The 222,872-nt window shown below is 42.3% G+C and overlaps 9 protein-coding genes across 10 annotated transcripts; 2 read left to right on the forward strand and 7 right to left on the reverse strand.

The window, feature by feature from the left end:
• Positions 1–21,423: 21,423 nt before the first annotated feature.
• Positions 21,424–25,018, forward strand: s1pr5a (sphingosine-1-phosphate receptor 5a). Its single transcript, XM_080044496.1, has 2 exons — positions 21,424–21,558; positions 22,276–25,018. Exon 2 carries the CDS (start codon positions 22,552–22,554, stop codon positions 23,755–23,757), a length of 1,206 nt encoding a protein of 401 aa, XP_079900622.1. The 5' UTR covers positions 21,424–21,558; positions 22,276–22,551; the 3' UTR covers positions 23,758–25,018.
• Positions 25,019–28,817: 3,799 nt separating this feature from the next.
• On the reverse strand, positions 28,818–31,596 carry spc24 (SPC24 component of NDC80 kinetochore complex). The gene is made up of 6 exons (XM_080043253.1): positions 31,543–31,596; positions 30,668–30,851; positions 30,202–30,346; positions 29,940–30,044; positions 29,469–29,545; positions 28,818–29,354 (listed from the first exon to the last, which is right to left on the reverse strand). The coding sequence occupies exons 2-6, from the start codon at positions 30,831–30,833 to the stop codon at positions 29,251–29,253; spliced, it is 597 nt and encodes a 198-aa protein (XP_079899379.1). The 5' UTR covers positions 30,834–30,851; positions 31,543–31,596; the 3' UTR covers positions 28,818–29,250.
• Positions 31,597–33,934: 2,338 nt separating this feature from the next.
• kri1 (KRI1 homolog) lies at positions 33,935–41,764 on the reverse strand. The gene is made up of 18 exons (XM_080043654.1): positions 41,605–41,764; positions 41,404–41,477; positions 41,181–41,283; positions 40,848–40,941; positions 40,195–40,249; positions 40,027–40,076; positions 39,813–39,936; positions 39,630–39,707; positions 39,404–39,516; positions 39,080–39,308; positions 38,429–38,599; positions 36,760–36,832; positions 36,404–36,519; positions 36,099–36,264; positions 35,862–35,992; positions 34,914–34,978; positions 34,729–34,824; positions 33,935–34,626 (listed from the first exon to the last, which is right to left on the reverse strand). The coding sequence occupies exons 1-18, from the start codon at positions 41,687–41,689 to the stop codon at positions 34,161–34,163; spliced, it is 2,289 nt and encodes a 762-aa protein (XP_079899780.1). The 5' UTR covers positions 41,690–41,764; the 3' UTR covers positions 33,935–34,160.
• A 6,252-nt stretch (positions 41,765–48,016) lies between these two features.
• ldlra (low density lipoprotein receptor a) lies at positions 48,017–59,565 on the reverse strand (the record flags this gene model as incomplete). The annotated part of the gene is made up of 18 exons (XM_080044543.1): positions 48,017–49,628; positions 49,788–49,951; positions 50,090–50,170; positions 50,557–50,901; positions 51,030–51,167; positions 51,988–52,129; positions 52,283–52,422; positions 52,549–52,667; positions 53,148–53,375; positions 53,466–53,637; positions 53,890–54,015; positions 54,180–54,299; positions 54,458–54,580; positions 54,677–54,799; positions 55,181–55,561; positions 56,028–56,150; positions 56,261–56,386; positions 59,481–59,565. The coding sequence occupies 18 exons, from the start codon at positions 59,563–59,565 to the stop codon at positions 49,572–49,574; spliced, it is 2,793 nt and encodes a 930-aa protein (XP_079900669.1). The 3' UTR covers positions 48,017–49,571.
• Positions 59,566–65,738: 6,173 nt separating this feature from the next.
• Positions 65,739–87,350, reverse strand: smarca4a (SWI/SNF related BAF chromatin remodeling complex subunit ATPase 4a). 2 transcript variants are annotated; one of them, XM_080044301.1, is made up of 34 exons: positions 87,232–87,350; positions 85,294–85,552; positions 83,571–83,703; positions 82,165–82,623; positions 81,855–81,950; positions 81,171–81,426; positions 77,923–78,049; positions 77,628–77,801; positions 77,181–77,354; positions 76,908–77,075; positions 76,772–76,813; positions 76,056–76,186; positions 75,844–75,907; positions 75,618–75,748; positions 75,319–75,466; positions 75,031–75,194; positions 74,857–74,923; positions 74,660–74,770; positions 74,285–74,527; positions 74,025–74,138; positions 73,695–73,802; positions 73,481–73,567; positions 73,314–73,360; positions 73,053–73,219; positions 72,633–72,796; positions 71,683–71,949; positions 70,063–70,140; positions 69,740–69,958; positions 68,033–68,295; positions 67,411–67,519; positions 67,170–67,271; positions 66,892–67,024; positions 66,632–66,771; positions 65,739–66,504 (listed from the first exon to the last, which is right to left on the reverse strand). In XM_080044301.1, exons 2-34 carry the CDS (start codon positions 85,507–85,509, stop codon positions 66,472–66,474), a joined length of 4,935 nt encoding a protein of 1,644 aa, XP_079900427.1. In that variant the 5' UTR covers positions 85,510–85,552; positions 87,232–87,350; the 3' UTR covers positions 65,739–66,471. The 2 variants fall into 2 exon arrangements, with proteins under 2 accessions (XP_079900427.1, XP_079900426.1); XM_080044300.1 differs by having other exon boundaries at positions 76,772–76,816.
• Positions 87,351–90,571: 3,221 nt separating this feature from the next.
• On the reverse strand, positions 90,572–98,747 carry LOC307263258 (cysteine protease atg4da-like). Its single transcript, XM_080044375.1, has 11 exons — positions 98,614–98,747; positions 96,690–96,935; positions 96,488–96,571; positions 95,741–95,914; positions 95,240–95,525; positions 95,072–95,136; positions 93,450–93,577; positions 93,011–93,089; positions 92,770–92,846; positions 92,082–92,201; positions 90,572–91,075 (listed from the first exon to the last, which is right to left on the reverse strand). The coding sequence occupies exons 2-11, from the start codon at positions 96,883–96,885 to the stop codon at positions 90,905–90,907; spliced, it is 1,380 nt and encodes a 459-aa protein (XP_079900501.1). The 5' UTR covers positions 96,886–96,935; positions 98,614–98,747; the 3' UTR covers positions 90,572–90,904.
• A 2,260-nt stretch (positions 98,748–101,007) lies between these two features.
• Positions 101,008–144,672, reverse strand: LOC307262287 (microtubule-associated serine/threonine-protein kinase 1-like; the record flags this gene model as incomplete). Its single annotated transcript, XM_080043120.1, has 27 exons — positions 101,008–102,662; positions 103,226–103,413; positions 103,519–103,652; positions 103,740–103,862; positions 104,246–104,475; positions 104,567–104,791; positions 104,887–105,146; positions 105,267–105,427; positions 105,544–105,653; positions 106,109–106,231; positions 106,685–106,786; positions 106,951–107,116; positions 107,706–107,838; positions 107,973–108,111; positions 108,780–108,988; positions 109,103–109,179; positions 109,658–109,725; positions 109,821–109,953; positions 111,671–111,772; positions 113,321–113,530; positions 114,331–114,406; positions 115,167–115,327; positions 117,513–117,585; positions 119,427–119,502; positions 120,830–120,924; positions 133,494–133,525; positions 144,634–144,672. The coding sequence occupies 27 exons, from the start codon at positions 144,670–144,672 to the stop codon at positions 101,008–101,010; spliced, it is 5,100 nt and encodes a 1,699-aa protein (XP_079899246.1).
• A 21,898-nt stretch (positions 144,673–166,570) lies between these two features.
• rtbdn (retbindin) lies at positions 166,571–175,040 on the forward strand (the record flags this gene model as incomplete). The annotated part of the gene is made up of 5 exons (XM_080043407.1): positions 166,571–166,730; positions 166,857–166,956; positions 168,812–168,940; positions 169,576–169,672; positions 174,702–175,040. The coding sequence occupies 5 exons, from the start codon at positions 166,571–166,573 to the stop codon at positions 175,038–175,040; spliced, it is 825 nt and encodes a 274-aa protein (XP_079899533.1).
• Positions 175,041–184,621: 9,581 nt separating this feature from the next.
• On the reverse strand, positions 184,622–186,391 carry junbb (JunB proto-oncogene, AP-1 transcription factor subunit b). Its single transcript, XM_080043307.1, has one exon. The coding sequence runs from the start codon at positions 186,070–186,072 to the stop codon at positions 185,086–185,088; it is 987 nt and encodes a 328-aa protein (XP_079899433.1). The 5' UTR covers positions 186,073–186,391; the 3' UTR covers positions 184,622–185,085.
• Positions 186,392–222,872: the final 36,481 nt, after the last annotated feature.

Raw genomic sequence — 222,872 nt, forward strand, 5'->3', positions numbered from 1 at the left:
TAGTTGTACACACACACACACACACACACACACACACACACACACACACACACACACACACACACACACACACACACACACACACACACACACACACACACACACAGCATTCAGACGACAACAGGTGCCCATGCACCCAAAGAGAATATAACAACAGATTTATTTTTAAAGAAGAGATGTATCAGACATACAGCATAAGTGGAAAAACAAGATTTGACATCTGTGTTGCCACCTTCAATACAAACCACACAGCGAAATGGCATGGTGTCTGTTTTCCTGACTATGAGATTTGTGGTTGAAAGTTGATATATGACTAAAGCTGAAAGAGCAATCTGGGTCAAACCTCACCTCGTGCTGCCCGTGCCCCCGAGTTTCTGCAAAACACCAGGGAGCTTTAAGCTACTGCCAACGTTGTGTAAGTGTGTAATCACTTCAGCTAAAATGATTTCTACTCTCAGATTTATGAGGCAGTTCTCGGTGCTGTAGTAGGGACTCCGATTCAGATCACTGCATTCCTGTCTATCACCTCTTAGTTGTCAGTTATCTGTCAGCTCATGGTGTCTGATGTCATGATGAGCTTTTAGTGCATACAGCTTCTCATAGTATGCCCGTCACCTCATCCCCCAGGGTTCAACTCCTAATTCAGTTTGTTGGGGTGAGTTAGAGGGTTTTATAGAGTTATTTAAATTGGCTACGAGGAGCTTTCAGTTTGTATTTATTCTAGCAGCCTCTTTGGACAAAAGCGTTAGTGTTTTTACCCCGCCAGCTGTTGTTCCTGGGTGATCGTACTCGGACTAAAGCATTGAGAAAAAACGATATAAAAATAGCCATCTTTGGTCTTGTTTGCTATACATAATGTATGATCATCAGAGAAAGACTGATTACAAAATGTTTAAAAGTTCTTTGTAGCTACTTTAAGCATGACACATGGCTAACATGATGGGGGAGGAGGTGGTGCCCCACCGTAGAGTGACAGTGTGTTTCATGTGAAGGTGCTGTTCATGCCAATGTTCTGTTCCTTGTTCTCTGTGTGTCCATATCTCATTGTTTCCCCTTGAGGCAGAGGCCCCAGTAATCTCCTGTGACCGAGCATTCATCAAGAATAGTTTATTTAAAGATGTAATCCCCATATTTACCAAACCAAAGGGTGAGACCCTGCTTCTCCCGTCGTGTAATGTGACTAGTGCCTTACTATGACACAAGGCAGAAGGCGTGACAGCGAGGAGGCACAGGCTCTGCACCCTAGCAGAAACATGACTTGTTTGCAGTTGGTTGACTTATCTTATCAGGGATCGCAGGCTCTGCTCAGTATCTCCAGCAAGAAATGCAGCACACAGGTTTACAGTAGATATGGGGAGACCCTTTAAGCCATACATGCCCATACATGTCCGCTTCCAATGTGATCTTAAAATCTTATCACACAGTGATTCCTGAACAGGGTTACTTGTAATTCATGGCGTACTTCTGCAGGTGCCAGGCGGTTTGTGGAGTATCTAGTAGCTCTATTCGGAATATATTTACTTATTTCATCTTATCTTCTCCATACGTATTACTATGTGGGTTGGAGAGAAACATAATTTAAATGCATCTGTATGTCTGGCACACGTTGCAGAAATTGACAATTAAGTTGACTTGACTTGACTAAACACATTGAATAAGTCTCATAGTACAAGGTCCTTTTTGAGCGCATATTCTGCTGGCAAACTAATTGCTAAATGTACATGCACATCATTGTATGTATCAGGTCCTGCAATCTTCGAATGACATCGACTATTTAAAAAAATTAAGAAGCAAACTGTTGAGTGGGGCAGATGTGTGACAGTGGTGTAATAAGCCACATCTGTTTCAAATAAATCAGCTGTTAAAAAGAAATGATCTAATTATGGCCCCTGACAGTTTCCAGCAAAATACGTATGCTTGTGTGACACCGCTGTCAGCTGACCATACACCCACAGCACACCACAGGCCTCGGCAGTGTTGTCTAATGCATGGTGTAGGAACACACACACACACACACACACACACACACACACACACACACACACACACACACACACACACACACACACACACACACACACACACACACACACACACACTTCCTTTAACATTCAAGCTTCAGGAATGTTCAATGACTGTGTCGTAAAGTAGTATGCTGCACTGGGGGAAAAAACATGAATTCTTTTCCCATGACTTATAAATGGTGTAATTAGACGTTGCTAAGAGTATTTTTCAATATGATCTCCTGAGATAAGTGTGGGAAAAAATGTGGTGAGTGACGATGATTTTTTTGTTTGAGGGGCATGCAGGAGCGGTCAATAACGACCTTCAATAAGAGCCGTGTTGAAGGATTCCTCTGGGCTGGAACTCCAGAGACTTGACAAGGACGCTTATTTTAAATTGTGACATTAAAGGGCATGAGGAAAGCAGCCAAAGACACAGACTGATAGACTTAGAAAGAGTAAGTGAAAGACAGTGTAGAGTCTCATGTTCCATCTCCATGGTGCTGAAGAGTTGTTTTCCCCAGACCTGGCCCTGTGCCTATCCAAACACCCCCGTCTGTGCCCTCCACTGACCCCGCAACCCTTCCGTTAACCCCCCAGACGTCACACAAGGCCACAGCTGCATCCCAAATCTGGGGAAAAGAGTGTGCAAAGGGCGAGAGGTGGTTTGAGAGCGGCTGAGCAGGGAACTTTTTTTTTCTCCAAGTTTAGATACTCGGCTGGATCTTCATGTCAAATAGTAACAGGCCAAGAAATGAGTGCAGCGGTTCTACCCTGTCACCCCAATGCCCTTTCCTTCTTAGCAGGAGGAGGGGGAACATGAGCTTTGGATCGAGTTTATATCTACAGCTGGGAGGTCAGCTTTCCTTCTGGGACAATGTGAGGATATGAGTGTTTGATGACAAGTTGTGATAAGGCACTTTGTGTGTGTGTGTGTGTGTGTGTGTGTGTGTGTGTGTGTGTGTGTGTGTGTGTGTGGGAGGTGCAGGGTAATGGGTACAAGGGCAGCCAATCTTTCTTTCACTTCCATTTTTCTGGAGACTGCTGCCACGGTCTTGAAATGTTAATTTAAATGTGCGCATATATTATCGGGACAAGAGAAAGTAGAACAGAATACACGATTATGTCACTATTTAGTCATGTCGCACATCATTCTAGCTTTATCTATCGCAAACATGTTTGTGTACAATCAAAACCCTCGCATATACCACTATAGAAATACATGGCAGAAAACAGAGCTTTGCACAGCTGGTCTGAAACATCCAGACTTGTGTATACTGTATTTGCATCTGCTCAATATATTCTAACCGAAAGCGAGTTCCATACAGTAATCTCTGCTTGCACATGAATTTGATCAAATACCTGTAGGTCAAAGTTGAGCTCGGATCAGTCTGTACGATTATGGATTATCACGATGACACATAAACTTGTTTTGCCAGTTTGCCTTTGATATTTGTTTGGGTATCAACCTGGTTTGAATGGCCGCTCGTGTTTGCTTGCTTGTTGGACCTTAGTAGCTAGCATGTTTCGAGAAGTCTCTCATTATGTTGGCCTTGGCACAACCATCAGAGCCAATGGCTGGACATGCAAAAATATGAAAAATAAGTCTACAGTCATGCTAGCAGCTCTGTGAGACTGTACAAAACGTCATGGCAATCCAGCCAGTAATTGTAAAATGAACAGTCTGGATGGCCAACTGACCAGCATTGCCATCCATGGAGCTAATTCAGTAAACTGCAGTCTGGTTGACACCCACAAAGTGTAATCAGTTGTTTCTGCCTACACAGGTTTTAGGGCCATTTAAGGCTGCATGGTCGTTAGCCACTTCAGGGGCAGAGACAATGAGCAGTGACAGAAATAGTAAAGAACACACAGCTGAAGGAGAAGGAATAGGCTGCTTCCTCTTTTCTTGAGGTCATATTCTTTCTATTGTTCCCCTGTGTCGTTTAAAGATATGTCCTCCCTATTTGCGATGATTGGGATCGAGCCTGTCCCGCTGACACATACATAAAGTGGAAATAAACTGGTATATTGAGGTTAATACGTTTTCAAGGACACTCCATGCTGCTGGATGACGTGAGGCACTGTTCACGCTCACTCAACACTCGAAAAAAGACTAGTTCTATGCATTGTGCCACCACCATGACTCAATGGGACAGTCGCTCACATATCTACAGGGATGGTGGTCAGTTTGCGGTATGTACCTGCCCCTATTCCCTTAGCAATCAGAGGAAATAAGGAGGACTCATCAGTGGTCTGTTAGGCCATGTGTTTCCTGAACTGCTTTCAATGACGAGCAAACACACATCCTTCTGCGGGCATTTTATCTGCTCCCAGAGCCCACATCAAGGCCTTGGACTATCCTCCAAACAATGGGCTCAGGAATCTCACTCTCTGCTTCGTAAGACATCAGGTAGTAATTTAGATAGCCGTATCTGTCTGTCTAGTCTCTCAAGGCATGTCAGTGGTGTCACTTGTTGAAACAATGCCGTGTTAATTGCTATTCGAGTGACTCTGGGCAAAACAACAAACACTCGGAAGAGACGGGAGTGTTAACATTGTTTAAGGGGATTTTTGGGGGACAAACCTCTGATTGCTGGCGTTTGCTCTCTTCGATGTCTGAGATATGAAACCAGTCGTCCACGCAGAGGGTTAAACATTTACATATTCTAACAAGAGAACATGAGACAGACAGAGAGAGAAAGAGAAAGAGCCTCAGTATTCTGGCCGACAGCTTACGCCATGAGGGGATTTCTGGGATCAAATGTATCAGCACTACATCTAGCAGGTCAAGAGACGCCCACGCCATTCCAGCTCTTCCCAGACAGAGCGAAACACTAGTAAATAATGACTTCCTGTGGACATGCAAGGCAAGAAGTGTTACCACTTCCTTTCTTTTCCCTTCTCTGGTCTTTCATCTAGAGTTATAAGAATCCCAGTGGACAATGTTCAAAACCCCCAGCCAAGCAGCGTTTTTTCTGGTCATAATTAGCTGAACACTATTTAGTCGGACCCAAACTGCAGTGAGATGGATGGAGAGAAGGAGGAGGAGGAGGCATGGGGGGAGAAGTTTAAACTGGGCACTCTGTGAAGTAGGGGTTATTTTTGGGTGGTGTCGCTATCGGTGTATGAGTGTGTGTGTGAATGGGTGAATGTGGTAAGATATGTAAAGCGCTTTGGGGCTGAGAAAATCGGCTAGAAGGCGCTATATAAGTCAAGTCCATTTACCATTTTGGGTGGTGTCGCGCAGGGTGGGTAATTCCAAGGGCTGCTGTTTTACTATAATATATTTGCGAGAAGTGAGAACCCTTATGTGGTTTACCACTCATTTCTGTAGGCTGAGCTAACCAGTCCATAGAACAGGAAAGAAGAAGTCTGGCCTTTTGGTAAAAGTTTGTGTTTATATTTCTAAAATGGAGACAGTTTAGGTGTTTGTGAAGAATGAAAGATATAGAAAGATATTCACCGCAAAGCTAACCAGTGTGAGCTTTTGTGTGCGAGAACAGACTGGTGCAAAGCAGCTTAGTGGGTGCACATACAGGAAGGAAATTTCTTTGCATTAAAAAGGAAATCACTTACAGCTAACTTGCAGCCTATTCTTTAGTTAGCCTCATTCTCGCATGGTAAATCTTTTCAGAGTAAACATTACAGCCAGATATCCATTAATCATCCACATGCTATATATAGTCTTGGAGTGCAGCCAAATCTCCTGCAGTGATGTAACTTGTTGTGCAGATGTGGACAGCCCTCGGAAAAGAGCATAACAACGACGACTGAAAATAGTGAAGTCATGGGAAAAGAAAACCTAAACACCCAATGGCAATGGCAGCAATGCTACGACACCTCAGTGCCTTTGCGAGACGGGCATGCAGGGCCAGGAAAACCTAACATGCATACCTTCTCCTGCACCATGAAAACAGACATGAAGCCTCCTGCTGTGAAAATGACAGAGAAGGCCACACGAGGGAGAGGTGTTTACAGGCATTTTGATTTGCTTTTTATGCTTTATGAGGAAATAAAGGGAAAGTTGGGGAAGAGAAGGAGATTCTGGCTTCTGGCTATATCTTAAGATTATTAAATGTCACCTTGTGCAGCAAGGGAAAAGAGTTAAATGTTGAAATATCCTCCATTGTATTACCTCTCATATTGTATATGAGATGGCCAACAACAACCAGAGTGGCATAGCGTGCAGGAGCCTTAAAATAGTTTTTTTTACAACAACCTGAAATAACATGGAGCAGGCATTCTTTCCCTCAACTAGTTTCTGCCTGAGATGTTTTGGGATTTGGCCTGTCAAATAAAATTAACATTTCACAGATGATTCACACAAGGGGAAAAAGGAAGAAGAAATGAATCCACAAGCACCTTTAAACAACACGTTCTATCTGGTTTTGGAAAAGACCAGGAAGTAACAGTTTCCAGCCTATGAATGCCATAACATGACCCTCGTTGATGTATTGATAACTACTGTGTTCAAAAATATTTATTTCAGTGATTGTTTATGGGAGAAATGCTTTTTGGACCAGTGTGCTTCACACAATGAACGCTAATAAAGTTACAATACACCGTATGGCCACTACGGCAAAATCATTTCACAGCTCAGCTCCGTTCCTTGAGGATTGATAACCCCCCATGAAATAGCAAAGAGTGCACTTTATAGGTGCTGGTGTGGTTGTTTAGCATGCTAGTTAGCTGGTCCCAGTGTTTGTGACGAATATTTATTGCACTGTTTAGTCCCGTTCAGATTGAGAGGACAATATTTTAGTTCTTTTTAACTCTCCCTTAGTTGCTGCCTGGCTAGCGATTTGAGCTTGAATGACGCTTGTATGTTTTTTGTTATGTTTTGTTCCCCTCTTCTTCCATTCAGTTCTCTCTGATGTTTGTTGGGTTTAATTATTCTCTCTGTTATCTTTATGCACATTTATTAAAGTATGTAATCTGTAGGATTACCATCTAGTTTATTGTCTGTTAAGTTCCTATTTATTAAAATAGTGAGCTCAAACCTTCCCGCAATACTGACTTCAGACAGTCAATGGTGTTTAGTTTTGAAGAAACTCTGGTCCAGAGGCGCCTGCAACTCTTCTTGTCTATTCTTTTATACTTTTTTTCAGACACTGTATGTAGATTACATGTGAACAAGATTGAGGACGGCGTGAAGTTGCTGTTTTGAAAACACAGCAGCTCAGTTGAGAACATGCAACGCATTTACTGTTGTCCGCAGGAAATGGGTTTTCATGGGAAACAACCCAAACCTGATGGGCAAGGAGGAAATACATCAAATGGGAGAAATAACAGGAAACTTTGACTTGATAAAGCCGAGTGTTTTGTGACCCCTTCACATGAAGATTCCCAGGTCAGGAGAGATATGGACCCTCACATTCTGATTGTATCATCTGCTGGTCTTGGCTTATCTGATACCAGATATACTGTATATACAGGAATTATTTGTTTTACTTTCTCTCAGTTCACTGTTAACCAGGGTTCATATACAGTAGAAATACAGTAAATGCGCATGTTTCTGTATGTGTTAATTAGTTTTACCCACAACCTTTTGTTCTCAACATTGTTTGTTGATCAAGATTCTCTATATTAACCTTAGAATGTGAGCAGCATTATTTGTAGATGTGGTCTTGTGTTTCTTTTTCTAAAGACCTACATTGCTGCGGGCAAAATACATTCTCACCTTTTTAGAAGCACAAGTGTGAACACAAGTGAGAACCCAAGTTCAGGCTTGGGTATGATGTGAATGGGCTTTGTGGTGTGCAAAAGCAAACACTTGCTCCACCCTGAAAGACTCAAAAGGGCTCTGTCAAGTTAAATTATTATTACTGAGCCGACGGCCTCTGCACCTTGCGAAAATCACACATCAGTCCGTATATATGCAGTAGCCTTCTTTTAGTGTAGTTATACAAAAGGTGCTGGGGAAGAATAGAGAATGCAATACACTGGTGGGATAATGTATGAAATAATGCTTTCGCTCTGTTTAATTGCATGGCAGTAGATGTAAAAATTCTATATTTGTAGCATCATCCTGACTCATGCTTTAGTTGTACTGCTTGCTATTGACATTTCTACCTGTTCTTTTCTTGCTGTGGTGGCTGGCAAGAAAGTGAAAGCATAGTCTAGTGCCACAAGCCTTGACCTTTGAATGAGTACGAGCCCTACACCACAGGGCGGCCACATGATGACAGAGATCTCTGGTTAAAGGAGAGAACCCAGAGAATTACTGCAGTAGGGTGGGCCTGGTAGCATGGCCAGACACAGCTGCTGCAAAGTGTAAATATTTCACCGTTCATTGAAATTCTCACCCTTTTCCTTTTTTTTACTGGCTCAAAGACAAGCTGCTCTGAAAAAACAAATCCTCTCATTGTTTTCCGTCAGTGGCCCGGCTAACATAGATCTCTGCCTTTTCATTTCACAGGTGTGCCTGCCATTAGACATTTCAGTCCAGTAGTTGTTGCTATGCTTTTGTCTGTGCTCACTACCGTGGCACCGACACCAGTTTATGACTCAGTGGCAATTAACAGAGTCAATGTGGGACTAAATAGTATGTGCAGTGTGTACGCGTGCAAGTGTGTGTGTACAGGCTTCTGTGAGGGGGCCATAATTAAATATGTTGGTCTTCTTCCCTTCTCTTTAAGACCCCTGTCTTAATTTTGGAGTTGGCCAATCACGTCTCACGGTAAAGGACTAGGTGATGAAGGAAGGTATGAGAAGTTTATCTGTTATTTGTTAACAATAAGTTGAGTCTAAGAGTAGGACATGAAAAGGAGAATCAACATATTGAAAAACACCATGTGTCTAAGGGATGTGTTAATCAGTTTTTAATATTTATTTTCTCTGCATGAGGTCAGGTTTCGTATGTGGATTTAAAATGTGTGAAATGGAATAAATATTTAACTAACAAAAGAGTATGCACCTCTTCCAGCAAACTTGCGGTCGGCATGTGTGTTTTTATTGTATTTCCTTCCATTTACTGAAATACAAAGAGCAATTTTTAAAAAAAGAGTGTAAAACCACAAATAACCATGCTGGGCCACCCTCAGTCTCTCTGCCACAGTTTCCTGAGGAATTACCTGCGTCACATTTTTAAAACCTCACACCATGTTTTGCAGGTCTGAGAACAAAGGAGTTCAGGCTATAGCTTTCTATGGCTTTATTACTCTCCCTTGTATATCCAAAGGGTGAGTTTTTTTCAAACCAAAGCATTTATTGGTCTTTACTGGTGCATCAAACTATTCAACTCACTTAACCCACAATTATTTAGCAAGACAATGATTGTTTGGCTGTACCGCAGAGGCCAGCTCTAGAGACGTGCATGTTGCTGGTGCGGGTCTGTTTCTCCCTCACACACGAGGCAGCACAGTGGTGACAGAGAGAGGTATACATGAGAAAGTAATTTACCTGTAATGGGCGACTGTCCTATAGGTTTGCATGCAGATGAAGCGGACGCACAGAGCTAAATATAAAGTTATTTTGCCAACCGACAGTCAGGTCGAGCCCACTGACACCACAAATCCAGTCTGTAAAATATGATTTTAATCTACTGACCAAGGATTCGACAGACATGCGGAGCTAGTCAAATAGCCGAATGAAATAAGCAAAAGGTTAGACAATGGTAGAGAACATAACTCACCTCAAATATAAGACAAACCAGAGCTTATTTTTGGCGACTTTTTTCACATAGGGTATGGGCTTCTCATTTAACTCCTGGTAAGAAAGCGACTATGCGTATTTTCCAAAATATCAAATAGCAATATAAATATACAGTATAGCTTGGTTTGGATACATTTTAACGGAATGTTAGCAAAAACCTGTAGCTCCTCAAACAGTGGGTGCTTTTGACAAATATTCTACATTCAATACTATCCCGGTATCCACAAGAGAAGAAGTTAAGTATTCCTTCAAAAACTCCCTCACCTAACGTCTTTTCAGTCACACTGATTTATGGATTTAATGACTCCTTTGACAGGCCACAGTGTGCCACATTAATTACCAAGCCACTCATTTCCTACCACAGATACCAAGTAATGTGACAGGGATATATGGCCCTAAGAGCATGCAAAGTAAGTGTGTGGGCCAAATATTAATAGTGCTGGACCAGCAGGAAGCGCTCACTGGGGAACAGAATGTGTGCGTGGGGACACAGTCTTGGGAGAATCATGACCGATGACCTGCTGCGTACTCGAAAAAGTGGGGCTACTTTTTCTCTAGTAGAAGCTACATGTGCCGCCCAGACTCTTTTCCGCTGTCGACCAGAATACTTAACTCCTAACAACACACACATGGCAGCAAGGGGCTGCTGGCTGACAGAGCTGGCTGGAGGCAGGATCATCTCAATTAAAACCGCTGGTATCCAAACACAACTCAAACCCAGCTCCCCATCCTCCGTTGCACTGCTCAGGCATCTTCATTCATAATCCCAACGAAAGCTTGTATTTAAACAAAAGCCCCTCCATCTGATCCGTCAACTGGACCACTGAGATGAGCTTTTCATGGGGGGGGGGGGATTGAGGGCGGCATCTGCCTAAAACCAGTGAGAGCATCCTGCATAAACATGTGACAGAGGGAAAGGGATGGGGAGAGATAATTGGTTTGAATTGAAACAAGACGAGGACACTGGAGCCGTTTCCAAAGAAGATCCAACCACAGAACATGGAACCTCTCTGGGGCTAATCAAGATAATAGTAACAGCAACCAGGTGTCCAAATAAATTACCTTCTCGGGCAATGACACAACATATCCGTTCACTTTGGACAGCTCATCATAATAAACAACACAGTAGGATCAGAGTATTCAAAAATAAATCAGTTTTACAAGGACATCAGCAAAAAAAAAGTTAAACAAGAAGCTACGATTGCTTGGAGCTTTGACTCTTCTCTGTTAACGTGTGCAGATGAGGTATGTCTTGGAGAGTTTCGGTGTCCTGGGAACATAGAGCGGGGGCTGAGGTGAATAGCTGCCAGCGTTCCCATGTAAGGCTACAGTTACTCAGCCCTGAGGGTCACACATTAGGCAGGACAGAATATACTCCTTGTCTCTCCGGTAAGGTTTCACAGTGGAATACCTCACATAACTTCACAGCCCACAGAAACACAACCAGCACAGGGGACAGCAGGTGTCCCCTGGTCGCCATGTGCTAGGCCCTGTCACCATTATAGCACTCAGAGTGGCAGAACAGTCACAGCAACTGGGGTCCCGACCCACAACTGTTTCACTTCTGTTTCATACCTGTTGCTTGAAATGATAAATCATAAAAGAGTGATATGCCATCAGCCAATGACAAGGTGTACTCGCAAACCATTAAAAAACAAAACAAAGTGCTCCTGTGTGTGCATGTACACAGCACCTATAGTATCTAGCTGCACAGTATACACACAGTAAAACTGCCATAAATGTAACCATTTAGACATTTTTGTAAACGTTCACACCCCTTAAACTAACATCACATATGTGACATCAACAGCAACAGCAGTTCACCAACTTGTCCTGTTAGTAATCAATATGACTTTGGGCTTTTTGAAGAAAATATTTCACAAAGACGCTCATATTTAATTGTTGTTGTGTCACTTTGTGGCAACCTTAAGGTCTAACTGCTTTTCTATAGTTTATTTGTAGTCAACAATTCCATGAAAAGAAACTACAGTAAGGTAGTCATCTTCCTAACCTGTCAATAAAGAAAGCTCAGCTTCTCCTTTATTATAGGTGCTGTATCATCAAGCAAATGATGCACAGGGAAGTAGTGCATATTTTGGGGACACATTTCTAGTGCCTGTTTACAGCAGCAGAACAATGTTTACAATGGTAGTTAGGAGAGATTTCACACAGGAGTGTGGATTATCGGTGCGTTTTTAATAGTTTTGGATGAAAACCAAGCTCTACAGCACATAGGAAGAAGATATATCCAGCTCAGTCAGCAGTATTGACTATTTTTTTTTCATTATAAACAAACAATAATCAAATTTAATTGATACATTTTAATATGTAAAGTTATTAGTGTATGTTTTGACTTAATCAATATTATCACATTTTCACACAGCCTGAATCTGAGTCATATACACCATGAGCACAATGGGTATTTTTCGTTTTGTACAATTAGTAGACACTGTCACTGTGAGATGTCCGCGGTGTAATCATGTGGGTGTGAGAAATAAGTAGGGTGCTCTAGAAATCAATGTGACGTGTGCCGCTGTAGGCCCTATGACACATGGTGTGTTTTCAGTACTCCTACAGAACGTGTGATCGTGTGAGCATGCACATTTATGATTATACGTGAGTGTGTGCCAGGCCAGGCTGGGTTTTTTTAATAGGTTCCAGAGGTTGGACGTGTGTCAGCCAATAAAAACACAAGAGCCAACAAAATGTTGAGCAATTCACTTCCTGTAGCAAAGCTTCATCAACACTGTATGGGTGCCAAAGACATGATGACCTGTTCGGCTGGTTGTGTGCATCAGGTTATTGTGTTGTGATAGTACTTTCACACACTTTTCTTTGCTTTAACCTCAGGAAATGACATAAGGAGGGAAGAGTCGGTGCACCAAAACACACAGAGCTAAAAATGAACCCTGGTCCAGAACCCTCCGACCACAGAGAGAAGAGGCCCAAACTACAAGCCAGTAAATAAAATTCATCATTATCTTTTCCTGATTGCAGTGAATAGGCTGATGACACACACTGCACATGCTTCAAAGTGAAATTTCAACCCCATACAAAAAGCTCCACAATGTGCCAAACCTCTCTCTCTCTCTCTCTCTCTTTCTTTCTCCTCTTTTCATGACAGACACACATGAAACCAGAGATGGACTAACAATACTTTTGGTTTCAGCTAAGTACAGGACCAGTGAAACGTACCCGGGCTGGCCTCTGTGATGGTCTGGGTGAGCCAAACTGCCTGCTGGTTTCCCCCTGCATGGGCCCACACCACACTCACAGAGCTCACTCGTAATGAAGGGGTTCCTGCTCGCCTTTTCGGGACAACTTTGGAACAATGTACAGATTATATTTACCCTTCAAAAAAATGTGCCTCAAATATAAGCAGAGAGACTCAGATGGGGGAGGAAGTCTGACAGTGTCTTAATGCATTCAAACTAGCACAGTTTACATTACATAACGTCTTACTGGGAGGTCCTTTTGGTGTTCGGCATGTCAAAAACTATTTTCCAAATTTGCCTCTTTCAATGAAGGACTATCATGTAGCAGTGAAAATGTTTATCTGCTCACACTGTATTGGAATAGATGTGTAATAATCATAATATTCCCATGCCATTAAAATGACTAGCTTTCACCACAGCATTATGCAAACGGCGCCAACTAAACAGACATAATGTAATGCAATTAAGCATATTAAAGTGGTCAATTGTGGATTCAGCATTTTTGTTTATTTATATGAAGTAGAGCTTTGGGCGATACCAAAATAGGCTACATCATAACCCACAGGAACTGGTTCCACCATAGTATCAAGTTTAATCATGAGAAAGAAGCCTCATGCAGACAATCCAAAAGCCTCTTCATGATTTCTCATCAAAGATAAAAAAAAAATAATGCTTAAACTATGCAGTTTTCCATGATGAGAAATTCATCGCTTTTTATTTATTTTTTCACATTTGCCTAAAATGATTCTCTTGGCTTTTCATTTCCCCGGTTGAAATGAAAACTGACGTTCTTATAAAACACTTGCGGTGTATAGTTGTTGGCTAGGCTTTGATTGGAGGAGATTTAGCAAACGGTTAGTTCTTTCTAAGGGTTCATTTATCTTCATAGACATCTTTATGAATCTAGTGCAAATTAAGGAAGGTAAAACTGACAAATCTGTGGCAAGGTGTCGCACATAGGTAATCATTTTAAGGTCCACAAGCAAAAACGGTTGGGAACCAGTGCAACTGGGAAATGGAGGGGGAGAGGATTAAGTGTTATGTACCCACTGTGGCCGTGCTTTTCACCTTATCAGCAATGTTGCATTTCGCTGCCTTTCTCAGAGAAAAGTCTTCCTGACGGGAAGTCGGCCTCTCGGCTCTGGGCTGTGAAATTTACAGCCTTATTTTCATTGGAGGTGAAAAGCTTATACAATCTTTTGGTGAATAGAAATGTGTGTGGGAGTGTATGCTGAAAGGTACAGCTATTGAGCTGAAACAATGGAGTGTTGTAAAAGGGTATTTTTAACCACCGCGCTAAGTACCCTAAAATCACTTTTACCTCATTTGCTACAGCAGTGATAGACAGCGTTTATAATCCGTCTGTCTGACTGATATCTGTGACATTTCCTGAATATTAGATTGGCTATTGTATGGCTAATCTGACCCTACCTGTGTGCCGCCTGGCTTCCTACATATACAGCCACGCATGCTTTCATTCACTGACTCACACCCTGGTGGAAGTAATTAATCACTGGGAAATGTCTTGGGAAAAACAGCAAATAAAACCCAGAGAATGTGTTTTCCTTGTTCTGATAAACAACACGACTCATGACGGAGAAGGACACAGGACATCTTCGGCATGATGAATCCCATGTTTGATCTTCTCTAGCTCGTATCCTGAGGTACCCGAAACCCAGACAAAGACCAAGGATCAGTCCCAGAGAGGGATGCTGAATTCCCCACACATCGTCATCACACGAAAGGAGCAGTTTATGACTTGATTCCCCCACACTGAATGCCCCATGCTCCCTCTGTGTGGAAGTGAAGGGAGCTCTTCCCAGAAACTGACCCCAGACACACAGAGAGAGAGAGAGAGAGTGCTGGTGGGCTGTTGGCGTGGCGGTAATTGAAGAAGTTTGAATAAATCTCACAGAGGCTGGTTACTAATTCTCATGACTCACCCAAGCCATGCAGCCCGTCACACATCCCCGGTCGCCCACGCCCACCCTCTTTCTCCCCTTCTCCCCGATGTGGGAACGGTCTTTTGCTCTTTCTTCCATTCTGTCCTCCAAGATGAACTCATCCAAAAAACCGCTGCTGTACGAACAAAACAAGCTTTCATTAAAACTGCCCATTCACATCTCACCCCCCAAACAGCGAATGTGGAAAATATGACTCGTGTATTAAAGCATGCGCTAGCCTCTCAGTGACCACTGCATTGGAGCCAGTGAATTGTAAAGGACCAGTCTCAGTGGAGGATATTGTCACCATGGAAACCTCTCAAATGTCAACCTTTAGGGATTGAACAAAAAGTTTTCCTAAAGATCGTCATATATTTTTGACTTTACCCAGTCGGGCTTTAAAACCAACACAGAATCATATAATCCTTTGATGAAAGTTAAAACGTTACAAAAACTGGAGTTAGACATTTTTTACTCTCATAAAGAAACCCTATAAGAAAAGAATGCCTCTTTATCAAGGTTGACCTGGTGCTCTCTTGGGGTTTATCAGCTAATGTGGGATTGGGAGAGGGTAAAGGGTGGAAGGTCAATGTTAAAATGTGGGAATGTGGACGGAAAGAGGAAAATGTCTGAACCATGGAATCAAACATGATGTTAAACAAAGCATCCATGGTTCGTAGAAAACAAGATTTGACACCCTATGATCTGCTAAACGTTGCTTCAAAGATTTGTTTTTTGGGCAACTTGACAAAACCCAAAGAACAATAAAAAGAGCTAACTTTAAGGGAATGGCTTGACATTTTGTAGAACAAGCTCATTTTTGCTGTTAGATGAGAAGATTGACACCACTCAAAGGTATTCTACGCTAAATATGAAGCTACAGCTAGGAGACAGTTAGCTTAGCTTAGCATAAAGACTAGAAACAGAGGCAAACAGCTAGTCTGGCTATGGTTAAAGGGGGAAAAAAACAATAGCAACTTTAAATCATAACTCATTGCTTAATCCGTACAAAAATCTAAGAGAGGAGTTGTGGATTCTTGTCAATATGAGAAATTCGATACCTTTTCTACGTCTGTACTGTAAATAAGAATTTATGTACCAGCATTTATTTAGCTTAGCATTTAGACTAGAAGCAACGCAGAAATAAGTAGTAGTGGAAGTAATAAAATCCCCACAAAAAATGTACTTACCAATTTGATCCAACTCATCTTGGTCAGTCTGGCTAGCTGTTTCCCCTATTACCAGTCTTTGTGCTAAGCTAAGCTAACCAGTTACTGTCTTTTTATTTAGTTTATGGATATATGCGTATATGGATATATACTATCATTTGAAGTTGTTTATCTAGCTCTTTCAAATAAATTACAACACCAGAGGGACTTGCAAAAAGTCAACACAAAATTAAACAAAATACAAAGACAAGTCAACATCTCCTGCCAGTGAATGTGATTGAATCAATTAAAAGAGATTCAAATTGAACAACCTTGGCCCTTTTGACTGATGAGGTAGAACACTTGGTGTCAACACATCTGACTGAGCTATCTTCCTTTGATGATAAATATGAAGACGATTTCCTCTCTTTGCAGGCCAAAACTTTTTGGTGGTCAACCTAAAACACAGCTCTGCAAATCTTGTGGGATTCGACTTCTGAGATGCCATCGCGGATTTCACCAAACACAGCTGTAAGTGAGCTGAGACAAAGTCATGAATGTGCAGAAAATGAGTAAACAACCATAAATTGCACAATGGAAAGTGCACGGCCCAGAGCTTGAGAGTAAGAGCTAGTGAACGGGGTTACATCGGCAATGAGGATGTTTGTGTTTGCATATAGATACAACTGACGTTCACATATGGTTTATGACTAATCAAGATGGTCCCGAATGGCAGCTTCTTCCTGTGTTTATTTGTACCAGTAAATCCCCACAGACTCCAGCAGCTACAACAAAGCCTTTTCTGCCTCATGACTCCAACGAAAAAGATCAACTTGGGACTAGATTTAAGAAAAAAATATATTTTGTTTAAATCAGCATTTTACTCTCAAATGCTCTCTGTTAAGAATGTCTGGCCCCAATACAAACTAAAGAACTTCAAAAGTGTTCTCCCTGTAAAAAAAAAAGCTTTGATCTGAGCAAAAAGCCCATGGTGAAAGAATCTACACATTCCACAGACCCGCTACATAAAGCATACTGTATGTAAATGTCACTTTTTACATCAGTCGGAGGCCATTTTTTCCAAATATTTGCATCTGTTTACATGATAGACAAAGCACAATTAAAAAAGAAGCGGGAGAGATTGAGCCGTTCTTCGCCTGTGTTTCGGTTTCAAATGAAGCTTGTAGATGCAATCTGATCTGAATTCGAATGCTTTTACTGTGAGGCATGGAGCCATTTTGGATAAGAAAAGAAGGGGCAACAAACATGCAGACAGAGCAGCTGGAGACTGGAGACACGCAGGGACAGTCAGGTACAGCAGCTCTCCTGACCGGGCAGCGTGAAAGCAATGGAAAAAAAATGTACATAGCTCAAACTATTCACCCTTATTGGAAGCTCAGCTCACAGTGATGCCGCTGCCCAGCACAGCTGCACATGAAACAGTGTGGCAGAGAAGCTGGACTTTGACAAAGACTGCCTATTTCTAGGATTCCCATAAATCTCTGGCAGCCACTACAGTGCTGTACTGCACATAAGAGTTCCTGTCTTTTGCTCAGTTTTTTTTTGTTGGAAAAATGTCCTATGTTGTTTCATTTTTTCCTATTCTGTGAATGCTTTCCAACACACAAACACAGAGGAGGTAAAAAAAAATAAAAAAATAAAATCATGACCCTGACTTCACCTTCCCACCACACTTTCCAAAAGAAAAATGGCTACACCCTTCTGTTACTACCAAATTATGGTCAACACTTCATTCTGACTGTTCCCTCGTCAGGACTTCCCCAGTGAAAAGGAAAGCAGGCTAGCAAACAAAGTCAGCAAGCATATATAAGTAGCCCCACGCTGACTGTATTTTCTGAAGTCCAAAACGCATCAAAGAAATAACTCCACCTTTTGGAAAACACACTTGTTTAACAGCCGATTAGCTTAGCACAAAGACTGGAAAACGCTAGCCTGGCTTTGTCCATAGGTTTCAAAATCCACCTACAAACACCTATATTTAATGCAGGCCTAACCTTGAAAAAAGAAAAGAAAAAAATTGCATGGTGTTTTTTAAACAGATTTAACAAACACAAAAGTGTCATTTAGTGCCATTCATTCTGATATTTCCTCTTCAATAATAGTCTTGTGAAAAACTAAAGCAGCTAGCAGTTCAAGATGTTATCTGCCTTTGTCACCCCCTGGCTCTACAATGAAAAGTGGAAAAATAAAATTGACAAGTGACTGTATGAGTTATGAAGGTGTGAACCCCATTGTCTTCGTGAAGTGACATTTAACACTGAGGCTGTGAATTTAAGTCTTAGCAAGAGGTGATAATCGTATTTAGAAGTGTGACTGTGCATCATATGGGCCCATAGTATGGGCCCCACTAACACCTCAGAGTGGGGAAACGCAACACGTTGATGCAGAGTTCTAAAACGTGTTTTCAATGTGTGAATCAAATCTCAAACCAGCTCCTATACATTTTAGATTATAAACGTTTTTCTTTTAAGTAGCAGCATAGGACGGCCTACAGGTGATGCCTGGAGGCTGAGGTTACAGACATGGCCTGTAACCTCTGTCCCAAAAGAGAAAGAAAAACAGTCGCTTTAGGATTATTGACTCTCATCAGTCAAATGACAAACAGCAAAACAACAAGGACTAGGAGCAAAACAAAACCAGCGGTAAATCTAAAGCGGGCTATCATGACAAAGGCAGGACTGACTGACTTCCTTTCTGCAAGCGCATTAACGTCACAGGAAAAATCACCCAGAGCCAGGAGCGGTGGACATAACATACTGAAAGCAGAAACCCCACCCCTCAAGCAATAAGGCGACTGGGTGGGTCCAGACTGGTCACTCTGTTCTCAAATGTTTGCTCTTGGCCTGAGGGGAGTCAAAGCCTGAGCAGAGTGACGGAGCAGATCCCCCACCGTGTGAAGAAGGAGAGACAGAGCAGAGAGTTCCTGCTGTCATGTTCTTTGTGTGTTAACTAATCAGAGGCTGCACACTGAGCGCCTGTCACGGTGTCACTGCAGGGGGTTAACTGCCACTTGAGTTGACAGAGGCCTAGAGAAGTAAAGAGCGCTTCAACCTGGCCATCACTTGGGTGGGCCTCAGGGAGCACCGTTCCAACTGAAAATCACTTAAACACTGATCCCAGACAAGCAGGTGTGGCGAGAGCAAGCCAAAATAGGAACAATTCTGTCAATGTGGGGAGAGAGAAAATAACTATTTATAGAGGCGGGAATTTTGAGACAGAAGCAAGGACCACCAGGCGAGAGCAGACTCTTTATAAAGTGACGTGGCTACATTATAGGCGGTAAACACATGTTGTAAAATCTTCCATTAATACCGGATGGGGAACTTACTAATTTGTAGATTATGTGCTCAAGAGTGTTGGCTGCACGTCACTCTATAGTCACAGCTTCAGTTCCAAGCAATGACTTCATCTGTGTTTTTCTCAAGGATATCCCTCTCCTTTCTAGGCACAATGAGGCAGCTTCCTGTTTAGAGAAGGCCCCAGCCTGGCCTTCGCTCGCTCGCCATCCTTAGCCTTTTTACGTAATTTCCCGTCCGCTGCTCTGCCAGCGTGCCCAGCAATGTATCAACTGTGGCTCAGGGACGAGACTCTCATTGTCATCTACCTCGGTCGCTATGGTGCCACAGAGGAAACAAAAATTCCATTACGATATGATTACTGCTGCGTCATGTGGAAATATTCAAAATGGAAAGTAAGAACTTTCAGTTTCAGGAACTTCAATGTGGGAATACGTGCAAAACACTAGAATGTAGTGTTGCCACTAATGATCAGTTATCATCAAGGTATCTGCAGTTTATTTTACTTAGTTAAATAAAATGTTGTCAAAAATGTAAACAACAAAAAGCCCATCAGAACTTCCCTGGGGCTACATAAGGTGACATTTTTAAATGTCTGGAGTGGTTTGTCCATTTAACAACCCAAAAACCAAAGATATTTTTATATATTACACTAAAGCACATTGTGATTATTTGAAACTAAAAAGTTTTTAACACATACATCTTTTTTGTTACCGGTATTTGGCAGTGTCGGTTGTAAAATGATTAATCAAACATAGTTGTCTGAAGCTGCAGGTAAAAGAATAAAGGATTGGGCGATGAGACTTTGGTTGTGATCTGGATCTCTCCAGCTGTGTTTGCTAAATGTGACAGTGTATTTAGGTGGAGGCTGTAGTGAGACACAAAGGGCGATTCCCTTAATTTAATCCCATCAGGAAACACATTTGTAATCTTAATTTCTTTAGCACTTTTTCTTACACCAAAGATACAAAGCGATTCAGGAGGAAGACAAACAATAATTGCAATCCAGAGCTATACACAGTAAAATTGAGTTAAATGACCCTGTAGTAATTCATATTTTCAGCTATACGTTACCTTATTTCAATGTTTGAGCTTCAGACACCTGACTGATACATGTTCGACACCAGAAAGATGTTTCAAATGTTTTTAATCTGAGTGTATCACATACACCTAGAAAGCAGGACTGTGTGACATCACAACCATAGAAACTAATTGTGGTAAAGTATGAAATCTACACTACCAAGTGGGATGTGGAAATCCAAAACCTCCTGTGAACAGACGCTGAAATGGGACTTTACAGCAAAGTAGGAGACATCTTGCTTTCCAGCTGTTTAACTTTTAAAATTAAAATATTTCTGGAAAACAAAACTCTAGATTTATTATATTATAGTTAAAGGAACGAGACAGAAGGTATTTTAATGTAATTGACGTTGATTTAGTTTTGATGAGGTAATGCAACTTTTTGAGCAAAAAGAAAATATTTTTTCATGTCTTAAAAACATGTCTGGAGGGGATCTGTGAAGGGAAAGTAAGACCAATAACTGGCATGTCTGCCAAAAAGTGAGTCTTTTGATGTGTGAGCTATAAGATAATTACAGATGAAGCCTCTCGGAGTAAGTTATTTTCTGAAATATGGGGGTTTCTGGACTGGGAAACAGACCCAGCCACACCAGTCTCACAAATTACTATTTTTCCACTGACAAATTAACTTGTGGTTTTTGAATTTTTTTGGGTTTACGTCTGAGTGAGATGTTTCTCTTTTACCAACTGTGGGAGAGAGAGTGATTACCACACAATCTGACAAACCTGAAGAGCAACATGGGGAGCTGTAATGATCTACAGCCATAATTACACTTCATACACATGTTGAATACAGAGGTGAAATACTATTTGGCAACAGTTTTACAGAAGCCATGCTGCACCCGAGGGCTAACTGATAAGGTGGGAAAAAAACTCACTTTCTTCCTCTTCAGTTGCAGTTACAAACACAGACGCGAAATCTGTCATGGAGGACTAATCCGTCCCGAGGGATCAAATCAGAGACAAACTCGAGGGGGGGTCAGGAGAAGGAGGGGAGGAAAGTCGTTGAAGGGCAAAAAAAAAAAAAAACATTGTGGACCAACCCACTGCGTGTTGAGTCCTGCCCTGCTCCTATTCCCACATCACACTCGCATGTCGCGGCGGTGCAAGATTGACTGAGAACGTGCCTTCTCCTCCGGCCGTGGGAGAACTTCTGCTAAAACTAAAGTTTTACTGGATATTTACCCGTTTAACAGGTGCGTGAGAACGATTTTTAAAGTTACGTTTTTACTGTGTGGGTCAGTACATGGGCGTGAAATGCGCCTGTGCAACTCGGTATTACGTTTATGACTTTACTGTTAGTTATTGCTGATATGGATAGTTTTGACTCTATACTGTACAAAGTCACATATATAAATTTACTTTTTACTCTACGCATTACAATATAAACTGAAGAGCTACTTTAAGAAAGTATTTACCAATACGCTGTATTGTACGCAACAGATTCGCTGGTTTGCGTGTTTACGCACAGGCTATGCGTATTTACGCATTTATGATACATAAATAAACATACATCCCATGGGAGTACATTTCTTGTTGTGTTGTCCCACACTATTAATACTGTAACAAAACGTGAGTTCGAAAATGCCACTGAGCTCAATGGATCAATCAAAATCAAAACCTTGACTGACTTGAAATTTCCAAGTGTTCTGTAATTTTACAAAACCTTGTTTTCCCCAGAAGTATTTACCTACAAGGGTTCATGTTCCGTATTAGAGGCTTCCCTCCCTCATAAATTATGTAGATATGATCGCTATTATGTGTAATCATCCACATGTATTGTATTCCATGTATTGGAGAGGTTTTTTTAAATAAATGTATTAGGCTACTCCATTTCCTGTAGTTAATTATGTGTTTATTTTTCTCATCAAGACTAAATTTCTTGTCCCTTCTTGTCCCCTTGTGTAATGCAGGCTGGCTCTGATCGCCTCCTAGTGCACAGTCCGTGCATTGAAGAAATGTGATTTTTGGAGGAAATATTTCTCAAACCACAGGAAATCCTATCTGATAGCATCAAAAGGAACACTTTCCCCACCACTGCAGCGTACAGCAGCTGATTGCTTTGCTCTTTTCAAACTTTAAATTCCAAAGAAGGAAATGCATGACCAGAGGACTATATGACACCTTCTCTTTGGATCTCGTTATAAAATCAGAATAGAGGAGAGTATCAAACCTTGGAAGCACCAAACATGGCCACAGAGTCTTTCCGCGCTGCCTATGCTGTTGTAGCGCCGTCTGCTGTCCCCATGGACCCCAACACTGGAAACCTGATGCGGATGTTTCGTGAGTACCAGAGCAACGCAGTCATCATAGACCATTACAACTACACGGGCAAACTCAAGGACAACAAGTACACGAATGGTCTGAAACCGGAGGCCATCGCGTTCCTGCTGGTCTGCCTGCTCATAGTGGTAGAAAACGCTGTGGTGCTTCTGGCTATCTGGAAGAACAAGAAGTTCCATCTGCCCATGTACTACCTACTGGGCAACTTGACTCTGTCTGACCTTCTCGCTGGCTTCACCTACATGGTCAACATCATAATGTCTGGGGCCAACACGTTGAACATGACCCCGGTGCTGTGGTTCCTGAGGGAAGGGGGCGTGTTCATCATGCTGGCCGCCTCCGTCATCAGCCTGCTCGCCATTGCCATCGAGCGCCACGTTACCATGGTGAGGATGAAGCCGTACCAGGGGGACAAACAGGGCCGCATGTTCGCCCTGATCGTGGCGAGCTGGGTGCTGTCGGTGTTCTTGGGCGTCCTTCCGGTCCTGGGCTGGAACTGTATCGGAAGACTGGACCAGTGCTCCACGGTCCTTCCGCTCTACGACAAGAGCTACATCCTCTTCTGCATCACCATCTTCAGTGCTATCCTCATGTCCATCGTGGTGCTGTACGTTCGCATATTCCGCATCGTGAAGCTCAACACCCAGCGCCCGGTGACCATTCCGCAGCGCAAAGGCATCTCCCGCAAGTCCCAGAAGTACATGGCCCTGCTGAAGACTGTCACCATAGTCCTGGGGGTCTTCATCGCCTGTTGGCTGCCCCTCTTCGTCTTCCTGGTGCTGGACTTCTGTTGTCCAGCCAAAAGCTGCCAGGTTCTCTTCAAGGCGGACTATTTCCTGGGCATCGCTATGCTCAACTCCCTTCTCAACCCCATCATCTACACTCTGACCAGCAAAGACATGAGGAGGGCCATCCTGAGGCTGCTCTGCAAACGCTGCCTCTTGACCAAAGACGGACAAGTCAAGAAGATCGGGATGCCCTTCCTGGAGTGCAGCACCAGTAAGACGGACGCGGCCTCTCACAGACTGGAGGGACTGGAGACGACAGTGTCCTCCGGTAACTTTACGCCCACTACTATCAAAGCCATTTACCCCAGGATGAGTAAATCATGACAGTGAGGTTTAGCATTCAGAACAAGACTTTGGACTGCTTTTACAACCAGGCTGCTTCTCTCTAATGAGACTTTTACATGTACAACATGAGCTGAAGTTTGGTGTTGCACTCTGCCACGGTTCTGGCATTAATATCCAAGGGACAGTATAAGACAGGTGTACGTGGAAGATCTCCAAATTGGGAAAAATACACTAACTTAATTTAAATAAAAATTCTACAAGTTTAATTGTGAAAAGTCAAAATGTCAGTATCGTAACAGCAGCATTACGTTTATCTTTTAGGCACTGAAAAGCTGAAAACATCTCCAGTATTCGTCAGAAGTTATCCCTTCTAGAACAAAGAAAGGCATTTCATTTTTATCTGGTTAATTTTGTTTGCATTAAATGCTATCAGAGACGTCTCACAGGCGATTATGCCATAGATCTGATAGACCGGGGCTGAGGTCCACGAGCATGAGATTTATCCTTATCTCCTCTCCCTGTGTTGCATATAATGATATGTTGTCACGAACATCCACACCCAAAAGTTACTGCCAAAACCATGTAATTTCTGCCATGTGAGTTTTGGTCAGCAGCAGCGGCAGGCACAGGTCCCCCCTCGACCGAGATCATAGGCCTGGAGACGCACTGAACACGTCATGCGGGGGGGCTGAGCTGGGCGGTTTGCAGCTCTGGAGGTCCCTTCGACATATGTAGCGACACATGATGAATGACTAAAAGCAATAAAGCCGACAGCCGAGGTTTGTTGACGCCTTCCTGGTTTAACAGACTGGAATATCGCAGTGTTGTTGTGCTCTTATGGACAAACATTTACAGCCGCCAGAGCTTTTCTCGCCGCAGAAAGTTCATCGTGAAATGATGTAAATCTTTCATTCCTGTGAAGGAGTGCAGATGAAATCTCGTCCCACACAACAGAAAACAAAGCCCAGACAAGAGTGTGTGGGCTTTGAACTACTGGGGATTTTTTTATTGTGGTCATAACACAATTCTAAAGGACTTTGCCAACTGTAATATTGTACATAAATGTAAAGAGAAAAAAATCTATTTACTGATTTTTTATAAAAGTATACTTTGTAAATTTATAAGCTGCATTTTGTATTGTAAAAATCTCACTTAAGTTATGACGCCAGTTTTATATGTGCACTGAATAAAATACATGTGAATGATGTTTATGCCGAGGTCTTTAAATTCTTCACTCCTTGACCTAGTTTTCTTTTTTGGAAAGAGTTTAAATGGTTAATGTCTGAAAGCTTAATACGTTTCACTTATGGACATCCTTCCTGTTTCTTACTGCTACACTAAACTTGAACCTAAACGTAGCCTCCACAATAGTGATTATACATAATAAGAACAGAAGGATAAAGGTGAAAATATGGTGAAAATCAAACATAATGTAAATTACATTTAAAAATCATGTATTTTCTTTTCTGTGATTTGTATTCCATACTGATATTATCTAAGGAAGTCTAAATAGCTGACAATAATGTAAATGTAACTCTAACCCTGCAAATATAGAAAAAAAAAATCCCCCCATTTTGTCCCACAAGAATGCACACATTGAGGTTTATTAATGTAGATTTACTATGCGAATACAATTCAGAGTGACCGGAAAAGTGGAAACAAATGTTCCTGCAGTAAATGTTAACCTTGTCAGGCTTAAAAGAGTTAATTGGGTTGAATCTGTGCAACAATGTCTTACACCACTGGTTGTTGTCAAAGTCCTCACTACCACTTACTGATGCCTTAACCTTAAATTCTACCATAATATGCCATATCGAAATGTAGTTTATGTTGAGTATTAAAAGTGCACAGCAAGTTAAGCATTTACAGTGAATCTAGTCAAACCCAATGGATAATAAGTTGAAGTATATTTAAGTATTTACATCGAACAGCAAAATATAAAAACTCAATAGCTCACTTAAACAAGATAGATAAAAGGAAAAATAAAAACTAAGATATATAGATAGACCTCTCCACAAACCACTTGTTAACCACTAGATATGATGTGAATGCTCCTGAGGTATAGATGAAGTTGCAGAAACCTAGAGTAGTTGATGCTGTTTACCGTAAATAAACCGCATATTGGTAGCGTGGTTCTTCCAAGTCGTGGTAGGTGTGAGTTTTTGAGCCTCCCCCACACCATGTGTCATCCTGCCCACCCTTAACCACCCGCTGTGCTGCAGTGGTACACAGTCGCGGCACAACGTCCCTTTCAGAGAAAGGAGGATGTTTTCACGTCTCAGTAGAGCAGATGGGTAAATAATAATAGAGCACACATGCTTTGCAGTGCAGAAACACAACGTGGGCACTTGCAGAGAAGTTTAGATGTCAGCATGTCCTCATTACTGAGATATTATGCCACTTTCTTTTTTCACTTACTCATCACTTTCATACTGGATTTCAAACAAGTTAGAGATATATATATTGGTTCGTATTGTAAAGATACTATTACAGATGCCATTGGCAAGAATTTCTGAACACTTCAGTGACAGAGGTTAATGCATACAACAAAATTGAAGTGTAAATCTATAAAACAATGTTACTTATCAAAATAAAATGTCTTCAAGCTCAACTACTACTATTTTTATTAATTTCCAATCTACAGAACACTTGACTTGAATATAGATATTGTATGTCTATTCATAGTTGTTTTTTTATATATTTATATGAATTTCTATTTTTCACCTGATTGTATATGTACTGTATATAAAGGTTCTATGTTAAGTTGTTCTCTGTGTAACATTTAAAGCAGGGGTGCCCACACTTTTTCAGCTCGTGAGCTACTTTTAAAATGACAAAGTCAAGAAGAACTACCTACTATAAAAATGGAAACATATATTTATTTAAACATATATTGATCATTCTTTATATGTGCAATATAAGTTGGTGTACCTTGCATAACTGCATGAACCCATAATGCCAGGCCCGCCTCAACCTGCCACCAGGCCCTGGGGCCGAGGGGTTGCGTAGGCCCCCTGAGTGGCCGTCTTACAACACAAAATGTGCAATATTTGTTTTGATTAATAAACAAATCATTTTAAGGTAATACAGTATTTCTCATGGGAATTTGGGAGGCTGTGGTGGGGACTCAGGACCTTCTAGGGGGAAAAATGTTGAACCCTTTAAAGTAAAATTTATCAATCTGGTAGCCTGGAAATCCAGACCCTGATATCTTGAACGATAGAGGTGCAGCAAATTTAATTTGCCAGCGCCTAGTGGCAGGTCTGGGAATGCCAGGCTATCAATCTGGTGCATTTTGAGAAGAAAACTAAGGCTAAATCAGCTGTGTCCTATGTGAGCTATTTAGTACTATTTTCTGGAATAATTTGGAGACAAAGAATAACCAAAAAGGCAGAAAGAAAAAATGTACCGGTTTAAAAAAATCTTTCTGTGACGTCTTAGTTTTTTTTCTAAAACATAGCTCAATATAGGCCCCTGATCTGTAATTAAAAAAAATTAAAAAATGTACTTGCGCATGATAGGCTCCTGATCCCCCCCCACCCCCCACAAAGGTTAGGGGCCTATAATGAGCCAGTCAATTGTTTATTTTTTTTTAAATAACATTGTTCGGGGCCTTCAAAGATTAGGAGCATATATTGAGCAAATTAAATTTTTATTTTTTAAGAATGCCATGCGATCTACCCACCATGCCTTCACGGTCGACCGGTCGATCGCAATCGACGTAATGGGCACCCCTGATTTAAAGCAATTTAAAACCTGAGTCAAATTCAATCCACACAATACGTGCAATGTGTTATCAGGTAGAGAAGCTAAAGAAGCTAGCTAAAAGTACTGAATATATTATTATAAAAAAAAAAAAATCCCGAAAAAGGTGGGACGTTATGTAAAATGAGAATAAACAGAATGGGATAACTTCCTTATCCCTTTCGACGTATATTCAATATAAAACAGTAAAAACACATCATATGTATTTGTTTAAACTGAAACTAAACTTTTACTGTTTTATGGCAAATATACATACATTTTCAATTTGGTGCCTGCAACACGTTCCAAATAGTTGGGACAGTGGCTTGTTTACCATTGTTTTACATCACCCTTTCTTTTAACAACACTGAGTAATAGTTTGGGAACAGAGGACATTAATTGTTGACATTTTGAAAGCAAAAATTATTTCCCATTCTTGCTTGAAATACAACTTCAGATGCTCAACATTCCGGGGTCTCCATTGTGATAAGACAGGTATGGACAGCAGACAGGCCAGTCTAGTACCCGCACTTTGTTTTTATTAAGCCATGCTGTATAAAGACGTGCAGAATATGGCTTGGTATTGTCTTGCTTAAATAAGAAGGGACGCCCCTGAAATATACTTTGTCTGGATGGCAGCATGTTGCTAATTTTGAACCTTGCCCCTTCGGTGCAGAGATTTCTCCGGATTCTCTTAATCCTGTTATTATTATATTATGAAGAGTAGATGGTGAAATCCTTAAATTATTTGCAGGAATGTTGTTTTTAAACTGTTAGTCTTTTTTTCTCTGCAGTTCTTCCCAAAGTGATGAGGCTCACCCCATTATTGCTTTATAAGGAGATGTCCTTTATATCCATTCATGATAATATCACCCGATACCAGTAAACATGTTTATTTGAGTAATGTTCCAAACCGGTATTTTTTCCCCCAACATTCTACAGCTTTCCCAATCTTTTAATGCCCCTGTCCTAACTTTTTTGAAATGTGTTGCTGGCATCAAATTTAGAATAAGCATATATTTATGAAAAACAATGAAATAGATAGGCTAAAACATAGAATATATTGCCTTTGTATTGTTATCAACTTGATTGTATGTGAAAAAGGATTAACAAATGATCAGTCTGTTTTATATACGTTTTACATAACGTCCCAACTTTTTCGGAATTGGGGTTGTAGGTAAAGGTAAGGAAGAACAATTTTATTAGTCAGCTAAAATGATTGATTAAACAGTTGGCTTGTTAGCTTCCACCTGCAGAAGTAACAGTTCGACTGTAGTAAAAATATATTGTAACTATACTAATCCAGTTTTTAATGGATTTATATTAATACATATTGAATAAAGGGGTACTCAAGCTCCTGACAGGACTTTGGGGGCACATCAGACAAAACCAATTGGGAACTACTAAACTACATACCAGTCTGACTTATTAACCTGCCAAATGCATCTAAAGCTTTTAACAGGACTTACCATCTGCTTCAGCAAATGGACTTTTCCATTGTAACGGAAAGGGTTTATTTGTCATCTTGAACCCCACGCATTAAATTATGAACTAAACTCCATTTCAAAAACTGCAAAAAGGAGTCTGTATCTCTGCGATGTCCCATTTGTGTCTAAAACCAAAGAGACGTATGGATAAATAGATTTGCAGCGACATCTAGTGGCCAACACACTATAAAAGCAATAACTTTATTTTTTTTAAAGCAGAGTAAATATTGGATAGAAAAGAAAACAAACATGTTTACAGACAAACAAAAATAATATACACAACACCACCATCCCCGGTCTACTATTTAGTGCTGACAAAGCCCCACAGCTGGTCGCTTACGTCACAGCGAGATCGCGTCGAAGAGTCGATATTGATGGGAGTGGCCAAGTCTTCACCGTAGTGCACTGCAAGAGGAGAAAACAATCTGACTATCTGAAGCTACATTAAAACACACACACACACACACACACACACACACACACGTGGCCCAAAAGTAATAACAGAAAACCAAACTGTACCTCCTTTTAAGACGTTGGGCTGGGTGTCATATTCCCACTTGATCTTGGTTAAATGGCTGTAAAGCCGAGCCTTATATCTGAGGAGGGAAGATTTAAACACAAATATCTGAAAATGCACCAAGCTATTTTTACAACTTAGACAAAAAATGCTGCTTAATGTGTCATTTTTCTACTTGTGAGTAGTACTTCTGAGTCGACTTCTGTCTGCGGCATAGTCCATGACTGACTATACAATTTTAGTTTACGATAATGAAAAACAGACAATAAATGAATGAAATGATGCATCATATATCAAAATACTCGTCAATTCATTGTCTAATAGTTTCAACTCTAAGCCGAAGAAGTACGAAAAAATTTGGCATACAAACTGTGTAAAAGGATGAGATTCCGAAACTAAAACGAAAAATAAAAGGGCAGCTAACAAAAAGACTCTTTACTCAACAATTCCATTATTAAATATGCGAGACTCACACAGCTGAAGGGATGATCTCTGTGGTGTCTTCATCCACCTCGTTCTGCAGAGTCTGAAGCTCGTGTTCACCGTTCTTCAGGCTGTCCAACTCTCTCTGCAGAAATCTGGAAAGGAGGATTAAGGATGCCAACAGAGATAACGCAAGAAAGAAAGAAAAAAGCAAGAGAGGAGTCTTAAAAGGACACTGGAAAGGATTTGGACCATTTTGTGTTGCATTTTCCATGGCAAAACACAGACGTATAATATAAAAAAAAAAGATACTGTAGTTCAGAGTCAGTCATCTGCTTCTTGGCTGTGCCCTTCCTCAACTGCTCCTCCAGTTCCTCCAGCTCCATCTTCCAGTGATTCTTCTCCTGCTCCGTGTCCAACAGACTCTGGCCCCAGTTCTCCTCTATCTGAGTCACTTCTGGTAACACAGGGCAGTGATAGAGGGATGACAAAGAAAGAAAGGAAGAGATAGAGAGAGAACACTAAAGATGAATATGAGACATTTGGAAAAGTTCTACGAAAGCATTATAAGACCATAATCTGGCTAATTGTTGCGGACATTTGATCAGTGACTAAACAGGATTGCCACATAACCTCAAATAGATCGTAGATGAAAAGTACCGAACCGTGCTATTTATTTTTCATGTGGCAGTGAGTATAAAAAAAAGGCACCTGGAATTAGAGGACATAGACAGCTGAAAAACAAAACGATCACCAAATAGAATTTCTGATCACTTGCCTGTTAAAATCTGCGTCACAATCTTTTTAGCCTCTGCGTGTTTGTCAAACACCGCCCGCCGTTCATCTTTCGCTCGTCTCAGATTATCGGGTTGGCTGCTGTTGATAAAGGCCACCAGCACATCACCAGTCTCCACCAAGTCTTGAAAGTTATGACCCGTAGCCATTATGGTGACTCCAAGCAGCTATAAAGCACAGAACACAAGAGATTGCACTTGAAATACTGATTGTTTTTCTCCATTGTGTGCACTGAGAAAGGTCATTGAGGCCTTGTTTAACTCAACGAAAACTAATATAAACAAGACTCCTTCTCTAACCATGGAATAATTAGACCATTTATTTCAATACAAGTGGCAATTTCAGTGTATTAATCCTACATGCCATGTTACTTTACTCAAATTAATCAGGCAGTTCTTTTTTGTATCTTCTCGAGTATTGAAACTATTGACTTCTGGATTGATTATATGCTTGGTAGTTTAACTGGAATATTGCATAAATATTTAAGTTTCAAATACCGAAAATAAACGAGTGTCTTTTGGCTCTAAAATGAATGCCGTCGAGCAAACTGTATTTATATAAAAAGGTATTTTTTCGTCTAGTGAAGAACAGAAGATTAAGAGTTGAACAAAAGAAAAAATACCACAAAATTACACGATCCCTTTTACGTTGAATGTTTAACCTAGCATTCAAAGTAGCATTATACCTAAACTGGGTTTGTTTACAACGGTAGTAGTGAACGTTAGCTACGTAACTTAGCTTAATGACAGATACTGACAGAACAAAAGTTACATGGAATAGTATCGACTACATATGTAACTATGAAAGATAATGTTTATGGCAAATAAAATAACTTGTTAAAAGCAGAAAGCACCATACCGAACAACTCTATCCCAGGATTCAAATGTGGACCGTGAGCGCGCGCCTCTTCCTTCTTGTTCTTCTCTTGGTTTTATAATAGGTCCATGATAGCGCCCCCTGCTAGACAGGAGTCAACTGTCATAAACGAAGAAGGAGTAGAGTTCTATCTACAGGTCCTTCTCATATAATTAGCATATTGTGATAAAGTTCAATAGTTTCTGTAATGTACTGATAAACATTAGACTTTCATATATTTTAGATTCATTACACACAACTGAAGTAGTTCAAGCCTTTTATTGTTTTAATATTGATGATTTTGGCAAAAAAGTAAAGAAAAACCAAAAATCCCTATCTCAAAAAATTAGCATATTTCATCCGACCAATAAAAGAAAAGTGTTTTTAATACAAAAAAGTCAACCTTCAAATAATTACGTTCAGTTATGCACTCAATACTTGGTCGGGAATCCTTTCGCAGAAATGACTGCTTCAATGCGGCGTGGCATGGAGGCAATCAGCCTGTGGCACTGCTGAGGTGTTATGGAGGCCCAGGATGCTTCGATAGCGGCCTTAAGCTCATCCACAGTGTTGGGTCTGGTGTCTCTCAACTTCCTCTTCACAATATCCCACAGATTCTCTATGGGGTTCAGGTCAGGAGAGTTGGCAGGCCAATTGAGCACAGTAATACCATGGTCAGTAAACCATTTACCAGTGGTTTTGGCACTGTGAGCAGGTGCCAGGTCTTGTTGAAAAATGAAATCTTCATCTCCATAAAGCTTTTCAGCAGATGGAAGCATGAAGTGCTCCAAAATCTCCTGATAGCTAGCTGCATTGACCCTGCCTTTGATAAAACACAGTGGACCAGCACCAGCAGCTGACATGGCACCCCAGACCATCACTGACTGTGGGTACTTGACACTGGACTTCAGGCATTTTGGCATTTCCTTCTCCCCAGTCTTCCTCCAGACTCTGGCACCTTGATTTCCGAATGACATGCAAAATTTGCTTTCATCCGAAAAAAAGTACTTTGGACCACTGAGCAACAGTCCAGTGCTGCTTCTCTGTAGCCCAGGTCAGGCGCTTCTGCCGCTGTTTCTGGTTCAAAAGTGGCTTGAACTGGGGAATGCGGCACCTGTAGCCCATTTCCTGCACACGCCTGTGCACGGTGGCTCTGGATGTTTCTACTCCAGACTCAGTCCACTGTTTCCGCAGGTCTCCCAAGGTCTGGAATCGGCCCTTCTCCACAATCCTCCTCAGGGTCCGGTCACCTCTTCTGGTTGTGCAGCGTTTTCTGCCACACTTTTTCCTTCCCACAGACTTCCCACTGAGGTGCCTTGATACAGCACTCTGGAAACAGCCTATTCGCTCAGAAATTTCTTTCTGTCTTACCCTCTTGCTTGAGGGTGTCAATGATGGCCTTCTGGACAGCAGTAAGGTCGGCAGTCTTACCCATGATTGCGGTTTTGAGTAATGAACCAGGCTGGGAGTTTTTAAAAGCCTCAGGAATCTTTTGCAGGTGTTTAGAGTTAATTAGTTGATTCAGATGATTAGGTTAAGAGCTCGTTTAGAGTACCTTTTCATGATATGCTAATTTTTTGAGATAGGAATTTGGGGTTTTCATGAGCTGTATGCCAAAATCATCAGTATTAAAACAAAAAAAGACCTGAAATATTTCAGTTGGTGTGCAATGAATCTAAAATATATGAAAGTTCAATTATTATCATTACATTATGGAAAATAATCAACTTTATCACAATATGCTAATTATATGAGAAGGACCTGTATATTCTAACCTCTCCCTGTCCCCTTGCCCTAACCCTAACCACCCAGCTGTGATGCCTGAACATAATCTAATGTTATATATATATATTTTATAACCTCTCCCTATCCCCTTGCCCTAACCCTAACCACCCAGCTGTGATGCCTGAACTTAATCGCCAAAACAATATAATTTGTCTAAATAACGTTCGAAATGTATTTGTATTTTCTTCCGCCCCGACTCAGTACTCCCGCCCCAACTCAGTATTGTTCTCCGGGGCTGCAGCTGGGTACTATTGGGAAGAAGACTGAAATCCGCTTGGATGACCCATTTACATTAGATGAGCACCGTGACCTCACACCAAACGACTGAGATTACTTACGAGCACCCGCCACAACTCGAGCAAGGCTCATGATTTCAGTCCGACATTGTCAAATGGCATGAGGTCAACATTAGATGCAGTAACTTTTTATTTGAGCTCATCCAACTCATTTAAACCACACAAAGTACAGTTGATCTTGGGCTAGGCCTATATCTGCTTGAATGGACTGTGGAATGACAACAAAAAAAAAAAGCCTTTGTGCCTACAGAGGTGGGTCCAATTTGGAAATAGTCCAGAGACATATCTATAACATGTAAAAAATTACAGGTCTGAAAATTCAGGGATCCCTTGTTTATTACAGATTTTTTAAATCTACACACAATATGAATGCAGCAAATCATCTTAAGTATAAACCATTACAGGTATACATGACAACCACAGCTTATATATTCTTGATCATAAAAAAAAAAAAAAAAGTCAATGTGGTCCATAACACTACTAAAGTCTTTGACTGTAAAAATCAATGGATTTAAATGTTTTGTTTGACTTTTGCCGACATTACTCCTTGTTTTTCTGCTTCTCCATCTTCTGCTGATCTTTCCGTTTCTGCCTGCCCAGCTGCCTGAAGAACAGTCTCTTTGGGTTCAGGCCGTAGGCCTTCAGTCTCTGTCTACTGAACTCCCGGCCACCGATTTTCACCCCGAGGGATCCTGACACCAGACGTCCACCTGAAGGCCTGTGCTTCTTGTTGGCCAACTTTGGCCTTTCAGTCCTGGGCTTCACCTCGCTGGCTACAGCTGCAGTTTCCTCTGCCCCAGGCTCCTCTTCATGTTTCACCTTTGGTATAAGGACCTCCTCCTCATCGTCCTCTCTCAGAGTTTGGACCGACGTGTCCTCTGCATTGTCCATAATGGTGGCTGAGTGTCTGTCCTCTGCTCCTCTGCCCTGCGTTTCAGCATTGTACAGACCATCTCTGCCACTCTTCCCTGCCATGGTCTTATTCTCTGCCTCCTCTTTGTGGTCCCTGTAGATTACATAGATATTGCTTCAGTAATGATGGATTTATTCCTGGGGGGGGGGGGGGGAGTTACAGCTAATGTGTGAATGTGCACTGTGTTATACTCACTCGGAATACATCGAGCTCAGGATCTGTCGTTTCTTCTTTGCATTCTTCGCCTTGATCATATAGTTCTTCAAGTCGCTGTCCTCTTCCTTGTCAGACCTGAGTGCAAAATATAGTTTGTGGTAAAATGACCTGAGACAACAGAACAGGTTTTTGCAGACTTTTAAAGTGAAGGGCAGAGGCAGTACCTGAACATGCAGGTCTTCTTCAGAGAAGCCCATTGGTTAAGCTCCTTATCATTGGCGGTTAAAATCTGGAGGAGAGAAAGCAGGCAGTCATTAGATCAAATCAACACTAGGGCAGATTGTTTTTAGAGTTATGTCAGCTAAAAATATGCTGCTGCTGCTGCTGCTTAAATCTAAAATCATGGTGTGGTCTGCTCAGAGAGAAGATTAAATTCAGATCATTCCCTGGTCAGAGCTCTGCCCGGAGGCAAAGCAATACCAGGTCAGTCACATCAAGACTCATCACTGCAGCATTAGCAACCATCATGCAGCCAGCATTACATCTTTCTTTAAACCAGATTACAATTGCTAAATCTATCCCCTACATAGCAGGCTTTTAAAGAGTTGGATTTCTTCTCCACATGTTCAAGTGCTGTGTGACACTGCAATAAGTGGTTTAATTTTTTAGACCAAAAATACAATAGAAAAGGGGCATTGGGAGATGCCCTTAGCTCAGTTGGTATATTAGCAGCTCTAACCATGGCATTAAAGATAAGTATGAGCTAACCAGCCAATAGAACAAAAACGGTCCAGTCTTATGCTGAAAGTGCTGGGACTATCTTAACAAGCTCAACATGGCAACACATTTTGCTGAATTTTTGCCTAGTACATTAAGATTTATGTATTTGGCCATGACATGAATGTGCAAGACAGTTAAAAATCATTAAACAAAAGTTAGGAGAGTTCAACCAACTCATGAAGCCAATTTAAGCTTGCATGAGTCGATAAAATCTGCAGGCTACATATTAGAGCCTGTCTAAATACATGAATTTGTATTTTGATGGTAAATATGGCGTTATCCTTACATTATGGGCCTGTGGAAAGATTGACAGGCATATCAACAGTAACTGAGGGAGGCAGGGCTTAGCAGTCAATATATTTGGAGCTAGCGTAAATTGCAGCTGTTCTCACCTCGTCGGTAGTCAGGCCAAAGTCATTGGCCAGGACCTGCCTGTAGCGGAACCTACATGGGAGGTCATCTATGATGTCCTCGTAGTCCAGTTTATAGTACTCGTCCAAGTACTGCTCAAAGCTCTTCTCCTCTGAAACAAAAAAAACAGCCTTCATTAAGACCACAACTATGACTCATCGTATGTTGGATGACAAGTTGTCTTTTTAGGTCAGAGGTGGTTTTAAAAAGACACTTACGTGGATCAAACACAGGCTTGGGTTTGGTGACGGCCTCTGCAAAGTGAGACTTCTTTCTCTTTTTGCCGGTTTGCGGCATGTCCTCTTTACGCATCTTCTTTCTCTCCTTTATCTTCTTCTTCTTCTTGGAGGCAGTGGGCTGGTTGGGGTCGTAGTCAGCATCCATCTGTTTTAAACAAGGAGGACTTTTGGTAAGGGAGTTTCTCTTTATCAGAACAAAATGCAATGGGGACCATCCGAAGGGGGGGGGGGGGGGGGGGGTCAGGAGGTAACATAACGCTTTTGGTAACAATGAGTTGACTCACAATGAAGTTGTCATCGTCGCAGTGAGGCTGAGTGGCGTCATACTCCTCTCCTTCACACTCTTCATCGTAGCCCTCCCCTTGTTCCTCGCCGGTCCACTTGTCCCAGTTCCAGTGCTCTGTCGCCCCACAGAAAGAAACCATTACACTACATGATACATTAAAACAGTGAAATACATTTTAATCTCGATTTTCTCTGAATGATCTCCTGACTTTTTGCCAAATTTCAAAGAAGAAGCTTTAAACCATCACTGCTGGACATAATCAGTAGCAGCACAGCAACAGACTTCACACCAAGCCTGCTGGTTTCAACACTGCTGAATCAGCTCGACATAAAAACTAAAATAAAAAAGACTCACCCTCAAGTTCGTCATCGTCAAACTGTGGCTTCTCCTCTTCCTCGTCACCGTAATAATCGTCTCCAAAGAATTTCTGCAAAAAGAAAGAAAGAAAAGTCCCCAATGAGCACACATGGAACTAGGAAAGGACACACTGTAGCAGCTGAGTGGCTGAAGCATCTGAATCCACCAACATGCAGGCCTCTGATTTAAAAGGTGGGAAGAAGCTGAGTCTAATCAGCCAAACACAGTACAGCTGGGTGAGCTGGGAAACACCAGCCCTCATTCACACACTAATTAGCCAAAAAAGCTGGGACTTGTAGTTCATAGTTTGCTTGTTTTTTTATACCAAAAAGCAGCAGAGTGAATAAAGTAATATATAATTTAAATTACATTTAAAAAAAATCTGTACTTTTAATGAAGTGCTACATGAATGAGTCACTCAATCTGTGTTTTTTTTTTGTGTTTTTTTAAGATATGTTTTTGGCATTGTTATGCTTTATTGATAGTGTAGAGACAGAGTTGAAATGGGGCAGAGAGGGGAGTGACATGCAAAGAGCGACCGCGGACTGGAATCGAACCCGGGTCCGCTGCTGGCCGAGGCCCATGGGGGGGACGCCCTACCAACTGAGCTAAGGGCACCCCTAAGTCACGCACTCTGTTTTATTGGTAGAATGAAAAGTTGACAGAGCTCTCTTTTTGAGCATCGGCTAGGCCCCACCCCCTTAGTTACTGCTGAGCTTCCCATTCTCATTCAGCACATGCAGTTTACAAATATAACTATTGCAGATTTACCACTTAAAATTTGTATTTTTTGTCAAACAGATCTGTGATTTCCGTCGGAGGAAGGTAAAAGCAGCTGCTCATTTATAGCCAAAAAGAGATTTTATAAGCTGAAGCTAGCTGGTTATTTATTTCAGCTATGGTAAGCTTTGTGAGATGGTTGATAACACTAGAAACTTTTGAATGATTAAAAACAAAAATTGTTCCAAGGTATTCCCTTGATGGCCACATCTGTGATATGATGCTAAAGCAGAAACCTTAGCCAGCTCATGATCCATGTTAACACAATTAAAATAAAGAAAACAGCATTGCTGTTGTATTTTAGTGTTAAGCTAGAACGTGTAATAAGTATGCTAAGTGTCTGATCTTACATGATGTACCTTCTTTCATTCTACCTTGGCCCGTTTAGATTACACACACACACACACACACACACACACACACACACACACACACACACACACACACACACACACACACACACACACACACACACACACACACACACACACACACACACACACACACACACACACACACACACACACACACACACACACTTAAATTTGATTTTTTCTTGTTATTCTAAAAAGGTTTTATTTTTAAAGTTAAAAGAGAAAAGAGATTTTAGAATAAGTAACTGATGTGTTTGGTAAAACGTAATGCGGAATATCTGTATTACTACTGCACCAATCAAACCGCTTCAACATGAGTAGAAATCCTAAGCTTTACAGCTAGTACATTTGACTGCTATAATATGATTGGAAAATCACTGTTTAGCTATTGGTCAATTGAATTGAGCATACCAATATAAACGAATACAGAAAAACTGAGGCCATAGTTAAAGTTAATGCTGTATAAATCCATGTTTTCAAGCGTGTGTGTGTGCGTGTTTGTATGCATCCACCTGCATGAGTTGCTGGTGTTGCTGTGGATCAAAGTCTCCCTCCAGGTCCGTCTGACTGAAGGCCAGCTGCTCGTTGCCGGTCAGCTCCTGCAGCTTCTTCAGCTTGTCCATGATCTCGTTGCGCTTCAAGTTCTTCAACTGCTTCAGCTGCTCACGCTTCTGCTCTTTCTCCTACAGTAGCAGTTCGAGGAAAGGGAGCAAAGGTTAATAATGAGGGATCATTGGCTTGGTTAAAGTGGCTACGAGGAACCTTCAAGTCTTTATGAAACAGTCTAATTTTTCCTCTGATGATCATTAATGATCTGTAATAGCAAACGACTCTCAGCAAAAAAAAAGGATGCTTTTTTGATATAGTTGTTATTAATGCCTTTTTGCTCAGGTCCAAATCCCCGGGAAGTCAGACTAAACGATTTACAGATTTAAATTGAACGATACTCAATCAAAGTTGACTGTGCTTCACCATCATCATAATAATACCATTATCAATCTGACATAGTCACATATAAATTACATTTTATCATCGCGATGCATCCTGCCGTCAGTTTTCCACTCTAAACAAAATACGCTCCGAGCATCTTTAGGACAGCAGGGCGCTTGTAACTGAAAGTTCTTTATAGTTGATTAAAAGATTCCTTTGGACACGTCACGCACCTTGTCCTTCCTCTCCTTCACTTCCTCCCTCTTGCGTTTCCTGCTGTCGTCTTTGGAGCGCACCGAGGTGGCGATGCTGCGCGGGTAGGTCTTGACCTGCTGAGCGTCGGGCTCTTCAAAGCGGAAGTTATAGCTCCTCTCAAAGTTCGCCTGCCGCTCCAGGAAAGTCTCCCCTTCCTCCTCCGAATCCTCCACATCGTCCTGCACCACCTCCTCGTAGGTCGGGATCCTTTAAATGCGCACAGGAGTGTTTTATTGTACAACGAGGGATAGCATACCGACGCTTTAGCTTTTCACCAACGTCCAACAAAGGCATCCACGTACCGTTCATCTTTGTCGTGGTCATCGTCGAGATAGGCCTTGTTGAGGACGTAGTCTCTCAGAAAACACTCCTTCTGGTCCAGCTCCGGGTCGTTCCAGTAGTCCCGCAGGTATTTCTGTCTCGACACAAAGCGGTGTTACTTACTTAATAAGCAAGTTAAACACAAACCAATCCAAACCAAAATTCATTCCCCCGACCCTTTCTCCAATATGCATGCCAAGCACTCACCATGTCCTTCACCTCCTCCGGACCCTCCATCTCAGCCTGGCCTTTCAGCCAGTCCACGTAGTCCGCCTCCTCTTTATCCTACACACACACACACACACACACACACACACAGAAAGAGGTTTATCCGGTTCTTTGACACTTGAAGACATCTCTATTTCAAGATGAATGGCAGCAGCTTCTGACCTTCTCCTCCTGTGTTTTGACTCTCCTGGTCAGCAGCTGCTTTTTCCCATCGCCCTCGCTGTTTTCCTCTTTATCCGTGTCGTTGTCTTCCTCTTCGTCACTGTCATGGATGAACTTGCGGAAGCTGAAGAGAGACAGTTTTGGTTTTTCATAAATAGAACACAGTTATTTTGCCCTTTCAAATATACCTTTATATTGTTTTTTCGGCTCTTACCTTTCCCGCAGCTGTTTCTGCTCCTGGATGTAGCTGGGCGAGGACGCTCTCTTAAGAAAGACACACACAAAAAAATATATATATATTATGATGAAAAAACATATCTTACTGGTAAGCATTTTCATCATATTCTTGAGGGAAACAACATTACGTGGTATCACAGCCTACCTCGTGCCTCTTGGCGGCCTCCTCATAATCGCTGTCGTCGTCATCCTCAAATTTGCTGTGAAACAGAAATAAAGAGATAAGAGACAGAATTCATAAGGCATGTCAGAATCAGGAACTGTGACGACGAACTGTTATTTTTCCCAGACTATTGCAGTTTGAAACATGAAAATGTGATACGTCAAAACGGTTAGAATATGTGGCCAAAATTATAGCTCATATCTCCATATAACACAACAACAGGGTTTTCCTGCATAGAGACATATTTGGCTCCCCTCAAAGATGTATTTCCCAGCACCAAAGGAAAATGACCAGCCTCAAAATGATAACATTTGAAAATAAGAAAAAAAAAAAGCTATTAAAAAACTCCAAATGCGTTTCTAGTTCTGCCCAATTCAAGCCCTATTTCTTGCAGTTTCCATGTTTTGTATCAATAGTAAATAATCACATTATTTAATGGCAGGTAATCGCATTATTTAATAGCAGTTATTTCCCGCAATTTAGAGTCTTAAGCAAAATAGAAATTTTTTCTATATATAATTGTAAGAAATGAACAGCAAACAGCAGTGTCTCTGTTAAATGTCACACCCTGACACCATTATTTTGGTAACATAAAATATATGTTGCCATTATTTTGTCACCAGGAGCTCACTCACCCTTCTCTTTCCAGTATGACCTTACGCTCGTAGTCCTTCAGATACATGGGCTTTGCTGCTTTCTTTGAAGTGGAGGGCTCGCTGATGGATGCACCTAAAAACAGGATACAAATTAGACCTCTTGTGTTTTTTGTTTGTGTGTGTGTGTGTGTGTGTGTGTGTGTGTGTGTGTGTGTGTGTGTGTGTGTGTGTGTGTGTGTGTGTGTGTGTGTGTGTGTGTGTGTGTGTGTGTGTGTGTGTGTGTGTGTGTGTGTGTGTGTGTGTGTGTGTGTGTGTGTGTGTGTGTGTGTGTGTGTACAGAAGTGTCCTACAGTGCTTGAAAGCAGCACTCACCCTCTGAATAGAAAGTGGCATCTGTCTGGTAGATCTTGGGGTCTTTCTTCTTCAGCAATGACAGTGTTCTGTAGAAATCCCTTTCAACTTCAGGGTCCAGCTCCTGGGCAGGGTGAATAAGAGCGAGAGAGCCAATAGAACACACAACAGCAGGGTGTTACTGTCAGTCATACAGTCTTATTATTGATAAGAGTGATGGAAGAAGTAGTTAAACGATGCTGACCACTTCACTGTCATCAGAGCTGGACTCGGACTCGGAGTCACTCTCGTCGTCTCGGTCTCCGTAGCGGTCCTTCACTGTAGAGACACACACATCATGTATAACACAACACACACAGACAACAACTGTATTAAAGCCAGCCCCACTTCCCCACGTTGGAATATTAGCCTTTAGCCACAGTTAGCTAGCAGCGACAACACTTACGTCTCTGCAGCTCCTCTCTCTGTCGGTATTTGTCATATTTCTGCGCGAACTGCGAGTTGATCTTAAATTCGGATCTGTCTGCCATGACTTTTAACAAAGTAGAAAAAGTTGTTCTATAATTTAAACTACACGTTGAGGGGAAGACATCCCAGCTGCTACATGCGGGTGTGTTGTAAAGCTGACATCACGTGGTTTCCGGTGAACAGGTCGAACATTGCATGTACTCTCCTGCAGAGGGCGCACCAACAACAATAAAGAAGGGAAGAATTTTACTTCAGCTAACGATGCTTGGTATTTTTTACTATCCCGGACAGCAGGCCGTCTCCTAAATAGCCTACCTTGGTCATTTTTTAAATGCGGGCACCTAGGCCTATGTATTAACATTGAAGCACTTTTAATATGTGGTTCTGTTCTTGTTCTCAGACCCAATAACAAAGCTATGGCTTTAAATGTATAACTAAACCCCCGAGACAAATTAATTCTCACCTCTTCTGTATTTAAAAAAAAAGGTTTTCCTATTACCTTCAATGTTTTTGATTTTTATGTCAGATAAAAAAATAAAAAATAAACAAGATAAGATAAAATGATATAATCCCTTTGCCTATCTATCGTTATTGTACAGAGTATAAGTACAGAATAAAAAAGTTATAAAGATATAAAAACTAAAATACATTTAAAAATAGAAATAAAGCAAGAGCAATTCAAGGCTAAATGAAGAGATAAAGTGACAGTGATGTATTAACTTGCAGCACAGACCGCATGTCTATAGGTTATCTTATACAGTGTACACCATAGGAATATAATATAGTAGGCTATAACATGTAATATAATGTAACACAATCAGATAATACAGGCTAGTATAATACAGTACAGTACAATACTAGATGGATGGATGTAAGATAGAGCAAAGGGTGAAATTCAGTAATTTGGCCTATAGTGGCCTAGGCTATAACATAATTTTGTACAGAAATATAACATAGGCTGCCATATGAATATAATATGGTATGAAATTTAAATTAGTATCGTACAATTATAATATTATATAATATGTTTCAATATGTTACAAAATATATCAGTCCCTCTGAGGGACAATTAGGGTATTTTTTAATTATTTAAATATTATTTTTCACTTTCATTCAAATATTTAATTTTTTAATCATAGTATTTTATACAAATACTTTTTTTTTAAAGAATACCAAAACCAAGATATAGTAGATATGATTATAGCTATAATAGGGCATTGATGAAGAGGTTGCAGAGGCTACACAGATGCTACACTGACATACAAAAGTTTGTCACTCCCCACATTCCACATACGCACAAATTCAAAATACTGTCACAGTCAACTGCGAAGTGTTACTTTCCATTCAATCCGCAGCCAACATGTTCCTGCCTGTCTTGACCTAATTCAGACACCAATTAAGAGCCCAAATATAATCTGAGAATTTGCCAAATGCGCATTTAGCTCATCAAAGATAAAAGGTAGGTTGTCTGATGAATACGGATCACCCTACAGAGAGATTAGGCTATTTATAACTTTAAGAGCCGGGATCTTTTAAAGCCTGGAGCAGCTTAGATGGTCATGCAGATTTACTGTTAGCTGCTGCAGCCAGAGAAAGAAATACAGATACAGTACATGCCCATATAATAAAGAATCCTCATGTTATACAATTAAACAAAGAGTAAACATTTTATATTTTTATTTGCAGAGCAGTATCTAAAACAACTATGACATTACGTTTCAGACATTTACCCCAAACTATTTAAACCCAGTGTATTAAATGTTTCACCGTCAGTAGAAGAGTTTGTGACCTTACCCCTATATAAACAACCAAGTTGTTACAATGCAATGTTGTTTATTACAACTGCTTTCACCAAAAGGAATTAGCTAACAACATCAGTCTGTTATTGACAGTGAGTCATGGTTAAACTCTCTCTCAGTGTTTATCACTTTAGGGCCGGCGGTAGCCAGGGGCCAGGGTGGGCCGTGCCCACCCAAATGTGGGCTGTTTTTTTTAGGTGGAAGTCCAGACCCACTATCGGACGGACCTGTTCATTCGCTGTCCAAGAAAATGTCAAATAAAATTCAGACAATTAATTAATACTAAAAAATATACCATTACCATGCATTGCTTCTAATTGTATTATTGGGTGGGCAGGACAGCCTGCCTCCAAGTTACCCACCCGCTTAAAGTGGTCACTGGTCAGCAGAGCCGGCCCGAGGCATAAGCGAAATGAGCGGTTGCTTAGGGTCCCGACTGCCAGGGGGGCCCCCCCATTTTATTTTTTTATTTCGTTTTTTTTTTAGTTTGTGTGTTTGATATCAACATCATATTATGTAAATGTAAATTATCATACAATAAAAGGAATACAATGTTTTGGTAGATAGTTAATAGCTTAATAATTGAATCAGTTCATCTGGGAGGTAATCCGAGGTTAACTGATCACGTCACGTTCAAGTCCATGGCATGCACAGTTAGTATTGAGTTTATTTAAAAATATTTGAAAATGGGGCTGCCCTCAGTTGCCCATGCACTGTGTATAGTCTATAGCCTATTTCAGCCTCGTCTGTGGAAAAAAAGATAACTGGACAACAGAGTTCTTCTGCTTCGTTCCTCTCATTGCATTTAAATGAATTCATTATATTACAGAAAAATATGTCCCGTAAAAGAAAAAGAGCACCAAGCCCATCCCAGAGGACCCTGCATAATATTTTTATATTATTTCAAATCTATATTTCTATGGAAAATCCATGTGTCTTTCTTCAATAGCTTCTAATCCATCCGACCCAGTGTCTCCAAATTATTTGTTCACACAAAATTCCTCAGGTTTAGCCTCTTAATTTTCCTCTCAAAGTACACCAGATTCATGCATTTCACTTTAAAAAGGTAAAAAAAAATCTCCCGGGGGGGCATACCCCCGGACCCCCCTAGCAAAGTTGTGACCTCGGCTGGCTACTATTTTCACCCAGCTGGACATTGGAGCCAATAGTGAAAATACTATATATCTATGTGTATAGTATATAGCTCTGGACTTCCCAAAGCTTTCTCTTCAATCAGCTGCCTACAGTATTAACTGTAGGCAGCCTGAAACATGAGGTGACGCATCTATGGACATGTGGGGAAGACTCGCAGAGAAGAAAACAGGCAGCACGTGTTGACTTTCAGATCTCCCCCTAAGGAAAACGCTCTGCGCGCGCTCGCATTTTCGGTCTCTCTGCCCAGTGTGCCCACCTAAAATTTCTACAGGCCCACCCTAATCTGACTGTCTAGAACCGGGCCTACTTGCACAAGTGCGTAAATAACGACCCACACAAAGGAATACAAAGCAGAACTCAGAGGTGACTTATAACGGCATGAACGTAGGCCAAACACATCAAAAACTTGACCCTGAAACCAAATAATAAAAACAGCACATTATGTTAGCACAAAGCCTTGACCTGATTCAGATGGCGTTGTGTGTGGTGATGAAATGACAGAAAGGTCTCCATTGCGAGTTTAAGGACACTGTTGTCACTCCAAATTTTAATCTGGAGACAAAAACTACGCTGAAAACTCCAGACCCATTAGCGCTCTTTCAGGACTGTCAAAAGCTGCAAATGAAGCCATCCATTGAACAACAGACAACTTATCTTTACACAAGAAATTTCTGTTTTCCTATTACATGACGTGTTGGGGACAGGTTGGACAAATAGTCATTAAACCACCACAGTCCTTTGAAAAAATAATTAACCAAAGAAAAATGGCAGATTCTTGAGCTATGATAGTTTGTGTCATGTGTATTCAATATTTGTTACTTAAATTTCTGAAACGCCCCAAAATTCTGAAAAAACAAATGAACGATATCAGAGAAAACTTATAGAGGACACGGTATCTTCCTGTGAGAACGGGTGGATTCTGAGAATATAGAATCTCTGTCCAAATAAAACACAGTCCGAGCAAAGGTCAATGATGGTCCGAGGGCAGTGCACCCGTCTGGCTGGACTTGTTTATAAGGGATGAGTTTAGGTTTAGGGGGTCAGTGTTACATACATAAACTTGTATGTATTAATTTGTATGAATCTTGTATCATAATCTGAACATGTTATGGATTTATGATTGTACAAAATAGGATATCCTGTTCGGCATGTTCATTCTACACCAAAATACGCTCTTAAAGAAAGTAACATAAAATGTGCTGCAATAAACTGGATGTTGAGCCTGTCAGAAAACAGTTAATACCATGAAAAGAATATATACAGTGATCAGGTTTTCCTTAGGGGGAGATCTGAAAGTCAACACGTGCTGCCTGTTTTCTTCTCTGCGAGTCTTCCCCACATGTCCATAGATGCGTCACCTCATGTTTCTCCTGGGTTGTGTAATCAGCTCAGCACTTTCGCTGTGGGCAGCCTTGAACTTTGCATTTGACACATGCCTATGGCGACTTTGACTTCAGATCTGCAGGGTCACAAAGCTGCTTGTTTACCCCCCCACCCCTCCTAACACACTTAAGATAAAGCCACACATTTGTCATTGTAATTTAATGTTAATTGATCTCAAGAGATGATAACTTAAAAGCCATCCTTAAAACCTTTCAAAGAGCAAATCATTGCTCTCGTCTTTTGTGTAAAGGAAACAATAAGAAACACGTGTCCAACTACTCATGAATGTGTTTACCACACGAGCTGTGCCTTAAGTCATGGGGAGCTTTCTAAGTCTACTACAGCTTCTACAAATACAAAATGAGTTCAATATATTATACTGTTGGTGTTGACTTATACAAGGCTTACACTGAAACCCATGATGGCAGACCTAGTGGCATACATTTAATCAAATTAGGGGGATATTATTTAATGTTTCCCAGAATTTATAAACTTCATCAAAGACTTCCCAGCTCTTATGCATGGGCTAATATGTTTTATATACCTTTATGGGCAAATAAATAAAAGTAAAAGAGAGACTTTCATACTCCAGCAGTGTTGTTGTTTTTCTATCTGTTCTATGAAGTGTAGAACTAAAAAACATGTGAGGGGTTTGCCTTTCTCTGTGACTGCCTAGCTTTCTAGGAAAGGGGTCTTGTTTTCCATAGAACTACAAAAGCCCCCCCCCCTCCTCCTACGCTCCCCTGAAAAACAGACCCCTCACTTTATGTTTTTCTGCCATGTCTGCATACCAAAGCTGTTGGAAAAAATCAGTGGAGCAATATGCTGCAGTACATATTTCAAAACCTCTCATCTGCCACGTAGTATACATTTACCAGCATTTCATCCACACTCGATAACAACACAGAGAACCAAAAAAAGCCAGAGATGGCAGGATCTGCTACGTTGAACTTAGAAGAAAAATTCAGTTCAAATAAACACCCAGTTTCTCAAACAGATAAACATTGTTTCAGGCAGTGATTCATAACCAGGGGCACTTTGGTAGGAGCCAAGGTATGTGGAAAGATTCTCTCGACTAACTCAATTAAACTAAACCAATTCAAATAACAAATGGGCCTTTTGATTTTGATTAACAAATATATCCACCTTTTTGTGTTAAGGAGGAAAATACAGCAGCTTAAAAGGTATTATAAAACTTGATGTTGCTGTTTTGTAAATTCTATTTACTTGAGTAGTTAACTTGTCGTTACCGCATGTGAAAAAAACTAGCATGGAAGTTTAAATATTTACCTAAATAAATGGCTTAACAGTTGAAAAAGTTCAAAGTAATGGACAGTTTCCATAGGATACTTAAAAGTTGCCTAATGTATAAATGGTTGATATTTTTAGCGTCAGCAGCTACTTAGGCCTTATTGATAAACCATTGAAATAGGCCTTGTTAGCTAAAAGTAAACAGTTAAAATGAGCTTAAAGTATAGATAGACTTTGTAAGCTAAAACTGATAAACAGTTTGTATTGTAAGTAGCCTTGTAAATAAAGTATTTGTATAAATCATTAAATAGTTGTTAAAGTGGTAAAATGTACAGCATGTGCCACCACAGAGCTAGTAGCAGACATGCAAATTTGACCAAAGCAATCTAAACTTTGACCAATGTAACAATATCCACTTTTATATTTTTGATTGAAAATTCCGACACGACTCGACTCTTCAAAAACTGGACCCCGAAAGTTGTGATTCTATAATAAATAGAAGCATTTATTTATGTACAGCAAATGTTTCAAGTTTACAACAAAATCTAAAACTGTGACATTCATGACAAAATTCATGACATTTGTGACAAAAAATAGCAAAGAACAAATATTTACATTTATGAACATTATATTTACACACCTGACCGCACTATTAGTCGGTGAATGTAAAAATACTTTATACAGCTCTCTAGCACTCCCTTAAAGCCTCGCTCACATACATCCAGATTTGTGAGGTCTAACCTCACCTGAATGTAACACTGCCACATCCCTTAAAACAATTCATTGTAAACAGGCAGACGCATCAATTTTAGAGAAATCTACTCAATCGCTCAATAGCACCAGCATGAACATGTGAAAAAGACATGTCATTCAAAAGGCACACATTAGTCAGCAACATAAATAAACAAGCTCAAACAGAAGGTGAAAGATGAGCTCCAAAACAAGTTATAGAGCACATGGCTTTCTTCAGGAATGCTTGAATAAGGCAAGTTGGGAGTTCTGGTCCTAAGGGGGGATGTGAAGGCACACGTGTCATGGTCAAGCGCTTGAGACACGGCCCCACTGTTCACACGTGGTTACATCACAGCTTTTATAGGCCTTTGAGGAATACACTGGTGGTCCCGAGAGGGGGCAAAGGGAAATAATTTAGGATGGCTCTCAAGTGAACAGACAGCCAATAACAAATTAAGAGAATGGAGCTGGATAGGTCTGAAGACAAAACAAGTCGCTGTGTTGAGAACATAAGGTAGGCTATGTAAAATGTGAAGGCTATCCCAGAGTACAGGATTAATCAAGGCACGGACGACACACTGTCTGTTATTTAAGGTTAACCACAGCTGTGTCTTAAGGTCCCATATTCACTACGAAACTGGGGCAATAGCTGATGTAAAACCCAGAATTACAAACACACACACACACACATCTTTACAAGACTCACTGAGGTTGCATTGGTTAAACTGGCTTATGCAGAAAAGGTATTACATTCACCTAGGCTACTAGGTTATGCCCAACGTTAAATCTGCTATAGTGTTTTTTCTTGGGATGAAAGTCAGTTTAAGATTTTCTTGGGGAAAAAATGCTTAATTTCTTAAAGGGAAAGTTTGATAAGACGATTGATTCCACTTCAATGTCTTTCTGTACCTTAAGTATGGAGTTACATCAGTACTGTGATTACCTTAGCTAAGCTTAGCATAAAAGACTGAAAACAGAAGAAAGTTCCAAAGGTATCAAAATCCACCAACCAGTACCATACACGTTATATTTTGTTCTTCTGTAAAAATAGAGCCAGCCTAGCAATTTCCCCCTGCTACCAGCCTTTGTGCTAAGCCAAACCAACTTGCTGCAGGTAAGCTTAGCTTTATTTACCGTACAGACATGTTTGACAACTGATTTAATGAGCCATTCGCAGTTTCACTGTACCGGCCGTGTGTACTTATAGTGTGTATTTGTGAATTTGTACCTTACACACGTTAAGAAGGAAAAGTGAAATAAACTGATAAAAAAAGACATTAGGTGGGGTTAACAATGACACAGTTCTCCACTTAAACAATCTGCATAACAATTAGGATATCGAGTAATGAAAATGTTGGACTGAGGTATCCATCTTCTGGTGATTTGGTAATGAATTGATTGTCAAAGGTCGGGCAACCTAATGGAAAATAAATGCGCAATCTGCAAGAATGTTTCACCCTGGTTTCCCCACTGTAGAGCGCTTGTTTGTGGTTACAGTGGTTCGAGCGTGTCTTGATTCTGGCTTTGACTTCCATATCTTTGTGCTGTGTGAGGTAAAAAAATATATATATAAAAGCACGTCTAAGGTAGCTTATCATCAAGGCTCTTCTTTCCACTCCATTCTTCAGTTTTCTGTGAAGGTTGGATTGTCTGCTTCTTCATCCAAGCTCACAACTTGTCTCTGAAAGAACGGAAAAAAATAAAAGGTTGTCAGTCAGACATAACATACTGTACATGGTGAGCCTACTACAAATGTATGAAAGTACAGAGCCAAATAGGTCCTTCTCTGTTCTCTCAGTAACATTAGAAGGTTAGTTGAGGTGACTGCACTTGGACTCACTTTTGGGTAGGAGTAACCGTCGGGGCTGTTGCTCCTCCAAATGTGAACTTGGTCCTCAGTAGTTTTCTGATAGACGGGGTTTTCAAAGTGAATCGTGTTGGTGTTTTTCAGTCTGTAGTTCCTCCATAGCAGCATGCCACCAGCAGCCACCAGGCAAATGATCGCTACATTGGGCAGAGATGGGGGGTGGTGGGGGGGAGAAATCCAGAAATAGATGAGACAAGAGGGTTGACGCTGTGATTCAATTGTTTCAATTAATACGCACTATCAGAGAAGAAGCAAAGTAAGCAGCAGCAACTCACCCAGCGGTAAGACGATATAGAGAGCGAGTGGGGTGATGGAGGCAGTGTTGGGTACAGCCTCAGCAAATCCATGTCGGACATCTGAAAGAAACGTAAACACAGCAAAATAAGTTAATGATAAACCAAGCTGACCTGCACTTTATACATTGAACATCAGAGCTTAGGACAATGCACTTAAAGGCATGTTTTTGAATAATGATTGTCCCATGGTTATAAAGTTGTTGTTTAAAGTTTTGTGATTGCTTCTTTTAGAGTTATTTCATCTTCTGGTAAACATCTAGGACCTGAGAGTCAGCTGGCAAACAGGAAACTCAATCACCAGAGACTGCCAAAGTCACACGACATGACCCTGTTATTGTGTGACTAACACAACTTTGTGTAGTGGTTAAGAGGAATCTAAAAGTGTCTTAACAACTTGGCCTTAATTATCCTAAACTATGCCAAACCATCACTATTCTTCCACTTGCCTGGTGAGGTGACAGGAGACTCTGTGGTGGTCTGGAGAATTTTAGGATTCACTGGCTTGGGTGACGGGGTCCATGATTCAGGTGTGGGGATCTTCACCATGGGCTTGGTGGTGCGTGGCACTGGCTTGGCCACAGTGCTGGTGATTACGATAGGCACCTGGGTGGTGGTGTGGACCTGGGGCTTAAGTGTAGTTTGGACCTGGGGCTTCAGTGTTGTTCGGACCTGGGGCTTAAGTGTTGTTTGGACCTGGGGCTTAGGTGTGGTTCTTTCAGGCACTGGTGGCAGACGAGTCGGGTCTACAGTCGGGACTTGAGGCTGCTCGGGAGCTTCAGGTGTCGGCACAGCTGGTGAAAACAGAGCAGCAGGAGGAGTGAGAGCAAGAAAATAGGACATGAATGATTTCGTTATAAGGGGTTTAATTTATTTCTCGATATTAAATGACAGAGTGTTTGCTCTTTGATTGTTTACATACCGGGCACGCATGTCCTCATATCCCTGGCTAGCATCATGTTATCTGGACAGACACAGGTATATTTAGGAGGATGTCTGCCCACTTGAGGAGCTGCCAGACACATGAATTCACAGCTGGATACCTGGCACCAATCCCGCCCTGCAATGGAAAACAGGAGGACATTTTAATCAAGTTGAACTGTTTGTACATTTTTTGAGAGCCATTAACATCATTGTCATACTCAAGCAATAGAGACATGAGTCATAGATAGATGAGAAGATTGACCCCACTCTCTAGGCTGTGACCTGGGCCTACACTAAATATAAGCTAATAATCTAAGTATATTGGTTATTTTATAGACTGCAAAGAGCTAGCCTCTGCACTAAATAGCTGGAAACAGAGGGAAACTCGGAGAGTTAGCTCATGTCCATGTACATATTGTCCCAAACTTAAAACTATTCCTTTGAAGTTGATTATTCGATCTAGCCTATGGTATTTTAGCAAATATTTGCTATTTTCATGCTCAAAATGGCAGATATATTTCCCAGATTAAGTATGTCGTTTCTAAGAATTGTTTTTGAACCATTATGGGTTTGGACACAGAGGGATTTTATTATTCAGGCTTGAAGAATATTGTTTCCCAATAGCAAATGTTTTAACTGGGTTAAAGGGCTGCGTGCAATCCCAGGGACATTGCTGGCATTTCCAGGAAAGTGAAGTATTACGGTAATGTGCATAAGACATTATTGAGCAATCGGATTAAAAAGAACAGTGAATCAACAGCACCACACACCAAATTCATTGCAGATGAAACACACTAGCTGTGGTCTGAAAGGAATCTCCTTCACATTGGCAGTGAATAACAATATTTGGTCGATGTTAAGTTTTAAAATAAAATGGTTAAACACAACAAACGTTGTGTTTAACCATTAACAATTGTTCAGAGGTGTGAACAGCATAAAACAGCGGCGTCTCTTACCGGAAGGTTGTTTGAGGTTATGGAAGAGAATAATGTCTTCTGGTGATGACAGGTGCTCTGTCACTGCTGTGATGTCATTACCCGTCATCCTGTTAGCACTGAGGATGGCATTGTTACTGACGTCTGTCCAGAACACTCTTTCCTAGAAGCACAACAAACAAAAAAATAGCTTAACTATCAAGCAGATAGAGTAGTGGCAATGATTGAGGGAATACTACTGTTTACAAGTGTGGTGGTGAGTTTATGACATGTTTTAATTATGTGTCAGAGAGTCGGTAGGGTGGTAAATGTCTACCTCAAACACAGCGAGTCCCAGTGGGTGGGCCAGCTTGTCTTCGTCGATGATGATGGTGCGTCGACCACCGCCCTGCACGTCGATACTGGAGAGGGTGTGCAGCTTAGAGTCCACCCAGTAGAGCCGCTGGTTCAACAGGTCTGGGGAGAAAGCAGACAGGAGGAGAGGGTGGGGGGGTAAAAGGTCAGACCTGAGTGGCCCCTAGCATTCACAGGAATACAATAAAAACAACTTGAAACCTGTAAAACATGAAGGCTAGGGCTTACCAAGCGTAACCCCATTCGGCCACACAATGTTGTCAGTGACCAGAGCCGTGCGGTCTCCACCATTAAGGCCTCCCTTCTCGATCTTAGCGGAATTTCCCCAGTCGGTCCAGTACATGAAGCTGAGAGGATACAGATATGATGTAAATTAAGTACTGTAAATTGATATAAATGGATATCATTGCATCAAATGCATCTTTAAAAATCAAAAAACATGCAATACCAGCTTTTTACTTGTAATAACTACTACTAAAAATAAGATTATTTACGTGAAATTTAGAATTTTTAGATGAGAAACTGTATATCTTGAAGTTAGCTAGACATATTCATATTGAGCATTTGTTACTAGTAATAGGAAAACATTTTGTGTCATAATAAGCCAGCCTTGTAATCCACATATTCAAATCAAGTGTATTAGATTCCCTTTATCTCACTGGAATGTTGCCTTTAAGTTGATCGTGTCTTATAATAAGTGTATTTTGACTAGAAATGTACCAATTTACCAATATACTTGGTAAGATTTTTATTTTTGCAGTGTGAAACTAAGGAGAAGAGAAATTCTAAAGAACTACTGTCTTTCTTATTTGTGCTGATGGACTCACTTGCTGTGGGGGTCGACCACTATAGAGCGGGGTTTTGATAAGCCTTGGCGGTAGAGAGTTTTGCGCTTGCTACCGTCAGCGGATACCACGGAGATGGTGCCGCGAATGCTGTCTGTCCAGTACAGGTTGCGATGGATCCAGTCGAAAGCAATGCCTTCGGGAGCGTCAATGTCGCTGCCGACCACCACAGTATGGTGAGCGGGGTCTTCGGCCGAGTCCATGTGAGCCCTGTGTTTGAGAGGGAAGAGCAGGGGTCAAGCAGGAGGGCAAAGGGGAACAACAAAGGGATCATCATTTTCAGATCATGCTCTCGCTCACCTGTAGATCTTCTTCTGGGAGATGTCCGACCAGTAGATCTCGTTGGCGGCCATGTTCATGTCGAGGGACACCACGTTCTTGAGACGGGGGATCACTCTGGTGTACTCACTTTTGTCTAAAGTCATCTTTCTGATTTCATGACGGTTGGTGAAGAACAGGTAGGCTATTGTACCTATAAAATCAAAGCGAGAAAGTTGGTTAACTTTCTTGGTGTTTGTGGGTACCAAAAAGCAGAAATGTATGTTTTAATGCATTTATTTGATGTGTTTTGCTACCTCACAGGTATTGTCACATACTGTATGTGGAAGTTAAATTCCTTATATGACATTTGAAAGCACTATTCAGCATCTCTAAACAAACATACAGCTGTTGCACAATAATTCAACAAAAAACTTGGAGAAGGACACAGAGAGCTGAGCTTTACCAATGGCCTTGCAGGCTTTGGTTGCTGGGTCAACCTGATAGCCCTCCTCACACTGGCATTTGTAACTGCCTATCTGGTTGACACAGATCTGGCTGCAGGTGTCCACGTCTTCACACTCGTCGATATCTGATACAAACAAGAAACAACAAAATGAATCACACGCGACAAAAAAACAGGAGCAAATGCTGAGTCATTGTGTCCACACGAGATTGCTCTTTATCAAACAGAGAAGTTTGCATCAGAGTGAACACGCTATTTCTCTTTATCTAACTGTGTGGGAGGGTAGTGACCTTCGCAGCGCTTTTGGTCCAACAGGTGAAATCCAGCAGGACACAGGCACTCGTAGCCGATTTTCAGGTCGTTGCAAATGTGCGAGCATCCGCCATTGTTGTACACGCACTCGTTGGAGCCTGCGGCAGAGGGGTTAAGAAAAGGTTGACTATCCTTTCTTCTTTTTCTGAGGACGTACAATAACTGGCCTTCTCCGCCTGCAGACACCCTCCTTAAACAGGCTAAAGCAGTAATTAGACCGACAGTTGTGAATGCGAGGCGTCTATTCTGTACTCACCACATTCCCTGACGGGCTCATCTGACCAATCCCTGCAGTCCCGCTTCCTGTCACAGACCTTCTCCATAGAAATACATTCCCCACTGCGGCACTTAAACCTGTTTGGGCCGTCGCAGTGGGTCGCTGTGCACCAGAATATGCAAATAAAAAGACTCAGTTAGAGGCACACAGACTTGAGCAGTTTACATGGCAGGTAGGAAGGAGGAAGGAGACTCATACCATTGACACAGCCAATTTCATCGCTCCTGTCCCTGCAGTCATTGTGATGGTTGCACTGGCGGCTACCGTGGATGCAGGTGCCATCACCGCATGCAAACTCGTCAGGGCGGCATGTGATGCGAGCTATGGGGAATCAATAAAGAAATATCAAGTTAGGTTAGGTTCAACTTTATTGTCCCTGTGGGGGAAAATTGGCTTGAGCACAGTGCATGTTTGCTTCATAAATACATTTTTCACAGAGAGTACAACCAAGAACAAAACAAAATAAACGGCCAAAAGAACATTTAAACATCAACAACATGGTGCTTAATGGTCTGTAAGATAAAGTGCACTTTGCTGCATTGCATAAATAAAAGGATTAGGTGCTAAGGGTTCAAATGTGTATTCTGCATTGCCTTATTGCACTAAAACGTGCCAATATGGAGTCAGTACGAGACGAGAGTAAGAAACGGACACTAACGAAAAAGGGAAGAAAAAAGAAGAGAACATCGCTGTCATTCTCACCACAGTTGGCTTCGTCCGATCGGTCCATGCAGTCGGCTCCTCCGTCACACTTCCAGCTGCCGTGGATGCACTCCCCGCTGCCGCAGTGGAACTCCAGGGAGGGGCAGCGGGGAGCGGGGGGCGCGTCCTGCTCTTTGGTGGCGCAGTTCTGGGGCCACTCGTCTGAGCCGTCGGCGCAGTCCAAGTCTCCGTCGCAGGCCCACAGGAGCGGCATGCAGACGCTGTTGTTGCACTGGAAGGACTTGGGGGTGCAGGTGACGCGCGGGCAGGACAGCTCGTCGCTGCCGTCGTCACAGTCCGCCTCGTCGTCACACACAAAGGATGACGATACGCACTGGCCACTGGCGCAGCGGAACTCTGCGCTGGTGCACTCCCTTGGCACTGAGGAAAGATGAGGGACAGGGAAAAGTATAGGCTGTGGATTCTGATCACACATGATTGAGGAAATGGTAAGTCAGGTGTGTGAGCCTCTGTGGTTAGAGGTGGAGTCAGCGATTCTCCAGAATCTCGCTTGTTGTCAAAATCACTTTTTGTCAAATTCAGTGAAGAGCCTATCTCCTGACGATCCGCTACCTGTCCTAAAAGTGCTAAAAAATCCAAGTGGTAAGACACAGCCTAGGCTTTGTAAACGGGCATGTTGCTAGTTATGATGGGCCCCTTTGTTTACTTATCTGTTTACAGAGCCTAGGCTGTGTATTAACACCATATTTTTTTCAGCGCACACAGGGGGTGATTTAAACAGACAGATAGTGGATTGTGAGGAGATAATTGATGGATTTGGACAAAATAATGATTTGGACGACAAGCGTTCTCCATAATCAATGACTCCACCTTAAACTCAACTTACCACAGCTCTCTTCATCAGCTCCGTTTTCACAGTCAGCCTTTCCATCACAGCGCCAAGAGCTTGGCACACACTGGTTCAGGCGGTCGGAGCAGCTGAACTCTGTCGGTCTACACGTTTTGGCCGCTGGAAGTCAGAAAATGTTAACTTAGACTATATCATCATCATCATCATCAGATTGAGGCCTTGTAGCAAATCAGTATCGGGTCCATTCACATGCAACACACAATACTCACAGCAGGTACCAGGAAGTTCATCGGTGGCGTCTCCGCAGTCATCTGTGCCGTCACACACCCATCGTAGCGTGATGCATTTCCCGTTCCCACACTGGAACAGGTTGGTTCCACACGTTGCCAGTGCATCTATGACAGACAGATAGTATAAATACGCACTTCAGCTAAAAGGGCCACTGTTTTGATTATCATCTATCAGAGGCTAATATTGGAAGGCTACCAATGAACACAGACGAGGCTGCAAATGAAAAAGAAGCCAGGTCACATTGCAGGATTAATCTGCAGAACCCGAATAAACAAGGCTGGAGCCACGCTAGCAGCTGAGTGAGATTGAATTTAGGCACAGCTGTGCTTGAAACTAAACGCATGCTAACATAATCACAATGACAATGCTAATATGTTGATTTTTTAAGCAGGTATAATATTAATATCTACCGTGTTTATTATCACGCAAATGTTTGCTATTACGCCTCTAGTCTGATGGGAATGTGAGTAGTTTTGTAGGTCATTTGGTCATAAACAAAAGTATTGGTCAAGATAAAAATTTAGGGAGAAGTAAAGGGATCACCAAAGTTACAAAGGTTTCTCCTGAGGCGAGCATGACTGTCTGTACTAGGCGAGCATGACTGTCTGTACTGAATTAAACTACAATCTAACGGACAATGGTTGCGATATTTCAGTTTGGACCAAAACCATTTCATACATAGTGTTTTCTTTCTGGAGAAGATATAACACCGCCCACTACAACAAATCATTGGTCATATAAAGGAAGCTGGTTTGGGGTCATTCCTGCATCTCCATCCAGGTTTCAGGTTGCGCTACAAGAGGGGCCATGTCTTCAAAGAGGGCCATAAAAATGCTGCCAGAAGAGAAAGGGGCTGGAAGGTAATAACTCTAGTGTGACACAGACACATGGACAAACAGACGTGCCTGTCACTACTTGCTTAAATAGGGCACATGGTTAAAGCGGTCAGGCCTGCTTTTATCAGGCTTCATCAGGGCAAGTTCATCACAACGATAGAATTCTCATTTCCCAGAGTTGATGGTCCCTGCTTCTGGCAAAGATTCATTATGCTGAAGACACACACACACACACACACACACACACACACACACACACACACACACACACACACACACACACACACACACACACACACACACACACACACACACACACACACACACACACACACACACACACACATACACACACACACAGTAGCCCTACCAACCCCCACCTTTAATGGACCCGATGAAGCCACTGAACCGGAAGGACCAATTAGACTGTACATCAGAGAGACGGCACTTTATGAAAAAGTACTCAGCGGCCGTGCACCCTGGATGGCCACCTGCCATCTGAAGGGGGTCTGGGGGAGGTGTTTATCCCCACCAGCTTAGCACCTAAGTATATTTAAGCATCTTGAGGGCCCAATTAGAGAAGTGCTTTTTACCAACCAAACATAATCTAATTAAATATTTAGGAGACAGCATTTCACATTTTCATAAATCTGTGCTTCATAAGAATGGGTGGTAAAAAGACTAATCGTGTCGTGAATCACGCATGACCGTAAATGTGTTACACACCAACACAGTAAATCATCTCTGTGAAGTCAGACATCTGGTTCCTCCGGTCACGGCTTACATTGAACTTGTAGTTCAACAAGCAGTCGCCTAATTTCTTCAAGCTGCAGTGTAGTATTTTATGACACCAAAAAACTGCAAACAGTCATTACGGTGTTATGAAGTCAATTTACTACAGAGCATAAACCCAATCACTCTTTAAAACTTCCTGTGCAAGGACATGCATTATTGACCTTGCCATAAAGATAGCTAACAGTTTAAAAAAGACAAATAAACATATCAGACGCATATCCATGTAGGCAATACAAAAAATAAAGACTAAAATTGTTTCCTTTTTTCCTGAACGTGTGAGAGGAAAGAAGGACAACCCTTGACCAAACAGCCATAACAAAGTGGGGGGAGGTCTCATTCTACGAAACAAGGACACGTTACCTGAAAGCCAAGATCACGCCAGCTATTTACTTTATGGGATTAAAGTTCAGACCTTGGTGGTCAGACTGGACCGAGAGACAGTGTAAGAGTGCAAACCAGTGCTCGGCTGGGGGCAAATGTTTTGTTGCACATGCTGTGACGTCTAGTGTGTTTAATTGATTGGTCAGGAGGTGAGCAGAAAGAACAACAGGAAACTACTCCTTTAAATATTGAAATAAAAATAATAAGCCTATGTCTCCATGCAGAATAGTTGAACCAGTATATTTCTCCTCACGGAAACCCCAAATAAAGTATTTCAATCCAAACTTGGCTGTGAATCAAACATTTCACAACATAGGGACAGAGAGGCACTCTATCTATACAAACACATATCTCTGTGACTGGTGTGGCAATATGAATGTGGGTGACAACCAGTTCCAACACGTTCCAACAAGACCGTTTCCCAAAACCAATATACTGGGAACAGGTCTGACGGTGACTTGTCCTCACACCAAAAACCATAACAGAAGGTATGCTGCCATCAGTTCATTTGGTTAAAGGCTATTGGTGGACCCTAAATTTATCCACATGTTCCCACTGATTTGTAGGGGTTTCCGACAGTGACTTGCAGTGGCTGCTGGCGCCAGTTCCCACAAAATGAATGGCACAAGTTTAAAAAAACCTGCTTTACAGAAACCTTCTTTAGGCCTACATAGAGTGTATTCACACTGCTCAAACCTCATTGGCTGTGAGCTGAGCGCCCAATGGATGAGAGGAACAAAACATGCGTTTCATTATGAAGGAGGAAGGGGTAAAAAATAAATATACATATATTAAAAAAATGTTAAAAAAACAACAACAAATAAAAACATGCAGGCAGACTTATAAGGACATTTAACCTGGATGTAACCTGTAACATTATGACAAGGATATGATTCGTGGAGTATTCATTGTGAAATGAAGCGAGAGCTTTGACCTACATTCCGCGCCTTCCCCCCTTCACAGCATCCGGTGCTGTCAGAGGAGAGGGCAATTTAAACGCGCGGGCACGCGCTCAATACTCGGCCAAAATCATACTTCTAATTGCAATTAAATATATATTCATGGTTATCCAATAGGCCTAATACCTAGCTTAGACCGCAGAATTGTTTAAAGTTTGCTCAGTATTGGTGCAAGGTCGAGGACAGAGCTAATTAACGACATAATTGATGAAATGGAGTTCACTTACATGTGTGAACGAGGCAGCAGAGGAGAAGCAACAATGATGCGTAAAGAGGCCGTCCCATGGTCTGCAGCCGCGCTGGGAGAAGCATACACACTGGAGGCTGCTGTGTCTGTGCTGGGGGGTCTGATGGAGGCTATAGTGTCAGGAACCTGTCTGTCTGTTTGACTCTTCACCAAGCTTTCTTTGCTCGCTGCCTGCTGTCTTGCTCTGCTGCTGCGATTGAGATGCTCCTGCTGGATGGTCTGAGGGATGCTCAGCACACTGTAATGTTTGACAACAACCTCAGACCCATTTCAATGTGGTCCAGCGGTGGGAGGAGCCGAGAGGGGCCCCTCATGGGGAGGCGGGCCCTACAGTGGTGTGATTTCAGAGGCACACGGCCCCAAACATCGGGAGGAGGAGCCTCGTGGACACGGCTTTTACTACGAGTTTAACCCTTTCACAGTGAGACAGTAGCCTATTTGGATACATGAAGTTTCATTCCCCTGAGGTGAACTCTTAGCTATACGTGCTTAACAGAGGCGTAGCTGGGGATCTGGGAGACCTGCATGAAAACATCTCAGGGTCCCACAAATAGGGAGGGCCAAAGTTATACAGAGGGATAAAGAAACCCACACAGACCACACACATTTAATGTGGTCCACCAATCCATTCACAACATATGACATTGGTTTCTTGAGACACCCTTTCTCTTGTAGAACTATGGGTTAATTTTCATATCTTTACATGTTTTTCTCAAAATATGAAAAAATAAAATAAAAAACAACAATTTTATTTATTTTTATTTCCAAAATATGACTTCCCCCCCAAAATATGACCACATTCCTTAAAACCTCAATTTGACTTTTTGACCTAAAACATTTTTTTATTCCTTAAGATAAGTAACTTACATATTATACATATAAATATGATTTTTTTCTTATAATAAAAATAAAACTTTCAAATTAAACCCTTTTTTAATATCACTTTTCTAAACATTACAGCTTTTTTATTCCAGTAGCCTATCAAAAAGAAATGCTAGATACCATACAGCTTTTTTTCCCCTGGATATCTTTTTCTCAAGATATTCTCAGAAAGGTTTTATAAGTTAGAAAAATCAATCACATCCTCAGTTAACTGCTCAAAGTCCAACATGTGTCCCCAGATGTTGCCTGCATCAGTATAGGATTGGCAGCTTGCCCACTTCAGCACATGTTCAGTGTTGAAATAATAACACACAGCCGTGGTCAACACGATGCAGTGGCCCTATACTGTATGCTGCTGTAATAACAACATCCATGTTTTTGTGCGGAAAGTGGATGATTGACGTGCTCTCTGCATGTATGTCACCTTCACAAAATACATATTTTTTAATCAATTTAGATTACTTAATGTAATTTATTTTAATCAACTAAAATACAAAAGCAATAAAAAGCACAAACTCAAATAAATACAACCAGCTAACTGACCAGTGAGTAAACCTTATAATAAAATACTTGAAGTGTCCATAAACACAGAATCACGGCTTCCTGAATTGACATGGTTCACCTCTCATAAACACAGCTTGTTATTTCAGGTTCAAAGTCTCACACTGTGCGAGGTCCATACGATAGTTTACTATGAGGTTTACATCAGAGGAGGCGTGGAGATAAAGTAGGTCTAAAGAGATAAAAAACTGGAAAACAACAGCCTTGACCCAGGCGGAGAGAGAGAGAGAGCCATAGATAACATACCTCATGAATGGAAAACAGTTAAACATTCCAGATGTTTCCATTCAACACACTTCATGGAAGAAGCCGTCAAAACAGAGGGTATCTGAGTGTGGCAGGTAAATACATTGACGCTGTTGCTATTACATGCAGGGTTACACCTTGAGATTAAAGGGTGCGACCCTGGATAACCTTTACTTACCAAGTCCATTTTATCAGGGAGTGCGACCTTCGGTGTTTCTGCAAACACTGATAATTGTACACAAAAATTTACACGTGAGAAGTCACACAAGTGGCCCCGGTCAGTTATGACACAGTCTGCTTTTCACAGTGAGACAGTAGCCTATTTGGATACATGAAGTTTCATTCCCCTGAGGTGAACTCTTAGCTATTCGTGCTTAACAGAGGCGTAGCTGGGGATCTGGGAGACCTGCATGAAAACATCTCAGGGTCCCACAAATAGGGAGGGCCAAAGTTATACAGAGGGATAAAGAAACCCACACAGACCACACACATTTAATGTGGTCCACCAATCCATTCACAACATATGACATTGGTTTCTTGAGACACCCTTTCTCTTGTAGCACTATGGGTTAATTTTCATATCTTTACATGTTTTTCTCAAAATATGAAAAAATAAAATAAAAAACAAGAATTTTATTTATTTTTATTTCCAAAATATGACTTCCCCCCAAAATATGACCAAATTCCTTAAAACCTCAATTAAAATTTTTGACCTAAAAATTGTTTTATTCTTAAGATAAGTAACTTACATATTAACACAGCTTGTTATTTCAGGTTCAAAGTCTCACACTGTGCGAGGTCCATACGATAGTTTACTATGAGGTTTACATCAGAGGAGGCGTGGAGATAAAGTTTTTTTATCATTAAAGGGTTAATTAAAGGATTAAATGGCGCGACCCTGGATAACCTTTACTTACCAAGTCCATTTTATCAGGGAGTGTGACCTTCGGTGTTTCTGCAAACGCTGATTATTGTACACAATGTACACGTGAGAAGTCACACAAGTGGCCCCGGTCAGTTATGACGCAGTCTGCTTTCCTCCTTATCCACGGCAGAGCTGAGGACCTGCCACGCACAAGCTGCAAATGGATTGAGGCCACCGCCATGGAACTGGTGCCAGAGGTGAAATATACTGTATATGGTGTCCATTTTAAGAAGCAGGATGGAAGAAACAGAGACAAAGCATAGATTGAGCACCAAGTGCATGTATATATACACACGCACACACACACACACCCTAAATATACTATATACAGTATATATAGGGTCTCAGTCCAAAACGTTTTGGGATATTATATGAGTGTGTACGATCAACATGTTTTTGTAATGGAAAATTTCGATCCGATTTGAGGTAACTAAGGACACCGATTCAAATACTGCCCTTAAACTAGACTCAAGAGTGAAATATTGTACTTTTAAGTGTGCCAGTCTCCATTTATTTAAAGTAGACGAAGAGCATTTAAAATGTAGCTCCACCTTGACCAGCTGCAACACTCAAGTTCATATAGATGTTTTTAAAGTTTGGTCATTCTTCTTTTACTGAAGTATGTGATATGAATATGTCTTCCTCCACTGATATTTGACTTAACTTAACAATCAGAAAGTGGAAATATTTAAGTAGATTACAAGAAACTCACAATTACATTGAAATTGGCCTACAGTAGTAGAGTAAATGTACTTGGTTACATTCCAGCCCTGGTGCACACGTTTACCTCCTGCAGAGCACCCTGGCCTAATCGCTGTTACATTGCTTAGCACAGTAGTTGGAAACATTAGGTGGAAGCCATTCAGAATATGATGCTGAAAACCCCTATGTCAGTCAATATTTAGTAAGTCTACCCATCAAAACAGTTTCTTGAACACCAGAGCCAAGTAGGCTACTGTAACAGGACACGCCTTTTTCCGCTGAGAATGAACCCACCCACCTCTAAACCCACTGGACTGCACATTAGGGTGCATTTAATAAGAAGTGACATGGAATTTTCAGGCCTCTGACTAAAACGGGGTCCTTTTGACGACCGGCTGTGTTAACATGATTTTTATTTTTTCAACCCTCTTAATTGCCCTACGAGATGTTTTGCGGACTGCTGTGAGCCCACCACATCCCACTCCCAACCAAACACACACCCACTTTCGCCCCTTTATTGTGAAATGCTGATTGGGAAGATAAGAGGTAAAAATCCCTGACGGATCCCTTGTATGGAGAAAAGTATGGATACTGTTACAACGGTGAACAACCAAAGATAGCTGAAACAACAGAGCACGCTGCAGGCCAGGGAAAGGGCCAAGTCAATCAGTCAGGCTGCTGCTTTATAGCCTGCTGATCTGAACCTGCTCAGGTGAGCTGATCACACCAGGTGAGGTGGCTCCGCCCACCAGATTCCTGCAAGACAGAGCACACAACAGTAACAACACCCCAAGGCAACCCTGTGGCCGTCACAATACAAACAGGAGTGCAGATGAGTTGGAACCCACCCCTCTACTACAACTGATGGGCTTTCTCTCTCTCTCTCATTATGCACAATCTCAACCTACGCTCGCTGCACGCCTCTGTAAACAGTTTCTGGTTCTTCCAGTATGCTTAACCCCCTTTTCCCTCCCTCCCTCCTTCTCCAAACAAAAAGTGTCAGCAGTGTGTTGGCTGCAACTGATTTTCTGTCTCTGTGTCTTCCCTTCAAGGTTAAATAAGGTTCTCCCATGCAGTTAAGCACGATTCTGGCTTCTGCTCAAGAATAGCTAAGCCGGGGTGAGATCGGGTGAGCTTGAGTTAAAAAAAATTCTTTCCATAGAACCCTGGCTTGAGTCCCACATCATTCAGTATTTTAGACGTTATTCCGCATGAGTCCAGCAATCCATCATGCACTGAAAATTGCCACCTGCCAGCACAGGGACAGACCTCTGGATTGTCCACCTGGCATTGTGACTTTTGAATAGGGAGTGGCTGCAGAGTAAAATAACCCATTTTTATGAAGGAAGTTACATTTGGCATTGTCGCCTTGGCCCTAGAGAAGAAGATAAGACAAAACACTGTGTTGAAAAGGGAAAGAAACAATAAATAGCAAATAGAAAGCCTTAGCTCCTCCAAGGACTAGTCAGATTGTGTTGTTGTTGCGGATTCAGCTAAGAAATCCTGTAACACACAAGGCTACAGTCTAATCTTTTAGGTGAGTTATAGATCTAAATAGAGAATGTTTACATTGGAAGTGTCCAATGTATCCAGGAATAATGACAACCACAACTGTACAAACACACATTCACATAGGAAAGTGAGTCTGCATGGGGAATCATGCTGGGGAAGAGGGGGGCTGTGCCTCTAACTATCCTAAGGCATTAGAAATCACACACACACACAAACAGCCGATGTATATTAGATATAGGCCATAATGTATGTTCACGTGTTGGGGGCTCGTGCCCCAAATACTTGCAAATTCACGTGTGGGGAAAAAGGATGATATATGTGTGTCAGGGTCAAGGAGTAACCTGAGTAGTGGAGATGGGGTTGGGAGAAGATCAGAAGATCAGCGATCAAGAAGCACTCCTGCAGTGGGAGGTACTTGGGAAGTTGCCACGGTATATGGAAAGATTTAGCAAGAAAATTAATATTTCTATCATTGAAAAAATATTTCCACGTATTGGGACAGCTGCCAATCTTGAACCCTATACCATATGTTATTATGTGAAAATGCATGAAAAAGAGTATGCATTGGTAGCAGGGATATCATTTAGATAAGATTGTGGATCGTTGACTATTTTTAGTCAAGACTAGTAAACAGCAGTAATAAACTATTAAAATAGGTTATAGTAATTGCTAAACATGTCATAAGGTAGGCTAACGTATAAGATCAATTGTGAATTGTAGAATAGTTCGCTAAAAGGTAAGGATTAAACTGTTGAAATTATAAGCCAAATGTAATTAACAATGAACAAGTGGTTAGTGTAGTAAATAAACATCTGATGTAAAGTTAAGTGACTGCAATCATAGATAAGCAGGTAAAATAGTGACCTGAAAGTAATTGATAAACAAGTGAAATAGTTACCTTTAATAAATGAATAGATCTTATAGCTAAATCTATGTATAAAGGGTTGACATAGTCAGCTAAAGGTTTAACAGATAAATGGTTGAAATAGAGATGGATAGACTACTACTTAGTTTAAAGGCAAAATTGACCAAGCCAGAAACTAGACAGTTCAATTAAAGAAAAAGAAATGCGGAAAATGTTCACTTTTAAATATATTTATATTTTTTTTTTCAAATTATTCAAATGAACACATGTAACATGACTGTTGGTCTTGAAGTCGAGAATAACTTCATATAAAAGGCTGCAAGTATTTTTAAAGAAAAGGTTGGAAACCAAAATAGTGTATATATGATAATTCAATAGATGAGGTATAAAAGCAAAGAAATAACTGAAAACTATGTTGGACCTGAAACATAACATTAACTTGTGAGAAGAGGACTATAGGATGTAAACAAACCTTGACCAAGAAGCTGACTGATCTCGGTAGGCCATCTAGTGTACAGATGCAATGAGTGCAGTTATTCACCTTGACTAGTTGCATTTTGGAATAAAAAAATAAAAATGGTGAAGACCAGATATTAATCATGAGATGCCTTTATTGTAATTTTTGGAATCCAGTGACACCGACACGAGAAAATGGGTCCTATCCCTCCCTCCCCCTTTACATACACGACCTGAGAGGGAGGGGCTGCGGGGTGGGATGTACCGTCATCCCGCTTGTAGTCTTAAATTAAACACAGAGATAATAGCAAAGACACATCCAGGTGCATTTCAACAGACACGCACGACATGCATTCAAAAAGGGGACTTCGGGAACGCAGTGACTCCTGGTTTCACATGTTTTGCTTAGTCTCAAAAGTAAAAAGACGACAATATGAATACCACTTAAAAAAACAGTTAGCTGTCTTTATGGCCCACGATCAGTCTATTATTCAGGCTCTGTCAATTTCCACTTACAGGAGAAAACAAAACAAAAACAAAAAAAGGCAAAGAGACACACTACTATTCATACTGGGGAAAAATGGTTTAAATATGGAAGTGGATGGTTCATATTTCATATTTTAGTTTATTTTTTTTATCAGTTTTTAATTAATGGTATACTTTAATGAGAATACACTTGTCCCACTAAAAAAAAAAATCAGTTCATCTAGGTAAAACTAGGCCTTCTCCACTGACTGTCTCTCCCTGCTGTATCTAAGTAAAATATATAAAGTTCAGTCAAGGGGCTCAGTGGGCTGTTGGTCCAATCAGAAGTGGTTCACTTCAGTCCTCATCGCTGCCACTGGCCGAGCGCTCCTGAAAAACAGAGATTCACTTTTACTATCTTAACGCAAGCACACACTGGCAACCTCAACAACCTGTTAACAGTATTCAATAGTTCAAGCTTTAAACGGGAAGTTGTTCTTGTGTATGTGTGTCTCACCTCTTCTTGCTCCTCCTCGCTGTCGTCGTCGCTCACCACAGGTTTAGCGCGGGCGCCGCGACCACGCCGCCGCTGTCCTTTCCCTGCTCGATCGCCCTTCTCTTTCCGGCTCAGCTTAATCTTGACCTTGACAGAACGAGCTGACGAAAAATATAAAAATAAATAAATCCAAATAAAAAATGGACCTTCCGTCATAAAACATGTTTGTGTGGCGGTTGACACAAAAAGCTTCAGTGTTGTTCAGCGCTTTCCATACTTACTCTCAGACTCAGAGCCTTCGTCCAGCTCCTCCTCCTCTTCCTCGCTCTCCTCGCCCTCACTCTCTTCCTCCTTCTCGATCTTCTGCCTCACGCTGGTGAAGACAGACTGCAGCACTATGGAGTCCTCGTAGATCTGATGGAAAAAAGGAAAAGAGAAAGTTACTCCACAGCGCAGACATGAGATGGAAAAGCTAAATAAATAGAATAAATGCTAATGATTTTAACTGTCTTCCATTGTTGTGCTTGTTTGAGTGTGTGTGCCTTGGGCCATAACTCACCAGAGAGCCCTCCAGGTTGAAGGTCTGGGCGTTTTGACACAGCAGCATCACATCCTTCTCCAGGTCGTTGAGGCTGCGGTACTTATGGCTCCGGATCCTCTCCTGATAGAAGGAGGGGAACAATGGAAGGACACAGTCAGACCCACAGTTGATAACCAGATGAAAAAGCATAAGCAAAGCAACTGCTAAAAATTTACTTTTTCAATGAAGAGCTGGTAGATTAGACTTTTTTCTGCCTCACCTTGATCTTTCTGAAGTCCACTGGTTTGCGGATGAGCTCGTAGTACTCTGGCAGCTCCTTGCGAGAAGGCAGCTGGATGAAGACTTCGCTCAGCTGTCGCCCGTTGGTGCTGAAACAAATCATGTGCACCCTTAGTACATATCACTGAGGGTCTATGCTGACTATACAATAAGAACTTCATAAACCAACAATTACAATGTATAGCACTTCATTAACATTCAGCATGGATAGCTCCAAAAGGCCTTAAAAAAGGTGGAGTCAGCGATTCTGGAGAATGCTTTTTGAATATCTCCTCACCATCTGCTATCTGTACGTACTGTGTGTTCGCTGATAAAAAAAAATCTAGTGTTAATAGATAGCCTGGGCCCTAGATCTATAGCTCTGTTTCTAGCTAGGGTGGACCACATTTCTTTACAAACTAAACTCGTTTACAGAACCTTGGGCTGCTTATTAACACCAGATTTTTATTTCAGCGCACACACACAATACGGACAGGTAGTAGATTGTGAGAAGATATTCACAAATTTTGACAAGAAAAAAGGGATTTGGACAACAAGCATTCTCCCTGGAATCGCTGACTCCACTCTTTGATAAATCAGCTAGCATACGGGAGTCTCCTTACCCATCCTTATATTTGATGACGGCATCGACGGTCTTCTTCATCTTCTTGGTGAGGGATTGGGGGTTGGGGGAGAGCTTCTCGGCGGGCGGGCGGCCTCGTTTCTTTGCCTTCTTCACCTCATCGTCCTTCTCCCGCACTCGGCTGCTGCTGGAGCTGGGCGTGGAGGGCCCGCCGTCGTGATCGCGGTCCCTCTTGCGCTTCCTGGTGGTCTTCTTGGTGCGCACCTCCTCCTCCAGGTCCTCCAGATTTCCCTCTTCTATGGCCTGTGGAGAGAAGAAACAATTGAAATTGAGATAAATCCGGTTAAAATTTCCACATTGATATCGTTTCGCCTCCGTAGATTGCTGTGTTGCTGTGTTGAAACATGACAACATCAGGAGTCAAATGCAGCAGATTATCGGGCTGCAGATACCATTAACATGTGTGTAACTTCATTAAGGTGATTTACCAGAGGGAATAACAGGAAACGATAGACACCTAAAAGAAAAATACTAAAATGGGCAGCGAAAAAAGCCATTACTTGTTGGCAGTGTTGGGAATAACGCCGTTTAAAATAACGCCATTAGGTAACGCTGCTCTTTTTTCAGTAACGGGGTAATCTAACTAATTACTTTTTCAGTCGTTACAACGCCGTTATCGTTACTGAACGTTAAATGCGGTGCGTTACTATGACTTGATTGAATAAACTGTGTAATCCGAACGCATCCCTGGCTCCATACTACACAAACTGCTAGTGAGGAGACCGGTGTGTTTTAAGTTGTGTTTTATTCAGTGTGGATGACATTATAACTGTCAGTTAGCGCCGTCACGTCAGTCAGCCGCAGCGCCCGTTTAGTGAAGTTTCTTTTTCTTTTTCTCTCTGTTGTGTGAGCGTGCACGTTGCCGCAGTAACCACCTATCAATCCACGGTTGAAACGTGCTTTCCCCGAGTTTGTTTGCATCGCCATTGTGGGAAAGTGCAGTTTCCCGATCGCTATAAATTATAATTTATGCACGTTATTAAACGGCCGCGATTCGCCGGTTGCAACAGCTGTTTAGCGTGTCATCACGAGCCGAATATTGCTATTGTTCTTTTCCTGGGATCTGTATGCTGCTGTGCATGTTAAAGAAGGAAATAAACATAGGATAAATCCTTACTCCACCTCTCATCGTCTCATGCTTTATAGTCTGACGTTTTTGGCCTTAAGTGGTGTTTTAGCCGACACCCCTGAAGTGAATCTAGTGATATAGCAGATCAGCACGGTACATCCAGCAGTTTCCTCAACTACGTTTGTTGAGAACAAAATACTTGAAGTGCAGGATGAACCTCTTGCTGTCTGTTGATGTGCAATAAATATTGACGGTGATGTAGCCTACAAGTAGGCCTACCTGTCTGTTCTACTCATTTCAACTGACTTGTGAAAACTGCTCAGAAAAATCATTTTTTTTTGACATATAGCAACTTGTTTTTACAGTAGGCTAACGCAAATAGTTACTTTCCCTGGTAACTAGTTACTTCTATTATAAAGTAATTCAGTTACTAACTCAGTTACTTTTTGGAACAAGTAGTGAGTAACTATAACTAATTACTTTTTAAAAGTAACATTCCCAACGCTGCTTGTTGGATTGATGTAACTGTTCCTGGCTGTATTGTTCCGTTTGATCGTATTGAAAATCTCAATAAAAATGTAAGCATAAAAAAATTATAATAACATGACAACATCCCACCTTGAGCCATTGTTTCTCAGTGAGCGAGTCGCTGTAGTCCACTTCCTTGCGAGCGCGGGAGCCTCTGCCAAACAGTTTCTCCTCCTCCTCCTCGCAGGTTAGCCGTTCCACCTCGGCGTCGTCTTTCAGGATCCAGGTTGGCATGTCGTCCTCCTCCATCAGACGGGGTTTCCTCTTGGGGTTGCGGGCGTCCTCGCGGCGCCTGTCTAGATCCATGCGCTGGAATAGAAAAAAGATGTAAAAAAAAAAAAGGGGGCTGGTGGGAGTCACATTTTTTTTAAATGACAACACGTCTCATTAATGATATGTAAGCTGGGACAAACCATGAACAATTCAAACTCCTCCTCGCTTCTGGCAATCATCTGATTGACGGTCTCATCATCAGGAACCTCGTCCTCCTCCTGTGGACAAAGGACACTGTGAGGGAACAGGACACTGAAGGCAGTTTACTGTGACACCTCAGAGCCTCAAGTCTCTTAACTAAAAAACTCACTTACTCAAAAGTGAAAAAAAGTCATTAAATATTAAATATATTATGAAATATAAAATAGCATATTATCATTTCACTTACAAAAGGCAGTGTGAACATCATGTTTAAGTCTGAATTAAATGACCAAAGCTTAGCATATTCATCTGTTTGAATGAATACTAGGGCTGCTTTTAAACATTAAAAAGTATCAATGGAAGGAAGAGTTAAGAGCAGGAGGAGGGGGGGGAAGAAAAAACATGGAAAGGTTTTTCTATCGGTGTGAAGGGTTGGGTATAGGGATGTCCATGGTTAACTGGTTAACCGTTAAGAAGATCTTTAACCGGTTAATACTGAAGGTTAAACGGTTAAAAAAAATGTAATCATCTTAATTTCTCTAAAATCCGGACTCTTATTTTGATATCGCTAAACCGGATATAAGAATGCCAACTGTCGGTAAAGAATGAAAAGAGTTGTGTAGGCTACTCTCAACTTTATAATAGATCCATAGCACGCTCCCAGAAAGATAGCCAGTCAAAACTTATGGTCACAACACTCCCCTGCCATGTGTTTGTATAATTTAATTAACAGTGTGGGCTCCTGCTAGCTTAACATAGCGCTAGCATTAGCCCTCTTGAGGTGGATGCTGTTCTGCATCTATCACCGTCTCAGTGAGTGTGAGAGAGTGACAGACAGGCAGTGAGTGCCTGCCCCAGCACAGACACAGAGAGGTCTGCCATGCTTGTGTGCGAGGATCAATAGCAAAAATACGTCATAAACAAAAGCGTAAAGTACCGTTATGCAGTACTGATAACGTCGGAGCTTATCAATACTACGGCCTTTCAAAATGTTCCCCCGTGCTCAGCACTACTTAGCACCGGGTTTCGGTAGGCTACCCATCCCCTAAGCCTGTGTGTGTGTAAATGTCCCTTTTCAGTCACTTATTGCACTTTCTGCTCCTACATTCGCATACTAGACCTCTTCTCACAACAGACAAGGTGCCGTGTCAAAATGTAGGCATTTAAATTGGCTACTGGTCCCTGAATTGTTTTTAAATTAATATGCAGGTCCTTGGAACAAAAAAGGTCAGGAGCCCTGCTATAATGTTTCATGTATTTCACTATAAATAGGCTACATTAAATCTTAACGGTTAACCGGTTAATAACCGTTAATTCTTGTGGTTAACCGGTTAAAGAAAAAATTCTAAATGGCCATCCCTAGTTGGGTATCATATTAACCATTGAAGGTTTGTGTAGAAGCAGAAATATATAAAAGGAGAAAGAGAAAGAGGTCTGGATGGATGGATGATGAATGGATGGATGAAAGCTCACAATTCCTGAGAAAAAATGGGAAAAAAGGAGAGACAGAACAGGAGAAAATGGAAAAAGGGGGGGTTAGAGAATGAAGAGCAGGGGCAGGCGCACAGGCAGATGCGGGTGGGTGGGCCAATTGATGTACGGGTCGAGATCACACCCACCCACGCCCCCCTGGTGCCGCTCCCTGCTGGAGTAGCAACCTCGTCCTGTTCCTCGTGCTCCAGAATGGCCTGTAGGAAGGCGCGGCGCTCGAAGCCCGAGGACTTCTGGTCGAACATGCCGGCCTGGATGACTTTCTGGTCCACGTTCAGCTTGTACTTGGCCGCCGCCAGGATCTTCTCCTCCACGCTGTTGACGGTGCAGAGGCGGAGCACGCGCACCTCGTTCAGCTGGCCGATACGGTGGGCTCGGTCCTGGGCCTGCAAGTCCTGTCAAAGGGAAGGCCGCACAAAAAGGATTTAGTTTAAGGGGGTGAGGGATTGCGTGTGGTGACTTTTGTTACTTTGACAATAATGGTTGACCGGTGACATTAGTGATGTTAACAGTATTTTATTGCAATGGAAACCCAGTATATTCACTATAGTCATGGCCATAACCGAGACCTATGTTGATGCTATGGCTGCACAATACTGTATAAATCGAAAAATGTGTCTTTTTATTGTTATTATTTGCAAATGTTGACATCGCTGTGTATACGTTTCACAAAGACTGCATGAACTGATACAAATGGGAGCCTATTCCATGTGCCGTGCAGTCAGTCCCTGTATGTCAATATAGTTGGCCATTCAGATAAGACCCTACAGCTGTAATGCCCACCCCCCACATGAAGAGGCTAGTGGCTCAGATGGTAAAGCTCTTGGATTACTGTGTTGGGCCAGGTGGGATTTACATGAAGACCAGCAAGTGTGTAGCCACAGACAACGATGCCAACGTTGTGAATCTTTAGTATCTCTAGTATAAATATACACAAACGTTCTGCGGACAATGTATACCCAATCTTTAATTATCGCAAGTGATATCGTCATTGCAATATTCAACAATGTTATCGCATATCGCATGTTTTCCTGATATCGTGATACCACAATACCAACATGTGTTTGCATGCGAGTACCTGATGTGGGTTCCAGTCACTGTCAAAGATGACGACAGTGTCGGCAGACTGCAGGTTGAGTCCCAGGCCTCCAGCCCTGGTGCTGAGCAGGAACACAAAGTAATCCGAGGCGGGGTCATTGAATGTCTTCAGCAGCGTGCCACGGTCCTCGGCCTTAGTGGTTCCTATGTGAAGATGGGGGAAGGTTTGCGTGTTAAGACGTAAAAAGTGCCAACCCCATAGGAATTGTGGGTGTGAACGTTTATAGAAATGTTTAAACGCAATTTTTCAAAGAAAAACAAACAAACAATGGTTTTTGTTCATTGATTTTTCCTAAACATTTATGGTTAACTAAGCTAATACGCATGTACAGCCCTAATAGAAATAATAAAACAAATAGCTCATAGCCCAAAATCTTAGCCTTGTTGAGAGGTGTCTCACCGTCCAGACGCAGGTACTTGAAGTTACGGAAGCCGAAGTAGTCCTCCATGATGGTCATGAGGGTGGTCATTTGACAGAAGAGCAGCACTTTGTGGTTGGTTGCCCTCAGCTTGGGCAGGATGCGATCCAGCAGCTCAAACTTCCCAGAGGCGCGGTAAAGTTCAGCGCTGCACGGGCAGAGGGAGCAATATGAGCCAGGATTCAAAATATGTACACACACCCGCTTGTAGTGTTAACAAACAATTTCTTAGGTTTACATACCCAGATACGACTCCCCCAGAAAAACCAAGATGCTCAGAGAAGGACTCCTGTAAGAAAAAAAAAATTGAAAAAAAAGGTCAATCTGCATGCTCTCTTTTATTTCTCTCCTAGTGTACTTTATTAGAATGTTTTAGAATTATTAAGAGAGCAGAGCTTTTGTTTGGTACCTCAATGTGCTGGAACATGTAGGGGTGGTTACAAATCTTCCTCAGTTGCATGATAGTGTTCATCAGGGTCTTGGTGCCACCCTTACCCTAAAATAGTTAAAAGGGGGGAAAAACAACATTAAGTGTTACATCTTCGTAAAAATATACTTTAAACGTCTACAAAATACAGTTTCTTGCATGAAATCTAAAAAAGACATAATCTCCTCCTCCATACCTTCTTGTCTTTTTCTGACCCGTCGGTGAGCAAGACTCCCTTGGCCTGCATGTGTCTGTACAAAACCCTCTGTAGGGCGGACATGTCACACTTGATCACATACTCCACCTGTAAACAGTAAGGGGAACGATGATGATTTAATATTTTATCTTGAAAAATAGTGTCAAGTCAGTTGTCACCAAGTGATGCGATGTAGCATTTGTGCAGAGAAGTAATGAAGTAACAACAAGTGATGAAAATACAGTTGAAATACATAAAACTGATAAAGGCTGTTTTATTTCAATAAAAGTGTATAACCAGCAAGTTCAAGAAATGTGAATATAAGCTGACCTTCTCGGGCAGCTGGGCCTCCACTTCTTTCTTGAGTCGACGCAGCAGGAAAGGCCGGAGCACTTTGTGCAAACGCCGAATGATAAGGATGGTCTCTTCTTCGTTCAGGTCCACCTTGAAGAAACAAAAAGGGATGAGAGGGATACATTAAAAAAACAATTCACTTCAGCCTAGTTACATGGTGATCCATTTGAAAATACTAAGAACGACCACACTTTCACAACCACGTCTAATGCAGCTAACCCCCAACCGAAGCTCACCTTCTCTCCCGTCATTGCGAACGGGGCGTTGAACCACTGTTCGAAAGTGGTGCAGCTCTTGAAGATGGTGGGCAGCAGGAAGTTGAGCAGGGCCCAGAGCTCGGGCAGCTTGTTCTGCAGCGGAGTGCCGGTGAGCAGCACGCGCCGCGGGGCCAAGTAGTGTGTGTTCAAGACCTGGGTCAGCTTACAGTGGTGGTTCTTCATTCGATGGCCCTCGTCCACGATCATGTACTTCCAACGAAGCTTTGGGAAGAAAAAAAACGGGTAAAGTTACAATGAGAAACATACGTAGAAGCCAAGTTTCAGGAACGGATGCATGGATGAACAACCTGTATGTAGTATAGAACCTTAAACTAAATCTGGAGGCTTCCTTACCTTTGCCAGCACTTGTTTATCTTTGATAATGTACTCGTAGGTGGTGAGCAGCACGTTGAACTTGCCGCTGCGCAAGAGGGGAACGAACGCGCGACGAGCTTGTGGAGAACCCTGAAAATAAACAGAATTGATTTGCATTACATCATTGACCAGGTTCTTTTGTCACGGCAGAATATACCAAGTAGGTGTTCACTGACCTTGTAGGAAACTTTGATAACAGATGGCGCCCACTTATCGAACTCGTAGACCCAGTTTGATAGAGTTCTAAAAACAAAAGGCACGACAGAATTGTTTCAATTCCACTCAGCGTATTAACACAAACACTGGAATTCCTGTAAACATATCCTTTTGAAGCGGAGGTGGGGGCTTACGATAGAGGTACGATGATGAGGAAGGGCCCGTTGAGGCGCTTCATCTCCATGAGGTAAGTGATGAGGGCGATGGTCTGGATGGTTTTGCCCAGGCCCATCTCGTCGGCCAGGATGCCGTTCAGGTTGTTGTTGTAAAGCGATACCAGCCACTCCAAACCTGAGACCTGAGCGGAGAGCGGGTCCAAGTTACTTTGGGTTCACTTCACTCTACTCATTAAACCTCCGTCTGATTCCCTGATAAATGACAACGTGATTCTACTCTTTACGGCATGTTTTGGTCGTGTATACCTGGTACTGCTTGAGCTGCCCGTTGATCAGCAGTGAGGACTGTTTATCCACTGTCTCGGTGACAGCGTGAGCCACGGCATAGTAGGACTGCAGGCCTCGGTTGAAAGCTGCATTACCGTACTCATCATCCACATCCTGCTTGGCGTGTCTGGTGTAAAAATATTTAGAGGATGAAAAAAATTGTAAAAAGCATGAGCTTTAAAAAAAAAAAGCAATTTTTTTGTGTAACTTTATCTTGGTCTCATTTATTGTCAACAAAGATGGCAGTGAAGCAAGAACTAATAGCAAGAAAATCTTACTCGATGATGCACTTGACATCCCCTAAATTCACTTCTTCAGTCTCAGGGTCTGCAATTTTCACCTTCTCTTCCATTACAGCCGGTATAGCTGGTATAGCTGTAGAGGGCTGAGGCTGCTGCTCTTCCTCCTCCTGACACACAAGGAAAAAAAGGGGTCAGAAAACTAAAAGACATTTCACAGAAGCATTTTGGCTAGAAGTAGGGTTCTCCCATGTTGTGTAGGTACCTCATCCTCCTCTTCCTCTCCAGAACTACTGTCTTCACTGTCTGAACGTGGCGCCACTTCATATCTGAAAGAGGAGCAAAAGTGTTTTTGACAAGGCTTGAGAGCGGCATTCTACTTCCAGCATGAGCTCCAAACATTTAAATGACAGGTTTCAACAAACATTGGGTATATCCTTTAGCTTAAGTGATCTTTAGGGCAGACGTGACACTGACCCTGGGTTGACTTCTAGCCAAGCCTCCAGCTGGCCGGCCTTAGGAGCATCCAGCCCAGTCAGGATCTTTCCGCTTTCCAAGTTGATGACCTTTACAGGCAGATCACTCATTTGACTGGTCTCATCCAAAGGCTGGGAGAAGAGAGGACATAAAAATACAAGTAAATTAAACATTGGAAAAAGGGTTCCTACGCAGTATGGAAACATACAGTATTGAATTCAAGTAATTTACAAGTCTAGATAGTTATGGAAAAAAGAAAAGAGTACGGGGGAAAAAAGTGTTTCCAGACTATTGCCCCGACTATCTAGATTAGGAAACAATACAAATCAAAACGCTATAAAGAGGTTGGATGATACACGTCTGAGGATGGTATCTGGTTACCAAGGAGATGATGGATAAATTAAAAACATTGCGCGGCTCATTAATTTCTGTCGAGCGAAAATCCTCAAAAGTGCCGGGGCAAAAGCACTGTCATTTTGTCAAAAGATCCTTGTCTGCATCTAGCGGTAGACTCAATGTTTTTTGGGCCGAACCAAGATAATGACATAATTACTCAGAATTCAAGATTTGTGTTAACGGTTGGATTTTAAAAGCATTTATATACATAATAAGCATCTTAACTATATGTATTCAGATGTCAAATATAAACTGAAAATTCTACAGAGTACTGTGTAAAAAAAAAACAGTAAGACTGTTATTATCTCGTCCAAACTCACCTCTCCATCAGGTCCCAAGGCACCACCCTCCACGGTCACTGGCTTCTGAAAAAAAAATGTTAAGATGAAAAAAGCAATTTAAACTAACTACAAAAAGAGAGGCATCAAATTGCAAACACCTGTTGCAAACATCTACCTTCTTTTTCTTCTTCTTTTTCTTGTCTTTGAGAGCCTGCACGGCCTTGTGGGCGCGCACCAGATCAGTGAGGTTGGCCACGTACTCGTCCGTCTGCTGCAGCAGGTAGGCCAGACGCTTGTCTTTCTTTTGGTCAATGAGTTTACGGTAGCCTTCTTCATCTTCAGCCTGGGAGAAGGTTCACAGAGAGGTCAGCTTGTATTGGACTAAAACATAACTTCCATTTTTGTCCACTTCATAGCAAACAAACTTATATTATGTTGTAAGCCTCACCATCAGCCTCCGCATTCTCTCCTTTTCGATGCGCTCGTTCTCCTTCTTCTGCTCGCGCTCGGTGTTGGCATGGTAGGTGGCCACAGCTTTGGTGGCCTTCTGGAGCTTGGCCGTGATGGAGCGGTGGAACTCCTTGAAGTCCTTGGCGTGCTGCAGGATGCAGTTGAGGTATTCCTGCCGACAGAAGGACGCGCAAAGCCACCACCGTTAATAAATTATGGACATCATGTCTCCTCATTACTCTATCGTTCACTTTTTACTCTGTCATACGAGTTGTTCTTTTATGCTCTCTTGACCCAATGCATGTCAAAATCGACAAGCAAAAGAAAAAGTTACCAAAAATAGGAAATGTGTTTCATTAGATATAATCAGGGAAAACGGTTACAAAAAGCTAGCTTGAAACCCCTTCACCTTGCTATAGACTTTCTACATGTGGCCATGGCGTACCTGGTGTTTCTGGCGACGTTTGCGCTCCTGTTCGATCTTCTGCTGTTTCTCAAGCTTCTCTGTGATGCGGGCCTCGCGCAGAGACTGCCGTTTGCTGCGCTTGTAGGCCTTAGCGTTGAGGGCGGTCTCCAAAGCAGTGTCACGGCGCATGCACACCACCACCTCCTGACGCAGCTGTAGGCAGAGGGAGACGAGACATGTTAAATACTACATCTATTCCACTGGGAGAAATAATGTTGGGTCAGCGACGCTGGAGAATACCAGATAACTGATGATAGCTATATGTCTATTGTACCTGTCTCTGGAAGTTAAGCAGCCTCAGGGCCTTGAGCTCGATGGTGGCCTTAGTGCGCAGGTCACCGGCTAGTGAGCCCGGAAGGTTCTCCAGCTCCTGGATACGGTGAGCAATACGAGCCTGTAACCTAAAGAATGCAGATATATAAAAAACTATTCTAAATCAGGACCAAAAATGCAAACCACTATTTTCCTCCCTTTCAAGCTGGTGACCCACAATTAAAAAGGCAAAATAACTGGGGTACAGAGATACAATATGTTGTAAGAATTTAAAAAAATCACATTTAACCCATTGATGACGGCTGCTGCGCGATGCCACATTGTATCTCCTGCCTGATGCTGCGTCACGCAGCATTGTTACTTTATCTAATTTTCATGGCGTGGGCAACATAGAATGCACCGTCATTAGCCCCTTTTACACAGAGATTGCGGCATATTGACGGAACAACATCACTCCAAAATGCCGGCTGTGCTTGCTTCTGTGTTATTTACACAGAACCAAGCAACGCCGGCCTGCTGGCGCATCAGTAGTCCCTTTTACACAGCGCTCCGGAATGAAAGAGGTGCTTGTAAACAGCGTCAGGTGTGACGTAAACATTTAGCGCCGCGCCGGTCAGCTGCTTTACAACAACAACAATGGCCGGTGAATTGAGAGCAGAAGTGCTGGAGCTTGCAGTAAGAGGGCCGTATTTTACTGTCCCCACGATGTGCCAGTTGATCTCGCTACGCGCTGAGTCCAACATCACTGGGACAGTTAACCAAACTGACTAAATCAATCCGACCGCTTCACCTCTGTGTGTGTGTGTGTGTGTGTGTGTGTGTGTGTGTGTGTGTGTGTGTGTGTGTGTGTGTGTGACAGGTTGGTTGTGAGCGAGTCTCTTTTAGGCCTTTCACACCGCCGCAAAATCGGAGCTAGTTCTGGGCTTGTTCGGAGTTAGAGCCAGTGTTTTGGTTTCACACCGCCAGAGAGCCTGCTCCGGGCCGTAAAAACCGGGAGAACTCATACCCCAGGATTGAGCAGGGTTTGATAAGAACTGCTTGCGCGAACGGTTGGGGGAGGGATTATCCTGACCAACCAGAGCAACTCAAACCTCATGCCCGCCATATTTAAAAACACCGCTACTACGAGACGTAAACATAACATAATTACCGAACGTAGCGATCAAATTGACCGGCGAGAATACGCTGTATGGGTCCTGTTTGCTTAAGAAAGCAAAGCGAGAGCCAACAAGTGTAAAAATAAGACGTATTCGCCGCTGTTGTTGTGCTTAAAGCTAGCGGTAGCTTTAGCGTTAGCCACAAGAGCAGCGGCGTCGGGTGACGTACACACACGTTTACAGTGACGTCATGACGTTGCTCTCTTGCCGGCTCCATGGCTGTCTCCGGTCGATGTGAAACCAACCGGTTCATAACTGGGATAAGGCTGTAACCAGTTTTGAACTGACCCCAACACCAGCCTGGAACTGACTCTTGGTTCATTTTGGTGTGAAAGGCCTATTTGTGAGGGCAGCGATCTGCCAATCAGACATACACATACACACAGTGTGTGAAGTCACGTTACTGTAGACAGAATAAAGTGTGGATATACGCTCAGACTTAGGATAATAATAGCGGCGGCGGAATGTGTTAGCAAAACAGTAGCTCTGTGGCTAACAGCTGAGCCGGAGCCTTCAGTCAGCTGAAGCAGACAGTCTAGCGGGGCGAGCAGACTATTCCCCCGTTACTAGGTCGACCTTCAAGCTGAACAAGAGCCCTCCGCTGCGCGTCGTGCTCCTGCTTCAGCTTTTCGGTCTTTATTTCTAGCAAGTGACCCGTTCGCTATACTTTATCCCTTACTTAGCCTAGCCTAGCTTTCCATTGTACAACTTCTCCTGGGCAGAAATAGACACTCTGCAAAATGAAGCGCGGGGGTTTGGATTGAGCAACGGACCTTATGATCAGCTAGATTATACACCGTTCCTTTTATTTGGTGATTTTTACGGGACATCAGGCCGCCGTGGTTAATGTTAAACACACGTCCTTCAACTGCTAACATGGTCGCATGTTTAGAACGTAGACTATGGAACGTCAAACGCCCCCCTGTTCCGCAACAACAAGCTGGAGCATTTAAACAGAGAGGCGGAACTGATCGTGTCGGGAATCTTACTACCCCCCGAGGTAGTAAAATTCCCGGAACGATCACTCGCACCTTTCTTCCCTCGTTCCGCAACTGTCGCATTTACACAGCTGGGGGGAGGGCCGAAAGGCCGGCATATTCCCGGCTTTCACTGGCTGTGTAAAAGGGGCTATTGGTTCAAATACACATGAGGTGGGTTTTGTTGATTTTTTAAGACCACGTGACCACCCAAAAAATGTGTGGTTTGCCGAAAATCACGGCAATCAAAAAATTAATAAATAAATAATAATAAAAAAAATACGCCAGCTGTGTCGGCGATAGTGTATTACAGAACAGTTAGTGGCGTTCGGAGCGCAGAATCTAGGTCTACTATAGGCTACTGACGAAAATCACACAACACATTGCATCTATTTATTAACAATATTTATGAATTTAGGCTATATTTTGCTGCTCCAACTCAAATTCAGCCCAGCCAGGCGATAGTTAAGTTTCAGTTTCGTTTTCATCTCCGTGGTATACAGCCGTTTGGACCAGCTGATCGGCTCCCGACAGCCGGAGTCAGTCTGCGTTCCAGTTGTACTGGGAAGTCGGATTTATGGTGCCAGTGATAACTGAACTAAATAATAAAATAAAGCTATCTTCTCCTTCCTATATCTGTCTATCTTTATCCCTCCACTGCACACTCAGTCACTACTATCCATGCTAAAAGGAAGCAGGATTATAACCTCGTTTAGCACATTATTTTTAAATATTTATATTATTTATTTTCTCCCCCATCTAATTTTGACGATTTTTAGAAAACTGTGTTGGTTTGTAAGCGCTAAGGGAGCATGTTTAAATAAAACCTGTGAACCTTAACTTTTAAATGTATTTTATTTCATGTTTCTATGTGCTACACAGGCTTAGATATTAAGGTTTTGGTAGACTTTACAATTCATACTATTTTTTCAGAAAACCCTCAGGCATTAAGGACATGCATCCTAGATTGCCATAGTCATCAATGGGTTAACTAAAAACATAACATAACAGGAGTGAAATTGTTAAGACACCTCCAAGCAAGGAACAGTTTTGTGATTTCTGGTGTTTAAAAAAATTAATATAACGTTTGTACAATTAAGTCCCCTTTTTCTGACCTGTACTCTCTCTCCTGGAGGATCTCCACTGGGTCCAGCCCGCGAGGTTTCTGAATGGGCGTTATGCGGTTCTGCTTCTGGTGAAGCATCATGGGAGGCGGCTGGGCTGGCTGTCCGGGGGACTGCGTCTGAGGGGGCATTACAGGGGAGGCAGCGGGGGGCACGGAGGGAGGAGCTGGAGAGGGTCTGCCAGTGGGCTGAGGGGGAATCAGCTTCTGAGGAGGGTTGGATGGGGCAGCAGCGTTCACCATTGGTCCTAGAGGAAGAGGAAGCAGAAGGAATCAGCTTTGCTTTGTGTTCACATAGACAAACACACAGCTCTGACTGAGATGAGCTTCAAACCCAAGGCTGCGTTCAAATAATACCAGGATGTGCTACTACATCCAGTGGTGAATTTGACGTGTGTAATTCAGCATAATTTTTTGGTGATTCTGACCCACAATCCACTGTTCACCAGAAGTTACGTCACATTGACAGACCCTCCGAGTTAAAACAACCAGCAAATGATAGATATGCAAAGCAAGGGGCAAGTTCAAGGTGCAATGTTATAATAAAATAAAAAGGTAAAATTATGTCCCAATTGTGTGCCAACTGCATGCAAAATACATACTTTGTATGGTCAGCTGTAGTATATAGTGTAGTAAAAAGAAATCATTTGCGATTTGGAATGCGGGCTAAGTTTACCTTCAGGCCACGATTTGGGGGGTCCGTTGGTAGGCTGGCCTTGCATACCTGGTGGGATTCCTGGTCCAGGAGGGACCATATTGGGGCCCACCATGCCTAAAACAAGAAAATCATTTACATTTTCAGCTAATCAGTGAATGCTTGGACAGGTAAAAACAAACTAATTCACGTTTAGCCACCAGGTGTCTCTGCTGAGCCATCAAATGTTCTGCTTTCTTTGTCTTTCTTTGTGTACAAAAAGTGTTTGGATAAAAATAAATAAATTAAGAGCAACAAAGCACAGGCTTAATTAGGGTGTATCTTTACTGACCATGTGGTCTGTTGTAGTTGGCCTGAGCTGGTCCCGGGGCTCCTCCGGGCCCACCTCCAGGCCCTGTGGTAGGTGGCATGTTGGGCATGGGCTGTGGCTGCATCCCTGGCATGGGTCGCTTCCCCTGCACGGCCATCTGCAGGTGGTCTGGTAAGGGCTGACTGCGCGCCAGCATCTTATAGGCCATGATCTGAGCCCTGAGTTGGTGCAGCTGGTTCTGGTTGAAAGGAGTGGGTCCGGCCACCCCGCCCGGTCCGCCTACTGCGCCGCCGGGGCCTCCTGGGCCCTGGGGCCCACCGCGGTTAGGCTGACCCATTCCCTGGTTAGGGTCCCCACTGCCTTCCATAGGGCCAGACACAGGGCCAGAGGGGCCACCGGGCATCATGGGGCCAGATGGAGGGCCGTTAGATGGGACAGGGCTGGGCGCGTGCTCCGAACCTCCCAATGGAGAGGGGTAACCTGGGGAACACAGAACAGAAACATGAAAATGATTAATTTTATTTTATTTTAACTGAGCAATATATTGAGGTAGGAACCTCATTTTCAATATAGGACTATGAGAAAAACAATAGAAACCTAGATCATAGACACCCAGATACACAAATAATGACACAGATAAAATAGCAATAAAAATAAATTTACTAAAAAGTATATTAGCATATTTTGCTAAAATAGTTCCTCATACTATAAAGAGAACATTAAGACCATGAGAAAAGTGTTAAAGCATTTCAACAACAAAGCCATGTGTGACCACCATTATGGCTTTTAAAAATCTGACTTTAAGCTAACTAAAATGAAGTTTTATATTATTTAATAAAAATGGCCAGAAAATGCCAACTGAACCTAACACTCTTTACCTACATCAATCATAAAACCCTGTCTATATCATACACAATGCAGTCATGTCATTTTAGTGCTCTTATTTGTGTCCCTTTTTTGCTTACTGACTGTGTGGTTGTGTAGATGCAGCTGCTTTTGTTGCTGTCTGAAAGGGGAAGTCCCTACACACACACACACGCACACACACAGCCCCGCCCCTCCTGTTGTCCTGCCCACTGCTGTCTGCTCACGCTGCCAAAGGAGCAGTAATACAAGAAGAGAAACCGGCTGGATGGGTTCACACACAGTACAGTGTGTCTACATGACTGAGACGTCGGTTCTTTCCTGTTTGGAGCCTCTCGGGGACCAAACAGAGATCTGTAATTGTTATCTTTCTTCACTTTCGTGTTGACTGTGTAGTGTGTACACAACTTAAAAGTTATCCAAGGATTCAAACTGGCAACCTTGAGACCAAAAATATATTCCAACACCAGCATGTATTTCCTACTTTATTGAGAGCATGTTCCATCTAGTCTGGAACTTAATACACAGGCTACATGAAGCACACTGTCTTTGGGATGCGTTACCTTGGGAATGTTGGTCCATCGGGCTGGGAGGGGGCCCCATCCCCTGGTGACCCCCTGGTCTCATGCCCATGCCCTTCATCTGGCCATAGCGGGGGTCATCGGGCATTCCCTTCTCATGCATGGCGTCCATGGGCTGATCAAAAGACAATAACCGCTTGTTAAAAACATTGTGATGCAAAGGTCAGAATATTTATTTGAAAATTGCCTTCAAACAATAATTTCGTAATATCTATAGCCCCTTTTACACAACCAGTGAAAGCCGGGAATATGCCGGCCTTTCGGCCCTCCGCCCTGCTGTTTAAATGCGACCGTTGCGGAACGAGGGAAGAAAGGTGCGAGTGATTGTTCCGGGAATTTTACTACCTCGGGGGGTAGTAAGATTCCCGACACAATCAGTTCCGCCTCTCTGTTTAAATGCTCCAGCTTGTTGTTGCGGAACAGGGGGGCGTTTGACGTTCCATAGCCTACGTTCTAAACATGCGACCATGTTAGCAGTTGAAGGACGTGTGTTTAACATTAATCACGGCGGCCTGATGTCCCGTAAAAATCACCAAATAAAAGGAACGGCGTATAATCTATCTGATCACAATCCAAACCCCCACGCTTCATTTTGCAGAGTGTATGAGTCTATTTCTGGCCAGTAGAAGTTGTACAATGGAAAAGCTAGGCTAAGCTAAGCTAAGCGGCTGCTACCGGATCGCCGCCACTATTATTATTATTCTAAGTCTGAGCGTATATCCACACTTTATTTTCTGCCTACAGTAACGTGTATGTGTGTCTAATAGCAGATCTCTGCTCTCACAAAGAAACTCGCTTACAGCCAACCTGTCACACAAACACAGAGGTGAAGCGGATTGATTTTGTCAGTTTTGACATGTGTTTATCATTAATCACGGTGGCCTGATGTCCCGTAAAAATCACCAAATAAAAGGAAAGGCGTATAATCTAGCTGGTCATAAAGTCCGCTGCTCAATCCAAACCCCCGCGCTTCATTTTGCAGAGTGTATGAGTCTATTTCTGCCCAGGGGAAGTTGTACAATGGGAAAGCTAGGCTAGGCTAAGCCCCCACACACACACACACACACACACACACACACACACACACACACACACACACACACACACACACACACACACACACACACACACACACACACACACACACACACACACACACACACACACACACACACACACACACACACACACACACACACACACACACACACACAGAGGTGAAGCGGATTGATTATGTCAGTTTGGTTAACAGTCCCAGTGATGTTGGACTCAGCGCGTAGCGAGATCAACTGGCACATCGTGGGGACAGTAAAATACGACCCTCTTACTGCAAGCTCCAGCACTCATCTGCTCTCAATTCACCTGCCAGTGTTGTTGTTGTAAAGCAGCTGACTGGCGCAGCGCTAAATGTTTACGTCACACCTGACGCTGTTTACAAGCACCTCTTTCATTCCGGAACGCTGTGTGTGAGCTACTGATGCGCCAGCAGGCCGGCGTTGCTTGGTTCTGTGTAAATAACACAGAAGCAAGCAAAGCCGGCATATTGGAGTGATGTTGTTCCGTCAATATGCTGCAATCTCTGTGTAAAAGGGGCTTCTAATTGTAAAACAATGTAAAATATAAGAGGTACCGTTTAGTGTACTTTCAACATAAGAGGTGCATGTATCAATTAATTAAAGTAGCACCACAAAAAAGGTTTTCGTACTTTGTGCAACTGGTGCATGTTGTCCTGAGAATATCCTGAGGGTCCCTGTGAAGGGTGGGGGTGTCCAGATCCAGGAGGTCCCGGGCTGGGTCCCATCATGCTGTGAGTGGAGCCAGGAGATGGGCTCGGGCCCATCATGCCTCCTGGGGACGGCCCTGGGCCCGGGGAGGGTCCGGGCCGAGGTGTCCCCCCCATCGGAGGGTCGGGAGTTGACATCTCTCAGGGGGAAACTGGGAATGTGTGGTAGCAGCAAGAACCCCTGTGAAGAGAAATTCATAATTGTATTATTGGAAATGAAGCATATCTACTTTATTTTTCAAAGTCAATCTTGGTGTTTTGTCCCCCTCCGCCCCCCCAACGGAGCCTTCAAGGCAGCGCTGCCTGGAAGGCACTGTCGGGGGGACACCAGTTAGGGTTTTCCAGGCAGCGCTGCCTCCAAGGCTCCGTTTGGAGGGACAAAACACCATCAAGCGTCCATTTTACAAAGTTACTATGCCACCTATGATAATATTGGATTATTTTAGAAATGTAGCAAGTATTTGAGTAAAACAGTGATAATTAGATTAATGGAGACTTTCTTGATCATTTCTGGAAATTTAAAAAAGGGACAGGTCATCCATTTCAATCTCTTCTGAAGCAGAATTTCAACAGAGCAGGTTGGGTGGGTTCTGCTAAGGCCTACTATAGCCCAATATATCATATGAAAAACTCAATCAACACCTCTTTCAAACTACAGCGCCACACATGAAGTATGTAGGCTACAGTTGGCAGAGTAGCCTACTCATCAAGTCACTCTAAAACCTCTGCGCTTTAGTGTGCATGTTGTGTTTCTCCAAATGTTTTGTTTGGTGCAAATCAAAACACCTCTCTGCTGTTGTATAACAACAACCAAATACCTCCAAAACATCAACTAATGACTGGAAAGATGTTGTAGGATGTAGGCTCGGTCATAACAAACATGTCCAATCCTGACCCCTTGTTAATTCATAATTTACAACACTGACAGTAGGCTACTGATGTGACTTGTAAGCAACAGGTCGGGCACTTAGTACATGTTAACTGTATAAATATGTGAGAGCTTCATTCAAGCAGTGGGTCACTGAGAGGTCACATCACTCTATGGGTAAAATGATAAATGATGGGTTAAAAAAAAACAAGTAGACAAGGCTCAACTCAACATAGCATACAACCCCTGCTGACACAAACAGACGTCTATTAAAAGTGGCTGATATAACAGTAGTTAAAATTGAAATCATTGCGTCACTCCAGATGTTACATTGTTTACATTTAGGCTACAGGAAAATAACAATTAAGTTAACAAGTATTAGCATTCTATAGCCTTGCTTAGGTTAGCAGGGCCTAGCCGAGGCTCATACTGAACGAATTGGTTCGCCGACTGTAAACCGATTGTTTTCATCTCCTGTATCACACAGTGTAACAGTCTTTTGCCGGTGTTCACTGCACACGAAGTTTGCGTCGTAAAATTACAGTAAATTAGTTGGTAAGGCTACAAAGAGTCCCAGCCTGTGTCTACACCACAAAATAAGCTGGCTGCTGACGGTGCCTAGCATGCTAACGAGCTAGTCGAGCTAGCCTAGCACGGCCATGCTCTACCAGGCCAATTAGGCACAAAAAATGTGTTGTTTTATTTTGTTGTTGTGATATGCGTAAGGTTAGAGCTGCCACTGGTCGCCAGAGCTGATTGATCCCACGCGCCTCCCGTACCCTTGGCTCGTCGCTGCGCTCTAAGTACATTTCCAAAAACAAATTTCATTCATTGCACACTGGTCGCGCCACAGCAGCAGCGCCCGCTGTAATGTCGGTCTCGTCTTTTCCCTCAACGATAGAAGCCTTGCTGAAGCAAATGTATGCTCCGAGAACATCGAGAAATACAAGCGAAACCCTCTCGTATTAATAACAAAACATAGATGGACTTACACGAGCGGCGAAAAGCGATGTTTGTATCCTCGCCGGTTGCAACGTCTCTCGTTTTTTTCCTCCTAGCCAGAAACAAAGACCGACCTACCCAGTTGGTGTTTTTCCTTCACCCCCCTCTCTCGGCAGATTGTATCGCAGGGACCGGCCTGTGCGACTCTGCAGCGCCCCCACCCGCCGTCTCACTCACTGCCCGCATGCCCAGTAAAGGCTGCGCTACAGTGGGGGAAGAAAGAGCGAGGAGCTGGCGTGGGGGATGGGAGAATGAACGTTTAACTGCGCCTTTATTTCACCGTGAAGAGAAGACACTCCAATAGCCAACTTCAATTATACTCACAATTCATAAGGCCAAGCTTATTAGTAGGCTACAGTCATGGAGATTGGGATGTGTGCATCTTTTGGTATTAGGCTACTGGCTACATCTCATTTCCAGCTATGTTTATATAGGCCTATTTAATTATAGGGTGATTTATACTACTGATCAATCTGCTTAACACAATAGCCTACTGAAGAGTAAACAATTTGTTTTTTGGTAAATGAAAATGGTAGAAATTATTATTATTATAATTAAAAACCTCCATGCCCAAGCCCCAGGATTAGCCTACTTCTTTAATCCCTATACACTTAGTTTAGTACATCTTATAGGACACTTTTCAAAAGGCCTATAGTAGGGTGCCACTCTAAATAAACCTTAAATACTTTAAATAATTGACATGTTGCTATTGCGGGTCTAAACAACACTGACCCTGACCTCACCATGTAACAGTAAAATAGGCCTAATTATCATACGAAATACCTCATAAAATTTAAATAATGTAGTATTCAGAGTCATATTCCTAAATGATGGTGGAAGCTTCTGTGTAAGTGCTGTGTATGTATGCACACACAATGTCAAAAAGTACATGGAGTACTGAAAAAGTATTTAGGAATGTGAATGAATAGTGTGGACCTACTTTTTGTTGGTAGTTTTAGGTCAAATGTTTTACACCTGCATTGTGTGCACTGTGTAGGGTCCCATGCTGAGTAGCTTTACGTTGCATTCTGGTGGAAAGTGCACTTAGTTGTAATGTAGGTATTGGAAAAGTGCCATTTCTGGTCACAAGCTGGACTGCTGAGAGATTACCCTGTACTGCTTGGCCCCTTAACTTTGTAAATACCCTTTGGCTGGTTTCATCGGGACATTGGGGCCCCCTGTCTGAATATATTTGTAGGTATCTCATTTGGTTCAGCATTCATGTTAAGTAACCGTTTACATTTCTGGTGTCTTAAGTTTTTATGTAACCCATTTTTGTGACTGTACAGGAATAACAATACTGAGCAGTATATTATTTAAAATTGCCCAATATATTGTTATTAAATATTTACTAATATTTAGTTAAATCCTTGTAGGCTACTTTATTTCCCTTTGTGATTTGTTATTGTGTTTTCCTGCTTTCTTTTGTGATTTGTTTTTGTGTTTTCCTATTAACCGTTTAAATTTGTACTTCAGGGCCACTGTATGAGTTACCCAATGGTTCCTCTTAGTACGACATTCTACGCCATATGCATCTAGAAGTGGGACAGCTAAAACGCCATCTATATCACCATCCTTCGTGAGCTTCAATGGACATTTGAGTGCGTTTTCTCTCATAACACCTCCACTGTTCCTGCATAAAGCCAAGCCAAATAGGCAACAGAGCACAACTCAGCTTTGACCCTTTTCCTGGATTCACCAGAGTCATTCTGAGGCCCTAGAGACCAATAATTTCCTGAGAAAGAGCTTTATTTGGCTAGCAACAGTCAGCAGTGGAACTCTTCCAGGCTGACTGACCTGACTCTGCTGGAGGAGACCTTCCAGCTGGTTACGATCACAGAGCATTTTGACCAGTCCCTGGTCCTCCTGGGGGCCCCTCTGAAGAGCGCAGGATGTTGCTCCACTGGACGACGTAACCAAAGCCCGGATCCATCAGTTTGTACATGTTGCTCTACAGTAGGACCTTTTCCTCTGGTTCTTCTATGAGAAGGCATAGCATCAGTATGGACTGGCAGAGGCAGAAATATGTGGGAAGGGGAAAAACCTCTTCAGGGACATGGAGGACCTAGTAGGACCATGGCCATTTGATGTATAGTCACTATCGGGGGTAAACAGGTACAGCGGAGCCTGACAACGCAGGAGCAGGGAATCTACAGAAGAGTAAATGCGACATGCCGAGAATTAAGTTTAAAAACAACTTTGTGAAATAAGTTGAAATGTCAAGAGTAAACAAGGCAGTTCAAAGTTGGAAAGATGTTGACAGATTCGAACTCTCAACTATCAATAACACGAAAGCAAAACGTTCAAAACAAAAGATGCATCTTTGTCATCATCGTAAGGCAGACAATACAACCTCAATTTTACGGAAACTATACGTCATATCAGCTCGAATAATAACAGCACTGAACTTTATAAGAGTAAAGGAATTTAGTATTTTTCGTTATTTCGTTATGCTGTTATGCATATGCATTTGTAGACATTCCCTACATTCTCCTCTCACAGAGGGATGGTATTAGTCAAGCTTACTGGAGTTTTTTTCCCTTTAAATCTTCCTATTTTTTTTTCTCTCCGGTGGCCCCACTAATCTCCCGTAAGGATTCTGAATTTGTCTAGTCCTGCCTGAGCTTCAGTACCATCCCCATCTAGATTTCCATCACACGTGAGGTCTGTTACCTATAGTGATTATTTCATGTAAGGGACCGTATGGAAATGATTAGGGGCCTGCAGAGGGTCAGAAAAGATGGAGTGTTATCTATTAATTTTTATTTTATTCTTTTACCGATTTTATTGCAGACTGCAAATTAGCTGAAGCTAGACGTCTTATATGCATCACATTTTCCCATTTTTTTGTGGCAATGTTGTATGTATTGTCCCTGTCAAATAAACATTAAAATAAAATAAATAAAATTTAGACCGGATAATGGTGCTAGATGAAAAGTCAGAGGGATAGCTAAGTTATTATTGTATCCCTATAAGGGAACATGAATGTCTGTACGGAACTTCATGGTGACCTCTCCCACAGTTGTTTAGACATTTTCCACAAAAACCACTAATGTGAACCTCATGGTGGCGGTAGAGGAAATGTCAGGGGATCTCTAAAGACCTTTACTAGCCCTTTTTATTAAGAAGATTACGCTTTTATCCCCACCTCAATCATTTACATACAGTCCCTAAAAGTAGCACTTCAAATCACAACATCGAGCATGTTTGAGTGACAGTCCACGGGATTACAAATCAGTTACTGTCTTTTATTCATACCTGTTTATTCAGATCAAAGACAGCAGAAAAACAACCCAGCTCATAAGAATCTTTTCAGTAAATTTTGTCCTTTTCCAGCAAGTGTACAATCACAAAACTTTTAACTTCTTCTCCAGCCAAGTCTTGTTCTTCCTGTGTTCCTCATGTGCGAGTCACATGTTTACAAAAATATTAAGTTTTAACCCTTTAAAAGGCCGCAGATCCTGTCACATCACATGACGGTACATCAATTAAAAAGTTCTCCTCTTAAAATAATAAATACAAAAACAAACAAGCACAATACAGCAATACAAATACAGTAGTGTAATTTATGATATCCGACTGACCACATCCTTTGACAAAGTTTTTAAGGATTCCGTGGAGGTTGAGGACATTGTTTGATCTTGTGATCTCCTCATGTTCACTTCACAATAGAACAAACTCGTCCAAGCTGTTGCTTGTGTCCACTCTTTTTCGTTCACTCTTCCTCAGGATACGAGTGATGTTGTTTGTGGGTGTAGTGCTTCTCTCCTCCTCTTGACTTTTTCCTTCTACAAATATAAACATGGGGTACGTCTGTGCAGATGTGGAGACAGCCTGTGGGAGGAGGTGACGGATCAGTAACAGGGCAAAGTCAACGATTCTGGAGAATGCTTGTCTTCAAAATATTTTTTTTAAATCAGAATCAGTGAAAAAAAATTCACGATCAGGTGCCTGTCCTTACTGTGTTGTCTGCTGAAAAACATCCAGTATTAATACACAGCCTAGCCTCTGTCAATGGATATGTAAATACAGTGGCTTTGACTCACCCACCGTAGCTAGCAACAATTCTATCCATATAGACTAAGTGACTGATCGGCTTATTTTGCTTTGTCAAGTATTTGGCTTCAACACCTATTTCAATTTAGACTGTCTTATTGTCACATGTGCTACAGTACTACTAAAACATATTCTACCTGTATTTTCATAACAATACATTTTAGCCTATATCGATAACATTGTTGCTAGCTACAGTGGGTCGGTCCGAGCCCCTTTGTTTACATACCAGTTTACAGATCTTAGGATGTGTATTAACACCAAAATATTTTGAGCGCACACACAGTGCGGACAGGTAGTGTATCAAGAGAAAATATGCACTGATTTTTACAAAAAGTTATTCTGACAAAAAGTGGTCTCCAGAATCACTGCCTCCTAGCCTGGTCCAACCAGACCATCGTACTAATTTGGCCGGAAGTAGGCGGGCGGGCGGAGCCAGGCTAACTGCCTCCACCTTTTTTTTTTTTGGCATTTTTATGCTTTATTGATAGTGTAGAGACAGAGTTGAAATGGGGCAGAAGAGAGGGGAGTGACATGCAGAGAATGACCGCGGGCTGGAATCGAACCCGGGTCCGCTGCTGGCCGAGGCCCATGGGGGGGACGCCCTACCAACTGAGCTAAGGGCGCCCCCTTGCCTCCACCTTTAAATCTGGATTAAACCCTAAAATTGTATTTAATGTTATTTGGTTCAAATAACTTACGATTCTAACAAAATCAGTTCAAACCAGAGAAGACACAAATCCAAATAATACACAGCCGCATTTCAACAAATAGTCTAGTCACATACCTCACTAACAATAGTGCAAAGTGATTCAAAGTCCTTTTGGCCTTTAGCATAGAATCCTATGGTACAGCTGGGGTCCATGCGAGAGAAGGACATTTTCCTTGGATATTTGCAGTGGAACGACTGTAGAAGTGGTGGAGAGGAAGAAAAAGGTCTGATGTGGATTTTAGCAATTCAACACTTTTACTCATAAAAAGCGATTCCTAGCTAGCTGCAACCCAGTGAGTACATTCGTAAATAGTTAAAAGATAGAAATTAAAAAGTTTTTTCCTGTATGTTAAAATATTGAGTAGCACCAATGGCAATTGTGAGCGTGAAAACTAATTTGTCAGCACAGCAGGCAGAGAAGTCTAAATAATTTGCTGGTTGAAATAGTTAGCTAGAAATTCACAAAAGTTAGCTTAAAAGAAACAAACCGAAATGCTGACAGTTCAATAGTATGCTAAATAAAAAGTATGATAATGTCCAGTTTAATAAAATGATGTTAAATAACATTTCGTTACACATTTGGCACATGACTTGTGGTCATGATCAAGCCGTACTTAAATTAATCTGATAGAGCTATTGGGCTACGTCTGAAAAACAGGTTGGGAACCAGGTTGGTTTACATGACTGAGCACACAGCTGCCTGTCACAGGAGGAAACAATATAGAAAACGAAAAAGGAGAAGAGAAAACGTGCTTCCTTATACCTCCAAGGGAAAGTTCTCCTTTGTTACATCCACAGCAGGCTGACAGTAGTGAGGGTCCAAATACAGCAGATGGTCGTCTTTTTTCACAGCAGGGCCAGAGGAAGAAAGAGAGAGAGAGAGAGAGAGAGAGAGAGAGAGAGAGAGAGAGAGCGAGAGAGAGAGAGAGAGAAAGAAAAAAGTGAAAGGACTGAGATCAAAACAGCTGACCACAATAACCATGTCAACACTGTGCTGCACATACCCTGGAAGCCGACGAAGAACAGAGAGTGCTTGGGTTTGCCACCAATGATTCCAACACAGCACTCTAATGTCAAGAGTTTCTGTGGAAAACAATGACATATATGGGGGTTATTCTTTGTATTTGTAAGACATGTATGCTTCACTTTCTTTAGAGCAGGGACTAATTCATACAGACAAATCACTGGGGGGGGTATGTTAATTTATTACTGTGTTTATAACTGTGCAACCACCACACTGTTAGCTGGGAAAAGCTAAAACGTATAGTTAGAATACCGTAATGAGTTACTTTTAAGTGCAATTTTAGTGACGTTGTTCTACTTAAGCTTTAAACTCCCTGAAACCTCCACAAGGACAAATCGAAAACCATCAGTGTTAAACGTTAACCCCGGTTTACTAATGCTCATAGTGAGTGAAAACACAGACAATATTGTTTTGGATACTTTGACACAGGTGGTGTAGGAGGGATTGAGGTCCTGCCCTCCGAGGCGCACAGGAACCAGGATGATGACTGACTTCCAGGACTGCGGGGGCGGCCGCTCACACAACGTCTTCACATCCTCCAAGTAGACTGGACAGACACACAGAAAGACATTTATTTATCCCAGCTGCTTTATTAAAGCTGCAGTTGAGAGTTTCAGCCGTTGGGATCCCAACGGCTGTTTTCCCAATGCTCTACCTGCTGTAGTTCCTCCCTTCGAACGACAGCTATGCGCGTTCATGTGAATTCAGTTACATTGACAGGAGACAAACACCATGTCCGATTCCGAGGTGATTAAACATTAGTAATGATAACTACATACGTACATATTGAGCATATATTTTAATCACAGACATACCATGTATGTTAGCTTAAAATCATTGTAAGTGTGCTAGTAGGCCTAACAAAAGTAGCTGTAACAGCCAGGCAAGATAGCAAACTAATTGTAACAGAGCGGAGAGGTGTGTGTGTATCTCCTACTATCTATGCTGCTGCTCTGACCGCAGCTGGGAGGGGCTGCTCGGGGCTGCTGCGCAAGGAGCGGGCTGCGTGTCAGTGCTCCCGCTGCTCGTTGAGAAGAGGTGATACTTGCTTTGGCGAAAAAAGTCACCAATAACACCAGAAAAAAAAGCTAGATTTGTCGCTTGTCGCTGTTTTGAAAAAAAAAGTTGCCAGGGGGGCTGAAAAGTCACTAAATATAGCGTCAAAATTGCTTTGAGTTGGCAACACTGAGCACAGGACGAGGGCTATATAGGGCCAGCGGACGTCCTGCTGCTAGCGGCAGGCAGCCTAGGGACAGAGGAAGGGGACGAGGTCGCGGTCGGAGAGGTCTTGATGTGATAGGGCAAGAAGACATGGCCGGTGTACTTTTTTTCGAGCTCTCTCCATCTCCCTTTCAGCAGTTAACTTTTCAACATTCGTCTTTCCTCGTTTTTTTGCTGTCTTAGCGGTGTTAGTTGTTGGTATCCTGGGAATGGTAAATTGAGGGTTCGTTTGTGAAGACATTGCTACTCGCTGTCCGCCGTAGTAGCCTAGTACCAAACAGTAGGCTAGTGTCAGACTGCTAGGGTCGTGAACGCTCACGCAACTGACGCATTAACGTCGTTGCCAAGGTCCCACAGCCAATAAGAACGGAGAATCTGACCTCGCTCTGATTGGTCAAAATTAACATGAGCGGTGGCAATTTTGGGGGGCAGCAGGGCAGGGGCAGGGGGGAGCAAAGTGATACAAAAATATTTTCAGACCACTTCACCTACATATAGCTGAATGGCTATTATGACAGTTTTGCCAAATATTACAGTAAAAAAACTCTCAACTGCAGCTTTAACAGTGCAAGCCCAGATGGAGCTTTGCAGGCTGAACTGTGTTAAACTATTGCTATGAGGCTATACTGTATATGCATGCACACACACTGGCATCGGTTCATAAACTTCTCTGTAGTTTCCAACTCTCTAATCAATAAAGCTCTAAAGCTAAATGTCTGAAGAGGCCTAAAGCACTGATCCATTCCTCTGTTTGAACAGCTGTGGAGAAACTTAGAGAGAGAGAGAGAGAGAGATTAAAGAGATGAAAGAGATCACTCACTGGTGCAATCTTGTGCAACATACACAGCAAGATCGGGAAGGTTTGCCGCTGCCGCCACAGCTTTCCTGAAAATAAGAGGAAATGTTCCGTAGGATGTTACATATTGGTAAAAAGTTGCCATGTAGAATTGGACCAGTGTATGGTGTGTGTCGCTGCGTCAGGTCTCACTGGAGGATGTGTGCCACGATGGATGGCCCGTACCAGTCCCCGGCCCTCTTGCCAGAGCTTTTGCCTAACTCCACCAGCTGGTGTATCCCAAACGGAGCCGTGGGAAGGTCTGCGAACCACGATACCACCTTTCTGTGTTCCACCTCCACCGGTTTGCACAGCCGGGAATCCAGGCTCAGCCTTCGACTCCTCTTATCCGTCTCACGCTCTGCGCTGTCCGCAGGGCGAGACACCGGCAAGTCCATGTCGTCTTTGAACACATGGTAGTTCACAGACCAAGTCCAATCTAGAGATGATAAAGTGTGTTGAGTATTGTGGAATGTATAGGACAATCATATAAGCTAGACGGACTGCAATCTCTGTTATACGGTAGTTATTCAGCTAATGGACTGGACACACACACACACTGCAGCACTGCAGTGTGTGTGTGTGTGTGTGTGTGTGTGTGTGTGTGTGTGTGTGTGTGTGTGTGTGTGTGTGTGTGTGTGTGTGTGTGGTCACCTGGCGGCATCAGGTGCAGCAGCAGGCCTTGTGCCAGCAGCATCTGCCCTGTGCGTAGGACACAACCCCATCCGCTGTCGGTGGTCAGACAGCCACCCGGAAGCGCAGGGAAACCCCGTCTGTATGTCAGCCACAGCAGAGACGCAAAGGAGCGACGGAAACACTCTTTCTCCCCTGACATGTGTGGAAGAAGTTTTTTGGTTGAAGAAAACTTCACTATAGTCCAATATGAAAACAAATCTTTACTTAGTTTCAAAAGACAATACAGATGATTATGGTCAGCATTTATGAATGGAGAGAAGACCAGAGCATCCTACTCAGAGCAATGCCAGGGTCTTGTCTGAGTTGTATACACAAAATGAGCTGCTTTATACAGAATGGTTGACATGGTCAGATAGGTAGGTAGAATAGCAATGGAACAATCAAGTTTGGTTCTTGATGACATCAATGCTAATCTGAGTCTGGGAGCTTCCAGGATGGCCCACACCTAGGATGTCAGCCCAATCAGACTGATTTAATTACAATAGAAACTCCAGACAGGATACATCAGTAGTTAAGATGAGAGGAAATACACTTCATACAATGATCAAATAATGAATATAGAGACAAGAGTAGAATTAAACTAATCAATATAAAATTGGCTTCCACACATGGTTACACAGTACGGATTAAAACTTCAGACAGAATCCCACTAGACAGAATCATTTGAGGAGGCACAATGCCACACTAAACTGCTCAAGGCCTCACCTTGATCCTTGAGCTCGTAGGACTTCCCCAGCATGATCAGTGGGGAGCCTTTGCTGAATTTGGATTTCTGCTTCAAGGAAAAACCTAAAAACAATAAAAGGGAGCAAAGAGAAAACAATACCAAAGAGAACAATTAGATCTGCTCTTTTTGCACAGTAAATATATGAAACAATGTTACAATGTCAGGGCGGTTAAAACGGACCATATTTGACACTGTTCCACGCCGAGACCAACTTGGTTCTCAGTCTGCCCCTCTCCTCTGCCTCCTGGTCTTCACTGCTAACTTGTGGGACCCGAGGACTAGCATCCTCAGCCGCAGAGAGGAAAAGCCAGTCGTCCATAGGGTCCTCTGCAGGGGACTGGCCCTCAGAGCGGGCAGAGGAGCTGCTGGCATTCATAACAAGTGGAGGTGACAAGGGGAGGAATAGCTACTTATCTCCATAGCAACCTACACAGACGAAGAAAAAAACGAGAGACAACACAAATTTTGTACACGTAACGCAACACCATAAGGGCCACCCAGCACGTACTATTTTGTCCTTAAAGGAAAAAAAGTTCTGCAGACAAGTTAATGTTAACCACTACAGAGTCAATTATTCTCCATGACATTAAGGGAAACCATGTGACTGCACCATGTGACACAAGGAATGCCAGATATGTCAATTCAGCTGCAGCAGGAGATCCGCTGGTGAACTATTCCCTCCGTCTGACACATTGACAGACACAGAAGTCGTCAATATTCCCTGATACAATAAGTGCAGTTATGTGGGTATTCTGGGTAATCATATTATATTCTATATCAGTAGTGTAATCAGTGACTAAAAAGGCCACACAGCTTTTACTATCAAAATACAACACTCATAATATCCAGTAACTAATGTAAAAGTGCATATCATTACCAAACGTAAAGGTGTTCTGCAGAAATATGCCCCGTGTAAATTAACTGTTATTATATATGCACCATAATTAGATTGTTAATACTGATATATCATGTAGCAGCATTTATTGGTTGTATCTTGTTGAGGTGGAGATATTGTTTTATAACCATTTTGGTGTTTTAGTCCAGCGGTTACCAAACAAAGATACATCTGACTGTGTTCCTGAGATTATTAATTGTATGGCAGACAACAACAAAAAACAACGATAATCTACAAACAAATGTTAGTTAATTTTTTTTAAGGCATAAAGGATAATTTTATCTCCTTGTTACTAAATGTTAGGATCTAAGAAGGGGCTCCAAGTAGATCCGAGAGGACTGGAAACCACTTGTTTATCTTTAAACATAAATTGTTATTTAACAAGATAATCAAATGTTTCAAATCGTATCTTAATCTGATAAATTGCAAATAACTACGCCAATAGCTGTCAGATGAAGGTAATGCAGTAAAAAGGTAGTATGCATTAAAAAGTACCTCAACATTGTGCTGAAGTAGGCCTACAGTACACTACTTGAGTAAAATGTTAGTTAGTTACTTTTCACAACTGTGGTTTTTTTTTCTTCCGAAAATGAAAAAAAATTCCCCATGTCATAAACAATCACATATTTGGTAAAATATCAAATTTTATCAAGCACAGTAACAACCTTATTCATGACACTTTCACATTGTGTACTAAAAGTATAATACACCCTTTTAGTGCTGACAGAAGATTTGAAATGTAAAACATGTCATAGCCTATAACTTGAAATTTAATAAGGTACATAGCCTAATTAGGCAAGATTAAAACTAAATGATGGACAGGTGAACTAGTCTGCTAGATAAATTAACTGAGTAATGAATACCATGTCGCACTTTTACTTTAAATGATTGAACAGTTCATAGGCCTACTCATGACACTACTGTTGGATACAGACATTGGTCAACTAAATACAAACCGTAGGCTATATGTAACCTTAGTATACAACTAAACAGTGAAGCCCTACAGAAATAAACTGTTCATATCACGACTACAAATGGGACACTACGACACTACGAGATAAATTTAACTCGGCTATGAGAAGGGTTCGTTCTCATGTCCACAACACAAAACGTCCAGGCATACAGCTTCGGAGCGCCAGAGCCATGCACTCGCAGCAAAATCCTCCATAGGATTTATAAACTTATCAGTGCGTGACATTCATCGTTTACCTTCATCCATACAGCGTCATTTTGTCTCCTTCGAAGAGAGAAAGTCACTGAGAGGCACTTAAGTTTGGGTTTATTTTGCTACCAACAGAATCTCGCCGCGAGCATCAAAGAGCAACGCTAAATTAATCTGCGCTTACTTCCTGTTTACACTGGTTACATGTTTGCACCGCTGTGATTGGTCAACACAGAACCAATCAAAGCGAGCCCCTCTATTATTCTCTTGGCTGCTCATTTTAAAACAATTATTAATTTTTTTTTATCTTAATAAAAAAATAATACTAATACTACTACTACTACTACTACTACTACTACTACTACTACTACTACTACTACTAATAATAATAATAATAATAATAATAATAATAATAGTTATAATTATAAAAGTTCAAAGGCAAAACGAAGGGTTTCTCTGCATTTTATTACATTTCTGCACAATAGGCTTTTTTTGCATTGGTTTTTCACAACAGTGGCAGATAAATATGTTGCAATGTAATGGACAACAACAGTCAGGACACAGTTGTTGTAAAAAAAATTAAAAGGTATACCACTCGGAAAAAAATGGACATGACATAAATATTACAACTTCAGACTTGTGGAGTGAAGGCTTCAAAACTGCTCACAATGGGGATAGTAGCCACACAGGTTTGGTAGATTTCACATTGTAAGTGTAAAATGTATAAATAATTTGTTTCAGTCATGAAGCTCACTACTTGTAACATGGAAAAACAGTTTGAATTAATAAAAAAGTTTAATAAATAAATAGAACAAATAGAAAAATAAAACAAATAAATATATAGAATGAGTCAACAAAAATATTTGACACTAAAATAAAGTGCAATTGTCTTAAAACACACATGTTTAATGTCCAAACCTTGGGTAGATGTCTGCTGACCTCATCATCCTAATGGATAAAACAAATAACTGTTCAGCCTATTAAACTTATTTGAGATTGATCTAATTGTGTTCATAGACAAAATAAGAATTATAATGTATGACACGGAAAGCTATTCAGGCTAAACGTACACCCATCTGTCTTTGTACCTCAGGACTTTGGGTGTCATGTGACATCGTCCACAAGGTGGCAGTCTGAGCTTGCTCACCCAAAAACTACCAAGATCATTTTTCTGCAACACACAAGAACAAAACACGACCTCACTGCTAAGATGCTCTCCTCATATCTACTCCCAGGCTCTGCATATCTTCTACTACTATATCATTGACCAGGGTGCTCAGTTTTTATGAAACTGGGCACTGTCGGATTGCATAATATTATACATTTAAATGTAAACAAAACAGATCACATAATCCCTAAATAAAAAGACTGGCACTTTCTCTCACACATTAACAATACACGATACACCACACATCTGAATAAATAGAAAAAAGGTGAGTGACAGTTTCTAGCTTGCTCTCCCTATAAGTGTGACTTACATTATGGTTCTTTATGCACTTTGTCTCCTCACTAAACTTCAAACACACTAGTGTATTCACCAAAATAGCCTAAAATATATCATTGCACATTTTACTACGATCAATGGAGACAATGTTTCAAATAAAAAAGCATTTGCTCGGCTTATTGCAACCCTTTTTTCAGTCTTCTCTTCCCTTCCTCAGCACAATGTAAACTCAGTCATTGGGGACACCTGGCTAAAAAGTGGCGATATTAGCACATATAGCTAAGTGTCCCTGTGCAAGTTCATCTACTCCACCTCTTTCAACCCCAGTGAAATTCAGCCCTTAAACAGATCGGAAACCAACAGGCTGATTCACCCTCTTATTCTAGCATTTTGGTATGTTGGTCCAGTTTATGCTGCGTTTTTCTCTATTCCTCCCAACACGACACAAGCCTGAACTCCTTTAGTAACTGACTGAAAACACACTGTGTGTTGTTCTTCTTCCAGCTGAACTAAACGATGGCACTGGAGCTAATCTGACATGCGAGTAATGCCCGTTTATAACAGAATCCTGCTTGTTTACATGAAGTTAACAGTTTGCCTGTCGGGGTTGGCTGAAAAGTCGTTCACAGTGTTCACCACCTTAAGGTCTGCTTTATATTATCTTCTTTTTAGATAAGTCTTTCATTTTCCATGTACAGTGTCAATCATGCATTAAAACATTTTCATTTTCCCTATATACAAATCACACACAACACATTGATGAACATAGATAACATACACGGGACTACATTATGATACCATGAGCGCACATTTTTCCAACATTGCTGATGCATCTTTGTTCACATCTGATGTGTCTACATGTCACATGTCATCTATTTGGTGTTATTTCATCAGGCATTCACGTCTCCCCTCCATCTAAAGTCATGTTATTTCATGATATGTGAGTGTGATGCTACAGTAAAAGGCATTGCATGGGAGAGTCTGACTCTTTCCCCTATCACGAATGATGCTTGGAGCTTCGAATGTTTCCTTTATCAGACTGGAATGTGCTGGCTCCGGCCGCCGTCGCCGTCTGCTGCCCCCTCCGCCCGGCCCCAGACAAAGCCTCTGGCCTTCCCGCTGCGCTTACTCGCTTCTCCTCACTGGACTTGGAGGTATCTTTTACCTTGGCCCCCTCCTGTGATGCCCCTTTCATGGGCCCCAGCACTGTTTTTGCCACACTCGTGAGCTGGGTGACAAAGCTGGCTTGTGACATGGGCCGGGACTTGCTGGAGCACGGTGAGGCCGCACTAGAGGAGGGCGACATGGGATTCTCCTCCAGGACTTCCAGGTAGGCCCTCTCCTCCTTGGACCCGCGGTAACTGCTTGATACCTTCTCCACCTTTGACCTGGCAGCAGCTGGTGTATGAGCTGCTGTGTGGGCTTGAACCTGGGTGGGAATCGGAGGTGCTGGTCCTTTGACCTTGGTCATCTCAGTTGCTTTATCACTTCCGCCACTGCCTCCCTTCTCTCCCGCCTCTGTGCCTTTACGGGGCTTTGGCTGCTCTGCAGTTGAAACCTTCTGCATGTTTCCTTTGTCTGAAGCTGCAGAGCCTTTCACCTTCTCCTCAGTCTTCTCGGGAGCTTTAGCTGCAGCTCTGCTGTCTGTCTGCATGCTCTGCTGCTTGCTGTCCAGTGGTTGGCCCTTTGATGTCCTGGGCGGGGGGATCTTCTCAGTCAGTTTACTCTTGGAGACTGCTGCCTCAGAGCTCGGCCTGCTTGCATTTTGAGGTTTGTCTCCTGAGCTCGGCTTGGCCTCTGCAGAGGATGAAACCAGTGCTGGACTTGACTTAGTCTCCACTGTGGCTACCCTTAAGTTGTCCTTTATGACCTCAGTGGTGGACAAGGTTTTACTTGTGTCAGCAGCGGCGGTCTTGGACTCAGCTTTAGTAGCCGTGCTCTCAGATTGCAGCCTGGTGAGCTCAGAGGCTGCGGTCTGGGTATCTTTCTCTTTGGCTGGGAGCAGAGTGCCACGGCTGAGCGGCGACTCCTGCCTCCCCATCCTGCGAACGGGCTTCAGGCCTCCGATCTCCCCTCCCATGGGTGGAGAAGGGGATGAGGACGAGGAAGGAGAGGGGGGCGCAGGGCCATTCTCTCCCTCCATCTCCAACAGACTCTGTAGGCTGTGCTCACAGTGGAAGGACTCTCTCCGGTAGTCCCCGTGTGACACCTCCAGGCTGTGCTTGCGCAACGACACCCCACCCGTCAGAGGCGAAGGCGTCGAGGATGATGAAGAGGAGGAAGGTAGCATCGGTCCTCCCAGCTTTTCTGCTGACTGCACCCGCTGCAGCAGTGGGGACCTGGGCGGCTCTGCGCTCTTGGGACGAGGGCGGGAGACGGGAGGGGAGGAGTGGAGCTTGGCCGGGAAGGTCTGCGTGGTGTTGGAGCTGCCCACAGTGTGTCCAGAGAGAGGTGGAGGAGATGAGGTGGTCGGGGAGGGGGTGTGAGCCAGGGGGGACAAAGGGATGTTGCCGGCAGATTTGCAGCGCGCAGAGCGGTACTGGCGGTGCAGTTTGGGAGACAGACCGTGCAGGGAGCTGGGCCTCATGTGATGAGAGGCCGCAGGGGAGTTGGGGGTACTGGACGCAGGGGAGCTGCTCTGGGAGGAGGTGCCTGGTGAGAGGAGAGAAAAATAAACATATTTTCTGATTCTTTCTATCACAATATGTAAAAATATTTTATTTCTGCTCCGCCAAGAATGGAAATTTTCCCAGTCAAATTTACTCGTCTGTTTTTATCTTGTTCTATTTAAATATGTATGCTCTTTCAGAAACCATGCAAAGGGTCAGCGCAGAAGAGAGAAAAAGGGATTAAATGAGCATGATTAAAGGTGGACTCTGGAGAAAATCACTTTTTGTGAAAATAAGTGAATATGTCCTCACTATGCGCTACCTGTCTGTACTGTGTGTGCACTTAAAATACTAGTGTTAAAACACAGCCTAGGTTTTGTAAATGGGCATGTTTCCAGCTCACACAGAACGTTCAGGTTACGGATTGCGAGGGGCAGGGGCAACCATTAATGTGCTCATGAATAAAAAATAAATGGGGTCCCACTCGTAACAAAAAAAGATCCACAAGTCCCACACTTGGTCAGAAACTCTGCAGGGAATGTTCAAGTTACTCTTTAAAAAGCAAAAAATCTAAAACACAGAAAATATCTGAACCTTTAACCTTACCCATTAAAGGGGATTCAATAGCTGTGCGGTAAGTCTGTGTGGGCGAGCGGGCAGAGATGCTGTGGGTCGGGGAGCCTGGGAGACTGTCGCCAGATGAAAGAGAACGATTTAAAGAGGAGAGGCTCCGGCTGGTGTGGAGCAGGTTGGACTGCTTGGTGATTTTCCTGAATAGGGAGCTGCGCTTCTTACTGAAAAGAGACAAATGATAGTGATGAGGACAATAAAGGCATGCAAAGCATCAAATATTCCTTTGTTCTAGTGAGGAAATGCATCTATTTTTTGTGGGTACACACTCTTGTCCCTCCTTGGCTCCTGTCCTCTTGCTGCGTCGTGCCATCTTGGATTTATAGCTGGACTTCCGGGCAGGACCCAATTTTATAGAGGTGTTCTCAAATGGAGTAGTTGTAACTGTCACTTTGCTTCCACTCTGTAGATATATAATATGATAAAAAAATGACATTGACTGAACCATCCAAATATCTTAAAATGTGTATATAAATGAGGTAGTACTCACCTTCAGTATGAGCTCCACCACCTCTGTGTGGACCAGACCATGGACGGACTCGCTGTTCACATGAGTGATGAGGTCACCGGCATTTAGTCCAGCATCCTGGGCAGGACCTCCATCCTCCACATGCTGTGATCACAACAAAAGAGGTCATTGAAACGGATTCAGCACTGTGCTGGTAGGTTGGAACATGTTTCAGATACCAATTACATTTCATGTGGTGTTCCACATGGTTCAATACTTGGTCCACTCTACCTTCTACCTAGCCCAAATATATTACAACTTACATATACTTTTCATAGCTATGCAGATGACATACAACTGTACATATCGCACCAGATGACGCCGATTAACATTTAACAGACTGCCTTAAAATATTTAAGTTTGGTTGATCTATTTGAAATGAATGTGGACATAATTATAGCTATGTGGTGTTTATTTAAAAAGAAAGTACATATTCCAGCTTGGCTTGTGGAATAGATCCATCAAAAGTGTGCGTGCTGTTTGCTCACCCAGACCATGTGATGTACGCTGTAGACGTCACTGTCTCCCATGTAGACTCTGATGGCCCGGAGAGTGAAGCCATACTTCTTCCCGGAGCGGTGGATGGTGGTTGGAGAATGCGGGACGTTGACCATGGGAGAGTAGTCTCTGCTGGGAGAAGAGTCTCGGGAGGACGGGTTGGAGGAGAGCGAGCGAGGAGACATGGGGCTGGCCAGAGGGGAGGCTCCATGCTGCTCCACTGAGGAGAGAAGGACAGAGTTAAGAGTTACATTCCAGGATTTACCTCTTAATGTTTTTTCAATAAGGTTTTATGTAACTGGTGCATTTACCTGCTGGAATGATGACAGATAAAGCAGTAGCAGACGCAGATTTGATAACTTTGGTTCCTGGTCGTGAGTTGAGCTTCTCTCCTTCAACTGAGAGCTGCTGGCGGCGAACCCTCCGCAGCACCAGGTCAGTGGTGGCCCCGCGGGGCAGCGGTGGCTCCAGAGGCCCCAGAACTGTTGCACTGCCTGGAATGGGCAATGATGCATCTGCAGGTCTCAAAAGCTTGTCTGGGACATAAGAACCCAAACGTAAATACATTTCTTGGTGTAAATTGTGATCAAGTACAGGTGAAGGGTCAAAAATAACATCCTTTCTGTCTTACCTCCAGCTGTGAGCCCATTGCTATCTTTATGGAATGATCTCAGATCGCCTTGAGAGGTGTTAACACCCATGGCTCCTTCTAGGGACGCCCCCCTGGTCTTCACTGGAGGCTGCCTGCAAGGGACAGGTAGCTCAGAGTCCACCTCCAGAGGGGAGGCCAGGCGGTGTGAGTCCATGAGGGCAGAGAAGCGTCTCCGGGCCCCGGATGGTGGGCTGTAGTCGCTCTCGGTGAAGGAGGACTCAGAGCAGGACAAGCGCTTCCTGAAAAAGTAAGGCAGTCGTAGAAAATATCTGGGTTAAAGCTGACCTATTTTCAACTATATATGACACTTGACATATTAAAAACGTTTCTTTTTCCTATTTCTCGTGGGCTGCACTCACATCTCGGGTGATCCGGTCCTCCAGCTCTTGTCCCTGAGGGTGAAGCTACCCATGCTTTCTCTCTTGGCCACTCGATCCTCCCTGGGGACCTTGTGCTCCCGTAGAGTCACGCCAGGGGGTTTGTGTTCCAACTGAGACAGATGCTCCATACTGCTGTACACCTGCAAGACAGTTGTGGGCAATGATTTCATTGTTATGTGGACTGATGAATAAGCATCTCCATTTTGAATTCCTCAAACATTCTCTAGGTTTCTTCATGTGAATGTTTCAGCCTGACCTTGCTGAAGCGAGGGGAGCAGGATGAGAAGCGATGTAGCTCCACAGGCTCATCGTCGTTGGTATCATCTTCATCATATGACTGCACATGGTGATAGCGGTCAGATCGGGCTGGTGAGGACAGGGGACGACATATCATTGGCTTCACAATGGGAAAATATTCTGTGAAACAGCGGTACTATCTTTGTCTCTGTGCACTCATTCTGTTTCTACTCATGTCACTCATTGTACTATCACACAGTATTATCGACTGCCATTGCCCCATCTGAAACAAAAGCAGTCACTGTATACTGAAAAGTTCACCTGCAAGACAACACTTTAAACTCATACCGAACGCCCTGCTCAAGCCTAATTGACCCATTCAAGTCTAAAAATAAGCATTACACTAATTACATAATAATAACTGGCTTCGCAGTAATTGTTATGGCAACTCCATGGGAGACCTCACGTGGGTGTGGTGGCAATGATGGGGATGATTCAGAAGTCCCTGATCTGTTTTGATGAAAACGTTTTTTTTTCGGAAGCTCAAACAGGATCTGTGATCCGTGACTGGAATCCTGACTCACTATCAAAGTAGCTAGTGTCTTCCTCGGACTCCAGGTGTGGAATAAATTCTGCCTTCTGTCTCAGCAGGCTGTTCCAGTTCACCTCTGTAAAGAACGAATGCTGTTTCACTTCAAAGGCACCACCTACAGGGCAGAGGAAGAGAGGAGGGGAAAAGAGGGAGAGAGAGAGAGAGAGAGAAAGTAGGGAAGAGATGAAGACCGACAGCTGGAAACTGCAGCCCTAAAGCAAGTAGGCTGGATAATAGAGACACCAGAGTAGTCCCCAAACAGTGGTAGAGGCATTATGGATTATGGAGAAATACTTCAACAAAAAGTAAAGATAGATAGCTAAATTAAACAGTTGAAATAGCTTAAAGTAAAGCTCAATTAGTTGAAATAGCTAAAATTGCATGATAAATGGTTGAAACAGTTAGAAGTACAGGATAAATGGTTGAAGGAGCTAAAGTAAAATCATCATGACGGTTGCAACAAAAGCGTAGTAGCAGTATTTAAGTGCTCCTGAGGCTGTGGGGACCTTAGAATACAACCAAAACAGGGCTGTGGCTGGAGATGAGGATCCTGATGTGGGTGACTAACCTGTGCCCAGTCGAGCTAGTGGATTGGTCTGCAGAAGGGAGGAGATCAGGTGCTGGGCATCGATGGGGAGAGCCTCGTCCCCTTCTGGCCACACTATGTCATCTATACCACAAAACAGAAGAGCGAGAGTCATAGAGGGTATGAGAAAACACTTTTTTTTTTGGTGAAGACGGAGGTGAGGAAAGTCTGTTGAAAAGCAAAACAAAATGAATGTTTGAACCCATTTCAACTTCTAGTCACTGTCTGTCAGACCTTTGATCCCTCACCTGTAATGACCTGTCCAAACAGCTCCTCTGGAGTGTCTCCAAAGAAAGGCACGCAGCCCACCAGGAACTCATACAGGATGATGCCCATAGCCCACCAGTCCACTGGCTTCCCGTAACCCTGCCGGAGAATAACCTCCGGGGCAATGTACTCCGGAGTTCCACACACCTAATAGAAAAAAAGAGCAACACACCAGGTCCTGTAAATTACATGCAGTGTACTGCTAATTTTACTTAGAACATTTGCATTTTTTTCTGCGTAGATGAGTGGATCCCTCCAGAGATGCCGAAATAAGATGAAAGCCACCCCCGTGAGGGTGTTCATGTGCAGATGGGTATGCACTGAATGCTAGCCATACTGCACAGGCAAGAAAATAATGAGGCTTAGATTCAAAGCATGAGCGCTGAATGAAAGGCTTAGTGGAAAATAAAACACACCTGCAAGAGGGCTGATTATAATAACCGAGGAAATACGGGCCTATTGTCCAGCCAACTGTTAACTGCTCTCATTTTTCACGCTTCAGAGATATTCCCTGGCACACAGAGACAGGGAATATCTTTGCATAGAAAATTAAGGCACATCAAAGGAGGTTTCATATTTAAACTTCATGCTCCAGCTGATCAGTCTGTACTGCAATACAGCCAGAATGACACCATTTACAAATGAATTGAATCACTTAGAATTTATTCAATAAATGAGTTGGAATGTGAGTATACAGCTCTGCTATAATTTGCAAATCTTTTGCGTGTTTTCATACCTGTTTATCCAAGAACTCCCGAGTATCCTTCTCTATGTGTCCCTCGTATAAGTTGGTGGTGAGACTCATCAGGCCCATCTTAGAAAGGCCAAAGTCAGTGAGCTTGATGTGGCCCATTGAGGTGATCAGGAGGCTGAGAATGGAAACAGCAACGTGTGGTTCAAGCTATACAAATACTTTATCTATACTCCTTTTTAAGTAGTAAACTATTGTCACAGTTTGCGTCATTTCTTTGCAACACTGTGATGAACACAAACTGCGTCTTACTTGTCTGGCTTGAGGTCCCGGTGCACAATGCCATAGTTGTGTAGGTACTCCAGTGCCAGGACAGTCTCTGCAAAGTACATGCGTGCCATTTCCACAGGCAGGGCCCCGATGTTCTTCAGCAGAGTGGCACAGTCTCCACCTGGAAACAAAAATTCATTATTTGAATACATCACTTGCTGCTGACGTTAGCAGTTACTATGACTACGACCACTTCAACTTTGGGGCCAATGAATGAGCAACACACACACACACACACACACACACACACAGATACCGTATTTGTTCTGCTGTTAACTATAATGGCTGTGCTTTGAGTCATTCAGCATCATATAATCAAGAATATCAAGCACATTAGTATGTTTTTTTTAATTTTCACTGGGCATTCGGGGAAATTCACCTAACTTACCGCCAAGAATTAAAGAGAGCCTTTAGCATGCTAGCGTTGTCTAGCCTAGGAATGGTACTGTTCTGCATCACTCCTGACTGAAATACTGTATCTCAACAGTTGTTGGATGGACACCCATTTAATAAAAAATAAAAATAAATTGGCATTTTTATGCTTTTATTGCAAAATTTAGAGAGACAGAGAGGGGAATGACATGCAGAGAACGACCACAAGCGGGATTTGAACTCGTGGTCTGCTGCTTCTGAGGACTGAGCCTCTATGGGGGGCGCTCGTGGGGTAGTGGGGTAGTGGTCACAACAAGGATATCTAATGTGCCATCTACTCTGGCGCCACTCTTATTTGGTTGACGTTTTTTGGTTTTGAGTTAAATGTCTCAACCAAATTTGAACAGATCTTCTCACCTTCTACGTACTCCATGACCATGCAGAGGTGCCGGCGGGTTTCGAAGGAGCAGAACATGGACACGACAAAGGGATTCTCTGCGAAGGTGAGGATGTCTCTCTCCACAAAGGCCTGCTCGATCTGGTTCCTCAGGATCAGGTTCTGCTTGTTGATCTTCTTCATGGCAAATCGCTGACGTGACTCCAGGTGACGCACCAGGTACACAGCACTGTGCACAAGCATGCACACATTATTTTTTTTTGTGTGATGGTGCTTGACTGATGAAGAGAAAATACAATGTCATCAGTTACTCATCAACAAACCCTTATGATGCTCTACTCACCCATACGCTCCGTTACTGATAAGCTTGATGGTCTGGAAGTCTTCTTCTCCCGGTGGTTTCATCGCTCTCATTTTACCCTGTGGGATCAAACATCACAACGCTGTGATTAAATATGATCCAATGTGAAATCGGACACTTAAGATAACTGCTGCTACTACAAGTTAATAAATCACTCACATTGTCTCTTGACAAGAAAATTAGTTCACAGATAAGTGTAATGCGCCTTCGGTTCTAGACTGTTCCCTCCTCCATTGTTTTGTCTGCGAAGCTTAATTTTGGGAGTTGGAGTTTTGCCTAATGCTAGAGGCATGTCCCAGAGAGAGAGAAGTGAGGAGGGGGTGGGGGTGGGGGGGTATCCTGTTTTTTTGTTCCTCAGCACAAATCTGCTAAATTAGATGGATCAAAGCACGTATGCCAAGTCATTAGCAGATGAAGCGGGCATTTCCAGTGAGAGCAGCATGGGCCAGACTTTAAAATGCTGCTCTGCTACCACGGTTAGAAATGGAAGGGGATTAACACAGGGATGGCCGAGTAGAGGAATATCGCAGTGCTCACCTCTGTCGAGTCGTCCGTCTCGGGTGTCAGCGGCCCCTCGCTGTCGTAGCTATCGAGGTTTACCATCTCTGAGGACAGTAAATATGTCAGTTTAATATCAGCTGCGAGTTACTTTACTTCCTACAAACCTGCGTTGGTTTAAGTGTCTGTCTCTTTCCCTCACCTTCGATAGGGTCTCTGGTCAGTCCCAGCTGGCTGATGATGTATCGAGGAATGTCTGTTTTCATCAGGTGACCCTCCTTGGCGTGATCCTCTGCCGCCTCCAACAGGTGGTAGAACTCCTCGGGGTTAAACTCCTGGAAGCCACAGCATTGAGACATGACTTTTCTTTTCTTTTCTTTTTTGCAGTTTGTTCCATTTAAGGTACACTATGTAGTTTTAGGGGAGGGGGATTTGTATACATTTGCAGGGCCTGCGGTTAGTTTCCAAAACTCCTTCATGTAATTCATCAATGTAAATCATCATAAAACAAAACAAAAGGATTTTGAGGCACCTGGAACCAAACGTATAGGACTAGAATATGTTTGTATACAAAACTGTGGGCCCTGCTTCCGTCAACAACAACAGTGAAACAGTAACTTGTAAGCTATATTTTTACCTTTAAACAGTGTATCAATCCAATTTGCCTGTGAGTAAAGTTTTGTTTGTTCAGTTTTGAAAATATACCTTAGAAAATGTTCACTTCTCTGACACACCTGAAGTTACATAGTGCACCTTTAACCTTGAATTAACGACATTAAATCAGACTCTGTGGGAGAATTGGATTTTGGTTGGAGAGAAAATTGCTTCCAGATAAGCCGATTTGACTGTGAATCCGTAAATGCTTCCATATATCCAGGTAAAGCCACCGTATCTGCTGATAGGAGTTGTTTCACGTCTGGCTGCCTCTGGAGCAGCTCCAAGATTGGTTTTCTGAGAGACACCATCGCTGCAGTCTGTGCAGTACTCAGCCTAAGGAGAGACCTGGTGGGCACTTTCTGAATTCTCTTATTGGACTCATATCCCATTGAAAGCTATGTGTTACAAAGTTTTCTGTTCTCTTTAAACATACACCATTCATTCAAAATCAGCCCAAATCTTAAAGTCAGAGCAAAGTCCAGAAGCAAATGGAGAGGACTTGAGTGGCTGCTTCCCAAGACCGAAGAGGTATTTGTGCCTTTATGTTGTTTGTGTGATCATACATTTTAAGCAAAGTCACAAGTTATGTTTTGATGAGGAATTATTCTAACACAAAGAATACTTTACTTTGATGCAAATGAAGGAAACCCAGAAGGAGAACATCTGGTGTCATTTGTAGGGTGTTATCTCTTCAGGCCAGGAATGTGGTGTGCACGTGTCATGTGCATTTACGTCATGCATTGGCGCAGAGGAGGGTTTCATCCATTGTACTACTGCATCTCCTGGCTGCTCTTCCAAACCTGGTCTCTAACCACGGTGAGGTCAATTCTCCCTGTCACTGTTTTAGCTGTCGCTCATAATCCAAAACTCACGTCAGTGGGAGCGTGTCTCATCAAGGTTGTTATTAAACGTTGTGGCACAAGGCTAGTCAACAGATGTGTGCGCACAAAAAAAAAAAAAAAAAAACATACACACACACACACACACAGGCAGCCACACACAGGCAGCCTCCAACTTTAAATGACACCACGGTCACGCTCTGTCTGAGTCAGACTGGAAGGCAGCCCAGCAGCAGGAGGCCGCTGCCCGGTATTAGTTGGGCAAATTTTAATCTAAATGCAAATGTCCTCGCCATCCAGACAGACTGGACATTTACTTAAGTGTTTGCTTTGCTTTTGTTTTTTTGTAACTGCCCCTGCGGTGTAATACATCAGGATGCTTAAACACTCATGATGGGCTTACAAATGAGGGTCTGCACTCGAGTATAGTTAGAGAAAAATCTATTTGTCTTAAGTCACGGGAAGGGACTTGAACTGCAAAATGGATGGTGAACTTCCCAGTAGGGATTTAACGATGAAATGGGGTAAACACTTTAACGTGTGCAGGTTATCTTACCAGACACTCCAGAAGCCTGGCAGGTCGGGAGATGATGATGAGGAGCTTCTTCACCAACTCTGTAACAAAGGCTACCTCGGAGCTCTCCGAACGTTCAAAGGCCTGACAGAGTGAGACAGAAAGATAGAACATTTACAACATTTACAAAAAGCCATCTAACCCAGTTAATGCAACAATAATATGCAGCCACCGTGTTGCAATCACTTTGACAGAGAGGCAAAAAAGACAAACAAAAGGCAGAAGGAGTGTTTCAAAAAAGCTGTGATATGTGAGAATATCTGAAAAATCACAGCAGATCCAATCAAACCGAAGCCAGGCAACACAAAGGAATCACAGCTATCTGATCAAGCCGCCTGAAGGGGGGTTGCTGATGAAGTTCCCAGATAGCAGCTATCTGCTCTGGCAAATCACGAGCACAATTAGCTTTCATTTAGCACAGCCGTTTCAATCTTGTCTCTCACCAAAGTCATCACAACTGAATTGTCAATCATCATAGTCCCAACCAGAGAGGACCAATGCATTATGTTATGGCTACAAATCTTTTCGTAGATATCGCCGTATGAAAAATATTTACTAAGAAAGTACAACCAAAGTGATTTAACTACGTGGCCTGTGTTTTACCCCTGTTTGACTTATTTTGTTGTAGAAAAGCAAATAAGAGCTGGGTTTATTTTGAAGCTTTTTAATGCCAATATGATACCCAAGTTAATTACATTATATGTCTTTATTTTTTGATTATCTCCTTTGAGGATTAGACACGTTTTTCTTAAATGGTAAAATTGGTGGAATTGTTTTATCCCTTTTTTTTATCAAATGTTGACTTGGACTTGGACAAGGCACAACACTGACATATTATTGCCTTATGTCCACCTTGTCAGTTAGAGGTTGCCTATTACATTTCAAACAGACACAAGCCAACATCATCAATCATTTGGTGTCAATATTCTCTCTCTTTTGGCTATTTGTTTTTGGTCTCTACGACATAAATATCTGTAGCTTTAGCTGCTAAATGTTCTGCTCAGCTCCCCAGCTAGCCGCTAACTTTGCATATCTGCAGTTTGGTGCAGGGCCACTAGTGTACAGCGTGTTTTTAGAGCTTTTATATGGGAACGATGGCTGCCTGGAAATAAACAAGACAGAGTGAACCAAAACAGTAAAAACTATTTTACGTTACACATATACATTTTTTCTATATAGAAAATAAGAATAAGTGCAGCTTTAAGGAAACGTTCAATGAGCAAATACAGTACGTATTTATACATATTTTCTGATGTGCTTTTTTTTTAAAGATATTTTTTTTGGCATTTTTATGCTTTATTGATAGTGTAGAGACAGAGTTGAAATGGGGCAGAGAGGGGAGTGACATGCAGAGTACGACCGCGGGCTGGAATCGAACCCGGATCCGCTGCTGGCCGAGGCCCATGGGGGGGACGCCCTACCAACTGAGCTAAGGGCGCCCCCTCTGATGTGCTTTTTATTCAAACTCTACAAAACTTTAGAGTTCAGAGACATTTTTCAATATAAAGTGTTCTGAGACATTTAAGGTCAAAAAGGTCCCAAAATGATGTTGTGGTTCAATACCCAGTCCTGACACAAATGAAGTTAAACAGCGCCTCCTTGTTGGCTCTGTGTCTTTTCCAAAAAACTCACATCCATAAGAAGCTTATCCAGGTTCTCCTGCAGCTCAAAGAAGTAGACAGAGGTGATGAGGCCGTCGCGGGCTTTGGCCAGGCAGTCTCTGGACAGCTCGGCTATCTGGTGGTGAATGAAGCTGAGGACCCCATCAGCCAGCGGGAGAACACTTTCAGGAGAGAAGGCCTGGATGAAGTCGTCCAGCCTCTCCTCCATCTGTGCTGTGGCCTATAGTGGACAACAAAGGGGGGGGGGGCATGTGAGAACAGGAGCAGAGAGAGAGAGAGAGATAGAGAAATGGTGAAAGTGGAGAATGTAAGCGACAGAGGTTTAGTTCAGAAAGAGATTGATTTTCTTAGGGGACCCAGATATGCGACAGAAAAGTACAGAAAGCAATTTGATTTGCGGCTAAGCTATGGGGACTCGGGCTGATTTATACTGGCTTCAATACAATGACATTTTTCCCCATTTGCCTTGTTGTGTGTGTACAAATCCCAAAAGAGCTTTTACCTCTGATGAACTCTCAAACTATAGTGCCCAATTTCCTAAGGCCTGATGTTTATCGCTGTGGAAGCTTTCAGCCCATTTCCCTTTTGATACTGACCTCAGCCCGCCAAGAGAGTGAAAGGGAGTGTGCATATGTGTGTGTGTGTGTGTGTGTGTGTGTGTGTGTGTGTGGGGGGGGGGGGGTCTCTTTTATTTAACTGCTCAAACATAGCTGTGTGCAGTATTTAGAAGTGCAGAGAATTTATTTATTTATCGCGACTTGACATATTCTTCTTTGCTATGGTTTAGTCGCCTCCATGCCTAATTTTTTTGCTGTGTTTTTTTACGTATGATATGAAACATTTGTACGTCTCTGAACATGGAAATATTAAATAATATCCCCTGTTCTATAATATTTGTGTTATAACTTGGTAGGATAAGATGGTTATTGTGACTTTAAAGAGTGGTTCAATGTTCTTATTTACAGTGCATTTTTTGGAATATGATGTTTTTATTGGAGCAGCTTTATATGTGTGTCTCACCTTTGGAAAGCGCTCTTTGTACACATGGTTCATCATGACTATCTCATTATCATAGCAGGAGGAGGACCGGCCCGGGCTGTGGGACAGAAAAACAAAAGACATTCAAAAAGTGTTGGCTTCAACAGCCAAAATGAATTCATTTATAGGTTTTTAGAAATAAAAAAGATGGCCAAACTTTGCTGTGCTACTCGATTAGCACTTAAAGTGAAAAATAAAAAAAAGTTAGTCAGTTATGTAAATCAGCACATGAAGCTCATTAAAAAAAAGCTCATTATTAAAGTAAAACTGTGCGTCACTAACTTGGAAGAAATAACTCCTTCCTTCTCTTCATAATGGAAACATAACAAACAACAGTAAAACAAAATCTTGCTCATTTAATTACACTTCTACACCTTTCTTAGTTTGGTCTGACCAGTAGATAATGGTAGCTAACATCAGGTACAAGAGGAGAAAAATAACAGAGGCAGAACAATGCCCTCCAATTGTAATTTGTCTGCCTTTACCTAAAGTTTTTGCTTTAAAATTAGCCCACCAAAGCTACCAGTTTGATTGATAAATCCAACTTTTTATCCAATTTGAATGATAAGATCCGATTCATTCTTATACAGTATTAACTTTATTTATTGTTTAATTTTATATGATAATCCATCTATGCTTTCAATTCGGAAAATTCTAACATTTTATAAAAGCAATAACGAGATCAAGTAGGGGGCAACCAGTATGCCAGTAAATCTGCTTTGAAAGCTTCCTTTCAAAAAGAGGATAGTGCTTTTGGGCAGCTGGAGCCACTGTGTAATAATCTCATGGGTGCTGGTGCCGCTGCCGCTGCTGCTGACCTGAGACTGCGGGAGCGTGGGCGCATGTGGGGCGAGCAGCGTCCCCCGTCATCATCCGTGATGCTCTCGGTGCTGCCAAAGTGCTTGGATAAGAAGTGGAGCTCGTCCATGGTGGGCTGGAAGGGCAGCTGGTGCAGCCGCTCCTGAGAGGAACTGGAGGACTGGATGCCAGGGAGGGGCGAAGAGAAGGAGTGGTGGAGGAGGAGAGAGGAGGGGTGGAGGAGGAAGAGGAGGAGAGAGGAGGGGTGGAGGAGGAAGAGGAAGTGAAGGGTGGAGAGAGGATTAGGGGGGAGCAGGGGGAGAGGTTGGCAGATGAGGAAGGGAAACAAGAATATTAGAGCAGTTGGAGTTTCATTCGTGACAGCTTAAAGGTGGAGTCAGTGATTTTTCAAGAAAGCTGGCTGTCAAAATAATAATTTGTCAAATTAGTGAATATTTCCTCAAGAAATGTGTGTGTGCGCGCAGAAAAAGAAATCCAGTGTTAATACACACAGCCTATAGGCTCTGTAACCTGGCATGTAAACAAAGGGGGCCACCTTAGCCGGCGATATGCCCGTTTATGCTCTGTATTAACAACACTGGATTTATTTCAGCGCACATACAGTACGTACAGGTAGCGGATCTTTCACTGATTTTGAGAAAATGGATTTTGAAAAAACAAGAGTAGAATCACTTTCTCCACCTCTAACTCCAGCACGTGATGTCCATGACTGTTACCTTTTATATACTGCCTCTAGCCATTGTATGTAAAGATCAGTTATTACAGTGTCAGACTGAACATTGAATGTTAACAAAGCTGACTGGTGAGCCTTAATTGGGTCAGATCTAACTCGCAAACACACGCCTCGTCTCACCTCCTCAATTGACTTGATCCAAGCGATGAGACTGCCTCACTTACTTTGCTAACCGAAAGATCGATCACTGATAAATCACTGCAGACAGACTAATTGAAAAATGGTCAGACTTGAAAGGGAGGATGGAACAAGCTTGGACAGTTCATTTTTCTTTGCCTGTTTCATGCATGTCAAGGTTTCTCTACTGGTTGTATTGACGTTGTTCTACCAAATCCAATTCTCTAAACCACTACCTGGTAAGAGTCTCATTGCTGTAGCTGTGTGACATCTCTTTACCTGGATCTTCTGCTCAGGTGCAAATTCCTGACCAAAGTGTAAAAAACAACACGGTGTGCTTTAAGCTAAGCTAACTGGCAGCTCACAGTTACTTCATACTGGCTATACCCTATAAAGGAGTCGTGATCATTGAGCGGTGTAGAAATGTTTCGATTTTTTTTGGGATGCTTTTTTTGCTTCACTTTAAATGGGTCATATCAGGAAATCGAGGAGCACTGGCCCCCTCATCTCAGTCTGATTCCTACAAGGGCATTCATTTCAATGATATATCATTTGGTTTCTAATGATAGAATCTGGCTAAATTTAGCCTTATGGTGAAATGACTGAGGAACAGACTGGGCTCTATATCATGCCTTTCCCCCTTATCTACGCCACATTTCTCATTTCCCCTTCATCCCACCGGCCTGGCACTCATCACTGTCCCCCCCCCCCCCCCCTCCCTGTCTGCCTCCATCCCTCCATCCTCAGCCAGATGGAGAGTATAGGAACCAGGCCTCTGACGTTGCAGTTACGCAACCAGGCCCTCACCAAAAAGACAAGCGGAAATGAAATGGAAGTGACAACATGCTGCAGATGGATAAAGTTTGTATGTATTGTGTGTTTGTCTGAAGTGGAAGATGTGAAGAGAGATGGCGGAGTTTGCTGAACTACTTCAAACAGCAATTATATAACGATAGTGTAGTGAAAGTGAGTTATTCAATGTCACAGCAGGCTCAAGATGCCTCTAGATTAAAGTACATCGGGGCCAATTACGTAATTTAATAACCAGTAATGTTCAAAACATGTTCTTAGAAATTGATTATAAACTACAAAATGTTAACATTATAAATTGTATAAAAATGTATATTATTATGATAAGTTCAAGGTCAATGATGTAGTGCAATTAGCAATTGGAGTAGCAGAAGCTAAACGTTTACTCACTACTTTTAGCTCTTTTTTCTACTGTTTCTTACTTTAAGCTGACTATTAAACCATTTAACAATTACATTTAGCTATTTCCACTGTGTATCCTTAACTAGGCCAATTTCAACAGTTTTTTAATTTAGTTTAGCTAACTATTTCAACCATTTGTTTATTCATTACTTTTAGGTTACTATTTCATCCATGAATTCTCAACATTTAGCTAATGATATCAACTGTTTATTAATCTTTATCTTTACGAACGATTTTCATGCACTGTCAAGTGACTTATTGCAAATATAGTAAAGTTATTTACCGTTGAGCTGGGAGTGTTAGTGCCATATCCAGAAGAGGGCAAAGATGCTAAAGACCATCGTCGTCCGTCCGCTCTGCAGAGCAAAACAAAAATTTCAAATCACTTAAGAGCCCAATGTAACATACAGTTTTTGTATTAGGCCTACATTTCAGATCAAATTAGCTTGGCTGTATTGTGTAAGCTCTCTTTAACATTGCAGAGCCTTAACAAAAAAAAGGTCAGACTGAAAAACCTACGGTTCTTTTCAATACCTGTCTCATAATACATTTGACTTCAAGACAAAACCTTGAGAACTTATTTTCACACACTACATGGACACACCTCAATTTCAGCTGCAATAAAAAATGTCATTCAGCAGACCATTGACTTATAACACATTTAGTTTGTCCCAGGGCCTTGCCCCGGGGAGGAGAGCACAAAGGACTCATTTGTTGTGCTTTTTATGCCTCACTCGCACAGTGACAGGCAGGTAGATGGATTTGATAAATGAGGACAGAGGATTTACAGGAGCGCCAGGCTCCCAGCGCCTCAACTGTACACACTGTGTCTGACTGAGACTGAGGTAAATAACAGTATAATTGGCCTTCTTCACATACATCTCTGCCTATAGAAAGCACAAGAGTGAAGTATCGTCCCTTGTGGATGCCTCCACACTACCACCAGACTATTACCACTGCAGCTCCTCCAAATGTGGTTTAAGGGCTTCAGACAAGCCACAAGAGCATTGGTGAGGTCGGCCACTGTTGTTGAGGGAACAGGCCTGTCTCTCACAGTCCATGTTCCAGTTCATCATAAAGGTGTCGGAAGGGGTGGATGTCCGGGCTGTGTGCAGAACTGTCAAGATCTTACACATCACACTGAGAAAACTATTTCTTTATGAAGCTGGCGTTGTGTACAGGGGGGGTATTCAGAGACTGAGAAAGGAAAATGGTCTTCCCAAAACTGTTACCGCAAAGTTGGAAATTATCTATTGTCAAAAATATCATTGTAGGCTATACTACAGAAATAGGGCTGTGTGAAATTGGAATTAAGGCAAGACATGACAGGCAAAAAATTACTAACATGTCTTCTTTCAAACTAGTGGATAAAAGGTCAAAAACATACATTTAGATGTTTATTTGACTGAATAGTTCTCATTACTTTAACTGAATAATAATCGTTCTTGGCCATTGTGAAGGTAATTAAGGAATTATGTGTTCATTTTCATGTTGTTACTTGTCTGATTTATACATTTTCTTCTTAAAAACATCCCAAAAATGAATTTTTAAGACCTGTACATAGTATATTTTTGATTAATAAAATTAAAAAGGCTGTAGACTATCAAAAATCTGTTTTGTACAAAATGTTATTTCAAAATTTAAATTGTAACGCAAAAAATAATTGTTTTAATATAAGTTATAAACTGGCAAAGTTTCTTGACGATATCTAAATGTTACCCCTTTCACGTCTGGTGTCTCAGGATTAGCCTAAATCACAAGTACACAAAAGCATTTGGATCTAAAAACCTTCTACTATAAACTCAGGCATGGATACTCGTTCATAGGAACAGATGCACACAGTCATGGCAATGCACAGTGTCACTACAGCAGTGTGCATAATCACAGAGGCACTGTGACTGTACTATATGTAATGGCTCGGCCTCGTCATACATGAGTCACCGCGAGAACCTGTGTCACGTGTGTGTCGGGAGACTCTCTTGCCCCCCTATGATGCGCGAAACCTCACATGACAACAAACCCCCACACCTCGTCTGTTCTCTGATGCTCACTCGTTCCCTACCATCCCCTCTCTATGTCTCCCGCTGACTCCACTTATGTCTGTCTGCCTTCCCCTCTTCCCCAGAAAAAACAAGTGATAGTAAAGTAATCATGGGTAGTCAGTAATACAGCATGTAGTCATGTAAAGCAAAGTGACCTTCTGGAGGAGGCGAAGGAGAAGTGTGCCGGGTTGCTGGGAGAGAAGTTTCGTGGGCTGTCCAGAGGGCTGCTTCCTGCGGGGACAACAAGACATGAACAGAGGTTGAGACACAAGACAGGGGGACACGGACGTGATGAGGTCATTTGATTCTCTGACCACATGACCACAGGAAAACAAAGCACTCTTTAAACCTTCTGACCATGGATTCCTCCCTTTTCCCTGTAGAATGTGTAGCACTGGAGCTGAATCAGAGACTCAGACATGTGACTATTCAACGTAATTGGGTACAGATCGGGGGAGGGGGCTCGGGGGTAAAATGGTCTGAAATTGATTTTGATCTTTTTGCACATCATAAAAGGCTGCAATGGATTTTGATGAAAGCTTTGTTGCCTTAGTTTTGTATTCATCGTTTATTTACTTGCTCTGTGTGGAGAATAAATGATGGTGTAAAGATGAACTGACTGAGAGATTTGATCAGGGGCTTTATCTGTCGGTCTTTGGGATCAGATAGTATGTGAACATGTGAGCACCTTCTGAAGTCCTCGTCATTTCCAAAAACATATCAAAAGTCACAATGCAAATTAAAAAGCCATTGTATTTACTGAATTTGTATGCGTTGAAATTATGAATCTGAATGTTTTGCCTCTAAATTTTACTCTTCTATTTTTCAAAACTCATTTTCACCTTTATTTTTCAATGTTCTCAAATTCCGAATAAAAAATACAAGTTTAAAAATGTAATATATCTGTATATATTCAAGGCCAAAATTCAGATGCAAAAATCAATGTATAAAATGTAGTGTTTACATACGGGAACCCAAGGTTAAAGTAATCAATCCTAGATCCAGTCAAACAGTATTCAGCTAGCTAAGGGAATAGTTTGACATTTGGAGAAATAGGCCTATTCATTCAGTAAATTGATGTGTAAGCTACTTCTACCAGCTACTTATCTTAGCTTAGCACAAAGACTGGAAACAGATGGTAACAGTAAGCGCACTAAAAAGTAATGAAAAGCAAACATGACAACATGGTGTCTTATGGGGATTCATGTGCCGGACTGGTTCTTGTCAAGAAGCAGCAAGTGCTGGTCAGTGGATTTTGTTACCATTAAGTCAGGCTATCTGTTTCCCCTCGTTTCCAGTGTTTGTGCTAAACTAAGCTTACAGGCTGCTGGTGATGCTTCGTATTTAGTGTACAGGTGTGAGACTGGTTTACATCTTCTCATCTGACTCCCACAATGTCAATCTTGAACTTATGGGAGAATAACTATGAACTATGATAAAGAGGGGCTATAACTGTAAGTTGTCTTTCTTTAATAAATATTCTGGAATCTAAATGATAAAAACAAGCAATCAACAAATAAACAATACACACAGAGCGGAGGTGTGTTCCTTAACGTACCAAGGTGTCCCGGGAGGGGCAGAGGGGAGTGTGGGCGAGGCAGCGTGGGAGAGGTGGTGGTCAGGATCAGGCTCTTCCTGTTGCTCGTACGACAGCTGTGGAGGAAAAACGGAGATATTGTTGTTGTAAACATGAGAGGATGTTCCAATATTGCTGCGTCAAAGATACACCAATACGGAGTTGTGTCTATTTATCTGCGCCATGCAGGAACACGTGCGTACTGCGGCTGCATTTAAAAGGTGCTGTCTAAGGACGGTGGACACGTGCAAATGCACAGCTCACTGCAGGGAGCAATGAGAGCGATAAGGAGAATTCAATTTCCTCAGTCATCCATCCCCGTCTGCCAACTCTGAGCCCAGATAAGAAATGTGGGGAGAGAGTGGGGAACAGGATGAGAGGATATTGGCAAAAGTAAAGAGAGAATAGTGGCAACAGGCGATGCAGGGAAAGAAAAGGACAGGGATGAAATACATCCAACTTTTTTATGGCCACAGTTGATTATATCTTGGCCATTTCATAGCAGTCATTACCGCACTGAGTCCTTTTGAATCTGCCTGTGGACTCAACACCGTATATACAACTCACACACTATAAGGTTGTAAATTGAGCAAGCTTTTTGTATATAAGTCGAGTCATGTTTGTATATAGCCTGTTTAAATATAACTGGAGTTGGACAAATGAAAGTGAACGGCACGACAATAATGAGTAAAACGATATCAGTAGCAAAAAGGACAATACTAATAGTAGTAACTATCATACTAGCCTCGATTGTGGAACACGTGAAGACAATTGTTGTGAGGATCCTAGTAACTAACTAGTAATGCGAGTTACAGTGTAACGCTGGTAAGTAAAGTGCGTCACCCATTCTGTTCTGAACAATCTAATTTCTAATGTGCTGCATAGTGTGCTTTGATTTTCCAATGCAGCGAGGGGCGCGCATGAGTATGCACAAAGGAACAACCGGGAACAAAGAGGAAAGAACAAACAAAACGCGAACAGCCTCTCATCTTTGCTGTCGGATGTTGCCCCCCACTTGCTGCGTAGAGACAAGAACCTATTTGAGACCGGAGAGACAGTGCGCTGTGAACGCACAGAGCCTCTATTGTAGTGATTTATACTCCCCACCTGGCTTTGACTTTATCCATTTTACAATTGAACCAATTATTTCAACTAAATGACTAATATTACACAATTAACCTGTTTAGAAAACAACCAAGGTTATGCCAGAATGATACGTGTATTTTTGGACATTGAAAATCCTTTTGTCACAGTAAAGAGTGAGTTAGCAGTGTGGCAGCTCAGAACCCTTAACTGTCCTTATCCAAACAATGTATTTATTCACACCAACAGCCCTGCTACAACACAGAGTCTTTTAGATGACAGAAAAACCAAGATGCATTTGGCAGTTGACTGGCTGTTGGAGCATCACCAGCAGCAAATCACACCTGGCTGTTTCAGCCACCCATCTGCTGACACATTGAGCTTGTGACACAGCAATCCAATAAAGGAATTTAATTACCTATTGCCACCTAAAATATAAGGCAGGTGAACAGAGCCAGCAGTACCATCTCATTTGTCCGTTTTCATTGTTTTAACAGGATGTCCTTATCGATCAGATCAATAACTAGCCTTATGGATATTGATCCCATAAGCCGATAGCTTTAGTCTAACATTCAGGCCCGACGACAGCGGCTTTTCTATTTCACACTTTCTCAACTGGATCAATTACCTCCTGACATTGTTCTATAACCTTGCACCTTTTTGTCTGAAGCAGCAATAATATCTGCACAGTCCTTGCCCTACATCTCAGGGAGTGCATGTGTGTTTTTTTTGTGTGTGTGTGTGTGTGTGTGTGTTTGGGTCTGAGTATGTAAGGTTTCAACATAGCCTGCCTGGCTTTCATTACTTTAGTAATGTCGCCTTTTAGAGTACAGAGAAAGACAGAGTGAGACTAAAACAGGTTAATGAATTCATGGTGCTGCAGGAAATCAATGGAGGCTGGATGTAAACACACAAAAACACACAGCGCACGGCCTTGAATTTCCCACTTCACGACTTGGGAATAGTATTCCATGCTATATGTGAACATAAAGACGCAAATGCTAAGGTATTTACTTTTCACATCTGGCAAGTATGTGTTCTGAATTTCAATTTCCGAGTCATGCCCGGAGCCTGTTTCTTGCTCTATGGTCATTCTGGATGAAGCGAGGGATGGGAGGAGGGGAAGGGGGATATGCACTCAGTAAATCTGGATTCTACTGGCTGTTGCCGAAGGCCGGAGAGAGGGATGGAGGTGTGAAGGATGAGGAAGGAGATGTGCAGAGAGATAGGGGAGTGAGCTGATGCAATCATGACATGAAAAAGAGGAAAATAAAGCAAACGTTTAGGGAATAAGTGACTGCAAATTCGGCAGAACAAAACTTCAAAATAAAACCAGTAGAAAAACGAAGAATTTAAAGATGTAGGTTGAAAACGCTCTCAGTTGTGCTAATCACCCACACAAGCGTGACCCAGTTTTTATTTTTCACCATTACACACACACACACACCCTTGTGTATTTTTCACACTGCACACATAGAGCAGAGAACATGAAACGGCGCACATAAGGGAATATTGTTAACCAGTGAGCGTGAGCTGAAGACAGACGCTCTAACAAAGGCAGACAAACAGGAGCCTTAGTCCTCTGCATGCTCATAGTACTCCCTCTACTTTACAGCACGGGGGGGGACCATTGATATCGATCAAGCCAAGGCGCCCGTTCATATAAAACTACACAAATGCAGCCGTGATGTTAGAAGGTGAAATAAGAGAAGATCAGAGTCAGGGAGGAGGAAGGGTCGAAACAAAGATGGAGATGGATGAGAATAGACTAAATGTAAAGCCAAAAGCAAGAGCGCTTCAAAGAGAGAGAGAAAGAGAAAGAGAGGAAAGAACTGAGGAGCAGGGAAGGGTAAGTGTGTGTTAACATGCGCAGCATGAGGAGAGCAGGGAATACATATAAAAAGGGCCCCACGGGTCAATTCAGCAGAATTTTTCAAATTCAAACACTAAATATTCACTGTTTTTCATTTGATTTCCTTAGAGAAAAATTCACATTTATGAATCGTGCATCCCACCCCACACATTTCTCTGGTAAAGTTTTATGACAGCATTGAAAAATCACTGGAGCACTTTATTTCCAGGAACAAAAGCCAGAAGAAATTTAGTTGGCGTCTACACAGCCCTGGAGGGAATGGGAGAGGAGGGAGCGGCGGTCACATGATGTGCTTGTTGCTATGCAGCATGCGGCGACGGAGGCTTCTGACAACACCGAACTGGGACTGTTTGCAGGGGGCGGAGGGAGAAAGAAGGATGGGAGGAAGGATTTTGTTAGTGGTGACCTAATGTAAAATGACTGGTAAAGGTAAAGGAGCGAAAGAGCTCACTGCATGGGCGGCTGGCAGAGTGATATTTAATGTCACAGGTATCAATCCCCGCATTAATAATCAATAGCCCCCTATATCCTTCCTTTTTCAGGATTGAAATGAAAATTATTTAAATTAATTAAAAAAAAAACAATATGAGATAGTACGAACATGGAATAATACATAATATTGCCTCTGTTTTCCTGTGACAACGACTTATTTTGAGTTGAGCTATTTAACTCATTATAGCGAGATACCAAAGCTTGTTTCCTTTCTTTACTACGATATTTTAAATGCCATTATCTTTTCATAACGAGAAAATTCACTTTTTTACTCAAAATCTCATTTAGAAAGCACAAAACAAATGCAGAAATAGGCTTTCCCAAATATATGAGTGTTCAAGTCATCCATCAGTCGTTAAACATATTAGATTGTGAGCTCAAATGAATTATCCCGCTATCTCGGTAAAGCATAGCTTCGTTTTATCGTGATAACAAGTTAATTACCCCCTTATCGCAGGGAAACAAAGATTCGTTAAAGGGAAACCGAAGAAAATTAATTTTATGATTCTGTGTCTGTTTAGGGCTTCCGTAAGATAGGAAACAAGATCAATAGGTGCTTTTTAAGGGAAGGTCAAGCAGCAGCAGAGTGGGGGATTGGACCATGAACTCATGAAAAACAAACAACAAACAAACGAGTGAACCAAATAACTCTGGTTTTGAATAAAGAAACCATATACCTAGGGGGCAAAACCCCCTTTTTTTTTAAACAGACATGGAGCGTTGTAAAAGGTTGTTCACCAGAAATGATATCAAGGACCTTCCAGGATTCCAACCTGGGTGGACAACCTGGTCAACTAGCTGCTGGAAAGCTACAGCGGGCCGATATAGAGCAAATCAGAACCACTGTTTAAGCGAATGGGGGTGGGCTAATAGGGAATTTTTTAAACTTATAGATATCATTATGAAACTTTGCAAGTTGATTACTGACATTAAAACAACAACTTTTTGTATTACAGTATTTTCCAAAAAGTTTGAATAAATATGAAAAATCATCAATAACTTACTAATGATGGGTAAATTTGCATATCTGCAAAGCCCCAAAATCTAGATGTTGGACAAAAGCAGAGTCAATTTGTTTTAAAATTTTGAAAACAATACAAGTGTCCAACTGCCTGAAGCTTTTCCTAATCACAGTTCAAATTTGATCAATACCCCATAGAAAATGAATTTTTTACACTGTTTTTTCCAAGGGAATGTCTAGCCGTTTCCGAAAATACCAGCTGGAGACTCCAAAAAGACACTTTTGGTCCATGGCACATGAAATGTAACTGTGTAAAAAATTCATTTTCTATGGGTTATTGATCAAATTTTAACTGTGATTAGGAAAGGCTTCAGGCAGTTGGACACTTGTTTTGTTTTCAAAATTTAAAAACAAATTGACTTTGTTTTCTTCCAAATTTGTGTGTTTAGCGCTCTGCACAGCCACCCCAGACGGTCAGCAGGGAATACGTCTAAATGCATGTACGTAATTATTTGATATGCCAGTATGGTTAAACATGACTATAAATCATTATAACAACGTTTATAGGTCATAAAAGTCGAAAAGTATAATAGGTCCACTTTAAGTATCTATAGAGGACTACAATAGAACTATAGGTACAGTTGAGAATGATCAGCCGATTTAACAATTCATCAATGAGCCTAGAAATAAAGTTGACAAGTATTATAATAATTGTTTGATGATTTGTTTTGTTTGTTTTTTGTTTTTTTACATGTCATTGTTCCAGCTTTTCAAATGTGAAGATGTGCTGCTTTTCTTTGAATGGTTTTAATAATTTGAATGCATTTGTGATAAGCCTATGAAAAGGTTTGTACTGTGGGTTGGACAAAACAAGAATTGTGAAAGTGTCGCTTTGAGCTCAATAAAATGTGTTGTTTTTTTACTTTTACAACCAGGGAGTACTTGTCAGTTAAGCTCAAACAAAATAATAATGAAACAATTAAGAGCAAAACTAATTTTTTGTTTGTTTTCTAATTGATTTATTGTTAAATCAAATAATTGTTATAGGCACTTACACACGCCTATGATATCAAGCTTAACTTATTGCACTACAAGGAGTGGTGTATTGCTGCCTTCATGTGCTCATCGGAAATAAGTTTCTTCCCACTTGTGCAGTCGTTATTACATATTGTCGCATTCAAGTGCTCTGGTCGGAAATAAGCAAACAAAATGGATGATAGACATAAAGTAGTTTTTTCTTGAATGATTTGTATCACCAAAATCTACTACAGTGCTCATTTGTGTATCATCGGCAAAATGTAGAACATAAAATGTGCAAACTCCGGTGTGTAGGCCTAACTGACGTTTTAATAGCTGTGTTCTCCCGTTTCGACAAGTCAGCAACTCTGGTTTCATCGAAATTTCCCAATTACTGCTTTGGAGGGCCGTTCATGTGCTCGTAGATCATAGATACGCGGTAAATACAATATTTCCGATGAGCACATGAAGGCAGCATATGTATGGGATATAGATAGTAGCCCATGTATTGATATTCCTATTCATGATATATATGCCCATGTAAAAGGTGCGGACAGAAACTCAAATGATCATGATGAATTCCTGAGGGAACACTGTTTCTACCAAGCTCAACCACATCTCCTCATTTCCTGGCCTAAAACACAATGGCCAGGAGAAAAGTCCAACACACACTGTCTATGACCCTTTGTGTTGCGGTTTTCCATCCCAGGTTGCTCTCAAGGGATACCAAAAATCCCTAGCAGCATCTAAAAGCACATCACACACTCTTGTGTTTTTCTGCTCAACTCTTTCATCTCAGTCTGGCGAACAGCTCAGCAGCTGAGAGTAGCAATATCTATCAAGCATGGGAACATTTAGTGTGTGTGTGTGTGTGTGTGTGTGTGTGTGTGTGTGTGTCCTTAAAAAGTGTTTTTTCCTGTGAGATAAGTCCTGAGAGTGTGAAAGTGGAGGTGTAGGAGGATCACAGAGACTAAGAGTTTCAAACCCTCTGAGGTCTAGGGGTATTTTCTACGATTTTACATACTTTTATAAATACCTATTTCAAATGTGCAAGAAGATAAATTATACCAAAGTGTATTATATGGAAATGTTCAGAACACATTAGGCCTTTGTTTTCTGATGTCTACTTATGTCCTAGACCATTGTGTATATAAATAATTGGCTTAAATGCTGAAAAATGAATTGCGATTTTTGAAAAACCTGGAAATTTGTGTGAACGAAGAACCTTTAGTCATCCTGTTGAGTTGTTTTGGCTCTTGAAATTGCTTCTCCTAAGCCTTAGCTTAAAAAATGCAGTGGAAATTTTCCAAAACACAGTAGGGAAGTGCATGAGCAAAACATGACTAATATAAAATTTGGTCCCGGACGCTTTTTGGTAGAAATGTTGTCTCTACTTTCAAAAAACATTAGGAAATTTGACTGAATGAAGACTTTGAACCACATATAATGATTCATGGGATGTATACTAATGAAAGAGGAAGCATCACACATTTTTTTTCAAACAAACCATTAAGTAAATATAAAAACAATAATAACAAACTACTTTCACACTATGTATATACTCTATGCACTATTTACAAGCTAAGTGGAAGCTGGGGTGCTTCTGGGCCTTGCTTCTCACGGTGTTTTCTAAGCCTGTAAGGGACTGACAGTATCACGAGAACATTCCCCGGAAACAGGCGGACCTCTACCTTTGAGATGATGTTTTCATTTTATTTTTCAGCCATTTCTTCAGGGAGATATCAATAAAGATATGCGCGCACGCACACGCGCGGCCGTAGACCTCAGAGGGAGAGACGAAACACAGGGCCCTTCACTGAATCCTGAGTTAATGGGAGATTCAGCACCTACTGGATGAGCTTGTGTAGATTGAACCCCTGGGCTCCTCTTGGGGGAAGCCTCAGCACTTATAGGAGATATTCTACAGTCCAACTCAGGTGTCTACGCCTCCCCAACTGACCTCCTTTGGTTTGCACATAATTGGTTAAGTGAAGTGTAATGACAGTTACAGAGGATGCGGATATGACTTTTGGTGTGTGTGTGTGTGTGTGTGTGTGTGTGTGTGTGTGTGTGCGTGCGTGAGTGTGTGAGTTGTGCGACGCTGTTTGTGCATGCACGCCAGACACAAACCTGAGTGTGAATATGTCTGTATATATGTGAGATGTCTGCCCCACAGCACAGTGCACCTGAGCCAAAGCATCAGAGGGCGGGCACGCATTAGACTGTCATTCTATTTTTATAATCCTAAAATTTGGCATGCCTACAGTTTATCTTGCATAGTTGGACAGAGCCGCTAAAGTTAGCCTGAACTCTGCTAGTTAAGACTGACTCGGCACCATTCCACATTGAGAATACTACACAGTGGATGTGCTAGTTGTGAATCTGTCTTTTTTTTATGTGAGCTGCCTGTTACCCCACAAGCTAATGCACGTAGTAATAAATTCCCCTTGGTCTTGGAAGTAAATATGCTTCTAAGCTAGTTAGCCGGACTTGCTAACTTTTGCAGATTACGGTTACAGCAGACAAACAAACGCTTTTATCATTTCCTAACACACTTGTTTTTGTGTTTTGTTTGGTTGTAACGGCTAACAAATAAAGACACCACTGTCCAAATTTAAATGAAACTTTTACATGTTAATTCTTTTTCGTAATGCTCTACAGCCACATTAAAAATATGAATACGCACTTGAAGACTACCTCGTGGTAAAATTAATGATTGCGCCTGGTTCATTCCGCATTGACAAATAGAAAAATGCAGAAAGAAAGAAAGAAAGAAAGAAAGAAAGAAAGAAAGAAAGAAAGAAAGAAAGAAAGAAAGAAAGAAAGAAAGAAAGAAAGAAAGAAAGAAAGAAAGAAAGAAAGAAAGAAAGAAAGAAAGAAAGAAAGAAAGAAAGAAAAAGAAAAACAGAATGAGTATAAAGAAGAGGAAAGAAAGTGAGAGCGTGTGCATGTATTGCATGCTCACGTAACCTTAGTGAGCTGGTCCCTAATGGAGGAGCAGACAGATATTACCCCAGGGCCCCTGCACTTTATCTCTCTCCTCCTTCCACCTCTTGCACAACCTCATTTTTTCCCATCTCCTTCACTTTCATTATCTTAATCACTCATCATGCTCTTCTGCTTTTCTCTTTCTTAGCTGTGCCTTAAACTTTACATATTACACAGTAGTCATTTGAGGCACCATGGACCCATTCTGTATTTTATACACATACATGCATGATTCCTCTAAGTTTCCACCACCCCTGTTGAAGTTTCTTGATTATTTCCATCTGCCTGGCTTGGCTCAGGTGTGCCACATAGAGAGGGAGGGGTAGAGAGAGAGCGAGAGAGAGAGAGAGAGAGAGAGAGAGAGAGAGAGAGAGAGAGAGAGAGAGAGAGAGAGAGATAGTTTTCTGCTGTAATAGAAGCTGGTTTAATCCCTGATCAGCAGGGGGGAATGATGTCACTCTGAGAGACTCAGCACGACATCCACTACTGCAGCCGCCGAATAGGAAACCCTCGGGTGTTTGAATGTCAGCTCAGATTTTCAGACTGTGGACATCAGTGTGATTAATTGTTACAATTATGAGCATGAGGAAAAGGAGTGCTTTTTATTATTAAAATAATATATAAATTTATTTTTTATTAAAGAGGTGGGACGATGTGACATTTCATTCATCACCGCACGAAAATTCCCTTTTTATTTGCCGTTTCCCACAGTGAAAATAAGGATTTGAGGTGTTACACAATTAAACTGTTAGTGGGAAAATGCCCCCCAGAAAACCCACTTGATCACCTGACTACAGAAATACATACTCCATCATCTGCGAATAAGACTTCAGAAAAGTCCCATCTGAAAATTGTGGTTCTGACTGACTCATCTGTGGCTCATACAACAACTGATCGATCACTTCAAACAGTGAATCAGTCCACCTGCCGGAAATGTCACTTTGACGAGTCATTGTCCGATGCACCTTTTAAACAACTTAATGCAACATTCACAGAGACAACACAAAGCAACAACCAGTGTGCCAAATATAAAGTGGAAAATAAATGTCATGATGTTAATTTGCAAACATCCATTTAAAGATCATTTCCCTAGATATACTGTAGTTTACTTTCATGTGACCTTCATAGAAGCTGTATAATATACAAAAAAAAATCACTAAGAGTCTCAACTTGCACACTCAGCGGAACCGAGCAGACATCTAAAACCAAGTTAGACACACAGGCACACATGCAAACAGTGACCTCACACACTAGTAGACACACTGTCCCACACAATACGAGACTCTTTGTAATGTACACTGCAGACACCGTACACTCACACAAGGGGAGAAGGACTTAGCGTCGGGAAGACTAAATAAAGGGGAAGGCATTTAAGAAAGAACAGAAAAAGCCAGTGCAACCACACCGACCTCACATCACAGAAATCACCAAATCATCACACTTCTCTGCGTCTCTGCGCCTCTCTCTCTCTCTCTGTACCTTTGTGTGCGTCGGAACATGTCGCAGGTCGGGTATCTAGGCGTAGCTCTGAGCCACAGGAGCAGTAGCAGCAGCAACAGCTGAGCGGTGATGGAGAGCAGTCAGAAAAGCAGCAGGTCTCTGCGATAATGTCATCGCAATGCTACGCACACTGCAGCTCCTGCAACCTTTAGATGGGCTGTGGTGTCTGTGTGTCTGTGGGCAAGTGTAGCCAAGAAGCAAGGGAGAGAGAGAGGGAAGGAGGGAGTGATGGAGGGAGGGAGATAGGGTGGGTCTGTTTTTAAGAGAGGAACAACAAAAGGCAGCAGGGGATTGTGGGCCGTTTCCTCGAGGCTAAGATGCCATGGTACACAGAGTGTAATTTTGTGACTTACTAGTGGTTGTGTTTTCCTTTATTTTTCTGTGCCTTCAGTTAAGAACTGTGCACTGAAAGAAGCTGACAGGGAGTTGAAAGCTTTCACTGCGGGCTAAGGACACTGTGAATGACTAAGGCATAGAGCAAAGGGAAGGTTAATTTACCTCCGCAGAGAGTGAAGAAATGATTAAAGGACAAGGTCATGTGTTCTGTTATGTAACTGCAAAACAGATGTTGAATGGAATCAAAGAGAGGGAGAGAGAGAAAAAGCTCACATAGTCTGAATGGCTGTGTTTACCCATGAATAGGTGCAGTAGGCAGATTGAATGTGAAGCCAACTCCACTGAGCTCATCTATAATGGATGGTGGGTCTGATAGCGACCTACGGAGGAGACGGGCCGTGATGTGAAGGAGAAGGACTGAGCCCAAATGGAAGCTGTTTTGAGAGGGAGAGGGGCATGGTGTCTCTTAATGGGAAGTATTGTTGGAAAGTGGAAGAAAACAGTGATAGGGAAAGGAGAACTCGGCCTGCACACAAACAATATAGTTGGAGTGCGGCTTCATTTCATGTTTGATTACCCGTGATGATTCGGGATAAGAGGGCCACATGGAGCAGATGGATAGGGCAGGGAAATGGCAATGGCAATGGGGACAAGGAGAGAGGGTGGAGACAGAGGTAGTGGGCTATGACCACACACACACACACACACACACACACACACACACACACACACACACACACACACACACACACACACACACACACACACACACACACACACACACACACACACACACACACACACACACACACACACACACACACACACACACACACACACACACACACACACACACACACACACACACACACACACACACACACACACACACACACACACACACACACAAATAACCAGACACGCTTAGATTTATTGCTACGCAATGGAGCAAGAGATTATTATGAAACACCGTAAGAGCCTTGTTAACATGCTGTTGGTCTTATTAAATACTATCTTCATATTAACCAATACAGCATGCGTTGATGGAGGAAGAGTTCAGATGTTTTACTTTTCATGTTCCTTTATTTAACCTCGAAAGATCAATTGAGGGGTGACCCTCTTTTACAATGACGTCGAGTTATGACTTGTAGGAATAGTTTGACAAGAAAAAGAGAGTTAGGTGAGAAGATCGACGCCACTGTCATGTCTGTAGGCCATCTTTTGGCTCTATTTTTGGAAATATCCGTGCCTTTAGCTACTAAATGCTCCACTTATGATCACCAGCTAGTTGCTAGCACTGTCTGTTTGTAGTTTGGTGCTGTACAGGTAGAGCTTTTAGGAGGAAACTAGAAACCGCTGTGATAAGAGCAACAAGAAGACTCAATAACCCTGTGGGTTGGGAAAGCAAAACAATAAGTTGAGAGATACCAAAACACTGACAGGATCTGCAGTTGATCATTCCCATTGGATTCATGAACAAACATTTTCACAAAGTAATTTTATCATATTGTTTTTTTTAATATGTTTGATCAGAGAATATTCAAATAAAAGTACAAAAATATCACCATGATGAAGTAGTCTACTTGAAGTATGTAACAGTATGACTGTTACTGACAGCAGTACAATTTAATTATTATTTTTACATTAAATACATCAACATAACTATTGTGTTCTTTGATGCCATAATGCATATTTATTTTTTTCCATCAGTAATTTAACTGTAATGTATGCTTGACTGAATGTGTGTGTGATTTTATACCTGGCTTAATTTTGTGTATGTAAGTAGTTTATCTTCTATACTATGTTGCCCGGGCAAATTGCTAATATACTGATAAACTAACAACCAGACAAACGTGTGTGTAAGTGTGTAAGATAGAGAAGGAGATAGAACAAGGTGCCAGATAGTGGACCTGGGAAAAGAGGGATAGGTACAGAAGGGCTGAAAAACCAAGGGGTGGAAATGGAAACGGCATAGACGGAGTAATAACTGAGCAATAGAAAGAGAAGAGGGGAGATTAAGAGCTAGTAATGTGAGCAACTGTAAAGGCCGAATGGCTTTCAGCACCATGGACAGCCTCCAGAGCTCCTGGCTGGCCTTAATCAGACTGCGACAGACTCCCAGCATCATCCCTCCAGCTGACCAGCTCCTCATTCACAAGAGGACTAAACACTCAGCACCACAAGCACCACTCCAGCCTCCCCCAAAGCTCCCACAACACAGCAAGCTAAATAGTGCTCGTTTGCTTCTCCCTGTGTGATTGTTTTTCTTCATGGAGGGACACGGACTCTCCCACGACTCAGAGTGGAGAGAAAAGTCAAGAAGGGGAAGGGGGGGGGGGGTGTGTGTGTGTGGGGGGGGGGGGGGGGGGGGGGGGGGTTATGAAGGTATCACTCACCTGCTGGTCTTGCGAGGCAGGGGCAAATCCTTCTGGAAGAAAGACAAAGACAAAAGAAAAAAGAATAGAGATCAGGTACAGAAGGATTCAAATGAACACTTTCCCATGAGCAATAGAAGAACACCAAGTCATTTACAGACCTGACTATAGCAACAGCATACATTATTATATGTTTATCCACTTTAAAGAAAATGTTGGGAGCATCTACCCTTTGATGGTTTTCCAGGATGTTGGGATTTGACGAAAAAAATTAAGCCCTGAATAATATCAGGTAGTGAGAAAAAAAGCTTTCTTATATTGTTGAAAGTCTGCCAAGCTTTTAATAAGTGGGAGGTTTACATTCGGAACACTCTTAAATGACATTATGGTTAAAATGACAGTTTGTCTAGGACATCAAAATAATCTAGGCTATTCTAATTTGGATGTATTGTTATTTTTCTGTAGCCTATAGTATTGCATGAAATGATTATGCTGGGCCCAGATTGACCAAGAGTATCAGACTCTTTGTGCAGTGTGGGCTATTCCTTTGCCAAAATATGATATAGTGTTAGGTTTGCTGTGCCATAATTTGGTTACATACAAATTAATTTAGAAACATTGTTGTAATTTTATCACAGCGCTATCAGAGCTTATGATAATTGGATTTGGGGTTGTTCGACTGCACCTGCAGGCTGAACCCGCTATCCAAGATTATTGTGATATTTCCACTAGCCACATCAGTTAGTCCTGATCCTAAAAGCCTTTTATCTCGTAATGCTAAAAGATAAATCATGCTGTCTGAAAATGAAAAAAATACTGCAGATTGTGAAGGCCTACATCCTCCATATTGCTTGTTCAAGTTTGAAAGCCAAACAGCTAAAGATGAATATGTGAATATTTTATTATAAAATTATATTCAGTATTATCCAACATCTAATATTTTTCCGTCATCATACTTATAATACCAGAACAAACTAGCAATAGGACACACTGCAACTCAAGAACAATTCTGTTTGTTTATTTACTGTCTTCTACATGAATCCATCCATTTACTGAAGATGCTAACTTTTAGCCTCAGCCATTCAGTTGCAGCTTCAGGCTTTTAGCTAAATATCATGTTTGGAGCATGTACAGTATCTCACAAAAGTGAGTACACCCCTCACATTTCTTCAAATATTTCATTATATCTTTTCATGGGACAACACTGAATAAATGACACTTTGATACAATGTAAAGTAGCGTGTGTACAGCTTATATAACAGTGTAAATATACTGTCCCCTCAAAATAACTCGACACACAGCCATTAATGTCTAAACTGCCGGTTACAAAAGTGAGTACACCCCTGAGTTAAAATGTCCAAATTGGGCCCAAAGTGTCAATATTTTGTGTGGCCACCATTATTTTCCAGTACTACCTTAACCCTCTTGGGCATGGAGTTCACCAGAGCTTCACAGGTTGCCACTGGAATCCTCTTCCCCTCATTCATGACAACATCACGGAGCTGGTGGATACTGGAGACCTTGCGCTCCTCCATCTCCTGTTTTAAGAAGCCCCAAAGATGCTCAATAGGGTTTAGGTCTGGGGACATGCTTGGCCAGTCCATAACCTTTACCCTCAGCTTGTTTAGCAAGCCAGTGGTCGTCTTGGAAGTGTGTTTGGGTTCGTTATCATTTTGCAGTACTGCCCTGCGGCCCAGTTTACGGAGGGAGGGGATCATGTTCTGCTTCAGTATGTCACAGTACATGTTAAGATTCAATGAACTGTAGATCCCTAGTGCTGGCAGCACTCATGCAGCCCCAGACCATGACACTCCAACCACCATGCTTGACTATAGGCAAGACACACTTGTCTTTGTACTCCTCACCTGGTTGCTGCCCCATACTCTTAACACCATCTGAACCAAATAAGTTTATCTTGGTCTCATCAGACCACAGGACATGGTTGCAGTGATCCATGTCCTTAGTCTGCTTGTCTTCAGCAAACTTTTTGTGGGGTTTCTTGTGCATCATCTTTAGAATAGGTTTCCTTCTGGGACGACAGCCATGCAGACCAGTATGATGCAAAGTGCGGCGTATGGTCTGAGCACTGACAGGTTGACCCCCCACCACTTCAAGCCCTGCGGCAATGCTGGCAGTATTCATACGTCTATTTTCCAAAGCCAACCTCTCGGTATGACACTGAAAACGTGCACTCAACCTTCTTAAACTGGGCCGCAGGGCAGTATTGCAACATGATAACGACCCCAAACACACCTCCAAGACGACCAGTGGCTTGCTAAAGAAGCTCAGGGTAAAGGTTATGGACTGGCCAAGCATGTCTCCAGCCATAAACCCTATTGAGCATCTTTGGGGCTTCTTAAAACGGGAGATGGAGGAGCGCGAGGTCTCTAATATCGACCAGCTCTGTGATGTCATCATGAATAGGTGGAAGAGGGTTGCAGTGGGAACCTGTGAAGCTCTGGTGAACTCCATGCCCAAGAGGGTTAAGGTAGTGCTGGAAAATAATGGTGGCCACACAAAATATTGACACTTTGGGCCCAATTTGGACATTTTCACTCAGGGGTGTACTCACTTTTGTTGCCTTCAGTTTAGACATTAATGGCTGTGTGTCGAGTTATTTTGAGGCGACAGTAAATTTACACAGTTATATAAGCTGTACACACGCTACTTTACATTGTATCAAAGTGTCATTTCTTCAGTGTTGTCCCATGGAAAGATATAATAAAATATTTGAAGAAATGTGAGGGGTGTACTCACTTTTGTGAGATACTGTATATTGGAGACCCTGTTTACAGAGTTCTTGTTTAAAAAGGAGTCCGCCTGGAAACATTAAAAGTCAGCAAGAGATAACATCTTAAACCAACGGATGAATGTTAGCTTGATTACTGCAGCTAACAAGCTACAGTTCTACGTTTTCAGGCTTGAAAAGAGAAGTGTGTTAGTCTACCTCTGTCTTAAAACAAGGACCCATTGGTGAATTTTGAGCGGTAGCACCGCCACCGTTAGCATTGTAAACTACACATGGTAAGAGAGCTTGACATAAGCAACGGTAGGCCTAACAAAGCAGGGTGGGCAGGGTGTAGGCCCTGGGCCTCTTGGGAACTGGAGGGCCCTTTTAACTTATCCTGGATAACCTTTTATGCATGTTCATTATTTTTTCCCAACCATATCTGTTTTCATACCAGTCAGTATGTTCATCTCTGCCACTGCTTTGAGCCAGGGCCCCCTTATCTACTCCCTGTCTCTCCCTCCTTCCTTCCACGCTCCCTCCCATTTCCTGATGGACAGAGAACATTGGGCTGAAGCAGCAGCAGACACTCACTGCACCGAATGAAAACAGTGTGAGCAGAGCCAGATCTCATGCCAGCACAGCCTGGCTCTTTACAAAATCCTAGCTGAGATAGAGAAGGTGTAAACAAGGGAGGAGTAGTGGTTGAGATGGGGGTGGGAGAGAGGAAGATCTGCTATGCTTTCATGCCCGAGGCCTTCAGCTAAATGTGTGTCTCTTATGTGTTATAGAAGCAGATGCAATTAAGGCATTAGCCGCTTCACACCCTCTCCTGTCACACGCTGCGTAACATTGTTAAGGCACTGTTAGCATCACATCGACCGCCTCCTAACTACAGTCAATGTAATTATTAGGTTAACCTTCAGAGGAAGATTGTGTATGTTTGTGTGCGTGTGTGTGTATGTGTGTGTGTGTGTGTGTGTGTGTGTGTGTGTGTGCGTACACATGCGCACACAGGTGGACATGCTGCCACTGATCTCCTGTGAGGCACAAGATACGTATGGCTGCCTCAAAGCTCTGCATTACAAGGACAAACCTTCGTGACAGCAGAGCGTATTTATGCTGCCAGTCACCATCCACAAGGATAAGTCGATGTCACGGATAACAATTAGAAAGCTGAGTTGCGAGGCATATAGCAGATAGAGTGAGAAACACTGCACCGATAAGGAGAAGAGAAAATAATAATCTCAATCAGAGGCCACACAGCTATCTGACTGCATGTCTGCAGGGCTTATGTGTTAACAGAGAGAAAATCCCCCTTTACAAGGACAACAGAATATTCAACCTATTGATCTCACTTCACTTTGTCCTTCATTGATCAAGCTAATTGACCCTGAGCCGTCAGAGCTAAGGGGAAGATGGCTCACCAGAGCAGGAGGCAACAAGAAAGGCTTCCCAATGATGAGGAGGCTTAACTATTCAAACAAGGCTTGACTAGATCCGACAGTTAGTGCCGTTACACAGCAGATATACAGTTGGCTGTATACTGCCGTGTACGTAGCTAGATCAATAGCGAATGCTTGACTTTTAAAGTCAAATTTGAATGATGAACTGAAAAAAATATATTGCAATTTTCAGAATAAATTCTCACTATGTGTATTTATTGTTATTATTAGAAATCTTTGAGGCTTCTAAAGGTTTCTAATGACTTTTATGATCAGCCATTCTAGCAGCATTGCTCTGGAAATGGCAATGTAAGCACAACAGGCAGCTGCTTAAACAATCTAGTCCCTGTTGTTCCCCACAGAAAGAATCCTATACTGCCTGTGGTAGTCAGTAAATCACCTACAGACTTTTCTTTAAGCGCCACAGTGAGGTTGACATCTGCGGTATTCTCCATGAACATGAGCGGGACAATTATTTAGTTCATGACAAAACACATGCAAAACTGACGACAATGATCAGCCTCAGCTGCACTTTGAGTTTAAGGCCAATTAGATTGTGAACAACTCTCAAAGACTCAGAACAATACACAGGACCTGACCTCAGTGTCTTCGATGATGGCTAAGACCCTGTGCAGCGTACACACTAACATAACAATAAGCATAAAGAGGAGCCTATTTACACATGCACATTGTTTTAATGTCCTCAGGAAGTACCCGGCTTTTTGCCACTGGACCGTTTTGCATAAATAGTCAATTAAGAACCAAATTACAAAAAGAAAATTCCGATTCATTAAACCTATTTTTGAAAGAGAGCAGACTGTCACACCATTATTTTTGTGTGTGTCTGAATACAGACCTGTGAACATCTGCTCACTGTCTGTCTGCTGTCCCTCTGAGGGGCTCTTTAATGTTCAGGCATGTCTAGACAATAAAAAAAAAGCAGTTGGCACATTAAACAAAGTGAAGCCGACCACTGGTGCCTGGAATAATGAATAGGATCCATGAATAGGACTCATCCATCTTCCCTTCCTCACGTGACGCATTTCCCCGGTTCAAGGTTGCACACGCTTAACTAGAAAAGATTTCTAAATTACAACCGAGGGACTAAACGGAGCCATGAATATAAAGGACTGTGTTTTATATCCCTTTGCTACCGTGGCTCAATTATTAAATCCCCGACTGACATGGCCTTTATTAACCCAGTAAAAAATGCCATTAAAGCAGTCCTCTCTCACCCTCGCTCACATATTATATTTCTTAGTAATCGGTATCACATGGTGAATTTCCTCTCATAATCCCCAATTCCACTTTCATTTGTTAAAAGGTCAGAAAGAGACCAGTCGGTTCCAAACTCATGTCACGGCTGTGCCGGTGGCCATTGTGGCTTGCCAGTCCGCCTCTAAAATTACCTCTCAGCATTTCCACAAAGGAACACATAAGTAGACATTAAGAAAATATGATCCTCGCTCCACATCCGGCTTCTATGATACTTTCTGAAGCCTGAGACTTAGTCCTCCTGTGGTGTAATTAGTGTGTGTCAGTATGCCACGCTCATTGCCCAATTGCTTGTTGCACGGCTGATTTTTGCGACGTCACAAGCACACAAAAAAATTCCATCAGAGTGATATGTGTAGCCAGATTTAGAGCTAAATGCTCCCCGGGTCTTGCTAATGAAGTCTGGCGTCGGTGAAGGGTGACTGACAACAGACGGGGGAGGCTCAGTCACAAACATGACATGCCCAACACTCATAGAATAGAAGGCAGCACAATTCCACACCATATTTGGCTCCCCCCTGCTCTTTTTATCCGAGGTTTTAACATCGTCCTCTGGGGGGACTAAGTCGAGGTTTGAGCTTATAAACCAATTTTCAGGCAATCACACTGACAGGAGCACTGGGGAGTCTGTTTTTTTGTTTGAGAAAAAAATAGATAAAAAAAAGCACAGGATATTCAAATGATCTCACTCAAGAGTTATTGTGCCCCCTTATGTAGTGTCTATGGTTTATGTATGAGCGTTTAGCCTTGAGAACACCTCAAGTGCATATAGATGCAGATTAATGTTGGGCCCGTTAAGTCTCTAACCTGCAGATAGACCGGCCTAATAACCGAGACTTCAAAGTCCAGGGAATTCTCTCTCCTTACAAACCTATTTAAAAAAAGGTCCTGTTGTGTTGTGTCTTGCCTGCACTAAAGGGAATTTCAACAACAACATAAAGCTCCTGTAATAGCAAAATTGCATCAGCCACGCTGCATGCCAGTGAAGCACATTGCTGCTTTATCAGGACAAGGGGGCCAGCTCTGTCATTCTGTGGAGGAGAGAAATGGTGGTGGAGTGGGCGCAGAGACGAACAACGGGAATCAATCATGGAAGTGTCTTGTGCTGCCAAGAAACAGTGACAGCACAAGACATCATCCCCTGCACTGACTGACTGACCGGTGGGGGTCTGACAGATGGAAGAGCTGGCAGAGGGGCTCATGATGGATTGGGATGTGGACATGCATACCAGATTGTCTGAGACTGGTGCACGGTATTTTTGTGCAGCCATTTATTTTATGTTTGAGATGTGAGTGTTGTGAAAACTGAAATCGGAATTGATTTTTGTCTTTTTAATCATCAGTATTTTGATAAATTTTCACTTACAAAATGTAAGAGATGTAAGTTGTATTCCTTTTTGTTTATTCAGCGTCCCTCTACATTAGTGTTCTCCAGGTGCTGTGAATAGTTGATTCTGCTCTGTAATTTGCACTTAACACTAGTGTTGTTTTTGGCGGCCTGTTTTAAGTTTAGTTTTAGTCTAGTCTTTGTGTCAAATTGTCATTTTAGTTTTTATTAGTCTTAGTCACGTTTAAACTCTTTTTAGTCTAGTCAAGTTTCAGTTGACTAAAAGTCTTGAGCTTTTTAGTCTGCTCTTAGTCAGAATGATCTGGGACTATTTTCGTCTAGTCTTAGTCAACAAAAGCTGATGACATTTAAGTCTAGTCTTAGTCAATGACTTTTGTATTTTAGTCTTTTTAGTAATGCAATTATACCCAGTTAATATAGTACAATTACCTAGTATAGTACAGACAAAATCAAAATGTTCTTTAAGTCCCCCATTTCACAAGTCAAACAAGGTTATCTTATCTTATTATATTATTGTTACCTTATAGACTCAAGAATACATGCAATACCAGACACGGAAGACACTCTGATTGAATTTACATCATATTTATTTGAGCTACCAAACATGTAAGAATGCCGGATTCCTCAACCTGAACAGCAGTCTGGTGGAGCTCGGACAGCTTCTCTTTGTGTTTCAAAATCTCCTGTCTAATGACGTACATTTATATAAAATAAATAGGCCTAAATAAAATAGCTTCAAATGACAATGCCAGAAAAAAATGTACATTACATTCAAGTTTAATTAAGAGAAACAATGTGCTTGAATGCTAGAGCTACAATAACAGGGGTATAATGACCGTTGCTAAGGACCTACGTCATAGTTTTGATGGATAGACGTCCACAAACAGGGCTACTACTCGTTCAGAAAACAAGGAATACTTTTTCAACATGACTTTGCATGTATCAGGAGAGCAGGGAACACAGGAGTAGTGTTGTTTTTGGCGGCCTGTTTTAATTTTAGTTTTAGTCTAGTCTTTTTGTCAAACTTTAATTTGAGTTTTTATTAGTCTTAGTCACGTTTAAACTCTTATAAGTCTAGTCAAGTTTCTGTCGACTAAATGTCTTGAGCTTTTTAGTCTTCTCTTAGTCAATATTATCTGTGACTATTTTCGTCTAGTCTCGTCACTGTCACGTGAAAAAGGTTAGTTGACGACGATATTTAGTCATACATTTTGTTGACAAAAACAACACTACTTAACACATAGTTCATTGTCTCTCATCAGTTCCAACAGCCACATAGGCAGTTAACCAGCTGGGACTGGCCACCATTAGCCATTAATTAGCTGTTGATCAGCCCAGTCTGTCATTTTATCACTTGGTGCTTAATATGCGTGGTGCTGTGTTCACAGAACACCAGCGCTGTGTGCGAATACCCATAATTCCCTGCTATTTAGTATGGTAAATAACGATTCAGGATGTCACAATATATGTGGTTAGATGCAGCATGCTCTACATCAGGGCGACTCTGACCTACAATCCACTGCTCACCGAAAGTTACGTCACAGCAAGCAAGGCAATGGATATAAGCAATGTTTTGGTAAAATAAATAAGTAAAAGTATTTCCCATTTGAATGCCTTCTGCATGCTATCTAGATACTTTTTATAATCAGCTGTAGTATGTAGAATAGTAAAAAGAAAGAGCATGTGACTGAGGTTTCTCAGTTTCTGCTCATTTAATGCCTGAAGCTTAGTCATACTTCACACAAATATGTTCAAAAGTCTGTTAATTTATGTTTATGCTATAGTTTATATTTCCTTACACAAAAAGTGAGAATTCAAATTTCAGGATATTTGAATTCTCAAATATCTTCCTGATATAGAATATATTGGATTATTAATTCCATATGTTTGCTTTGTGTTATGGAAATTTGATATATCCACAACTTGCAGGAAAAAGAATCAATGATTAAGGTACTCGAAAACAAAATAACGCCACCTCACCAAAATAAGACGGGACTTTAGACAGAGGAGACACATGTCAGATCAATACAAAGAAAACAGTCACCGTTCAGAGTTCAGGACTCCATAACCAAAAGACAACGGGTCACAAGATAAAGGTTGGGACTTTAGAAAGAGGAGACACATGTCAGATCCATAGGGATCATTATTAAAGTAGACTGGAAAAAACCCACAGGAAATAATTTTTCCATCACACTTTGTATTGTATTCAAAACAGTACATGTATGGGTGTGCCAGCAGCGAAACAAACGCAGCAGGAACAAATATGTTCTTGTTACATGTAAGTCATGTTGAAGCAATGCATCATGGGTGTGACCCCTGACCCCCATTGCAGGAGAGCGGGGTGTGTCACCATATGGTGCTGAGAGAATGATTTTGTGTGTGTGTGTGTTTGCGTGTGTGTGTGTGTGTGTGTGTGTGTGTGTGTGTGTGTGTGTGTGGACGTGTGATTGGCTCAGCGTTTCCAATTCAACTTCCTTGTCACTCCCCTGGGTCCCATCATCCCAACTGTCACTCTCTCTGTCTCTCTCTCTCTCTCTCTCTCTCTCACACACACACACACACACACACACACACACACACACACACACACACACACACACACACACACACACACACACACACACACACACACAAACATACACAACCACACACAGTGATAACAATACTCCCTGCATGTAAAAATAAATGCCAATATCCCTTAAATTGTAATTATACAGACGCACCCTTTCTCTCACACACAGCATACACCTAATCATTAAGCCGGCCTGCCCATATCTACAGTATAAAATGCCAGTGACTTTGTGAGTCTGACTATATGATGATTAATCCCCTTGCAGCTCCTGTCATACATCACAGCCGCAGAGCTTCCAGCTGAGCGGCAGGGATGATGAGACATGAAACCACCAGCACCCCTCACCACTAAGCCTCCCTCATTTATAGCCTCTCTCCCTCTCTCTGATCCCAGCTTCTGCGGTCAATTTGCCCCAGAGAAGCACAGAGGTGCAATTCAGAACACTCGCTGACAAGCTCATTTTTTGTTTTTTATATGTTGGCAATACATCAACGATATTAAAGATAAGCCAAAAGGCTGATTAAAAGTAAAAATGCACAACCACACACAAACACACACACACACACACACACACACACAAATACAATTTTGCATGCACATGTGCCCACAGGAGACTGTTATCCGCCTGGCCTGCAGGGTGCTGCTCATCTCTGCTCAGTTCACTTGACTGAGTCACACGAAGACGGAAGGAAGGAGGTTTGAGTGCGGCTGGGGGTGTATGACCCATAGTTAAGCAGGCTGCTTCATAATGCATGAACACAGTCATTTGAACGTGTTATAAAGAGTATGCATGAGTGGCCATTCATTACCGACATCTTGCCAGAGAGAGAGAGAGAGAGAGTGTGTGTAGCCAGCATGAGCCAAATTAAAAGCAGCCCAACATGAGCTGCACGGTGATGAAAGGTGAACGTACCAGCAAAGCTAAATATCACTGGGCTGACTTTGTTGCTATACCTGGTACAGACTGTGTAAACCCCATGAGGAAACATACAGTGTGTGAGGATGCCTTTCTGTTTGCGGGCTTTGCCTTTAAACATCATGATTACAATATTGTGTTATTGTTTTACAGTAATACTGCAGTCAGAGCTGAAACAACTGGTTTTAGTTAGTCCATTAGCCTTCTGACAAAAAATTAATGGGCAACCATATTAATAATCAATTAACCACAGTGTGAAAGGCAAAATGCAACATTTGCAACATTTCCAACGTGAGCATTTGCCACTTTCCTTACATTTCAGTAGCCTACACTGAATGCTTTGGTCCAAACTGCTGGTCCAAATGTAGAAAGCTACCTTATAGACATCAACTTCATCAACTCTTACTATTTTCTGACATTTTAAAAGATAAAATAACTAATTGAATATTTGAGAAAATAATCAGCAAAAAACCCAGAATTGAAAATGTATGTTTGGAGAGTGCCTATACACTGGATCACAGCAAAATAAAAAATATTGCTACATTGCTAAAGGCCTTATCTTCATGGACAGCTAGTTCCATTGATTTTAAGTGGCAGTATTTGAGCTAATAAATATGCTACCATGATGTAGGCCATAGTTTCAGGCAGAATCTGCACAGGTGTACTGACACATTACTATATGCATTGAAATGGTTATATGATTCCATTTGAAATGCTGAAGCTATAACATTAACACATCATCACAGCAAGCCTGAAACAGCACGTTGTGTGACTTTCTGGCCTAGAGCTGGACAGAATAGAGAATTTTTTTTTTGTAGTAAATAGCAAGAGTCCCATTATAGGACGAGCTCGTCTCCTGCTTCACAAACAGACTCACCTGCAGCCTTCGGCGCCGTATTATCCCCGAGTCATCCATGGCAGTGGGGCTCCTGGCCGGGATTTCCCCTAACCCCTTTCACCGAAACAATCTTTTGACCTCTCAATGCTGATCAGAGCTCCGGTTCTGCACAGACACCCAGCCACACACACACACAGTGGGAGTCCAGTGTCACGTCGAAGAAGCCCAGGAAAACACACAGATGTCAATCGGTCCCATTCTGTCCGGTTATAACGAACAAAAAAGAATGTCTCTTCAGAAAGCAACCCCACTACTGTTCTGACCCGTGTCCTGAGCCTCCGTGTCGCTGCTCATGCCGCTGTCTCTGCGGTGGGCGCTCAGTCTCGCAGCATCCTTGACATTTTGCCAGATGTTCTGTTGTGCACGCTCTGCTGCTGTCCAGCCGAGAACAACTGCTGGAGAGGCCTGAACAATCACGGGAAACACAATGTGCAGTTCACGCAGGACCAGCCGATATCGTGGAGCCCATCATTCTTCTGGTGTTTAACAGCGATCTCCTCAAAAACTAACGCGAGCTTCTTTCGCGTTTGGTCTGCAACGAATTAAACAACCAAGCGATTTATTTGTCGGACACATCAGTACTACTGCACCGTGGATGGGACGCACTCGCCCCTCGGTCGGGCTGTCGTTGCCGCCGCGAAGTAGACACCGGTCACATCCGCATCACCGTGGGTTACGAGAGTGCATTTCCCCCCTGCTTCTTCAATAACGCCTAAAGTTGAAACTGGCGTACCGTTTCATTCATCCCTTCCCCGCTCTTCAACCGATTACTTCCTCCTTAAACTGGTTACCGACTGCACGTAGGGCGACAGGCAGCAGCAACGCGATATTTGTGATGTAGAGTAGACCCTTCCTGGGATTCCCTCTAGCCACTCCTCCTTCTCCTCCTGAGCGCCTCGTCATATGAATGAAGGAGCGAAAGACCCGGGTCCAGACCAGGAGAGACGACACTACATAGTCCACATGGGTTGTTTGGGGACTGTCTGTTGCTTTAATGTCCTTCGTTGTTCAAACAAGCTCACATGTCGGACGTCCCAGCATGAATATGTAAATGTGTAAATGTGTTCGATTCAGCACCACAGACAGCGACACAGCGTTCCCAGTGAAGCCACTGTGTGTGGGGGTAAGTTCTCCTACAACACAGTAAAAGGCCATGATATGTGGTCATATTCTCACGTTTTGGTTCAATTAAATCAAATCAACTTTATTTATAGAGCACATTTAAAACAACCAGAGTTGAACAAAGGGCTTAACAATTAGAAGTAAAAAGCAATGACAATGGACCAACATGGATCAACATAAATCACAAGCCTGGATAGCACAATATAAGAAAGGGTGAAGAATAGACTAATAAAGCTAAAAGCATACACATAAATTAACTGGTTCACAACACAATATCATTGTGTGGCCTGTGGGGAACAAATATATCTGCATAGATAGATAGACAGACAGACAGATAGATAGATAGATAGATAGATAGATAGATAGATAGATAGATAGATAGATAGATAGATAGATAGATAGATAGATAGATAGATAGATAGATAGATAGATAGATAGATAGATAGATAGATAGATAGATAGATAGATAGATAGATAGATAGATAGATAGATAGATAGATAGATAGATAGATAGATAGATAGATAGATAGATAGATAGATAGATAGATAGATAGATAGATAGATAGATAGATAGATAGATAGATAGATAGATAGATAGATAGATAGATAGATGGATAAATAACAAAACCAACAGGTACAGTATAATTCTCCAAGACATAACCTCAGGCCAGGAAAACAAAAAAAACAGAAGCAGCATGATGTATCCACCCCTGACATCACTTCCCTGATTGACAGGCAGGTGGCTCTTTATATGTCATTGCGTTAATGCCTTCGCTGAGGATTAGGACTTTCACACACAGTTCTCTATGCAGCATATGGTCCGAGCCGCCCACGCAGCCATGACCTCATCAGTGCCAGACTCAGCGAGCGATCTGCAAAATACGGCCCACGCTGACCATGGCGAAAGGAAGTGGGCAGGAAGGCCGCAGGGATGCTGGCTATATGGATAGCTGTGTGTTAGTCCTTCAGGCTGTAGCTTTGGTCCAGACTTATATACCTCAACAACTCTCTTTTTTATAGAATTCATGAAACCCAGATGATGAATCCTAGAGACCTTGGTGATCCCAGAAACATCCCTCAAATGTTTAGGTTCCTGTTAAATAGTATCTCAAATTTGGGTTGTGATCTCCATGTTATCCTCAGGATGAATTGTAATACCTTGGTGATCACTTCTATTTGTCCTATAACACCGCCAGCTGCTCAAAATTGTATTTTGCTTTGTGACCAAATACAGCAAAAACAATCAATTCTCCATCAGCCTCAGTTGGACTTTGTTTTTTGGTGCTGCTTAGTAAGCTTTGTCATTGTGCATTTGTATAACCTCAAAGCCTTTCTGTGTCTGGCTTAGCTGCTACCATGACTAAATACTCTTTATCTTGTTAAAAGATGCAACGCCAAGGAACAAGCAAACAACAGAGAGTTAGCAGGCAAAATGCGTTCCTAACAAAAATAAACCAGACTATGTATCATAAATGTCTAAAAAGTGACACCGGAAAATCCTTCCCCTGCACAAATCTACTCAGAAAAAGCCCCAGTAAGCAGGTTGTTATTTGTTAGATTAAATGGAGCTGTCAGGGCCGCCTGTCTGGCACTCAGAGAGCGGGATCCTCTAAATGCTGATCGGTTTGCTTTATTCTGTGGCCTGCATGCTGTGTAAACCCTGAAAAACAGACAAACTCCCTTTCATGCACACAAAGCCTTGTTGACTTCTCGCCCCTCTCAGCTCTGTCATAGTCGTGAGAGTCGCTTTTACCGCAGTGGTGCCGGAGGACAGGTAGCAGGCAGGAAAAGCTATTGATTTTCTGCTGTGGCACAGGGCTAAACTGAGCCTACTGTATGAAGCCAAGCGCAGGTGGAAGTCTGGCCGGGGGAGACACACCTCATTGAGTTTAATAATGCCATCATCACTGTCGCTGTAGAATGAACTGCTGGTGCTCAGCCGGCTGCTGAACACAGAAGTGATGCTTTCATATCCTCTTATGTAAGGGCTTTGTAATCCCTCTAAGTGTGGAGACTAACAGCTGCTCAGTTTGGTTCTGAACAGGAGCTGATGCGATTGTGTTCGTGGAGGACAACCCCAAACCTAATTAGCCCAGTAGTTATATTCAAAAGAAATGCTCATAATGATCTTTAAAGCCAAGAGAATAATCGCCATATATTTTACAGATTACAGCCATTCTTTAAACTCTTTGGAGCTTTATAACATCAGCAACTAGCTTGTGAACATAGTTGCTAAATAGCCAGATATTTCCGCCAGGAGTTGGTAGAGACTAACACCAGTGCTAAATAAAAGTAATATTAATTGGATTTACTGTACATTATCTATATCTATATATGTATTTCTGCTGGTTGTGTGAAAAGGCAACTTTCTGCTAACAATTTCATCATATATACATAAAGAGTAACTTAAAACAAAGGATGTAAAGCAAGGTATTGCTGCCCTCTGTGATTGACAGTTTCAAGTATGTTTCCCTTTAGGGTGCAGTCAGAACTGTGCTCCCTTGCTTCTCTAAACACACCCAACAGTGACGTCACAGAGTCCTGGAGTAGGTATGTACCTCATTAAAGCAAGGTGAGAGATGTAACCACTGGGGGTCAACCAAAACAAGATGTTCAGAGCGTGTTAATGGACTTGTGTTGTGTGCACAGCTTGCTCACAGTTGCTTCAGGCGTTCTCATTGTAAGTTTAAAGCAGGTGTCCTCGAAATGGAGATAAAAGGTTTTTACTTTGAAAATGATCAATTAGATTTTTTAAATTTAGTTGGTGTTTTTTTTATAGTCCTGTGACCTTGAGGAGGAAATACACACAGTGTTCATATATGTTCCACCACACACACACACACACACACACACACACACACACACACACACACACACACACACACACACACACACACACACACACACACACACACACACACACACACACACACACACACACACACACATGCACACACACACACACACGAATGTGAGCAGATGTGAGCAGTGATGCTTTCCGGGTCACAGCCTCCCCTCTCATCCAGCTGTAGCATCAACTGTAACAAAGCAACTCTACAGCTGCCAATCCTAAATTCTCTGAGCAAAAGCACAAAAGGTGAAACTACCTACAGTGTTTTATATGTTTTTCAAGTACATACAGTGTTATTATAGTAGGGAAATCCAAATAGCAAGCTAATTTGTGCACCGGGTAGAGCTCGTATCATTGCTGGAGCAGTACACAAAATACATATTGTTTAACTGTTCTTACTACATCTACAAAGAGAGCATATAGGAGAACTACTATTTTTTTTCTTTGTAGCGTCACCAACACCAACCGTGTCAAACCTCTTTTCCTAAATACTCTGTGTGCCTCATGAGCTTGCTTGTGTGCAGTGGACTGATATAAACACACACAATGCCTGTGTCGAGAGAGACCTCTAGAGGATCACCATTACCAGAACATACCAATTAGAATTGTAACAACTCCAAACCAAGAGTATGTGTATGTGTGACACTATAAAATAAATGGGTGTTTTTATTATAAGCTTATTTTAGCTTTTTGTGTCTGTATTTAGCAAATACCCTAAACTCCATTAATTCCTGCCGGTCATTTCTCCTCTCACCTGCAATAAATCACCACTGTGACTCCTTGTGGGGAGAGGTGGCAGTGCAAGAGGGACTTTGGCAAGAGCGCTGTAAAGAAGTGTATGGTGCTATGTGTGCCTGCAAAGGAATGATAAATGAATCTATGGAATAATTAATTTTTACTCTCAAATATGTCAATAAAATCATGCACCCTGCAGGAAAAAACGTTGGTCTCTATTTATTTTGAATTCTGACAATACAATAATCTGGAATTGCTGAAAAGACTTATGGATAACTTCCCTCTTGGTCGATTTAATAAATGCTTGATTAACTTCTTGGTAAAATAGTTTGGTCTAAGCTGGGATGTACATTCGAAGCAGTAGTGACTCGGTGCATAATATAAATTAGAGTGCGACCTGGATGCGCCGCTTAATCTGTAAACGATTACAGGGTCATGATAAGGACAGAATTAAACACACACACATACGCACAGTAGACAAGGTGTCAGACATTTTGGTAAGTAGTCTTAAATTAGGAATGCCATAGTGTTTGTCTTGTTATTCCTGTGTAGAGAAGAGAAGAAAAAAAATATTGTTTTCCTTTCTTTTGTCTATTGTCTGCCTCTCGTTCACTAACACAGTTTTATAGGTATAGCAGAGGTGGATCACAATGTCTCCATTCCAGTCTTCATTTTCTCTGTGTCCATGTTCCCATCCCTCCTTCGTGTCTTTGCGCCCCAATCTTTAATTACGCACACCAATGGTGAGTGATGTCAACAATTAAAATGGCTAGACACTTCAGGGCATTGTGGGTAATCTAGGTGGTGACCGATTCTATTTATGAATCAGGACGTGCCTCTCCTGCTGGTAAAACCAAAGGCATGGCCCAGCAGGACACCCTAAAACCCTCCTCAGCAATGTACCCAACACGGCTGCTTGATTACGAATGGACACCGTAAGAGGATTGCTTCATTCACATCAACAAACAGACAGACACTTAAACACGCACATACACACAATCACAAACCAATGTGAATAGTATTCGAATTTTGCAATTATAAATTGTGCAATGAGAATGGCAATTGTCTATTTGTGTATTGAGCAAGGCAAATGCATCAATATAGTATGCTTTAAAGTAAGGTTTAAACCATCAACTAGTTGTTTGGGGGGTAAAACATGTACCAGTAATAAAGGCATGAATTTTGTTTTAGGTCCATGTTGGACAATGGAAGGGTTTACAGCGTTAATATGGCTGCTTAACCTTATGTCAGAGTTTATGACTAAGCCCTTGATTGAAGGTCTTACTTAGCAGTCTCATCACTAATTGTTTGCCTGCATACCTTGTGGACAACAACACAACAAAAAATTACTCCTTTTTGCCCCAGTTTAGTTTAAGTAAATTCTTAGAGATCCAAGTATTTATAATGGTCATTTCAACTAATCAATTTCTCATTAGATAGAAGCCATCAGCAACGTAAAGTTGAGTGTTGTAATTGTGACAGGAAATAATGTTACTCTGAATGATATGACGTGAAGAGATTAAATAAAAGAGGACCAAGAAATCAGCCTTGCGGAACCCCGTATTAAGTATTTGTCTTTGCTGGGACAAATAGCTAAAAAAAAAAGCCTCTTCCGTTGCCCACACCATTTTCTAGTATATGACAATACTTGACTATACTGAAGTTCAAAATAACAAAGACTTGGTCTTGTGTTGTCTCAGTTCTGTGATTCTGACAAGAACCTGACTGGAAGATGTCATAAAGGTCACTGGTAACTGAAATGATATCAGACTCACAGTTAAGATAGGACAGGGTACTATAGTATAATTCCTTTTTTCATTGATATCAAAATGGAAAAAACGGAAAACTTCTGTTGGTTTCAAACCAAAAACGGACTAAATTGGTTTTTTTGTCTGAATCGAAAAACAAACAGTACTGCCCAATGTGTCGTCTCTGTACTATAGTATAATTCCTTTTTTCATTGATATCAAAATTGAAAAAACGGAAAACTTCTGTTGGTTTCAAACCAATAACGGACTGAATTGGTTTTTTTGTCTGAATCGAAAAACAAACAGAACTGCCCAAAGTGCTCCGTTTTTCGTTTTTGCCGATACCTTTGAGCCATTTTCGATTTGAATTGAAGAAGGAAATGACTGCCAGCTGATTCCTTTTTTGATTTTGTGCTCAAAACAAAAAACGAAGTCACATGGTGTCAAACAGGAAGGAGGTCCTGTGTCATGGCCGCCGTCAAATTGTGTCCTTCAAAATAAGAGCATTGCTATCTGGTGTGTGGAAAACGTTTTTTTTTTTTTTTTTAAATAATGAAGAATACAGAGCTTTATTTACAGTTTAATATATATAGGCTGTTGTCAAATAGTTATTTATTGTTGGCTATATGATGCAGTATAACCAATTGCTAACCCATTGTGTAATGTAAAAGAAAAAAAAGACTTATCAAACAGATAAACAGTCATGAGAGGATTTTTTTTTTATTGATGCTGCTCACCTCTCTGCTCACCTCTCTTTAACTATATTTGTTGACCCAAACAGACGGAAAATTATTTCATTGAACACACACACAAATAGGCCTAATATCTTCATTTGTGTTAACATTTCCATACAATACAATTATTGAACACATACAGGCCTACTGGTAGAAGCAAAGCTCTGGTAACAAGAATGAGCAGAAAGAACAGTGGGTTGAGAATTGTCCTTTACTATTAAGTCCACAACTCAACTCAACTCAACTCAGTGACAGTGTGGTATTCATGGTACAGAATATGATGGCCTAGGCCTACTAGACAGCTTGAGTCTGATTGGTAGGATTGTTATTTTTTAAAAGGTGACAATCAACCCAGTCTTACAGTGAAATGTGTTCTAACTACGTTGACCCACAGCACATTAATTTAAATTGTAGGCTAAGAAAAATACTTGATAATCTCATAATTGCAGGGCTGTTTTTGTGAAACTATTATTAATTGAGCTGTGGGCCACCATATTAGTAAACACTTCACTGTGAGACCAGGATGAAACCTTATAGGCCTATATAAACTTATATACTATCTATGGTTGAAACATTTGATCTATTGAAATCAGTTGATAAATAAGAGAACAGCGCCCTCTAGGGTCACACATTCTGATGGGTCACAGTTTGCAGTGCAGCGGAGCTGAGCCTTCGTCTTCACCAGCAGAGGGCGCTCTAGGCATTACACTTGGCTGGATCGCGCCCGGCCCGCGAGGTAGTCAGTTCATGACGAGCCCATGGACGAGCCAAGCCAATGCCAACAAGAGAGCGATCATTAATATGCTATGCACTGTGTTTATGTTTCCATCCACAGGTAAGCTGGTTAGATATGATACCCTGACTAGTGTATTAGAGCTTAGACTTGTACTTGTGGCATTAATAGTAAACATTGAATTTGACCCCGTGTGATGTATGTGTATTCGCCATTATTTACGATCGCGGGCGCCGATAGCAATGACACGGCTAATTATTAAGCTAGGCACGTCCTGTGTGGGGCCAAGACGAGTGTAATAACTATTCCTAGCTATGTATGTTTGGAGCATGGGAGGGATGACTGACTGTTCTGAAGCGTGATGAACCGGTTAAATGTGTCGTTAGACGGAATAAGCCGTTTGTATTGATGAATAGCCGAGCTAATCCCTGATAGCATGCTAATGCCCATAGCCATTGACGCATCCCTCCCCGTCACGACAGTTAGGAGCAGTAGAGGTGTTTTGAGAATTGTACTAGAGCCCATGTTTAATTAAATGCTTTTGCTTTAGTTTCTTTGAGAGTATTGTGAGAATAATACAGGGCTGGTGCTGACTATGGGTTAAAGAAGAGTTATATTTGGTTAAGGCAGTGCATAGGTATAATTCATAAAGGTTTAACAACAGTAAAGCAGCAATGATATACAGTGAATAAAATGAGTAATAAGTCTGGGTTATACAGTTATTGAGTTTGGAGTAATATGGTGCTAATGTTATTATGATGCTCTGTCATTTGAGTTGATGCATTATGCTTATCTTTACTTGTGTTTAAAGAAGTAATTATACACTTAATTTAAGAGACAGTATTTTCATATAGCTGAGGTTAAATGCTAATACTTACCCGTGGGCCCTGTAATTGTAAAGTGAACATGTATTGTATTGAACATGTAAGTGCCTAGCATGGGTATTTAGACTAGTAACTGTTGGAGAGATACTGAGTATTGTGCTAAGAGTCCCAGGTCTAGTGCAAGTGCATGTGATTATTGTGTTTTATGAGGTGTATTGTTATTGAGAGCATGCGTTTTGAGATGTATAAGAGTGTTTCATATAGGACAGTAGCGCCGAGGTCAGGTGGTGTATATACAGCATATGATGGGCCTATGTTCGCTAACAAGAGAGCGATCATTAATGTGAACTGTGTTTATGTTTCCACACACAGTAAGTTAGGTTTTACAAATGTTTGCATGTTGTTTGTACTTCTGGGATAACTCATTTGTTCAACTTCTGACCTATACCATCTGCTTTCCACAGACTCATCTTGGCTGTCAAGCACTTCAACCATAATGGCAGATGAGAAGAAGCCAGAACCAGTGATGGTGAAATGTGTTATGTGTAGGGGTGTAACGGTACGCTAAAGTCACCGTTTGGTACGTACCTCAGTTTTGAAGTCACGGTACGGTACAGTACGGTATGGTTCATAGTTAAGGGAGAATGAACAGCTTTAGCTGTCAGTAACTAGCTAACATACAAATAAAATGCATAACAAATATAAAAAGAATACTGCTACAATTCTCCAATGAATAAAATACTTCTTAAATACTAGTGAAGGTGCAGCATAAACTAAAATTGCACTGAAAAAAAAGCCAGTGTTAATGCTCAGCAGGCTCTGTAAACTGGTATGTAAACAAAGGGTATCTCATCTTTAAGGGTATTTTTGACTTTAAAAAAAGAAAATATTGCTGCAGCTCTCTTAGCTCTGAAGTGCTCTTATAAATATAACAATTATCAAATAAAAGTGCAACTGCAGCATTAATTAAATGACAGCTTGTGTATTTTCAGTATAAAGAAGAAAATAATGTCTGGGTTTGCACAGCTCGATTTTTCTTCACAGTAACGGTGATAGTAACACCTGGATGGTGCCTTTTCAAATGCGTATGCATGTTCGACGTGTTGGCTCCCTTTATATGTCCATGGTTGGCTCCTACATAGGCGATCACGGTAAAACAATAACCTGTGTGCCGACATTGTTCCACACGTCTATCATTGTCTTCATAATTCACCTGGAATCCGAAGTTATCCCCCAAATAGGATTTGAATGACAGGGGGGCGCCTGCAAGCTCCGGTTTTCTGCTGACTTTCGCCATGCAGTTCGCTCTCTGTTCGATAGCACTGTAAAATATCTTTATTTGCACTACTCATAGACTGTAAAAGAGGAGTAGGCTACTACCGTATTGGTCAGAATATAAGACGGGTTTTTCCCCCTGGAAGGTCGTAAAAAGTCGGGTCATCTTATATTCGGGGTCTAGTATTCAGCGTCCAGTAATGGACTGCCCGTTACCAGAACGATCATTCAACCTAATAATAATAATAGCCTATGTTTAATTTATATAGCGCATTTCTCGCACTCAAAGCAGTTTACATAGCTTAAGGGCCTGTGTCCAAGTTGTTTTTTTTATTTTTTTTATCGAGTGGAACCAACACTGGCTGTGCTCTCGGAAGCGGCCGGGGCTTGCGTGTGTGCAATGGGAGAGAGAACGCTTTGTGAGGAGAGAAAAAAGAGGCACCGGACATCGCCAAAGCCAATGCAAAGCCTCGACTCATTATGAGGCGAGTCAACGTGTCGCAGGCAGGAATCAGCTGTGCGATCGACTTTTACTGTGGCTTTTTAGCTGCGGTAGTTGTGGGTTGAGGAGAGATTGATTGCCAACAGCGCTGTCCTTTTACGCACCACCAGGGCCGCCGTAATGTTTAGATTTCATCATTTGCATCAAAGCCCTAATGATAATAAGAATGAGAGGCTTCTTTTAAATGCTGTCCCAAGTCCATGCACTGTCCATGCGGTCGTTGTGATTGTAACTTTGTCGGCTGTAAACTGAAACTGACGGAGATCGCGGAAGCCTTCCAATCGAAAAGGTTAACGTGCCCCGGTTATTATTTCAGCCTTAAACCACGGCGTTGATAGCTTTCGTTTCAGCACTAAGCCATGTGATTAACTATGAGCATTAAATAAATGTTGCGTCTCAAATGCCGAGGACAGCAGCGAGGGTGACCCGCTATGCCACGACCGAACGAGAGAGATGACAGCGAGAGCTACATGCTTTTGCTTTAGCGACAGTCTCCAAAGGTCACCAATAACACCAGAAAAAGTAGCTAGAATAGAATCTTTATTGTCATTGTACAAGACAACAAAATTCTGTTTGGAGCAGTCCTCCAGTTGCACAGTACAAAATATAAAAAATATTTAAAACAAAACACAACATTATCCGCAGTATATACAGTATATATATATAAATAGAATATATATATATAAATAAAATGTTTTAAAAAGTCCAAGTGCAATAGTGCAATCGTGTGTGTATGAGATGAGATGGGGAGTGTCAGTGTGGCAGTAGAGTGGGAGTGGAGTTTACTAATGTCACCGCTCTGTGGTAGAAACTGCTTTGCAGTCTTGTGGTGCGGGCAGGCAGTGTCCTGTATCGTCTTCCTGAGGGCAGGAGGGTGAAGAGGCAGTGTCCAGGGTTTGTGCTGTCTCTGAGGATGCCCTTGACTCTCCGAGTACAGCGGGTCAGGTAGACGTCCTCCAGTCTGGGGAGCTGGGTGCCGGTGATCCTCTCAGCGGTCTTAATGATGCGCTGGAGAGCTTTTCTGTTAGATTTGTCGCTGGTCGCTTTTTTGAAAAAAAGTCGCCAGAGGGGCCTGAAAAGTCGCTAAGTTGGCAACTTTGCACCCTCATGCTGTGCTCACCATGGAGATAAAATACTCTAAATCGCTGGCTGCTTCTGCGCAAGTGCGAGCCGAGCCGGAGGCTAAATGGTCCGGGGGGAACTCCGACGTCAAGTTTTTTAAGTTCCACACCGCAAAACAAGCCTGTACATTCGCCATATTAACGCTATGTACGCCACAAACGGACCGCGGTCCACCTCTGTAACCACCAAGAGGGGCCTGTGCCATCACGGTACGGTACAAATACGTGTATCGTTACACCCCTAGTTATGTGATCCTGCCACCCTGTCAATCCATCGTACAGTGAGCAGCTTTGGTCAATCCCTAAATATTACCTATCATGTGTATACTATAATATCACTAAATTAATTCTAACATTTGTTTTCATCCCCTAGCCTATGCAATGGCCCTGGTGGACTCTCTGAGGGAGGGACACTCCAGAAGATCACATGAGAGAGCAGAGCTGGTTCTCCATCTCCACTGCACCTGCTGCCCTTCTGCTACCACATCCTGTGAGAAGATCTCTACAGATGGACCAGCCTGGAACTCGCTTGGCTGTCACAGCTTCACACTGCACATTAGTCTGACTCAAGCACACAAATTGGTTTCCAGTTTTCAGATTGTGATTGTGATTATTAAGTCTAGACAAAGTCAGATCAGTTCTCAATTCATAATCATATTGATTGCAGTCAAAGAGGTGACATACTCAGTCATGTTTATTTGTGAGACATGTAAAAATGCTAAAATAGATTTTGACAAAAATTGGGCCACAGAACAAGGAGGAGTTACTAGTTTTGTTTTATAAAGTATTGTTCAGGCAAACACCTGAGGATTGTGGGTATTTTTATCTATAGCCAGATATAAAATTTAACATTTTCTCTTAATATAATATCTTAGGGATTACACAGCTGCAGGTATGCTTTTGAATTTGTTAATTTGTATTTTCCATTTTGACCATATATACAGCACATTATAGCATAATCCAAAAAAAGAAATTTAAAAAGCCCCAAATTTCTGATTTCTTGGTGGGGTAAGCTCTTACTTTGCATTTCAACTGATCGTGTGTTGATGTGATAATTGTCATTCATAAATATAAGAATACATTAAATGTTTGTATTGAAATGACATGTATTAGTCTTGCTTTTGAAGCACAAAGACCTAATTATTTATGCAATATGTGTTACAAATATAGACATTCCAAACTGCATAAAATGGTATATGGTGTGACACTTTGGTTGATATTTACTTATCATTGAAATGATGAATATGAAGCTTTGTAAATACCCGGTTCCTATGGACACATCACATAAGGTAAGCTCTTTAGCAGAACTGCCTGGCAATAGGCACACAAAATCCACAATTAAACCCGATAATCTAATTAGAATTGTACAGGTACTGATAATGTCACATAAGAAATGTGAAGGAACAAAACTTCCAAATTGTAATGTCTCCTTTTTGCTAGTCTGTATTTATTCACAAATTGAAATTGATAAATCCAACCAAATAGGTTGGATTTATTACCTTACTAGACCAACAAGTGTATGATTTAAAAGCAATAGCCTATTTTTGGATACATGCTGAATACTCAGAAAGGAGATGATTATCTAGGTAATTGTATTGTCCTTTGACATGGGATTATTTACAAATTATTAGATGAAATGTTTATGTTTTTGGAGCCATCAACCTCTTGTCCCGTTCATTCTTGACGTTACCTGTTTAAGTGGTGAACTAGAAGGGGAATTAATAACGGAATAGCCTTTTCAACTCTTATCACTATACTATAGCCTACACAAAGGACTTTTAACTGCATGAAAAATGACAATAGAAATACAGTAGGCTATTTTAATTCTCATTAGGCTATATAAGCATAGGTTTGTCAGCCTAATAACATATTGGCCCAGCGACGTGTGTGTGGTTAGATGTTCAAATTGGGCTCAGATGACAAACAAAAATAGTAATATGACTATCATGGAACTGGCTAGATCTTATATGAACTATGAAACGGCATGAAGTGTGTCTGATCAGAGATGGTGAGACAATTTCCCTGTGCTTCAGGCTGAAAGCCATACCTCAAGATTCACACAGTGCTGGGTTTGGTCGGACTTGGCTGTCCTAAGTGACCTCATATGCAGTGACCTAATAATTGCTTATTACCTGAGCTGCTTCTACCAGTTTGCTCAAGTAGCCTATTGTATCGAAAATAAATGTTTAGGCATAATTGTGTGTGTTCAATTGAAAACTTTTCTGTGTGTCAGGGTCAACAAATAGCCTATATGCAAAAAGGTAAGCTGAAGGCTAGGCCTATAATAATAATAAAAAAGTGTCCTCTCCTCTCGTTTTTTTTTCTTTTTTTCTTTTACAATTAAAATGAATAGGCTATAGCCAACAAAATAACATTTCATGACTTTTTATATCAGAAGCCTATCTATATCAAAATATTTATATATAAAACTGTATTTTTAGTTATATTTTATTTGATCAGCTAGCGTTGCAAAGGCATAGTTTTATTTTGAAGGACACAATTTGACGGCGGCCATGACACAGGACCTCTTTCCTGTTTGACACCACGTGACTTCGTTTTTCGTTTTGAGCACAAAATCAAAAAAGGAATCAGCTGGGCAGTCATTTCCTTCTTCAATTCAAATCGAAAATGGCTCAAAGGTATCGGCAAAAACGAAAAACGGAGCACTTTGGGCAGTTCTGTTTGTTTTTCGATTCAGACAAAAAAAACAAATCAGTCCGTTATTGGTTTGAAACCAACAGAAGTTTTCCGTTTTTTCCATTTTGATATCAATGAAAAAAGGAATTATACTATAGTACAGAGACGACACATTGGGCAGTTCTGTTTGTTTTTCGATTCAGACAAAAAAACAATTTAGTCCGTTTTTGGTTTGAAACCAACAGAAGTTTTCCGTTTTTTCCATTTTGATATCAATGAAAAAAGGAATTATACTATAGTACCCTGACCAAGATACTTCACATTGTAAAGATAAGCTGCGCAGCCTACTGTGATTTATTTGTGTTTTTAAAGGTGTTCGTCTTGGACTATGGCCATATAAACAACACTGATGGTGAGAGAGCCTTAGCTTGTTTCCTTTGTTTACACGGAATCAGCTGATCTGCAGAAGGAACAGAAAGATAAACCGGGAAGAGAAGAAAATGAGACGTAAGAAACACCAGGAACTCTGTTGTATTATTCATTATTACTTAGCCAAAGCGACAGGATGACAGGTTCAGTCAACAAAGAGACAGCCATAGAAGAACAGAGGCAGACCTTAGGGGGAGTGAAATGCTTTTAGAGGGTGAGTCGATGAACTTGATAAAAGTCAGTGCATGTGTTCAAATACAGTATAATTGTGCTTTAGGGTTTGATATGAATGGTAATGGGGAGCAGCTTCAAGCATTCAACTTCAGCATAGGCAAAGATTGAACCAGTGTTGCTTTTTTTAAGCCCCTCAGACGGTTGATGGAAAGATCTACCTTTCCGGTACCTACACACAGACAGTTAAGCCTATTATAATGACGCATGGAGTACTACTGCCAGGAGTACACAAACAACATCAACAAAAGTAGCACACAGCTGCGGCTTTGTGCTCACAGACTGTTACATCCCTCATTGACTGCTGCAATCGGAATACCTAATGCTCATGTTAGGTCAGTCAAATTGGAAAAGTGTGTCATACTGATCTTGCTCCCACCGAGGCGTCCTTTCAGAAGTAGAGTTATGGGACAAACTCAGCTGTTTGCCGGGACATTCTTCTGCCATCCATCTACAGCCGCAGAGCCTGTGCTTGTAATACAGACATGAATCTGTCTTTCCCCCCCCTGTCATGAATTATTTATCTTACCAAAGGTGAACTTACACATCGCAAACATTGGGATCCATCTCTGCGTCTCTTAATCCTCTCCTGAAGGACAACGCCCAGCCGTTCCAATCCCAATGAGCCCTTTAACGATGTCACCCTGGATTTATCCCATTAATAAATGGATTTGCACTGAAACATTCAAAAATAAATGTATAATGATACACACATTTGAAACGAATACAAATTTGAATAACATTAGCTCTTTAGGATTGACAACAATTTATAATTAGAAAACTGCCTCTCAAGCACATCTTTTTTTGTCCAAGCGCTAGGTGGATTTCTGAATGACTGGAAACATAGTAAACTTTATTTGTTTGTTTGTTTATTTGTTGCATTTAAAAATAATACAACCTTTGGATACAAACTTGTGTCTCCATCAGGAATATGTTATGGTGTTTCGAGGCACTTGTGAATGCATCATCAACATATGTTTTGACAAAAATAATGCAATGTCATCAGACTTTGAGGGTATATTTATTGACACTATCCTCTTCAGTTAGACCTCTGAAATTAAAGTTAAAAAACAAACAAAAAAACAACCCCCTGATCAGATCTTGTCTAGTTATGAAAACTGCAATGCACCCTGGGTATAATGGGGGAAGGGGGCATAACATACCTTGCCAAACTTGTTGAGATCAGTTGGGTACATTGTGTATCTCTAAAAGCCTACATGGCAGATAGGTGGTGGGATTAGTTGTTAGTGTCTTAGTGGATCAGGTCCTGAAATACAAGGCCTGAATGACGGTTGTATAACTGAGTACCGCCTGTACATCTTGCACTGTGGGCAAGAGGCCCTGTTCATTCTGTCAGTCTCCCACAGGTGCTCATGACGTACTCTGGCATCCGGCTGAGTCTGAGGATTTGACGTGTGCAAACTAGGCCAAGTAGATAAAGAAGCATACTTGGAGAAGGCAACAAGGTGTTCTGAACTTCAGCAAGGGAGACAACGTCTGCCGGGGACAGAAGAACAGGAGCACTGACATTTGAATTCCTCAACACCTCCATCATCTAAAAGAGCTCTCTGTCCGAGCCTCGAGGTATAATGGAGCCCGTCACACAGACAGTGGAGGCAGTGGATGGTCAGTTACAGAGGCGAGGCTGGAGGTTTATGGGGAAGCGGGGAGCCTCGTCGCAGTTTGTGGGGAGCACCATCATGGTCCTTTCCACGTACACTGTTGCCACCCTGGCAATGAACTTCGGCAAAAGGATCCAGGAGCGAAGATTAAGATCAAACGGCAACTAGCGACAACAACAACAACGGCCTCATCAGAGCTCTGGAGTCAGCCCCTTCTCTGCAAGATGAATGGCAGAAAGATCCGAACTGCATTGCCTTTACTAAAATAATGGATAATTTTTTTCAACTGATTTTATGCTGTGAGGAAGGGAGGAAAAAGAAACCCAGGACTCCTTTAGAGACATGTTCACCAAGAAGACAATTTGATCTGGTTTCAAAGTAAGTGTCCCAAGTATTCCTGGCCATCCATGAATGGATAATAATGTTGGAGTTAAATGCAATGCAGTTCTGCTATGTGACCACAGGGTGGAGGACTGGGACTTCTTTACTATACTTTCTGATTTCCAACATTAGCAAAGCACAGGAAATTGGATATATCGGCTGGCTCAACCATGGGCTCAACAAGACAGGACAGTGACATAATTCAACTCAACCCTTCCAATGCATTAGACAGGACAGAAATGAAAGATATTCATATGCTCTATGACTAACGATCAGAATTAATAATTTTTGTCTGTGGATTTTTTGTTTTAGTTTTTTGTTATATTTGTCAAAAGACTTTATAATTGATTTTTTTTTTGAATATGTCTGTTCCACTATGCAACAGCGACTTGGGGATGTCTACTTTGGCAATACCATGTGATGTCGCACGAAATGTATGTCAGCTGATTGTACAGAAAGTGACTCTCAGAACTGTTGTCATGTTAGATCAACGCACTGTTTTTGAATAAAAGGTGGAATATCTTGTTGTGAACGTTTCTCTTCTGTCTGAAAAATGATTTGCTGTCATCTCTCATCTGCCTCAGACCTGCTCGAATCTGCACAAAAAAACATCCCCGTAATACATGTTTTAGAATATTCTAAATAAAGATTTAAAGGGGAAGAGTATAGTCTGGTCAAGTTACATGCTGCACACTAGCAACTCACTTTGGCTTTAACACATGTAATGACTGATTGAAGTCGTTGTGCCTACGTACTTATGCGACTACAGACATTCCACTGCTGGTGACATTTGAAACATGTCTTTGAGCAACAACAAAAAACATTAACGAGCGACACCAACAATTTGGTATTTGGCCAACGACATTTCTGTTGACCTTTCTTTGAGAGTTGCTTCTACACTCCCAGTGGTTGTTCCTTTTACCATTAAATCTTACAAAGTAATTGAAACTATGGCCGGCTCTGACAAAATGCAGGATTATTTCCCAAACCACCAGATAGTTTAAAATGAGATTCAGGACTTCTCCCTGTAAACGTTCCTTGTACAGGATCATTGAGATATCCTCTGCATCAGACTTCCCGAAATCCCTCTGACTTTCTTCACTAGGTTCAACATGCAATACACCAGTGTAACCTTATTTTCCTCACTCTATCTATCTATCTATCTATCTATCTATCTATCTATCTATCTATCTATCTATCTATCTATCTATCTATCTATCTATCTATCTATCTATCTATCTATCTATCTATCTATCTATCTATCTATCTATCTATCTATCTATCTATCTATCTATCTATCTATCTATCTATCTATCTATCTATCTATCTATCTATCTATCTATCTATCTATCTATCCATCCATTTAGGCAATGCATTGAGGAAGGTAAAGCTCCAAAGAAACTACAATATGGTACATGGTAAATGTGACCTCACAATAAGTAAGGTTGCAGTAACGTTTTACCCTTGACCTCCAACATCTAGTCAGTTCACCTTCGAGAAAAGGACAAATTTGACAGAAATCCCTCAATGCACTTTTGATCACATGCTTTGAGGTCACAGTGACCTTGACCCTAGAGCAAACAAGTTGAGCGCCTTATGTAACTGGCAACTGGAGAAGCACACCTTGGGTTGAAAGTCCCTTTCTTTGGCAATCGCTTCAGTACAAAACTTATCTTCCTGCGGTAATAATAAAAGTTTGAAGAAAAGCACTTCTCACTTTCAATTCCCAAACTTCATGTAGATAACTTAAGTGTTTGCCACCCCAGAGAAATAGGTCAGTGGCACATCTAACTCAAAGAAAACTTAACTGGCGGAAAAAAAATGTCCGTTGGTAAGCGAGTGAACAAGGGTAGGCGGCGCTCTTTGCCATGCTGAGGGCCAGCCTGGGGCTCAAGTGCGGGCAACCGGCCCAACCTTGCTAAATGAGAACGACAACAAGGGTACACAGAGAGCAGCGTTGGCCTGCTTTGTCCTCCATCTCTCTGTGTTCCCTGAATAGCTCTTGCACAAAGGCTATCGTTATTCCTCCTCTAATTACCAGATGGAGAGTTGTTTGTCCGCCCCTCGCTTCTCTGCTCTCAGCCCCAATACTAAAGTGCTATGTGGTGATGATGACCCTCAGCAGTTACACAACAGTCTGGTGGTGGACAAGCAGACCCTCATTTCCTACTGTAGCTTACACAGTTGAATGTGATTTCAGTCTCTCATCTGCACTCAAATCTGCACTTATGTGATGGCCGATCTGTCCAGCCCCTTCCCTGTCTCTTCCCCTGCGTGTTATTTGTTGCCAAAACCAATTAAGTCTAAGGCATGTCATGTCACCAATTTTACAGTCTTGGCTTTAGGGCGGATGTATCTAGGCCACAAGACTCTCCCCATCTGCTCTTCTGTGGCCAAAAGCCTTGGGAGGTCACTCAAGAAGAGAGTAAGGGGGAGAGAGAGAGAGAGAGAGAGAGAGAGAGAGAGAGAGAGAGAGAGAGAGAGAGAGAGAGATATGCACCAAACAAGGGATTATAGGCTGGTACAACAGGTCCAAGGAGCGGTGAGATTAAGAGCCAGGAGCTATAACACACACATTGTTGAAAGAAACACATTGGCTGCTGCACGTTCATGCGTCCGAACAGTATAACCCCCTTCAGACCAAAGACTTAGCAACATGCTTTTGGGGATTACACCTTTTGTTACGTAATGTTGGCAAGGTCACCATCGTTCTACTTTGTACCCATGATGACCCACATACATATTGGGCTTTGGCAGAAGTGGCAAAGAACAACAACACAACAAACTGCATCCGGAAAAATAGGCTGAATTGAACACGACAGCAGCACAACAGCAGCAGCAGCAGCTTTCCCCCCTGTGAGTTCACGGTGTTTTGTTCTGCAGAGATTTGTGTTCTCTGTCCTCAGCATATATCATGCAGTATTAAATCTCCCTCAGCTGTAACCCTCCTCTAACCCTGGCATCTGGGGAAAAAAAGGCCTGACCTCCAGAGAGAGAGAGAGAAAGAGAGAGAGAGAGAGAGAGAGAGAGAGAGAGAGAGAGAGAGAGAGAGAGAGAGAGAGAGAGAAGAGGTGTGACTCAGCAGCACCACCTGTGAATGATTCTTTCGAAACCAAGGGCAACACATCCCTAATGGGGTAATGGGGTCGGTCCCCAGCCCCCTTTAAAATCAATTGTGAGAAATCAATGTCTTTCAGTGTTCCCATCTCCAACATTACTTGGACAAACTCGGATGGAAAGGCTGTCAACAAAGAGGATTTGGTAAATAACTCTTGGGGGAGATTAACAACGAGGTAGTATTTCCTGTGTGCGTGCAATAACCGGAGGGAGAGAGACAAAGAGAGGGAGAACTTCCCAGCATGGGGGCAGAGGGAGGGAAGGAGGGAAGGAGGAAGGGTGGAAGGGGGTGAGTTGCCTGGTGGAAGGGACCGAAATGTCCTTCACATAAACCGGTGACAGAGTGGCGAGCGAGTAGCGGCCCCTGGGCAGCAGAGATCACAACCAGCACATAGCGAAATAGAGAGAGAGAGAGAGAGAGAGAGAGAGAGAGAGAGAGAGAGAGAGAGAGAGAGAGAGACCTGAGCGCCGAGCAAGCACCAAGCGCCAGATCCACAGCAACACACCGGTGACACGCAGAGGAGGAGAGACTCGCCGACAGGAGAGCATTAAAAACAGAGGAGATTCATCCGTACGGAGCATCCTTCACATCCCGACAGGTAACAACACAATGAAGTATGAATGTAGACGACGATTTGAACTGTTGCAGAACAGATTGGGAAAGACTTGATTACGACAGATCATCATAATCTTTTAGAGCGACATTCAGAAGGATCATGCAACAGCAATATATAACAGCACAACTACAGCTTCACGTGAGGGTATTTTTTATTCTTAACACTTTGTGTACCAGCAGATGAAAGAGATGCCATAACTTTATGTTTTTTCCCCTTGACTTACCAATTAACATTTGCAGACTACATATAGAAACAACATATTTTATGTACTTGTTTGTTTAGACACCTGAGTGATTTCCACCTGTTTTACAATGCAGCTGTTGTTAAGATTTTGTTGATTTTGTAAATACCTCTGCTTTATGATTCATGTATAAAGTTGACATTGTATATTGCTGCTCTTTTATCACTATAATATTGCACGTTTTATTACTGATTTTGGCTATACTGCAAGAGCACAATTTTTAACATGTCTTTCGCACCTTGGAGCAGGTGTCCATGGATATATAAGGATTATTAATAATAATATGTTTTTTTTAGGATTTGAATAGTTTTTCTTCAAATAAGGACCATCTGATGTACAGTAAATACATAATTGCATTATGCTGTAACCTATAACCAAAGTCTGTTTAAGGTTTACAAATTATTTGTAATAGGCTATTGGCCTATAGTGATAAAAACTGGATGTAAGTAAAGTAAGCTAATGGGCCGAAGATCTCATTATTTTCTGCCTTTAAATATATATTTTTATGCAAATCTATGTATAATCAGAGCCACTACGACCCTGTCCAACAGATTTGTTTAATTTGTGTTGTGTGGGCAACATTGGCCAGCCGCTTGTCAGATTAAACGACCACGCATGTCATCCAGCTCAGCATGGTGCCTCCGTCCCACCTAATTAGGCTCACACTGTCTACTAGGTCACCACACACAGAGCTTAACAGCCTTCGCTCACTCTCTATAACTCACTATATTAAATTATGACAGGAGCCAGGAGCCCTGGGAATAGCTTTCAATATGGATTTCATATCCTCTATGTTTATGAATGAAGCAAGAATTATTCCTCTCACGGACGTCGTTTATATTCATTATGTCATAGGCCTATTGCACTGGAGTGTGTGTGCTCTGTGTTTTTGCTGTGGATTCAGGTGGGAGTGTCAAATATGGGGCCATTATTCTGCCGCTGTCCAATGTGCTGAACTCTTCTCTCTCTTCCCCAGACCTGTTTGTGGCTGCAGAGATGGGTATCACTTTTCGACCCCTGCTATTGGTTTGTGTTTATGTGGTGGCTGTGCTGATTGACGGAACCCGCTCGGAGGGGGTGTGTCTTCAAGATGGCAAGCACAAGTCCGCACCCAGCCCGGAGCCACTCCTGACAGCGTGCACGCTGTACTCTGACAGTGAGTGACCCTGGCCTTGTCTCTAATGTTCAGTGCTGTAAATGACATCTTGTGATGAGAATATCAGACTAAAGCTCCCTGACTGACAGCTGGCTGAAAGTGTTTCTCTGTCCCTGCTGCTTACAGGTAGCTGCTGCACGGAAGATAACATCAAGGACATCGCCCATGTTCCCTCTGCTGACAACAAGAATGAACCCTGGGACAAGTGTGGCCCACTGAGCTCTGAGTGAGTCTCACCCAGTGGATATACATCTGATCCAGACTCACCTTAAAGAAAAAGTTCAACATTTTGAATATTTAGCTTTTTTTTGCCTCACTCTTGGGCGCAAGAAAAGGCGACAGAAACCGTTCCTGGAACTGTGCGTGCATTTTTGATATAGAAATGAGCAAAGGTCGCTCATCCAGGTTAGCTTAGCTCAAACACTGGTAGTCAAGGGGGATCCGGTCAAAAGATAAACTTTACAACATCACTTAATGCTCCTGTGTTCTTGTTGGGACTTGTTTATCATTCTATGTTGCGATCATATTTTTACACGTTATGTCATTGTAGAATCAAAAACAAAGCCTACTGGAAGAAAACCAGGAAGTCCCTGTGACGGTAAACATAACATAACAACATAACGTTGTAAATAAACAAGTCCCAACAAGCACTCAGGAGCGTTTAGTGATGTTGTAAAGGTCATATTTTGACCTGCTCCCCTTAACTACCAGTGTTGAAGCTAACCTAGACGAGCAACCTTTGCCCATTTCTGTATCAAAAATGCACGCACAGTTATAGGAAGGATTTCTGTCACATTTTCTTGAGCCGGAGAGTGAGGCACAAAGCTTAAAAAAAGATGTTGAACTATTCCTTTAAAGGTGGAGTCAGCGATTTGGGAGAACGCTTGTTGTCAAAATCACTTTTATCAAAATCAAAGTAAATATCTACTCATGATCTACTACCTATCCATAGTACTGTGTGTGCGCTGAAAAAATAATTTGGTGTCAATACACAGCCTAGGCACTGTAAACTGGTGTAAACAAATTGGCTCAGACGTAGCGGTTCCCAGTTCCAGACTAGCAAAGAGTTGGCGCCGCACCGGCACCAGTACTTCTGGCCGGGAACCGGTTCTCTCTTGGTGGAAAACCGTCTGGGCACCGGCTCCAAACCGACCCTGATTTTGCCTTGGTGGAAAAGGGGAGCCGCTTTGTTTACATACCCTTTTACACAGCCTAGGCTGCGTATCAACAAAATATGGGGATATATTCACTGATTTAGGCAAACGTGATTTTACGAAATCTCCAGCATGGCTGACTCCACCTTTAAAGCATATTTTATCAATATTTTTATATTAACAGTGAATCACATGACTACTTGTCACTAAAAAAACTTTCATCACTAGTAGGCCTAGTGACAAACCCAGGGATAGTTATCCTTCTGTAGCTTGCAGAAGTTGTTAGAAAAAAGTGCTGCAAACCAATTGTACGCTTCCTATCCTAAACAAAAAGCTAACTATGTAAGTGACTCCTTAAGAGATAAATATATCCTTCAGGAGATGGTGGAGACCAAAAACACAGCTAAAACGGGTGGGAATATCAGACTTTCATTTGTTAGGTGTTCAAGAAAAAAAAGATGGTAAATGAATGCTAATGTTGCTCTCAATTTGCTAGGTGTTTAAATAGGCCACTCTGTAGGCCAGTGCTGTAGTTATGTCTTGATTTCTTTTGCCAACCTTATTGCATGTTTGAGTAGGTTTCAGTTTGAGATTTTCACCCCTTTGTGATAATGCACACAGGCTTTACTGCATGCACAAATACTTACATCCACTTTAGAAAATACTTTTTTACATAGGTCTATGTGACAAAAACATTCAACAAGATTGGAGCTATGCGATCATAGATGTTAAAGATTGAAATAACACATTGCAACACCAATGTCAACTGATAGGTCACTCATATTTACCTGCCTGACTGTTCCTTCCCAGTGCTAATAACAGTGTTGATACAGATGTCTCCATAGCCTACATCAGATGTAGCAATAACTGGGCCCCTCTCTCTCTCTCTCTCTCTCTCTCTCTCTCTCTCTCTCTCTCTCTCCTCAGGTGCGAAGGTTTCCTGAAGCGCGTGTCGTGCTTTTACCGCTGCTCCCCCGATGCCGCGCGCTGGCCTCATCCCCATCGCCGCTCATACATCCAGGCTGTGCCGCTCTGCCACAGCTTCTGCCGTGATTGGTGAGGCTGCCAGAACTGTTGCCGAGCAAACCTAGATCAAAATCAGTATCTGTCTGTGGGGCTGCACACAGGGGAGAGACAACCAGCCAGTGTAACAGCAGCGTACTGTGCCATCCGTACTAAGAAAGAGTGTCCGATTAACAGTGTGAAACTGTGTGACACAGGTAATACCAAGGTCACATCAATCATGGTTTTTCTCATCTACATGTGGCAGTGGCTCCCAGGCTAGGGTACACAGACGCCAAACATAATGAGAAACAGCTGTAAAAGAAACACTTCTACTAGTGGTTGTTGGCCCCTAAGAAATAGCCTGCCACATAAACTGTAAATCAGGAAAACGTGTGACGTGTTAATCAGTTAGCTTCGGAGGTGTTGTAGATGGATTTTGTTACCTTTTGGACAGAGCCAGGCTAGCCGTCTCCAGTCCAAACACCAAGCTAAGCTTACCAGCTAGTGGCTGTGGCTTCATATTCAGAAGAGTGGTATCAATCTTCCCTTCTTGCTCTAAACAAATAAGTGTAAACATTGAAAAAGGTGGCCCCTCCCTTTCCTGGTATGCAACATGAATAAAAGTTTTATGTTTTTGCCATGTCAGATATTTATTTCATCTTGAGAATTTACATACATTTGTTCAGGTTTGACGCCTGCAGGATGGACATGACGTGTGCTCGGAACTGGGCCAGAGACCCCAGGGGACAGAACTGCACTGGAACCTGTGTTCAGTACCAGCAGGTAAGCATCATCTGTACTGTCTGTTTATTTATAATCTGCAAACTAACTTATCAAACTCACTAGTGACTGAAGCTTTGATGATACTCCACTCCAGGATGCACGTGCACACGCTTTTATTACAATCCGGGGTACACTTACATAAACATGTGCACACTAGAAACCATGATGGTAAGCATGGTCCACATTATAACCTGCTTACCTTCAGGGTATGTGAGCATGTTGTCAACGATGCACCATGGGAGCGGGGCATAGCATCGTGCCTTTTGCTGAGATACTGTTGCCAGGCACAGGAGGTGCCAGAGGAATCCCATTGTGACTTGGGCCAAATGCTGCAGAGTGTTGGCTGGTCAAGGGAGTGTGCGGTGAGCATGGGGTTAACAGTGCAGGGTGCCGCTGTGGGCTGGAGCATGAAAAGGTTCGGTCCTGCTTCAGTGGGCAGAGGCCAGCTGGGTGATTTAAAATGAAGGCAGCATTAGCGAGGGGCTGGTGTGCAGCTGGGGCTGACAGCAAACTAACTGTGACACACCGCAGGCTATATGACAACACATCCACCTATTTATCCATCCATCTATCTATCTATCTATCTATCTATCTATCTATCTATCTATCTATCTATCTATCTATCTGTCTGTCTGTCTGTCTGTCTGTCTGTCTGTCTGTCTGTCTGTCTGTCTGTCTGTCTGTCTGTCTGTCTGTCTGTCTGTCTGTCTGTCTGTCTGTCTGTCTGTCTGTCTGTCTGTCTGTCTGTCTGTCTATCTATCTATCTATCTATCTATCTATCTATCTATCTATCTATCTATCTATCTATCTATCTATCTAACCCCTCTCTCTTCCTTGATATGTTTCTCTCTCTCTCTCTCTCTCTCTCTCTCTCTCTCTCTCTCTCTCTCTCACACACACACAAACCCAGAGACAGAGACAAATGTACACCCCCTGCCACCAGACTTATTAAATGTCTCTGGTGGGTATTACTATTAACTGGAAATGACAGATCTGTAGTAAGAGAGAGAAATTGCAAAGAGCGAATCTGTGTGTGTGTGTGTGTGTGTGTGTGTGTGTGTGCGTGCGTGCGTGCGTGCGTGCGTGTGTGCGTGCGTGCGTGTGTGTGTGTTTGTGTGTGTTTGTGTGTGGTTTTGTCTATATTTTGGTGCTTTGTGTGCTTGTATTGGCCCATTTTCATGTAGGGCAGGCGCTAATGGCACAACACAGTCAGGCTCCAATGAATTTAAGTAGCTCTCAAAAACAGTTTTTAAAAACAACGCCTTCGAGTACAAAGAAAGGGGTCACAGCATTTAGCACATTCAACAATCCAACCACCTCAGGGCTGTGGTGGTGCTAAACAGGAGGGCAAGTCCGCAAACTGACATACCTGTCACGTGCAAAACCTCTCAACACTTTGAATGCAGACATCTTTAAGCTTCACATTCAAATGCTAATACACAGAATCACTATGGGTTTTAAAAAAAACTCATGAAATCTTCTCAAGTTCGCCCACTTGATGGAAACACAATGCACTGTAGGTGTGTGTGGAATAAATACACACAGACACAGTCAGGATTTGTAAATGCTGACTGCAGTAGATGGCAATTTGCATAGAAACAAGCTATTACATTGAAAGGCTCGCACAAACACACACACACACACACACACACACACACACACACACACACACACACATACACACACACACCCAGGCTTCTGCTGCATGCAAAAATCCCTTTGGCGCTTAGAACACTCTCTTTGTACCAATTGGTAACATTATTTGCCAGCCAAGGTCTGCTTTACCCCAGCATCAGATGCTCTGTCAGCTCCGAATGTTGTGGGAATGAGGTTACATTTCTAAAGAGAGACCGTGTCCGTGCCGGGCGCTGGCACAAAACACATTTAGAGTTTGAGACGTCTGCGGATCACATATAGTGGATTAATGGTACACAGAATGATCAACTCAGGTTCCCGGAACTCTGGTTTTACAGAACATTTTCTGGTAATGCTTCATAGCAAAGCCTGGGAACTATCGTGTGAATGTGTTGAGAATGTGGGAAGAAGTACAGAGGGCAACACATCTGTGTTTAAAATGGATAAATGTAAGAATAGCTCTCCTTAAGAAAAATAATAACATTTGTTGGTGAGTTGCAATTTATGTATTTTCATTATGTATGAGGATAAGACAGGTCATCAACTATACCAATTGCATTTTGTCGAGGAATATCATTAAAAACCAGCTGAATATCGCCCTGACCTCCAGAGAAACAAGGATTTCTGAAGGTTTTGATTTGTGTAACTGTTCAACGTCTAATTACCATAGCAATTATTTTCTAATGGGACTCATTTCTATTCAGTCACATCCAAAATGTATTTGACCTTTTTCTAATTCTCATCTTGACCGCTGGCCAAGAGAATCATTGCAGTAGACGACAGCAATAAGTTTATTTGTGTCACTGCCAACCAGCTCACAGGTTTAAGGTCCCTTCTGCTTCGCTCTCACACACCAGGTTTAATGTCTTAGGTCTCAGACACCGAAGGTCGGAATTGAATGAGATAAGGATGGGGAGGACGGGCTAGAGCCCCGGGACATTTCAGTATCGCACTTATTTGATCGAGACAGGTCGTCTACAGCCACTTGTGCTTGTACTGAATTCACTTTGGCAGCCATCTGTGTATGCCTGGGGAATGGACACAAATGTTTGTGTGTGTGTGTGTGTGTGGGTGGGTGTGTGCGTGCGTGCATGCGTGCACGCGTACTTGCACATCGTAGATACAGCATTGTGAGGACCAATTTAGGCTTTTACCATCAAAGTGAGCACATTTATGGAAAGTGAGGATATTTTGGCTGGTTCTCACTTCTTTAAAGGGTCATTTCAGGGTTAGGACTTGGTTTTAAGGTTCAGGTAAGAATTCGGTTTAGGTTAGGGTAAGTGTCAAGGTTGGGGTTAGGCATTTAGTCGCGATGGTTACAGTTAGGGAAAGGTGCTTTTACGCAATACATTATGTCAATGACGGTCCTCACAAAGATAGAAGTACAGGAATGTGTTTGTGTGTGTGTGTGTGTGTGTGTGTGTGTGTGTGTGTGTGTGTGTGTGTGCGCACTCCTGTGTGTATTATAGAGTCGTTGCGATAAGACCAAAGAAATGTCAGGCAGACAGAGTGTGTAGTGGAGAGAAATCCTCTTTGTCCTTCTAACACGGTAAATATATTACAGCTTTTTCGTCTCTGAGCCCCTCTGTGTGACTCACTCCTTAATCCTCCAACAGGCAGGCGGATGAAAGGCAGCAGACGCTTGGGTGGGGGTGTGCTGGAGAGAATAAGAGAGAGAGAGAGATGTACAAACAGTTGAGTGCAGCAATAAGCAAGAGAAGAAATGAAATCCACCAGGGAGATTAAGTGGAAGTAAAGGTATAGGGGGAAATAATGAGCTACTGTATAGGAAGAGATAGAGACGGTGGCTTGGCAGCCCATGTTCACCACTGGTTATGAGGTTGTCACTAGAGACCCAACGGGAGCTTAAACACAGCCTGTGTGTGTGTGTCACTGAGAATTCACTAATTAGCTTTTCCCAACTATGTCTAAGCCACGCCGTTTACAGTTAAACAGCTTAAAGTTTGAATTGTTTTTTTTTTTGCAGCGTCGCGCGACATCCCTTTTAATCCACAGTATGTGTCTTATTAGAGCTCCAGGGAAACATAAAGCCAGTGTAAGCAGTTTTTCCTAAAACTGTAACATCATAAAGGTTGAGTGCTGCAACGGATTTCCTGTCAGAAAGTGGGAGTGACCTTTCTGGTGATTTCAGATCTGTCAGCGAGGCCGGAGAACAGGGCCGTCAGAGATGAAGCCTTTCCTTCTTTCAGCGTGAGCTTTTCAAGGTCGCTTGGTCTTATAATTTGCTCTCCAGGCTGGTGGAGGCCGGACAAAAGCTGCTTTTGAGAGCAGATGCCTGTAGCCCCCTCCACCCCCACCCACAAACAACACCTGAGTTAGGTTTGTTTTCAAGGCCGGCAATGCCCTGAAACCCTGATAGGGTAAACATCTATTCTTCCGATGGATGTTTACAAGCAAGGAAAAGCTAAACCCGATGAGGGTCACAAAACAGCCCTACAGATAGTGTGCAAAATGCAGATTTTTTATTTTTCCCTTTAGCTGTTTCTAAAGAGCTCTCCCAACGCTAACAGTTAGGAGTGGTGGAAAGTAATGCACTTACTTAAGTAATACTGAGGCACTGTATTCAGATAGTTGTACTGCATATTACTTCAGTGTCTCCAATTATTACTAGGCCTACTTTATACTTGTACTCCGGTACATTTAACAAAAAACTGTTACATATCAGTATTATAAATGAAAGGCCTTGCATACTTATTCAGGTGTTTCTGAATAGACCTACCAAGGTTGGAGCTGTTAAAGCAGCAGCACTTTGTTCTGTGTGAGCCGTGAGTTCACCATGCACTAATAGGGGTGATGGAGGTTTAATCATTTCTCATCTTTCATAATCTTAAAATGAAAAAGGATTTAATCTGTGTGACCTTGGGGGCTCCATTTAAAACTTTTTGTACATTTCACTTGTTGTACTATTATTTAAGTAGAAATTTGAGTGCATATCAGTATTTTATCATTGTATTGGTATTAGTACCTTGTATACAAATGAAATTAAAAGATGATACTTATTTAAGGTTTTTCTAGAAACTGTGTAACCTTTAATTGAAGGTGGAGTCAGCGATTCTGGAGAATGCTTATTGTCAAAATCAGTTGTTGTCGCAATCAGTGAATATCTCCTCACGATCCGCTACCTGTCCAGTGTTAATATACAGCCTAGGCGCTGTAAACAGGCGGATCGTAAGGAGATATTCACTCAAGTCATTTTGACAAAAAGTGATGTGACCACAATCGCTGTCTCCCAAATCGCTGTCTCCGCTATTGAGTAAAACTTCTGAGTGCTTCTTTCACCACTGCTGGTCACCTAGAATGGATACACTCATCATTATCTCTTCCCATCCTAAGAATATTTTGTGTGTGTGTGCCTCTTGTGTCTCCACATAAGATGTACCAGCACGGCCGGGATCTGTGCGAGAGCCTGTGGGGTGACGCCTTCATGACAGTGGAGGACGAGCCGGAGGAGGTGGGAGAGGCCAACGGTGGTCGCCCGTGCGGCTGCCTGACCCTCAGTCCCTCGGACAAGGACGTGATGGCCGCCCTCAGAGCCCAGCAGGATGACCCGGAGGAGCTGGACACCACCAAGACCGGCCTGCCTCAGTACCGGGCCCCCTGCCACACCAAGCTGCCCGCCCTGCCGGCCAGGAGCGGCAGGAAGGGGAACTCTGTGCTGCGCAAACGTTCGCTGGTAGTGGACGACGTGGAGGGCAGCGGCAGCGGCTTGTAGAGAGGAGTGATGATAGGTTGACAGTATACTTAGAGATAATTATCATCTAGATCCATTAATATACAAAATCTAACTCTCGGAGTGGAGTTGTAACCTTGCTCCTCCTAACTAACCTTTACCACACACAAACCTAAACTCTCGCTTTCATTATCTTCAAGTTCTGTAGCCTATATAATCTCTATGGTTTTCTGGTAGAAGGTGGACTGACACTGTAACACGTGACGTCCAATGAACACACAATCAGTTAGTTAGTTAGTTAGTTAATCACCCGAGAACAGACACTTAACAATTACTATTAAAGATGCCATAACTGAATGATGCAGTATATTCAAAGTGTATTTCAAGGCAAAATCCCTAATTCTTCAAGGGCTCAGACTTCAATAATAAAACCCTCTGATAATATCCCTTAGTGGCCATAAAAATTGTTTATTGCCAGCAATGTGAGGATTTATACCTCCCTTTATGAAAGGCAGGTATTTTTTTGGTTTTGTTTTCAGTAAAAGCCAACACCGGCATTACAACAGGAGGTGTGTGTGTGTGGGTGGGAGATGCAAAGTCTTACAGTATTATCGCCTGTGCATGAATCTAACATGTCATCATTAACCAGAGGACTTCTCATGACAGTGTTGTAAACCATAATGTACCTGCACCAGTACTCCGCTCCCCTGCTACTCTCTTTTCGATCTTCTCTAGGTCGACCTTAATCTGGGCATAAGTCACTCGTGAAATGCAGATGTTACTGTTGTGATGCCGTATCGTGCAGTCTACACGTCATAAGGTATAAATGATAATGGAGAGGGTCGCGCAGAGTTATGATAACAATGAATGTAACTTAGGCGTTCCAACAAAGATTAATGTGAAGGATCTGGTATGATAATGATGGCAATGGAGAGGTATGCTTCATGCTTGAGGGAAGGTTTAATATTTGGAAACAAAAGTCTGCGTGCCAGAGTCAATCGCGAGAGGCAGCGTTCATACCAGCTGTTGTTGTTCTGGTAGTTTGATCAAGTATATGTCATGTGATGTGGCTGTTTCTTTTATAAGTGCGTTGTGTGTTTGTAGAGCGCTGTTAGATGTAAATGTTTTGTAAAAATAAATAAATAAATAAAGGGAAACTGATTTGTTTCAATTCACGGTAAGATTGCTGGAGTGGCTGTTTGTGTGCTTTACATTCTCAATAAAGAAAACATTTCTAAATGCCATCCCAAGACTGTCATTGCTCCTCCGGCTGCACTTTGCAATTGAGCTCTTTTTCATCCCCAAGTGAATTCAATACTAATTCAATATGGTCCATTAGACTAGATTCTGGCTTGTGTTAGTATTTGTAGACTATATCTTAATCGGGTAAACAAAGAAAACTCATTGTAATACAGTTGTTATGCTGTATGTGTGCCACTGCTATCCAAACATTTATTCATAACTAGGCTACCCTCACAGCCCTGTCAGATGAACTGGGCACTAGCAGTCGTGTTCCAAAAGTCCATTGAAATGGATTTTATTAATTAACACTATTTTTATATTAAAGTGGTGGACATGGTTAAAACCATTCTATTCATCTTAATGTAATATGTCAGTTCAGTCAAGTTTGCATTCATACTGTTAGGCCCATCCCTAGGAGTGGCAGAAGCTGGGCTATTCAATTGATGTAATTACCTTTAACTAACTATTTAAATCCTTTTCTGATTAGCTAACTGTTTCAACCATTTATTGATAAGCTAACTATTTCAACCGTTTAACAATAAGCTTACTACTTCAATCATTTAAACATTAGCTACACAATTTAACTGTTTATCCGTCACTTTTAGCTTACCATTTATTTATTACTTTTGACTAACTTTTTCAACAGTTTAAAGGTGCAGTATGTAATATCTGGATATTAAATGTGCAGTGTGTAATATGACATCATCAAGAAAGTTCTACAAAGTTCTAGAATGCAACGCTCCCTGGGTAACCCCACCCCTTTCGAATAATAACAGAAGCTACAGTGGCCTTCAAGGACAAGAACAATTCTACATTTTAAACAATGCACCTGATGACATTCCAACTATGACACTTTCAAGATGGCGGCACTAGGCCTTGGTCCAAAATATGCAGAAATATGGACATATATGAGACCCTTTCTAAGGAAAAAAATTATAATTAAAAAAAATTCAGGTATTATGCACTAAATTAAATGTACTTATGGATATTATAATTACTTTCTACAAAATCTGCTAGGAAATAAAACCCCAAATTCTACACACTGCAGGTTTAATGCCATCTAGTGGTACAATTTCTAGAACGCAAGGCTCCCTGGGTAACCCCTCCCTTTCAAATAATAACAGAAGCTACAGTGGCCTTCAAGCTAGTTATTAAAGATGGCCTCATCCACCACTGCCTCAAGATTTTCCGCAATATCAAGTGATGAGGTGAAGATGTATTTGGTTATTAGTGTGAATGCTGGAGCATTCACACTATTGTTATTCAAATCTTTATTATTATTTTTACTTCTTCCGTACGTTTTTTGGACCTTCATACCTCCTTCAAATCTTCAGCTATTTTAACCATACAAATACCAAAATGTTCAGCTCTTTAAGGACATGTTTGGACATCTTTTAACATTTTTCTACCTTTTAAACTTTTTAAAATATTCAGCTTTTTAACCAACTTTTTTAACACTGAAGCGGATGGGAGCAGCCTCCAAACCCTTCAAAAGTGTAACTCCTTCAAATTTTCAGCTATTTAAACCATTCAATAATCACAATGTTCAGCTCTTTAAGCACACTATTAAACACATTTCAACATGTTTCAATCTTTTAAAATATTTAAAATATTCAGCTTTTTAACAAATCATTTTAACATTGACGCGGATAGGAGCAGCATTCCAAACCGCTAAAACTTCCTCCGCTTTGAAACCTATCTCCTCCCGCATTTTTTCAGCTACAACCTCCATTCAAACGTTAAACAATTCACATTAATTACAGCTATTCAATTCCTATTCAACTTTTTAAAATCTTAAACAGTCTTTGAACAAACATAGTTTTAGTTTTAAGCTTTTTTCAACCTCTTTCTAAATTTATAATGGGATCCGGATGGGACGGAATGTTCAGAGGCAGAGTGGGGGAACCAACTGTTACAGTGTAGAACTGTTGTAAAAATACACCAAAACCTTCCACATAACTGCCTCTCACTCCCACAAATTAAACCCTACACGGATAATTTTTATATCAAAATGTAGGACATATTCTGCCGGTCGCATAGATGTGACTACTGAAGCAATCGGACCTACACAATGGGAGGTCTGGGCTTCCAAGCTAAATGGTGTCCAACCAACTGCCGCCTTGATAACTGAGACATGACATTTCTGGAGAAAGGCAGACTGTACCACACCTTTAAAATGCTCTGGTTCTCATATTCTTCACATTACGGACATAATCTTCACACTGTGTCTTCATCAGATTCTTCTGGTTCTAACAATAAAATAATTTTGTCAGTTAGACTCACGGTCCGTCAGTTAGAGGCAGCGGTTTGAGGTGACGTTTTGGATGAAATTACCTCTCTGAGGCCTCTAAAAGGTGGGATTTCTGCCTAATCACAGACCCTCAATAAGACATACACTCACCTTGGTGACTCACTCTGCCCATTAAAGGGCAATTTCACTTTTTTTTCTTGATTCTTTTTTTCTTTTTTCCGCTTTATTAGACAGTTCGGAGAGGCACAGTTGAAATGGGGCAAACACTCTGCTCTTTGAAGGTCTATTTCACACATACTTTTTTTCGTGTCTTTCAATTATAATTTTATCTAGACATTTTTAAATATTCAACATCATTCCTATAAGAGTTAAACAATTCACTACTGTTAATACTTAAGACTGTTTCTTACTTTTCCACATCTTCATACTCCTTTAACTGATTCATATACATTCAAGCCATCAAGGTAGTTTAGCTCCAAGTCTATTCAATTACTATTTCATAGTTTTAAGATTTTTATCCATGTCTTTCAACTTCTTCATAATTTCAGCAAGAAATGTTATTCAAACCTCTATATATTCAACTTTTCAACTCCTTTTAAACTTAGTTTACACAATTATGACCTTTATAAACTTTAACAACTTTATAAACTTTTATAGACCTTTTTCAAATCTTCATACTCAGCTATCCAGTTTAGCGTAAGCTGTTTCAGCATTCACACGCATTTTCAGCAGGAAATGCATTTTCTAGTTTATTCTATAGTACTTCTTCTTCGTCTTCCAACAGGTGCATTTCCCCAGAACACCCGACCCACTTTATAAAATTCATATGGCCATTTAGTTTGTCGATTCTATGCTACTGTATCCTGGCAGTGCAACATGGAGGCCTCCATGGTGGCAAGCCGTGCTCTTTTGTAGATATAAAAGGCTCATTCTAAAGGAAATTAAAGAAAAAACTACATTTATTTTCAAGCGATCATACAATATACACACTTATGAATATTATATACCATTTCTACCAAGTCTTTTCTGCAAATTGCCAATAGATTCTACACACTGCACCTTTAATAAAAACTCAAAAATAATTTTTGGGTACCTGAATGTTGTCTTTTCCTTTACAAAAATAAAAACATGTCCACCATAAATGAATGCAGAAAGGACACACCAGAAAATCCAACAAAATGCATGAAATTTAATGTTTGAGGCCCAAAGTTGTGTGGGGTAGTAACCTCCGAACCCCTCACTCACTCAATCATCCTCTCTCTGCTTGGCCTTCTCTCTCCTCTCCTCCACAGATTTCTCTCTCTTTCTCTCCTCAGGCTTTCTGTTGCTCTGTCTCTCTCCTCTCTTTCCCTATTGCGCTTCGCAATGCTCTCCCAGGCATCGCTTTGTCTGCGCTCCATCTCCAATGCTTTGTGCTCTGCACACATTTTTCTCCCGGCCTCTCTCTTTCTCTCCTCAGGGGTAAGTTTCATAAGGTCTTTCACAAGCCCCATTTCAGCAAGAAGAGGATAAATTCCATTCATCTTGGTTCGTAGTGATAATGCTCTGTCTGTACTGGTGTACTGAGACGTCTTCTCTTCAGCAGGTTTGTGGCGAATGAATCCACAGGACAGGAGTGTTCTCCCTTATACTTAGGAAATAATGAAACTCTTGTTATGACAACACAATCAACATTCTACTTAGATTTATAAGTGCACCGTGTTCCATAGAAGTCCAAATAAGGCCTTACACTGTATCATACAGTGCAACACTGTTCAGCGTCTTCTCACCACTGTCAGCCCCAATTTGAAACCATGATGAGTGTGTTTTGGCAGCTGTCACTCAGTGTTGCCCCATTCCTCAGCATTGCTCTAAGGGAGAAATTCAAATGGTGCTATTATTCAAATAAGCATCAGAACAATGTTATTTTTGAACTGTCAAAGTCTGGTTGTATTTATTGTCTGAATCCAGCAAATAGACCCATCCCATAAATCAGGGCCCACAAATGCTTTTTAAACTCCCCAACAATATCCAGGTTATCAGTATTTTTGTGTTTCTCAGTGGAACGGAGTATGCCCTCTGCAGGTGAAAACACATACCATACAATACTTGAGGCACAGTGTGTGTGTGTGTGTGTGTGTGTGTGTGTGTGTGTGTGTGTGTGTGTGTGTGTGTGTGTGTGTGTGTGTGTGTGTGTGTGTGTGTGTGTGTGTGTGTGTGTGTGTGTGTGTGTGTGTGTGTGTGTGTGTGTGTGTGTGTGACTTGCTATTTGATGATGTTTTTGTGATGAATACAGTGTCCTCTGTGAAAGTCATACTCACAGCGAATGACAGAGCTGGACAGAGAGGGTCATTATAACACACACACACACACACACACACACACACACACACACACACACACACACACACACACACACACACACACACACACACACACACACACACCACACAAACATACACACACATACACACACTCACATTAGGCTAATAACCATGACCATGACTGTGCCCCATAAATGTATTAGGTTAGCTTTTTCATTTGTTTCAGAGTTATTTTTTTTAAACAGCCAATGTTTTTAAAAGATTGATGAGATGGATAAGGTCTATCTGAGTTGTGATCAACTGTGTGTCTATGCTGGGTTTCATCCTCAGCTTCAACTCGATTACTCTCACATCAAAGAGGAACGGATTGCGAATGAGACAATCTTGTTTATACAATAGGCCTACCATATACAGTATAATGTACATTACAATACGGGAAATGCAACACAGTAGCCTACTTGAGGGACTGTATAAAAATGACCCTCCACGTCACTGTAAATGTTTTACTTAGTTGGAACCATCCCTTGACTTTCCCCCCAATATCTTAAAATATTACAGTATCTGTTCAACTGAATTCACCATGGCCAATGCTGACTTTAGGACAGTACACCCCATCCTGAACCATGGCATTTTTCCTTGATGTGTTTCTGTAATGGACCAACAATTATTCTTTTAAATGTTACTTTTCTTTTGCAGACCAAAACTTGTTCACTTGAAAAGTAGGTAAAAACCGAAACATAAGTGTGACACATTTTTTTATGCAGGCCAGTATGAGAATAAATAAAGAAATTAAACTATGTTCATTATAAACAGAAACATCTACATTCAATTGCTTGTTAGGGTGTGTTTTAATGATCATGGCAGAGGGAGTCTTTACTAAGAAGGACAAGCTACTGTCTTTTTTGTAGGCCTCCTCTTTTGCGGTTCATGACTTCAGCTGCGCCTGCTTGCCCTATTGTATTCCACTAGGTGGCAGTATGCGCCTACGAAAACCCTCAACAACTACACTGATGATTGAGCTGCAGTGTTCAGTAAGTCACGGCCACACACACAAACACACACACACACACACACACACACACACACACACACACACACACACACACACACACACACACACACACACACACACACACACACTCTGCGATGCCCCCGATACATTCCTGTTACTGGCAGCATTGTGATGGGAACAGTTGGTGCCATGACTGTGTTGAATTCATGGTCCATCACACGATTAATGAGTCATTACTTATCATTTCTAGTATAAAATAAAACCCCTATTATCACGACTGGAGATATTTGAAATAATAATACATCAATTCAAATTTCAGCTCACTTTAGGCTTTCCACACAAATTGTTCAAGGTAAATTGTTCAAAACAAACCATCCATAATCAGGTCTCTGTATGCACTGGTCTAACACCAATGATGCAACTTGCCACCCAACTTCTTTAATAACCTCAGATGGCTGCGAATAAGGTGGGAGGAATATTCATGTTTTTTTTCTCGAGAAGAACGGAGAGAGAGAGCGCGAGAATGAGTGAGAAAGGTGGTGGCTGGCGTGGCCGTAGGAGGGGAAGAGGGCTCTTGGAGAGGAAAGTCAAACCCACCCAGGGCTCTTCATACGTCACTGTTCGCATCACAGATGTTCCCACAGACACTCAGGGTGGGTTGTGGGCCGAGGCGTGTGGAGAGCCAGCATGGCTTCAATTTAGCTTTTTATTTTTTGTTGCTTTATTGCTTCTTTTTTTTGACTGTGTGCGTGCATCATAACATGTAGGTCCTAATGTGTGCTTGAATGGGGACTTACAGTAAACAGTCCGGTGATATTTTTTTCCGGTGATATAATTTTTTTTTTTGGATTGGAGCTGGCTTCAAGTTACTGGAGAATTATTAGTGTGTTTCTTGCGAGTTGAGATTTGAATTTGAATTTGAATTTTTTACTTTATTTCAGACATATCAAAAACAACACAAAAACAAAATGAAAATGAAAAGCATAAAAATACAATAAACAAAATGTGTGTTTAAGACTTCACAAAAAGAAAAAAAGAAATTACCTATGAGATGTTGGTGTTGACATCGATGACAGCTCATATAGGCTACTGTACATATTTTTGAATATTTTGTGGGAAAGAAATCATTACGTTTGGCTTCTTTAGGTCCTCGGCCTGCTAGGCCATGAACTGAGTCTTTTTATAGATCATTCTTGAGTGAGGCAAAAACAGGCAGTGAGATTAAGAACAAAAAAATGTTCATCCCCTGAAATATAGGTTTCTTAGTGAAAGGTCATGCACATACAACTTATAATTCGTGTGGGCGAGTTTCCAAGTCCATGGCACACACACAAAAAAATAAGGGGAGTTGTTATTGATGGAAATTGTGCTATTCAAATATATGTCAGACGAAATGAGGTGAGAACCTTCCTCTCCAAAGCATATTGAGGTGAGAATGCGCTCAGCCACTCTTTTGAAGTGGTTTTCGTGAGTACTGAGAGAGAGAGAGAGAGAGAGAGAGAGAGAGAGAGAGAGAGAGAGAGAGAGAGAGAGATTTGCTGTTTTGTTTACTTGTTCGTCACAGACTACTTTTACAGCACAGAAATCCCCCTTCCTCTGAGGCCAGCTCTGGGCACCACTACCCTCTGGGCCAATGGTCACAGAAAGCACTGGCTGTTAGCAGGCCTATAACACTTTTTTTAATGGCCTCACACATTTTCCATGTTTTTAAGCTTTCCTAAGTTGATTTATGAGTAAGTCACTCACCCTCTAACCCCTAATACTATCATTGTTCTGTCCATCTGGACACCTCGGTCCCCGGCTATAGACTTTAGGGCTTAGTGACTCATTCACATCCACTTAACGCGGGACTTTCCTCTGTATATCCATCTTCTGAACCCCCGGTGCCGCGCATATTTGGCCTCTGATGTGTCCCACCAGAATGTTGTTCTTGGCAGTTCGCACATCTCCAACCATCCATCCACACAGATGCTCCCCGCGCGCTCTCCGGACGCCCACTCTCACCCACCGCTCAGCCAAGCCTCCTGGCATCTTGAGACGCCCCCGACATTCCTGAAGACACTGTCACTTCCCCTCGTGTGCTATGTTTCAATTATGCAGACACCTCAAATATGCATTCACGACTTTTACGCGTAAATGGCACCGAAAGGTTGATCCCAGGCGGAGCTAAGGATGTGATCGTGGCCTTAAATTAATTCAGTTATAATAAACCTCATTTAGAAACTGTTTCAAAACGATCACAAACGCCGCATTACTGTGGGTATTATCTACTTATTGGTGTCCTTTTGAAAGTTAAACAAACCTCTATATGTTACTGATAAGAAGGTTGCTCTTTTGCTCCATTCGTGTGTGACAGGTTGATCTAAAGTTGCATAATAAGACAAGGAAATTCCGCAACCCTCGACAAGCTCACGGTCCTTATCGATACAATAGCGGGATGAAACCAGTTTGCATTACCTGGGCGGGGGTTCCCAAAAACCCTCCCATGTGACGATGTATTCACCAACATGCCCATATATGGGCAGATCCGTGCGTAATTAGGAAAGGCCTGCTTACGCGGGCTACGCTCTGTGCGTAAAAACACGGAAACAGAATGTACTTATGGCCTGCCCACTGAGAGCCATAGCAACTGTTATGATTTCAGCATGAGAGGAAATAAACCCATTTGTCCCCCCACTCTTTCCTACTGATTATGTGTGATATGTTTTCGACTTTACTGTTGAGTGATATAAAGTTGGGCCTATATCATAAGCTATTCGATATCATAAGCTATTCAAGTGATCTATATACAAATATGAAACAAACACTCAAGTCCACAGTTTCCGTTTCATTTCAATTCACTTTACTTAAATACACATCACAAATAAAAAAGACAGTGTAAACATTGGACATCATTAGTTTGTCTGGGTCAACCGGACAAACAAAATAATTTACACAATGAATGATTGCAGCATTGCATGACAATATCAGTTGCAAAAAGTACAAAGAAATACAATAATCATTCCCATTTTCTACCATTAGTAAACCAAACTTCTGGGCCTGTGCCCGCTTTCTCAGTCTGGATGCTGCCCTTGTGTCTAGGGGATTGAATGGTTCTTTGAGCGATGTCCAGCATCCGCAAGTACCATTTCGATCAGTCTTTTCACCCTTATTAGCCTAAAGAGTTGTGTACACCTAGCCCTGCTGCTGTCAGTGCGGACAACACATCAGCCAGTATCCCAGTGCTGCGCATGCAGACTCCAGTGTTATTACTTTTCAGTCAGATAGTAGTCTCTTGTTTTAAAACGCCTCCATCTTGCTCGTGAGCATCAGCTGACAGCCGCTGCTCACGTGTGTCAGGACTTTCTGTTTGAGTTGTGCGACTTGGTCCCGGAGCACCAACGCTGTGCTGGAGAGCCCTGCGTTGTCGTTCTTCAGCCCCTTCACCTTATCTTCCAGCCGGGCGATGCGCTCCAGCTTGCGCCGCCGACATTTAGTCGCGGCCAGCCGGTTCCTCAGCTTCTTGCGCTCCGCCTTGATCTTCTCCTGGGTCTCCAAGTTGATCGGGGACATTGGGGGCGAGCAGTCGCTGCTAAGGAGGTCAGGCACGGTTTGGGGTTCCTCTTTCAGAGCGAGGAGCCGCTGCGGATGGAAAGCGTGCTGGAATGGGTGCGCGCCGTGCGTCGAGGTCTGCGGGTGGCCATGCTGCTGCTGCTGCTGTGGCGGCAAGTAGCTGATGGTGGCAGTCGGGTAGCTGGATGCGGAAGAGAGGCTCGTGTTCGGGCAGTAGGCGTTCAGCGTTGTGTAAATCGGAGGCTCGGGCTGCAAGGCGGAGCCGAAGACGCTAGAGGCCGCCGCCGAACACGTCGTTATACCACCGGCTCCGATGGACACGTTTGGAGGGGGCATGGGCATCTGGTTCATCTTGTGCAGCTCGTCCAGAGCTTTCACGAAGCCTTCGGCGAAGCCCTCCTGCTCATCGGTGATGCCCCGGTTGTAGAAGTACTGGCCCGGGGTGGGAGTGGTGATCACGCCGTTACTGTTTTGGATGATGAGCCTCTCCAGCTCTGGGGATGCGAGCTTCAAGGAGCCCACGTCTTGATGCCCTCCTTGGTAGAGCTCTGCCTCGGCTCTCAGCTGGGATTTCAGGCTGCGATAGGGCTCTGTCAAGTTCAAATTCATATTCTGCTTTAGCAGTTTGTAGTCGTGCATTGCTGCGTCTGAGTGGCCGTAAGCCGACAGAAAAGAGTCGTCATGATAGAAAGGCTGTTCCATCTTTGTAGACATAAAGTCGTATAGGGAAAAAGTATAAGCTTACCGGCCGCTTATAGAAACTGTGGGTAATCAACAAATGTCAATGTCAGCAGAGAACATGCGTCAGTTCAGGCACCCGGCGTCTCTGTCAAGTGTCCCAAAATCAAAAGGGAATTACAAATCACTCCAAAGACAGAAAGAGTGAAAGTCCAAGGTCCAACAAAAATAAACTGTGTGGCTCAGTGTCAGCCAGCAAAAGTCTTTCCCAGTGTCCGATTGCTCTTTTCTTTGCAACCCTGTGAAGGAAAAGTTATTATTCGAGATTTCTATTAGTTGCTGTGTTGCTCCTGGTGCTTGAGAAAGGTGTGTACGGTCGGGCCAATGCGTGCCTTTTTATATAGGCATAGGCGCGAGCTTGCTGCCAGGGCAGTGCGGCGTTGTGATTGGCCAGGGGGGCTCGGTCGCCACGCCCAGGGAGTCCGACGACCAGTGACGCCGATGCCGGGAAGAGGCGACTGTAAACAAGCCTGTAGGCATGGAGAGCGCGCTGAGGAGGCATCGCAGCGGAGAGCGGAGTCAGAAATAGAAGAAAACCATACGTATAAATACAGCTTCGTTTTATTGTGTGCGTTTAAAGGTTGAATACGTGATTGTTACATAAGCGAAGAGGTGAGATGACTCTGTTGGATCTAATGCTTTTGAGTCATTGATTTGCTTGTGTTTAAAAAAAGAAAGATAAACGCGACATTCGCCTATGTTTGAGTTAATATAATGTAACCCGTGTCACATACTTCAACTCCATCTGCAGCCTGATGTTGGATCCCTTAGCTACGAATTATCGAGTAGGCCTATATAAAACGCCAAACTGCGGTGCTGTTTCTTTATTATGATCTTTCTAGTAGAGAGGAAGTCCTCAGGCCTTATATGGGCATGATGACGTCCCAGTTTCCTCTGAGGGAGAACCGGGAAGCCACTCCCGTGCGGGCCTCGTTCCAGCAGCAGCCCTGCTCCTGTAGGATATAAACCCTATCCATATCCCACTCAGCCACTGATAAGGATACGTTTTTTTTTCTAACATTAAAACAAGATCAGTGTAAATCCTAGTGTGAATGAACATGCCTCAATCTATATTTCATTGCATAGCCTACTTTTGATCTTGTGCACACAATTGGACAGCTCCTCTTTTTTAAAGGTGAAGTGAGCGATATATTTAGGTTAATTTAAGTATTAAATATATTCATACAGTGATCACTTATATAGTGCACACGTTTCATACCTCCGATATCTCAGTCACCCGCTCTGCATGTAATCGGCAAATTAAATTGTTCGGGGATCCCGAAAGTGGTATCCAATCAGAAGAAAGAACGCTACAAACCGGCACCCGTCTAACTGCCGGTGCACCCGCAGAGCAACAGATGGGTGAATGTTTATTCGCCTACAATGGCAGAGCAGGTCAAAATCCTTCCCAATGTCTGTTTTGATGGTCTTTATCGTGTTTTATCACACTTATGGATCTGAGATGATGCTAGATAACTCGCTGCTTGAAGACCGCAGTGCATTAATGTGGTGACGTAGGGACGAGCGAGGGGACTGCTAACTGCAGTCACTGACAGGAAGTTAGCTAAAAGAACCATTTCGCTTACAGCACCTTTAAATAGACAATTACACATATTTCTTTCTTAACGTATTTTATTGTAAATATTCTATTTACTTTTATATTCTTTAAACCTCAGACGAGGAACCTTTAACTGTTTATGAAACTATGAAAATTTCCCTCTGTTGATCATAAATGACCTCCAACAGCAAACGAGACAGCAAAAACAACGCTATTTTTATATAGTTATTATGATTGATTGCCTTTTTCTGTGTACAATATCCCCCAAAACCAGACAAAACTATTTATGGCAGGTAGACCCGAGAAGCTTGTTTTTATAATCGGTATATCAAAGTTTACTTTGCTTCACCACCGTCATATTACCATTATTAATCCGACACTTACAGATACATTACCTCATGGCGATACATCCTGCTCTCTCTCTATCACTAGCTTCCTAAACAAATGCAGGCATCGCCGGCACGTGCTAGCAAAGACACTAAACACTACCGCATTTGTCCAAAGGGGGCACTGGAATCAATAAAAACTGAAAGTTCCTTTTAGCCACTTTAACATGCCTATTACTTATATTCTCTAGATGTATGTTAATTATGTGTTCATTGTGTGCAAGACCACAGCTAAAATGTGAAAACGTACTTTGCAATAAGACTAATTCTGATTCTGATTTTGACGGCCTCAGTGTTTAGTGATGTCTCAACGCACACTTTAGTGACACACAGCAGTGAAGCAGCAAAGTGTGATCAGTAACAGTAGGCTACACAAACCTCCTCCTACAGTTTCAGGTTGTGTGAGGTACCGCTGGTGCTAGGATGCCTCAAGTAACCCTACTTTGATCAGTCAATTATCTCAAGCGGGAAGATTCTTGTTCGGTAATCTTCTCTTTTGATCTCCAAAAGCCTGTTTAGCAGATATTTCCGTTTGTTTGCTTTTTGCTCTTAAAGCCTACCACAAGGAGAAAAAGGGGGTAATTTGAGCCCTTAATAGTGCACCTGTTTCGGTTGCGCAGAAGGGAACCTTTGTCTCCTCGATTTGTAGTTCTCCTAACACCCAGTCGCCCACACAAACACAAATGCCTCCACCAATGCATCCCATGTCCCCGCGCAGACAGAACGAGTCAGGTGGGATGTTTTTTTTTTGCCCCGGGCAGATGCTAAATCCTCTGGCTGCACCTGAGGGATGAATACCTGATCATGTTCAACAATCCCTTTTTATCAGCAAACACATAAATAAAATATGTCTACTTGAGATTCCCTTTTTTTTTGTCAGACTTACGCTCAAAGCAAGATGAGCCCAAGGACCCATTCATTTACACTTTCCTGCTCCAAGTATGTTCTCATGAATATATTATAACCTGGATGTTATTTAAAACTATTAATTACACAAGAGTGCATGTTGCAACATTAATATTCTCATACCATTTCATTGTAGAGCACAGTTAGGACACAATTTAAACCAGAAGACTGCCAAATTAAACAAGAATGTACCTATTTGAATTTTTCAAAATAAGCACTGCCCCACCTTTGACTATCTAACCTCTGCCAATCTCATCCATAGAATGTCAGCCGGTGTGTTTCCGACCTGTCCTGGAGAAGGTGGGCCAGACCAAGCTTTCAACAGGTTTTCCCCCCTTTGGCAGTAAACAGTCACAAGTGCCCTGTAACAGCTTGTACTTGTTGGAGAAAGAACATACACAGAGCTATTTGCTCTGACAGACCCTGTTATCATCTTTAGGCTTAGAGTTAATACTCCTTTTACAGCAGAAGTTACTCAACATCTTTTTTTTAAACGTCACAGAAATGAGATAAGCCATAGTCTTGACGTACATTTGGAAAGTTCGCCTAAAGTCTGAAATCACCACTTTTAGGGTCTCCATGTCTTATCATAATGGCCTCATTACAGGTAATTCTCTGGTATTTGGAGCGAATATTTTAATTCTATGCCTTTTTGTCAGTGTCCATGGGAATATGTATAAACACAGGGAAAACAACAGTTCCTGGCAGTGTTATGCCTCCACTTTGCCACCTCCCTTATACATTATATTCTCTGTGCAGGCTGCCTGTTCCTGCTGCTGCTCTGCTCTGCTTGGGTTTGAGTTTTTTTTTATTCAGCTTTGTGGTCGAGGTTAACCTCAGTCCCAGTGACATTTTGGCAAAAGCACAACACCATAGGGTCCAGGGTGGTGAGTGTTTACGGGAACACTCGTGAGGTGGCACCAGGCCATCCTGCCAAATGTTAGTCAAAAAACACCCATGTTGACCGACCAGTGGGAGAGACAGATGTGTGAACGAAGAGAGGGACGTACAATGTGTTATTGATTAATATGTAACAATGTTTTCACCCTGAACAGTCTCTATTAATCACACCATCTATTATAAACAGCTGTGCTGTCTGTGAATTCAGCAGTGGATTTGACTCTAAACAATGAAATGCGTTGATTATTTGAACACTGTTATCAGGTTTCAGCTTGAGCGAATAAAAGGTTAAAAAAAACGTGTCCGACGTCTTAGTCACATCTTGATTAGTCACATCTCTGTTTAGTCTGTTTGGATTTAGAGTTGTCCTGTGTGTTTAAGTACAGATATTCCTACCTCTGAGTTCTGCTTTTTTATCTTTCTACAGAAAACCGACTTGTGAAAAAAAAAACTGCCCTCGGATTTTGTGTTAGTAGGTTTTATGCATATTTTTTGGGCAAACTTTCAAAGAGTTCCAGGGCAGGACGAGATGTTTGGCAACAGACTGTTTTTTTTTCTTCTTTGTTTTTTTTACTTAACAGATCGCATGGATGAGTGCCAAAACCAACTGAGTGTTACCTGCTCTTGTTCCTGGGTGAGTCTGGGAAAGGCAAGGCCTCGGGGTGAAAGGAAGCTTGTTTACCGTAAGATTAAGCAAGTAAGTGTGTGTGTGTGTGTGTGTGTGTGTGTGTGTGTGTGTGTGTGTGTGTGTGTGTGTGTGTGTGTGTGTGTGTGTGTGTGTGTGCGATCACGTATATCGCTTAGGGTGGAGTATTAATGAGTGTAGAATTCTTGTTTGACCACAATGTGAACATCTGCATGAAGGGAGGCGATAAGAGAGATAAACATTTTTCGGAGGTTTTTTCTTTGGAAATGTTTTCCTCTCATTTCCCACATCTCCTCTGCTACAAATGTAAACACTCACCGGCCACTTTATTAGGTACACCTGTTCAATGGCTTATAAAAACAAAAAGCTAATCAGCCGATCACATGGCAGCAATTTAATGCATTTATACATGGTCAAGTCAATGTACTGAAGTCAAATTGAGCATCAGAATGGGTAAGAAAGGGGGTTTAGGTGACTTTGAACATGGCATGGTTGATGGTGCACGGCAGGATGGATCCATACTTTCATGTTGTTTACGCCAAATTATGAACCTGCCATCTGAATGTCGCAACTGAAATCGAGACTCATCAGACCAGGCATGATTTTTCAATCTTCTATTGTCCAATATTGGTGATCCTGTGTATCCATTGTAGCCTCATTTTCATGTTTTTAGCTGACAGGAGTGGCACCGGGTGGGGTCTTCTGTTGCTGTAGCCCATCTGCTTCAAGGTTGGTTGTGTTTTGCGTTCAGAGATGGTATTCTGCATACCCTGGTTGTAACGAGTGGTTATTAGAGTTACTGTTGTCTTTCTATCATCTCGAACCAGTATGCCCATCCTCCACTGACCTCTGACTTCAACAAGGCATTTTACGTCCACACAAATGCCGCTCACTGGATATTTTTTCTTTTTCGGACCATTCTCTGTAAACCCTAGAGATGGTTTACAGTGAAAATCCCAGTAGATCAGCAGTTTCTGAAATACTCATACCAGCCCTCCTGGCACCCTCAACATTGCCATGTTCAAAGTCACTTAAAACCCCTTTCTTCCCCATTCTGTTGCTCGGTTTTAACTTCAATGAGTTGTCCCGTCCAGGTCTACATGCCTAAATGCATTGAGTTGCTGACATGTGATTGGCTGATTAGTTATATGTGTTAACAAGAAAATGAACCGCTGTACCTAATAAAGTGCCCGGTGAGTGTATATGTATGTGTGTATATAAAAAAAATATATATATATATATATATATATATATATATATATATATATATATATATATATATATATACAGTAAATATATTTACAATATTAGTGCACAATCCAAAGCAATGAAGTACCCTTTTTGCTCCTCACTTCACACAGGAAAATCCCCTCCATTTTTTCAGTCTATGGACTCTGTCTTTTCACAAAGCAGGCCTTCACAATGAGGTTCTTATAGAGACGATTGAGCTCTTCCCTCCTGCTCCTCTCAAACCGTCCCATTGTGCCTCACCACCTCTGCACAACTCTCCTTTTGTGAGACCAGGGCAGCAGCCTATACTTGTTGTCTGCATCTTCACAATGGCAAACTCCTTTTCTTTGGTTGGTGCGACGACGGCCCAGTCTTCTGTGACTCAGAGCAGCCAGGGCAAGCTGGGGCCAATCGGAGGTCAAAGCCCCCCGAGCTGCCTCCCCGCCTCAGAGTCTTTCCCCTGACCTTCACAACTCCTCCAAACACCCACTCAGCAGAAAAGAGCCGGGGTGAGCGTGGGCAAGGCAGGGGGGGAAGAGAAAGGCAGGCTCAGTCAAATGAGGTTTGTTTGTAAAGTGCCCTCTTGACAGAGTGGCTGACTCCTTCATTTGGACATAATGGGGCCTCTCATCCATAGCGTTGCTGTTCTCCTTTGTGACTGTGGTTGCTTTATTGCCAGCTCTATTAATAGAGGGATCCATCATGGTTTGCATCATCATCATCATTATCATCCTTGTCAACATCACATGATGGCCTGGTGGTGTTTTCCTCCTCGCCGCTCTATCAGTGCCAAACACATGATGTTGATCTTTTAACACATAGCCCGCTGAAACACTGCCGTCTTCAGTCTCACTTAACCTTCGACTGGCAGTAATTAAAAGGCCAAAGGTCACCAGATTTCTAATCGGAGACGCTTGATTGATTCCAAGACTGGCATGGCATGAGTGCATCTAATATTGCATGACTGCATCGATATGAAAGCATCGTTGAGGTCTTAATCTCAACCTGCCTTAATATAAGTGGAATCGAAATTGTGTTGCAGTGAAAGACCCATGCACTAATAAAATCATCTTAGAAATAATTGTGTAAAAATAGCAAACAAGGTCGCAATGACCTATACCTTGAAGCTTTACCTTCTTGAAAGCATTGCCTGTCACCACTGTACTTTCAGCATTCCACAATATTACGCAGTTCGACATTTAACTGCTAGGCTGTATTTCTAGTTGACTCTTAGGGTGACCCCAGTCTTCTTCCATGGGCTGTTCGGCCGGGCAGCAGCATCTCTACTGCTGACAGGAAGAGACTGGACAGAGGCCAGCTCTGTCCTCAGACAACCTCTCGGCCAAGCATAGGCGTTGGGAGAAAGGAGAACGATGGCTAAGCTAATACCCTTGCTGGACACTTTAACAACACTGGGCAGCTCCCTCAGTGACGGGCTGCTTCACCCGAAATGTGTGAAGGAGAGACACAGCAGGTCCTTCCCTCCTGCAGCTCTCGGACTTTTCCACCAGCACTGCTCCCCGTAGAGTAGACCACATCACAACTGACAATCCACCCATGTGTAATACCACTGTACATTAATAACATCTTATATCCTGCTATCTTTTGATATGTATGTTTCTTTAGTTTATTGCACCATCCAAAAATGCCCGCTCTCTGGGACCAATAACAGATCATCTCATTTACTGTATCTTATCTAATGGCAACGTCAGGCTGAAAGTCAGTTTGGATGGCCATGAGAATATGTGCAGACAGTCATAGTCCCCAGAGGATTAATTAGAACCATGTTTGTGACCCCCTAACCTGTCGTCATAGCGCCACCATGAGGTTCACAACGGTGGCTTTTGGTGAAATGCATTACAACTACTGGGTTGATTGCCATTACGTTTGGCACCTTCATGCCTGCCTTGATGTGGTTCCTTTGCTATTCTTTTAGCTTCTTGGTTTATGACCAAATGCTGGTGAAACTAATGCCATTCCAATAAGTCTCATCTGCACTTTGTGCTAATTAGTATGCTAATACACTAATGTAAGTTGGTGACCATTGTTAAGTAAGGGGCTGTACAAATTATATTCGTAGGTAGGACAGCTGTATCGTATACTTGATTTACTACCTGTTATTGGCCTATTAATACCTTAACTTCACCTTAACTTTACCTTGACTCAGAATATGTTTTACCCTTCTCCGGTATGTCATGCATTATATTTATGAGTAATACAACAAGAAGCTGAAAATGCATCTACTTCTTAATTTCATAAAAATAAAGACCTATAGCTTCGTCATTGTGAGAATGTTAATGCTGAAGTTAGCTATTCGCTCAAACACCACTGTGCCCAATTGCAACTAACAGAGGGTGGTAGAACGGCTTCATTCTTTCTTCAGTGTCTATTAATGGAAATTGAACACAAGTTTGGCAAATTGATAGACTGAAATTATTTCCAAGGTAAGCAGCCATTAATCAGACATGGTGATGGACCCCTGCGAGACTCAAAATGCTGCCAAAGCAAGTTAAAAAAAGATGTTGCCGATCTTCTGTGAGGCAATGGTTGGAGGGAAAAGAGACTGCGCCTACGCCTGTGCCAAAGGCAGCGAAAGAGGTGTGCAGCACAGCTGAGTCCAAATGGGCTAGTAGTAGAAAATCTGTACATCCACCACAAAAAATTTGCGGATCACACATCCGCACATTTTATACTGCTTGTCCTAAAATGTTCATACATTTTCTCTCAACTGTTATGTGCCATGAAATCCATGAAGACACTAAAATACTTTTAATTGTTGCTGCTTCCCAGAAAAATCTGGGAGTTTAAAAAAAGGGCAACTTGTCTCGTACGTCCCTGGAAGATTTGTGACCCCTGGGTGCATCAGCCTTGTCACAACGTCTTGCTCATTTCTTTATGATAAATGGGGACGAGCCTGTTGGGCAGCTTTATCTTCTCACGCACAGTGCTGTGTACGGCCGTGCCCACTGCGGGGATCCTCTCAGATCTCCTTTACAAATCCTGTGCTCAGTGAACCTCAAGCTGCCCTTTAGGAGCAGTGAGTCAGGTGGCCAAGCCTGCCTCCCTACAGGCAGTGGGCCTGTTTTCTGAGGAGGGCAAGAGGGGAGACGTGATCGAAAAAAAACTGTTCGTCAGTCAGTCTTGGGGTCACTGATGTTAGCGCCAGAGGTCGACATGTTTGGCTTTGTCCCTGTGGCTTTGTTCGTGTGTCCCATCCTCCTTCATTCCTTCCCCTCTTTCTCTGTTTATTAGTCTGTTGTTCAGGAACATGTAATCGTGGTAATGAATGCAGAATGTGCCCCTAATGATGGTGCCCGTGTTCACGGTTATAAGACAGGGAGCCTGTAGCGCAAGAGGACATTTAGCATAACGGAGGGGAATGCGGGGGTGAGGGTGTTGTGGCATGAGAGAACAATTGGCTCCAGATATTTCCTGTGTGTGTGTGTGTGTGTGTGTGTGTGTGTGTGTGTGTGTGTGTGTGTCAGTTTAGGAGAGGCAGAGATTGGAGATAGCTGACATTTTATCCGCACATTCTTGAAGTGGTAAATAAAAATTCTGCATGAATTCCTCTCCTCCACCAAAGTCGACACACATTTGATCCCAGCCCGTTTGCCGTCTGACAGGCTTTTCCTTTGAGTGGGTCTTCTCGGTTATGATTTGGCTTTCGGTCACACAGCCACAGCCGCGCCGCTATGTGTGTGTTTTCCTAATGCTTCTTTATCTGCCACATGGCCAAAACGTGGTGTTGGCTTTTCTTAAAAGAAAATGCCTCCAGAGGATTGCCATGTCAGCCTCTGTGGTGGAGTTCATGATCTGTTTTCATTTAGTTTTTTTTTAAGTTTTTTTTTTGAACAAAAATGTAAATCATCAGCCCTTACAATTATTTCCTTCTTTGGTGGATTTGAAAACAGCTGCTCCTTCATTTCTGCTCCCACTGCGGCCCACATCTCTTTGATTGCCAATAAAAAAATCGTCTTTATCTAAGCTGTGTTTGTGTGTGTGAACAATCCCATGTGCTCTGAAAAACTCCCCTTTTCTTCCTTAACTGTCAGCAGTTGTTTTTTTGTGTGTCTGTGTTGAGTCTCTTCCTCAGTGTCTAGTCCACTTCCTGGATTCCCCTCCTAGTCAGTCAGTCCAAATAAACACAGCGGAAACTTTTTGTAGTGCTAGACAGCAGGACGTCATACTTTAGGTAAAGTCAGACAAGGGAATCCCTTCAGGGGGATACGAATAACGGGGCGGGGGGGGGGGGGGTCATGACCTTGATGGGAATGACGTCACCGGCCGACGGAGACCTTAAGGTGCAGAGTTCAGCTCCATGACACCTGAGTGAGTAAGTTATAAGTCACACAGACACACCCTCAAACATTTAATGTGTAATATAAACAACATCTACTCAAAATCAGTAATATAGCTATGGGACTCGTGTGCTTTTTACTTTAGCTTGAGTCAGTGTTATAGAAATCCACAGGGATTTTCACAGGTTATGGATAGTTCAGGGAAAAGGTGCAGCGCCAGCAGTTTCCAGGGGCAAACACTCACATGCAGCATTTTTCTGCCAACACAAAAAAAGACCACAGATCTTCATGACTTTGTCTGCGTCGGCAACTCCTGATTCGCCTCAGGGAGCCTTTGCGTGATCCTGCTGTAACTGAGCGCGCCATTCCCAACGCCCGGGACCCGGCATGTCTTAAACAGGCCTGGACACGGATGCCCTCGGGTGAATCAGTGCCTGTAAAAATCATCTCACGACTCCCCCACAGACGCCCACATATTTCACCCACTCGCCCCTCCTTGCACAAACATGGGCACACTGCACTCCACTCTCCTTCACAGTAACACTCTTACTCACATATGTAAATTCATTTTTTTTTTGCTGGTGCACCACCCTGTGCACAGCTTGAGGTGAACAAACAAGAAATACACCTTATAGTGTCTCGGCTCGGCCTGCAATCAGACGTGTTTTTGTATCTCACCTCAGCTGACAATTACTGTTTGCGTGCTGGACAATGATCTTGTGCAGAATAGATGCTGAGGCTGGTAGTAAGAGCAATCTGCAGCCTCTGCTGGGTGGAGGCAAGCAGAGACAACCACAGGCAGCACAATTAGCAGTTTGTGGTCTGTTCTGTGGCACGCTAATTACCTCACATTTAATGTAGTTTACCTTAAATAGTGCATTTAGGAAGCTCTGCTCCAAAGATAGACCCTCTACAGGCAATTTAAGAGGTTCCTTTGGTCACAAATAGCTGTTTAATTGCTTGCATGGCAGAGTTGTTTACCAGTGTATCAAACTGGGAAGGTATTTGGCTACACTGGAGAAGTTTTGAGGCCTATCACAACTTTGAGAAACACTGAGAACTTGCATTATTTATGTGAAGGAATAGTTTAATATTTGGAAAATAGTGTATATTTGATTTCTTGCTGAGAGATGAAGATTGATAACACTCTCGTGTCAAGAGTCAAGATGAAGCTACAGCTAGACACTGGTTAGCTTATATTAGAAACATTTAACCTTGTTTTGGTGCTGCAAGTTGTAGTTTGTAAGCTGCTTCCAGTCTTTGTGCTAAACTAAGCTAACCGACTGCTAGCTGTAGTGTCCTAAAGAGTTTTTTTTTAATCTTCTCATATGGCTCTCAGTAAGAAAGCAAATATCGGCCTATGCTATTTCCTGAATCTAACACTTTTTTATTTTTATTTTTTTGGCATTGTTATGCTTTATTGATAGTGTAGAGACAGAGTTGAAATGGGGCAGAGAGGGGATTGACATGCAGAGAACGACCGCGGGCTGGAATCGAACCCGGGTCTGCTGCTGGCCGAGGCCCATGGGGGGGGGACGCCCTACCAACTGAGCTAAGGGCGCCCCCCTGAATCTAACACTTTTCCTTCAATCTTAGAATGATGTATAATAAACAGTGTATATATACTGTAAATATAGTTTCACCTTTGGTGTTCAAACCTAATGTAGGCTACCATGTTGATTGTAAGTGAACCAGCAACCTAAAAACGGGAAAGAAAACTTTTGTAGCATCAAATTGTTTTCCCTGAATTGGAGAACAAACAACATCTTCCCCCTTCATATCTCACTCTGAAAGTTTGGACTTAGTCATCTTCACAGTGCATGTCAAACAGTTCACTGCTCTGTCATTACTCATCACTGTGTCAGTCTGGGCAAAGTCAGAGGTATACTCGTTTATTATCCCAACTAGGCTACCTCCATAACAAAGAGAAGTGTGTTATGCTGCATTCTGCACGCCTGCGTACATTATGTCCTGTGTCAAATAATTAGATAATAATGTATGCTACCACACTTGTTTGGCGGAGCCATCCTAATGAACATGTAGTTCAGATGTTGCCTCTGTGCTCAGTATTTTTACTTTCCGCGTGAGATAAATGGAGAGCATGATGTACAGGATGTTTCCCTGTCGTGGCTGTTCATGTTCTGAAAGCGCAGATTTTTAATGGGGCTCCAGCTCCATGTTTCTCTGTAAAGCGTGAGGACAGAAATAGCTAAACAATGCCTGGCGGCTAGAGGCGCACATCCATAATGACCCCAGCCTTGCGATTGAAGAGGCCCCTTCTAAAAGGCAGAGCAGGTGGAAGTGTAGGTGGTCTCCCCCCAGCACTCTCCTCACACTGCATTTGCACACACACCGCAGCCCCGCAACATTCACAACACACACAAGCAGCCACACTGTTGGTGTATGTGCTGCTGTAGATGTTTTCAACTCACTGTCTCTCTTAAACTCACTCATACAACATTTCTTTGGTTCATCACAAACCCTTACAACTTCTAGCTACAGGACTACCCTAAGTGCACTAAAATGACTGATTCAGGGGTGAAGTATTCTTCTTTTAAATGTATTTTTAGGTGTGTGTGTGTGTGTGTGTGTGTGTGTGTGTGTGTGTGTGTGTGTGTGTGTGTGTGTGTGTGTGTGTGTGTGTGTGTGAGATTAGGATACTTGTGGGACTGATGCTGATCACCAACTCTTCATTGCCATCTCTCATTTTATTCTACAAGCTTGCAGTATTCTTGCATGTCAGACTGAAAACAAAGAAGCCGAAGGGCCCCGTCGACTTTCTCTTCTGCTGTGAGTAATAGCGAGAGTTGTACTCTTGTCCCATTGACGTTCTGAGGCGACAGTGCGGTGGAAGTGACTGTTTGAGAGTATCTCCGTTCATCTATTTGACAGGCTGCAACACCCCAAAGGGGAAAATGATTTCAGTGTCAGATGTAAGAGAAACTTTTAAGAGCAGACACGGCCCGGCATCTGCCCAGCCAGTTGTCCTTCCACACAGCACTCGATAACTGACTTCTCAGCCTCAGCCTTTTGCAGTTACTCACATCTAGAGCTGTGTAAATGTGTGTGTGTCCAACTTTCATTTGATGTCGCCCAGCTGTAACCTCTGCCAAGACCATGAGCAGACAAAATCAGTGACTCACAGACACTCCTGACGTTGCATTCCTCAATGAATATATGGCCATGTGTATGGCAGTTCAGAACTGAAGTGGAAAAGTCATTTTGCCAAGTGTGGTTTTGGATAAGCGGATTGGTTTCTTTGTGCTTACGAACCGATAACCACGGATGTTAGATGGGTAGATGATTGCATGCAGGTGGATCCACACACAGATGTTTCTCTCTGCAGGTGTTGTCTGCACCATCTGCTCCTTAGTCAGGCTCCCAGGACAAAAGGCAGCAACTCAGTGCATTTCAGAGCATGATACAAGTAATTGTCATTCGAATAAATATCTATAATCTATTGACCATTAACCAGTTAATTATACTATAGGACTTAATGAAAAGTTCTAATCTGACGGTATTTTTGCTATGCTCAAGTGCACATAAAGTGATGCTTATTCATTTCAGCATCGGTGTTCACAGAGTACCTAAGAGTCAGGGGCAAAATGAAAAGGCAGCACCACTACTGTGTAAAAGGTTTCTGTTAATATGGTTAGGGTTCATTTCAGCCATGGGCTTGCAAGGAGACCAAAGAGGAAAACAAGGGGCCAAGTTAGTTAAACTGTAGAAGATGACCACCTTTTGATATTTGGGGAAATATGTTTATCCGCTTTCTTGCAAAGAGGTAAATTGGAAGATCGAAACTACTCTTCATGTCTGTACGATAAATATAGCAATCATGGTAATATATCAGCATAAAGGCTGGAAAAGGGGGGGAACATCATTAATATTATACTTTTATATTAACAATGTCTTCCATAACTACTTGTTTGTGAAAGAGTTTGTAGTTTTGTTTGTAGTGACAAACCCAAAGAGAATGATCACTTAACTCTGCAGTTCCCTTGTAGCGCCTTTTAGCTAGTTGTTTTGGTTTTGTTGTAACTTTGCTATTTTTCTTCACTCTCGCTTTCAGAAGACCACAGAATGTAAAAGTTAGCCACGAGCCAATGAAATTAGTGGAGAATGTACTAGCTAAGGAGCCAGATATTTCCATTTCAAAGTGGATCAAACCAGAGCTAAAAGGAGTCACAATATTGGCCGACCACATGGCCTTAAAACACAACTACAACTGTTTGTAGTGTTAATAGGCCTCAGTGAGCTTACAAGTTCCTCACAATAAACATACAAGGTAATAATATAGGATTGTTGAGTTTACAGCTTGTTTTTTGCTGCCCTTAAGTTATTACATCTTTAACCCAGCGTTTCCATTACATAACATTGAGCATAACTTCCCCTAAATGTCTTTGCCATTAGAGCAATATTTCACTAAAATAAACCATGCTATGTTCCCCATGCTATTGAAAGAAAAATAGCATTTTTAAAACGTTGGCATCGACCAGACCACTCTCTATGCCCTTATTTTTGTTGTATGCTGTCCTTGCTTTTTTTTTTTTTATTCTTCCCTACCCTGCCTGTGTATTCTTTCTTTCATCTCTATCCCCATTTCACCCACAACTATCCTTCTTTACCACACACACCTGTGCTTCAACTCCCTCAAAACAACAAACCCCTCGCCCACCATCTCTGGTCCGCCCCCGGGAATAAAACAAACCACCTTGGCACTAGCCTTGATCAGAGGCACCATGTGCTCCAAGCCACATTTGCTCACAGCAGGGGCAGCGCTTCAGACTGATGCATGCGTGAGTGCAGCCACTTTAACTGGGCCATTCAGGGCCATGTGGACCCAGCAGGTGCCTCTTACCCTATTTTCTGCATCTACAAATCCCCCCTCTTTTCACTCCATCTTCTTCCCTTCCTTGCTAGCCTCAGCCATCCACCCACATCCATGTGACAATTAGGAAGGATCAGAGAGCAGAACTCTGTCCTGAGGCAAATCATCTGCAGCATCAAACCTAATCACATCAGTACAGACTCTTTCAGGTCTCTTACAGGTTGGTACGCTCAAGTGTCTAAAGATTTGTGCGTCAATGAATGGATGTTACTTAACACCTATTCCACTTTTCGAGGCCCAGCTTGCGTATGGCAGAGAGGAGGAAGTTGCATTGAACCTAAAATCTCTTAGTATTGATTGCCATATTTGCATTCATATTTTTCATTCAGCTCGCTGTGATGTAGTCGTGTCATGTCCCAAGTAACCGCTGTGTCCTTCCTCGCAGACGTGACTTCCTGTGCTGCTGTGGTACTAGGGTTTTCACACAGGATGTTGAGGGGGCAAAGAGGATGTTCGAAATTCTGATAGCATCCTGCGGTCGTGTGTGTTTGTGTGTATTCCTGTCTGTGTCTGTTATTGAATTCAATGGAAGAAGAGGATGATAAATGACAAACGTAAACTATAATGTGTGAACTGATTGTGCCTATGTGATCCGCTTCCGAAACTTCACCACCGCCATCAAATGACGTGCAGCTGTACAGATTATTAACGTTTCATTTTCCACCGGTCAGCCTTTCCAACACCTACCAGTTAACACAACGGAGGTGTTGTATTTTATGGGTTTTACGTTATATGTGAAACATTTCTGGTGAAATAATTTAGATATACCAAATGTTAACTGCTGGGACATTTTTCTCAGAAATGTTCGCAGAAGCCTTGTTTTGCAGTTTTATGACTCTGTCAGCTAGGTTTTATGTAGATTTCCTAAAACTTAGGAACAAAGCTGAAGACTGGACAAGCCCAACATAAAGACTCAGTAAAAAATACAGTAGATGAAGCACTGAGGGACTGGCCAGTGACCACTGGAGTTCTGGCGGCAGAAGATCCCACACATCCTGCGTGAACTGAACCAGAAAAGAAACAAAGCAGCTGGCATTGTCTATACAAGGTGGCATTTGCCCTGAAAAGGTAAAAGATAAAAAAAAAAGGACGGTGAAGACTAGATGGAAAAACAAATGTCAGTCTTAAATGTCAAATATTTTTCTTTATGAACCTATGTCATTTTATCTGCCGACCATCTGCACCAACTGACCCAGACTGGAATAGTATTGGTCCGCATTGGTCCCATCAGTTGTCAGGCCCAGATCATATACATAACTCATTTACATTCCTAATGTATGTCCCCGCCTTCATTTGTTAGGGCAAAACTAAAATAATTAGTTACATTTAGGATTAGGTGTCATTCAGCTGCATTTAATTTATAATATTAGTATCAGTAATATACTTACTTATGTATTACTTTTACATTCCTCCTGTTTATTAGCATTTATTGAGGTAATAGACTATGCTGCACTGCTTTATTTTGAAGCCTCCATACCCAAAACTTATAGTGTAAGTAAAAATAATTAATAAACAAGTTGTCCTGAGTGACAGAAGTATACTATAAATCAACAGCCATTAACTTTTTAAAAAAAGTTGTCAACTGTCATGATCACAGTTTCATACACCACACTGCTTCCTGCAGTAAAGCGGGGGGGGGGGAGGGGGGGGGGTGTTAAACACGTACACCCAACTCCACAACATTCGCAAACTAACAAAGTATCTCGACATGGTTCAAAGCTGACAAGATGTATCATAGAGTAGAGGGGAAAGTGAAAAATACTTATTCATAGACTCAGGTATCATTATAATTGGTATAAAAGTAGTTTCTTGTTTTAAATAAAAAATCTTGTAAATCCTACATATTCATGTCGGAAACATGTGTTAGGATGACTCTTCATCTAGCGTTGAATTTTAAAATTTTTAAATGCAACTGGCGAATGTTTGCATGCATTTAGACCATAGCTTGTGTTCCAAAGTAGGAAGAAAGTAACAAGAAGATAGCCAGCCAGACAGGCAGGCTTTAATTCAGACAGACTGCGGTAAGGACAGCAGCAGGCAGACAGACACCCAATGCGAGAAGGCCGACAGGAAGGATACAGGCCCACAATGGCTCGTCTGCCAGAGTGCCAGAATAACGGAAAACTAGGAAAACCTTGAAAAAGAAAGGAAGAAAAGGAGACGTAGGGTCAGACGGTACACAAACCTCAGACTAGAATGCCATACACAGTTCCAATTGAAGCAGCCCTTCTTTTTCCAACAGTGCTTTTGTTACTGAGCAAGGCCTGAAAAGCATGATCGGAAACTGCACAGGCACCCTCGGTTAAAACAAGAGAAAGGTCATGATTGGATTTCTTCCGTGGTGATTGTGTAGTGTTGCCAGCAGATGCTACTTCAGGGTTTCACAGGAATGTCAAGAATGACTGTTTTCAATATCCCTGTTTGTTTGTGCATTGCTGTATGTGTGCGTGTGTTCGTATTGCTTGCGTGTGTCATGGGGGAAAACGTGTGTGGGTGTACTCTAAGCCCTAGGAATAGCACTTGCGTCGTAAACGTTCTGTTTAAAACAATCAATATCCACTCTGGTTTATACACAATAAAAGAGCACAAAGTGTGAGTGTGTGTGTGTGTGTGTGTGTGTGTGTGTGTGTGTGTGTGTGTGTGTGTGTGTGTGTGTGTGTCTGTGTGTGTGTGTGTGTGTGTGTGTGTGTGTGTGTGTGTGTGTGTGTGTGTGTGTGTGTGTGTGTGTGTGACTGTGCTTACATGATGGGAGCCCTAATGCGGCAGGGTGAGTATGCGTGAGCGTGTGTGTGGGCTGCAGGGCCACCCTCTGATCGTCTCCTTGGCAGCCGCTGCGCTGAAGAGCTCTCTGGGTGCTGAAGAGGCCCCCCAGAACGATAAGAAACACACACAAACACACACACTCCAAAAACTATTTAATCGAAGCCGACAGCCTTTTTTTTCTTCTACACACTGGGGCTTGAGTAGCAAAAGCCTGGATGCATCTCTGTAACTTTGCGCCATGTTGTGATGCACACACTTGCACTCGCACGCATCCATGTATGTACAAGCTCTCACGCATGAACCCAGCCCGGCTCCCTCCCTCCCCTAGTGTTTGATGTGGTCTATGGAGAACCACGTTTAAAGAAATTCTTCTGCAGCTTTGAAGTCGCTCTGTGTGTGTGTCTCTCTCTCGCTCTCTCTCTCTCTCTCTCTCTCTCTCTCTCTCTCTCTCTCTCTCTGCCGTGTTATTCCTCTTTTATCTTCCGTCAGTGTGCGAGTTGGGAGGGGAAACAGGCCGCTGTGGAACGAGATACTTGCCCCACATATGCTGTTAACCATGTGTTGTACCTGTGAACTTGAGACGTTTCTTGAGTAGACGCTATTGTTTCCTGTAAGATACGGGTATATATACCACCCGCCCTGCATCTCCTGCCAGAACACTGCGGTCGCTCATGACAAAGATCTCCTCTTGAAACACATGCCTGGAGTGCGAAGTTTTGGTGACATTCCAGGACTATATCAAACACCTTTGCTGAGGGAAGCAGGCACTCAGCTACGCATGGTATGCTTCGACAAATATGAGGGGTGTCATTACAAAGACACATTTACTTCAAAGCCTTCATCTAAACACTTTTTGCTCCACTCCCTCCTTCAAACATATAAAAGGGAATTAATGTGTGTGTGTGTGTGTGTGTGTGTGTGTGTGTGTGTGTGTGTGTGTGTGTGTGTGTGTGTGTGTGTGTGTGTGTGTGTGTGTGTGTGTGTGTGTGTGTTGAGGTGTGGGGGACTCTGTCTTCAAACAGGTTGGAACGAACGATCTACTAATGCTCACGTGCTTTTTTTTCAGAGATGAAAAATTGCAACACATTCTTTGCTTGGGAAAGGTTAATGAGAAATTATAGATGTCATGTGGTGAAGTTGTTGCAATGCTGTGCTAACTGTTTCCATCGAATTACGTTGTTGTGTAAAAGTCCCTGCTGGCTTAGACAACACAGCTGCAATAGCGGAGTGAAGTGCTCGACCCCTCCGGCCAACTGCAGGACCACAAACCTGCTTCTTTTTTTCATCCTTTCAATGAAGCGTTAAGTTTTCGTAAAAAAAAAAGCAAATTGTCATGGAGGATGTTTCCTGCATCATGCTTCATTATCTGTGTATCATTTTGATCCTGCGCTCTGGTCTGAAGCCCTGGTAGTCTAGTAATTACAGAAATGGCCGGTGCACTTACAGGGAATTTGTTCCGGCTGACTGGCACTGACCTTCTTCACCACCATGAGCTAGTTCACCCCACAGCTCGGTGGTGCCCACATCCGTGTTTACGGTGCACAGATGCCACAAATTGTGAATTATGCTTGTGATATGCGTAGGCTTCAAGTAACAGGACAATGTTTTTACAACTCATTACGAGTTGAATGTTATTCACAGCCCATGTGGCAGGCTTGAAAAGCAGGCTGCTTTATCGAAAAAACTGCACTGCAGAGCTTTTGTTAATGAAAGGAGATGTCTCAAACCAACGTCCTGTAATTAGTTACCAGTCGCTGCATTGCGTATTACAAACTCGGGGTCAGGTGAAGAGTTCTGTGATTTATAATCCAGTGGCTATATGTGTGACTTTAAAAAGCATAGCATGCATGGGATAAAAACAGACTGTGGCAGAGCAGTCATGTAAACAGAAAAGGAGCGAATATGAATTCATTTGACAACCAACCACTCGCTTAACCCTTCAAGATATTGCCCAATCATAGTTTAGTAACCGTAACCAGGCCTTTTGAGGTTTGGATTTTTTTTTAAGATGTTGAAAGTGTGCATGGGGCTGTATTAAGATTAGTGCATGGCATCTAAAGATGGAGTCAGCAAACACGTGTGTGTTTTTGGGCTCTGACAAATTTATACTTCAAGTATCTGGGCCCATGGGTCAACTCAACCGAGCAGGACCTAAAGGTGAGGAAGGCACTCGCATGGAGGGCCCTGAACGGAATGACCTGTGTTTGGAACTCTAACCTCCCCCGTCAAATCAAACTCAGCTTCTTCTATGCAACGGTAGAGTCTGTACTCCTCTACGGCAGCGAATGCTGGTCCCTGAAGCCAACCTTGCAGAAGTCTCTCGCAGGATGCTGCGTGCAGTACTTAACATCAGCAAGAGTACTCATGTTACCAACAGTATCCTGTATGAAGGAATACCAAGGGTTAGCGAGAAAGTAGCTTCTAGAAGAATGAGACTGGCGGGACACTGCCAAAGACACCAAGAGCTGCCAGCCAGAAAATTGGTACAATGGGAACCAAATCATGGTCATCGGTCTCGAGGACGTCCTACACTAACATACGTGGATATACTCAAGAAGGATGCAGGAGCGCAAAGTACCAATGAACTGGCCAGATGTATGGAGAATCGGGATGACTGGAAGCAACGATGGAGGGCTCGTCTGAGGACGACCTAGAGATGCTACAAATGTTGCCATGACCAGCTTACAGAAGCCTCATTAGCAAGCTACTAGCTAATTGTTTTTCTTTAGTAACAGGTTAGGCCCTACACTAGAAATATACCTGTAAAATAATGGAAAATCAAGCATAGAGTGCTTTCATCAGAGTCTACAGTGCCAACCAACTCACCGTTTGTTTGACCGTTAATGACACGGCAATGCAGACAGACAAACAGGAAGCAGCTGTTGCCAGGGAAACAGCCAGAAGGTCCGCAGTGCTTTTAGTGAGGCAGAGAGTGTAAGTGAGGTAAAAAGAGGAGAATGAAAAATGTGGAGGGAGAAGGATGGGATCGCTGTGGTGGTGGTGGTGGTGGTGGAATCTACTTAAGACTGTGAAAGCGGATAATAAGGGATATTTCCAGCATCCAGCTTGCATTAATGGAGTGCGAAAGTGTTAGTTTTGTGCCTAAGTGTGTGTGTGTGTGTATGTGTATAGGCTACTCTCACTTGCGCAGATAGCCTACTGTACCTGCGTCTGAGCCTGGGAATAGACTTACTGACGCACGGAATGACAGGCAGGCTTTGGAGTCCTGGCAACCCATTCTATTTCTCTCTCCATCTTTTTCCTCCTCCTCGCACCCACCCACCCACCCACACCTCCCTCTCATCTCATAATCCCTGTCTCCTCTCTGCCATCTCCCCACTAAGTCTGTCTTCTCCCCCTTGGCACAACTTGATTGCATATGGACCCATAACACGCATAATCCTCCGATCCTGGTAACTGAGAATAGCTTTGCTTCTTTTATCCATATAAATGAACAGGGTTGAGCTCCAGTATCATTACCTCCATGTTTCCCCCCGCGCCAGCCACTGCAGAGGCTCACTGTGGGAATTAGTTTCACGGAGGCTGACACGGCTCTCACCTGTGAAATGGTGTTACGAAGTGGATTGTCTGGTTCTTGGATCAACATTAAAGAGCTTGTTCGCTCGCTCGCTCGCTCGCTCTTCAAGGTCTTTGCTCAGCACTGACATATACAATGCAAACCCCTACGAGCTCATTTTTTAATGGGCCACCTGACTTTGATCTTGTGCCGAGAAAACAAACAGGAATTTTTTCAAGGGCTACCCACTTTAAAGCTTTTCATGCTTGAGCCTACACACACACACACACACACACACACACACACACACACACACACACACACACACACACACACACACACACACACACACACACACACACACACACACACACACACACACACACACACACACACACACACACACACACACACACACACACATTCAAGGAGAACAAACAATACTTGTGTGGAATCAGATAACGCAGAATGGGCCTGCCCCACACAATACACATTCATCTGATCTTCATATCACCATGTCATGTGTCGCCTCCAGTCATTTAACTGTGAAATATTGTTCCACAAAAAACTAACAGTTATACTTTAGCCCTCAGGAGGGGAACACAATGCTAAACTGGGCCAGAGTTCCTGGATTTTCTCCCTTGTTTTGGCAAAAAGCCTTTTCCTGTCTTTGTATCTTTTCAAACTTTCCCTAAAACAGCAGCTGTCCGTATACTTTCATTTTTTGCTCTGCTTTTCCAGGCCAGCGTCACAATTGATTTACAAGAAAGGGCCCTGAAAGCTGCAGCTCTTGTGGCATGATGCCAAGTCCAATGCAACCTCACATCGCCTTCAGCAAAGGGAGTTACAGTGCGCTCCAAGACGGGCACAAGCTTTAATTGATTTGTAGGAGGTTGGACAAAATAAATGGATGACCTGACAATGAAATGCAATATCAGCACAAGCCCTGGCAACAAGATTAAAGGTGCCAAAGACTGTAAACTAGTGGTGTCCAACAGCTTCGGAAACCCCCATCCCCTCCCACACCTTTATAATGCTGGATCAGGGTGTCCGACAATCTCTGTAACTTTCCGATACACCGACTACCCAACTTTAAACACGCTCTGTATGATGCTGGGTTAATTTTACATATCTTGCTCTGTTGTGGTGTAGTGTTTTTACGACACCAGCGCCTGCTCTCTTTAAGATATTTACTAGCGCTTGCTGGCAGCGCGTGCAATTATTTAGGAAGCGAGTGAAAGATAGACAGCAGGATGCAGGCGACTATGTAAGCTTTATAATAGTATTATGACGATGGCGAACAAAAGGCATTAATAATAACTAATTGTCATCATGTTAAAATATCGTTATTTTCACTGATGGCCTTGTTTGCTGTTACAGGTCATTTATAATCATCAGAGGGAAAATAAGACTGTTTAAGAAACATTTTGAAGATCCTTGGTGGACCAACTCACCGACCATCGTTACCAGTGCTATTAGCCATACCACCACATGCCTAGAGACAAAGCCTTGTAGTGCTTGCAACACACACTCACACAAAGGCACAAGTTGTTCCAGATCATTATACCGTGACGGGGTTCATGTTATTTTGTCCACCTCCATGTTCAATCACTTGAACGCTATGTGCTTTATCTGCTTGTGTTGTTCAAGTGATGCAACAGTGCCCACGGCAGTGTTATGATAATCTGGAGTAATTTTCCTTTCCTAGACACTTGCCGAGTTGTGACATACGCCAGGAGTTTTCGGAAGTCGAGTCATCAAGTTTGGTTGTACGTCAATGATCGATGTTGCTCAATCATCACAAAAACCACAGATCCAGGAAGCTAGTGAACTTACCAGCTCTTAAGTTTGTGCAAATCAGCACAGTAAGAGAGCAGTAAGACACACGGTTCCCGAAGAGCATAACATTTTCCGTAAAGAGATAGAATAGTACGAATAAGAGCCTCCTACTGTAAGCCACTAATGTTTTTTCCAGTCATAGAAGGTGGTGTGCTGAACATGTCTTTTCTCTGCCTCCTTTCATGATCAGACATTCATCAAATGTGTTGACTGACCTACAAACCTGCACATGCCCTCTTATTATGAGTGTACCTTGTGAAGTAAAGACTTCAGTTTGTTTACTAGTTGATACAGTAGTGGATGTGCGAGTTCACACATACGCATCCTGTGTCGCGGTTCCCTTTTAAGTAAGCTCTCTAAACAATCTTGATTTATAAAAAGAGAAAAAAAGCAATGACATAAAGTGATGATAAATCACTTTATCATCTTACCACCAACTCTCTATTCCACACTTGTTGCATCGCACATCTCCCTGACACGCAAAGATCATGGGTGGATCTGACCCGGACAGGGTTATTTTGGGATAAATTCCATGAGTAACTTTGCTAAAAATAATGCCAAAGGGAAGTGACATCTGTCTGTTTTAAGCTCCAACGTCAATGTCAAGACGAGCTCAGCTGCAACATGTGATAGATAGTTACCCTTCTCCAATTTAAACTGAATGAAGACACGCATTGAATCCTCTCAAAGTGAAGCAACGACAGGGGTGAGGTGAACATCTGCCCCGATTCTTCTCTGTCTTCCTGCCTGAACATCACTTCTGAGCATTTACAGTATTTACATATCCAAAATGACTGTTCCAACTTTGAGCTATAGGACAAATCCAGATAATCTCCTTTAAATAAATACCAATACTTATTCCAACAGCATGCACATTTCAGCAGTACATTTGTTGCCCCGCCCACTGACTAATAGTTTTGAGTTCGACTTGACTTTTTTTCACCGCAGTCTTCACCAGATTTGTTGTTCAGTGCAGGATAAAGCTTAACTGATGTTATACTGTAGTTATCAACACAGATACAAATTCAAAAAGATGTTTGTCATCAGAAACAGATAGTAGCTTTGTGTTACACCCCTACTCCGCAGACCTCTCTTATAATCTGTCGTTCTTTTACAAACAGGTTTGTAGTTGACATGGTGGCTATGTTTCACATTTTGAGAAAAAAAGTACAGCACACAGTTTTTTGAATCACCAACATTTCAACACATTGTCTTCATCAGGGTCTTCATCTGCCATTCAAATATTGAATTCTGTTACATATTTTTGGTTCTTGGGGGGGCTCTGCGAGGGGTCTTACGAGAAGAAGTTACTCTTAACCAGGTGAAACCCCTAGGATCTTCCTCTTTGTGTGTGTGTGTGTGTGTGTGTTCTGTGACCCGGCTAATGTCTGCGTTCCCCTTGTCGACCCGGGGGAGGACCACACGGGTGTCATGTCAGACCACCGCAGTGATGATGTCAGACCACCAGAGATGTGAGAGGAGAAGAGAAGAACAAAAGCAGGGCCAAAGAAAAGAGGTGAAGGTGAAGAAGCGATTGGTGATTGGAGTGACTGGAAATCAGCCAAGCAAAAAAGTGTTCAAATCTGGAGTGAGGATATGAATGAGTTGATACATGGCATACGGGACAGACCCAGATTGTTTATGTTGTGCATCAATTAACAATGTTGCTCACTATATCCTCCTCAAACAGTCAGGTTTGACTAATGAGTAATAAAGAGTGCTTGTGGTTCACCATAAAAAAACAAGCTTACAGCATACAGTAGCTTATAACGCATCCTCAAATAAACATTCTCCGTGTGGGAATGTGTGTTTTGTGTATACTGTATATCCGGCTTGTGTGTGTGTGTGTGTGTGTGTGTGTGTGTGTGTGTGTGTGTGTGTGTGTGTGTGTGTGTGTGTGTGTGTGTGTGTGTGTGTGAGATAGTGTGGATTCACAAGGGCAGGCCTGCTGTGACACAGGGAGAAATCCCCTGATGGAACGTTGGGGGATTGGGGACTGTCACTGCCATACATTCCACACGCTGCCATCACTCAAAGCAAAAATCATGAATATTTACATCCGTATGCTGTGTGTGTTTGAATCGCTGTTTGCGTACCTGAAACATGACATGCATCGTACTCGTTATTTTGCATATGTCAGAAATGTGTGTTTGAGCCTCAGATGAGTCGTGTCATGTGTGTGTCCTTGTGATTTGCGTGGATGAGTCATGGGTGGAAACCCCAGAGTCCCCCTGTGGTCCGCGTTTGGTACGAAAGGCCCCTCCATGGACTCTCTGAACAGGATATGGGAGAGTTGGATTCACTCCCCTGGAATCTGACTGCTTTCTGTTTACACCAAACCCCTCTCACTTCCTCAGCCTGCTGACCCTAACCTGAAACTTAACTCCAAACAGAAGAAGACACATTTGATACTGTGTATATAAACCAGTCTATGTGTAGAATGTGGGCGAATATAGTCAGAAGATGTTTTCTGTGACTGAGCAGATTTTTATCAGCAGTGGCTAGCTTGAATAAGCTGAAGTGAATGCTAAAACTCCACTTTCAGTTGGTTGAAAGCTTTGTCACCAGATGACTTTGCATTGTTTCCAGCTGATATGTTTTCAAATGAAGAAACTTTATCTCATCTTAGATGAATGTCAAAAACCAACCCGAATAATAACGCTAATTTTGTGTGTGTGTGTGTGTGTGTGTGTGTGTGTGTGTGTGTGTGTGTGTGTGTGTGTGTGTGTGTGTGTGTGTGTGTGTGTGTGTGTGTGTCTTTGTGTGGCATCTACAGCATACATACCAAGACTGTAAAGAAGCATGAAAGAAACAGATAACAGATTAGAAAGGATGGATAAACATCCAGATAAGACTGTATCGCTCTCCTGGGGGGAAATGCAGGCAGTATGGAGTTGTAAAGACTTTTGACATTCTTCATCTTTCCTGCTGCTAAATCAAAAGGCTCCGCATTAATGACCTGCGCCTGCACAGATATTAAATTCATCACTGCAATCTTGTGCCATATCCTCTGCCGTCTTTCTTCCTCCCTCTCTCTCTCTCTTCTCCTCTGAATCAGCCACTCCAGGACACAGCTGCCAGCTTGTAATGGCTTCCAGATCTCCATCTCATCCTCCCTCCATTCCCGTTCCCCTTCCCCGTCTCAATGTTTTTTTTCTTTTTCTTCTGTAGCTTTTTCAGATGCACGGGCCAAAGTGGAAGTGGAAATCCGCTGTACTCCAGCCAGTGAGTCAGCTAGCAGAGCAACCGTTTGAAGGAAAACCACAAGTAATGGATTTAGTTTTTTCATAAATCACGGCAGAGGTTGTTTGTACATTTCAAATGGAAGGTCTTTGATAAGTGTATTAGTTAAATATGTGTGTTTGTGCACAAGGGAACACATTCACAGAAGGGCTTTTGAAGTTATGTACCTTTACTGGAAACTAAAAAGAAGCGTGTGTGTGTGTGTGTGTAATTGGCATGGGACTGAATTCATGCTTTTAACTGAATACAGTCGTATGAGTCGTATGTACTGTAAGTGCTTGAGTGTGTGTGTGTGTGTGTGTGTGTGTGTGTGTGTGTGTGTGTGTGTGTGTGTTGGCACATCGACTAACTTTTGTGTCACACAGACATAGAGGTAGAAAGAAAGTTATTTTAGGCATTTTCCACGGAAATAAAGTTAATTTTCTCACTTTCTGATCTGTGGGGGATTCTTTATTCTGTTTACACTTGTAAAGTCAGTGAAGCAAATACACTTGAAGGAGACGGTGGGTGGATGGGCGTGTATAAGCAGGGCCACTGTGCAAGCTGTTGTTATGAATACAGTGTGTGTTTATGATTGATGATGGACAATCGCCTGCCAACAACAACTGGCACATCTACAAATGGAGCCTGACAGATTACACAAAGACAATAAGGCCTATATGTCACATCCAAAGTTGCCAGTGTGGGGCACATGCACACACACACAAACACACATATATTTCTATTGTGCACACGTGCCCATGCCGACTGTCAAACCACAGCTGACAAAAGCGAGAGAGAGCAAACACTGTCTTATATCAGGGGCTTGATTACATTTTAATGGTAACAACCATCTTTGTGAAGCAGGCCAGTTTCTGCCGACTGTTTTGATTGCTCACTCTTAGTCATCATCGTCAGCAGCAGCAGCAGCAGCAGCAGCACTGGGCCTCATGTGCCACATACCACAACAGCCGCTATGGCACAAAGAGCACAGTAAGACTGAGGCCTATCCATCAAGTGAGGTCACTGCGGTCTGACTGAGAGGAGAGAGGGACCGCCGGCCTTTTGTTGTACGTTGTTGTGTTGCGGCCTGTGACATCACCCTTTGTCAAGTCTGTCATTAAAGAGTGATAAATATCCTGTGTGTGTGTGTGTGTGTGTGTGTGTGTGTGTGTGTGTGTGTGTGTGTGTGTGTGTGTGTGTGTGTGTGTGTGTGTGTGTGTGTGTGTGTGTGTGTGTGTGTGTGTGTGTGTGTGTGTGTGTGTGTGTGTGTGTGTAGCACCTGAACAGTGAAGACAGTGGCTTGGCCCCCGGTGCTAAATGGCTTCTAATAGAAGGTTTGAGGGTGTTATTGTGTGGTGTGCATGGGGGGAGGCCTCAAGGGAGAGTCCCTAACCACACAATGATGTCGACGATCAGTTGATGGAACCAGAGTGGACGAATGAGTGGTCACACAAACGAGCTGACACGAGAATAGGAGAAGAAAGTGAAGGAATAAAAACCTGTGGTTTTTTTCTACGAGAATTTAAGCACTTTCCATTATGCACCGCTTCTAAAACTGCTTGAAAAGCTCGCATATTAGAGCCCCGTCATCATTTTACCAGCGTTTGTCAGCATGTTATTGTCACACGAGATGAAGTAAGAAAGTAATAAATTCTCAGCATGGTGGCAGAAATCCACTGACTCATCTCGCCCACTGTGTTGGACCTGATCACAGAAACAGTTCGACACGTGCAAGAACAAACCTGAGCGACACAAACGAGGGGTTGCAGCCAGCAGCCAGCAAACAGCAGCCAGCAGCGGCTCAAGTAATTGCATGCTTATTTTTTATTCATGCTGTCTATCCTAACTTGTTATCTCCTCAGGTTTCAAAGCGGGGGATCGGTGCGCGCCAACAAAGAGAGCTTCTGATGGTGACAGCCGCGCAGACAGCTGCGACTCTGGCAGTCGAACGTTCAATCCGAGGCCCCTGTCAAAACTCAAGAGGGCCGATTGAAAGCATGACGGGGCAATCTGCCGTGGAGGTATTCAAGCTCCGCACTGCGTTGCCAAAAAAGGGGGAGGAGGGGGGGGGGGCGCCGGTAGAAAAGAAAAAGTGATGACTCACCAAACTTCCCAAAATCCCCCTCCCTCCCCCATTACTGCTTTACGGGAAATGGAATGCTGTTTCCCCCCCCCCCCCCCCCCCTCCAGTCTCAGCCGTTCATCTTCTTGACAGGCTGTAGGGTCAGGCCCTGGGTTAATGTTTGTCCCTGGGACTGTTTCATCTATCTCAATGGGGGCCAATCCCAGCGAACGGGTTTTAATTATGTGGACGTTTGAAAGTAGGGCGGGGCGGGGTAAAGGGTGCGTGAATCGATGGAGTAGGCTACACTACACGCTTGTGAAACAGATAAGCCTTTGTTCTGCATCATAACCAGGCTTTCTATGCCAGTGATTTACAATGGTGAGGCTGGGATTTACCAACTGCCAAATTAATTCACAGTTAATCTAAACGGGATTAGGGGATCAATTCAAACGGGCTGCTCAGTTTCATGTTTCCTAAAGAGGTTTTTATAAACCACACATTTCATAAGCTGTTTTGTTTGGCCCGTGTGCTATTTAAAGACATAGCCGTTGCCCTTGGGCCACAAACAAGCCACTTACTAAGTCGGTAAATGGTGATGGTAAACCTTTGAAATAAACACCTTAGCCAAAACAAGTCTGTGTGCAACTTGTAATTTCCATGCAGTTTATGACAATAATTTCAACCCTAGGTCCTTGTGATATGGAGGGCCTTCTAGATCTCAGGCCGTACTGTGAGTCCCAATGATCTTTGACCCCATTAACCCTTGATGCTGTGAGCGGATTTTGTCCGGTTTTCACAGGCAGCCGAAGTTGTCTTTTTGTGTTCTTTCAGTCTCATGTCCAGGGTCCTTGCTGTTCACTGATGTTTTTTTCCAACAGCTGTTATGTGTGATGTCATAATGATGTCATACTCCACTAGGGTGGGTCTGCCTTTAGAGTGTACCAACATATATTAAGGTTTATTATATTTCATTGTTTTGGGCAAATCTGTTTTTATATCATTGTCCCCTGGTCCAGTGACTTTATTTCACTGTCACTTTTCATGACAGTGGTGCTTGAGCTATAGGATCTAGCTGACACTGCTAATAGAAACTCTACACTTTGATGCTGAGCTATGAGCTAAAGTCACTGGTGTGTGTGTAACGTTGTTTACATGGTTATATAGAATTGGTCACTGTGTGAAAAGGGGGGAAATAAAAGTTTAATAGACCAAAAATGGCTTTTCTAAATAAAATGTATATTGTTAAATTTATCCAACCAAATTATGTTATTATGATGAGGAATGATGAAAAAACATTTAATATCTTGACTTTACATAATTTCTTGACATATTTCATTATGTTAACATTAACACTTTGGGGCCACATGTAAAGAACATTCATAAACTGATCAAAACTGCAATACAAAATGCAGTAAGATAATTATATGCTCGACTATACAGAACTGTTGTGGTATGTTGTGCTATAACATTTGGATTTCCTTCTATTATAGGCATATTGTGATATATATAGATATACTGTAGATATTATGGCATCTGTTATCTTGCATTAAAAACTGAAATGAATCATGAACTTTTGAACTGAAGCACATTTGTCATGTTTTTAGCACCTTAGAATGTCACCACTGAAGATAATAAAACACAGGCTGTTGACAGTTATCCCACCGATAAGAAGCAGGGAGTGGGAGTCAGAGACCATTCGCCTCTCTGTGGTTAGGCAGAGCAGCGCAGTGCCGGGAGGAATTCAGGCTGACCCTACAAGAAGAGTTGAAAAGGTTGTGGGGAGTTATCGCTTCGACGAGGCTCTAATCCTACAATCCATGACAACTCCCTTTTCAAACACCTTTCAAACTGAACCTTTTATGCACTCTCCCTGTAATTATCTCCCAAACCACAGGTGCAATCGCCTCTTCTTTGTGTACATATCTCTTTGTAGCAGCAGCCCGTGACACCTAAACACCTTTTTACTGTGTGTTGACCTTGTGATAGCCATCGTCACTTCAAAGGGGTTTTGAATCTGTGTTCAGAGACCGTCTCAGCTTCTCAATCATCGGCTGATTTTTCTTCTTTTTTTTTAAGCCCAACGGAGATCAGAGAAATGACAGGCATGGACAGTCATCATCCAAGTTTCCACTGGATGATGGATCCTTCAGAAATGAGACAACATGCGGGGTCAGCAGCTTTCACTCTTTCAGGTCATCAGCCGGAAGAGTGTCATGGCCTGTCAGTCAGCCGAGCCGCCTGTGTGTGTGTGTGTGTGTGTGTGTGTGTGTGTGTGTGTGTGTGTGTGTGTGTGTGTGTGTGTGTGTGTGTGTGTGTGTGTGTGTGTGTGTGTTGTGTGTGTGTGTGTGTGTGTGTGTTTTGGTTCACCTGTGTACAGATCAGTCACTGTAGGTGGATGTCTGAACAGATCAGCGTCAGTCGGACAGTCCACAGTAACTTTGTGCTGACGCTGCTTAACGCTAAACATTGTGCGGACAACAAGTGGCCAGGCCAAAAACACATTTCGTCCTAGTTAAGAAGATGATTATGGTTATATAAAAAAACATCTATTGATTGTACATGTTGCACTTACATGTAGCACTTTGTAGTTTGGCTTATCTGAAGCTTATGTATTAACATGATTCTTGTTGTTCTGAGTTTGTGTACCTTCATGTTTGAATGCACTTATTGTCAGGTTGCTTTGGATAAAAGTGTCAGCTAAATGAAATGTAATATAATGTAATTGGACATGAATACATATAAACCCAAAGACAGCAGAAAACCAAATTATAAAAATAATTTATGAGATATTACAACTCTTGCATTCACATTTGCCTCAGATTTGTGTCCTAAATCATTGGCACGCAGGAATGCAAATGTGAGCACTCTGTTTCATTTCACTGCAGGCCTAAACACGGCTTTCAATTTAACCCGATCTGTAATTGGAATATTGAATTTAGATTTGATTTGCAGAGCATTATGTACAGACGGCGAGCTGAAATGCAATTCAATTTAACATTCCCGGCAGGATCATTTATGCAGATGCTTCCACTGTGTCTTTGCGTGACTAAGTGTTTGCACTGTGCCTCATCTGGGGCTGGATGGGCTGTAATGTGGATGAGGAAGGACAAAAGAGGGAGAGAGAGGAGAGACCCCCCTCTCCCTTCTCTGTAGGCGGCGATGAGGTTAACTGTGGAGTTACAGTCAGGCCAGATTTCAGGCGTGTTGATTGTGGTGGACAGGTCCAGTAAACAGTGCCTGTGTGCTGCTGACTAAGGTGAAGTGTCACTCCGGCTGAAGGGCAGCGGCTTCAACCAGGCCACACTTGTTGACAACCCCCTCTCTGCCTGTGTAATCCAGGCTGTTAGGGAAGGGCATCAATCCACTAATGCCGGCCTGCTTGGGTGTGTTTCCAGTGAGTGCCGACCGAGAGAATAGGGAAGTTGGGCAAGGTTCGAAGGTGTGGTTGACTCTTTTCTGGCATGTTTTCACAACTCATTAGAATCTAGTCTCACACCCAGCCAACAGTCAAGAATGGTGGCGCCTGAGGTGGCTGCTATTGGTGGCTATTAACCAAATTGGTCAAAAAGTATCTTAATACAACACTCCCACGCACATATGTGCATTGAAGAAGTTACACAGATCCTTTTTCTAAACTAACTTTGGAATCCCCAATTGATTCATTAATTAGACTGCTGAGGCCTCACATTATAGCTTCGGAATAATATTTACACAAGGTTAAATCCCTTAAACTGGAATGGCATTAGAAACAGATTTTTCAGGAACAGTATGGGATGGAACAAATGCAGCAACATAAAACTCTTGCCTAATAGGCCTATGTATGGGGGTGCATGCAGGTTTTGTTTCTGTATGACATTTAAAGACATATGAACCTCTTCTTTACCGTAATACTGACCTTGCATGGTGTTGACCTCCACAGACAGACAAACCTTTCATTGACCGCCACCTGAGAGATAACTTCACTCAGATTCTGCATGCTGACAGTGATGGCTGGCTTTACTGGGATAACAGGCCCCTGTAGCAGGCCCAGTCTTGTTAACCCACACACACCCTGTCAGCCAGCACCAGCAGCATGGCCACGCCACCAAGTCCTGTTGCACATGGAGCGTCCCTGTTGGGCACAATAGTCCTACAGTGTAAAGGGTGTGTGGAGCAAACAGGGTGGAGGAAACATACACCTTGCTTGTGTCTACGGGGTGAAGCGGCACTGCACGCTTCGCTATTGTTACCGTTGATCGTGGGTGTGTGTGAGGTGTGTTCGCTGGTTTGTGAACATGTGCAGGGCGGAGTGGGTTTAAGTGCTGTGTGAAACTAACCTGCTATTTGTTCTGCACACTAATTCCTGCATCCATCCATGGCCCCTAAATGGAAGCATATGCAAACTCCTTTACACCACTTCAAGAGGTGATATTTGCATATTTTCATATAGAGCCTGTACCTGCGATTTGAACTACTACCGTTATAAAGTGATAAAGTGAATAAACAGTAATTAAAACAAACAAACACAAATTAGCAGGCCTCTATATGGTGGAACATTCAACGTTGTCAAGCACCTCTTGTATTAATTGGTAAACAGTGCTTAATGCAGTACCTTGTTGTAAAATAACAAAGCCCATAGTTAATATATTGTGTGTCATGCTTCGAGACACTGCAGACAAAAACTACAAACAACATTTTTTTTCTTCAATTTTGAGATAGCCCATTTATTCATCTCTGATTTCTTTTCAATACTATGAGCCAAAAATCTCAACCTCTTAGCATTATTCTGAAGGCTATAGCAGGATTTGTTCGTATTTTGTTAATTGTCTTTCTTAAGAGCTGTACAAAGTATTTCTTGATTTATAAAAGGAAAACCTCTGTATTCAAAATCTGTTCGGTAAAAGCTTAGGAATCTAATATGTTGTAAAAATGAAATTAATATTTTATCTCTGGCTCTATCCAACATCTGGATTGTTAGCTTCTTAAATGAGAGGTAAGTAATATGGTCCTTTTAGCTAACTTCCTGTCAGTGAGCGGTCCCCTCCCTCGTCCCTACGTCACCACCACATGAACGCGCAGCCGTCTTCGTCAGATAGTGCCGCGTTGGAGAGCAGCGAATCATTGTTCACGGACTTGCCTCTTTTAAGAGGTCTGTCTCCTGATTGGATCAAAACGAGCGGGATACTCGAAATTATGTCTGGCAATAACTACAAAGCTTGATGACTGGGAGACCCGTTTTATGAACTGGGCATACTGTTTAAGTGATTGCTGTATGAATATAGAGTAATTTCACACCTGTATTAACAAACAAATATCACTTACTTCTCCTTTAAAGAGATGCAAATGAACACATAATCAGTGTATTTGCGCTTGTGTAAGATATTATTTAAACAATTTTTAAAAAATTATACAAAAAAGAAAATGTTTTTTATGTAAGTAATACTCCAGCAACGTTTCATAATGATATATATAAGTTAAATATGTTACCCTGTTAACCCAGTGTCTTGCCTTACATGTGTCTTAGCAATATTAGTCATCTGTGTATAGGGAATCCACCTGGACCTTTTTTAAAATAGTTTTGGAAAAGTATGTTCAGTAAGAATCATGATGGATTTTTCAATAGCCAGCCTACATCATCAAACTGTGCACAGTGGTTGGTGCTTCTGGGCAGGTCGACCCACTCTGCACAAAACTACCTCTGAGCACTTTTAATCATATTTTCTCTTATGGGTACACCGTCAAAACAGCACGCATTGAAACTAAAAACATGCCTGCTGACGTAACGTTTAATATGATTAGAACCTCGATTACCTGAAAGAGTTTCTTTTCAGGTGCGTCTTTGGCAGGTGCGAGTCTCACGTTGCCCAGAGGAGTAGTGCACCTGATACAGGGGATTGGCCCTAATCACATAAGGACACATGTATGGAGGGACTCTCCCTGAGAAGACGCACTTGTTACCAGACCTCTGTGACTCACCCGCGCTGGCCATGTGCTGCCTGTGTGTGTGTGTGTGTGTGTGTGTGTGTGTGTGTGTGTGTGTGTGTGTGTGTGTGTGTGTGTGTGTGTGTGTGAGTGTATGTGTGTATGTGTGTGTGTGTGTGTGTGTGTGTGTGTTTGTGTGTGTGTGTTTGTGTGTCTGTGTGTGTGTGTGTGTGTGTGTGTGTGTGTGTGTGTGTGTGTGTGTGTGTGTGTGTGAGAGAGAGAGAGAGAGAGAGCGAGAGAGAGAGAGGGAAAGAGAGGAAGAAATGGGGGGCTGGGGGTGAGCCATCAAAAACAAAAGGCAAACACACACAGACTGAGATAGGGGCTTATCAAAAACACAAATAAGACCCAAAGCAAAAATGTATTGTGCAGTGGGATTATGAGCAAGCAGAGCACATCTGTTTGGCAGATACCAGGGCAATGTGTAAGTCCTCCTCCTCCTCCTAGGTCCCCGGTTCGATGTTACAGTGGGTCAAGCTGGAGAGGACTAGAGTGGGGTTTGACTGAGCTGAAGTTTGCTTCTGTTGCCATGAGTCACGCTGAGTTGTAGATCAATAAGTACGAGGTTCATTTGGTGCCTGTTAGACAGCATGAGTAAAAACTTTTGCTGTTTTCTAAGTGCCACAGACACAACAATCCCTGAGTCACCAGGGAAGAGCTCGACTCACTGGCTGTAAATTGTGTCCAACGCATGCTATAATTCAAATGAGACTTCAAAACTGGTTTTCCCCCGAAAGGCAGACACCCTTTCCGTGGGTCAAAAAAACCTGTCTGTATTTGCGCATGTGTATTTCGAAATGGACACTCCCTGCCAGGTGGCAGAGAGAGGTTATTACTGACTACCTGCGCATACGCCAAAGTAGTAAATCTATTGCAGAAGTAGGAGACAGCTGATAAGGCAGAAAGGACTGTAAATCTTGAGTGTGTGTGTGTGTGTGTGTGTGTGTGTGTGTGTGTGTGTGTGTGTGTGTCTGTTTGCGTATGTGCGTGTGTGTGTGTGTGTGTGTGTGTGTGTGTGTTTTTTTCCCACCTCTGTGTTACGTGACCTGACAGCACGTATATCTAGTGTGTTGGTGACCTCATGTCTAGAAAAAAGGTGCTTTATGATCAGACTCATGGGTTGTTTTTTTCTTTTGTTTTTTACCTACAGCCCTCTATTATTCTTTTATACCCAGCCTGTCCATCTCTGTGATGAGGTTTTTTCTTTTTATTTTTTATTTCCCTGCAACACCTGGGAAAGCTGTGAGGGATACAAACCGCTGCCAGCATTCCAACACATTCCAGCGTCAAATGCCGGGACACAGCCACACATAGCTGGCATTCCTTAATTTAAAGGTGCAGCCTTTCTTTGTCCCACCACACCGCACTGTGCTTTCAAATAGAGGCATGTGGGGATCTCTTTAGGCAGCAGTTGTTGTCTGAAATATAGCCAGAAACTGAGGACTATTAAGACTTAAAAAAATTAAAATAAAATTAAAATATTTGCACCTGGAATATCATATCATAATCATTTTAATGTCTGATATGGGTTCATATCAGAAACTCGTTTTCTTGAACAGCTTCTTTTCATCTGTATTTCTATTTTTCTCTGTTCGCTTCTCACGATTGGAAAATGTGATGTCATGTGCTCTTGTGCTTTTGGATTAGAAACTGGTTGTCGATGTTTCTGGCTTAAAATGTAATCAAGCCGCACCCAAACACACATCATGTTAAAATCATAATAAATTATGCTTAAAAAAGGATTTGATATATTGATGTCCCTTGTTAAGTAGCTGGATGTTATCAATAAAATACTAAGATTTGAATCTGAGACTTTCTTTAAAATCTCATCCTGACTCACTGAAAAGAGAATCCATGACAACTGGACACAAGATGTTTCCTATAGCCTAGTGAACTGAAGAGTCATGTCTCAGTCTACGTGCACTGGAACACGACTTCCAGTCTGGTTGTGAAAATCAAAATCAAGCGCATATGTCCACATGTTGCACTGAGGCTTAATTATTTGGCACAGTGAAGTGTGTGAAGCACAGTGAAGCTGAAAATCTCAAGTCAAGTAACAAGAGGCAAAACACATTTTTAAAAGGAGGAGCACTTTAATAGATTAAAGCAAAACATTTGAAACATGCAGTTTGTGTCTACTATTTTAGAAGAATTTCACAAAACTATGTGTCCTTGCAGTGTGCAGAATGCAACAGTTTACTCTTTGCACTTCAAGACCACAAAAGAAGGAACTATCTCCATTTTTTTCCAAACAAGAAAAACCACAAGCTTCAAAAAAGGAATAATTACTCAATCTTAGCTTCTGGCCCTCCCACCTCCACCCTTTTAGTTCCCCCCAGAGGGACGCGAGTGCGTCAGTGTATGGTTGGAAAAGAGGAGAAGTAAAGCCTTTTTGACTTTCAGGAAGGAAACACATCTGGGGAATAAGAAAAGAGAGAGAACGGGTAAAAAAGAGGAATTAGCATGGAGGAAGAGGAGCTGGCCAAAAATAGTCAGCCTCCGCTCCAGCCTTGCCTCTCGCCAGAGCCCCTATACCAAAACCTCCTTCCACTCAAGCATTAGTCAGCCCTGACCTATCCCTCAGTGGGTGA

Source organism: Ammodytes marinus (assembly GCF_949987685.1).
Source record: "Ammodytes marinus genome assembly, chromosome: 16".
NCBI lineage: Eukaryota > Metazoa > Chordata > Actinopteri > Uranoscopiformes > Ammodytidae > Ammodytes > Ammodytes marinus.

Coding starts and splice junctions, on each gene's coding strand:
- s1pr5a (XM_080044496.1), top strand. CDS start 22,552: ATGGCCACAGAGTCTTTCCGCGCTGCCTATGCTGTTGTAGCGCCGTCT.
- spc24 (XM_080043253.1), bottom strand. CDS start 30,833: ATGGCTACGGGTCATAACTTTCAAGACTTGGTGGAGACTGGTGATGTG. Junction 29,546..29,939: donor GAGATCATCCCTTCAGCTGT/GTGAGTCTCGCA, acceptor TTCCCTCCTCAG/ATATAAGGCTCGGCTTTACA. Junction 29,355..29,468: donor GCCCAACGTCTTAAAAGGAG/GTACAGTTTGGT, acceptor CTCCTCTTGCAG/TGCACTACGGTGAAGACTTG.
- kri1 (XM_080043654.1), bottom strand. CDS start 41,689: ATGGCAGACAGATCCGAATTTAAGATCAACTCGCAGTTCGCGCAGAAA. Junction 35,993..36,098: donor CAAGCCTGTGTTTGATCCAC/GTAAGTGTCTTT, acceptor TTTTTGTTTCAG/AGGAGAAGAGCTTTGAGCAG. Junction 34,979..35,861: donor TTGGCCTGACTACCGACGAG/GTGAGAACAGCT, acceptor TCTCTCCTCCAG/ATTTTAACCGCCAATGATAA.
- smarca4a (XM_080044300.1), bottom strand. CDS start 85,509: ATGTCAACTCCCGACCCTCCGATGGGGGGGACACCTCGGCCCGGACCC. Junction 82,624..83,570: donor GATGGACCAACATTCCCAAG/GTAACGCATCCC, acceptor TGTGTTCCCCAG/GTTACCCCTCTCCATTGGGA. Junction 71,950..72,632: donor GTGACTGGAACCCACATCAG/GTACTCGCATGC, acceptor TCCCTTTGACAG/GACTTGCAGGCCCAGGACCG.
- LOC307263258 (XM_080044375.1), bottom strand. CDS start 96,885: ATGAATGCCAGCAGCTCCTCTGCCCGCTCTGAGGGCCAGTCCCCTGCA. Junction 93,578..95,071: donor TGTTGCACAAGATTGCACCA/GTGAGTGATCTC, acceptor GTGTCTGTCCAG/TCTACTTGGAGGATGTGAAG. Junction 92,847..93,010: donor GTTCTTCGTCGGCTTCCAGG/GTATGTGCAGCA, acceptor CTGTGAAAAAAG/ACGACCATCTGCTGTATTTG.
- junbb (XM_080043307.1), bottom strand. CDS start 186,072: ATGTCTACAAAGATGGAACAGCCTTTCTATCATGACGACTCTTTTCTG.